At 30.8% G+C, this 283,508-nt stretch overlaps 10 protein-coding genes and 1 long non-coding RNA gene across 18 annotated transcripts in view; 6 read left to right on the top strand and 5 right to left on the bottom strand.

Moving 5' to 3' along the window:
• The first annotated feature begins 4,007 nt into the window (after positions 1-4,007).
• LOC123268024 lies at positions 4,008-4,997 on the top strand. The gene has a single exon (XM_044732904.1). It carries the CDS (start codon positions 4,008-4,010, stop codon positions 4,995-4,997), a length of 990 nt encoding a protein of 329 aa, XP_044588839.1.
• A 15,433-nt stretch (positions 4,998-20,430) lies between these two features.
• LOC123268023 (DNA repair and recombination protein RAD52-like) lies at positions 20,431-21,354 on the bottom strand. Its single transcript, XM_044732903.1, has 4 exons — positions 21,247-21,354; positions 20,789-20,937; positions 20,591-20,697; positions 20,431-20,473 (listed from the first exon to the last, which is right to left on the bottom strand). The coding sequence occupies exons 1-4, from the start codon at positions 21,344-21,346 to the stop codon at positions 20,431-20,433; spliced, it is 399 nt and encodes a 132-aa protein (XP_044588838.1). The 5' UTR covers positions 21,347-21,354.
• A 12,264-nt stretch (positions 21,355-33,618) lies between these two features.
• On the top strand, positions 33,619-37,040 carry LOC123267776 (myosin regulatory light chain sqh). The gene is made up of 4 exons (XM_044732619.1): positions 33,619-33,759; positions 35,890-36,082; positions 36,182-36,395; positions 36,489-37,040. The coding sequence occupies exons 2-4, from the start codon at positions 35,893-35,895 to the stop codon at positions 36,607-36,609; spliced, it is 525 nt and encodes a 174-aa protein (XP_044588554.1). The 5' UTR covers positions 33,619-33,759; positions 35,890-35,892; the 3' UTR covers positions 36,610-37,040.
• Positions 37,041-40,853: 3,813 nt separating this feature from the next.
• LOC123267765 lies at positions 40,854-206,023 on the top strand. 4 transcript variants are annotated; one of them, XM_044732603.1, is made up of 7 exons: positions 40,854-40,998; positions 87,091-87,157; positions 92,030-92,553; positions 132,388-132,522; positions 172,892-173,080; positions 201,970-202,341; positions 204,556-206,023. In XM_044732603.1, the coding sequence occupies exons 3-6, from the start codon at positions 92,045-92,047 to the stop codon at positions 202,298-202,300; spliced, it is 1,164 nt and encodes a 387-aa protein (XP_044588538.1). In that variant the 5' UTR covers positions 40,854-40,998; positions 87,091-87,157; positions 92,030-92,044; the 3' UTR covers positions 202,301-202,341; positions 204,556-206,023. The 4 variants fall into 4 exon arrangements, with proteins under 4 accessions (XP_044588538.1, XP_044588540.1, XP_044588537.1 ...); XM_044732602.1 differs by having other exon boundaries at positions 40,857-40,998; positions 201,970-202,249; XM_044732605.1 differs by lacking the exon at positions 172,892-173,080 and having other exon boundaries at positions 201,970-202,249.
• A 7,725-nt stretch (positions 206,024-213,748) lies between these two features.
• Positions 213,749-220,661, top strand: LOC123267775 (translation initiation factor IF-2-like). The gene is made up of 3 exons (XM_044732617.1): positions 213,749-213,975; positions 216,382-216,707; positions 220,282-220,661. The coding sequence occupies exons 1-3, from the start codon at positions 213,940-213,942 to the stop codon at positions 220,508-220,510; spliced, it is 591 nt and encodes a 196-aa protein (XP_044588552.1). The 5' UTR covers positions 213,749-213,939; the 3' UTR covers positions 220,511-220,661.
• On the bottom strand, positions 220,596-221,267 carry LOC123267781 (5-hydroxyisourate hydrolase-like). The gene is made up of 2 exons (XM_044732624.1): positions 220,972-221,267; positions 220,596-220,883 (listed from the first exon to the last, which is right to left on the bottom strand). The coding sequence occupies exons 1-2, from the start codon at positions 221,088-221,090 to the stop codon at positions 220,652-220,654; spliced, it is 351 nt and encodes a 116-aa protein (XP_044588559.1). The 5' UTR covers positions 221,091-221,267; the 3' UTR covers positions 220,596-220,651.
• LOC123267785 lies at positions 221,221-221,673 on the top strand. The gene is made up of 2 exons (XR_006510125.1): positions 221,221-221,286; positions 221,608-221,673. It is a non-coding gene; the product is annotated as an uncharacterized LOC123267785 (long non-coding RNA).
• LOC123267758 (suppressor of Mek1-like) lies at positions 221,516-226,337 on the bottom strand. Of its 2 annotated transcripts, XM_044732594.1 has the most exons (5): positions 226,245-226,337; positions 225,933-226,118; positions 225,629-225,851; positions 222,420-223,659; positions 221,516-221,847 (listed from the first exon to the last, which is right to left on the bottom strand). In XM_044732594.1, exons 3-5 carry the CDS (start codon positions 225,807-225,809, stop codon positions 221,586-221,588), a joined length of 1,683 nt encoding a protein of 560 aa, XP_044588529.1. In that variant the 5' UTR covers positions 225,810-225,851; positions 225,933-226,118; positions 226,245-226,337; the 3' UTR covers positions 221,516-221,585. The 2 variants fall into 2 exon arrangements, with proteins under 2 accessions (XP_044588529.1, XP_044588530.1); XM_044732595.1 differs by lacking the exons at positions 225,629-225,851; positions 225,933-226,118; positions 226,245-226,337 and adding an exon at positions 224,970-225,077.
• A 7,585-nt stretch (positions 226,338-233,922) lies between these two features.
• LOC123268022 lies at positions 233,923-234,443 on the bottom strand (the record flags this gene model as incomplete). The annotated part of the gene is made up of 1 exon (XM_044732902.1): positions 233,923-234,443. A coding segment is annotated over one exon (453 nt), but the record flags the coding sequence as incomplete, so codon positions are not given.
• LOC123267761 overlaps positions 234,375-283,508 on the bottom strand; it is a gene marked incomplete in the record, with an annotated part of 391,343 nt that continues 342,209 nt past the window's right edge. Inside the window, 3 exon segments of the mRNA XM_044732597.1 lie at positions 234,375-234,460; positions 235,940-237,173; positions 237,572-238,006. Coding sequence (XP_044588532.1) covers positions 235,989-237,173; positions 237,572-237,781 — 1,395 coding nt within the window.
• Positions 243,627-283,508, top strand: part of LOC123267768 (cobalamin trafficking protein CblD) — a 51,890-nt gene continuing 12,008 nt past the window's right edge. The window contains exons 1-4 of one of the 4 annotated variants that reach the window (XR_006510123.1): positions 243,627-243,871; positions 244,006-244,596; positions 246,136-246,352; positions 246,799-247,022. Coding sequence is in view for 3 of the 4 variants with exons in the window: in XM_044732608.1 (XP_044588543.1) it covers positions 244,006-244,596; positions 246,136-246,352; positions 279,920-280,032 (921 nt within the window). In the remaining variant the exon portion in view is untranslated. Of the gene's footprint in view, positions 243,872-244,005; positions 244,597-246,135; positions 246,353-246,458; positions 246,497-246,798; positions 247,023-279,919; positions 280,048-283,508 lie in introns of those variants that run through there. The other 3 variants (XM_044732608.1, XM_044732610.1, XM_044732609.1) reach the window with 3 other exon arrangements.

The following is a 283,508-nucleotide window of genomic DNA, read 5'->3' as shown; positions in this document are numbered from 1 at the left end:
TTTTGGAGTAAGAGTCTCGGCCGTTCCTTTGGTGAATCAGACTTGAACCAAGACTCATCATGGCTCATCTAGCTCTGGATATTTAATGGTGTGCTTGGCTTGGGTCAAGACTGGATAACTTAGCCTTGGCCATTCAATGAAAAATCTAAAGTTAATTAATCATTAAGTAAAAGAAGGGGGAGGGGGCAAAATGGATCTATTAAGACAAAAATGTTGAAATCCTTAATGTTTTTCTCTGGTTTTACGTTTTTTTTAGTCCTTTGCCAAGTATTTGACATTAATTTGTTCTGTTTATTGAAAATAAAAAATTAAAAATGTGGGGCAAAATGGGCCACCTTCAGAAAATGTTTATCATATAAATTTTTCAACTTGTCTTACTTTTTTTGGCCTTTTACTGAGTTTATGGTATTAATTTTGTTGTGTCTATCGAAATTAAAAAATTGAGAAAAGTGAGAAATGTCAAAAAAATTACAACAAAAATTTTTTTCAAATGCGGTTCGTTTGGAATAACTTTTAAACGGATTTACCGATCGATTCTAAAAACTAATCAGCTCTTAACATCAAAAAACCATGTTGATCGCAGCCAGCCCGCTCAAAGTCAGTTGATTCGTTAGTTAGTTATCGTTGTCAAAAGAAAACCAAAAAGTATTTTTCGGAATTACTGAAATTCCTATTTCGATCAATTTAAACTGAAAGATTCTTTGTGACTCTTCAGAAACTGCGTCGAATGCCGCCAACCGTGTAGAAATCGGTTCATTAATTCAAAAGTTATTACAGTTTAAAAATTCAAAAAATAGTGTTTTATCAAACTTCTATCAGATTTTTGAGCTCGGAGAATTCAAAATGACACGAAAATTATATTTATTAAAAATTGATTTTTCTATCAATTATTTAATTAAAATTTCCATCAATAATTAAAAAATTAAATTTATTAACTGAAAAAATTTTTCTTCTTGATCTGAAGAGAAAAATTCTTAAACTAAGAAATTTATATTGGTTTAAGTGAATTTTATTTGATTCAAGAATTTTTCGTCTTGATTCAATACAATGAATTTCTTTAAAGTTGTAAAAATTTATTGTTTAACGAATATTTGTTAGCAAATGCTAAAATTAAAAATTTATTATTCAACCAAAACAATTACATATCGTCAAAATTGATATGGTCTTTAAAAAAATTAAAATTAATTAATTTACAGTTAAATTTTAAATATTGATAATTTTAAATATTAAAATTTATAATAAAATATTGAAAATCCATAGAATAATGTACAAAGTCTAAGGTAATATAAGGACTTGACTTTTGCATTTTTTTTAATTAATAACCATGTGTAAAAAATAGTTAATTTTCATCAAAACACGATATTAAATAACATAAATTATATAAATAATAAACCGTCACACTTCATCATTATATAGATTTAGCTTATGAGAATGATGAGATGTATAGTAGCTCATCGGTCGTATAGTGTAGGGGTTTGGTATCGGTCTAGCAAGCGCGCGGCTCAGGTTCGAATCTCGGATAGGACGGATGTGATTTTCACTTTATTTCTATGATTAGCGAAAGTTAGGTTTAAATAAGAGTCAAACAGTCTGAAATTGCATTAGCTCTACATCTAAAATCAAATTAAAAAAAATGACGCTTAAAAAATTAATTTTTTTATTATTTCTTATCAAAAAGCATGAGGCAGACTTGAAAATTGACTAGGGCACGGTCCTGGTAACCAGGCATGGGCCAGTCGTGGCAACTAAGGGAATTAAAATTAATTAATAAAAAAATAACAATAAAAGAGGACTCAGGGGTTCAAAATCAGATCTAATTTTTATTTTCATCAGGTCCGATTTTGAACCCTAAAGCGCCGAAAACGGAAATTTGTAGCGCTTGTGGGACCAAAACCGGACCTACTTAAACATGGAAACAGGCTCTTGTTTGAGCCCCCAAGTCCGAAATAGATCCGACTTTAGAAGGTTTTAAATGGGCTCTAAATTTCGACTCGGGTAGCACTTCTTGAACATCGGTAGCGTTTTTTAACAACTGGCTAGTTTGACAGATGTGCCGACTATCAATCAGAATTCTTTTTTGAGGAGAATTCAGAATCTGTAAAGCATTCTGCGGTGCAATATCAAATAACCGATCAAGAGAATCTCTGAAATTTTTTTCAACTAATAGTTGAGCTGGAGATCTTTTTCGAGCTTTATTCACTTGAGTTATTTGCCAATCTTTGTACAATTTTTCAATTTTTACGATTGTATTATGTGAGTTGTTTGCAGGCAATGAAAACTTATTCCACACCTTACTAACCTCAAAAAGAACAAGTTTAGCACTTTCGCGGATAATTCGTTTTTCTGTTCTATGTTTGTAGAAAAACAAACATAAAACGTCACGATTCATCGGTAATTTTAAATTATTTAAATTTTTCGATTCGAAGCCAACTAAGTTGATGTATTTTCTTTGATTAGTTTTACTAGACATTGTTTTTTTTTCCAAAAGTATAATTGTTGTTATTACATAAATAACTCTTAAAAAACCAACCTCAATTGAAGACTAATTAAAACGAAAGACAATAGAATTCACTAATTGGCGTTCTCCCGGGGAAAATTTATCAATTAAGCGGTAAAACAATAAATGCTTAGAGGGCGTTAAATGCGAATTCCTTAGGATAATTTAAATTTAAATTTGAATATTGGCAGCAATAACAACTTCATTTTTATAGAAAACACATAGTTCAATGCAAATATTAATATTTATAGAAACATAAACATAAAATATTGAGAATTTATTTTTGTGTAATAATTTTTCTGGGTTAAATTGCGATTAATTGATATTGAAAAGGAAACATATTTCTTTAGAGTCTAAATATATAATCAAAACTATAAAAACTTTTTATCTGTTTTATTTGCAAAGTAATTATAAATTTATTATCATCATTATTTAATCTAATCGTGTATATTTCATCATAAACCATAATTATAATAATCTAGTCATAGTAAACAACTTGAAGGAGGGTTCTATTTCACAAATTCTTATTGTAGTTCTTCTGATTCTTACTGAATTTTAGTAAACAATTTTTGATCTAGGAACTGCAGACAGTATATAAAGTTTACCAAGCATAAATTTGTAAAAAATTGAATGTACTTTATATTTATTATTAATTTTTTATATATATTATTGATATACTACATGATATAGATGAAAAATCATAAAAATAGAATTTGTTGAGCCTGTAACTTTTAACCATCAATAATACGAAAAATCTCACCTATACAATTTTGTTGCAAATTTGATATACTAAAAATTTATACTAAATTTTTGTTCTATATCATCGATAGTTCAATTGAAAAAGTGAAAATAATAAAAACAAAACTTTGTAGGTCTGTAGTTTTTTCTTATTGATTATACAAAAAAATTGTTAAGAACTTTGTTATAGAGCATCAAACGAACTACAAAATTGTCATTTAATTTTTTTTCTATCTCCAATAGTTTGGCTGTTAAATGCAAAAACGTAAAATTTTCAAAAATTCAAATTTCAAAGATCCGTAAAACTTAAATAATGACGATTGATTTATGACTCAATGAAATTTTTCTCAGAAATTTAATGCTTAAAAGGTCCAATCATTCATTTTATCAAAAAAAATTTTCTTCACAGCTTGCAGGGTAAAATACTGTTTAAGACCGTACTTTCCATGTTATTTATATGGGAAAACTTAAAGTTCGATGAAGGAGCTCTTAAAATTGAAATTAAGAGCTGGCCTTTTGCCAGAATTTTTGTTTAGACATATCCTATCATATTTTGGGCTAAGAGTGAAAAAAAAAAAAATATCGTCTTTTTTTGACACACCCTAATATATATATATATATATATATATATATATATATATATATATATATATATATATATATATATATATATATATATATATATGTATATATATGTACATATAGATATATTAAATACCTTATATATATATATATATTACAGGACTTATGTGAAAACATTGATGTTGATACTATGCGATCCTTGGAGACTGTGAATGAGATGAATAAATATCTACACGAACATCTAGGTTCAATTATTGACACCGTAGCACCAGAGAAAACTATTTTCCCACGTCGCCCACCGGCACCGTGGTTTACAGATCAAGTCAAAGAACTCCAGGGTCGTCGTGACAAACTCTACCGAATTTACAAGAGAACTGGTTACGCATACAAGGAATATGTAGGTGTCAGACGCTTAGTGAAAAAGAGAATAAGTGAAGAAAAGAAAAGGTACTTTGATCAGCAGTTACACAGTGCGAAAAACTCTCGGGATATGTGGAATGATTTAAGAAAACTAGGCTTAGTAAAACAAAAAAAAAATACTCAAGTGGCAATGCGAATAGATTTGAATGTTTTGAATGATTATTTTATACAGTCATCTAGCTGTCGTGACGGACCTGATGTTGGTGTCCAAGATATTGTATTGATTCGTAGAAATGACAATGTATTTAATTTCTCAGAACTGAATACATTTACTGTTAAAAAATCGATAATGCGTATAACGTCGAATTCAGTAGGACCTGATAAGTTTTCAATTAAATCATATAAATGTACATTGTCATTCCTACTGCCGCTAATTACAGAATTATTTAATAAGTCTTTGTCTACGGGAGTGTTTCCGATAGAATGGAAGTTGTCACATATCATACCCATTCCAAAGAAACCTAATGCCTCTGATTGTACTGATTATCGACCTATATCATTATTATCTAATTTGTCAAAAGCATTAGAACGGTGTGTGCATGATCAAATTGTGAGATACATTAATGACAATGATTATTTGGATAAATATCAGACCGGCTTTCGAGAAGGTTTAAACACTCAGACTGCGGTAATAAAATTTTGTGATGATGTACGACTAGCGATGAATGAATCTAATATAACCATAGCTGTACTCTTTGATTTAAGTAAAGCGTTTGACTCGGTAAACCACAAAGGTTATTGCATAAATTACAATTTATGAACTTCTCTGATTCATCAATAGATTGGATTAACTCTTACTTAACTCAAAGAAGACAGTCGGTCTATTTCAATGGTCATGAGTCATCTTGAAGGATATTATAAATGGCGTACCTCAGGGTAGTGTGCTTGGACCCTTACTCTTTTCTTTATATATTTCTGATCTTGCGAAACGGTTAAAATGTAAATATTTATTTTATGCAGACGATCTAATTATATATGCTTCATGTTGCCCATCGCAAATTAATGAATATGTTGGTATGTTGAATAATGAGATAGAAAAAATTGTTGATTGGTGCAATTTAAATTGCTTGAAATTGAATGCTACAAAAACTAGTGCTATTATACTAGGAAGTAGGCAGAGAGTTAGCAGTAATTTTTGTAAAAGTGCCCAAAATATAATTGTCTGTAATCATGTGATTCCATATGTACAATCAGTTAAATACTTGGGTTTGATAATTGATAATACTCTATCGTGGGAGAATCAAGTTGTAAGCGTATGTATTCGTGCGATGAAAACGCTAGCGCAACTAAAAATTAATAATGAAATTTTTAATGAACAGTTACGCATAAAATTGGTTACGACCTTGATTTTTCCCATCTTCGATTACTGCTGTGCTGCTTATACAAACATCTCAGGCAAATTACAGCATAGATTGCAGCGTAAAATAAACTCATGTATAAGATATATTTTTAAAAATTCTCGAGATTTGAGCACACTACTCCGTATTATAAAAATTAGGCTGGTTAAAACTTGATGTTAGAAGAGATTATTTCATAGCTTGTTTATTTTACAAAGAAATTAAGTTAAATTACTGTCAATTATTTAAATCGAATTTAGAATTTCTGCCGATTGTGCTAAGGAGAGGTGACGTCAGGAATGATTATCTACGTCTGCCAAGAAGTAATTGTGCAATTTATGAAAACTCTTTTCCTAATTCATGGTATAAAAGTTTGGAACTCGTTACCGGCCGAAATTACATTAATTGACAATTTCGAACAATTTCAACAGGCTTGCTATGACTTCTTCTTACAATAAATGTTAATGTTATTATTTCTCTGTTAATATGTTATTATTTTAAGAATTAATATGTTCTTACTTTTAATGATTTAATATCAAATATTTAAATTGTATTAAAAACACTGTATCAAATGTATACATGTAAATGATAAAATTTATGTATTGTTGATGGTCTGAAGGAGCTTAGAACTCTAGGATCAAATAAATTTTTCTATCTATCTATCTATCTATATATATATATATATATATATATATATATATATATATATATATAGATAGATAGATAATAGATTTTATTTGATCCTGAAGTTCTAAGCTCCTTTAAGACCATCTACAATACATAAAGATAATAATTTACAAATGTACATCTGATACAGTGTTCGCAATATAATTATAAGCGCTTGAGCGGAACCGCGTTTTTTTTTTTATTAAAAAATTAATATTTCGTAAACTATTGGTCGTAGAGATATCAAGTTTGGCTTATTTTGTTTGTAATTTAATTCTCTAAATTTCATTCACTGCATGTCTCGACTACTTTTGCGTAGTTTCTGAGATATTTTTATTTATATAAAAAATAAAACAATCTATTTAATTTAATTTTTCCCTCTACGACGGTTATGCATCGGGCATGCGCCGAACGATTACGAGCATATTGCTTACAGCTGTCATAAAGTTACTAAATGCAAAATGTAAACATGAAATTTATTTTTTAAGATACATCCATCTGTGTTGGGATTCTACGTTGGTCTTTTTTTTATCAATCGCTTCATTATTTTTTAATAATATCATAAAAATAAATACGGCGTTGACAGTTCAAGGTCACCACAACTGCTTATCGTTGATTTAAATAATTCTGTCAATGTTATATATTTTTTTTTATTTCAAAATATAAAGCAATTTTTTTAATTATTTTTAGCATTGGTTTTTTTTATATGCAAGAATGATTTATATTTTTTATTTAATTTAGAAAATTTTCACGTGCTAGGGACTTTTTTAGTACCCGGACTGGCCACCAGGCGGCGCCATTTTACTTTAAAAAAAAGTGGGGGGTACCCTCCTAAAATGGCCTTAAGTTTGGTAAACCGTACTTTCGTAAGCCTTTGGATTTTATAATTTCCTGCAAGTTAGGCATTCCAAACGTTTGACGAACTTCGGCGTTTCTAGCCAAAGTACTCTAAAATGGAGTGGGAGAAGATATTTGGCTTTAAGTCTTTCCAAGGTTAAGCCTTTTAGTTCTATACATATAAAAGTGTGTATTTATGAGAGTATTTATGTATTGTACATATAAACATGGTGCCTCATGTACCCGACTAGAAATTTCAGTGAGGCATATGCCGAAGAACCAATTCGGGGCAAGTTTGGCTTGCATAGGTTGTACCTCATAAAAAACAAGGTAGGCAGAACGAAATGTTTGGCTTGCCATATTTGAACGTAACTAGAAAAGTTTCATGGATTCCTTAAGTCTGATATATCATGGGAACGCCGAACTGGTTTCAAGTAACGATAACCTGAATTTTGCTAGTTTGGAGCGAACTTGGCTTTCTGAACTTAGGCTAGCCCAATTCGAATCTTATTTGTTTTAAATTAGGCAAGCCGAACATTGGTTGTGCTTATAAGTATCTTGAAGTAAGAGGTCGCTCATCATCGGCGTAGCGTCGCGGTATGGTATAGGGCCCTCGTGCGTCGGGTACCGTGTTCGAGTCTCGCGTTCGACATGTACCAGCGGGAGTGATATTTACTCCGAGAAGGAGTTAATTTTTATTAAAAATAAAATTCACTCCGCATTCACTCCCAAAATAAATGAATTTAGAAATAAATAAATTTTTGTAAAGAAAATATTTTTATAAACCCTTTTTATATTTAATTATTAAAAATTTAATTTATTATTTTTAATAATATTTCATTTTAATTAGAATTATAATGTTTTTATTTATTTTTTTTTATAAATTAATTATACTTAAAAATTGTCAAAAAAAAATATGTAGACATATATTTATATATATATCTAATATATAAAATTCTCGTGTCATAATGTTCGTTCCCATACTCCTCCGAAACGGCTTGACCGATTCTCATGAAATTTTTTATGCATATTCAGTAAGCCTGAGAATCGGCTACTATTTATTTTTCTAACCTCTAAGTGATAAGGGGTGTTCACCCCAAAAAATTTTTTTTTTTTAATTTTTTTATTATGTGGCATCAAAAAATACATACAACTCTAAATTTGCACTTTTTTATCACCAACCCTTGCTTTTTAATAGTCATTTTCATAATTTTATCATTTTCTATCCCGCTCGATAACATCAATTATTATCACTTGGTAACTTATCCCCTCCATGTGTCTATCGGTGTCACTTCTCACCCTGTAAACAGCACGGAGTAGGGATGTTACCTCTACAGTTTTCGGCTATTATTAGTGTTTATGCTTCAAGCGTAGTAGTTAAACATTTTTACTATCTCAGTGTAACTCTCATATCAAATATATTCTCGAGTAACTTTATTATTTATTTATTAATAACTAATATTATTGAATATAATTAATTATTAATAACTAATAAAATTATAAATTTTGAGTGTAAATCGCACGATCAGATAATTAAGTGACTTACATAACCTCTAAAATACTCAACACGTGTCACGAGTTCCCGCAAACAACGGCTATTGAGTTGTAAGTATAAATTATTTTTTACGTTTATTATAAAATCAAAAATTATTCTTTCTTATTTATGACGAAAATATTGTTGGGAATAATGAAAAACGAATTCGGTGAAAGTTAGATTTTTATTACAATTGGGAAATTTTTTTTTGTGTTTCCTTACACGGTGAGAAATTTCCATTATTTTTTATTCTGCATGGATTTTAGATATAACAATGGTGCATATTACTAGTGAACCTTATTGACTCAGAATAAAATTTTACAATGGCCCATAGTAATTTCCGAAACAAATGAAATCAGACATAGTAAATGGTAGAAATTGAAATGTACCATAGTAAAATGAAATATGCAATAATTTAAATTTCCGAATGTACTATAACAAAAAAAATAAGAAAACGTTTGTAAAAAATAAAAAATTTTAGAGTAAAAAATGTTTTTAGCAATCAAAAAAAATATCAAACCAAACAAGATTTTTTTTGTTTGCAATAATTTTTAAAAATATTTTTTTAAAATATAGTTTTTTTTTATTTTTTTTCATTTTTAACAATGAACGTAGGATTTATTTTGGCAGTTAATTTTATTATGAATAATTATAAACACAATATATAACTTTTAAATTATTTTTATTATTATTAGAAGTGTCGGTTGCAGGTTAACCATCAAATGTTTGTTTTCATTTTAATTTTTCACGGTAAATTATTAAATATTTTATTATTTATGAATCTTACAAATTTTCATTAACTATTCATGTATTGATGGATTTATAAACTAATATTTATTTAAAACTTAATGTTTATTGCAATTTTCATAACACCGTTAACCACTACTGATAGCGTCTGTACACTTATGTTGACAAAACAAAGCAGCACGAAAAAATGAAAGAGCGTGCGTCGCGACTGACGCGCATACGTTTACTATGGGACATTTGAAAATTTCATAGTCACAATTTTAAATTTAAACCGAGTACACGTGACTAAATGTGAAACTTTTTTATAAATTTTTATTGTCGACTTAGCAACATAAATTTTACTATGGAACTATAATGAAAAGTTTTAAGCACACTAACAGTTTTTGTTCTGTCAGTTTACGAACATTTTTTATATATGTTTATGTAACAGTTGCATGGTCAAATTTACTATGGTCCCTAGTAAATATTGATTGGTACAATATGATATTCTTAAATTTTTATGGTAATATTTTGAATTGAGTCATTAAGGTTCAGTCTTATTATGTATGCATAGTAAATTTCTACAGAAATTTCTCACCGTGTATAAGAGCTCTAACTTCGACAGAATTTTTTTTTTTTTCACTATTTCTAACAATATGTATTTCCGATATAATTAAGAAACATAAAATTTTTCGCTTTCGTGAAACTATCTAATTTTTACATGTATATTTAATGTAATCAAAGATAAAATAAATGATTAATATAATAATTAAATAATTCAATCAGTTCTATTCTATGTCCATAAAGGCAGTGACATGGCGGTTTTAGAGTGGAAAATAACAATGTGAATGCTCCTCCAGTAAATAAAAACGATGAAATAACGCTCTACCAAATAGGTCGGTACATCAGCTCCAATGAAGCTGTTTGGCGTATCTTTGGTTTTCCAATTCATGAACGGGATCCAGCAGTTGTTCAGTTAGCCGTTCATCTTGAAAATGGTCAGCGTGTATATTTCACGAACGAGACAGCGATTGATCATGCTATAAATCCACCAAAAACTACACACTGAATTTTTTGAATTGTGCAATCGTGCGGATGATTTTGGTGCTTTTGCACGTACTTTACTCTATTCACAAGTGCCACGCTATTTCACATGGGCTCAAACAAAACAATGGATACCCCGCAAGCAAGGCTCACCAGTTGATGCATGCCCCAATTTATTCAAATCAAACGCCTTGGGGCGAGTATTTACAGTGAATCCAAGACAGACTGAGTGCTTTTATCTTCGACTATTGTTGGTTAATGTTACTGGCCCATTGTCATTTCAAGATATACGTAAAGTGAATGGGCAACAGTATATACAACGTATAAAGATGCATGCTTTGCACTCGGCTTGCTAGAAGATGACAATCAGTGGGAATGTATGCTTGCTGAAGCAGCATTGAACTGTACAGCAATGCAAATTCGTCTACTATTCGCTATAGTGTTGACTACATGTTTTCCAGCCCGAGCACAGATATTGTGGGATAATCACAAAGATTCAATGACTGATGATATATTGCATCAACATCGTACACGGTGTAACGATCTAGCGATAAAATTCAGCGACGATATGTACAATGAAGTATTGATTGCTATTGAGGATCTTTGCATTATCATTGTCAACTTACCACTCAGTCATTTCGGTATGAATTCGCCAAATCGAGGTGCAACTGATTTAATGAACACTGAAATGAATCGTGAAATGCAGTACAACACTGTAGAAACGGCGGCGATTGTTACTCGCAATGTCCCACTAATGAATGAGGAACAAAGAACCATTTACGACCGCATTATGCTCGCAGTTTCAGCAGGACAAGGTGGGTTCTTCTTTTTAGATGCACCAGGTGGAACTGGAAAGACATTCCTTATTTCGCTAATTCTCGCCAAAATACGATCCAATAATGGCATCGCATTGGCCGTTACATCATCGGGCATTGCGGCAACTTTATTGGATGGAGGCAGAACAGCTCATTCAGTATTTAAGCTACCACTAAATATTCAAAATAACCCTGACGCAGTGTGCAACATAAAAAAACAATCGTCCATAGCCACAGTGCTGAAACAGTGTAAAATTATCATCTGGGATGAATGTGCCATGGCACACAAACATTTGCTTGAGGCATTGAACAGGACATTGAAAGATATTAAAAACAACGACAAACTATTTGGTGGCACTCTGTTAGTCCTTTCAGGTGACTTCAGACAAACACTTCCCGTCATTCCACGTTCAACATACGCTGATGAAATCAACGCCTGCTTAAAATCATCGACATTGTGGCGTAATGTTGAAATAGTACAGCTGAAAGTAAATATGCGCGTTCAAATGCTTCAAGATCCATCCGCTGAAACATTCTCAAAACAACTCTTAGATATCGGCGATGGAAAAGTCACTATAGCTGAAACTGGATACATAAAATTAGCGAATGATTTCTGCACAATCATTGATTCGCAAGATGCTCTCATTGAACAAATATTTCCCGATGTACACACGAATTACATAAATCTCGAGTGGCTTGCAGAAAGAGCAATGTTAGCTGCAAAAAATGTGGACGTTGACATTTTAAATCTGAAGATACAACAGTTATTGCCAGGGGACTTGGTATCATATAAATCTATTGATACAGTTTGCGATGACACTGAAGCTGTAAATTTTCCAACAGAGTTTTTGAACTCACTAGATTTGCCAGGCATGCCACCACATAGCTGACAATTGAAGGTTGGATCTCCAATTATTTTGCTTCGTAATTTGAACCCGCCACGGGCATGCAACGGTACGCGATTAGTCATTAAAAAATTAATGAAAAACGTTATCGAAGGCACCATTTTAAATGGCAAGTTTCGAGGTGAAAATATATTGATACCACGAATAGCTATTATACCCATAGATGTGCCAATTCAATTTAAGCGTATTCAATTTCCGATTAGATTGGCATTTGCAATGACTATTAATAAATCCCAAGGCCAAACAATGTCTGTTTGTGGCTTATATTTGAGCACACCATGTTTTTCACACGGACAAATATACGTTGCATGCTCTCGAGTGGGTAAACCATCAAGTTTGTTTGTATTAGCTAAAGACGGGCTAAAAAAAATATTGTTCACGCTGCAGCATTAAGAGATTAATAATTATTACTTTTAATAAATTAAAACAATTAATGTTTGGTGTTTTGTTATTTTCAAACAACATTACCTCATCGTTCACAGCGCTCCAGGACTTTTTCACTCATATTCCACATCCTTATACACTTCCAATAAGTTAGTAATTTTTTTTCGATACTAGAAATTCTCTAGAAATTATTCACATGGCAAAACAACGTTTGCCGGGTCAGCTAGTATATATATATATATATATATATATATATATATATATATATATATATATGTCGGAGAGGCAGGATCTTTTGTTAGAGGTTCAGCATTTTGTGATTTACCCATTTTTATTATTACAATTAATTAATATTCCCAATTACAATAAGATCAATTATCAAGAATGAGTAGGTAAACTCGTACAAGATTAATTTAACTTAGAATGCTAACAAAATTATAAATATCTTGCGATAGACCGAGACTTAGGAAATAACGAATTCGCGATCACCAGGACGTCCGTTCAATCTCAATTCCAAATCAAGACTGTCTTTTCCCCAACTATTCTCAAATAGTCTGCCTGCTGCATATTTCTCTTTTCCATATTAATTTTATGATACCTCTATCGTCCTGGGATCCCGACTACGTTGACCACCATGTGCCTACCTAGGCCTAAGCCTACCGCAATAAAACAATTTCGTTAAAACTTATTTTACAAAATATTAAAGTAATAGTACATTTCTTAAAATTACTAAAAATAGAAATATCCTAAAGAATATTCTCATCACTTTGACAGAAAATACTTCGCTGTACTTTATTCTCCGACACGGCCATTCTGACAATCACACGTCCTCGGGTGCATCTAAAATATTCAGTTACATTGGTATTAATTTTTGGTCTCAATTGACTTCTCTTATAGTAAAACATTTTACAATAGGTAACATCCATAGAAAGATTCAGAAGTCCTCCCCAATAACAGAAATCTACTAATTATTTATTATACAAGAAAGTTATCGCATAGTATGCAAGAGATAGAAAAGCCATCAATCGTTATTCCTTATCGTTTAATAATTAAATACTTCATTGAGCACCACCAATAGACATTCGCACTATCTCTAGGCTACCCTGTATGCCACATACAGTACCAAACACATTCTGTAGTTGCCACAACTACCTGCCCGCCACATCATCAGCTGCCCATCGCGCCCTGATCAAACTAACATTAGCCACTAATTTAGTTTGCAGTTGCGACTACACACTGATGCATGTGCGAAAATACAAAAATAACTCAGGCCTCGACCTGCAGCCATCAGTGCTCCGTGTCATTGGTGGTCTCTACTTCAACTGTAGTCCCTGTTTCAGAACTATCACCAGCAGTCTTTTCGGCACAACTTTCATTGTCCGAGCAGACATCCAACTCAATAGGAACATAATTCTCAGGCATTTCCCTCAACTTATCATGACTATACTTAAAACTTCTATTATTATTCAATGATTTTAGTTTGTACCTATCATTATCAAGTAATTCTGTTACTACAAATGGACCTCTGAATTTTCTATCAAGCTTCGTCTGATTACGTTCTTCATTTTCAATCAAAACATGATCTCCTATCTTAAATCTATTGACTTTAGCTTTATTTTTATTGAATCTAATTTTCTCATACGTTGCATTCTCTTCTATACTATCAATCGCTCGTTGTCTTACATTAGAGATATTAATTTCCTCTTCGTTGTCATCTATTAACAATCCATAAGGTCTTGCCTTTTTACCAATTAATAATTCTAGCGCACTAGACTTAGTAATACGATTCACGGTTGAATTTAAAGCTAACTGAACTTCACCGATGGCCTCTTGCCATGGGCGATTATTAGACTCAACAGCAGTGAACATATTTTTCAACGTACTCATTACTCGTTCTACCTGACCATTTGCCCTACTGGTACCTGTAGCTATTAAATGTAAAATAATATTCAAGGATTTACAAAAGTTTTTAAAGTCTTTCCCCGTAAAACATCTACCTTGATCGGCAATCACTCGAGCGGGGACCCCAAATACAAATATTGCAGCCTTTAAGGCTTTAATAACACTATTACAGTCAATTTTGCGAGTATGATATAGATAAACGTATTTGGTAAAGCCGTCTACAATAACAATAACATATTCTTTGGTATTATTCTTACCACTCAATTTACCTGTAATATCTATATGCACAGTATGCCAAGGTATGCGGGTCTTAGGAATGGGATGTAATTCAGCTTGAATTTTACCTGAGTGAGTTTTAGAGAGCTTACAAGTAATACAATTTTCAACAAATTTACGTACATACTTGGACATACCCTCAAACCAGTAATACTCATAGACCTTATCAAGTGTTTTATCCCAACCTAAGTGCATCACAGACTCATGTACGTGGTTAATAACGGACCACCGAAAAGCTCTAGGTACAATCGGCAAACAGAAGGTTTCACCTTTTCTTTGTACTTTTCGATAAAGCGTACCGGCTTTAATTTCGTAAGATTTTGAAAGGTCTTCCGATAGCTCACCATTTTGTAATTTGGTGACTATTTCCGAAATTTCCGAATCACGCCGTTGTTCGGCAAGGAGCCAATCAACTGATATTTCCGCGAGTTTTACACGTTTCTCTTCAATTTTATTAACTTGTTTTGACAAATCAGGCAGAGGATTTCGAGAGAAGAAATCCGCATGAGCCATGCGTTTGCCTTCTCTATAAACTATATCGAATTGAAAAGCCTGTAAATAAGCCCACCATCTATGTACTCTATCGTTAAGGTCAATCTTATTTTGGGAGGACTTTAAAGAGTTGCAATCCGTCACAACAGTAAACTGCCGTCCATGCAAGTAATGCCGAAAGTGTTTTATTGATTTGACAACAGCCATTGTTTCCAATTCATAAGAATGATACCTGGACTCGGCTGGGCTTGTTCTTTTACTAAAATATTCAATAACTTTATCTTTACCGTCTACTTTATGCATGAGTATTGCTCCGTACCCATCGGAACTAGCATCGGTATGCAATTCTATGGGATAATCCGGGTCAAAAATTATTAAGACGGGTTCATTGGTTAAAATATGAATTACTTCTTGTCGAGCATTTTCATGTGCCTCAGTCCACTCAATATATTTTTTACCTGAGGTGAGTGCATATAATGGTTTCATAATTTGTGAAAATTTAGGGACAAATCGTCGAAAGTAAGACGCAAGGCCAATAAACTGTCTAAGCTGAGTAACAGTCCGAGGAGCGGGTAACATTGTTAAAGAATTTATTTTACGAGGGTTTGGACGAACTTCTCCGTCTTTAATTTCATACCCAAGATATAAAACAGATGTTTTAAGAAAAGAACATTTTGAAAAATTAAATGAGAATCCCGCATCTATGAGAATTTTTAATACCATTCGAAGTCTTTCAAACGCTTCCTCTATTGTATCCGCAATTACTAATACATCGTCTAGGTAAACTACAACGAAAGTGTACGCGAGCTCACCTAATGCTTTTAAAATTGCTCTTTGAAAAACAGAAGGAGCACTTTTAAGCCCAAATGGCATTGTTAAAAATTCAAATTGGCCATCAGGAGTGACAAATGCCGTACGTTCTATAGATTCTGGATGTATGGGAATCTGATGGAAACCGCTGGCCATATCTAAACTGATATAAAATTTAGCTTTTCTAAGTCTCGGTATTTGATCTAAAATAAGTGGCAAAGGAAATTTATCTGCTATTGTGTTTTTATTTAATTCACGATAATCAACGCATAAGCGGTCTGATCCATCTTTTTTTTTAACTAGTAAAATAGGGCTAGCAAACGGTGAATTACTAGGGCGAATAACATTCGCTTCAAGCAATTCATTAATTCTTTTTCTAACTATTTGTCTCTCTTCCACACTAAGTCTATATGGTCTTCTTTGTACCGTAATGCTCGGATCAATTAAACGTATTTCAAGTTCACCACTGTTAACGTGAGTACGAGGAAAGCCCGTGATAAAAGAGCTTTCATATTCTTTTAATATTGAAACTAATCTTATTTTATCGTTTTTATCAACATCAGTATCTACGCTATCAAAATTTATAATTTCAACTTTACTACATTCATTTATAACTTTAGATTTACAGATATTAAAACTGTGTTGGGAAATATTTACTTCAAAACCCAAGCTTAAAATTTCTCGACCTATCAAAATATTCTCGCTTAAATATTCATCCAAGACAACGTGAAAAAGAATCTCTAATGTAAACGAATCCATAACTACAGTAGATAAAATTTGCATATTACAATTTACTACAACATTTCCGATACCCTTTAAAATTATTAATTCATTGGCTCTTCTTCCCGAAAACTTAAGAGCAATCGATTCTTTTATTAGTGAGCATTCCGCTCCCGAATCAAAACAATATGGAAACGACTCACCAAGATGGTTCAGAATACCCGTAGGAGCTGCTACTGTGCACAGATTTACACGACGTTCGACGCCACCGTTGTCCTTGTTGTTTCCTGGGCCACTACGACCGCTGCCTGAAGCCGTACAGTTTGGCGCAATATGACCAGCTGCTCCGCACTTGAAACACGTCACAGGACGCGATGACGAGGGTGATCCTTGGCTGCCACGATAGTTACTGCTTTGCTCTACGTGTTTCTTCTTAAGTTTAGGACACTCAAACTTCTTGTGACCTATTTCCCCACAAAAATGGCACTTTGCTGATACCACTGGCTTGAAACGCTTCGAATCCGATATAGATGAGTCTGAAGCTGATGCTGGTCTTTTTCGGGTGTAGGAAAAGCCTCGCATTTCACTCAAAAATTCGGCTTCTGTTTTGATGTCGGTAGTTAATGCTACGCGCTCCACCCGATTGTCGATGTGAGTCAATCGTGCAAGCACAACTGCATTAATAATTTCGTCGACCGTTAGAGACCTCCAGCGGGCCTTCAGCGATGATCGAAGTCGAATGCCGAATGCGCCGACACTTTCATCCTTGGTTGGTAACTCTTGGTGGATTTTCAGCACGACCGCTGTCGCAGTTTCTTGTCCACCAAAACGTGACACAAAAAGTTCTTTAACTGTGGCCACTGTATACCCGGAATTGCTGCTTGAGATAGCCACTGAGCCGCTGAGCCTTCCAAGGCTTTACTAAGCGCAGATATCAACCCACTCCCTTGAAGAGGGTTTTCTGACAGGCACAATTCCGTAGCTGAACACCATGCAACAGGATCCGATCCCGCACTCTCTGGATTAAACCGCGGTAAAATAACGTTGTTCCTTGTCGAAGACGGGTTTGGTAAAAAATTCTTCATAAACTCGAAAAATGTACTCCACTGATCAGGTGCTGGACCAGATGGAGACGATCCCACTTCTGATGTCAGAGAGGCAGGATCTTTTGTTAGAGGTTCAGCATTTTGTGATTTACCCATTTTTATTATTACAATTAATTAATATTCCCAATTACAATAAGATCAATTATCAAGAATGAGTAGGTAAACTCGTACAAGATTAATTTAACTTAGAATGCTAACAAAATTATAAATATCTTGCGATAGACCGAGACTTAGGAAATAACGAATTCGCGATCACCAGGACGTCCGTTCAATCTCAATTCCAAATCAAGACTGTCTTTTCCCCAACTATTCTCAAATAGTATGCCTGCTGCATATTTCTCTTTTCCATATTAATTTTATGATACCTCTATCGTCCTGGGATCCCGACTACGTTGACCACCATGTGCCTACCTAGGCCTAAGCCTACCGCAATAAAACAATTTCGTTAAAACTTATTTTACAAAATATTAAAGTAATAGTACATTTCTTAAAATTACTAAAAATAGAAATATCCTAAAGAATATTCTCATCACTTTGACAGAAAATACTTCGCTGTACTTTTATTCTCCGACATATATATATATATATATATATATATATATATATATATATATATATATATATATATATATATATATATATATATATATATACTAGCGGACCCGACGCAGACGTTGTCATGTACACACGTCTTAAATTTAGAAATTCTAGTAATGAGCTTGTATAGTTAAAAACATCATTAGTTAACAATATGCAATGGGCATTCTTCAATAATTAACATTTTCGTAAATATAATCCCATTCTGATTTTATACTTATCAAGAGCTTTCATTTGAGTACCCACATGAATTTTTTCATATATCTTATATATATATCTATATATATATAAGAGATTCCCACCTATATATTGACTCATCACGATATCTCTGGAACCATAAGGCGTAGCGACTTGAAATTTGGTAGGAATATTCCTTTCACCGAGTAGAGGTCAGCTAAGAACGGATTTTACGAAATTCCACTCTCAAGGGGGGTTGCGGGGGCGTTAACAATAGAAAATTCCCATTTTTAACCTATAGCTCCTATCGACTTCAAATTTGGTAGGAATCTCCTATATGTGATGTAGAAATGATCTAAGAGCGGATTTTATGACAATCTACTCCCAATATGGATTGCGGGGGTGGACGTTAACAATGAAAATTAAAAATTTCCGACTTCTAGCTCCTACAGACTCCTAATTTTGTATGAATTTTGTGTAAATGATGTAAAAATAATTTATGAACGAATTTTACGATATCCCACTCCACAGAGGAATGCGGGGGTGGGTCTTAACAATGAACATTTTAAATTTTTTAGCTGTAGCTCCTAAAGGCTCAAAATTTGATAAGTATCTGCCATATGCGAGGTAGAAATGATCTAAGAGTGGATTTTATGACAATCTACTCCCAATATGGATTGCGGGGGTGGACGTTAACAATGAAAATTAAAAATTTTCGACTTTTAGCTCCTACAGAATCCTAATTTTGTATGAATTTTGTGTAAGTGATGTAAAAATAATTTATGAACGAATTTTACGATATCCCACTCCACAGAGTAGTGCGGGGGTGGGTCTTAACAATGAAAATTTTAAATTTCCGAGCTGTAGCTCCTACACGGAAAAAAAATTCTATGAAAAATTACTATAGTAACATCGTAATCCAGGACTAGACTTTCAGTATCTCGATTTTTACGATGCTGCCGTCTACAGAATACAATTTGAATTATTGAAAATTACGTTGTTATTTAGTAAATTTTTTTTCCGTAAGAGCAAGTGAATAAGGACGCATACTATATGTTTTAATAAAAGAGAGACAGAGTCTAATAGTTTGCGACGCCACCACCGAAAGATGACCAACTGCTGTATCGAGGGTCTTATTATGTGACTGAACAGAAATTTTAGACATTCCCTCCGATAGCGTGAGGGGATAAACCTTAGACTTGAGGCGGAGAGGACACCGGGTTCGATTCCTGGATGATACAGAATTATTTTTTCGGTGACCTAAACTTCTTTTTAATTTGAGTGATAGAAATTTACGATGTTGCATCGTATAAACTACGATGTTTGAGTTCTGGTCCGGCACTGCAATATCCTACATTAAAAATTACGATGTTTTCATTGTAATTTTTCGTACAATTTTCTTTCCGTGTATAGGCTCCAAATTTGGTAAGAATCTGTTCTACGGGATATAGAAATGATTCAAAAGCGGATTTAATGACAGCCTACCCCCAATATGAATTGCGGGGGTGGGCGTTAACAATGAAAATTTTAAATTTCCGAGCTACAGCTCCGACAGACTCATAATTTTGTGTGAATTTTCTGTAAGTAATGTAAAAACAATTTATGAACGAATTTTACGATATTCCTCCCCACAGGGGGGTGCGGGGGTGGGTTTTAACAATTAAAATTTTAAATTTTCGAGCTGTAGCTCCTATATGCTCCAAATTTGAAAAGAATCTGCTATATGCGATAAACTGAAACTAAGGAAACGACCCAAAGTCGAAGAAAATATTTACTAGCGTTATAGATTGAAATATAGATTAACTATCAAGTTGGAATACTAAAATAAAATAATAAATTATAAAATTAGTGTAAGAAAAGTAGATTTAAGCGAAAGATGTATCAGAGTTTGTTAGACAAGCTGTACATCTGGTGCCAATAAATAATAAATAAAATTCTCTTATGAGTATTAAAATCAATAATAAAATTTAATGAATCATAAATAATTATGAATTATTTTTTTTTCTCCATTCAAATTTTAATCGCTCTTGATTGGCCAATCTTTTTAATTTTTGTTCAGTTAAAGAGAATAAATTGTCGCGGAATTCCTTAAAAAACAAGAAGGTGTCATAAAGAGCCCTGATGAATGATCCCTATTGAAAATAAAAAGAAATTATTATTGTTAACTATTAAGCAAAATTAATTATTAACTCTCATACTAATCAAGGAAATTTAATGTTTTACATTTCGTGCTTGATCATATGCAATTCCATAAGAATCACTTCGTGATTCTTTAAAAGCCATTGCCTCATGAATGCGACCATTTCTCAAAAAAATTTTCACAATAGTAGTGCATCCAACGACATAAATCCCATCAATCTGGTCGACAAAATCTATTTAAGAACAAAAAAAAAATTCTTAATGATTTTTTTGAAATTAATTGATCTTATACTTAAAGAAAAATTTAATTCTCAATGAAAAAAGTATTCAGAAAGACATAAGTTGTTTTAAAGCAAGAAAAAATTTTCTACAGTCAAGAAAATATTCGTCACTAAAGAATGTGTTACATAAGTAACTAAAATATTCGATAACTAAAATAATTAAAGCTATCCAATATATTTTCTTGAGTCAAAAAAAATTGATCAATGATGTATGGATTTGTATCAAACATGATAAACAAATAATGACTATTATTGACTTACCAATTATTTGTTTTTTAATTTCATGAGACCAATCGTGAGGTCCAAATGTTTTATCTCCATTTACTATTAATTGTTCTAAATCCAAATTATTTAAATCCATTTCGAAAAAAAAAATTGGAAAAAATTTTTTTTTTAATTTGTTATTTTATATTTGGTTATTTTATTGTTTTATTTATTGAACTTTAAATTTTATTTTTATTTACATTAGTTAATTATTTTGTAAATATACTTATTAATAATATTGGTTGAATATTCTTTGTAAATAATATTAATTTTTTAGTTTATAAATATATTATTTTAGTTATTAAATTGAAATAGGTTAATTATTTGTAAATACATAACTTCAGTATGCTTATATTTAGGGTGACATTTGTTTTGACACTTTTTTTATTGTGTCAAAATAAAAATATTATCAGACAGCTGTCACGATAAATATTAAAAAAAACTGATCTTATTGATTTAATAAAATCTATTAGACCGGATTTAAGTGAGCTTAATTGAGTAAAGTTAAATAATCTTGTAACGAGTGTTTATGCCGCTTATTGGCCCCTTAATTAATTTAATAGAAAAAAAACAATACCTAGCAAAATGATTCTAAATTAACAAGGGCGCCACCAGGATTTTGTATCTCGATTCCTGGAACCGGAAACCAGAGCTGAGCTTAATAATCTACAGGGAGAGAGAGTGGAGGAAGGTGGTCTGAAAGAAATAAATTTTTATTTAACAAAAATGACCGGTATTTATTTAACAACAAAATAGAATAACAACTCGTGCCCTCGCACGTACAATTAACAACTTAAGACTACAGCCAAACTAACGGCTGACCAGGACTTCTTAAAACTAACAAAAATTCTTAATCCTACAGTACCCTCATATGGAGCGTCTATACTGCAGTTTCTAACTAAGTCGCGCTGTCCACCGGACCCTCACGCTCTATCAAAATTCTTAATCCTGACGGTACCCTCTTATGGAGCGTCTATACCGCAGTTTCTAACTAAGTCGCGCTGTCCACCGGACCCTCACGCTCTATCAAAATTTTTAATCCTGACGGTACCCTCTTATGGAGCGTCTATACCGCAGTTTCTATCTTACTACCGTGGTACCTCACTTGGCGTCTATACCACGGCTTCTAACTTACTACCGTTGTACCCCACTTGGCGTCTATACAACGGCTTCTAGGATTTCCCGCCCCGGAGTCAGATGGACTCAAGCGTGCTCAACGTGCCTCTTGAGCGGTACTATCTCACACACACATTACCCACGCGTCTCCACACACATATCCCGCTCACACACACAACTGACTCTACTTTACTTTTATTTCCGGATTACAAAATTACTCCAAAAAAGTCAACGTTCAATTCTTACTAAAATTATTCAGTCATTAGCTTACAATAAAACTCATGAATTATCCTCACGATTAATAAATTTACTTCTTAAAATTTTCGGCTTAAAACCGACGCTTCTTTTATTCCAAATTTAACACGAGCTTAACTCTGCGCATTAACTTAAATTCTTTCGAAGAACATTCTTTATAAAATCAACTAAATTTTTACTCGGACGTAATCCACACTGATAAATAGTTTTATAACAATTCCAATAATAATTTTAGTCTTCCATAGTTCAATATATAAATGACCACGTGGAATTTTTCGATTTATAAATAATTAATAAAGCAATTTGTCTCAATATAAAATAAATTCACGAAAAAATTATCCACGGTTAATTCGATCTCAATTGCGTCGGAACTCAGTAGCCGATTCTCAATAAATTATATTAAATAAATAATACTTTTTTGTAACAAATAATATTAATAAATGATAATTCAATTGTTATAATTTATAATAATAGTCCAGTTGTTAATATTATAAATTTACTGCGTCACAAAATTCTCAAGGAATTTGCGCGCTCAAAATGGACTCCGTTGTTCGTTACAGCGTACTAAGCTCGACCTCGGGTACCAACTTTTGACCAAGTCGTGAGTTGCTGATTGAACTATTTCTCGATGTTCAGAAATTAACTAAATAATAAAACTGAATTTTAATGTAGCCCATCTAGGATGTTAATCATTATTAACCAGCTGAATTAACAATTTAGATACTCACGACCTAAACTCAGGAGGTCTAGAACATTCCTCGGGTGTAAAATCCCCAGGAGGAACGTTCCCAGCAATTAACGAATCAATTCAATTAAATAATTAATTATTATTGAGCAAAATTATTAAACAATTGAATTATCCAAACTTTAATAAATACAATGAGAAGTAGTGTATTTGATGAGCCGGGTATATGGCCCCAAGGCTCATCATTACCAAAGTCCAATACCTGGTGTAAATTTGGTTGAAGAAACTCTATGGTTGATACTCGCTTCCTTCTTTGGACTTCTTGATGTTACTCGTTCCAACACTTTACTACTTCTCCGGACACCACGCATGGCTCGTCTATATAACGACCCCAAAAATACCCCCTCTCTCTCTAGGCCCGAAGATCGATGCGCTCAAATGCTAGTCGAAAAGTTATCGATCTCTGGCGACTTATCGATTAAGGGTAATTTACCCTGTTACAATCTATAATTTTTTTTTATTATTTTTTTTTTTGTTAATAAGGTGATTCCTTAATAATAATAGAATTTTAGTTAATGTAGTGTTGATGATAATTTAGTGAAATGCTACTCAATTAAGAATTAGTTTTATGGATATTCAAAGTGAGTGAAATCAAACCAAAAGTGATTTCTTCTTTTTAATGTTCTTGCAGTCTTGGTGAGTTTTTATTTAATCGTTTTTCTGTTTCAAAATATATAATTCAATATACTTTGTTATTTTCCTCATTTAATTTATCATCATAATTTTAAATAATTTAATTTATAAAGTAATCATCGGAATATTTATTTGATCTCCATTCAATAATAATAACGGATTTGTCAAAACATTGCTAATTGATATATTGAATTATCATTTATTTATTGTTATGATGATAATTTAATTTTTTAAACTATTTTTTCAATTAAATTCCATCACCATATCAACCTAAGTTCAAATAAAGTTTTGTTTATTTACATTTTATAATAATTATTCACCAATGGATTCTGAGATTCCTCTAAAAGTTGTACATATTCTCGGTGATGGCGCGTGTCTTTTTTCTTCAATATCGTATTTATTGTATGGCACTATGTCAAAAAGTGCTCTTATTAGAAATCAGATCGTGCATCATGTATCCAACAACTGGCAGAGGTTCAAATATTTTACTCAGCAAGAATCTGGTGAACCTTATGGTACTAAACGTTTGTACTTCGAGGACATGTCGAAGCCTTATACACAAGGATCTCTTTGTGAAGTTAAAGCGGCGGCAGCGTTGTTTTCATATCAGTTTCAAGTATATCAAGATGGCTGTCTCAGGGCTACGTTTGGTCAAGCATCAGATGTAATTAAAAGACTCAGGTTTACTGGAAATCACAACAACAATATTGATATTACTCAACCATCAAACAATCTTGATCAAAATCTTGAAACAGAGACCGAAGATGTAACAAATTTGTCTTCCTCTCAATTAACTTCTGACACAACTTTCTTGAGTAGTGATGGATCTGCTTTTGTAACTGAAATATCAATACGATCAAAAAGTGGAACAAAATGAAGAAAAAGATTTTCTAGCGCAATCAGAGCTAAACAACTGAAAAAAGCTGCTTCAAAATATACAAAAAACCATAGAGAAGTTCATAGAGAGGCCGCTAGAAAATATAATGAAAGTCATCCTGAAATCTTAAAACAAGCCACCCAAACATATCGTCAAACTCATCCTGATGTAGTGAAAAAAATTCACAAGGCTTACAACGAAAAAAATCCACACGTCAATCGAGCAGCTACTGCCAAATATCATGAAAAAAGATCAAAATCTAAATTATTGTCCTGGACTTCTAAACATTTGTCCGGTTTCAAGTACTCTCTTAAAATGAATCAGTAGAATTTCACTGTTTCACAGTTATAAGTATACCAAGTGGTATACTTATAACTGTGAAATAGTGAATATACCACTAATTTCCAGTGATTTTCACTGTTTCAGATTTAGAGAGTACGATAGTAGAATAAATTATTCGAATGATAAAATTGTCAATCTTGGTCCACGTTTTCCTTGCCAATGGTGTCATGCTCTGAAATGGAAAGATGAGACTCAAGGAATATGCTGCAGTAGTGGTAAAGTCCAACTTTCTAAGCTTGGCCCCTATCCTGAACCTTTACACAGCCTATTGACTCATCAGGATTCACTATCAGAACATTTTCTGAAAAATGCTCGTAAGTATAATGGATGTTTCCAAATGACATCTTTTGGAGCCAAAGAGGTAAGAGAAGGAAATTTTATGCCAACTTTCAAAGTTGAAGGGCAGGTTTATCACAGAATAGGCAGCTTGATGTCTGAACCTAATCAAAAGCCTTCTTTTCTTCAAATACCCATACAAAAAATGAAGATCGGCCCGATACTGGGCCAAGATTGGTAACCGATCTTTAAGTATCGGCCGAGTATCGTGAAATATCGTTGGGCCAAGACTGGGCGAGCATCGGATGGTAACACCCAGCCGATATAAGCGACTGAGCATCGGCCGAACATAGTAACCAAGCATTGGCCGAGCATCGGCCAAGCATAAGCAAAAAATCAAATTTTAGGTAAAATAATTAAAAAAAATTTTTTTTCATTGTTTATTTTTGAATTATTATTATTCTGAGGTGATGAACTACTGGTTGATAGAAATTAATTCTGAAAAAATCCGGATGCGAAGGGATTTGAACCTGGTCCGTCTGCGTGGAAGCCTCGAGCGGTGTCACGGGCGCTGCTAACTGATCTCAGTGTAACGTTCTTAGTTTAATCATTTCAATGTTCAACAATCAATTTTTCTCAGTATAATTGAGTTAACTTGTTTGTTGTTACGAATTTTTCTATTTATTTCATAATTGAACAATTTCTGAATTTTAATAATAAAAACTAACTTCCCAGTTTTTTAAAACTTCGTTTTTTAAGCAAGAAGTTCAAAATTAATTAAAAATAAATGATTTATTAGTAAATAAATATATATATTTATATTTGTATATTTTTATTTATATTCATAAATCTATTTGTGAGTAAATAAATCATTCATTAAAAATCATTAGTTTCTTGCTAAAATATTTTTTTTTTAATACTAAAAGAAATAGGTTCAACTGATTGAGTAATGTAAGAATTTATTGAAAAAGTCCTCCAAAAAAATATTCATTAACTTATTAAGTCTGTTTTAGTGAAAAAAAATGTTGATTTAATTTTAATAGAGTTTGTTAAATAATAAAAATGTTAATTAAAAACTAAAAAATGATCAATATAATATTTATAAAAAAAAACATTGTTAATAATTTAAATTGGTGTTTTCTCCTAAAAAAATCTCTTAAGATAATTTTTAAAAAATTGATTTTCTAATTTTAAGTACATATTAGTTTATAATTTGGTCAAACGTTAAATTAAAAAAATTGAAAACAATAATACAACATAGTAATGACTAATATGTATTAAAACAATAAATATTGTTTTCAAGTGTAATAAAGAATTAGCCAGAGCATCGGCCAAGCAATGGCTGATAATCAAATCACATACCATTATATTATAATAAATATCGTGCGGTAGCCGATGGCTTACCTAGACTAGGCCAGTACAAATCGCCAATGCTTGGCCGAATATTAAAGCCGATGGTTTACCGAGGCTAGGCCGATACAAAACGCCGATACTTGGCCGAGTATCAGTAGCCGTGCCTTGGCCAATGAACGGAAATTGTTGAGCATCGGCAACTTTGTATGGGTATACTTTGTTGGTGGTGAATGTCATGAAAGAGACATCCGTTGTGGAATTTATCCTGGCGTTTATCCGGAATTAGTTCATCAACTGCAGAAGTTGTTACATCAGCATAACAAATATCTTCAGGATTTTAAGGCTGCAATAGATTCAATTCCTAAAGATCAAAAAGACTTCAAAGTAATAATTAATGCTGACAGAAAACCGGCTGGAGAACATAAGGGCCGTTTTAATGCTCCTCAGGCAAAAGAAGTTGCAGTTCTAATTGTTGGACAGGATTTCGAAAAAAGAGACATTGTTCTTCACAGTAGAGACAATAAGTTGATGCGAATTAGTGAAACACACCGCTCATATGATGCTTTACAATATCCTTTGCTGTTCTGTTATGGAGAAGATGGCTATCACATCAACATATCTAAGCGTGACGAGACGACTAAACTGCCTCTCGATAAGACAGTATCTGCTTCAGAATTTTACAGCTTTAGAATTATGGAGCGTGAGAGTGAAGTGTGCTATTTATTGCGATTCCGCAATCTTTTAAATCAATTTTTAGTTGACATGTACGCAAAAATTGAGACTGAAAGACTTAACTATATTCGTAACAACCAAAAAAAACTGAGAAGTGAGGAATACGTTCACTTGAAAGATGCTTTGTCAAAAAATGATGAACAATTATCAACAATGGGAAAAATGGTTGTGTTGCCTTCTTCTTTTACTGGAGGACCCCGTTACATGCATGAGCGAACTCAAGATGCAATGACATATGTACGTCATTATGGACGTCCAGATTTATTTATAACATTCACCTGCAATCCTAAGTGGCCGGAAATAACGCAGCTTTTGAGTGAAGGTCAACAGTATTATGATAGACATGACATCGTAGCGAGGGTTTTCAATGTGAAAGTGAAACATATGATAAAACTTCTTACAGTAGGTCGTATCTTTGGTGACACGAGGTGTCACATGTATACCATATACCATTGACAAAGTAATTAATCCAAAAAAAACAACACTAATGGCTTTTTTTGAGCTTTGCCAAGTTGATGACTTTGCAAAAACTCTTTTGTATGTTGAAGTTCCAGCTTATTACGTACACTGATAAAAAAATTGACTTGACTCAAGAGCCAAACTCTTGAACCAAGAATTCCATTTTGAAGAAAAATATTTTCTTGAGTCAAGAGAATAAATTCTTGACTCAAGAAAATTTTCTTAGACCAAGAATAATTTCTTAGCTCAAAATGGTATTCTTGGTCCAAGAGTTTGGCTCTTGAGTCAAGTCAATTTTTTTATCAGTGTATGGAAAAATAACCGCTTTGATAGAAGAAAAAAAGGTAAGGTTGTTTCAGGTTATTTAGGAGTCAAGAAAGATCAAGTTTTAGGTAGAGTTTATACCGTGCATCCCAGAAATACTGAATGTTATCACCTGCGTCTTCTCTTACATGAGATTCGAGGTCCTACATCATTTTCTACTTTGAAAACTGTTGATGGAGTGATTCATCCAACATTTCAAGCAGCATGTAGAGCACTTGGTCTTCTAGAAGATGATGCTAATTGGTGTCGCACTCTGGATGAAGCTTGCATCTCTGATTCGCCCTACAAGATCCGTGAGCTGTTTGCCATTATGTTAGTTTTTTGTCATGTTGACGACCCACCAAAATTATGGGAGAAATATCGAGATTATTTTTCAGAAGATATTAAGAGAGAGGTAGAACGAGATGATGGAAATGTTGAGCTGTTACTTGATGTTATTTACAACAAATGTCTCATACTACTTGAAGATATTGTTATATTAATGTCTGGAAAAACACTTCTTCAGTTTGGTCTCCACTCTCCAATCCGAGATGAAAGGTTTATTGTCACTAATCGTCAATATTTGCGTGAATTGGCTTACGACACCGTCTATTTAACTAAAGTTGTAGCAGAAAATGTTCCTAAATTAAATCTAGAACAGAAAAAAGTTTACAATGAAATTTTAAATTCAATTATATCTGATTCTGGGCAGTTGTATTTTCTTGATGCTCCAGGTGGCACTGGAAAAACGTTTTTAATCAATTTACTGCTTGCGAAAATCAGGAGTGAAAAAAACATCGCTATAGCCGTTGCTTCTTCAGGAATTGCTGCGACTTTGATAGACGGAGGTAAAACAGCTCACTCTGCCTTTAAACTACCTCTCAATTTAGGTTATTCTGAGTCTCCACTTTGTAACATCTCTAAACAGAGTGATATGGCTTATGTGCTGCGAGAAGTGAAAATTATTATCTGGGACGAGTGCACTATGGCTCACAAAAATGGTATTGAAGCTCTAAACAGATTGCTCCAAGACATTAAAGGTTGCGACCGAATTATGGGAGGAGTAATTGTTCTCTTGGCCGGTGATTTTAGACAAACTTTGCCTGTTGTGCCACGAGGAACACGTGCAGATGAAGTTAAAGCCTGTATCAAGTCATCAATTTTATGGCCTTCGGTCAAAGTTCTATCTTTGACCATCAATATGCGTGTTCATCTTCAGCCAAATTCGAAAGCAGAAGAGTTTTCAAAAATACTGATTGATATAGGTGATGGCAAAATTCCGGAAGAAGACGGAAGAATAAACGTGTCCTATATTAATTGTGAAACTGTCCCAGATTTAATCACCTTGACTGACAAAATATACCCGAATATTGACAAAGCTGGCGACAATTGTAGTTCATGGTTAAAGGAGAGAGCCATCCTCACACCAACCGATGAACAAGTCAATTGTATTAACAACTTTTTGCTGGAGAAACTGCCAACTGAGTAAGTAAGATATGAATCGGTGGACAAAGTACTGGAGGATGAAGAAGCTGTCCACTATCCTGTTGAATTCTTACACACTCTCAATCCACCAGGGATACCACCTCATGTTCTTCAACTCAAGATTGGCACTCCAATAATGTTGCTCCGCAATTTAAATCCGCCAAAATTATGTAATGGTACCAGGCTTCAAGTCAAGGTCTTACACAAAAATGTCATTGAAGCCATGATTTTCACCGGAAAATATGAAGGAGAAACTGTATTCATTCCAAGGATTCCTCTGATCCCATCAGATTACCACTTCGAATTTAAACGTCTGCAATTTCCTGTCAAAGTTTCTTATGCCATGACGATTAACAAGGCACAAGGGCAGAGTTTAAAGATGACTGGTATTGATTTAAGAAATGACTGTTTCTCTCATGGCCAACTATACGTGGCATGCTCAAGAGTAAGTTCACCTGACAGCTTGGTCATTCTTCAACCAATGGGAAAAACGAAAAATGTTATGTATAAAGAAGTTTTAAGTATTTAATTTTCTATTTTTGACTATATTAATGATTATTTCTTTAAATTAAATCGATAGAATCAGAAAATAAACAGTAATCCAAATAATAAATATTCAAATTTTTAAAAATTTTTGGATCTACCGCTAGAGTGGTTTTTAATTCAATTATTTTAAATATTTTATCTATATAATAATTTCTTTTTACTGTTACAAAATAAATGTTTATCAAGCTTTCAATTTTGTTTAGTGTTAATTGATTTGATACATTTATAAATTGCAAAAGAATAGATATAATAAATAATATATTTTAATCATTTTCAGGTTTATTGTAAAGCTAAAACTATGAACAATGTGTTTTTTGGATTTTAATTTAGGTTTCTAATATACAAAATTAGTGATCAAAAAAATTTTAAAACTATGAAAATAATAACAGTATAAAAATAAGAACCAATGCTAAAATAGAAAATGCTAGCAATATGCTAAAAAGTTCATAGTTTTAAATTTATAACCAATGTTCATTTAGAATTAGTTAATAAAAAAGATATAAGTTAAATTACTGTCTTTTTATTTAGCACGACAGAGTATTGATGCCTAGGTTTAAGTTGTTTATATCCAATCTATATTTATATAGATTTGATATGTATAACAAATTCTAAACTTGATGGCATTGACACTCACGTCGATCCATGGTGTAGGCCTACTGGGGATCCCGCCATGTAAAATAATGGGAACGCATCGTACGACACAGTACCTCCATGGTGATGTGGAAAGCTGTGTTATTTATTATTTTAACTCATATAAATCGATGAGACCCTAAGTAGTTAAGGGTGTGTTAATTTCGTAAGTCCGTTTATGATAAATAATTAGGCAGCTAGATAACACAATTTAATATTTCTTTCACTTGGCATGTATTTTATGCCACGCGAAGCGGGCGGGTAACGGCTAGTATACATATATATATGATATTTATAAAATATATGAAAAGTGCATGTGGCTAGTCAAGGTCAACAACAATTTATAAATAAAAAATCTATTAAATAAACATTTTCTCGTGGACTGAATTGTGAATCTAAACCATTCTGGAATCCACCGGAAGACACACAAAAAATTTCATTAAAATCGGTCCAGCCGTTTAGGAGGAGTTCACCCGAGAAAAAATGTTTCTATATAATTATATATAATTGTATATAATCATATATGATTATATATGGAATCACATATATAATTATATAAAATTATATATGATCATACATAATTATATATAATCATACATGATTATATATGGAATTGTATATGAGGTTATATATAATCATATATAATTATATATGACTATATATGGAGCAATATACAGCCATGCAGGATTATATATAGTTCCATATACAATTATATATAAGTATATAGAATTATATATAATCATACATGATTATATATGGAATTGTATATGAGGTTATATATAATCATTAGGGCCAGGACTTTCGCAGTTGTTTGAATGAGCATTCATATGTTTAACCTGAAATTTGAATAAATAAAAAACGCCAACTTCCTGGCCCTAATAATCATATATGATTATAGATGACTATATATGGAGCAATATACAGCCATGCAAGATTGTATATAGTCCCATATATAATTATATATAAATATATATAATTATATATGCTTATATATAATTAACAGACATAAAAATTTTTTCTTTGAAAAAAAATTTTTTTTTGGTAATCACAAAAAGTGTAAAATGATGTTTATAATTACGTTTAAATAATTCTGAAATACAAAATTTGTCACATTTCCTATACGATGTTTTGGTCTGCTCTGCTACTACCTAATAGTTAAATCATTATTTATTTTATTATTTAAGTAAGTGTTATATTATAATGAAATTCGGTAAAATAAATAAATTATGAATAATGACTATCCAAATATATATTAAAATCAATTTTTATATTCCATTTATGATAAACTCATATGATACATTATGTAGATCATAGAATCATTATCATCTAAGACAGCAGCACAGTAGACAGAGACTTCAAGACGCACGGAGATCACCAAAGTTAAGCAGCATTGAGCAGGGTTAATAGTTGGATGGGTGACCGCTTGTGTTATAGCTATAAAATTATATCTAGATATTTTTTTTTGCATTTTAATTGGTTACACAGAATTGCGTAGGACCATATTAAATATTCTATCCATAAAATTAACCCAATAATTAATTAGATGTAATAAATATATAATTAAATATTGTTATATATAATTATATATAGTTATATATAATTAGATATGATTATATTTGGCCATTTTTCATATATAATCATATATAACCAATTTATATATAAATATATATAATTATATATAAATATTTTTTCTCGGGCAGTGACAAAGACGCACAGAAAAAATATATATATATATATATATATATATATATATATATATATATATATATATATATATATATATATATATATATATATATATATATATAAAGATTAATTTTGAGATTTTTTTTGTAGAAGGAAAATTCATCCTTATTTTATTTATTTTAAAAACTCCGAACGCGGATGTTTTTCGGAGTGAAATTCGAAATCACTCCGAAATCACTCCGCAAATAAAAACTCCAGATTCACTCCCTACACGGAGTGATTAATTACTTCACTCCGGAACTCCGAGTGATGGGAGTGAAATTCACTCCCAATTCACTCCGAATTTTTTACAGTGTAATACGGACAACCCTTAATTAGACTCTGTGCTTTGTACTCTCAAAGAGCAGGATTTCAATTTTATAAAAAATAATTATAAATATATTTCTGCAGAAAGGTGAATTATTTAAAAGTTTTTAAAAAATTGTCGGACATCTACTATAATCTCACTTAAAACTTTTCTGAAGTTCCTTACATCCTCACCCATATTTCTCTTTTCTTGACAAAATATGTACTACCAAAAGATTAAAGATTACAAAATCACAACAGTAATGGTCTTTAGTCACGTTCAAGTCCTTGTAAGGAAGTGAATCACAACAACTTTTTCTTCCATGTATAGAATTTCGCAGAGATTTTAAATTCGGTAATTATTTGATCTTTTTTATGTTACAATCTTTAATTACAGTATAAAAAAAAATTAATCATTTATACCACAGTAATATTGTTTGCTTAGCTCAATCTTTAATTTTTAGATGATTTAAAATTAAAATAATAATTTAATCCATAAAAATAAAATTATATATATTTGAACATACGCGCGGTAATGACCTAAATTGAATAAAGACCGCGTTTGCAGAATAACTGACGACTAGATGTCGCCCGAGTCTTGCGGGTGTGGTGGTAAGTAGGGACACCAGTGGAGTGAATCCAAATCAGTGACGCGAGTGATATTTACTGATATAGACGCGTATTTACTTTGTACATCTCTCTTTACGCCACCTTATTTTATTTACTTGTAAGTATATTTAATAACTGATCAATAAGTATCGATTGTGCTTAATAAGTAGTTATTTGTTTACAAAAGTATTTTAAATTGAATTGAAATGATTAAAAATTTAATTATCATTTGACAGAAAGTATTATAGTGGATTGGGAAAGTAAGCGCGATTGTATATCTATGTATAGTGTACATACAGTTTAGTCCATCCATGACTTGAAAAAAAAAAAAAAATTGAGTATAAACTTGAGTATAAAATTGAAAAAAAAAAAAACATTCCAGTGAGAGTGAATCATTGGGGAATATTTTTAAGACCTTGAGTAAAGTTATTTATGGTTTTATTTATTTATTGTTTAGAAACTTATTTTTAGGCTTAGTTTTAATTACTGATTTTACCATGTTTATACTTTAAAATTTTAATTATGTATGTATTTATAAAAATAATTGTACTATTTATAGCAAAAAGAGGCTTAATGATAAATTTAACTAATTTTAATTAAATTTTCGTTGCTTCGTAAACAATGAGACATCTTGAGTGTACCCAATGAATCATCGTGAACTTATACATATGTCATTGAGTAACAAAATGAGAGTAAACGTCGCTGATCACGACAGTTTTTAACATTGTGAAATTAATAAATAAATTAACAGCAAATTTTGGATTTAATTTTATACATTTAATAATGTTTACTTGAAAATAAAAAATTTTTTTAAAAATATTTATTGATAATTTAAGAATTGTGTATTGTTTGTTACATACTATTAGTAGGCAAAGTTTACAATTGATGAAAGATTAGTAAAAACTGTTCGAGAAGAATAATTTTACAAAAAATAATACAATTAAAAAATATTATTTACTCACAAAATAAAAATGTTATCGGTTCCATATCTTTAGTGATGCTTCATTTGTCGCCCGCGAAAATGGGTTCTTATTGAATATTATTATTGCACATAAACATTTTCTTACATGTGCAATTTTTAGAATTTAAATATTACATGAAATAAATTGAAAAATAGTTCAAATCATTTCGACGATAGATTTTTTATTAACATTACAATGAAGAGAGGCAATTAAAACCACCAATTTCGATTAATTTTAAATAATAATGAATCTTTTTTTACCATGTGGAAAAAATATTACCAACTTTTTTACGTATAGAATCATTTCTTGCAATAATTCATCAGGGGATGAGATTCAAACTACTGTCAAATGTCTGATTGTTTAGAATGATATGATTTTGGATATTTTTTATAAATAATAATTAAATATTGACACACAAAAAATAACTGACATTAAAAACCGCCGAATTGAATAAATTACTTAAATACGTGTGAAGTGAAAAATTATAAAAAATGTATGTACAGAACTTTTTTGAATCTTTTAGTTCATTCTTTTTATAAAGTGATTTTCTACAACATGTAAATGTATTTTATGATTACATCAGAAGTACTCAAATGTCTGCTGTTTTTTTTTTGTATCATTAAAAAAATTTTGCAATTTTATAAAAAATTTAATTCCAGTTAGGTGTATTTTATATTTGAAACATTTAAGTAAATTATTGAAGCTCTTAACAGCCAGTCTTTACGATTGTAGCATTATATTTCTCTCTTAAACAGAGAAGAATTTTTTTTAAAAAACGTTCTGCTACGTAATAGATTTTTTAATTATTTATTTTGTAGCAGATCGTTTTTTTCAAAACTCTCATTTGTTAAAAAGAGAAACATAAAATTGCAATAGCTTTATAACCATGAGTGCAATAAGGATAGTACCATTTCTCGCAGTGAGTGCGACGCGAGAAAAAGAGAGGACCGACTATATTACAATTATTTTCATCAATTATTATTTTTAAAATTAATTAAATTCAACTTGAGTATCTTATTAAAAACAAAAACAAGAATTTTGTATCAAAAATAAGGGTTAATGCAGCTATATTTTATTTACTGTGTCTGCGGTAGAAAGTAAACAATTATTATATTTTTGAATTTCTTTTTAATAATAATAAATTTCGAATTCCATCATCGATTACTTTATCTCATCATAAATTTTTCGAGAATCTTTTCGTTCTTTTATTTTTTTTTAGCTTAATGAAATTCGACTATGTTGATTGTATACTTCGATAAATTTATTTAATATTGATTTTTTTCTAGAAAATGTCTGCCAGAAAAACAGCCGGTCGTCGAGCAACGACAAAAAAACGTGCTCAACGCGCAACATCAAATGTGTTCGCGATGTTCGACCAGGCTCAAATCGCTGAATTTAAAGAAGCATTTAATATGATCGATCACAACCATGATGGGTTCATTGACAAAGAAGATCTTCATGACATGCTTGCGTCACTAGGTAATTAATTGTTACTATTAAAACCATTAATATTTGACGACAGTTATATGTAACTTACAAAAGAAGAAATTAAATTTACAAGATTTTATTCTGAAACAGGAAAAAGTCCTACTGATGAGTACCTTGAAGGCATGATGAACGAAGCACCTGGACCAATTAATTTCACAATGTTTTTAACATTATTCGGTGAAAGGCTTCAGGGAACGGACCCGGAAGATGTTATTAAAAACGCATTTGGTTGTTTTGATGAAGAAAATAACGGGCATATCAACGAAGAACGTCTTCGTGAACTTTTAACAACTATGGGAGATCGGTAAATTGCTTTTTTTTTTTTCATCATAAATTTATTTATATCTTCATACAAACCTTATTTCGTATTTACTTACAATTTTATTTATCTCTTCAGGTTCACCGATGACGATGTTGATGAAATGTACCGTGAAGCCCCGATTAAAGGATCAATGTTTGATTACATTGAATTCACTAGGATTCTGAAGCACGGAGCTAAAGACAAGGATGAACAGTAAAGATAAATAATAACAATACAGAATATGACTTGACTATCTTATAAACTTTTTTGTCCAAGTATTTATGAATTGATTATAACTTACTCGAGTTCAACTGATAGTATGGTTTTACTGTGAAAAAAGAAAGCGTATGCAGTAAAAAATGCTTACGCGGTTTCGTAACTTATTTTGTTACTTAATTTTCAGAATTTAAAATGCATTTGTTTTCTTACTGTCTTTCTAACTTTAGCTGTTGAAAAATTAGTATTTAACCTATTCCAGATTTTTTTACGTAATGTAATGCCATCATTTTTTTCATATTAATTATTATTAATATAAATCATTGAATTAAATTGAATATTGTAAAATATACATATATAACATATTATATATTTAGCTGACATATAATTGGCATTTGTATTTTAATATATCGAAAAAATATCAAGACTAAATTTACTGTGTTGTTAATTTTATCCACAACAAATGATTATAACGGCTTATAAATGCCTTACATTTATTATCGTTACAATTGATTTTTTTTACTACTGATGTATAAATTAAATTCATATCTCTTCATCTGGATGGTTACGGACCAATAATTCGTGGTGAATGAGTTTTATTTCATCAAATTGTTCTAAAGGCTTTGAGTTTCATTTTTTTATCGTCGTTTTTAGGATAGCTTAATTATAATTAAAAAGTTGCATGAAGTTATACAGTTCCAAAAGATTAATCTTTATTACTTATTTCATGGGTTTCAATTCGTTTTATATTGCTGCCATTAAATGTCATTTATTACACTTTACAATTAACTCCTATTTAAAATGGTGCTGATACATAAAAAAATAATATATCTAAAAATCGATTTCAAAATACCCGCGTAGCAAAACTGCGATTGCGCGCGCAATTTGTGCCTCTTAGTTTGAAAAATTTATTAAAATAAACATTACGTCGCAGCCAAAATATTTGAATAAATAAATTCGTCGTAGTCGATCATTTTATTTAGTAAAATAAATTTTTCTATAAATTCATCAAATTAATCAGAAGTTAATGATTTAAGTAGACTTTCTGCTATCAGTAGTATTTGAGAAATTGTATAATTATGAATTTTAATGTAAAACAAATTTATGTTTCAAACCAAGCATTAAAAGCTTTAGTATTTTTTTTATACATAACGACTGATTCGTGATTTTCGAATAATTAAAAAAAGTTTGAAAAATCCAAAAGTGCACGCCTCATAACACTTATTCATTTTTTAAGCAAAAAATAAATTGTGTAATTGATGTTTAAAAGAAAAAAAAAAGAATTTAGTAATTTCTTCTAAAGTATTTTATGATTTTTTTTAATTATTAGCCCCTATTTTTTTGTCATATGCGCGCGTAGTCTAAAAAAATCTAGCTTGATTAAGTGGCACCATAGTTTTCATGTGAGAGAAATGAGAAAAGTTCTTTTGTTTTTGTACATGTGTATCATAATAAATTTTAATCAAATTCATTAAAAAAATAAAAACTACGTAAACTAGGCTACTGATATAAAATATGGCATCAGTTTATCAAATTCTAGAACTAATGAAAAAAGTCCAGTCTCGATATATGATTTTATTCGGGAGTAATCGTTGGTACATACAAAATCAGCGAGTGACAGGATGTCCACACGTAAAATTTTTTTCGAAACGTTTTTTTTTTCAAAGTAGCAACATAAAATGATTTTTAAAAAGTATGAAACGGTTTACTTTAAGTGTTTTCTCGATGTAAATCTACTCATATTAGTATAAGTGCAATATGATTGTAATAGCGGCATTTAAAGATCACAAAATTGCTTGACCTTGAGGAGGCGGGAGTAAAGCTTCGCGCTATGAGGCGTGCAAAATAATTACATTCATAGATTTACTTTTTATGAATTTTATTTTAAGAATTCAATAAAATCTGTAAATATGAGTCTTTTAATTGACAATTAATAAACGGAAAGTTCCAAGACAAAAAAAAAAAAAACAGAAATCAACACAAATCACCAAAAAATATAATTGACAAAACAAATAAAATAAGTTTATTTTATATCTAACACTGATTAGAATTAATGTTAAAGTTTTTTTTTTAAATATCAGATTTACAAATTTTTATATTATTATCTCACCGCTAATTATCATCGTCTTATTTTAATATAAGTACAACTAATGAAATAAATGAGATTTAGAGTTTCCGCGAGTTTAAATATTTTTTTAGGTGTTAATTTAAAATTTTTATTCATCTTAGTTCCTACCCAAAAATATGTTACAAATATTGCCTGATATTTGTATTGAAGTTAAATATTTCTTGAAGTATTTTTAATTCGAATCATTGATCTTGAATAAAAGTAATCAACGTTATCTTAATTGATAACATTAAATAAATTTCAATGAATTGGAGAGTTTTTAAGCTGAATTTTCATGTCAACATGTAACATATAATGTGTGAATAACAAAAATTTTATTCATTAAAACTTATTCGTTTTAATGATGAATGATCATATATTTAGATGCTATTGAACATACTCGTATCGGGTTAAATTTAGTTATAAAAATACTAATACAGTGACGCAAATCTTTTACTGTGTTATTTAATGACGTTAGTAATGAGAAATCATTGAAATTTTGTATCCCTTCAGAAAACTATCTTCAAAAATCTTCAACCAACTTTGTTGTATGATTTAAAAAAATTCTGAATTATGATCGTTTCCATTTCTTATGTAAATTTGACAACTTTTATGATTTTTTTATAAAATAAATTATTGTGATTATTATTATTATTATTATTATTATTATTATTATTATTATTATTATACAAAAATTGAGAAAAAAAAATTTCGGATGTAGAAATTAAAAAATATATATATATATATATATATATATATATATATATATATATATATATATATATATATATATATAAATTTTTCAAAGATATTTTTGGTAATTATTTAGGAATAATTTAAAATTAGTTTTTCAACAATCATGGAATTTTAGTTCTCAAACATCATCAAAAATATAATAATTCAACAGAAATAAAAAAAAATGGTAAACAAAAATCAAATATTGACATTTTCAAAATGTATAACTAATTGAAAAATGAACTTTTAACTTTTTCTGTAATTGTTATGATAAATGCATCGTAAAATAGAATACTTTTAAAATAAACATATTTTAAAAGAACCCCACTTTCAAATAATTGCCATATTTCTTTTAGTTTTAATTCATTTATTGAGTAAATCAAAAAATTGATCAGAGGTCTACTAATTTCAAGTAAATATCATAAGTAGTTAAAATATTTTAATTCTTAATTGCAAGACAAAATTTCAACAATGTTTGCTTTCTTCACCACCATCTTTTTTTATTACAATTAAGATAAATTCAAATAAAATATGAAAAATACTCCTCGAATTTGAAAAAAACTAAAACCCGCGCTTGCGCGTATTATTATTATTTATATAACAGTATGGCCTAGTGTGTATAAAATATAAAATATAGCGTATAGTAATAATAATAAAAAGGGGATATACACTAAAGCGTCGGCGTGGATTTGCGTCTGCGCATGGCATTACAGTATTTCAAGAGAGCCGCAGTATCGCTTTCACATTTCGTGAGTACAGTACGGAAATTGAACGGTGTCCTGGTCGTGTCTTCTCCATTGAGGGCGGCTGAAGAAAATCCTATATATTTATATACATACATTTATGCATTCGTCCATAAACATTTTTTTTTCCGCCTAACAAGAATGTATAATTTCATTGTGATATAATGTGAGTAAAACACAACAATAACAGTGAAAAAATAATATTTATTGTTTATAAATCAAGTGTCGCTTATTTTGGTTGCTATGGAAACGTTAATTTGACACGGACGAGAAAACAATATCCTGTTGCAGACAGAAAAGAGAATTATCTCGAGGACGCTACAAAACGCGTCCGGGACTTTTCAACCTCATCCTTTATCACCTAAGTAATCTATTTTTTTTCGGATTTTTCCACTTACAAAGTGTCCTCTAGTCGACGAAACAACAATTGATCGAACTGAAGATTTGAAAAATTTAACTAGAATAATTCGGTATTAATTCTTAACTTCTAAGTTCTGATTATTCTTCTAAATGATCACGATAAATGACAAAACGTCATTGTCATGGGGCTGAGATATGTGGACCTTGATATAGATAAAGAAGAGACTGATCGATCATTATGCCAACACTGGCCAGGATTCGGTTGGTCCTTCAAATTATTAAATTAATCATTGGTTACTATAATAATAAAAATAATAAATACGTATATAAAATAGAAGTGGTTTGATTTACACGATAAAAAAATAATAATAAGTTTTGTTAAATCGAGTGGATTTTCCTCACACTTTGTTTGATGACAATCAGCTGTTTATCACTATAATCGTAGGTAAGTTAATTGTTTCAAGTTTCACTAAAAATATATTTTTTTTCAGAACACTATCGATGTCATTAACGATCGAGCGATAAGAAGACTCGTGACTCGACGATTAAAGCTAGTACTTATGCATTAGGATTTTTCAAAGTAAAGTTATCAGCAATAGATTTTATTATCTAAATAAAATTAAGTTGTTGAATAAATTTTTTAATGGTAAGTAACTTGCGGGTGTTCATTGCTTATCGATATCGATACACCTCTAAAGCCATAAATCGCTATTCAAGGCTAGTGTATTTCACGCAGCCATAGTTCTGTTGTATTATCCAATATTTATAGCTTGGAAAATAACGATACCCTACATATACGTGTTGTATATTCTATGTGTTGTACTAAAGCTCTCTATGTGCATTTATCGTTACTTTAAACCGTGTTTTTATTTAGATTTTATTTTTTTTTAAAGCTAGCAAAAACTACGATTTCCTCGATAAAATACTGCACTGCCATTTTTTTACAGAATGCATAAACAGTCAAAAAATTTTTTTTCTTTTAAAATTTAAACATCAATGATTACCTTATAGGTGCAATTTTTTTGAACGATTCTTTTCTAAATGATTTGTTTCTTAAAGACAATTAAAAATACTGTCAGATGTCGGCTAATTTCAGTATCATTAAATTCTTTATTGGAAAAAAGGCAAGAATAGACATTTAAAAAAATACATGTTCAGATTTGAAAAATATCTTCTCTTGTATTTGTTGAGTGATTTTTTGTTGTAATAGGGTAAAGCACCCAATATCCAGCCCTTTCAGCAAAATTTATTTTAAAAGTTATTATATTCGCGAAATTTTAGGCTTACTAAGAAAATGTTTGTATTTATATCTAGTTTAATATTTATAGTTTCAATATTTATTACTTAAATTTTTATAAAAAAAATTTTTTTTTTTTAAATCACCTATTTTAAAAAAAATATTATTTTGAACCATAAGTCTGGATAATTCTTATTTCTAGCTCCATATTTTTAATATCGAATGATTCTCATTTTAGTTATTTATCAAATTTATTTTTGAAGTTTATTTTATTCATTTAACAATTAATTTTCAATCATTAACAATAAACATCTATAATATTGTATAATATTCATTATTTAATAAAAGTAGAATAATAGATAAAACTTACCAGTAATTTATCATAAATTTTCCAAAATTATTTATAAATAACAAATTATTTTATTCAATCAACACAACAAGTTACTTATTAGTTTCTCTGCTTATCTTGCTCATCACAATTTTAAGTATTTAAATAATTATTTTCAAGCTATTGTTTTCACAGTCTTTGACTTCTTTTTCGTCAAGCATTTTTTTCTTGTCGTTTTTACATTTCTTGTTTCCTTTTTTTAGCCTCTCGTTTTTCTTTTTGCACCTGAAATTGTAACCTTTCTACTTTTCATTGTCACAATACCGATTTACATTAATTGTTGCCATTAATACAATATTTCGAAACCATTGTTGTTAAATTAAAAAAAAAATAAATATGAATTAATTTAATAACAAGAAAAAAAATTTATCTATCCTGAATTTTTCAAAAATTTTTTAAATTAAAATTTTGATTAAAGAAACACAAGGTCGAGCAATGTATTATGATATACTAAAATTGTATTAACATAAAAATTCTTTAAATCTTTAATCATATGATTACAAATTAACTTTTACTTTTATTAACAACAATAATTTAAAAAAACCTAATATAACAATCACGATGAAAACAATCTCGAGAAGTTACTGTAATAAGATCCAGTAAAAGTCAACGAATCATAAAAGTTACATAATAAACATGTATACAAAAATATATATTTCCTTTCGTCTACCACATAAAAACGAGCACTTTTTAATCAAATGATACATTATATTTCATAATGTGATTGATCAATTTAAAGCCAATTTAAATTAGAAAAAAAAAAAATTTACGTATTGCGATCGAGCAAATAAGCTTCGTATACGAATGAAATAATAATTGAAGTTGATAACAAAAAACAAAGGTAATAAAATATTTAAAAATATAAGTTCAGGTATTGCTAACCGGTTGAATGATCATATAAACATTGGTTTCTGACCACTTCCGGTTAACTCAGTACTCTTCTCGACCTATTTCTATCAGAGACATTTTATAATATTACATTCAATCACTGCCACTTTAGTTTCACTGTCAACATAATATTATGTAGTATAATGTCTAATATCCAATAGGTTATCATCCCATCTTTTCACCAAATGACCTAGTGTTCATAACTTTTAACTATAACCAGCTATGGTTACGTTACGGTACTATAAATCTAATTAAATATTACTTACTCTTATTATTATCATTTTTTAATATAAATTACAACTATAAGTATATAAACCAGCCTGGCAATAGTATTGACAAGTATTTATTTAGCCATAACTGTATACGCAGTAGTTAATGTGATGTATATAATATAAAGACGGAAAAAACGTGAGTTGGATTCTAGGCCAATCAAGTATCGTGACTAATATCATTTAGATTTTTTTTTCTACACCGCTGGTATACGACCCTTTTCATTTCGTTTTATTTCACCGTAACCCCTTCTGGTATAGTAGTTATTTTAGTTTCGTGCATGCGTATAATTATTCACTGCTATTTACATGCATTCGTGACTAATTGATTGTAAATTAGGTGGCATTTCTGATTATACTATCATGTCATTGATACACGGAAAAAAGTAAACTGTAATAAATAACAGTCGATTTATAATAAGTCATGATCAACTGCTAAAAATTACCATTTCAAACAGTAAAATCGCGATTTTACTATTAACTTTATAATATTTACCATTTAAACGTTACAATTTACTCTTTACATGGAAGAAAATACTATTTCAAACAGTAATATTCGCTATGTAAATGTCTAAAATGTTGAAGTATAATAATTAAGAATTCAGACTTTGATATTTATTATTTTGTACCTAAAAAATGATCTTATGATATGTAAAAAGTATAAAATAACGTTAGTAAATTTCTAATACAAGCAACGTCAATATTTACAAAGTAAAATGGTAAATTTTAAACGCAACGCTAAAAATCAAACTGTAATTATTGACTTGCTTGGACTGGTAAAATGTATATTTTAAAAGTATAATTTTTACTGTTTCAAATGTTAAATTCTCCCATAGTGAGACCCTATTCTCTTTCATCTGAGTTCCCCTTCTCCTCATAATATCGACTATATATTGAAATGGCAATTTTTACTATTTGAAACTGTAATTTTTTAAGATGAAAGACTCGTTATTTATTATAGTGACAGCTACTAATCACTTATTTTGAATATTAAATTATAAAATGTGGCTTTTATACTTTCTACATTAAGTTCTGTAATATTTATATTTTTGCCACCCCGATGTCTGCTTTACTGTTTGAAACTATAAAAATTAACCGGAATCCGAGTGAATATTACAGTTTACTTTTTTCCGTGTAGTTTTTTTTTTTTTTTTTTATAAAAAATCTAAGTAATTCATCATGATCATGATATCAATATACTTATGTACTTAAAATTAAATTGTTCAGTGTTTGATGAAAGTGACATCTAAATTACGCTCCAGTGAATAGAACTGCTATTTTACGTATTTTTGTTTGTAACAAATTCAAAAAATGATTCATCATGCATACACGTGAGCATTATGTGACTATGAGTAATCTATTATAGCCATGAGGGCGGATAATTCGTTCATATGCAGCTTTAGCTTAAGCTATTACATTAAATACGCAGTATAATATTATATATTTTATAGTTATATTTCTTGTTCTCCAAAAGACTCGTTCTATTCATTTCGGGATTATCTAAATCACACTCTTAACTTTTATGGATTTTCGGACATCTGTTGTTGTAATGTTATATCTTATGTGTCTTCAACAAAGAATTGTTAATTTTCAGTTAACTTTGAAGTTTATTCGGCATTTAATTGTTTAAATATGGTATAATTATTTTTTGTTTATTTAAATTTTAAAACCCATCCATAAAGTTTTTTTTTATAAATAAAAACCTTATAATTATTGTATACTATGGACAATAGTTCTGGCAAATGATTGTTTTAAAATAAAACACAAAATTGATCATCAATATATTAACTAATTTGCAAATAATTTACCAAACAATTTTCAAATATTCCAAATATTATTGTAATCTAGCGACTATAGAAAACAAATATCAATGAATTAATTAATTAAAATGTAAAAATACTATACGTAACTACAGTAGGATTTGAACCTACGCCCGGATAATACTGTCCATTCGAAGAGAAAAATGTTACCTCTCAACTACAAAAACTCCTTAAAAATTTTTGTACTAAAATTTAAAATTTTTTTTTTAATTTGTAGAGTAAGGTAAAAGCCCCAATAGATGATCACGTACCAGTATATGATCACTCCATGTATTTGTATATCTATATTCACAAATATAGGTATACAAATACATGGAGTGATCATATACTGGTACATGATCATATATTGGGGCTTTTACCTTACCGTAACTATTTAAAGAGTAAAATTTCGATTGTCGTTTCTTGCACCATATATTATCAATTTATCACTATTCTGTTAATATACATACAAAAAAAAATGATCTTTGGAAATTATTGCTTAAAAAAAAAAAAAAGAACTTTAGAATCAACTTGAAAAATAAACTTACATACATATATTTATAAGTTTAATTTTCAAGTTGATTATACATATATGTAACTTGTTAAAATATATTCAATTTTCTTCCAGATTTTAAAAGTTGCAGTTGGAATATTTGACTTCAGTTTTTATAAAAATAATCATTATTTTTATAGAAATTATTATTCTGAACCTTATAAATGTTATATCAGACATTATAATTTTTGTTATCTCACTAAGAAAATAGTGAATTTCAGTAATAATTAAACTTCTTATGTTTGATTCTGATTTTTGAACAAAATATATCATGTTAATGAATTTAAAAGTTTTTTAATAAAGAAAAATATTTTTTTCAATGTTTAAATAAATATTGACTTACAATAACAAATATATTCTAATAAAAATAATTTTTCTCAGCAACTAATAACATTTACTTCCGCCAAAGTACATCATACAAAGAGAACGTAGAATTATACCAACTGCTTAGTAATCTTTAAAATTGAATGACAGTAATAATGCCTTATGTAATACACCACTTCAAGAATAACACAAGCAATAAGATGACTAAATGTTTTCTTATTCTTTTACAAATTTTAACTAATCAAGATGAGTAATAATTATTTTCACAATAAATACATGAAGAAAAAAAAACGCCATTCGGCCAAGCTCGACATGGATAGGTAGATTTATTTAACGAATATAGAATAATTCATAATAAGTGACGAAAAAATGCGCTTATTAAACATTTTTCAAATTTTCAAAGCCACTGAAGAAATTAAAAAAAAGTTCAAAAGTCATCGAATTATAGCTTAAATTAAAAATAATTAAGTGGACTTTGAGATAAAATCTTCACATTTGAACTACCTTTGACGGTAAGAATATTATTTCGATAAAATTGACAAAACTAAAAATGTTTCGAAAATGAAAAAAATTTTCAAACACCCACAACTCCGAAACTAACTGGCCGATTTGGCTCATCTTCGAACTTGATCTCTGTATTAATTCATAGAATAAGCCCACAAAATTTCATAAAGACCGGTTGAGAACTGTGAGTGCAATCCTGCCGACATGGCGCGTCATATATATAAATAAATCTACTTAAAGAAATCCAAGTACCCTGTTAGTGTAAAGAATATTTAAAATAAAATAATGCGTAGAAATACTTTTGTTATGCATCTTAAAATTAATTTTTAAATTAATTAATAACAATTATTTTTTTTCTTCATGACCCATTATGTATATATAAATTAAAGTTTTTTTCATGCCTACTGGTCAAGTGACTACACGGTGAGAAATTTCCATTATTTTTTATTCTGCATGGATTTTAGATATAACAATGGTGCATATTACTAGTGAACCTTATTGACTCAGAATAAAATTTTACAATGGCCCATAGTAATTTCCGAAACAAATGAAATCAGACATAGTAAATGGTAGAAATTGAAATGTACCATAGTAAAATGAAATATGCAATAATTTAAATTTCCGAATATACTATAACAAAAAAAATAAGAAAACGTTTGTAAAAAATAAAAAATTTTAGAGTAAAAAATGTTTTTAGCAATCAAAAAAAATATTAAACCAAACAAGATTTTTTTTGTTTGCAATAATTTTTAAAAATATTTTTTTAAAATATAGTTTTTTTTATTTTTTTTTTTCATTTTTAACAATGAACGTAGGATTTATTTTGGCAGTTAATTTTATTATGAATAATTATAAACACAATATATAACTTTTAAATTATTTTTTATTATTATTAGAAGTGTCGGTTGCAGGTTAACCATCAAATGTTTGTTTTCATTTTAATTTTTCACGGTAAATTATTAAATATTTTATTATTTATGAATCTTACAAATTTTCATTAACTATTCATGTATTGATGGATTTATAAACTAATATTTATTTAAAACTTAATGTTTATTGCAATTTTCATAACACCGTTAACCACTACTGATAGCGTCTGTACACTTATGTTGACAAAACAAAGCAGCACGAAAAAATGAAAGAGCGTGCGTCGCGACTGACGCGCATACGTTTACTATGGGACATTTGAAAATTTCATAGTCACAATTTTAAATTTAAACCGAGTACATGTGACTAAATGTGAAACTTTTTTATAAATTTTTATTGTCGACTGAGCAACATAAATTTTACTATGGAACTATAATGAAAAGTTTTAAGCACACTAACAGTTTTTGTTCTGTCAGTTTACGAACATTTTTTATATATGTTTATGTAACAGTTGCATGGTCAAATTTACTATGGTCCCTAGTAAATATTGATTGGTACAATATGATATTCTTAAATTTTTATGGTAATATTTTGAATTGAGTCATTAAGGTTCAGTCTTATTATGTATGCATAGTAAATTTCTACAGAAATTTCTCACCGTGTAGTGAACCTTATTCAAGCCAAGCGATGGACATTCCATCTGCACTATTGGTCGAGAGACATTCTCTCTTTGCATTAGTTCTATGGGGTCCATCGAACTTGAATACTAGTAAAGCTGGAATAGAACTAATGCAAAGAGAGAATGTCTCTCGACCAATAGTGCAGATGGAATGACCATCGCTTGGCTTGAATAAGGTTCACTAGTCACTTGACCAGTAGGCATGAAAAAAATTTTAATTAATTAATAACATTTTTGAGGAAATTTCCGAAATATTTACGCATTAAATAATTATTAACATTTAATAATTATTTAATTGACTAAAAAAAATATAGCACTCTGAATTACCGGTAAACACTTGACAACACCGCAACAGTTCCCTAACCTTGAAATTTATTTATTTGTAAACATGTCTCAGATAAATCGACATAATTTGCGAGCGCATTTTGGAAAATTTTCTACACGTTTTATTAAAACTACTAAAAAAAACATACGAGGCACTATATAATAAATCTAAAGTTCACGAACAAAATTCGACGGATTAGGGTCGAAGAATAGTTGAAATAAGTACACGCCAAAAAATTGTGGTGTTTTAAATGTGATATTCCCTTATCTCTTAAAAATATTCAGAGTGAAAAACAGTTTGGGTTATCAAATATTTTTTGCATTAAATTGCGTACAAATGTATATTTTTTTATAAAGAAATATATAATTTTATTTATATAATCCTATTAATTAAATTATATTCCTTACTCATCGATTAAATGATTTCCAACTTTTAATTGTAAGGGCCAGTTTTTCAATCCGAGATAAAATTTTATCCGAGATAAAAGTACTGCGAATATAATAATAAAAATAAATAATTCAGCACAGTGATATTGCATACGAGTAGTTCTCCCTGAATCAGTCACTTATTTTTAATTAAAATAAATAAACATTAGCCGCATGTCACAGAAATATTAATCTCCAACTGTGACAACTTGCTGATTGTAAATAAATAAAATAATAATTAGGAATACGGATGACCCTGAAGGCCATCCTTGCAACTTCCCGCTAATTCCATATCTAAGCGCTTGAAATTGCACTTGTAACGTTATCGAGCTCTTCGAGCTTCAAATTACAATTTATGTGTTATTTTGAGCTCTCCGAGCTCAGGGCGGTCGCTGTTCTATGCTTTTGAGCTCTTCGAGCTCATATCTTGCGTTTGACATATCTATTATTAATCTATAATTGTGTTAATTAATTTAAAATAATTTAAATGACACAATAAGAGATTATTATTTTTATGATATATTTATTTTTTATTTAAATAAATGACCAAATTCATGGAGAACTAACTGAGAGCAATATCACGTCGCTAAATTATTTATTTTTTTTTTTTTATTATACTGACCGTACTTTTATCTCGGATAAAATTTTATCCCGGATTGAAAAACTGGCCCTAAGTATCTTTGTATTTTTAACTTACTTTATTAAAAAAAATTAGGAAAACGGTTGACCCCGAAGGCCATCCCTGCTACTTCCCGCTAATTCCATACTTAGGCGCTTAAAATTGCACCAATGGCGTTTTTGAGCTCTTCGAGCTCAAAAATACAATTTATGGGTTATTTTGAGCTCTCCAAGCTCAAAGAGATTGCTTTCCTATGCTTTTGAGCTCTTCGAGCTCAAAAGTCTGATAGGGATTTGGTGACACTATTTTTTGAATTTTTAAACCGCAATAACTTTTGAATGAATAAACCGATTTTCACGCGGTTGGCAGCATTTGACGCAGTTTTTTAAGCCTCACAAAGAATCTTAAATTTTGAATTGATCGCGCTATGAATTTTGGAGTTATTTCGAAATAACACTTTTTTCGGTTTTCTTTCGTTCACGATATCTCTCGAACGAATCAACCGATTTTGACCGGACTGGTGGCGATCGACGTGGTTTTTTGAGGTTAAGAGCTGATTAGTTTTTGGAATTGAACTATTAAGCCGTTTAAAAGTTATTCCAAAAAAACCACATTTGAAAAAATTTTTTTTTTTAGTTTTTTGAAGATTTCTCAAAATCTATTGATCTGAATCGGTCCAAATCATACTCAAAATCTAAGTTTGGCCAAGCTCTTTCAAATGGCACCAACCGCGATGAAATCGGTCAAGCCGTTCAAAAGTTATAAGCGGTTCACATACTTTCACACACACACACACACACACACACACACACACACACACACACACACACACACACACACACACACACACACACACACACACACACACACACACACACATACATACATACATACATACATACAGACGCCGTGACAACCTCGCGGGGATAGTCAGGGAAGCTTCCTGTGACCTTTAAACGTCGAGATCTGATGAAAACTCGGTTTTTGCAAAACGGGGTGAAAACAATAACTTCCCGATTTTTGAAAATCTTCGATTTTCTTAGCGGGAAGTTAAAAATATATTTACTGTCTAACTAAAATGACTAAGATTTTCTAGCATTTAAAAAACCGCGGTTACTTATGCGCCGGGTAACTGCGCAAGCGGTGTTGCCAAGTCAAATACAAGAATTTAAAGAACGGAAGTTCCTTGTGATTTTTCATAAAAAATATAAAATATCTTCGTAAAACGTTCGGAAACCTACTTTTTTATTGTTTTAATCGAAAGCTTATTAAATTTTCTATCAAATTCAATGAAAAAAAAATTTTTTTTTAATCGTTAATTACATTAAATTCTTAACCAAATACACGGCTGGTGGAACCTCCATTTAACTACATGTAAAAATGATCATTTTCAAACTTAATTATTTCATTAAATATTCCGGAAACCTACTGTTTTTTAATTTTTTTATTGATTATTAGGCTATGTAGATTAAATTTACAAATTTTCAGGAAGTTTTAAAAACTTGACTACTTCGCGTGGATCTCCTTAAAAATTAATACCGTGATTAGTATCACTATTTATATTGACTTTTTTCCACTAATTAGGTTGTTAGTTATTACTTACTTTCATTAAATTATAGTTTTATATTTACCGTGCATCAGAGTTTTTGTATTAAATACAAAAAGTACTTTTTCATTAACCATCAAAAGAATTATTTTAAATGTATAAAATTGATAAAAGTACGTTTTCAAAGAAATTTCTGACAAAGATTTGAAGCATATACATTCGTCCATAGTATAAAATTATTTGAAAGCCGATGATGAAATCCCCGGGCCATTCTCCCCTAGTTTTCCCGTCACTTATTCTCAAAAGTTTTACTACCCTCTGTCGTTTACGTTTACCCTCCTTAGAGAACTTTGAGCGTTGGCGTTCATCAGAAGTCTTGTTTTCTCTATTATTCTCTGCAATATCGATTTTTATTGCCTTTATGTTCCCATCAATGCCTATCAATTTATGTTTTAAATATATAACAATATATTATAATATTACATTATTCGTTAATCCGATTTGTTTTTCATATTAGCAATATGTAAGTTATAAATTTAATTTGTAATTAAACGAAAAAAAATAATAAAATAACTAGTTATTTATTATTTTTGTTAATGATAAATTACATCTCATACAACAGACATTGAACGTAAATCTACTCGAGACAATACTACACGCAAAATACATATACTCTCTACCTTTGTTAGTATTTTGCCACAACAAAGCCTGCAGAATGCCACTTTTAACCCTCTTTTTTTATGATTCTATTCTACATACAGACAGGCATGAAAATTAGATTGTAAAAAATAAAAAACTAAATTAAAATAAAAGACATCTGACATTTTTAAATCGCAAATTATTTATACAGATATTTTCATTAAAAAAGTGACATTCAACGTGACATTTGTAACTTACAACAATTTACTATTTCTTATAAAAGATTTATGGCTACTTATTTTAAAAAGTAAAAATTATAAATAATATAAATTTTTGTTTGTGAAACTAGTTTATCAAAAAATCTAGGCCACGGACGTGGTCAGCGTGATGTACAACGCCTCGGTTTATATTTCGAGATTGCAATTAAGTTGGGAGTGGGAAGTAAAAAAGTTATAAATAAAAAAAAAGCACATTAGTCATGATCTCAGTGCAGCCGGTTGTCATGGGCATGCTGTCAAAAATCTGATGAAGATGAGAGGATAAATCAAATAAAAGAGATGAGTGCGCAAGGATATTTGTTTGATAAAATTCTGCGCACGCGCCTATTGATTTCTTCCTCATATCAAACCAGCAGTACAAGCTATTCCCATTTGCGTAGTATAGTCTCGTACCTTCATCCCTCTAATATAAACTATACTCATAATGCTCAATAGACTATTATACCACATATCCTTTCTGCACTCTTATAATTCTCCATCGCCATCGCTATTTCTTTTTTAGTCTAACATGCAATATTGCCAGCTTCCGGGGATAAGAAATGTCTCAAGATTATTAACTTACACTGTAAAAAGAGCGGTGTTAAAAATGGACTCATTTTAACACCGCGTGGTGTTAAAATAAAATAACACCGGCGTAACTTTTCCGGTGTTAAAATACCGGTGTTAAATCGGTGTAAAACGGAGTAATACCAGTGTTAAAGAGGAGTAACTATTCTATTTAAAATATCAAGATTATAAAATCTATAAAACATAATAAAATTTAGTTTTTAAATTAAAAAAATAAATAGAAAATATATTAAAGTAGTATTCATTGCACTGGCCGACAAAAAAAAAAGTGGTCTGTACTTTTAACCAGACCTATCTATCTTTATGTATTTTGACGCGCTAAATCCGAATCTAAAGTCAGTTTTGCCCGCAGACCCTCAAAATTATAAGTAAAATGCAAAAAAAAACCCAAAAAAAGGCAAAAAATTGCGAAATCTGCAGTCACAGCGATGAATAAGTAAATGTGAACCCAGATCAAGTACGATTTTTATGTACGTCAATTCACTGAATCTAAATCTAAACGTTAAGTAGCCCCTTGATCCATCAAAATTTGAAAAAATTGCAAAAAACCCAAAAAACAATGGCAATAAATCATGATAAATCGAAATTATCGAGATGAAAAAAATTTTTTGGATTCAGATTGAGTATGATTTTTATGTACTTTGTTCCACTGAATTTGAATCTGAAGTTTTCTTGTCCCATTGACGTTTTAAAATTAAAAAAAATCTCAAAAAATAAAAAAAATCGAGAAAATTGTAGTTTTAAATATGAGAAAAAATCTATTAATCACGATTGTTAATGACTCAGGTGCATTTTAATGGATGAAATATGATCATAGAATTTAAATATTCACAAAATTTTAAAATCTATAAAAAATGATGTGCAAGTAGAATGAAGAGAACGATGATTGCAGTTTTTCGCAATTTTTTGCCTTTTTTTGGGGTTTTTTGCATTTTACTCATAATTTTGAGGGTGTATGGACAAAACTTACTACAGATTCGGATTCAGCACGTTAAAATACATAAAGATAGGTAGGTCCGGTCAAAAGTACAGACCACTTTTTTTTTGTGGGCCGGTGTAATTTTTACTGAAATTATGATTTTTACTGAAATAAACAAAATTGTGCCTATAAAAGTTAAGAAAAAAATGTATGACATAAAAAAATTTAAAAAGTCTGAGTATCATCCAGAACAAATTTTAATTTCGGTTTGTAGTTATTTAAATTCTTACCTATGTAATACGGACTTTGTTTAAAAATTATACAATTTTACACCTGCCATTTCAATAATTAATAGTTTTATGAATTAATGAATATACTGCCCAATAGTAGTAATTTAGTGAATAAAAATATTCAAAGAGTAAAATATCTTCAACATCAAAAAATATTTTAACTCCGCTTTAACACCGGAAAAAAATATTTACACCGGCAGCGGTGTTATTTTAGCACCGCTTTCGGTGTTGGAATTTAACACCGCAAATTTTAACACCTATATACACCGCTTTGGACTTACCCCGGTTTTTTTTTACAGTGTATTGCCTCATTTAGCCCCAATCTCGTTATCATAATAGTATAAACATAATATGCAGATTGAAATCGACGAAAAAGGGTTCCTTGATAAAAAAAATTCTTCAAAATGTTTTTTTTATATTAATATTCTTTGCTATAAGGTTCTTATTAAACAAAATTAACTGTTTATACTTGAAGTCTTCGCCGTCTATTTAAACACCTACCTTGATCAGATGTATTTTTCACTTCTTAAAATTAAAAATGTGGTAATCTTAATCTGTATTATATTATTTACCTCGCTTTGTATCGCCGAATTTAAGAGGATATATGTTCGGGTTTTTTCATTTTCATATGAAATAATTGAATTTTAAATTTTTTCATTTCTTGCTCGTAAGTAAGATTTGCCAATTGCTCTAAATCTTGTGGGATGTCCTGAAATTCACCAAATTGAGCGGCATCTCGCAAGCTTACTGCGATGTCATTTATGTCGTACACAGAAAAAAAGATTTCTTGACTGGAGAATAAAATTCTTGGCTCAAGTAAATTTTCGGGTGCCTGAAGGAAGACCGAAGTTTTCTTGGCCGAAGTAAAAATTTTTCTTGAAATTCTATTCTTGGTGGAAGTAATTTTTCTTAATTCAAATTATCATAAATACTTGATACAATAAATTTTTATATTTGATCAAGATTTTTAGATATTTTAGGAAAGCAGCGCCACCTACTTCAGCTGAGAAAAAAATTTTCTCACCTTGAGAAAATTTTTCTCTTGAATATTTGATACCCATTTTAGATTATTTTAGCACGCAATTATACATATTGAATGAAAAAAAATGATTCAATATTATTTGATCTTTCCATTTGACATGTTCTTCAATAAAAATATTAATGAAAATTTATTATCGAGATATTTAATTTTTTGGAGCAAGAGAAAAATTTTCTCAAGACAAGAAAATTTACTTCTGTCAAGAACTTAATTTTTTTGAGCAAGAGGGAAATTTTCTCAAAACAAGAAAATTTTCTTGATTTAAATAAATTGTCTTGGATCAAGATACGTATTTCTTGAAGCAAGAGAATTAATTTTGTTGGAATAAGTGAAATTTCTTGCGTCAAAAAAAAATTTTTTTTTCGCCCAAGAAAATAATTAGCAAGAAAAATATTTTCTTGGTTCAAGTGAACCATTCTTTCTGTGTAAATGCTTTTATTTTTTTGACAATTATATAGAACACCAGGAAATTTTACATTAAGGACTAGAATTCTATTCAAAAAATTATCTTCACTGACTAAAAGAAAAAAAAAATTGAAAATAAACGATAGTATCATATTAAAAATATTTACGACGGAAATTATTTAAAAATACTTTCTGAATTTTTATGGATCTTTAATAACGAGGTTGAAAACTCCATAAATTATAAATAAATATTTTGTTCTAAATTATTGAATTTAACGACTTGAGCTTGACAAATTTTTTTTTTTTTAAGTTAAAGATAAAAATAATTTTCCACGAATTGCTGACAATAGCTTTTCTCGATGGATTTGAAAGTTATGGTCTCGATAACGGCAAAAATAAGTAGTTTTCACTGTAAATTGACTTCTAAGATAGTAACAAAACGTCAGTCCCATTAAAGTCACTGCGAGAAATTTTAAAGGCTAATAAATTTTCTTTGTCACGATGACTCTGAAGGAAACGATGATATATTATATGCAGCTACTGTAAAAAAAAAAAAAAAAAGCAACTCAATATAGATATTCTCTTCAAAATTTTACTCTTATTTCGGGACATTCACTTCGAGTTAATTCAAAAAATTTACTTTCAAATTGAGAGTAAAAGAGAAGTAGTTTTTGATTCAAGAATTTTACCAATTCAACCAAACAATGCTATTTTCAAACAAGATACAACACATTTCACCCAAAAATTCTTGGTCTTGAATAAGGTTAGACAGTAACATTGATTTGGGATGTAAATAAAGTACTCTTGAAAATAATTCTCTTGAATCGAGTACGAGTTATATATTTTTTGAATGGAAAAACTCATTAATGTTTTAGGTCAATTTTTACGACAAGAACAGAAATTAAATTTGTATACTTGTTAATTAACATCTAGTTATTTCATTTGTTGCTAATTACACGGAAAAAATAGGTGCTGCAGCAAGATGCAGTTCTACGTGAGCAACATGATAAAATCCTGTTGCAGCAACAAGATTTTTCCTGTGGGAGCTACAAGATAAAATTAATAATTCTAAATAACGTTCATTTTTAGCAATTTTACACTGTATACAGCTAAGAATGAATTTGGAGTTAATTTTCATTTCTATCATTCAGAGTACCGGACTGAATGAATATTTATTTATTTATTTCCTTGTAAACGACCCAACAGCCAAAAGATCAGTAACAGGGTCTCTATACTAAATAACATTATACAAAGACCATAGTATTACTTAAGACTAAATGCGCAATACAAGTAATGCATAAAAAAATAAAAAAAAAAAAAAAGAGTTAATGAATAATAATTTAAACCATTTTCAATCAATTGAAATAAGTTTCAAACATAAATTTTTCTTGTCGGGATTAAACAAATTTTTAAATTGAAAAAAGTAATAAAATTAGTAAATTAGTAAATTAGTAAATTAGTAACTCAAATTTTAAGGGAAAAAAAAAAATACGAATTTGAAACGCAAAATTCAAATTTTCAAAAAAATTTGAAATTTGAAAAAATTTCTAAATCTTTTTTTAATTAAGAATATTTTTTAAAATTGAAATTTTTTTGAGTTCGAATTTAATTTTTTATTCGAATTTTTTTTTTTTTCAAAATTCGAATTCCTCTCAAAAATTATAATTAATTTTATCTTGTAGCTCCCACAAAAAAAATCCTGTTGCTGCAACAGGATTTTATCATGTTATTTTCACAGGACTGCATCCTGTTGCAGCGCCTATTTTTTTCCGTGCATGAAATAAGGTTGATTTATGATAATATTCCTCTATTAGATAAGTGAAAAATTCAACTGTAAATATTTTATTACACTGAAGTAAATGACATATCTCTTTGGGACTGTTCAAAATAGCCAACTTTAGTTAAATATTTACTTAAAAATAAAATAACTCTTCTTTATTCAGCATTTAGCGTACTGCTTGTATTCTTTTCAACAAAATTCGATCATATAAAAAATATTGGCTTACATTTTTTTAATGTTGAAACGAATCTTCAACTTGAATATAAATACAGATCATGAGAGTACATTTTTTTATATATTGCTTTTAATTTTAGCAGCTGACCTACCTCAATGTACATTAAAATTCTTAAGCACGCTTGTGTGGGTATGCTCTTCTTACATTTGCTTTGAATAATTATCAAAATTATTTCAAATCTTAAGTCAAATTACTTGTCTAATTTTTTTCAATCATATGGCAAAATTGTAAAAAAAAAAAAAATTTTCATCGTTTCATCATTGAATGAAAAAAAAAAAAAATAATAATGATAACACTGTAATCTTATGATGTCAAGAAAACTGAAATTTTATTCGGAGATATTTAAGTATGAGTAGTATATAGTCGAGAGTGCACCGACCTGGCGCGTCGAAGCACGATCAAAATAACTGACTACATAACTATCTGCTGCTTTTCCGTATACTGAAACATTAAAGAAATGTCTGAATATTTTTCATTTTATTTAATGTTTTTCTTAAATTTGTTGTACGAACAATTAGATTCTTAAAATTAATTTGAATAATTTAAAAACGATTTCTTCTTACAGGCTAATAATTGTCAATTAATATAAATTAATTAAAACCGTGCTTAGTAAAATTCATACAAGTTATAAGTAGGTCATTCGAAGACGGAGAAGAGGATTAATAAGTTTTATCTAATTAGCAGCATGATACTGCGGCAATATTGCATTTAACCTATCTAATTACGCCAATTGACTGTCTAGATCCGCTCATGTATTTCGTCAATACGAAACTACGTTTTTTAAATGTTTTTTTCTACAACATATTTAACATTCTGGAATTGATCAAAAGATGAGATGAAAATTTAAAATATTTTGTGTGTTATTATAATATCTTAGGAATTATGTTATTCAAGGCTAATTTTTTCGATTTTTAGTTCTCAAAAACAATGAGAAAAATCTCTACGAAATTTTCCTTGTTACAGATAAACATTTGACATGTGACTACATTCATACATGCGAAACAAAATAAATACAATTTTTCTAGCTTGAAATCCGAATTTATAAATGCAGAATTACTCTAAAAATATTGTGATAAATTAACTATCACTGAAAACCATTTAAAATCTTGAAAAATTACAAATTCAGGGTAATATTTTTCCAATCATACTAAATTTAATTTTATGAAAAGGCCTTTCGGCAGCCGAAATGGAAGTAGATTTTTCAAATAAAGAAGATTTATGTTTTATAAAATAATAATAATAAATAACTTAATTCATTGATTGAAAAAAAAAATCAATAATAAATTTAAAACTATTTAGAACTATAATTTTGTTCAAAAAATTTTCTTGTAAAATAAAAAGTATCTCGAATATTTATCAAACAATTTTAAAGATTATGAGATGTTATTTATCGATGTCCAAATTTTAAGTAACTGCTTAGAAATGACAGTTTCTAAGTTAATCAAGACATAATTACTGACGACCTACCCGAATACATTGCACGAAAGACTGATCAATATCATGATTATTGAATCTACATCATGTTAATACCATAATACAGCCAATAATTCTAAAACGGCTGCAACAGTAAAACTGTTTCATTAAAAGAACTCTAAAAGGAGTAATATTGAGGCTATTATCGCTTCTAAGGAGTGAAAATTAAAGCTTAATAAATGAGCTTAACGATATAATTTACGAAATTTCAATATCTTGTCTAGTTCAGTAATTACACCAAGTTAGAGTGGTAAAAACATCAATTTTTACGATTTATAAAATTTTTAAATCCTGTCATTTCCAAACTACTCACCCGATTAAGCTCATCTTCGAATTTAACCTTGGTCTTTATCGATAGATAAAACATGTTGAGTTTGAGAAGAATTGGTTAGTAATTGTAAACGCTATCGTGTTGACAAGCTGCGTTATATCGTATACAGGGTGTCCCAGAAGTAACGGACGCCATTGTACCATCTGATGAAAAAAATAATTCTGAGACGAAAAGTCCTTAGCCATTTTTTAATTAGACGCATAGATAATTAATTATTAATTAAAGTAACGTCGCTTTATGTGTTAGAGAGAGAGCGTCAGTGTCCAGTGAAGTATGTGGCAAACAAAGACACAACTAACTGTATGACTAACTAGCTACTATAGCTAACGTAGTCACACACATTTACTTACACATTCACACGTGCAAGCGTCTTCGTTTGGAACGCACTTGACTGGACATTGGGGCTCTCTCTCTAACGCATAAAAGGACATTATTTTAATTAATAATTAATTATCTATGCGTCTGATTAAAAAATGGCTAAGGACTTTTCGTCTCAGAATTATTTTTTTTATCAAATGCTACAATGGCGTCCGTTACTTCTGGGACACTCTGTATATACATACATACATACATACATACATACATACATACATACATACATACATACATACATACATACATACATACATACATACATACATAGATACATACATACATACATACATACATACATACATACATACATACATACATACATACATATATAAACTATTGAACGAACGATATTTTCTGACTTAGATTGTCGAGCTGAGTCAGAAAATGGCTAAATTTTTTGAAAGCTGCGCCATGAAGACGATTGCAATAGTTAGATTTTGATGAAATCTACTAAAAACCCATTTTACCACATCAATCCACAAATGATAAAATTTTTCTTATTATTTTAATTATGTAGATTATAAGTTATTTTAGTTTCGCTTGTTAAAATTTGAATATAACACACTCATGATTAAATAAGAGAATACACTCCATGTATTTGTATATCTATATTCACAAATTCAGGTATACAAATACATGGAGTGAGCAGGTACTGGTTCCTGAGCAGCTATTGGGGCTTTTACCTTACATTTTTATAAAATTTAAAGAAAAAATTATAAAATATAATCGATTTTATTGAAACTTCAATACACGCAGGTATGAGAAAAAATTGAACTTTTTATGTTCGACATTGCATACTTCATAATGACATCTTCATATAACTTCTAATGCAATGACAATTATGGGATCTACTTGACTGCTTCATTCTAGTACAATTTTATAAAAGTTAACACCACTAAGACAAACATAACAGTTAGATTTCTACATAGAAATCTTTAATTGTAAAGAATTTCCCTTTTTTTCAATACTCACTATAAAAAGACGTAATATTTTCCATTATACTATAAATATTCTACATTTGCTCATGTGAAATGTATTATTATAGTTGTTTAGCATTACAAAACAATTGTATTCACCGAAAATAACAAATGCCGAGAAAATTCCTTAATTTGAATTTATCTTCCGCGTGATAATTTTCATAAACATATTAAATGTATACAAACCATACTCATTAAATATTTATTTGTTATGTTATCTTCCATATTCTAAAAATAAGCTGAGCAATTTTCGTGTTACACATCACAATAGTATTCATTACGAATTACGAAATTTTAAACTTCACATTTTACTGTATAAATAATAAAATACTTCTTTATTAAAATAAACATTAATAAATGCATCAAAAGAATTTCCTTAACATGCATTTGTCTTCCGGATGATAATGGATAGAGACAGTGGGTGTCACGATGCATAGATGTCTTATTGGCAGACGACCAGCTGCAGTCAGAATCCCCGCAGGTTCTTTGCGCGCTTCGTACATAATCCGTGCAGAGTCGCTTTGCTTAGGTTAAATGAAACGCTAAAGCTTTTTTCACCCTTTTTTATTCACTTTATACAACGCTATCTCTTATGTGTTTTTTTTTTTTTTATATATGTATACCTCTTGGATGAATATCAATTTACGCTTTCATTTTCATATTTTTTTTTTCATACATAATGCTTTAAACTCAACTTGAACAATTACAAACGCCATTATAATTTGTTACAGTTTTTTTTTTTTTTTTTTTTTTTTTTAACGTAATTATCTAATTATAAAACACAGAATAGTTACATTTTGAGTGAAATTAAATTATATAAACAAGAAAAAAACATAATTTTTTTACGTAAAAAGAAATACTATGATTTCGACTGAATACAAACGTCGTATTCAAATATTTCATATTTTATCTTATAATAAGTCATATATTAACGATGAATATGGTATGTTGAATATTCAGTATATAACGAAGGAAGATTACTATAAACTTATTAAAAAAATGTATTCATATAAAGGGACATTCTACGAGATATCGACCACCTTTGAACTCGACACCTTTTGGCGAAGCCTCGGCCAACAAACATGTGATCTGAGGTTTTCTTTTTTACTTCCCAAGGGCTGTATACTATTTTTTTGTCCAAGGAAGGCGGAAAGCGGCAACTTTGTTTAACGCAGTGGGACAAAAGTTGCCACTTTCCGCCCAGAGGGCAAAAAAGCTTATTTTTCATAACATCATGCTGAAAATTTTTTGAGTGCTCAGAGAACCTTTAAGTTGAAAAAAAAAAACAATAATAACGAAAATTCAAAATGATAATTATTAAAAAAATTTGATTTTTAACTTCCCGCTAAGAAAATTGAAAATTTTCAAAAATCGGCAAGTTATTGGTTTTACCCCGTTTTTCGAGAATCGAGTTCTCATCAGATCTTGACGTTTTGAGGTCCTAGGAAGCTTCCCTGAATGTTTTCGCGATGATGTCAGTATGTTTGTATGTATGTATGTGTGTGTGTGTTTTTTTTTTTTTTTTTTTTTATCTTAGGGGGGGGAATCCTTTTTACGGATTCCAGGCATAGCTGTTCGGCCTGGATATGTGGCGACTCGACGCAGCGTCATACTAAAACTCGACGCTAACGCCCCTACCCACTAAACCCTAAACCCCTTTTCTTCTTTCCTCTAATCCCTCATGGAAACCGCCGTCAGGCATTACTTCGTGAGGGGAGGATCTAGCTACTGCTATTCCTTCTGGTGGCTAAGGTGTTATTTTTCCTTCCTTCTAGTTTCTGTCATTTGCCCTTTTTCTTTCAATGGAACGCAGCTCTGTAAGCACTTCGGTGGTAAACGTGCTTGTGGCGTTCCAGGCAGCTTCGGATGACAGCATTTCTTCTACTATTGACTCTGGTGTGATTTTCTTGTTCAGGATCTTCTCTAACTCATCACGCTGTGGGTTAAAACGAGGGCACTCAAAGAAAACGTGCTCCGCATTTTCAGCAACTCTTGGGCAAGACGGACACTCTGGGGAATTATCGTGCTTAAAGCGATAAAGGTACTCCCGGAAACAGCCGTGTCCTGACAACGTCTGGGTCAGATAGTAGTTGGCCTCGCCGTGATTCCGGTTAAGCCAAACGTCAATCCTTGGTATAAGTCGATGAGTCCATCTTCCCTTCTCCGCAGCATCCCATAGTTGTTGCCATCTTGCTATACTATGTTGTCGCTCTTCAGTTCTCAGTTCTTCAGCGCTCAGTGTAGATGACCTCTTTCGGTGGTATAGGTTCCGTCTTTCCTCAGCTAGGACTCTAAGAGGCAGAGTTCCAGAAATGACGCACACTGCTTCCTCGGATATTGTGCGGAAGGCGCTTGCAACTCTCAGTGCACTTAATCGGTTGACCGGTCCGGCTTTCCTCCATGATTCTTGGGTCTCCAGCGCGTCTGCCCAAACGGATATTCCATAAGTGAGCACTGATGTGACTACTGACGACAGCAATAGTCTCCTGCTCTGCTTCGGGCCTCCAACATTCGGCATCAGTCTTGATAGGCTAGTTACCACCGCTGATGCTTTAGCACTTACGTGTTCGACCTGTTGTTTAAAGTTCAGTCGGGCATCCAGCGTCACCCCCAGATATCGGATAAATGGTTGCGATGCGATCTCCTGCTCGCCGACATTCAGCTTGATGTTTTCTACGATCTTTCTGCTGGTGATGAGCACAGCTTCAGTTTTGTGCTTGGCTAACTCCAACTTCATCATCTCCATCCATAGATTAATCCGGCTAAATGTGATATCGAAAGCCAGATTGATCTCTTCCAAGTGTTTCGCGACAATCACTACCGCTACATCATCGGCATATGCAACAAGTTTCACTTCTGATGGTAATGCAACTCTCAGGAGACCATCATACATGATGTTCCACAGCAAAGGACCCAAAACCGAGCCCTGTGGCACTCCTCCGGTTATTTCGTACTCCCTTGGACCGTTTTTAGTGTCATATTTGAGGATTCTGTCTGTAAAGTAGTTTGTTACCATTCTGCGCAGGTATCCTGGCACTTCTTTATCTTCGAGAGCTCGCATGATGCAGTCCCAGTTAGCGGAATTGAAGGCATTTTTGATGTCCAAGGCAGCCACTAAACAATACTTCTTTCTGTCACGTTCCCATCTCTTTCCAGCGATTGCCTCCTTAGCTGTATCGACCACTAGGTTGATCGCATCCAGCGTTGATCGTCCTTTCCGGAAACTATACTGGCCTTCTGCTAGGAGTGGATCGACGACTGCTTCTATTCGTTGGTGCATTATACGCTCTAATATCTAACCCGCTGTATCCAGCATGCAGAGTGGTCGGTAGGATGATGGCTCGTCCGGTGGCTTCTTCCCTTTAGGGAGAAGTACAAGTCTTTGCTGTTTCCATCTTCTAGGAAAAATCCCTTCTTTGAGGCACGAATCGTAGGTATCTAAGAATAGATTTGGCGCTGCTTTAATAGCTGTTTTTAATGCGATATTCGGGATTCCATCCAATCCCGGCGCCTTATTATTCCCTACTCGGTTGCACGCCTCCATCAGTTCCTCTTCTGTGACAGGTGGAATATCTTCTTGATTTACTGGCAATGAAGAATAGCCGAACTTACTTTGTCGAGGAAACAGCGTAGAAACTATTCTTTCCAGGAGCTGTGGACACGTAGGTGATGGCATTGGCTGGTGCTTCAGGTGGGTCATGACCACCCTATACGGTCTGCCCCATGGGTCCTTTTCTACCTCATCGACGAGTTCCTTCCAACAGCGTCTTTTGCTATCTTTGATGGCCTTGTTCAGTTCTCGACGGGCTTTTTTGTATTCTGCGACCAGCTCCGCAGAGTTAGGTCGTCGGTGGCCGCGCTGTGATAATCTTCTCTTTTTGTGACAGGCTGTGCGAAGGGCGTTAATCTGATCATTCCACCAGTGCACTGATGGTCTTTTATTGATGCCACGCTTACGGGGCATGCAGGTGTCGCACGCCTGGGCAATTCTCGTCATTAAGTCCTTCGTCTTCTCTACAGCATTTCCTGTGATGATGGTCGAGTCACTGTCTAAGGCTACTACCAAAGCTTCCGAGTCAAAGTCTTTCACTTTTCATCCAGCTGCATTAGTTTGTCTAGTTGCTCTTTGAGGGCTCCGGCCAGCTGATATTTCCCAAAGTATTGCACTGTGGTCACTGGCGGTGTAGGTGTTTAAGACTTCCCAAGAATAGTTTCCTTTCAATAAGCTGCTGCTGACGAATGTGAGGTATATTATCGAACTAGCCTCTCCCTTGGTATATGTTGGTGTCTCACCGATGTTGAGAAGGACCACGTCCAGTGAGGCCATTGCTTCACGTAGTGCCTTGCCTCGCGCATTAGTCTGCTTGCTGCCCCAGTCTACCGCCCAGGAATTGAAGTCCCCTGCTATAGCTACTGGGTAGTATTGCTTTGCGTCTTCGGTTAGTCGATCCAGGAAATCAGTAAAGTCGGCAATGGAAAGGCTAGGTGGTGCATAGCAACTATAAAGACGGATGTCGTTAATAGACGCTGCTACAAAACCGATGCTATCATTGCTCACTATGCTCTGGAAGGGAAGTTTGCCACAGGACCAGATGACAGCCTTAGTGGTGCTGTCAGTTTCCCAAGGTTGGTTATTCAGGTGTCTGTATGGCTCTGCTATTATTACTAAATCAAGCTCTAATTCACGCACGGTCTGCACGAGCAGGTCATGCGTGGCCTCACAGTGATTGAGGTTAAGCTGTAATATCCTCATGTTTGCTTGCTTGTCATTCTCTGGAGTGCCTCTTTGTATACCGGGCACCTGTATGTGCCGGCGTGATGGGCAGCGTTCTCTGCGCTCTTATTTTCCGCGCATAATACACACTTCGCTGGGTTTTTACAGTCCGCAATCTTGTGTCCTTCTTGGCCGCATCTGATGCATAGCTTGGATCGATCTGTCTTGCTTCTGCACTGGGATCCGTTGTGCCCGAAATGCCAGCATTTGTAGCATTGGGTAGGTTTCCTCGTGGCTCTAATTCGGCAGTTGACCCAGCCAATTCGGATTTTACCGCTTCCTTCTGTGTGTGTGTGTGTGTGTGTGTGTGTGTGTGTGTGTGTGTGTGTATGTGTGTATTTTTAGGGGGGGGGAATCCTTTTTACGGATTCTAGGCATAGCTGTTTGGCCTGGATATGTGGCGACTCGACGCAGCGTCATACTAAAACTCGACGCTGACGCCCCTACCCACTAAACCCTAAACCCCTTTCTTTTCTATCCCCTGATTCCCCATGGTACCGCCGTAAGGCATTTCTTCGCGGGGGGAGGAATTAGCTGCCGCTCTTCCTTCTGGTGGCTAAGATGTTATTTCTTCCTTCTAGATTCTGTCTTTCGCTCTTTTCCTCTCAGTGGATCGCAACTCGGTAAGCACTTTTGTAGCAAAAGTGCTTGTGGCGTTCCAGGCAGCTTCTGACGACAACATTGCTTCTACTATTGACTCTGGTTGGGTTCTCTTTTTCAGAATCTTCCCCAACTCATCGCGCTGTTGGTTGAAACGTGGACACACAAAGAAAATATGCTCCGCATCTTCATTGACCCCTGGAAAGGACGGGCACTCTGGGGTATCATCGTGCTTAAAGCGGTGAAGATACTTCCGGTAACATCCGTGTCCTGATAACATCTGCGTTAAATAATAGTTGATCTCACCGTGACTCCGGCTGAACCACACATCAATCCGAGGTATCAGACGGTACGTCCACCGACCTTTCTCTGAAGCATTCCAGTCTTGTTGCCATCTTGCGATGCTGTGTTGCCGTTCTTCCCTTCTAAGTTCTTCAGGGCTCAGTGTGGTTGACCTTTTTCGTTGATATAGGTTCCGTCTTTCCTCAGCTAGGACTCTGAGAGGCAGAGTACCGGAAATAACACACACTGCTTCCTCTGATATTGTGCGGAAGGCGCTAGCTACTCGTAGGGCACTCAGTCGATATACTGGTCCAGCCTTTCTCCATGATTCTTGCGTCTTTAATGCGTCGGCCCAAATGGATATTCCGTAAGTGAGCACCGATGTGACTACTGATAACAATAATAGCCTCCTGCTCTGCTTTGGGCCTTCGACGTTTGGCATCAATCGTGCGAGACTAGCCCTCACTACTGACGCTTTGGCACTGACATGTTCCACTTGCTGCTTGAAGTTGAGTCGGGCATCAAGCATCACTCCCAAATATCGGATATAAGGTTGTGATGTGATTTCTTGTTCGCCGACTTCTAGCTTAATGGTCTCTACCACTTTTCTGCTGGTAATAAGTACTGCCTCAGTCTTGTGTTGCGCCAGTTGCAGGTTCACTGCGTCCATCCACCGGTTAACGTGCTCAAAAGTGAGATCGAACATATGATTTATATCGTCAAGGTGTTTGGCAACGATCACTACGGCTACGTCATCTGCATATGCTACGAGTTTGACGTTTCTTGGCAGAGTTAGTCTTAATAGACCGTCATACATAATGTTCCACAGGAGCGGGCCTAGAACTGAACCTTGTAGTACCCCTCCAGTAATATCATACTCCCTCGGACCGTTCTTCGTGTCATACTTCAGGACCCTGTTTTCAAAGTAGCTTGCTACGATCTTAAGCAGGTATTCTGGTACATTCTTTTCTTGGAAGGCCTGCATGATGCATTTCCAATTGGCGGAGTTGAAGGCGTTTCTGATGTCTAGTGTCGCCACCAGGCAATACTTCTTCGTTCCACCTTTCCATCTGGTTCCTGCGATTGCTTCCTTGGCCGTATCAACAACCTGTTTGATTGCGTCCAGGGTTGATCGTCCTTTCCGGAATCCATACTGATTGTCTGCCAGGAGTGGGTCGGCTACTGCTTCAATTCTCTGGTGAATTATGCGCTCAAATATCTTACCCGCCGTATCTAACATGCAAAGTGGTCGGTAAGATGACGGTTCTTCTGGTGGTTTCTTCCCTTTAGGTAACAGTACCAATCGTTGCTGTTTCCACTTACGAGGAAAAGTCCCCTCCTTGAGGCATGCATTATAAGCGTCGAGGAATAATGTTGGAGCTGCCTTTATGATGGTTTTCAAGGCTATATTAGGGATTCCGTCCAATCCCGGCGCTTTATTATTCCCTACACGGTTACAGGTCTCCAGCAGTTCTTCTTCAGTGACAGGTGAAATGTCGTCCAGTTCGCCTGGCGCCAACTGGTAATCGAAGTTGCGTTGCTGTGGGAACAGTGCAGTGACGATTTTCTGAAGAAGTTGAGGACACGTAGGTGATGGCATTTGTTGTTTTTTCAGGTAGGTCATAACCACCTTATAAGGCCTACCCCACACGTCTTTATCCACCTCGTATATAAGCTCTTTCCAGCATCTTCTTTTGCTCTCCTTGATGGCTTTATTCAGTTCACGACGCGCCTTTTTGTACTCTGCGATCAGCTCCACTGAGTTGAGCCGTTGATAGCCGCGCTGGGAAATTCTTCTCTTTCTATGACACTCTTTACGGAGGACGCTGATGTGGTCGTTCCACCAATGCACCGAAGGTCTCGAATTTATGCCACGTTTACGAAGCATACTGGCATCACAAGCATGTGTTATTCTCCTCATCAGGTCCTTAGTATGTTGTTCTGCACATCCAGTGTTGATCGGATCACCATCGAGGGCTATTAGCAATGCTTCTGGGTCGAAAGATTTCACCTTCCAACCAACGATGTTAGACTGCTTGATTGGTCTCTTGAGGTTCTGGTCGTTTGATATTTCCCAGAATATCGCATGATGGTCGCTGGAAGTGTAGATGTCCAACACTTTCCAGTTGTAGTCACCTCTAGCAAGGCTATTACTGACAAAAGTGAGGTCTACAATTGAGCTTGCGTCACCTTTGGTGTAGGTCGGCGTATCACCACTGTTGAGCGAAACTACATCTAGTGTAGTAAAGGCCTCTAGTAGTGCTTTCCCTCGTGCGTTGGTATGTTTGCTGTCCCAGTCAACTGCCCAGGAGTTGAAGTCTCCGGCTATCGCTACTGGATGGTATTGCTTCGCATCTTCAGTTAGTCGATCCAAGAAATCAGTGAAGTCAACAATGGAGAGGCTAGGTGGTGCGTAGCAGCTATAGAAGCGGATGCCCTCTACTGATACGGCTACAAAGCCGGCATTGCTGTTGTCGACTGCATTTTGGAAAGGAAGCTTGCCACATGACCAGATGACAGCTTTGGATGTGCTATCAGATTCCCAGGGTTGGGTACTCAGGTGTTTATATGGCTCTGCTATTAGTACCAAGTCAAGCTCTAATTCTCGCACGGATTGCATGAGCAGGTCATGCGCTGCCTCACAATGGTTGAGATTGAGCTGTAGTATCCTCATGGTTGTTTGTTCGTCAACTTCTGTAGCGCCTCCTGAAATACCGGGCACCTGTGGGTGCCGGCATGGTGAGCCACGTCCTTTGCTCCTTGCTGCTCAGCACATATTGCACACTTGCCAGGATTTTTACAGTCAGAGATACGGTGCCCTTCTTGTCCACATCTGATGCAGAGTTTAGACCGGTCTACTTGGCTTTTACATTAGGACCCAACATGTCCGAAGTGCCAGCATTTAAAGCATTGGACTGGTCTTCTAGTTGCTCTTATTCGGCAATTGACCCAGCCAATCCTTATTTTGCCGCTTCCTTCCAGTAGCTGTTGTGCTCCAGCTGCTGGTAGTGTCACTGTATCCGTTTGCGTACCTCTGTAGACCTTACGGATCTTGATAGCCTCTAGTGGTATTTCGCAAGTTTCTCCGGTTTCCGTTTTCAGGGCAGTCTGAATGTGCTCCTTCGTCGTGTCATCATCAATGTCTCGGATCTCGATGGTCTCCTGCGGTCCTTTGCAGATTACTTCGGCCTCTTTTTGAAGAATATCCATGATGGTCTTTTGCAAGGCTTGGCCTTTGTCGATACTCTTCTTTGAGAGCGTAATCAGCATGTCCCCAGTTTTGGTTTTGTGGATCTTTTCCACGGTTGTGCGGACCTGTTCGTCAGGGACGGCCTGCTTTATACGACGCAATATTTCGGCGTACTTCTCCTTCTCTACCGGACGGATGATCAGAGCGTCAGACCTGGTCCATTTTCGCGGTTTCTTCCGCTTAGGTTCCGGCCGGGGCTCTTTCGGCGGTTGCTTTGAGAGTTGCTCTCTAGCTAGCCTTCTCTTCTCCTTCTTAGACTGTACTTTTTCCCAGTCAGTCGTCTTCTTAGGTTCGTCGACCTGCCCTGCCAGTCGTTGGGGAGGGCTTTTTTTCAAGTCCTTCTTCTTTGTGACTTTATCGGTTGGCTCTGGCGAGTTTCGGTCCTTTCTCTTTCCAGGCCTTGTGTCAGTTTCACCCTTGTCTTCAGCGACTGATTCACCATCACCTTCAGCTCCGGTGTCCATTGCTTCGTCAGTCACGACGACAGCCTGACAGGCTTTCTCCGGTGTAGCATGAGAAATGCGCTGCAATGATGAGCGCCACTTCTCATCCAGCGTCTCAAACCTTTGAAGGGCGTTAGTTACACCAGTCATCTTGGATTTTATCTCTTTGTGAATGTTGACTTTTGGTTGGACGAAATCATTCAGCTCACTGATCAGCTTTTCAAGGCGTTTGAGCGCTTGCGAACGCTTCATTTCAACGCTTGCGTCAATCGCTGCTTGTTGGGCATGTAGCCCGTTTCCACTCTTGTTTGTTTCCTGTGGGTTAATCATACTTTTTTGATTTACCAGCGCATCGTACGGAGTGGAGCGGGTTGCCATAACTAGGAACGGGTGTACCCTCGGAGATAGTACTCCTACCCCAGTTCCCTGAAGCCTAGCCGACACTTAGCCAGTCCCGGAATACACGGACGGACTAGACTCGCTCGGAGCGGTGAAGATTCCGATCTCTAACACTCACTGCGTACTTCCTGATCAAGGCCCGAAGTGGCTGGCTCCTGATCCACTGCTTCAGCTTTCACCTCGGCAGAGCAAGCTCACACCAGCCGTGGCCTGCATCGTCGGAAACTACGATACAGGTTCCGGACACTCCCAGTGAGTTACAGCAGGAACCAATCGTCTTGCTAGGTCAGTTAGTGTGACCAACCCATTAAAGGGGAGTTTTGTCCACGGGAGCTTATTTTGTTTGGTTATTTTGCTTGGCTCCTACCCGCTGTACCTCATCAACTAAGAGATTAAGTGTCATCCAAGGACAGCGAGCGTTCTCCCATCCGCTCGGGGAGACGCGCCCGGTAGCAGTATCTCTTCTGCCCCGAGTGTGTGTGTGTGTGTGTGTGTGCGCGCGCGTGTGTGTGTGTGTGTGAGCGCGCGTGTGTGTGTGCGCGCGTGTATGCGCGTGTGTGTGTGCGCATGTGTGTGTGTGTGTGTATGTGTGACCCTCTTATAACTTTTGAACGGCTTGACCGATTTCATCGTGGTTGACGCCATTCGGAAGGGCTTGACCAAACTTAGATTTTGAATACCATTTAGACCGATTCTAACCAGTAGATTTTGAGAAATCTTAAGAAAACTACAAAAAAAAATTTTTTGAAATGTGGTTTTTTTGGAATTACTTTTAAATAGCTTCACTGATCAATTTCAAAATCTAATCAGCTCTTAAGATCAAAAAACCACGTCAATCACCGCAAGCTCGGTCAAAATCGGTTGATTCGTTCGTGAGTTATCGTTGTCGAAAGAAAACCGAAAAAAGGGGAAGGGGGGCCCCCCACCTAAAAAATACTTATTTTAAATTATATTATTTTATAATTTTTATATTTTCTTTGGAAAAAACAAAATATAATTATTTTACTTATTTGAAATATAATTATTTTCTTTGGAAAATACAAAATATAATTATTTTTCTTATCAACAATTCGAAAAGTTTATTAGCAATGTATTTTTTGACAAGGTTGTAGTATTGATTCATGATCACAAAAGATCGTGGGTAATAATTTTTGGTGTTTCGAACAGATACGATAAATTTAGACCCAACATCTTCGACATCATTATGATTTAAGAGGCCAAATTGTTTGCATCGCATCGCTCCACAAAATCCTATAATTAGAATGACCTGAAACATAGTAATTTAATTACAAAATTATAATTTGTGTAAATATATATTTGTAAATAGAAAAAAAAATTGTATGCATTTTATTATTATTATTATTATTATTATTATTATTAATAATGAAGTTAGCTGACGTTTTTAATATTTTGATTTCTTTTCCTCTTATTAAATTAGAACTCAAAATATTTATTAAAAATTGCACTTATAGTTTTTTAATTTTTTTTACAAATGAAATTTTTTTTTGTTTTCTTGTAATAATTTTTTCAATAAAAAAAATTATAAAAATTTTTTAAATGTCGGCTAACTTAATTTTCAATTATTATTGAAAATTGCGTTATTAAAATTGTTATTAAAAAAACAACAGGCGTTGTGACAGCTGATGATCTGAAGCTTGATGCGCGTGAGTACTGACGCGCATAGTATCACACAGGCGCACTAACGGGTAAACCGAGGATGGAAAGTATCACTTCCATCTGAGATAGAAAGGATAGAATCCGAATTTTCGGCCTAGGCAGGATAAAAAGCAATAACAAATCAGGTAAAAAATGTCAAGTAATTTAAAAAAAAAACGCGTTTTTTGAATTATTTCGACAACGGTATCTCTCAAACTAATCAATCAATTTCAATCGCGTTAACGGCGATCAACGTTGGTTCCCAAGCTTAAAAACCGATCAGTTTTTAGAATCGATTGGTGAAGCCAATAAAAATGTATCACAAAAAAAAAACAATTTTTTAGAATTTTTTTGACAACGATATCTCACAAATGAATTAACTGATTTAAAAAAAATTAAAGGCATTCTATGCAGTCTTTCTAGAACAAAAAGATTATTTATTACTAACTAAACAATCGGAGTGAAATTTCAAAGATGTGTTAAAAAAATACTTTTTTTAATTTTTTAAAATTAAATATCTCTCGAACCATTCAACCGATTTTGACGTTATTGGCGGCGATTGAAGTGATTTTTTTAAAATCTAAAAATCATCTCGTTGAATCAAAAACGATCCAGGAATAAATGTTGAAGTTATGTAAGAAAAAAAAAAACACTTTTTCCCAAATATTTTGTTCACGATACCTCACAAACGAATCGACCGATTTTGATCGCGTTGACGGCGATCGACGCAGTTTTTTAAGCTTAAGAGCTGATTAGTTTTTTAAAACAATTGATTCAGAAGATTAAAATTGATTTAAAAAAAAAAACATTTTCTGAAAATTTTATTTTCGAGATTGCTCAAAATCTACTGGTCCGAATTACCTTTAATGGTATAAAATATCTAGAGGCAAAGAAACTCTTTCGATTGCTGTCAATCCCGTTTGATTCGGTCGAGCCGTTTAAAAATTATGAGAGGTTTAGGTTTACACACACACACACACACACACACACACACACACACACACACACACACACACACACATACCATGGCAAAAATAGTCAGGGAAGCTTCTGTAAAATAAATAGTTTTTTAATAAAAAATATAGTAAATAATGTTGTTATTTAACTCGCGACCTAGTTCGTACTTTACCTATATAATTTTTTCTATAATTCAAAAATTCTAGAACGCGTTTAACTGGAAAATATTCTTTGGTTTTTAAAGTCTAATCAGCCCATCATACCTCCTAAACACTTCGAGAGTTGAAAATGTTGGGGGCCCATTTTGCCCCCAAATATTTTTGGATATTGAAAATTTTAAGGGGCCCATTTTGCCCCTCCCCTTCCCCTAAATTTTGATTTCGTTCATTTTTGACCAAACTACATAACCTATTTCATATCGAATTAGCCACTTTTTTAATTTAAAAACCCTGTAGCTTGGTATTAGTATAGGTATAATCTACTTCATTCATTAATAAAAACAATTTAAATCTGTGAAGTGAGAGAGATCCTTTACAGAATTTCATTTAATTTTTCTATATTACTACCAGAGATCTGTGTGTACACAGTAAAAAATTTTGTGTAATTGTGTAAATTTAACATTTTTTCGTGTTACTTTAACGTTTAAATGTATCACATTTTTCATCCATACTCTATCTAAAAATAACCTCTTTAGCCCGCTGTTATATTATTTTTACATACTATCTGTGTTAATATTACATAAAAATTTTTATTGTGTATGTTTATTAGTTAAAAGTGGAATTATTCAATCCAATAATATTATTAAGGGGGCCAGTAATTTGCTGTAAAATATCAATTGTTTTGCATAGATTAAATGCTAAAAAAATTTACATTATTGATACATAAAAACAAATAAATGATATATCATCGTAGCTCATTTGTGATTGGGCCATTGCTCTAATATTTTTCATGTTTTAAAATTATTTAAAAAAAAAATTAGGATGACGGTTGACCCTAAAGGCCATCCCTGCAACTTCCCGCCCATTTTGTACCTAAGCGCTCAAAATTACACATTACATTTTTGAGCTCTTCGAGCACACACACACACACACACACACACACACACACACACACACACACACACACACACACACACACACACACACACACACACACAGACGGACATCACCGCGGAAACATTCGGGGAGGCTTCCTAGTAGGACCTCAAAACGTCAACATCCGTTGAAAATTCGATTTTCGAAAAACGGGGTAAAACCAATAACTTCCCGATTTTCGAAAATTTTCAATTTTCTTAGCGGGAAGTTAAAAATTTTCCGAAAGTGACTAAAAGTTGTTAAGTTGGCGTAAAGTTCCCTATAATCATGTCATTTTCAGTATAATATTACCAGTATCTATAAATAATTATATTTTACCTCTTATATAATATAAATAATCTGAAATTACTATATATTTACTAAATAATGACTGCTTCAAGTTTCAAACATCCCTTAGAATACCTTTTGAAAATTGAGGTAAATTACAGAAGTTTAAAAGTAATTGATTGATAGCTCTAATGCCGAAGGCTACTTTTTATTAGAGTTGAACTTAGTTTGATGCCGACTAATAAAATTCTGCTAGTTTAACTATGCCGAAAAATATTTGTATTTTAAAGACAATTTTTATGACTTTGCAATAATATCAGATTTTAAATCTTCAACACTGTAGGCTGCCTCTTATCAGAAATGAAAATCAATTAGCTGTCAAACTTTCAATCATTCTGATTCTAATGTAAATAAAATTATACATTGATTGCTTAATTGTTTTATGTAATATACATGCCTTATTTGGTCATTGTCAGCTGTATTTATACAGTCCAGCGATAATGTTAAGTAAATGATAAAACTGATAAGCGAGAAAAATGCAATAATTTTCTTTTTAAGTTAAAAATAAATTTAAGCATTCTGAAAAAACAATTTCTTTATATTGAATATATTAATAAAGTTAAAGCTTTTTAATAAGATCTTATTTATATAAAAAATATATTATTGATAATAAATATATAGTCATAATTTAAACAGTGACAAAATTTGAGAGTATTTAAGATGAATAGATTACATGCTTGAATAATTTATTCTATTCAAAGCTATTCAAATTTTCCGCAAGTATAACATCTTAATTGTTAAGATATCATACTTCTTATAAAGATCTGCCAAGGAAGCTCGCACGCGCTAGCGGAAGATAATGAAATTAAAACAAAAAAGAAACTGCCCACCCGTCTGACAGAACGTGTGAATCAGTATTCGTTTTATTTGTCGGTATCAATTTGACAATCATTCATAATTGGAGTGTTTTAAATCAATTACAAAAGTAAATTAAAGAATTATTGGACTCGTGGACATTATCTCACAGTAAGTAAAAAATGATTGCTATTGAATTAGTGAATGAGGTATCAATTATTCGATTTATAGTTAACCTGTAAAAAATATAAATTCTATTTTTCATGTTACACTTGTGATATTTTTATGAGGTTACCAAAATTAATTTAATTTTTAGTATAATGAATTAATTAATTTTTCTGATTCGTGCTGATGCAGAACCACCGTTAAACTCAGAATTTTCAACTTTCTTCAATGGAGACAAGAAAATGATCCAAGAAAATTTAATGTAATCTAATTACTGTAATATAAATATTCTAACTTTGTATTTAGAAATTTATTATGGATTAAAAATAAAATGAAATAATTTTATCGATACTTTATTGTTTAATAATAATATCATATTATCAAATTTAGGAATCTCACTTCTTATTTTAAGTATCATTATCTTAACTATTAATATATGTAGAATTGCGTCATGAATATTGGTCTATTTAAAATGAACAAATAGTTTATTTATAATAAACGGAGATCCAATTTTCCGTAACTAACTCTACCATTTCTTTGTATTAAAGAAAAGATATTAAAGAAAATATCTTAGCTATAAATATATCGTTTTTTCAGTGTGCAGAAATTTTTATTATTAGATTTAATATCAGATACTGCATGTCAATGCGTAGTTTAAGTGTAATACTGAAAAGTTTTTTTGATGGCAATAAGTACCGGTAATCAGTTTTCGATAATTAGCTTTTATGATCAAAATTACTACCGATTTTTTTTTGTAAATTAAGCGTAGACTGCTTGCTTCGAAATTAACTTCATTTTAACTGTTTGAAAATTGAATGAACTTCGATTAATGCTAAAAACAGTTTTCCGACTTAGCAATCTTTACACGGAGAGAAAAATGTGGAAATCATTCCTATAATTTTAATGAAATGTTTTCCTATACCATTTTAGGAGCGATTACTTAGATTATGGGAATTATACTCATAATTTTTGGGAAATGTTACTATAATTATGGGAATGGTTCCTATAGTAAAATTACTATTATCCTAGTTTTTATTATCTTAATTTTTTCAGTAACGATGATAAATTCATTGTTATTCCGGCTTTTGAGTGGCCTTGTTTTACGTGTAAAGCTAAAATGAAAAAATTGTTAAACTTCTGCTATTTTTTGTACCATCGATAAGTCTTGAACGCTTTTAAAAGTTTTTTAAGTCACAAATCTGCTTGCAAAACAATTGTCTTGATAATAATTTTTTTGTTTTATCATTATTTCTCTTGAATCAAGTTAAGTTTTATGTCTACACGGTGAGAAATTTCCATTATTTTTTATTCTGCATGGATTTTAGATATTACAATGGTGCATATTACTAGTGAACCTTATTGACTCAGAATAAAATTTTACAATGGCCCATAGTAATTTCCGAAACAAATGAAATCAGACATAGTAAATGGTAGAAATTGAAATGTACCATAGTAAAATGAAATATGCAATAATTTAAATTTCCGAATGTACTATAACAAAAAAAATAAGAAAACGTTTGTAAAAAATAAAAAATTTTAGAGTAAAAAATGTTTTTAGCAATCAAAAAAAATATCAAACCAAACAAGATTTTTCTTGTTTGCAATAATTTTTAAAAATATTTTTTTAAAATATAGTTTTTTTTTATTTTTTTTTTCATTTTTAACAATGAACGTAGGATTTATTTTGGCAGTTAATTTTATTATGAATAATTATAAACACAATATATAACTTTTAAATTATTTTTTATTATTATTAGAAGTGTCGGTTGCAGGTTAACCATCAAATGTTTGTTTTCATTTTAATTTTTCACGGTAAATTATTAAATATTTTATTATTTATGAATCTTACAAATTTTCATTAACTATTCATGTATTGATGGATTTATAAACTAATATTTATTTAAAACTTAATGTTTATTGCAATTTTCATAACACCGTTAACCACTACTGATAGCGTCTGTACACTTATGTTGACAAAACAAAGCAGCACGAAAAAATGAAAGAGCGTGCGTCGCGACTGACGCGCATACGTTTACTATGGGACATTTGAAAATTTCATAGTCACAATTTTAAATTTAAACCGAGTACACGTGACTAAATGTGAAACTTTTTTATAAATTTTTATTGTCGACTGAGCAACATAAATTTTACTATGGAACTATAATGAAAAGTTTTAAGCACACTAACAGTTTTTGTTCTGTCAGTTTACGAACATTTTTTATATATGTTTATGTAACAGTTGCATGGTCAAATTTACTATGGTCCCTAGTAAATATTGATTGGTACAATATGATATTCTTAAATTTTTATGGTAATATTTTGAATTGAGTCATTAAGGTTCAGTCTTATTATGTATGCATAGTAAATTTCTACAGAAATTTCTCACCGTGTATCAATGTGTCATAAGTTGTAAAATAATATAAAATCAATGTTCATTAAATATTGAATTATTTAATATAACAAAATGATTTCTCTATAATCTAGAAATACTAGCGATGAGAAACGAGATGATGATTATTGAAACTACCCTATACATGAGCACTTGCGAGAAGATTATGCAGTGGCGTTACCCGTCTTCGTTAATGTGAAAATACAAAAATTACAACGTAATTATTTTTTTCTTTAAATTGTCATCCATTGAATAATTTTATCCTTGTCAAAAGTTTAAATGTTACTTTTCTACTCTTTTTAGAAAAAATTTAGAATTTACAAAAGTTAATTTTGACTTCGGTTTTTCCGGAACTCTATTTGTCTTATGACATTGAATTAGTTATTTTTTTGAGATTTACGTAACTCTATGTGCTTTTCCATTGAGCAACTAATTAGTAACTACTTTTCTACTATCTTTTAAGAACTTTAATCACGTTAGATTACATAACAATGCTAACTTCCAAAAAAAGTTATCATTTTCTCCAATTTTCCGGTTCCTATGGGATCAAAAAATTATTGAATCTAGCAACTAATTAGCATACAAATAGCACTAAATCAATAGCTAAAAATAACCTGATTGGACTGAGTTCTCAAAGCCAGCTTCATGTACGTAATTTTGACTTAATTTGTTGTATGAACTAACTGATTAAGATTTATCAGATTAAGAGTGATATATGTAATATTTATTTCAAACTGAAATAATAATTTTACAAATTCAAATACTGTTCTTTTTGTAATAATTGACTAAAAAAAAAAAACATTGGTTTCATGAAGATTCATTTTGACTAATTCCTCTAAAGTTTATAAATTTTCCGCTAAAAATGAACTAGTGGTACACTTTTATTCATGAAAAAATAGGATTTAGTGCATCATAAATAACCACAAATTGATAGCCAGTGTTTTCAGTTTTATCATGGTTTATAGATTAGTATATTAAGTTAAGAGCTGAAAACCCGTTAGGTTGAAATATCAATCGTTTTCTAGTTCGTGCTTGTTATATAAAACAGGTCAAAGGATTCCCTACGGTAATATTATTACAGATATATGATTATATATTTTATTAAATATATTTTTTGAAAGTCATGCACTATTGAATCTAATGAGTCATCGGCAGTATAATGCAACGAAGCTTTTGTATTATAAATTCGTTTTAAAACAGTTTCATTCCGTTATCTTATCAATAAATAGCTTCAAGCAGAGCTCTTTACTCAGAATGTTTTTTCGTGTACCAAATCCTTTAAATTAAAATAACCTGAATTGGATGCCAAGTATATTTGTGCAATAAGAAAGCACGTTGCCATCACACTATAAAATACAAAAATATTCATTTCATATCTTTTTCAATGTACGTGTTTATTATTCATTTAATTTTTTATTACTCAACATCTAATCATAATTTTTTATTAAAGTTTATGATCATATCTATTGATAAATTTTATTCGGTATTTACTTTCTTATGTAATAACTTAAAACAGAGTTTCTTTATCATACTCCTTTATTCAATGGCTTTTCACTTATTTTTACCGATTAATTTTTCGTGATGGAATGGTGCAGTCAGAGTGATATGCTAGTATTTAGCAGGTGATTTGAAAATGAAATGCCGGTTTAAAGACTGTAGATTTACGGTAATATCACGGTACCTTCTGCTTTTGCTACCGGTACATTCACAGTGATAACACCAGTGATCATTGATTATTTTTTCAGCTCTTGACGAAAAAAATATAAGATAAAACGGAGTGTAATAACCATGAATGTTTCGTAAAAGTAAGATGAAAATCGTTCACAACCTCACCTATTGAAGACGGTCGAATCACTAAATATTTACAAACATTTGACGGTGAATCCACGATCAATTTAGCGTTAATTTATGGTATTTTCACTGTACTGATAAAACCGCTGGGGGAAGTTGAGTCGGGCGTATTTTTATTTTGATATTTTGCTGAGGAAGAAACCGAGTTTTTTAAAAATGACCATACTTTTTACTGTAGGAAAAAAACTTTGATATTCTCCACACAAATATACCACTTTCTGGAGGGAAAAATTTCCTAGGTGGAAAAAAACTTTTTTTTCAGTGCATAATTCCTTTCAGTGCTTTCCTAATCTTTTTTATATTTATTAATAAAATATTCTCTCACCTATATCAAAATTATTTTTTCCTGTTTTAAAAATAAATTATTTTCTATTGTTGATTAATACCGGTTTTTTACCCGCCAATATATTTGTGGCTTTTCGCTTTCATCTGGCATTCATGTATTTGGCTCAATAAATGTTCTTGAATCTCCAAAGTTTTTTTTTTTTTACAAACGTAACCTAAACCTATTAAAGCACACCTGTTCATTCATAACGGCAGTGATAGTCTTTCGATAAAATTTAACAGTTTGTAACAATAAATCTGACAAAATGTTCGAATAAAAATTATTTTAAAACTTGAAAAATAAAATGATTTAAAAATATCAAAATATTTTTGTCTTTCAACCAAAATTTATTTCTACCTAAATATAATTGACACCGTTCCAAATTTATCATATTTTCTGAGGTGCCACAATCTAAGGCTCTAAGTTCGTAGAGGACCGTCTTAGACGGATGTCACGAACCGGAAGTCTCATACCGGAAGTAATCAAGCTGTCACGATATTCTTTGGTCGTCTCATATAAACGCGAATAGTCTATCAATTACTTTTAATACTGTTAAATATCATCATCGTTATTTTTTTTCTCTCATAACGATTATTATAATTAGTATCTAATGCCGTAATCTATTTTACTCTATTATAATACTATATATAGATGTGTAAAACGCGCATACACACATCATTATAATTTGAGTCACATTCAGTGTACATGCATATAATTCAAGAATAACTAGTTGTATAGTCTACATACTTGTAGTGAGTCCATTTGACTATGAAAATTTATCAATTTAGTACCCTTGTGTGTACTTAAGTGCATCGCGTTCACTCAATCAGTCTTTAAAGTCTACTAAATTACGCACTTTACTACTCATAGAATCATCAAAAATGTTTTCATTAGTATTTCTATTTTTTAGTAATAATGGAAAAAACATCGGATGACTCAAAATTAAAAAATTAATAAAATAATTTTATTATATAATTGAAATTGTGAAATTGAATCATAGATAATTTGAATAATAATCGAGGATAACTGATTGAGATCAATTGTATAACCTAGTTTATCAATTTTTTGCCATCAGATTTAAATCGATAAATTTCATTTAATAAATAAATTCCGTCATAAATCAATAGGTCATTTATATTGGAGATTTTTTTTTTTTGATAAAAATTTAAGATCATTTCAAAAGAGATCACTAATTAATGAATTTTTTTAACTTTCCGTAATGAAAATCAATGCACTGAAAAAAAAAAAAAAAAAAAAATAATTAAATTAAAAAACGGTTTCACCAATTTTTAACTTCCCGCTAAGAAAATCGAAGATTTTCAAAAATCGGGAATTTATTGTTTTCACCCCGTTTTGCAAAAACCGAGTTTTCATCAGATCTCGACGTTTAAAGGTCACAGAAAGCTTCCCTGACTATCCCCGCGAGGTTGTCACGGTGTGTGTGTGTGTGTGTGTGTGTGTGTGTGTGTGTGTGTAAACCTCTTATAACTTTTGAACGGCTTGGGCGATCGGATTGAAATAGGTGGCGATCTAAAGAATATCATTGCTTTTAAATTTTGTGAAAATTTGAATTCATTTGATTCGCTAGATTTTGAGAAATCACAAAAATAAAATTTTCAAAACATCGTTTTTTTGGTATTATTTCTAAACGGCTTTACCGATCAATTCCAAAAACTAATTAACTCTTAAGTTTAAAAAACCACGTTGATGCCATCAGTTCCGTCAAAATCGGTTGATTCGTTCGAGAGTTATCGAAAACGAAAAATTTCGAAAAAAGTGTTCTTTTCACATAACTTCGACATTTATTTTTGGATCGTTTTTGACGAAATAAAATAATTATTGGATACCAAAAAATCACGTCAATCGCCACCAAGAACGTTGAAATCGATTAATTGGTTCGTGAGTTATCGTTGTCGAAAAAATTTGAAAAAAGTGAATTTTTCAAATTTCTCTAAGATTTTCGGTTTGATCAGTTTGTGTCCAAAAGTATATCATAGATTCTGAAAAACTGCGTGAAGTATTTCCAACCGCGTGCAAATCGATTTATTCATTCAGAAATTATTGCAGTTCTAAAATTTAAAAAATTAGAAAAACCGTCTACCCTAAAGGCTATCCCTGAAACTTCTCGCTAATTCCATTACTGGGCGCTTAAAATTGTAATGACATTTTTGAGATTTTTGAGCTCACAATATAATTAATGTGATATTTTGAGCTCGCTGAGTTCAAAGAAATAATATTTCTATGCATTTGAGCTCTCCCAGCTCAAAAGTCTGATAGAAGTTTCATAGAACACTATTTTTGGAATTTTCAAACTGCAATAACTTTTGAATGGATCAACCAATTTTCACGCGGTTGGCGGCATTCGACGCAGTTTTATCATCCTCATAAGTTATTTTTAAGTTTCAATTGATCGAACCAAAAATTTCGGAGTAATCCCGAAAAAACATTTTTTTCGGTTTTCTTTCGTTCACGATATCTTTCGAACGAATCAACCAATTTCGACCAGCTTGGTGGTGATCAACGTGGTTTTTTAAGCTTAAGGGCGGATTAATTTTTGAAGTTGATCGATAAAGCCGTTTAAAAGTTATTCCAAAAAAACCACTTTCAAAAAAAAATTTTTTCTTATTTTTTTTGACATTTTTCAAAATCTATCGGTCCGAATCGGTTCAAATTCATAGGAAATCTAAGTTTGAGGGAACTCTTTAGAACGCCGTTTAGTAGATTCCGATCGGTTTAGTCGTTCAAAAGTTATAAGCGAGTCACATAGTCACACACACACACACACACACACACACACACACACACACACACACACACACACACACACACACACACACACACACACACACACACACACACACACACTCACACACACATACGCGCGCGCGCACACGCACACGAACACGCACACACACACACACACAGTGACAATATCGCGGGGTAGTCAGGGAAGCTTCCTATGACCTTAAGACGTCGAGATCTGATGAAAACTCGATTTTTGCAAAACGGGGTGAAAACAATAGTTTCCCGATTTTTGAAAATCTTCGATTTTCTTAGCGGGAAGTTAAAAATACTGTTTTATTAAACTACTATCAGACTTTTGAGCTCGAAGAGCTCAAAAGCTTAAAACAGCTTACTCTATGAGCTCAGAGAGCTCGAAATAACACAGAAATTATATTTTTGAATTCGAAGAGCTCAAAAACGTCATAAGTGCAATTTTAAGAGCTTATTTATGGAATTAGCGGGAAGTTGCAGGGATGGCCTTTAGGGTCAACCGTTTTCCTACACGGAAAAAAGTAAACTGTCATAAATAACAGTCGATTTATAATAAGTAATGATCAACTGCTAAAAATTACCATTTCAAACAGTAAAATCGCGATTTTACTATTAACTTTATAATATTTACCATTTAAACGTTACAATTTACTCTTTACATGGAAGAAAATACTATTTTAAACAGTAATATTTGCTATTTAAATGTTTAAAATGTTAAAGTATAATAATTAACAATTCAGACTTTGATATTTATCATTTCGTACCTAAAAAATGATCTTATGATATGTAAAAAGTATAAAATGAAATTAGTAAATTTCTAATACAAGCAACGTCAATATTTACAAAGTAAAATGGTAAATTTTAAACGCAACGCTAAAAATCAAACTGTAATTATTGACTTGCTTGGACTGGTAAAATGTATATTTTAAAAGTATAATTTTTACTGTTTCAAATGTTAAATTCTCCCAAAGTGAGACCCCCTTCTCTTTCATCTGAGTTCCCCTTCTCCTCATAATATGGACTATATATTGAAATGACAATTTTTACTGTTTGAAACTGTAATTTTTTAAGATGAAAGAGTCGTTATTTACTATAGTGACAGCTACTAATCACTTATTTTGGATATTAAATTATAAATTTTGGCTTTTATACTTTCTACATTAAGTTCTGTAATATTTATATTTTTGCCACCCCGATGTCCGCTTTACTGTTTGAAACTATAAAAATTAACCGGAATCCGAGTGAATATTACAGTTTATTTTTTTTCGTGTAATTTTTTTTAATTTCAATTATTTTTTTTAATGATGAGTGAATATATTTTTTCAAACTTCGTTAAATTGTCTAAATAAGTTATTTTATTCTTTTTTTAATATTTTATTTGAGTGTGAGAATTTGTCTGATGAGGCATAGGGCACGGGTCTATGCATACCCTACATCTGTGCAGATATTTCACACGCACGGGGTACGGGTACGAGCACAGATAGTGTATAATAGACCCGTGCACCGTGCCTCATCGGACGAATTTTTACACTCATCTTATTTTTCTGGAAATTTTGTTTATCTTTCTTCTTAATATATATAAATTATGTTTCACGTTGTTTGTCTGCTATAGACCCCTAATCTACTGAACTGATTTTAATCAAATTTTGTACACCATGTGCAGTTTTATTCAACTTGGAAGATAGGATAGTTTACATCTCAATTTATAATCGCAATATTATTTTATCGCGAATTATTTGTTTATTATCTGACAAAGCGTCATTATTATCTGTTAGTTTGATAAGACTAACAGATGGTGGTATAAGGTAATCAGTTGACTGGATTGAGTAAGTATCCAATAGATGGTGCTATGTTGAAAATACGTTCTATGTAAGCTACTTGGCTATATTGGTTTACACCAACGCCTTGTACCAATTTTTTTCCTAATAGTAGATTTGAATAATTTAAATAATTTTTCCTATTAGTAGATTTTAATAAAATTTATACAGCTTTTAGAATACATAATAAAGTCGGGCCTGATCGAAGGATTTTTTTTTTTCAAAAATTTCGATTTTTTAAGACCAATTAACTGTTGATTTTTTCCCAAAAGTCTAGACAAAAATTTCCTGAGGCTGCCATTTTGTTAATTTTTGAAAAAAAAAAATCCTTCGATCAGACCCAGGATTATCTATTTATAAAACTAATTTTTTTCATCCGATTGATTTTAGATGAATCTCCAAGGACTTATGATTGTCACCGCAAGGACCTTTTTTGGAACTGGGTCAACACAGACAGCTATAACTTTGGAAATTAAATTTTTTTTTTTTTTGAAATTTTCGTGACTTTAAGTCAAAACATTGTATAGTAATGCCATATTACTACTTTTGTAAAATAACATGATTTAATAGCAAAAAAAAAAATACTGAAAATTCTCATTTTGTCGTGCCTCTGACTACCCCTAACTCCTTAAAGATGTTAAATATATTTATGTTTACTCAAAAGATATTTTCTTGATCTAAGAATTTATTTTGGAAGACAAATGATTATTTTGCTTTAAGAATTTCTTGTCTTGATTTAGATTTTCTTGGCTTAAGAGCTATATTACCTTCAATCGATACATTTGAGTTTTTCAATCAAAATAACATTATCGTTTAAAAAACTTAAAATAATTCATCAAAGTATATTTTAAAATCTAAATAGTCTTTAATTGTTATACCAAAAAAAAAATTGTTTCTTGGAAATAAGTAAATTAATGACTCAAAAAAAAGCCGTTCTTAACACAAGTCGGTAACATCTTGAATCAATGTTATCGCCTATCTTGAACCAAGAGACGAAAATTCTTGAAAGAAATATATCTATATCTAGTTTCAAGAGTTCAAATTTTGAAGAAAAAAAATTTCTTGAATCAAGATTGTTTTTCTATCAGTGTACAATAATCAACTCATATAGTAGTTAAAAAGCTAGTGTAATTAACATACTGTTAACTTTGTTAGATTATTACGATATTTATATAGGAATTTAGGTAGTTATTTATAAAATTGTTTAAATGACAGTTGTTTATACACATGTATATTTTTATATGCCTATATATTTATCTGTATTTTTAAATGTAATGCTAAAAGCGCTGTATCGACTTATGATAAATGTATTAATTATGTAACAGTTGGCTGCATTGGTTTAACCAAGGTCTTACTTTCAATAAAAAAAAAAAAAAAAAAAAAAAAAAATATGTAAGCTACAATTGCACGACTCATGATGCGAAGCATCAGAGAGTGCTTTACGATGGAAAAATTTGTTTTGCCTCGGTTTTGCAACTATTTAATTAATTACACAATTGATAATCCACGTAGTCTAATTAATTTGCGCATCATTCGATAAATAATTTAATGAACATTAATTTTTTCACTGGTAAAAATCAATTTAAGATAATAGATAGCTATGAAAAATCGCAATTTAAAATATATTTGTTACTTCAATAAAGAATAATTTATTAACTTCAACAAAGTATACTTTAATTGTCTACAGTGCTTTGTTCCTCTTTTAATCATTAACTACATCTCCACACACTTATAGTAAGTTAGTTAATTATTATTAAACTACAAAAATATTTCCTAGAAATGATGTATATGGCAAAACAACGTTTACCGGGTCAGCTATAGTAGCATATAAAATTTCGCTTAATTTTTCCACGTGGAAGTACACGGAGAGAAAAGAATAGATCTTATTTTTATGTAGAATAGTAACCATTTTACTATGTTACATAGTAATGGAAATTTTTGTGAGAATCCTGTGTAAATTTCCTGAGAAAAATCTTACAAATTGTAATAAAAATATGAACATCACTCATTCGATGCGGAATTAAATTCTAAAAATAATGTCGTTGTTATTTTGTTGTTTTGATAAAAATTTTAATATGTTGTTAACAAAAAACATCAACAAAATAAAAAATGTCAGTTTTTTGTAAATAATTCAATAACTATAGGTGATATCAAAAATCGTAAAAAAGATTATTAATTAAAGAGGAAGAAATTTCTAAAAAAAAGTTTCGACTCCCGAAACTCTAGCTTCAAAAGCAATAATTTTTATTTAATGTTGATAATGGTAATTGTTATCATTCTAACCTAGGAATAAGATCTATTCTTTTCTTTACGTGTAAAAGCGGGTTTTATTCTTGTTTTTCCGCACACTATATCACTTTTCTCTCTTGATTTAGATAGTGAAAGCAATAAAACTCAATTTAAATAAATTCAAATGAAATTTAAATACTGTAATTGATAACTTAGAACTGAAATTGCATAGATCAACTTACGAATTTTAGGTCAGTGGCTTTTTGAAAAGTCACTAACCTTTTTTAAACTTCCGGTAAATATTTCATAGGTTTAACACGAACATTGAGAGGTGTGTACACATGTCATCTGTCTGTGAAAAGAGAGTCATCTATTCACAGAGATCGTTCTCTTCCCACCTACATATACAGCTCATTGCCATTGAAAAAACATAGCCTAAGGGCCAGACACATAACTAGAACTCTTTCTTGTTTCTATTACCTAATGGACTTTTTTATAATACTCCATAGCCAAGGAAAACAACTTTTATGACCAAGTTGAATGACATCTTTTTAATTTCTCATTTATTTTCAATTCGTTTTTTTGTTGTTCTATTTAACTTTAGTCATACTTTTTCGAGTTTAATGAATCTAGTGAATTTAGTGAATAAAAATTTTGTTTTATTTGATTTGACTGCAGATACCAATGTTGGATAATCAGGAAGACTTGTGGAACTTGATGGGATGCACTCCGTCCAATTCTATGAGTAAGTTAAAGTTTTTATTCATAAATTCTTCATACTCATATTATACAAACATACATACATAATGCTAACTCATGTCAGATGCCATAGCAATGTGGTCGATTTGAATTAAAATTAAAGTAGAACGAGTACAAATCCAGTCTGGCAAGTCTGGCTATTTTCCATTTTGAATGTATCATTAAGCTTATTATTCGTTTCTCCCATTTATTATAATTAAACTTTTAGCAATTTAAATAAATACCTAGTCACTAACATCAATTTCTGATATTTGTCATCAAATGAGTTGAAAAAAAAAACTTTTTTTCGTTTATTTACTATGAAAATGTTGTTCAAAAAAACAAAATCTTGCTAAAGTTTAAAACCTTAAATGGTAACATTAACAATATAATAACTAAATCGTAATTTTATATTTGTTATTTAAATTATAATGAAAAATTATTGCTATAAAAATTATAATAATTATAATTATTATTATAAAAATTTATTAATTTTTAAATTTATACGTTATCAGGGAATTAGCGTACTATAATAACCGAGATATGATTTTGAGAGCTACTCAAAAAAGGCTAACACCTTTATTATTTCAACATATTCACTCGTTTAACATAGCGATTCGAAGCAGAAGTTGAACTTATACACTTTATATTCCGATTACTTGATGGCATTCGACGCAGTTTTTGAAGAAAAATAGGTATTCATGAGATCTTGAGTCGATTAGTCAGTGTTGACAAGTTATCTCGAAAGATTTTTTTTTTCGGTTTTTAAGTAATTTCATAGAAATCTAATCATTGCATTTGTCCTTATGACAGAGCTTTTGAAAAATTTTGCTATTTTTAAACTCAGCTCGTCAAGTTGATTTCTAAATTACGTAAATAGTTCAAAAGTTTATGTATATTTATGTATTTATCTATATGTATTTATATTTATTTATACGATATAATGCGATTTGTTATGACAATAGCGCCTATACAATTCTTCTTGGGTCCTAAGGAAATTCAAAATAGTTATTGTTTGGACGATTCTCTAGGTAAAGTTCAAAGATGAACCAAATCAGTCAGTTAGATTATAAATGACGGCAATTCAAAAATTCCAAAAAATCGCATTTCTGTAGGTTTTTCCAGAAATAATTTTTAAATACGATAACTTATCGAAGTGCATCTGAAAGCACATTCAATAATTCTTTAATTTTCATATCATTTTATTCTCTCCGATCAAAAATTACCTAATCATTTATGACTATTTGATGAAATTTTACTGTTGCATTCGTTTTCACGATTCTGTAAATTTTTGGTAACTGAAAAATCTACTTCCATTCCGGCTACCGAATGGCCTTCTTATTTTTTGAATATCTCTGAAACGGAAAAATCTTTGATAACTATCAATTTTTCAAGCAGAAAGTTATAAAATTGCTATTCTTAATTACAATGTTAATAAAATTAATAATGCTTTCCAAATAATTTTAATTATAAACATGTAAATTAAATCGTTTTGATGTTAATGTGTTTCACGTATCATGAGTTATATTCAACACTACTATTGATGCATATTGTTCAGGAATCTATTAATTAAATGCTACCATTTAGAAAATTTATGTTACTTCCATAATTTTAGAATTTCGGATTTTTAATGATTTACTGTATAATTTTGAGAATACCGATACCCACGCTATTATACACTGATAAAAAAATTAACGTGACTCAAGAGCCACAATCTTGAACCAAGAATACAATTTTGAAGAAAATGATTTTCTTTAGTCAAGAGAATAAATTCTTGAGTCAAGAAATTATTCTTGATTTAAATAAATTTTTCTTGTCTCAAGAATTTATTCTCTTGACTCAAGAAAATCGTTTTCTTCAAAATGGTATTCTTGGTTCAAGATTTTGGCTCTTGAGTCAAGTTAATTTTTTTATCAGTGTAATTATTTAATAAATATATAATAATAAGAGTAGATTAGAATCAGTAGTTTCTAGTTAAGTGTTATTTTGAAAATACTAGATGACTAGAGCGCAGTAGTGAAGCAGGTAAAGGTGTGAGCTGACGCAGGCTAACTTTTACTGACGCGAATTTAGTGACTCAGCGTGAGGGACGTCAGTTTAAGCTCGGCTCTCGATGAACGTGTTTTGCTCTCACAGTAGTGAGCAGTACCTTTATATATAACTCTACGTATAACGACTACTGTACTTAACATTTATATTTCGTTTTTTTTTTTTTTTTTTTTTTTTTTTTTTTTCATTCTTCATCTATACTAAGGTAAAAGCCCCAATAGATGATCATGTATCAGTATATGATCACTCCACATATTTGTATACCTATATTTGTGAATATAGATATACAAATACATGGAGTGATCATATACTGGTACGTGATCATCTACTGGGGCTTTTACCTTACATTACATGGTAAATAGAAAGAGCTCACAGTCTCGCGGGACCGTTGCGAATCACGTGACTACAACGATGAGCGTGCGACTGTTACGCTACGGAACGTGACGCGAACCAGTTGTTGTTTTATCAATGAATTACTTTATTACTATTCTCTTCACATCATGGGATTTTTTTAGTGTCTCAAGAATAATAAAGTGAGGTAAGATAAAGTATTCGTTGTTTGCGTTATCTTCCGCGATTAATTTTGGATTAAATACTATCTTTGAATAGTCTGATAACAAATTTTGAGGAGCTCAAAAAAAAAAACAGGTAATATTCTATGAATTTTGATTGTTTTTTAATCTGAAATAAAATACATTGAAAATTTTAATTAAAAATCTTTATTTTTAACAAGTGTATTGTATTTTACAATTTTTCTCAGCCATTTTAACTTCATTTTACATACAATCAATCTTCATGTAAAATATTTTTATCAAAAATATTATTTGAAGTGGGGTAAAAAATATTGTGGAAATTTAAGTCCTTAATAACAATAGTTAAAGGTTTACAATCGCAATTTTTGATTTTTTAAACATGTTTTTACTTTAAAACTTCCAATTTAACTCTAAATAATTTTTAAAGCTTTTGAGTGAATTCACTTTGGTCGGTCTTTCCTAATCATTGAGTTGCTGATTAGTGAAAGAATTCGAAAGTTATAAAATCAAATCGTAAAAATAGATCAATGTTCGGTATATATTTGACAAATAAAAAAAAAAACAAAAAAAAAATAGTCGATTTTTTTGGCCGACTTTAATCTGTATTACATTGTTTCATCTTATTATTAATCTGTCGTTTTTTACAGTTAGCTAGTTGCAAAAATTGAATATTCTTGAGAATGCAAATACATTCACAATAAAATGTAAATTTTTTTTATAGAGTAATTCATTCTTGGGTTAAGAATACCAAAAATCAATTATGTGATGAATCTACCTGTTCTTCACCCGTATAAATTTGTTTTCATACATTATCCAATTACTTTTAATTTATGTTTGAAACAAATTTGTGTTCATATTTAAAAATGAATTTTAATAGACTCAAGAGTACGGCTAATAATTTGAGATTAAGGTATACAACATAATAGTTTAATATGGCAATTTAATTCCAAGCGTGGTTCTGTCATTTATTAATGTTTGGCTCAGAAAGAGTTAAGAACAATTTTTTTATATCAAAAGTTGTTATAAATTTTCATTACAAATTTTTTCATGATATGGGAAAAATTACTATTGATCTTCTCATCAGCAGATAATAGAACTTTTGAAGAAGTCAAAATATACCTACTGCAAGATAATTAAAATTTCATGTTCGTTTAGTTACAACAAATAATCTTTTGAATTTATTATTTTTAAAATTATTTTTATTACTGTTGCTACTTAAATCCGATGATTTGAATTTACTCATGAATTCATCATTTGAGTAAATAATTACAACTGTAAGAATCTGAGGAATTAATTAGTATGAATATCAACTAAGGTAAAAGCCCCAATATATGATCATGTACCAGTATATGATCATATATTGGGGCTTTTACCTTACCTAATTAAAAAAAAAAAAATTGAATTATTTTCTAGTAGAGTAATGGTGAAGAAAGTTCTTGTATAAAAGATTATGATTTATAATTACCGTTAACACAGTGTGTATTTGTCGTCTATTCGAGTAAATAAACTAATATTTTATTTTATCTCCTATACAACAGTAAGAAAGTTACATTTCAATTTCTAATAAAAAACCAAAAACTACAGTTTTTTATTATAAGTATAATGAGAAAAATTTTGCAGCATGTCTTAATAGATTTTTAGTAGCTAACAAATATTTTATTCCAAAGTTACCTGTAAAATTATTTTTAAATAATTAGATTTTTCGTTCAATTTTTTAGTCACATTTTATTAGTGGTTTTTTTTAGCATAAAAAAATAAAAATCAAAATCAGTTCCTTTTTTTTTTAATTCACTTTAATTTCTTGACGGCTAGACTATGTCTAGAGATCGTCAATCAAAAATACAAAAAAAAAAAAAACAAAGAAAATTGTTCATCATTTTTCTAATAATAAATCAGATGATTAAAAGAATAAACACTCTGTGTGATGTATTATTATTAGATTATTTACGTCATTCTACATATATCTAGTCGAGAATTAAATTGATATACAGAACCGATGACGACGCTATTACAAAACTTTTGTATACAATGTTTAAAATAAAAAAATACAATCGTTAAACTATAGTTCTAATTTACTATTATAGACATGATGGTTCATTGAACATAAATAATCGTGCAAATTGAACATCGCATGACAATGGATTTTGCTTACCGGAAGTTAACTGTAAGATTTAGAATGTGACAATTTAATTTATAAACTAAAAACTAATATAAATTATTTATATTGAAATTGAACAATGATTATGATTGACGATTAGTTTTTATTAATAGATTGCGTTCTATTCTTTTTTTTGCAGTAATTAGTCAATACGATGCTCTCGTATGTATTGCCCACGGGGGACAAACCTCCGCCCGTAGAATCGACACAAAGTTGCAGTCGTTTGACGAGAGTTCAACAAAATCATGGGGAGATGATGCGGAACGGATTGGCGACAGTTGGAGTACCGAACCAAGTAGCCGATGGCAATAAAACAATATCAAATAATAAAAATAATAGTAGTGTTAAAAAGATATCAACGAGCACGACTACGGGAATCGCGATACCTACATCACCAACGACAATGATCACGACGACATTATCCTCGATGAGGATCGAGGATGACACAATCCGAGATAATGGCCGATACCATCAAAGTGAAATAAGTAATGATATTAGTCCGAAGCATAATGGGAATGGTACAACGACCAGAAAGTCAACGCTTCATACTTCCAGAGTTACCAAAGACGATAGTCTTCATAGTATTAATAGTGAAACTAGTACTGTTGGAAGTGACCGGAAGTCCAAAATTACTAATGGTGGCAAGCACGCAAGTCTCAAAAGGTTTCATTTTCTCATTTATTATTTTTATTTAACTCTAATGCCATGAAGAACATTTTTTAAAATGAGTGTGTGAATGAATTTATCCAGGGAAAATACTTTTAAAAAATAAATTGGTGGTTATTTAAAAAATTTTGTAAAACAATTGAAGATTTCATACAATTAAAAGTTGAAAACAGCTTGTTTGCTTTAACTAATGGCAAGCAATTCACACTGAAAAACAGAAAAATTATCTAAACGAGCTAGCAAAGGTGACATTGCCTAATGACATTTTTTGAAGTCCGTAAAGCGATTTAAAGACAAGCAAGAATTCGGAATTTTATTTTTAATAGTTTTTCTAAGATTAGTCTGAAATAATGCATTTAAAAAAATTTTTTAAGTCTAAATCTGAAAACTAGTCATTTCAAGTTACTATTTACTTTTACTAGATATAACATGCTTGCTTCACTCGCCCTTATTCTTTCAAAAATCCCGCCATTATCTCAGTTGACCAATCAACAACCAAATAAAAAGATTACAGAAGTGACGTAAAACGACTAAACGACCGCAATTAATTTTTTAGAAAAAGATTTTAATTTTCTAGCCTATTACTGATTAATATGAGCATAGATCATTTTTGATATGTTCTTATATATACCCATATACAGCCTGATATAAAAATTGGCTACATCAGGCTATATCTGACTTGATGACTTGTACATCATTTTGTTAACCAAAACTTTTGTAAAAAATCTCCTGTAGATGGCATATGATTGTTGAATTGTCTCTTCATAAAAGAATTCAAGGTATTAAGTTCTGAAATAAAAATCGTATTCTTTCTCCTAAATAGCAAATATGATATTGGTTTTTTGGTTTAATCAACTCATAATAATTTATTTTTTTAATTTTAGATATAGCCTAATATGACCATTTCAGAAATTTTTGACTTTTCTTGTTTCAAAAAATATATATTGTTTCTTCAAAATATTCTATAAAATTCTATCAACTTCAGATTTATCCAAAAAAATTAAATTTGTATACAATTATGAATCTTATTGCGATATTACACTTTATCAAATTTGATGATATTCCATGAAACATTTATTCTTTCGGTCGATCTAAATTAGATCTTATTTTATACCATTTTTCACAAATTTGACAGAGTTATAATTACAATTATCAAATTTTTTCTATGCAAATTAATATTTATTAATGTAATAAAACCTAAATAATTTATTTATTTAACTTACGAAAAGAAAACTTGGCCAGTGAATTACACAATACTCATGTTCGCGTGCCACAACGAATCATGTGGCCAAGACTGTATGTTACAGAAGCAACGGAATGCTCACTGTCAAGGTAGTTTGTCATTAAATTAGTCGTGACTATAAGTAATTTAAATTCCGCTCATACTTGATACACACTTTTTTCGACTTCAATATGTTTAACAGGGTTTATTTCTTATTAGATTTTTTTTTATGCTAAAAAATTGTGTTGTTTACTTAATATTTTTTATATTTATATTCTATATTTGTATGTGGATAGCTCGAATGGTAGAGTAGCCGACATGTCTTCGGAAGGTTCTGGGTTCGAATCCCAGTCCGAGCTATCTAATAATTTTTTCTCGCATATTCTATAAATTCACATTAAGATGATCCTCTCCACATTCTTTTCTCAATCCTATCCTACCAATATCCTGTTACGTGAATGTGGAACGCTTCACGTAATAATTACCGTAACTCCTATTCTTTCCCGCTTCACAGCAGTATTTATATTTGTAAAAATATACATTTACAAAATTTACAAATATAAATAATGCTGTGAAGCGGGAAAGAATAGGAGTTACGGTAATTATTACGTGAAGCGTTCCACATTCACGTAACAGGATATTGGTAGGAAAGGATTGAGAAAGGAATGTGGAGAGGATCATCTTAATGTGAGTTTATAGAATATGCGAGAAAAAATTAATAGATAGCTCGGACTGGGATTCGAACCCAGAACCTTCCGAAGACATGTCGGCTACTCTACCATTTGAGCTATCCGGTCTATACTAAATTTCCTTTCGATTATTCTATATACATTAAGCCACACCGTCCATCTTACGGCAAGCATTTTTACAAATATAAATAACGCTGTGAAGCAGGAAAGAATAGGAGTTACGGTAATTATTACGTGAAGCGTTCCACATTCATAATTTATATTCTATAAAAATTAAGTTAATCTTTAGACTTTTCTCTCGTAAGAGGAGAATTACACAACATTACGTTACACTTATTCCAAATAGCGTCATGAGTTAAAATTAAATACTGGATATTCTTTATAATCTTTTGTAGGTATAGTATTGATGAAATTTTTTGGGGTCATCTGAGTGATCCGAACGGAAATGTAGCCATTGTAATAATTGTAAAGGAATTCAAAAAGTAACTTGCTTTCTTACAAGTTATATACATTTAACACTTCATATATAACACTTAATAGAGGTCAAATGATAGTAAATCCTATGTAATGAAATACACATATTAAAACATTTAAATACCATATTTGTGAAAAAATTTAACTGTAAGCAATGAAACTTTACAAAACAACGACAATTGATCTGTCTTCTAAATCATAAGTAAAAAATTAGCTGTCGATAAGGTAAGTTTTGTTAGATAACTGGCGGTAGAGTAAATTCAAATTATATAGTTATAAATTTAAACACAACCTTTTATTACTAAATAAGAATAATTCTTGTTGAAAATATTTATTTTTTTTATTTTTTACAATATGTAAGGATTGATTATTAAAAAATATAACAACTAATCGTTTATTTAATTGATATAAATAAATGACATAATGGTCTAAGTTTGAAATAAATAAAAATTTATTAATATAATTTAAATTTAATAATTCTATTAAATGAAAATAAACTATGTCCTGTAATCTTACAGTCTGATTTTATTATTTTATATAATTAAAAAAAGAATTATTTTACAAAGAAAAATAAATAATTTCAAATTAAATAAGCAATTAGTTGTTTTATTTCAATAATCAACCCTTACATATTGTAATAAATAAAAAAAATAAATATTTTCAACAAGAATTATTCTTATTTAGTAATAAAAAGTTGTGTTTAAATTTAACTATATATATAATTTGAATTTACTCTACCGCCAATTACCTAACAAAACTTACCTTACCGACAGTTAATTTCTTACTTATGACTTAGAAGCCAGATCAATTGTCGTTGTTTTGTAAAGTTTCATCGCTTACAGTTAAATTTTTTCACAAATATGGTATTTAAATGTTTTAATGTGTGTATTTCATTACATAGGATTTACTATTATTTGACCTCTATTAAGTGTTATATATGAAGTGTTAAATGTATATAACTTGTAAGAAAGCAAGTTACTTTTTGAATTCCTTTACAATTATTACAATGGCTACATTTCCGTTCGGATCACTCAGATGACCCCAATTTTTTCATATCCACAGATTTGGTAGAATCTGGCGCCAAGTTCCGTTCAAATCTGCTGTAAACGGAGCGCCAGACTACCGACTATGTTTACTGTAACCAGAACGGTATTTTGAGTTTGCAAAATTTTATTTAATTCTACGATACTTTTTTTTCCTAAATTGTATATTATAACAGTAATTCATACTTTATTTGACTGTTATTAATTAATTATATTTACTTATAACAATTAATCTACTTGAAATTATTAAATTTAATCAGCACAAACTATAGCAACGCAAAAATTTCGATCCTGACTTTTTTTCGATGGGCAAAGTGATTTGCCACAGACTAAATAATTCGAGAATGCATAGTAATCCTTCATTAGATGGGAAACTACAGTTAAAAAAAGATATTTCACAGCTTCCATCTACACCCGCCAGGGTGCACTGGAATTATTTTTACATTAACTGTAGTTTTAAGGGGATAGTTTGCTATAAAAAATGCAACCAACGCGAGATTTAAGTTGGTACCAATTGTAAATTTTTATTATAATTACAAAAAATACTAAAATCCGAACAAAAACAGTTTCACTGTAAAAAAAATCGCGCCAAGTCCACGTTCATAAGACTATTAAGAAAAAAAAATTTATTTTTTTCTTTACAAAAATATATAAAATAAAAAAATTAAAAAATCCAAGTAACCGATATGATTGTTTATGATTTTCGGAAATTAAAAAAAATTGTGTTATAAATTTAAAAATTAAGAAAAAAATTTTGGAACGTACTTGGTGTGCGTCATTGTGTATTTCAATTTTTTTAAAGTCCTAGTAAGGTAAAAGCCCCAATAGATGATCATGTACCAGTATACCTATATTTGTGAATATAGATATACAAATACATGGAGTGATCATATACTGGTACGTGATCATCTATTGGGGCTTTTACCTTAAATAGATTTTACGAATTTCATTAAAAGTAAAATATTTTGCAACCGCGCACACTAAATACGTTCCAAATTTTTTTTTTAATTTTTAAATTTGTAACAAAATTTTTTTTTAATTTCCGACAATCATAAACAATCATATCGGTTACTTTGATTTTTTAATTTTTTTATTTTATATATTTTTGTAAAGAAAAAAACAAATTTTTTTTTCTTAATAGTCTTATGAACGTGGACTTGGCGCGATTTTTTTTACAGTGAAACTGTTTTTGTTCGGATTGTCTAATTATGTGCTAAAAAGTCTTCAAATTGAAACAATGGCAATGAGACAAATTTATTCACATTTAACTCTATATAATAATCATTTTTATAACGATAATAAATAATAACAATATAGATACAATTAAACAATTTACTGTTGAATCACCATGACTGTTGCATGTTAATCATGAATATTTACTATTTTCTAGTATAGTTTAAACTGGAGCCGTAAGTTTGAAAATTATAACCAATGGCCAACTTTGAGTGCTGTAATAATCTTTAAATGTTTGTAGTTGTTTTACATGATGAACTTGGTGAAAATTAACAGTGAAATCTTCTTAATAATTAAATAATTAAAAGTTTGTTCTAAGGATGGAGAAAACGATCAAATTAGTTGGGACCTTACCAGAAATTTAAGTTCGGCGGTGGTTCGGTCCGAATTAGGCATGCCGAGTTTAAAGCTTGCACTGAATCAGAAAGCCAAAATCGGCCCACATCCCTAAAGTACCGCAGTTACGAGTTACTCCCTAACTTGATTTCCGGCTTAGGCGGAAAGTTGGAAATCACACTTACTGGTGACCCAGGTAGGGTTTGCCAATGCTGACAAATGGCCCAGCCTTGGACCATTTGTTACTTTGCCAAGCCTTGGTAAGTTACCAGTGGCCCAGGCCTGGCCCGAGGCTTGGCCCAATGGTTCAATATTTTGGAACCAAGCCTTGGGAGATCACGACTGGCCGAAGCCTGGTCCGAGGCTCAGCCCAATGGTTCGACATTTTCAAGTCGAGCCTTGGGGTACACCACTGGCCCAAGCCTGGCCCGAAGCTTGGCCCAATAGTTCAATATTTTGGAACCAAGCTTTGGGAGATTACAACTGGCCGAGGCCTGCTCCGATGCTTGGCCCAATGTCTCGATACATTTCAACCAAGCCTTGAAAAATCACCACGGACTTAAACCCGGTTCGATACTTGGCCCAATGCTTCGAACACTGATAGAAGAATTTAATAAATGACTTGTCAACAAAAAAATTTTAATAAATATAGTTATTAATCGTTGACCAATTATTTCTAACTATCATTTATTTGTTGCTGAAAAATGTATAAAACTCTCGAAGCTGCTCAAAAAATAGTTTTCATGTGAATAAAAAATGATAAATTAAATACTGATACATATTGTGAATATTTTAAAAATGTTTATTTTTCTCCACAAAAAAAATATTGAAAAAAATTGTTAACAAGTAAGTTTGCTTATCACTCTCTTACACATATACAAATTACTTCTAATACAAATATATCTATCAGTGAAACTATAGTTTTGGGAAGTCACTGACACCCGAGGCTTGGCCCGGGTCTAGCTTGAGACTTGGCTCAATGGTATTGAGCGATATTTCCAAATTGAGCCTTGGGAAGTTATTACTATCGGACCAAATATAAATTCAGAACTAGCTTGGTGCTTTAATTGAATCATAGAAAAATTTTTTTCAATGATAAAAAATATTAATTTTTTATGAAGAAAATCTAACGCTAAAAAATGCTTCAATTATTCATTATTTATAGTCACATTATCTTAAATAATAGTAAGAACATTTCGTAAAAAAAAAATTATTGAATGAAATTATACTAAGTAGTTACTTTTCTATAAATTAAAAGTGACAATTTCTTAATTTAGATGTACTCAATTATGATCATGTATTTATTTTTGGTAATAGAAAATTTAATTATTTCGTTGAAATCAAATGAATTAAAAAAACATTTCATAACTGTATTCTGTCAACAAATTATATTATCTGAACTATACAAAATTTTTAGCAGTTATAAGTTCAATTTTAATTATGGAACATCATGTAATAAAGCAAAATGACTGAGTGATGTTTAACTTAACTAAAACTAATCTGTTAGTGTTACTACGAAGTGCAGCGAAGTCAGTACGGTTCGAGACTTCAACGCGGGTGACCCAGGTTCGATTCCCATCGTGAGCAAAGATTTTTTCACGGTAATCTGGTGTAATCGCGAGATACGATAATGTAAAGCTGATAATAAACCGTAAAATCGCGAATACAATTAAAATCAAATTTAATTTTTTAATAATGTTTGCATTTTTTTTAGTCCTGGTAAATTAGTTCCCCAAGGCTTGGTCCGAGCCCTGGGCCATTTGTTTCCCAAGACTCGGCCCAAGCCTTGTGTTTTTGTTTCCCAAGGCTTGGAACATGGCCATCATCCAAGGCTCGGACCATTGTCCGCCCAGTGGTCAGCCGAGGCTCACCCTAGCCTCATGCCAAGGCTTGGAACACTGGCATGACGGCTGGCCAAGATCTGGTCCAGGCCTTGCCCAATGGTTCCCTCCAACCAGGGGACTATCTAAACCTCATTCGGTCCGAATTTGGCTACCTAACTAGGCAGCAATTCGGAAACCAAATTCGCACGGAAAAATCAAAATTTAATTATTTCTTCATTTTTAGCTTTTTTTGAAGTTATACTTCTTTTGGCGCATTAGGCAAAAATGATGAGGGTAAATTTTTACGATGCGCGCGTACACCGTCACGAAAAACCGATACCCTGAAGTTAGCTACTCAAAATTTTAGTTTTTTAAAAAAAAGTTACCAACAAAATAAAAATAAGTACATCTACGTATGTTTGCGTGAGAACTGGCAACTGTATTCACGATATTTCATATAAGTACATATTTTTAACTTCCTGCTAAGAAAATTAAAAATTTTTAATAATGGAAAGTTATTGATTTCGTTCCGATTTTCAAAAGTCGAGTTTTCATCGGATGTCCACGTTTTAAGGTCCCAGGAAGCCATTCTGATTATTCCCGCCGAGGTGTCTGGCCATGTGTGTGTGTGTGTGTGTGTGTGTGTGTGTGTGTGTGTGTGTGTATGTGTGTGTATGTGTGTGTCAATAAATTTTTGTCGTACGCCCGAGTCGAAATTTAAAGCGTATCTCAAGCGTCTCAGGCGTTTAAAACGTATCTCAGGCGTCTCAGGCGTTTAAAGCGTATCTCAGGCGTCTCAGGCGTTTAAAACGTATCTCAGGCGCCTCAGGCGGTTAAAACGTATCTCAAGCGTCTCAGGCGTTTAAAACGTTTCTCAGGCGTCTCAGGCGATGAAAGCACGTTTAAAACGTCTCAAGCGTTAAGAGCGTGTTTGAGGGGCACACCGAATGTGAAATTAAAAAAAATCTATTTTTTTTTGTTTCATATTTCGATAGGTTATTTTTTTCCGTGTTATTTTTACAAATTCTGTAAGAATTACACTTCTAAGAATTTTAAATTACATTTGAAACTATGTAAAACTTGACATTCAAAATTGAATTCATAAAAAAGTTTTTTCAACCTATAATTTTTTCAGTTTTATTTTCGAAGCGACGCTATTTACTACAGAAACTGTAATTTTCTATTTTTATTTGTTTTTGTACTGTCACCGCTTGTAATCTGTCGGTTGCGAGTGAGAGACTTGAACTTGCATTACCTGTTTAGTTAGCCCAACCAAGACGATTTGAAGTCTATGTAAATGCCTGTAGGGAGAAACTAATCACAGATCAGTTTCTTCCCTAGGGAAGCAAAGATAAAACTTTAAAAACCTTTGAAAATAACATACTAAAATTTTTAATCGATATCTCAAATAGTTTTCAAGTTACAGCCACTTGAAAAGTAGCCACTCGGCAGTTAGAATGAGATCATTTTATCTTTAAACGCGTTTTTCCCGAAACAGCATTTTTCGAATTTGCTGCAGCGATTACTCGGAGATTAATGATCCAATCTCTATCAAATTTTTTTCTGCAAGTTTTGTATATAGTTCTCCATACAATGATCTATCAATTTTTTGATCTGATCAAAAATCGAATTTTGGCAGGCCAAAAACGACCAAAATTTGAGGTAAAATTCAACTTTTTTTTTTTTAAACGCCGCCATTTTCTCAATTTTTGTCATTTTTTTTCGGCCGTAGGTCATTGTACGGAAAATATTTTCTAGTTCAACGAGAATTTTTTTTTTGGTTTTATCCACGGAGAAGGCCTGAATCATTGCAGCAGTGGAAGACCTTTTTTTTTAGCATCGTCGGAGATCGTGTGTAACTCCAAAAATATTTAATTTTTTTTCAAAAAATTTTTCTGTGTATTCTTAAAATATGTATAAATATACCCTCTTAAAATTTAAAAACAATTGATAGAGTAGTTTTTTTTTTAATTCCCAAAAATCGCCTTTTTTTAGGCTGTCACACTAGGTGTGCTTCTTAAAACTTTTCAATAATTTTTAAATCCGATTAAAATTAAAAAGTCACGTACTGAGTATTGGGTAAGAATTTTCTTTACCCATATTCCGTTAAGTTATGACCTTTAAGATGTTTTTATGATATTTCGGGCTAACATATGATAGGAGAGGATGGGGCACAGCGGCCCACTTAAGCTTGTTATTTCTTTTTGTGGTTTCTAACCATTAAATTTGTTTATTTTCCATCTATTTCAAATAAATTAGTTGAAAATCGAAAAAAAAATTAGGAAAACGGTTGACCCTGAAGGCCATCCCTGCAACTTCCCGCCAATTCTATACCTAAACGCTTGAAATTGCACTTATGACGTTTTAGAGCTCTTAAATACAATTTGTGTATTGTTTTAAGCTCTCCGAGCTCAAAAAAATAGCTTTTGTATGCTTTTGAGCTCTTCGAGCTCAAAAGTTTGATAGAAGTTTGATAAAACACTATTTTTTTTATTTTCAAATCGCTATAACTTTTGAATGAATGATCCGATTTTCACGCGGTTGGCGGCATTCGACGCAGTTTTTTAAGCTTCGAGAAATATCTTTGAGTTTATATCGACAGAGTGGAAGAATTCGGAGTAATTCCGAAAAAACGCTTTTTTCGGTTTTCTTTCGTCAACGATAACTCACGAAAGAATTAACCGATTTTCACCGTACTGGCGGTGATCGGCGTGGTTTTTTGACTTTAAGAGCTGATTAGTTTTTGAAATTGATCGGTAGAGCCATTTAAAAGTCATTTCAAAAAAACCACTTTTGAAAAAATTTTTTTTTGTAGTTTTTTTACGATTTCTCAAAATCTATCGGTCCGAATCGGTTCAAATTCTCAGGAAATCTAAGTTTAGGCAAGCCCTTTCGAATGGCACCAACCGCGATCAAATCGGTCAAGCCGTTCAAAAGTTATAAAAGGGTCACATACATCCACACACACACACACACACACACACACACACACACACACACACACACACACACACACACACACACACACACACACACACACACACACACACACACACACACACACACACACACACACACACACACACACATACACACACACACACACACACACTTAATTTTATTTATTTCATCAACAATTGTTAAAACTCTTGACAAAAATGCTTATCAAAATTGATCTCTTGAATCCTCTATAATCATAAGAAGTATGGATTTGATATTCTAAAGTGTAGACAATGCTCATGATGATGAAAGTCTACTATTCAACGTAAATATTGTCATGAAGAACTTCTCGATGACGCTTAGTGTCTCATTCTTTCAAAACTTCGCTCTTAATACAATAACTCTTTACTCTCAAAACTAAGTAGTGCATTTTATAAACTGAAAGAATAAGCATATAGGCTTGCACTATTTTTTTGGAGGCAAGTTAAAGAAGATAGTAAGCAGTAAAAAGAATTTTGCAGTTTCCATCAGTGAAAGAGTGAGCGAAAATGACTGCTATTGTAGGTAGAACCATTATTTTAAGAACAATCTTAACGATAAGATTAACGTGGATAATGCTTGAATCTTGTTGGCACGATTGCTAAACTCAAGGTGTAATTGCAGGTGAGCTAGAAGAACTCATTTGACTTTCAAACTATTCTTTATAAGTAGATGTGATATGCACTCCCAAAAAAATCAATTTCTCGGGACTACAGTTGATTTTTTTTGTCTCACAGATGTGTCAGATATTTTAAAAACTGTAACAATAAAAAAATTCAATTAACAATAATTTTTTTAATAATATTCAATTATGAACCTGACAGTTCTATCAATCTTAAGATTTGCATTAAAAATTATAGCACGCTTTTTTTACTCCGTTTTTTATACATTAAACTGCATGTATTTCATTTCGTAATAATTTTTTCAAATATACATATTAAAAATTTTGTAAAGATTAATTTTTATGAACATTCATTAATAGTTTTAATTTTATGTCATAAAAAAAGCAGCCAGTGCTTTTTTTTAATTAACAAAAATTGAATAAAAACAAAAAAATATTAATTACAATGGAAATAAAAAACAGAATTTCAAAATGTAGAATTTTAGATACATCAATAAAACAAAGTTAATTCGAGGTTAAGCCTATAATTGTCGAAAGAAATTGTAAGATTATAAAAATGTCAGATGTAAAATTCAGTAAAATATTGAAAAAATATACAAACTAAATTTTTCAAGAACTAAAATCTATTATTCATATAGGTCTGACAACTGCGTATTTCCAGCATACATTGTCTTCTTTGTTGCTATTCATTATTTCAAGTTTGTTATTTACTTTAGTGAGCACCAGTTTTTAATTGTTATTAACTTTTACGCATGAATTCAATCTTCATGATTTATAATCTTGATATTTTTTGTGTCATAAAAAGCACAGACAGTTATAAGCCTTACTTAAAAAAATTACTAATCAATTATTTAATTTGATTAAAATGAAAAAAATACACAATTTATGACAAGAAATAAATAATGGTGTATACTCATGAGTGTTTACAAGTAATTTCGATTATTTATAATCGACTATCCACTATCGACTTTATTCAACTGATAATGTAGAAATCACATTAACCTTTTGAGCCCTCCGTTCCTTTATCCATAGATGTTTATACATACAATGAAACCTAACTATGAGAAATATGAAAGCGAAAAAATTATACTACAAAAATGTTTGAGATTAAAAAAAAAAATTAACCGCAATGTCATTAAATTTAAGTTTATTTGATAGAGTATTAGATTTAACGTGCGCGCGCAAACGCGCGTCAGGAATGTTGGTATGAAATTGTTTGATGATACGTACATTACGAATCTACAAGTAATGTTTTTGTAAGTTTATGCACTCAAAAGTTATTAACAATTTAATTGCTTAAAGTAACTTTTTGGCAATAGGGACTTTAAAAATGATTTTTTTTTCAGAAGTCTTTACTATTATAAAACGAAGATTTTTCAATGAGATAGTTTTTCAATATCTCTTATAGATTTAGAGATAATTAATTTTTTATAACAATGCGCGTCAAGTGACTACTGCGCATGCGCGCTCTCACTCAACTTGCTCAGGAAGTAATAAGATACAGTCAACTTATTAGTCGACTAATACTTATAATATATTTGACCAATCGCATTACGAATAAATTGACTTCACATATATTTCATCTCAACTCCATGTTGAGTTTTTTCTTGAGATGATCTACATTAATTTTAAAAAATTTTTATTATTTTCAAAAAAATGTTTTTTTCATTCTTAATCATTTATTCATTTCATTTATTGAATTTGATGATTTTTTGTAAAAAACAAATCTTTTTATTCTTAAGAAGATACTAAAGTCATAAGGGCGTATAAAAAAATATTCATTTTAAAATTTTAATTTTTTTGGTAGTAAGAAAAATTTGATTTTTATTTTTTTTTTTCAAGTCCAAAAAAAATTTCATTTAGACAAAATATTTTTTTTTACCTTTTCGCAATGAAGAGCTCAAAACTTTTAAATAGAAAATTTTTCGAGCATTTTGAGCTCATACACAACGAGAAGTTTTAAAAACAGCCTGCAAGGTCAACCTTTACAGATTTATTAATTTTTGCATGTATTAGGAAGAAATACGTCAATTCCAACAAGATAATTTTGTTTTATCCGCGTTTCTAATGCCTAAAACGTTTTAATCACGCTTACAACGCCTGAGACGCTTGAAATACGTTTTAAACGCCTGAGACGCCTGAGACGCCTGAGATACGTTTTAAACGCCTGAGACGCCTGAGATACGCTTTAAACGCCTGAGACGCTTGAGATACGTTTTAAACGCCTGAGACGCTTGAAATACGCTTTAAATTTTGACTCGGGCGGTTTCTCAAAAACGAATCAACCGATTGAGTTCTACGACACGTCATTCAAGAGGGTCTATCAAAACGTAGATCTGATTAGAATTAAGAGTTAATTCATCAAGCCATTCCGAAGAAATTTAAAAAAAAATTTGAATTTTTATGTTTTTTAAAAATAACTCCAAAGCGTGCGATAAAATCATAACAAAACTATATATGCATTTTTTGTTCTTAAAAAACTGCGTCGAATGCTTTTTTGAAAATAAAAATCGAACGACGCATTCAAAAGTTATAGTTCTTTAAAAATTCGTAAAATTTTGTTTTTCGGTATTCTTCTATGATATCTTCGAGATCTCTCAACCAATCAATATAAACTTGTACATTTTCTAATTGTGCTTCAAAAACTGCGTCGAATGATTTTTTAAAAAAGAAAATCGAACAACACATTTGAAGGTTATCGGTGATTAATAACTACATTTTGTGGTCGAAGAGCTCAAAATGTGAAAAACTGTGCTTTGAGCTTGAAAAGCGCAAATATTAATCAAAAAACACATTTTGAGATGCTTGAAATGCAAATTTAGTAGGAAGTTCTAGGGTTGGCCTGCACGGTCAACCGATTTTCAGATTTATTTAATTACAGTGAAAACCGTTTATAACGACATTGAAGGGACCTCCTGTTAATGGTCGTTATAGCCGACAGTCGTTATAAGTAAAAATTAGCAATGTATAGATTATATTCGAAAACAAAAATTCACGGATTAAATTAAAAAACAATACTTGATGAAAGTTTATTTAACATTTATTAAACTACACATAAATTAATTTATTCAACACTTCAATAAAATAGTTTTTAATAAAACCACGTATAAATTTCAATACTACATTTAATAATATAGATTTAATAACATAATTATTTTTGAAAATAATCAGTTACTTTGTCGGAGAATTATTTTAAGATTGTAACGAAATTGTTTTCTACAACTTGTAAGACCATTAAGGTAGTTATTTCCCAACCTATAGTTTATGATACTGCTGTATTTGTCACTCGCTAGTGTCGCCTCTCTTACGGGCTATTGGTCACTTACTTCCACGCATGACTTTATTTGTTTACTTTACTAGTTTATCAATGATTTCTCAAAAAGTACGTGGTAGGGAATTCCAGAATTTTGTAGGGTAATTATACATGTATTAATCTAAGTAATATTAGTTTTTCGTGAAATTCTTAAAATTTCTTCAATACAAAAATAATAAAACTTCGCGGTTTTCTCTCTCTTCTCCCATACCACCTGTGTAAAAATGTCATTTTCAATTGCAATTATCTTCGGTTAGAAGTGGTAAATCGTCTCTCAATTTTAACAGCGTGTGTATTATGTATTTAAATACTTCTATACGGAGTTTGGGAGATTTCTTGAATTTTTGCTTTTTGGGCCTAACTACCTTAACTAAAATGAAAATTGTGATTCTCATTCATTTAAAGCTGCTAAAGAATTTGATGACATCATAAGTATATTCACTGCAAAACGAATAAAAGTATTTATCAGGCGCTATAACCAATGTATTTTACTATGAGTTTACTACTATAAGTACTGTAAATTCGGTTGCTATGAACGATTTGTCGCTATAAGCAATGTTGTTATAAGCGGTTTTTTGCTTGAGAATTTTATATGTAATAGAGACGGGACTAAGAAATTTCGTCGTAATAACCGACACGTCGCTTTAAGCGAAGTCGCTGTAAACGGTTTTGACTGTATATAGAAATAATTTTTTTATGATATTTAAATAAACTTTATTTAACTAGATAATGCGTTATAATAAAACTTTCAATGTATTAAATACCCTTTTTTCTATTATAAATATCGTTTTTTCTACAAACGTAGGATAACGCGATAGATAAAATAATTAGAAAGATTTTTATCTTGTTACGCCAAAGAAGTATAACTTCTAACGTGCGTACATAAGTACACACACACTTTTTTTTTTATTATAAAGCGAAAATTAATAATAATGAATGTTTATTTTTTTTTATTTACTTTTAAATATAAATATTGAGTTGAGAACGAAATTTTTTAAATATTAAGTGAATAAAAAAAATAAATTATTTTTTTTCTTTTATTTAGTATTATTTTTTATTATTTTATTTTATATTTTCAGTAATTTTTTTTTATTTTTTAGGGTTTTTCTGACTATGAAAAAGTTTTTTTTGATTGGTAGATTTTATAGGTTAAGGGGGAAGGAGATGATGGAGTTAGATACATTAGTCACACATAACACTTAAACTTACTTCACACTCGCCTTAAGAATAATTATAATTAATAATTATTAATTATTAAAAATCGTACATTTCGAACGCGAGACTTGAACGCTGTACCGGACGCACAAGAGCCCTATACCATACCACAACGCTACACCGATGATGAGCGACCTCTTGCATCAAGATACTCATAAGCACGACAGATACTTACAAGCCGAATTTAGGCATTGCCACAGTTTTGCTTAAACGAGTCCTTTCTTGGCATACCAAACTTTGATAAACCTTGGTTACTGTAATTTTATACCAGTTTAGCTTTGGTAAGCCTTTGGTTACCATTATTTCATAACAATTTGGCAATCCATGACATACCGAACTTGAACATTTCCACAGTTTTGTCCAGCGAAGCCCGATCGTAGTGTACTAAGCTTCGGTAAACCTTTGATTACCGTTATTTCGTACTAGTTAGGCAATCCATGACATGCCGAACTTAAGCCTTGCCACAGGTTTGCCTAAATGAGCCCGAGTTTAGTGTACCAAGCTTCGGTAAACCTTTGGTTACCGTTATTTCATACTAGTTAGGCAATCCATGGCATGCCGAACTTAGGCAGTGCCAGAGTGTATTACGAGATTACATCCAAATGTGGAATTCTTTTGACATACCAATGTTCGGCTTGTCTAATTTGAAACAAATTAGATCCGAATTGGGCTAGCCTAAGTTTGGAAAGCCAAGATCGCCCCGAACTGATTCTTCGGCATACCTCACTACAATTCTAGTCGGGCTAACATGTTTTTTTTTTAGGATAAATTAAACTCTAAACTCGTATCAATAATATTTTTTGCATGATAACTCGATAATAGTATATAGTGCAACAAGTGCCCACGTAAACGAAGTTGAACGCACGAGCGAAGCGAGTTTGGTCATTCGCTTGAGTGGGTAATCGACAACGTCGCACGAGTTGCACATACTATTTTGTATTACAAATGCGGCGACAGATGTGGGCACAAAATCGTGGTCCACAGACAGAGCCCCGGCAGGGTCCAAGGGCGGAGCCCCGCTGGGGTCCAGGGGGCCCAGTCCACAAAAACAAATCAAAAGTTAAAAAAAAAGAAACAAATATATGTCACATAATAAATGCGACGTAATTAATATTAATTAACAAAAAATAAATTTACACATTGAAACAATCAACACAAAATTAAATGACATTAAATTAAGCTGTCACTACAATTTTTTAATTTTCTTTAACAAAAAAATTTGTTCCATAAAATTATTCATAAAAAATTGCATTCTTTATTTTATAAAATTCCTACATGTCAATTTTAAAAAAAATTTTTCTTGTCATAAATTATTTTTTACAAAAATTATTAAAATGATCAAATTTCTGCTAAATTAATTTTTATCACAATTAAAAAGCTCAATATTAATTAATTATTTTTACTTTGGTTAATAGTATGAACTTTGTAATGCCAACCTCACTTCTTTAATATTGACAGTTAGATTGTGTTTTTTTTTTGTTATTTATTTTAATTTTAGCAGTTTTCACGAGTAGGTGTCGTTTACGCATATCCCGATGATACATATGTATCAATTACCCAAATCCCGATGATACATATCTCAATTATTCAAATTTCGATGACACATATACCCAATGATACATATGTGCAATGATACATATCCCGATGATACATATCATAAAAAAAAAAAAACAAAATCGCTGATAAAAAAAAAAATAGGTGGCGTCTTCATAATTATAATTCCCGGTAAAAAATAAGACGCCACCTATTTTTATCAACTATTTTGTTTTGTTTTATATGTATCATTGGGTATATGTGTGATCGAAATTTGAATAATTGGGATTTGTATCATCGGGACTTGGGTAACTGACACATATGTATCATCGGGATATGGGTAAAAGATACCCGCTCGTTTTCACAGTCAATTACTTGCAACAAGAATAGTTTGAGTGCGCCAAGAATAATTTGCGTGCGACAAGTAAACTTGTCGCACTCAAATAACAGTTTCATTTATGAAAAAACTCATGCGTAATTTTAAAATGGGCAAACAGCTTTTTTTCAACCGCAACAGCGAGCGTCAAGATACTACTTTTCCCGCATGAGTAATACAAAAAAATTTTTACCTAATTTTTGAGAGGGGCCGTTGTGCCCCACTCTCCCCTAAGGAACATAATTTTTATACCGAAAAATGTTTATTATTTTTATGAAATACCTTTGTATTTGACAAGTGACAATGAAACTAACGAAAAATATTTCTAATGTTATGGAATTAACTAAATTATTAATTGAAGAAATCAAATGAATTAATTAATGTTCAGAGAGTTTAAAACTCATTAATTTTTTTTTTTTAGCATAATTATTGTTTATAATTTGAAAACTGATGAATATGGGCTTCATCAACACTAAATTATTTCTGTTTTTCTTTTTCCTTTACTACTTAATCTATCAAATTAATTTCATAATAACAAATTACGAACTCTAACAAAGTTTTTGTCTGAAAAAGGTTCCCGAGAAATTCCCACGAATATCTTAGTTTGAATTGACGGTGTAAAAACGTTCTTAATATAGAATTTGTAATCAAATCTTTCTAAATATATATACCAAGCACCAATAGAATGAAAGATCTTTCGAATTACGAAATTAAAAAACTGTTATAGATTTGCGCAAATGAATCCAAAATTGAAAAATAGTTGTGTATATTTTAGAAACTAATTGCAAAATCTTAAAAAATAGGTATGATACATAAATCAATAAAATTTTATCTAAACATCTATTTAGGTAACGACGTCTTTTACTAATAAACTTACAGGCGAATTGTCTTTATCAAAACTGCATTTATACAAAAGGTTATTTAGATAAAATATGAATATTTTTAAGTTATCAGAATGGTATCACCTTTCGCAAAATGTATAAAATATGATATTAAACGCTGAGTACAGAACATATACTTTCATCTTAAACTTTAAAGGTCACTTAATTCAATTTTATCTTGTTTTTATATAAATTAACTTTTAGTTATATTATATCATTTAATAAAAATACGAATATAAAACTTTCTTGATTTTTAACTTCCCGCTAAGAAAATTGAAAATTTTCAAAAATCGGGAAGTTATCGGTTTTACCCCGTTTTTCGAAAATCGAGTTTTCATCAGATCTCGACGTTTTGAGGTCCTAGGAAGCTTCCCTGACTTCCCGCGAGGGTGTCACTATGTCTGTATGTAAGTATGTGTGTGTGTGTGTGTGTGTGTTTTTATTTTTTTTTTTTTTTTTTTTTTTTATAGAGGAGGTAAAATACGTTTACGTATACCAGGACTTGGTGTTGTTGCCAGGACTAGGTGTTGGTGCCTGGGTATGTCGGACTCAGAAGACAATATTATTTTGCAACAATACCGACTAAACATCCTCCCCTCTCGTTTCCCTATAGATGTTACAGGGAAGACTGGATCAGGACCGCGTTAGCATTACTTCAATCCAGTCCATGTTGTGCCTCACGACACCTACTTCTTGTTATTACTGGTTTCTAATCCCTTTCTGCGATTTTTTCTTTCAAGAGACGCTGCACGTAGGCTACTACAGCTGTCCAGTTTTCTTCTTTTTTGATCATGCAGGTTACCAAGCTCTCAGGGAAGAGCGCGGTGCCCATTGTTTCTTCGGTGCAGATTCTATCGTCCTTCCATCGATCACACTCGAAAAACGTGTGCTTGGCGTTGTCAATTTTGTCTGGACAGTATTTGCACGTTGGTGTGCTGTGCAAACCCATCTTGAATAGATAGGCATTGAACTGCCCATGTCCCGTCAGTAGCTGGGTCAGAAAAAAGTCCGTGTCCCCGTGCTTCCGAGAAAGCCAGACGTTGATGTTTGGGATCAGTCGCGCTGTCCATCTGCCTGTCTCTCCCGACGTCCATCGGTCCTGCCACTCTTGCTGCGTTTCCGTTTTTATCCTCGTTCTTGCCTCCTTCATGTTTTCGCCACCGATTTTAGCGTCGTAGAGTCTTGCTCTCTCGAACGCTAATAGGTCGATGGGCGCAGCTCCCGCAATGACCAATACAGCCGCTTCGGAAACCGTGCGGTAGGCGCAGGCAACTCTGAGAGCGCCTCGCCGCTACACTGCTGCCATTTTCCGCGGATAGGTTTTCTGCTTTAATATATCTGCCCATATTTCCGCTCCATAAAGCAGTACCGAATGGACTGCTTCCAAAAGGACTCTCCTCTTTTTGGTTCTTGGTCGCATAGTATTCGTCATAATTCTTGCTAGGCTAGACACCGTCTCGCTGGCTTTCTGGCATGCACTATCGAGGTGTTCGCGGAAAGATAGTTTCTCGTCTATCATTACCCCCAGATAGCGCAGAGCCCTTGTTGACGTTAGCGTTATTCCTCCCATGTCCACAGCAAATGGTTTTGGGAACCATTTTTGGCGAGTCAGAACGACCATCTCGGTTTTGTGTTTTGCGAGTTTCAGGTGGTGTTTATCGAGCCAAGTCTCGACAGCATCAATGGTTTCCCGAACGAGTAGTTCGGCCTCCTCTACGCTGTCTACTATTATCGTGGCCGCGACGTCGTCTGCAAAGTTCGTTAGCTCCACTTGCTTTGGCAACGGGATTTCCAGAAGCTCGTCGTAGTCCGCGTTCCATAGATCGGGCCCCATTATTGAGCCTTGCGGCACACCAGCCGTTATGGCGTATTCTTGTGGACCTTCCGTGGTTTCTGCTATCAGTTTTCTCTCGTCAAGGTAGTTGTCGACTAGTGCCAGATTCTCCGGCTCCACGTCAAATCTGTGCTCCAGGGTGTCCAAAATATCTCTCCAATTTGCGCTGTTAAAGGCATTTCTAATGTCTAGCGTGAGGACAAGACACACCTTGCGGGCTTTGAGGCTACCAGTCCATGCTTCTCTCGCTGTCGCTACGACTTTCTAGATCGCGCCGACTGTTGAACGTCCTTTCGGGAAGCAGTGTTGGTTTGCGGCAAAACCTCCAGCACGGTCTATGTCGTTGCGAAATCTCCCTTGTATGAGCTTCTCGAGCAGTTTTCCAGCAATGTCCAGCATACAAAGTGGTCTAAACGACGAAGGTGTTATGGGGGTTCCCTTACCTTTGTCTAAGAGAACCAATCTCTGCCGTTTCCAGACCACGGGAAACGTGCCAGTTGCCAAGCATGCGTTGTAGGTGTTCAGGAGTATGTCTGGGTATTCTAGGGCTACAGTTTTGATCACCGATGCCGGGATGCCATCAGGTCCAGGTGCCTTTCCTGTTTTGAGTGACTTGGCCACGTCTTGTAATTCCTTAGTTGTGAAGGGTGTTACTTCGCTGTTCTTAGTGTAGTGTTTCTTCTCCCGCGGTAGGTGTTTGGGGAAAAGCTCCGTTACAATGCTCTCCATTAAGGCAGGAGACTTCGGCGCCTCTGGTGAAGCCTTTCCAAGTCGTTTGGCGACAATTTGGTAGGCTTTACCCCAGAGGTCATTGTCGAGATCGTTGCAGATCTCTTTCCACAGTTTCGCTTTACTTGCTTTAATGGCTCGGTTTAGCGTCTTTTTGGCCTGCTTGTACTCTTTTGAATACAAGTCCTGGCTTGGGGAGCGTTTCGTTGCTCTCGTTGCTCGGCGACGTAGCTGATGACATATTTTGCGAAGTTCTGCTATGTCTGCTGACCACCAGTATGCCGGCCTGTGGAAGCTCTGGTTTTTTAGCCGCGGCATAGAGGCGTCACATGCGGCAGTAATTTCCTTCATCGTGTTTAGCACTGCCTTTTCCGTCTCGCTGCAGGTATCCGGTGTCGGGTTGTTCTGGAGGATAGACCAGCTTCGTGCGAGTGAAGCTTGCAATGCCTCTGGATCAAGCCTTTTGGCATTCCACTTCCGCTTAGAAACGTCGCGTTGTGAAACCGGAGCAAATGCCAATCCAACGCTGAATCTCACAAACTGGTGATCACTGCCACTGTATTCTTCGGATACTGTCCAGTCTTCAATCATGTTGGCAGTCCTTGGAGTCGCCAATGAGATGTCGAGGATGGATTCTTGGTACCCTGGTCTTCTATAGGTCGTGGTGCTCCCGGTGTTCAGCACTATGAGGTCGAGTCTAGCCACGACGTCAGCGACCTTATTTCCTCTGGTGTCGGAGAAAGCAGCGCCCCACTCAGCCGATTTAGCGTTGAAGTCTCCGGCTACGATAACTTCGCCGTCGAACTTAGTGACCGCATCTTCTATATTTGCGAGTTTCTGTCGGAATACACTAATCCCTTCGTTAGGTGAGAGATAGACGCTCATGAAGTTGGTTGTGGGGGTTTGAATCCAGACAAAACCTGCTCCACCTCCGCTGTTGTTGACGGTAACGTTCCTTGTGTTCACAATCCAAATTGCTGCCGTGCCCGTTTCGTCTGCGAACCATGTTTTACCTTCGATGTTTAGATATTGCTCGCAGATAAAGCAGACGTCAATTTTATCTTCGAAAACACGCTGGCGCAGCAGGTTTTGCGCCAAGGCGCACCTATTCAGGTTGCCTTGTAGTATGCGTGTCATTTCTGACCTTTCGTGGCTTCTGCAAGTGCTTTGCGGAATGCCTTACACGCTCCAGTGCCAGAAATATGGCATAGACTATCCTGGGCATCTTTGTCCGAAGCACAAAGGAAGCATTTTAACTTCTCCGTACAGTTTACGGCCTTGTGGTTCTCTCCGCCACATTTGTAGCAGCACCTGCTTCTGTCTGGTCCCGCACACTGACGTGTTTGGTGTCCATAACCAAGACATTTAAAACAACGTGTTACTTTTACTACTGGGCGTATACGACAGTTCACCAAACCGATCCGTATACGGGCCTTGTCAAGGGCCTTAATCGCACTGGGCTCGTCTAGTTCGCAGAAGGCTGCCCGATTACCTCGTGGGTTTTGTCAAATTTACTCGTTTGACCTCCAGGTTGTCAGTGAATTCACGTTTGAGTGCTTCACGGACTTCGCTCTCGGTAGAGATTTCATCTAAGTCGAGGATCTCGATCGTTGTTCCCGAGTAAAAACAGAATTCCGCCGCACCACCGCCGCAACACCGCTGCACGGCTTTTTAAGCGCCGCACCACCGCTGCACTACAGCCGTGAAAATTTTGGTTATTTTACAAGTGCCGTATCACCGCCGCACCACCGCCGTGACAAGTAAAGAATTTATCTATTCGCCGCACTACCGCCGCACCAGCGCCGTGACAAGTAAATAAATTTCTATTCGCCGCACTACCGCTGCACCACCGCCGCACCACAGCTGTGACGCGCCCGGGTAAAAATAAAATTATTAATTTTGACGAAAAAATAATAAATTTCGTTCGATCGCCGCACCACCGCTGCACCACCGCCGCACCATACCACTGTTTGATGGTATATACATTGAAATAATATATTCGTTGATCATTCAAATAGCTTAACTAAATTTTTTAAGAAGTATGGCTTGCAGTGCAGTTGGCAATGTTCGAGACTTCCATGCAGACGATCCAGGTTCGAATCCCATCACAGTTCAATTTTTAAAATTCTTTCAGAGTATTTCAATAGGCGTACCGTTTCTGTGCAACCCGAGGACGAAATTAAAAATCTACATCAACAATACGACTAAAAAAATCAATAATTTCGCGATGCTTTGGCCTGATTTAAAAAAAATTTTTTTTTTTAATATTAGGCATTCGATTAAAAGGAGGTTGATCAATAGGTCTTACATAAAGATTTCTAGTCGCATTATTTATTAATTAATTATTGCGTGATAAATTAATTATGATACCATTTTTTGTGAAATTGTAGGTATGATTTAGCATTGGTGCAGCGGTGGTGCAGCGGTAGTGCGGCGATGCTAGGGGGAGTAAATTTTTAGCGTGCGGCGTAATAGTCCGCCAAACGGCGGTCGTGCAGCGGTATGGTGCGGCGGTGGTGCGGCGGTCGAACGAAATTTATTATTTTTCCGTAAAAAATAATAATTTCATTTTTACTCGGGTTGTTGGTGTTAGCGTCTTGACTGTGCCGATGTTTGCAGTGGCTGCCCTTACTGCATCGGTGAATGCCTTGCTGTCTTCGGTCTTTCGAGCCATTTCAAGGACAACGCCTCCTTGTTTCGTCTTTTTAATAGACCTTATGTCTACACCCGTCTCGACAGGGCTTACCTTGGCCTTGATTTCCTTCAGGAGATCGGCGTATGTTCGCCCTTCAGCTGGTTGGACTAGGACAGCTTTAGTTCTTGTCTTCTTCCTCCTTGGTTTCTTGGACCCATCGCTGTTTGGCTGGTCTTGGGCTGTAGCAGCTTGAGTCACTGGCTCTTGTTCTTTCTTTTTCTTGTTTTGCCGAGTCACTTTGGTCCAGGTATCATCCCGGGCTGTCTTTTTCTGTGCTGGCTTGTCAATATCTGAGGAAGGGCTGGGCGTGGACAGTGGCCTCTTCTTGTTGCCATCTCCTTGCTGTGGTAATTTCTTAGGAGTGGTCAGAGGTGGCTGTGATTTTTTGTTCAGACTCGGAGATGTTTGAGTTGACGCCGACTACGTTTGTGATTTGTTGGCCAGCCTATATGCCGTACTAATAGACGAAACCAATTTTCTGATCTCATGGTGGAGATTCTTTTTGTCTTTTATGAAGTCGGCTAACTCATCAATCTTGTTGCCGAGCCTCTCCATTGGTGACTGTTGGCCGGTGACGGTCCGTAGAGAGTTCATTCTTCCTCGGTGGGTTTGATTAGTGGCAGGAGCAAAAGGTCCTCCACTTTTTGAAGGAATGTTGCTCAGCTGTCCGTTCTCTGCCATCTGGGCTGATTTCGTACTCCCTGTAACCTTGCTAGCATTGCTAGACAGCAGAGCCATAGGGTCTACTCCACTGTTCAAACGGTCGCTTGATAACGACGAGTTTAGGCCCGTTTGCACGCCTTCCCTCGCCGGCACTGAGGTATCCATCCTCTGTACTGTAAACGATGTTTGAAAATCTTCTGACATTTCCATATCGTCGTTTGGTGTTGTTCATTTGGCACTACCCGGAGAGCACGTGTAGGGTGTAAAAGCAGAACCTACGGATGCGAACAACGCTACCCTCCGTGTGTGTGTGTGTGTGTGTGTGTGTGTGTGTGTGTGCGTGTGCGTGCGTGTGTGTGTGTGTGTGTGTGTGCGTGTGCGTGCGTGTGTGTGTGTGTGTGTGTGTGTGTGTGTGTGTGTGTGTGTGTGTGTGTGTGTGTAACTTTTGAACGGTTTAACCGATTTCATCGCGGTTGGTGCCATTCGAAAGGGCTTGGCCAAACTTAGATTTTAATTACAATTTGGACTGATTCGGACCGATGGATTTCGAAAAATCTAAAAAAAACTGTAAAAAACAATTTTTTTTAAAGTGGTTTTTTTGGAATAACTTTTAAACGGCATTACCAATCAACTTCAAAAACTAATCAGCTCTTAACATCAAAAAACCACGTCGATTGCCGCTAATCCGGTCAACATCAGTTGATTCTTTCGAGAGATATCGTGCAGGAAAGAAAACCCAAAAAAGTGTTTTTTCGGAATTACTCCGAAATTTCTAGTTTGACCAATTGTAACGTATAAATTCTTTATGAAGCTTAAAAAACTGCGTAGAATGCCGCCAACCGCGTACAAATCGGTTCATTCATTCAAAAGTTATTGCGGTTTGAAAATTCAAAAAATAGTGTTCTATGGAACTTTTATCAGACTTTTGAGCTCAAAGAGCTCAAAACCATAGAAGAGGTATCTTTTTGAGCTTGGAGAGCTCAAAACAACACATAAATTTTATTTTTGAGCTCGAAGAGCTCAAAAACTTCGTAGGTGCAATTTTAAGCGTCCAGGTATTAACGGAATTAGCGAGAAGTTGCAGGGATGGGCTTTAGGGTCAACCGTTTTCCTAATTTTTTTTTCGTAATCATAACACAAAAAAAATGTTTATCGATAAAGTAATTTTCGTAAGTAAGTAAACTTTCTCAAAATATTTGAAGAAAATAGAAGAATATATTATAATTATTATCATATTTTTTTTTTCCAATTCTATTCTGAAAATAAAACACCGAAAGAAAAATTAAGAAAAAGTAAATTTTTTCCTAGTAATTTCTATGACTTTGCATTTGCTTTTGTTTTTAGAAAGCTTTCAATAACTTCAGAAGTATATTTAAAATTTAGATAAATTACTGTAAGAAATTCCGAAATCATATAAGTATTAATAAACGAAAGATAAAAAAGAAAAAAAAAAGTAAATATTCCAATCTTAGTTGTGTATTCAAGTGGGACTAAATAACGAAATTTATAAACAATTCATTAAATTATATTGAATGTAAATGTAGCAAACATACAACAATTTTTGAATTAAAAACAAGAATTGTGTTATTTATAATTATTATACTTATATATTTATGATAGTAAACTCCAGAAAAAAAAATATGCAATAAGAAAGCTTTATAATATTACAAAGTGATATTGCTTTGCTTGTACCTCAAATTTTGATGTAGACCCCAAAAAGTACTAAACAAAATTTGAAATTCTAAAAATAAGTAAAAAAGATCAAAATTGAAGGAATTCCAAAGTTACGTGAATGTCCGAAAGAATTGAAGAGCAAAAGTTGAAATTGACCGGGTAAACATGAACTGCTCGTCGGGATGCTGTTTTATTGCTTATTAAAACGTTATTAATTAGCGTACTTTCGACCGGCTATGGAGAAAAATAGTATGCCCTACACGGGCAGAAGTAATATTTTTATAAGACAAAAATTTAAAAAAAAACCCGAGTAAAAATGAAATTATTATTTTTTACAGAAAAATAATAAATTTCGTTCGACCGCCGCACCACCGCCGCACCATACCGCCGCACCGTACCGCCGCACCATACCGCCGCACCACCGCTGCACGACCGCCGTTTGGCGGACTATTACGCCGCACGCTAAAAATTTACTCCCCCTAGCATCGCCGCACCACCGCTGCACCACCGCCGCACCAATGCTAAATCATACCTACAATTTCACAAAAAATGGTATCATAATTAATTTATCACGCAATAATTAACTAATAAATAATGCGACTAGAAATCTTAATGTAAGACCTATTGTTCAACCTCCTTTTAATCAAATGCCTAATATTAAAAAAAAAAATTAGAAAAACGGTTCACCCTAAAGGCCATCCCTGCAACTTCCCGCTAATTTCATACCTGGGCGCTTAAAATTGTATTTATGACATTTTTGAGATTTTTGAGCTCAAAATATAATTTATGTAATATTTTGAGCTCACTGAGTTCAAAGAGATAATTTCTATGCATTTCTATAATGTATTTCTATAATAATATTTCTATGCATTTAAGCTCTCCCAGCTCAAAAGTCTGATAGAAGTTTCATAGAACACTACTTTTGGAATTTTCAAACCGCAATAACTTTTGAATGGATAAACCGATTTTCACGCGGTTGGCGGCATTCGACGCAGTTTTATCATCCTCATAAGTTATTTTCAAGTTTTAATTGATCGAAGCGAAAATTTCGGAGTAATCCCGAAAAAACACTTTTTTCGGTTTTCTTTCGTTCACGATATCTCTCGAACGAATCAGCCGATTTCGACCAGCTTGGTGGCGATCGACGTGGTTTTTTATTGCCTAGAGCTGATTAGTTTTTGGAATCGATCGGTGGAGCCGTTTAAAAGTTATCCAAAAAAAACCACATTTGAAAAAATTTTTTTTCTTAGTTTTTTCAAGATTTCTCAAAATCTACTGATCCGAATCGGTCCAAATCATACTCAAAATCTAAGTTTGGCCAAGCTCTTTCAAATGGCACCAACCGCGATGAAATCGGATGAGCCGTTCAAAAGTTATAAGCGGTTCACATACTTTCACACACACACACACACACACACACACACACACACACACACACACACACACACACACACACACACACACTCACACACACACACACACACACACACACACACACACATACAGACACCGTGACAACCTCGCGGGAGTAGTCAGGGAAGCTTCCTAGGACCTCAAAACGTCGAGATCTGATGAAAACTCGATTTTCGAAAAACGGGGTAAAAACAATAACTTCCCGATTTTTGAAAATCTTCGATTTTCTTAGCGGGAAGTTAAAAATTTTTTTAATCAGGCCAAAGCACCGCGAAATTATTGATTTTTTTAGTCGTATTGTTGATGTAGATTTTTAATTTCGTTCTCGGGTTGCACAGAAGCGGTACGTCTATCGAAATACTCTGAACGAATTTTAAAAATTTAACTGTGACGGGATTCGAGCCTGGATCGTCTGCATGGAAGTCTCGAACATTGCCAACTGCGCTGCAAGCCATAGTTAACTAAAAAAATTTAGTTAAGCTATTTGAATGATCAACAAATATTTAATTTCAATGTATATACCATCAAACAGCGGTATGGTGCGGCGGTGGTGCAGCGGTGGTGCGGCGGTCGAACGAAATTTATTATTTTTTCGTAAAAATTAATAATTTTATTTTTATCCGGGCGCGTCACAGCTGTGGTGCAGCGGTGGTGCGGCGAATAGAAATTTATTTACTTGTCACGGCGCTGGTGCGGCGGTAGTGCGGCGAATAGATAAATACTTTACTTGTCACGGCGGGGGTGCGGCACTTGTAAAATAATCAAAATTGTCACGGCTGTAGTGCGGCGCTTAAAAAGCCGTGTAGCGGTGGTGCGGCGGAATTCTGTTTTTACTCGGGAAATTAGGAAAACGGTTGACCCTGAAGGCCATCCCCGTAACTTCCCGCTACTTTCATAATTATGCGCTCAAAATTTCACTTGTTACGTTTTTGAGTTATATCAAAAATTTAATTTTCGTATAATTTTAAGTTCTCCGAGCTCAAAAGTCTGATAGAAGTTTAATAAAACACTATTTTTTGAATTTTCAAACCGCAACAACTTTTGAATGAATAAACCGATTTTCACGCGGTTGGCGGCATTCGACGCAGTTTTTCAAATTCTATGATATACTTTTAAACACAAATTGGTCAGACCGACAATTTCGGTGTAATTCGAAAAAAACACTTTTTTTCATCAACGCTAATTCACGAACGAATCAACCGATTTTGACCGGCTTGGTAGCAATCGACGTGGTTTTTCGATGTTAAGAGCTAATTAGTTTTTGGAATTGATCGGTCAAGCCATTTAAAAGTTACTCAAAAAAAATCAGATTAAAAAAAAATTTTTTTTGTAGTTTTTTTAAGATTTCTCAAAATCTACCGGTCCGAATCGGTCCAAATTATATTCAAAATCTAAGTTCAGTCAAACCCTTTCGAATGTCACCAACTGCAATTAAATCGGTCAAGCCGCACTGTAAATCCAAGTGTTTTAAAAGTGACTACAAATGGGCATTTAACATAGGAAATTAAAACACGTGGAAGTGTTTTAAAAGTGACTACAATGCTTCAAGATAGGAACAAAACACTTTATGTGTGTTTTGTTAAAACACTTGGATTTACAGTGCGTTCAAAAGTATGAGAGGTTTACGAACATCCACACACACACACACACACACACACACACACACACACACACACACACACACACACACACACACACATACCATCGCGGGAATAGTCAGGGAATCTTCCTACACGGAAAGATTAGAACCTGACTGGTTCGTATTCTGCACCAGACTCAGTCGTGTGCAAAAAAAATGGAAGAAAAATTAGTTTACACCAGAATGAGTTGTGTGCGCACCAGAAAGAGTCGTGTGCGCACATGACTCACTCGTATTCTGCACCAGACTCAGTCGGGTGCTGCACCAGAATCCGTGCATAATAACCACTCTGGCGCCGCACACGACTGAGTCTGGTGCAAAACACGAACCAGTCGGGTTCTAATCTTTCCGTGTAGGACCTCGAAACGTCGAGATCTGATAAAATTTCGGTTTTCGAAAAACGGGGTAAAACCAATAACTTCCCGATTTTTTTAAATTTTCGATTTTTTTAGCAGGAAGTTGAAAAAGACAAAAATAGAGATACTGATAGTACAACGTTTAGAAGTGTAGACATCCTCTAATTTTAAAGAAGATTTCTAGTCCTCAACTATCACGTCTGAATAATCTTTCCTTACAGAGGTAGTAGGTGTGGTTTATGGTAGTAAACTTCACGTACAAGTACTAGTAGTAATATTATGTTGCTATTTAGAGTACCATCCAATTATCTGTCAGTACACCCTAGAGGAGAAATAAAATTTTTCATCCTTTTATTTTTTGTCTTCTTTCATACCAGCCAATTATTATATTTCAACTTGGTTTTTTTTCACCACGTTGTTCAGAATGCAGAACCTGTTTCCTGTTGAGAATATTTCTTGTACGATTACTCTTCAAATTGTCAGATCAAGGTCACTAATATAGATTAATTTATACCATTTATAAAGTATATATATTACCATTTAAATATTCTCATTACAAAGTACATCTGGTTTTTGATAAATGGACCCAGTTTATTTTATTAATTTGTCATGATGATCATCTGAAAAATGAGACTATGATGAATTGCTAAATGTATGCTTGATATATAGATAAATATTTATTGTTGAAAATTACATTTCGTTGCCAAATAGTTAAATGCGTATTATAAGATCTATTTTAATAACAACGTTCTGGTTTTAGTTATCTGTATTACGTAGTTATAAGAAACATCTTTAATCATTTTTTAAATGATTTAGTTATCAAATTAATAGTTTAAATTATTGTATTTCGTTGATATCAATTATAATTAGCAGATTTAGCTTTATTTTTTTAGTCTACATTCTTATAAGATATATCATTGCATCGATACAATTTTCATTGTATTTGCATAGTAAAATACTTATCACAAAAAACCCACAAACCAAAATACCCATTCCGAAAACATGTTTAAATACCTAGTTTAAAAAATTTTATATTATATTTTTTTATATCACTTCAGAAATACTAAAACAAAAATTATAACCCACCTTTAATTTTTCATGAACATTCACAAGCAGAAAAAAAAATATTCCCTTTTCTCAATAAATAAATTCTATCTCTGTGTATTGGAGTGTATCAAAAAAATCGAATATTTTTTTTTTTTCAACGAACATTGAGAAATCGTCAGAGTATCTCTAGAAAAAGATCCTCTGAAAATATGAGCTCGTAATATTAATATTTAGAGGTGGCGTCAAGTTATTTCTATTTCCCATTTAAATAACATAGAAGAATATTTTTTTAAAGTTTGGAATTCTGTTACGTGACAACGAGCTACTTTATAGATAAAACTAAACCTTTTTCTTATAGGCAATTAAATAGTCTACAAAAAAGTTCTGATAGAAATTTTGCGTAAGTCAAGCCGTTTAAAAGATATCGAGCCTCAAACTTCAGACTGTTAAAAATTTAAAAATTACGGTTTGTTTTCGTCTTAAACACAAGAAAATCAGTTTATATGTATTAAAAACCCATTATTATTAACTTTAGACTAATAATATGCATATATTTAATAGAATGCTTGTCCAAAATTCTTAATAATTTGACAAATGCTAATTTTTATTAATTACACGGAAAAAAGTAAACTGTAATATTCACTCGGACTCCGGTTACTTTTTACAGTTTCAAACTGTACAGCGGACATTGGGGTGGCAAAAATGTAAATATTACAAAACTTAATGTAGAAAGTATAAAAGCCACAATTTATAATTTAATATCGAAAATAAGTGATTAGTAGCTGTCACTATAGTAAATAACGACTCTCGCATGTTGAAAAATTATAGTTTCAAACACTAAAAATTGCCGTTTCAATGTGTAGTCTATACTATCATACCGAGTAACTTGTGACTATGATCATAGTAAATAACAACAGTGGTTTTATAAATTTTACAGTTTCAAACAGTAAAAATCGCCATTTTAATATGTATTTTATAATATCAAGCCAAGTAATTTTTAACAATAATAATAGTAAATAACAACCCTGATTATTTAAATTTTATAGTTTTAAATATTATTTTCGGATATAATTTATTAAATTTGCTATCAGGATTAACAAAAAAATTAACAATAAAAAAAAACTATTGACAAAAAATTTTTTTTTCATTTTGTCTTTATCTTGTTTTTTTTCGTTTTTTTTTTTTGTTTCATTTATATTTTATTTTTTTTATTTTTGGAGTTTTTTAAAGGAGCTGGAGGAGGGATAAAGTTTCAATCACATTCTCATTCATTCATTTTGATGAAGTTTTACGCTTGCCTTAAAAATAAATTCAGAAAAATATTGCCCTAACCGAGATTCGAATAGTATCCCTAACGCACGCGAGACTATCACCTAACCGCAACGCTATACGAACGTTGGGGAAACTTTTTTGTTAGGAGTTTCATTAATCACGTATTACTGGCTATCTTGACAGTGTTAGTGTCTCGTGCCGAGTATACGTTGAAAATGAGAAGTTTCACGTTTTACAATCAATTTAGAGACCAGTTATGAAATATATGATCTTATTTTGTAAACTTATTAATATTTATTTTAAAAATTTTTTTCATTAAAATTGTTGTCGGCGCTGTCCAACACGTGTTAAAAAAGTCATGCGCATTGGCGAAAAAGATAGTACATACTAATGCTCTCCAAGAGCATTAACTTTACAAATGAGGAGAAGGGGAAGGTCCCACACTCAGAAAATTTAACGTTTGAAACAGTAAAAATTCATATTTTACCCGTCCAAGAACATCAATAATTACAGCTTCATTTTTAGCGTTGCGTTTAAAATTTACCATTTTACTTTGTAAATATTGACGTTGCTTGTCTAGAAATTTACTAACTGTAGTTTATATTTTTTACATATCATACGATCATTTTTTACGTACGAAATGATAAATATCAAAGTCAAAGTTCTTATACTTTGAAATTATTATACTTTAACATTTTCGACTTTCACATAGCGAATATTACTGTTTGAAATAGTATTTTTTAGCGTGTAAACAATAAATTGTAGCGTTTAAATGATAAATATTACATAGTGACTAATAAAATCACGATTTTACTGTTTGAAATGGTAATTTTTATAAGTTGATCATTACTTATTACAACTTGACTATTATTTATTACAGTTTACTTTTTTCCGTGTATTAACGAAAAATATTTACTTATGGGTCATTCCATGTCAAATCAAACAATAGTTGAAAACAAACCCTTTCGATTTGGACAAATTTTGGTCAGAAGTTTTCTTTTATCATACAACGAAGTTCTGTAAAAGGAAAAAAAAAAATTTTTTTTTCAAAAGATATGCAAATTCGAAATTTTCCAATTTTTCCAGTTTTTCAATTTTGATTTTGTAATATCTCGAACGCTATTATAGATACAGGAATAGACTTTCGTTTGTTTGATAGGGAACACTTGGGGCTATTGAAAAAGAAAAAAAAAGGAGTTGAAACCAATTTATTATTTAATAATTCCAGGTCGTGTATTTAATTTTTTAATGCTCAAAATTACAATACAATATATTCGCATACCTGAACCTCATTTAGAAATAGCAAAAAAAAAAAATTTATTTGAACTCAAAAATTCACATTTAAAAAAAAAAAAAGTTATAAAAATTTCAGGATCTTCTAAGACTAGTACAACGTATTATACAAAAAAAATTGAGCCAAAATTTTGATGTCGATTATCATTTTCGACGATGTTCAAAAATTCAAAATTCGACAAATTTGACATTTTTCAAAATTTTTTTCCAAAAATTTTTTTTTCAATAGCTCCAAGTGTCCCCTATCAAACAAACGAAAGTCTATTCCTGTATCAATAATAGCGTTCGAGATATTACAAAATCAAAATTGAAAAACTGGAAAAATTGGAAAATTGCATGCCTTAAGCGCGAAGCGCGCAGGTATGCTCTACACTCGCCTAAAAATCGTGATTTCAATTAAAACGTGATTTTCATAATTTAAACGAAAAAAATTATGGATAAAAAGCGTATTGAAATAAATAGTAACTAGAGAACACGTTAAAAAAATTTTCTTATCGATTAAATAAGATTTCTCAGAAAAAACTCGTTTTTCTGATGAATTAAATGGATAAGAGCGTGGTATTCACGGGAGCTATGGGCTTGATAACACCACAACTTTGTCAAAAATCACTTTCACGATTTAATTTTTAACTTCCCGCTAAGAAAATTGAAAATTTTCAAAAATCGGGAAGTTATTGGTTTTACCCCGTTTTTCGAAAACCGAGTTTTCATCGGATCTCGACGTTTCGAGGTCCTAGGAAGCTTTCCTGACTATTTTCACGATGATGTCCGTACGTCTGTATGTATGTATGTATGTGCGTGTGCGCGTGTGTGTGTGTGTGTGTGTGTGTGTGTGTGTGTGTGTGTGTGTGTGTGTGTGTGTGTAAACGTCTCGTAACTTTTGAACGGCTTGACCGATTTCATCGCGGTTGGTGTCATTCGAAAGAGCTTCGTCAAACTTAGATTTCCTGTGAGTTGGAACCGATTCGGACCAGTAGATTTCGAGAAATTGCAAAAAAAGTGACAAAGAAAGTTGTTTTTTTTTTTTTTCATTTTTTTTAAATATTTCCGAATTGGCTGAACCGATCAACTTCAAAAGTTCGTTCGTGAGATATCGTTGTCGAAAAAAAAATCAAAAAAAGTGTTTTTTTGTAATAACTCCTAAATTTTTTATCAGATCAATTTTTTTGTTGACAATCATTTATAAAACTCAAAAAACCACATCGATCGCTGCCTACCGCGTGAAAATCAGTTGATTTATTAAAAAGTTACAGCAGTTTGAAAATTAGAAAAATCGTGTTTCATCGAATTTTGATAAGACTTTTGAGCTCGAAGAGCTCAAAAGCGTAGCAAAGCTATCTCTTTGAGCTCGGAGAGCTCAAAATAACACATTAATTGTATTTTTGAGCTCGAAAACGTCATAAGTGCAATTTTAAGCGCCTAGGTATGGAATTAGTGGGAAGTTGCAGGGATGGCCTTCAGGGTCAACCGTTTTTCTAATTTTTTTTTTGTTTTATTCCGAGAAGTTTATCAAAACCCGTGTGAAAATTGCGTGTCAAAATAATTCCGTTTCGGTACAGTTAATTTTTTTCGATTGTCAGTTCAGTGACTTTTTCTGCGATTTCGGCAGCCATATATATTATTTTTCATAAACAGAATTGAAATAACCCAGATAGCCAGAGTTACTCGACAAAAATTTACCAATCAGCCATTGCAGTCAATTTAACGTTAAGTTAACGGCAAGTTTTTGCTGAGTGACATTTACAATTTGACGGAAATCTACTGTCGCCATTGGTAGTTAATTTGACAGCAAAACTTGTAGGTAATGTAGAAGGTAACTTACGTACAACTTAACGGCAATAAAGGCCAGGTAAACTTTTGTATTCAAGTTGTAAGGTAAAAGCCCCAATAGATGATCACGTACCAGTATATGATCACTCCATGTATTTGTATATCTATATTCACAAATATAGGTATACAAATACATGGAGTGATCATATACTGGTACATGATCATTTATTGGGGCTTTGACCTTACTCAAGTTCCCCGGAAATTTACTGCCAATTTACCCACACTTTGTACTCTACATTTGCCGTCAATTTAACTACCAATTCTAGCAAGTTACTATCACGATGGCTATCTGGGAACTATAAACAAGCAGAAACTATACATACATGATGGTATAATTACTAACTGTTTTATCATCTGTTAAAATTTTTCTTTATTTCGACCTATACAGAGGGGATAATACTACTCGCAGGAAAATTCAAATTAAAAATGAATAATTTTTGTTATGATCTAAATAATTTATGTATGACATGAGCGCTTGAGGCATGCTCATTTGGATTTTCCAAACTTTTTCGAATTTGCATATCTTTTGAAAAAAAATTTTTTTTTTCTTTTTACAGAACTTCGTTAAATGATAAAAGAAAACTTCTGACCAAAATTTGTCAAAATCGAAAGGGTTTGTTTTCAACTATTGTTTGATTTGACATGGAATGACCCATAAGTAAATATTTTTGGTTAATAATTAATAAAAATTAGCATTTGTCAAATTATTAAGAATTTTGGACATGCATTCTATTAAATATATGCATATTATTATTCAAAAGTTAATAATAATGTGTTTTTAATACATATAAATTGATTTTCTTGTGTTTAAGACGAAAACAAACATTAATTTTTAACAGTCTGAAGTTTGAGGCTCGATATCTTTTAAACGGCTTGACTTACGCAAAACTTCAATCAAACCTTTTTTGTAGAGCATTTAATTGCTCATAAGAAAAAGGTTTAGTTTTATCTATAAAATAGCTCGTTGTCACGTAACAGCATTCCAAACTTTAAAAGAATATTTTTCTATGTTATTTAAATAGGAAATAGAAATTACTTGACGCCACCTGTAAATATTAATATTAAGAGCTCATATTTTTAGAGGATCTTTTTTTAGAGATACTCTGACGATTTCTCGATGTTCGTTGAAAAAAAAAAAATTAGAAAAACGGTAGACCCTGAAGGCCATCCGTGCAACTTCCCGCTAATTCCATACCTACACGGTGAGAAATTTCTGTAGAAATTTACTATGCATACATAATAAGACTGAACCTTAATGACTCAATTCAAAATATTACCATAAAAATTTAAGAATATCATATTGTACCAATCAATATTTACTAGGGACCATAGTAAATTTGACCATGCAACTGTTACATAAACATATATAAAAAATTTTCGTAAATTGACAGAACAAAAACTGTTAGTGTGCTTAAAACTTTTCATTATAGTTCCATAGTAAAATTTCTGTTGCTCAGTTGACAATAAAAATTTATAAAAAAGTTTCACATTTAGTCACGTGTACTCGGTTTAAATTTAAAATTGTGACTATGAAATTTTCAAATGTCCCATAGTAAACGTATGCGCGTCAGTCGCGACGCGCGCTCTTTCATTTTTTCGTGCTGCTTTGTTTTGTCAACATAAGTGTACAGACACTATCGGTAGTGGTTAACGGTGTTATGAAAATTGCAATAAACATTAAGTTTTAAATAAATATTAGTTTATAAATCCATCAACACATGAATAGTTAATGAAAATTTGTAAGATTCATAAATAATAAAATATTTAATAATTTACCGTGAAAAATTAAAATGAAAACAAACATTTGATGGTTAACCTGCAACTGACACTTCTAATAATAATAAAAAATAATTTAAAAGTTATATATTGTGTTTATAATTATTCAGAATAAAATTAACTGCCAAAATAAATCCTACGTTCATTGTTAAAAATGAAAAAAAAAAAATAAAAAAAACTATATTTTAAAAAATATTTTTAAAATTATTGCACACAAACAAAATCTTGTTTGGTTTGATATTTTTTTGATTGCTAAAAACATTTTTTACTCTAAAATTTTTTATTTTTTACAAACGTTTTCTTATTTTTTTTGCTATAGTACATTCGGAAATTTAAATTATTGCATATTTCATTTTACTATGGTACATTTCAATTTCTACCATTTACTATGTCTGATTTCATTTGTTTCGGAAATTACTATGGGCCATTGTAAAATTTTATTCTGAGTCAATAAGGTTCACTAGTAATATGCACCATTGTAATATCTAAAATCCATGCAGAATAAAAAATAATGGAAATTTCTCACCGTGTAGGTGCATGAAACTGCACTAATGACGTTTTTGAGCTCTTCGAGCTCAAAAATACAATTTATGTGTTAGTTTGAGCTCTTTGAGCTTAAAAGTCTGATAGAAATATCATAGAACAATATTTTTTAAATTTTCAAACCGCACTAACTTTTAAATAAATCAACCGATTTTCACGCGGTTGGCAGTAGTTGACACAATTTTTTCAGTGACGAATCTTCAAGTTTGAATTGACAAAACTAGGAAATTTGGAGTAATTCCAAAAAAACACTTTTTTTGGTTTTCTTTCGTTCATGATATTTCTTGAACGAATTGACCAATTTTGACTGGCTTGACGGCGATCGACGTAATTTTTTCATGCTAATAGCTGATTAGTTTTTAAAATCGATCAGTGCAGCCGTTTAAAAGTTATTCGAAAAATTGTCGGAGTTATGTTAAAAAAACAATTGTTTCCAAATATTTTATCGAGGATATCTCTCGAACCAATCAACCGATTTCCACGTTTTTGGCGGCGATCGACGCGGTTTTTTAAGCTCTGAAATTATTTTATATCATCAAAAACGATCCGAGAAGAAATGACGAAGTTATGTCAAAAAAACACTTTTTTCGGTTTTCTTTCGTTCACGATATTTCTCGAACAAATCAACCGATTTTGACCGGATTAGCGACGATCGGCGTGGTTTTTCAAGCTTAAGGGCGGATTAGTTTTTGAAGTTGATCGATAGAGCCGTTTAAAAGATATTCCAAAAAAACCACTTTCAAAAATGATTTTTTTCTTATTTTTTTTTGAGATTTTTCAAAATTTCTCAAAATCTATCGGTCCGAATCGGTTCAAATTCTCAGGAAATCTAAGTTTGAGGGAACTCTTTAGAACGCCGTTTAGTACGTTCCGATCGGTTCAGTCGTTCAAAAGTTATAAGCGAGTCACACACACACACACACACACACACACACACACACACACACACACACACACACACACACACACACACACACACACACACAGACATAGTGACAACCTCGTGGGGATAGTCAGGGAAGCTTCCTGTGACCTTCAAACGTCGAAATCTGATGAAAACTCTATTTTTGTAAAACGGGCTGAAAACAATAACTTCCCGATTTTTGAAAATCTTCGATTTTCTTAGCGGGAAGTTAAAAATATTCGATTTTTTTGATACACTCTACTGTGTATTTATGATTGCAAAATATAAAGAGGATGAATGAAGGTATGAAAAAAAATTCTGCGCTGTAGAAAGTTAACTTTATCGACTTTTTAATTTTTATCTATCTTATTTAATTCTATAGAAGATGCGATACTGGTAGATAACTAAGTGTAGGAGTTTAGTTGGTATTGGGTATGGCGTTTAAGACGCATGTTTATACACCACTCGCCTACTTACTTAACTGTTAACTTATATACGTATTGTAATTTATATTACACATAGAAGTAAGTGAGATATTATCTTTGATCAGGTTTCTTACACTTATACCTACGACCTATGCGTCATATTACACATACAAAAATTGCTTTTAGCATTTTAACTCGAAACATTATTCGAAATTAACCAGATGCAATGAATCTTCTTCTCAATTATGTACTTAGTCAACAAAATTTAGGCCAATATTTTTATAAATTTACTCTATAATTTTCTAAAAATAAAGGAATTTTGACAACAGTTAACTGATACAGCAGACTATTCTGCTATGGAGTTTGAAATGACAAACTAACCTTGACATTGTACATGTGAGTTAACTTTATAATAATAAAATTATCATGTAATATTTGCGCAAGATATTAAACGTCAATTCACACCTAATTCAAATCATGTATTAATATTAAGTACAGTGGCTCATGAAGTTAACCCTTCGTTGGTCGCGCTATGAGCGATTCCCCGCTTTTTTTTTTCAATTCGTTATAAAAAAAAAAATAATTTTTTCCAGCCTTAAAAAATTTAGCTATTCCTTCTTCAATTCATTTAGCATGCACCTAAACAGTTTTTAAAGTTGTAGGTATTTTTATTAATTAGATATTAAATAATAAATGTCGTAAGAACATGGAATCGCGGCGATTCCCCGTAAGCGCGACCAAACCCGACCATGAAATTTTATTCGCAGCATTGCCAATTATATGAAACTTGAATAAATAAAAACAATATGGCCGTCATCAGCTGTTATAGTTGTTATGCGCATGTCCCATAAAGTTATTTATTTAATTTATTTGTGCAATGTTATTGTAAGTAATTTTAATATAAAAATAAAAATATAAATAAATAAATATAAATATAAATATAAATAAATAAATATCATTACGTGGATTGGATCACAAGAATAATAATATTACTACTGTGACTACAAAAGTATTTAATACTTTACTCATCAAAGCATTAAACCGGTACGTATTTTTTTCTCTGATAAAATATTTGAATATAACGTTTATGATTAAAATTAAAGTCACGATACTACATTACAATTAAATATTAAATAATTTAATTAAAATTGATTTAGCAGATATTTGATAATTTTAAGAATTCTTTTAATAAATAAATTGAGTCAAAAAATTGACATGTAGAAATTTTTAATAAATAAAAAAAGCAATTTTTTGAAAATAATTTTTCGGAACAAATTAATTTTTATTTCATACCAACTCAAATTTTACCGCGCTTACTTAAAAGTATACTTGGCAACACTGTAAGAAAATTAACATTGCGGCGATTCCCTAACCACGCGACCAATGAAGGCGGGCAGTGAAGCGCGACCAACGAAGGGTTAATAGTTGATCTTTAATTCTTTACTTCTATACAACACATGTGCCAGCAATTACGATCTCTAGATCTGTTGCGCAGTTGTCATTTGCTTATGTATAAACATATACATATAATGTGAGGGTGTGAGATGAAAATAAACATATGCAATACAGAAAATCCAGTCATAGTCAGTCGTATGTCTACCTAGTACAAGTTTATAATCATTGCATCATCAAATTAAAGTCTGGAGTGGTGATACATATATCCTTTTTTTCCTTTTCATCATAACAATAAATAGGTAATCTGTAATATGAATGTGAAATACATTTAAACTGAAAGCGACAGAACACGTAACTTTTCGCTACTCATTCTGTCAGTCGAATTTCCCGCAGCGATTCTCGCGTAGCGCGCCACCTGTTATCTTTCAATGGAACTTAATCCTTGGTACTGCATCGATAATTCATATATTGCAGAACTGTTTTTTAATCATTGATATTTCAAAAAATTTCAGTGTAAAAAATGTATCTTATTTTTAGTAAAATGTTAGGTAGTGAAATAATTTGAATATTTAAATAATAATTGTTTTTAACTGCTAAATTTCAGAGTTTCTTTTGGATCGAGTAAAGGCTCGATGGTCGAAACGTTAGTTTACGAAACTCCAGTCCAAGAAGAACCAGAGCTTAATAATTTTATTGAACATAACAGTCGGGTTTCGATTGGTCCAGTTCCAGATACTGAGTAAGTTTAAACTATTTTCGTTTAATTATCTCTTATTTCCGTTAATGCACGTGCATGGTCGGTAATATTATTGACATATCAAATTCTTGAATTTAATTATAGTGAATAACATACGAATCATTTTATTTTTAATTTATTATTAAACCGTATAATATTATTTTATTTTGCTGTGGGTATTAAAGCTTTTTGCTAGGTTTTCTATTATTCATATTTAACCCGTTTATATATTAACGCACTTTTAAAAAAGCGTGTACATATTTATAGAAGATATAAATGAGGGGAGAGTCAAATTGTTATGCATAAAACGATAAAAGCCCGGCATTTAAGCAATGTGTATGCATTCAAGACACGAGCACTACGATTTATCAATAGAATCAAACGTGGTAATGATTGTAATCATGAGATTTAGGGTCTGATGACATGATTGTCAGAAAATGTGGGTAAGTTGACTAAGAGTAAATACATTAACGAGTCTACTTTCGTCTACATGTATGTATATTTTTACTTAATTTTAGTTTCTTAAATATATAAATGCTACTGAGCTACCCTCAAATTTTTAAAGGTATCATTTCTTCTCCAGTTGTTAATTTTGTTATGTTTAATTGAATTTCAATATGCAAACAAATCATTAATTTATTATATAGTTATTATTTTTTAATTTTCTGTTGTATGGAGTAGGATACTATAATTTTTTGTAATCTTGTAGATTACAAATTTTGTAATTTTGTGTAATCATTTATTCGAACAGAATGTCTATTTTCAATTTGATTATTTTTTTCAACATTTTTTACAATTTCAACATCATTTCTGGCGTAATGTAAGCTTGAGGTATTATAAAAAAAAAAATTGAATTGTTTTAGTGTCTGTTTTACTTCGCCTTTACATAATATTTCAACTCATTTTACTACAAAAATAATTCACAAAAAATCATCAATAAGTTAGAAATTTTCTTTAAATTCTACTATTGAAGATGTCGATAGAAAGTGGAACAGTCAATTAAATTACATAAATTAAAAATGTGCAGTAGCCTCGACTTATTAAAAAAAAGACTTGGCAAATATGGTTTACAAACCCCAAGGCTTTATATGCTGCTGTGTAATACCAAATAAGATATGAGCTAAAAAAATTCCTACGAAGTCGTTCATCTATCACAAATGTTATAATTAGATCTATATTAAAAATTCTCAAAGCCTGCATGTGGATTTCATTCCACTCGTTATTATTATTATTATTATTATTATTATTATTATTATTATTATTGATATTTTAATCAAAATACTTAAAGTAAAAAAAAAGAAATCATTAAGGAATCATTATTATCATTACTCGTTGTTTATTTCTGTTGATTGATGAATCAATTGAGTATTAAAGAATTAGAAACAACAGAAAAAATGTGAAAATGTATTCGCGCTATAAATTATCTACAGCTGAATAATTTTAAAATGAAAATGCTATAATTTGCTTGATGAGCACGTATAAATATATAAGTATACTTTCTTTTCTCCGCCTTATTTTATTATCGCCGCTTATTATTTGTTGCCAAATTTCTTTCTAAATATTTTTAGTTTCTGACATAATTTATGCTTGAATAATTTAAATCTTTAAGCTATTTTTTCACCCATATAATATAACGTTATGATCAAAATAATTGCAAATCATAATTTGTTTTCATCAATAATAAGTGGGTGCCCATTGTAATTTCTATCGAAACCAGTATGTCTAGCAATATCTTACAAAGCAGCTATTGAATAAGTCAATTAAAATTATTCCGATGAATTAAATATCTTATGGTTGTTACAAATGAATAACTTCATTTTTTCAAAGTTTGCAAATAAGTAAACATAGTCACCTAAACTTTTAGGATGACCTTCATCTACAAATAATGCCTTGTTTCTTGTTACTAGAAACCTGCAGTCATATAGTGACTGTCGAGAATTACAAATTATGAATGAGAATTTTGCGCTAATGATTTTTCGATATTTTTAATCATAACATAGATAGTTTAGGTACTTTTGAAATACATTAAAAAATAATATTACTATGGCTGGATCAATATTCAATAATTTAATCGAAAATATGACGGAACAAACTTATAGAATCAACAAACTAGTCAAAACCGCTTTAAACAATTGACCACCACCATATAATATTTAACCATTCCCATGTAAAAAATGAAATTAATCCGAAAATATCTCAAGTGTGGGCATCAAAACGTGACACAATAAGGGACATTTTTAGAACAATTTTTAAAATGATTTGATTTGTTTTTGCACAGCTGAATTATTTGTCTGAAAATTAATACTTAAAACATGTTCTGGACATTTTTAGAACAATTTTGAGATATTTTTAGGATAATTTTGGAAAATTTTAAGGACAATCTTAGGAAAGATGATTTATTTTTGCACAGCTTGTCTATTTGTAGCATAATTAATAGTAGAAACATCTTTTGATCATTTTTAACTGATTCATTTGTCCCAAAATAAATTTTTAACATTTATTCTGATGGCATAACCTTTTATCTAACAAATTCGCATTTTCTAAAAGTAATAATATAAACATTTTATATTTCAACAAATAATTCAAGTGATTTTTAAATACTTTTATCTATTAATAAAGTTCAGTTATTGTTTGAAGTTTTTTTACTAAATCTATTGAAAAGATCGTTCAGAAAATTTTCATTAAATCATAATTTCATGACAAAAAAAGAAATAAAACATTTTTGCATTTAGAAACTTTCATCTTGTTAAGGAAGTTCGAGCCAATCTAATGTAAGAAATAATTTCCAACTTTGACTTTTGAAATTAAGTATACGTATAAATAAATATGTCATTTATCTAATCCCAAAATTTAAAAAAGATTCACCGTTTAGTTACATAGATATTAAATTTTAAAAATCACATATTTTATGTCCTTATACACGGGCTCTTATGGCGGACAAACTTTTGTCGAGACTTTAATTATTTATTTCAATATTAACCTCCCAACTTTAACGAATAACAAACTATACACAAAAAACTTGGATTATTGCAAAATATAAAAACAATTTAGTAATAATACATTACCGATATAATTTTTGAAATATTTAAAGTCAAATTTTATGTTTGTAATTCGTTTATCGTCAGCCATTTATTTGAATAAAGATTTGACAACATCGCGTCAACAGCTGAGAAAAAAGAAAAGGATAGAAGTATAGTTAAAGAGAGAGAAATGTTTAACTCACACACTCATCGACGTCTCTGTTATGGGTATAATCAAGCGCGCTATTGTCAAATCTGTTTATTTATTCCGGCAAGTAATAAATACGAAAGTAAATTTATTACTTTACTTAATTAAATAAGTAAAAATCATCAATTATTAAATTGTTTAAATTATTTTAAATTAAAATAAAGAATTTTGACGAATATTGGGAAGACTAAAATTTAAAAAAAATTTTAACATTATTTTGACTCATTAGTTACGCTCGAAATTCCTTAAGTTACTTCTCAGATAAGACTCCTCAGTGCAACTTTTACAAGTTCAACTGTTGCACAGTGTCTTATTAGTTCAGATGAAAACAAATACTGTAGTATATGTTGGTACTAACACCAGAGTAATTGACGGCGATACTGTGGTCTCTTCATACAGTCTCTTATCACTCGATAATTTAATTCTTTATTGATTTAAGTAATTACTAAAATTAAAATAACTATGATAAAAGAATAAACAATTATCTACTAGAGTAAGAATAAAAATTGGGAAAAATTTTTTATATTATTTATCAACAAATTACTGTTAAAAGAAAACAAACCCATAAATAAAATACAGAAATAATTTTATAAAAATAAAATTTGAAATAAAAATCTCGTAAAATACGCATGCGTTGATGTGTTAAACACGTTCGGGTTTATTCGTTTGTTTCCGAGCGAATGGAAACGAATGATCGGAACATGAACGCAGGCGTGGTAGTGACGCGAGGAGTTGCCGTGGAATTTACCGACAGAAGATTTTCAGTCGTGCTGGGCCTGTTTTCGGCTTGACATTAAATTTAAATAATTAAAATAAAGATAATTATATACTAAGAATCACCAAAATATTTTGTCTAAGTCCGTGCGGATTTTAAACGACATAAATTTTTTGAAAAATTAATTTTATTCTGCCAGAGTGAAAATTTAACATAATCAATAACTAATTATTATAAAAATTATTTTTTTTAATTGAATGCCCTCAACAAATTTTGTGCATATTTCTTATTTATTATATCGATACAATATTATCGTTATTTTTTAGCTCAAGGGAATCGATAATTGAGCAACAAACAAAACTTGTTAATTTAAACTGACAATGCCGGTTCATGTACATTGTATATAATTTGTGACAAAACTCGTTTTGTGTGAGAATAAAATAACACTGATATTTTATCAAATAAAGATATTGTAGTGTCATAAAACTTTTTTTTTTACAAAAGAAAATTGGAGTTATTTTAATACAGCAGGTAAAATCTTGGTTTTAACAATTATGAATTTTTATATTTAAAAAATAAAAAATTATTCTTTAAAATTGTTGCTCCAAAAAAAATCAAAAAATATTGTTTTTTAAGTAAAATTACAGAATAATTGATTGAAAATCAACAATAAATTGAAAATATTATTCAGGAAGATTATAACCCTCATTTTAGTACCTGCTCACACTTTTAATCTTTCTGGTTTCTCTACTCTTACAATTCTCCCCTTTCTCTGCTTCTCTCACGGCATTCCATGATGCCAAAAAAACGGCAAAACTAAATCAAAGGTCACTAGTGAGCTAACATTTAATTTATAATTTAACCACCCTGATAAAAAAAAGTATTGAGACAAAGAAAAAAGTATTGAAAAGTATTGGTTTTCTAGTCAATCCAATACTTTTCAATACTTTTTTCTTTGTCTCAATACTTTTTTTTATTCAGGGCAGTTAAGTTGAAAATTAAACAACAACAAAAATGCGGGAATTGAACTAAAAAATAATCTTAAATAAATGAAAGTTGTTTTTTTTCTTAAGTAAGTTGATTGTCTAAGTACTAAAACGAAACAATTAGTCAGGTACTTAAATTTTAAATGACTGGATGTTATACGATTTCACTTTCCATTTTCGTCCTGATTAATATCTTACATTAGTCGCTTATCGTGAAACAATAGATGCGTACAGTATAGTAATAATGTATGTAGCTTAATGGTAGGCAGACATTAGTTAATATGAAGTCTCCAATAAAAGGGACAATCTGTTAAAATTGCGGAAAGGATGAATAGAGCATGAGGATGAGAATTGTTGTAGGTCTGGAGATTGTATAACTATACTGGATATCACGCCGGCTTCTCTGGGTTTCTATGGTTACCCGCCATCTTGACACACGTTATTATAGTATCCTCCCATTTCGACGATCTTTCCGTGTCCGATACAATCGATAAACAAGGTGTTACTATTCTGTATACAGAAAAAATGAAACACGACTGGTTACTGTGCTACACAAGAATGAGCGAAAAGTATATAAAAAAAGTTCTTAGCACATTACTAGATCATGTGATAATAAGAATGAGTCGTTTTTACATATGACTGAGTATCTTTCAGCACAGTAACCATTCCTATGTTACATATTACATTGAAAACACGAGTAATTCTCATGTTCACAGTCGCTGTTAGCTTTTAGGACAATACAGATTCCTGTGAGCAGAAGAACCCTTACTATATAAAATAAGTATGAGTACTGCACAAGCGTAAGAACCAGTCACCTGACAAATGTTTCTCATTCTCGTGCAGCACAGTAACCATTCCTGTACTAAATGAGAACTGTTGCTGTAGATCACACGACTGGCTACAGCCAACTAAATGAATTGCCGCTTATTCTAACCTTAAAATTTAAAAAAGTTTAAATATGTAACTATTTTTTGTTTATTTATTTATATTCTTTCTATTAATTTAACTTATTGTATTGTACTATTGTGAAAAATGTATATTGAAGAACGTTGATAAATATTTAAGTTTTTTTTTTTTCCACAAAAATTGAAAAGTTATTTTCGATTGCTGAAAATGTAAATAATACAACTATGACATTTCTATTTTTGAAATGTCAGTTTGAAAATTGACATCAGTTTATACACTTTTTTTCTGGTCTATTTAATCCATTATATGCAAAATTCAAAATAAATTTTATTTATTTTTTTTTTTTTAAGTCACTGATGACAATTCAGAAACATACAACCGTATTAAATCTTAATATATTTTTAAAAAATTAAAGAATTATTATTATTATTTATAATAATAAATTAATTTTATTATATTATGATTTCTATTTGTAAATCATAATAAATATAATTATAAAAAAATATGAGTTAATATTACAAATATTTACAAATGAAATAAGTCGTTTTTTTTACTATTATTACAATGTGATCCACAGCAACAGTTCTCATTTAGCACAGGAATGGTTACTGTGCTGCACGAGAATGAGAAACATTTGTCAGGTGACTGGTTCGTACGCTTACGCAGTACTCATACTTATTTTATATAGTAAGGGTTCTTCTGCTCACGGGAATCTGTATTGTCCTAAAAGCTAACAGCGACTGTGAACATGAGAATCACTCGTGTTTTCAATGTAATGTGTAACATAGGAATGGTTACTGTGCTGAAAGATACTCAGTCATATGTAAAAACGACTCATTCTTATTATCACATGATCTAGTAATGTGCTAAGAACTTTTTTTATATACTTTTCGCTCATTCTTGTGTAGCACAGTAACCAGTCATGTTTCATTTTTTCCGTGTACTAATTTTTCGCATTATGGTTTGAGTCATTATAATTTTTTTTTTTTTCGATCAAAAACCATTTTATTTTTAACTAAAATTTTTAAATAAAAACCATTTTATATTAACCACTAGAGAATCTTCGCAATTTATCTTAACAATTAGTTTTTTTCATGTTTTTAACAGTAAAAAAAACGATTAACATTTTTATGGCCATAATCTTTAGTGCGTTCTACTATTAAATAAAAAATGTGTGAGGAAAAAGGTTTCAAGTCTTAATTAATACAAATAGAAAATTAAGAGTTCTAAACAATTAATACTTAAAAATTGGATTAATGTTTAGTAATATTTGAACTATGAAATGTTTAAATTTGACAAAATCCAAATTTCAAAAGTGATTAATAATAAGTAAATTAAAATGATTTCCTCGAATAGTAATTCCTTGAAAAAATAATATAAAATTTTTATCAATATGATACAAAAACATAATTAAAATAATGTTTTAAGTAAGAAGTTATTTAAGATAATAGAAATCAGAGAATTAAAAATATTCTATGACGTACAAAATATTAAATTTAGTGGTAAATTATGGAGATAACTTGGATGGTAAAAAATTTGAATCATATAGAGTCACTAATTGACTGATAGGTATGTTGATATCTATTTGATAAATTAAAACTAAACAACTCACTTGATAAGACATTCATGCAAGGTAACTTACGACTAATTAATGGTTAAGTGAAGCTAATTTACAGTATTACTTCCTTCTATATAGTTGTGGCATTCATATAGTATTAAAACTAACTCCAAGATATCTTTAATTAAAAAATTTAAAAAATCCTTATTATTAAAAACTGTATCATTAAACTGAGTATTTTTAACGTTTTTTTGTTATCACATCTAATATGTTTAATCAAAAACTCATTGGATGCTTGATACATTTATGATTATTTTGGACTCACATTTTAGAAAATAAATAGTTGGATTCGTAATAAATGCGATTAGATATGCGTCGTAGATTATAGAAATTTTATAGTTTATTACATGATATCCAAATACATACCATTGCATCATAAAATGAGAAATTTTTTAAGTAAAATGTGTCAATTATCCACGGAAAGAACAATAACCAACTGCACATACTCGTATAGTATACTCCGTGATATCGATAGTGAAAAAAAATTTCAGACTATAGTCAATATCCTTCAAAGTATACTAAATTATTTTTGGACTGTACTCAGTGAAGTCTTCGATTTAATCGATTAATTTTTCTGGTTATATCGCGTAAAATTTCACGGGATATAATCTGAAAAATTATTTCGTGTCAATTAAATTATACTCGGTTGAAATTTGGATTATGCCCACGGTGACTCCGCCAATTTTTTTTCTAGCGCCTGCGCACTTAGAATTATCATATCTATTATGTATTTTAAATATTAGGTTAGTCAAATATTGGCTGCGTGCAGGTTTACTAAGTTCTGAGTAGGGCTGACTTTATCTACCAAAAAATTAATATTTAGACACACTTAAATAAATATACCTTGCATTGTTTTATTATAGATTTAAAAAAAAAACAATAAAGTTACTTTAAGTTGTTGCTACAAGATATGCTAAGATCTGCCAAGAACTTAGTAAACTTGAACGCGGCCATTGTTTTAAATAATTATTACATACATTAAAAACATTTGAGGAGCATTATAGCACAATTTTTCTGATAATTTGGGGTTAAAAAATTTTTTTTTCTTTTCTTAGACTCTTCGAACTTAAAAATGTTAGGCTAAGAAAAAAATATTTTTAAATATCAAAATATATAAATAGTCACACACTCATATAATTCACTGATTATATTTTAATTAATGTCCAATATGCTGATTGACTATAACTCACAAATTATAAACAGCACTTTACGCGCAAGCGCTAGAAAAAAAATTGGTGGAGTCACCGTGGGCATAATCCAAATTTCAACCGAGTATAATTTAATTGACACGAAATAATTTTTCAGATTATATCCCGTGAAATTTTACACGATATAACCAGAAAAATTAATCGATTAAATCGAAGACTTCACTGAGTACAGTCCAAAAATAATTTAATATACTTTGAAGGATATTGACTATAGTCTGAAATTTTTTTTCACTATAGATATCACGGAGTATACTATACGAGTATGTGCAGTTGGTTATTGTTCTTTCCGTGTACAATCAACATTAATCGATTTAAACTATGGTCTAAAAAATTTTGTGATTATAACAATTATTGTTATTTTGTCAAGTTTATTCAACTTTTTAAAGTTGAATATCGAGAAAAATGTTTATAATAATAAGGGAGTTGTTATGCTACGGGTATAGTGTCGGCAAATTCTGTATTTTTGTATACTTCTTAAGAATATTATAATTAAAATATTACTAAAATTTCAAATCAATTGAACACACTATTCGTAAGATAATTGCAATCAAAAATGGCATTTCATGTCGGATGAAAATACTTCTATTTTTTGCATTGAAGGTACAGTTAGTAGAGTTTTGTGAAAAAATGATATTTAGTAGAATGCTATACTTACGATCACCCTAAAAAATTTGAAGATTCCTGACCTCATTGATGTTTTTTAGGAACTATCAATAAACTAGTCAAGGTAATTATTGTACGCAAACTATAGTGTGCCCAATATACTAATAATAATCTGGGTAAATTAAAAAAAAAATTTAAGAAAATGCATCTGGTAAAACATGTACCTTGAGTATGCTAAAAAAATCATGAGTAAGAGCTAGTGGAATGAATTACCAAAAATAAATTTTTTAATTTATTCAAATTTCTCGACAAACGTACATTAATATATTTCCTTTTTTCACAGTGGCGTATTCGGATTTGATGTCGTCTTATGACCCTATTCAATATGGATACACTTTTTGCATTATTCTTTCATTTTTCACTCTTAAAATTTTGGCATCAACATTTTGCTTCCCCTAAAATTATCCCGCCTGTTATAACTTAATAGATAGTTATAACTTAATAGGATAATTTTACTTTCATTAAAAAAAAACTTATTTTAATTAAGAAATTTCTTTAATCTGAATATACATTCTATATTGTATGAAGAAAAATATTTTATTAGAAGTATTGTTTATCTTAAACTAGCCAAAGAATATATGGATATAAAAGTAATTTTTTTAAGTATACTAAATAAGAACTAGATGCAAACAATTTTCAAAAAAATTATCCAAAAGTTATAAAACTACGATTATATTAATTTCAAATTCCCGACTTCGTTTTAACAAAAATAAATTAACAGCTGCAAAGTTTAATAATTTTTTTTTCGTTCTTAATGGATTAAGGTATTACCCTCGCGACTTCCGTCGTCAAAAGTTTATGCTAGAGTGTACGGTACACAAACCGGATAGTCATTATTGACAAGTCTAAAACTTTTTGCTGTTTATGTACTTATTTCAGCCAATCACGAACGAGAAACTGATCGTTTGAAAAGTCTGGCAACACTGCGTGAGCGTTAAGATATTTTATAGTAGTTATACTGTAGTGTTTTGGACTAGCTGTAGACTAACCTCTGTTTTGATACATGCGTTTATTTATTTATTTACATACATTTATTCGGAAATATAATTACAATGTCTGAAAAATTGACTTATAAAAGACGATTAATAAAAAAAAGTCCTTGAAAAACGACAGAAATCTCTAGCACATATGCAAATAACTATACAAATAACAAATAGAAAAAAAATAATTGGCAATATTGTTTTGTTTTTTCAGAAAAATAAGTAATTAAATGTTTGTCTTAATGTATTAACTGATTTTAAATTTAAGTATTTTTTATTATTTCATCTGAAAATTATTTTTATAACTTATGAAAGATTAATATATATTATTATACTAAAATTGTTAACTTTTTGAATTTTTAGTAAATATAAAAAAAAATGAAAATTAATTCAGCCGACATTTAAAAATTTTTAGAATTTTTTTTTATTGAAAAAATGATGACAAAAAAATAAAAAAAAATTTCACTTGAAAAAAACTTCAAAAACTGGAAATGCAATTTAAAAAAAATTTTTTTTTCTAATTTAATTATTAAAAAAAAAATCAAAAAATTAAAAATGTCTACTAATTTTAGTATCATAAAAAATACTTATTTTCATAAAATAATCATTGTTTTTTTTTTAAATAAATAAAATTAATAACTATAATATTACACCTAACGTAAATTAAACTTTTCAAATTCGTCAGCGCATGCGCGTCCCATACTTCTTTCGCGGCTCAAAAAACTTGCGCTGTTGCCACAGCTTTATTAACGTATCCCCTCCTCGGCTAAAGTCTGGTAAATTTTTCATTACTTATTAATAAATATCTCTGAAACTGTGTGGTAATTATTAATTATTATTTTTTTTTAATTGTTTAATTGTTAGTTAACGTTACTCTAGTTTTTTAAAAAGATCCTAAGAAAAGTTTCTGAGATATAAAAATGTTTGTAGGTAAACTTTTCGATATCCCGTATACCGTAATGTATAAGAGCGTTCAAAACTCGAACTTTGAAATTAAATATCTTGGAAACTAGATGGTCAAAAATTCTCAAATTGCGCCAATCGATGCAGAATTATATAAATATTAATCTGCCAAAGTTTAAAAAAAATCCTAAAAAAACGACTCTGGCGAGGGTACTACCTTAAGGATAGATGTGTGCATAGAATTAATACCCCTGAATTAAAAACTATTGAGACAAAGAAAAAAGTATTGAAAAGTATTGGATTGGCTAGAAAACCAATACTTTTCAATACTTTTTTCTTTTTCTCAATACTGTTTTTTAATCAGGGACATACTTTATTTCGTGATTTTAAAAGAAAAAGGAATATAATAATATAAAACAAGAATAAAATATAAACCTAAACAAGCAAGTAGACTTAGTGACGCCTGATGTCGTAAAAGTAACCCGTGTACCGAGTACTTGAAGAAACCTAGAAGGAAAAAGAGAGTGATAAAAAATGAAAGTGATCGATATTATTATTCGCGGAAAACTGCTTCCCTTCATAGTGACAAATAAATATTTTTCTCGAATAATCGCTATTAAAAAATCTAGGTTACAGCAATATTAGTTTATTTATTCTATATATATATATATATATATATATATATCGAGTATTAAATCTAAACAAATAAACAATCACGTATATTGGTATCTAGGAAAATAACTCTAGTTTACGAAAATGATAAAATTACTTATACACGTTGTATTAATATTTTGATACTAATACGTATTACCGAAAATGCGCACCAGATGAAACTAGAGTGTGTTATTGAGTGTACGATCGTTTGGTAGGATGATGTCACGAGCTCAAGGTCTTCTGAGAGGTGCTCACGTGTATGTGTCTGTGTATTTAGTAGGTGACATCATGGCGATTAAAAGGGAAAAAAATACCACAAGTACATACAACAATTTTTAAATAAATATAAATATATTGTGTAATTTTTTAAACCAGATTTATTACACAAAGAAACTCGTTTGTTTATTTACTAGAAATTTAATTTATAGTTGTGTTAAAAAAAAAAAAAAAAAAACGAAAGTTTATAATAAAATAATTTGAATGAATTTTTAGAGGAGTTACACTGTTAAAATGAATAAATTTACGTTTCAATGATTAATAAAGACATGTATTATAGAGACATAGTATAGTATACATATAAATATATATAAACATTAACAATAATATACAGGAGTGAGATTAAAATATTCACGTGTAATTCAATGCATTACAGTATTGTCACGCTATTTATTCATTTATTTCATTCGCATTCTACTCAGTCGTACTCTTTCTTATATCTATTTTTTTTTATTATTATGCAACTCTCGTATAATATTACAACTGTTTCTATGATACGTGAAATGAATCACTTTAGTTTCATTAGGAAAAAAAAATGAATTGAGGTTAATAACTAAAAATATTTTAGAATATAAATGAAAAATTGGAACACTTATATACATTTTACACCTCAAGTGCGAACTTTTTTTTTTTTTTTGGGCGAGAGGAGGGAAATCTTCATAAGACACCGGCTAGATGTTGATGATTTGGTTGCCGGTAGTGTGAAATTTTTACTCACTAAAACCCTCCCCTCTCTTGTACCTGATACTGCGGGACCACGTTAGCATTACTTCGTAGTACCAGGCTCCCTCCAAGCTACTCCTGTAGCTATTCCTCCTATATAATCTTGTAGCTATTACTCCGCTTTTTTTCCTCTTTCCTCTTCTCCAGCAGGACCTCACGCGTCAGCCTTCAAGGTATCGACATATGGGATTTTTTACGTTCCTCCTACTATTCCCTCCGCTTTGCGGCTGTGGCCGACTTACAGTCTGTACTCGCATTTGCCTGTGCCCCGCCCATTAGCACAGGGGCACAGTGACCGAGGAAACCACAGAGACCTGGTCAAGGTACAGTCGACAAGGAAGCAAGCCCCGGAAAATCGTAGAAAAATTGCGACTGCCAGGGCTCGAACCCACGCCTGAGCGACTACTGTACGGCAGTTTAAGACTTAAACCGCTCGGCCACGCAGTCGCCTACCTCAAGTGCGAACTAAAGTGCACCCTGTTAGCATTAGGTGGATTTAATGGGTTACATTCCTCTCAAATTGTCCCTATTGTGTTTACATTAATTGCATTTATATATATGGTCTGAAAAAGGACACTAATATCGGCTTTAATCTATTTTCGGCGTTTGACAAAGCTTTTATAACACATGTAGTAATCTATTTCTTTCGTTTTATAATTTATTCAAGTTATAACTATACTCTTTACAATATTCGGATGAAGTTAATTAAATCTCACAATAAATAATCAATCCCGTAGAATATAGTTATCAGAAAACGATACAATATCTATTGTTCGTGTATAAATAATAATGTCAATATAGTACTTCGCGATTACAATAATACGATGCGTGAAATAAAGGAAAATAGGATGTGTCCGAGACCGTAGGTGTGTATATCTCAGTGGCTGAGGAAAATCTGCCTCATGCCCCTTGACTCTTGAGGGTGTTAGCCTTTGCTAACACTTAGCGTTGGTCTTGGGGTCCCGTGACGTCATGAGCCCCTTGAATGCCGGGGAAGGGATTTTATAGCCCAAAGAGTACGGTGGTTGACGCAAAATTTCCGAGAGTGGAAAAGTACTCCCACACACAATTATATGATACAGATCCAAAAATTGATTCGGCCCATATGAAGTTTGATATACCTATTCTCTAATTTGAATGCCTAATTCTTAGCAAAATGTTTAAAACTATAGTCTATGAATTAAAGTATTTTTTGGTAGTTTTAAATGCAAATAAGTAAAATCTTTCATAAAAACCATAATTACTTTTTACGGATAGTGATTTTAATAACTCAATAATGAAGAGTACGATACACGGAAAAAAAATCCTATGAAAACCCGAGTCAAAATTAAAAAAATGATTTGAGCCTCTTGAGCCTCCTTTCTTTTGTCGTTGGGTTTACATGGAAGTTAAAAACTGTATTTTCACCCTCATCGGCCTAAAAATAGGCTGTTGAGGTCAAAATCACAGTTTAAAACTGTATTTCGAGCCTAAAGAGCCTACCTCGAGGGTCTGTAGGTTGTTTCCATCTTTTTATTTTTTAGAACATATAATATTTTTATAATAGCAAAAATTTTATAATTAAAAAACTGGACTCAGAAAATTTTTAACTTTTATCGTTGCAAAAAATTTTTTTTTGTAACACCAACCGCGAAACTTGGATTTTCGAGCTAAAGTTAGGAGGGGTAAAATGATGGATATCTCGCCATCTATAGTTGAGTCTACTTTTCACGCACACGTAAGGATAAGTGACATCTCTCTCTTTATCTGTCTCTACATTTCCGCATGGATGCTAAAAAGTACTATAGGATATTTAGTTTCGTTTATTTCCTACAATCGTCCGCCAGGGAGACTATAAATCGAAAAAAAACAATCTTGGTGACAAGTCGATTCTTGTAAACAATTTTACAAATATTTTAGTTTGTCATTTATTTACGTGTGACAGTTCATAAATGAATAAAATTTTATTTGCATCCTCTCTAATCCGAGTTTCGCCGTTGCTATTACAAAAAATTTTGTTCGATACAAATCCGCAAAAGTTGGCATTTTGGTAATAAACTTGAAGTGATGACACTTGTCTGAGATTATAAATAAATTCTCAACTAAACCTCATACGTTTTATCTGGTCTCGCTTCGCTCGACCGATAACAACGTATTCGGTTTTGTTGAGAATGCACTCATAATCTCAGCCTCGTGACGTCACTTCAAGCTTACCAAAATACCTACCTTTGCGCATACGTATCGAAAATAACTATTAAGTGTAGAGTTGAAATAAAAATTATGACTATTGTAATTAATGTTGCAACAATTGATCAATAATCCATAAAATATACGGACGGTAATAAGCAATAACATCTCAACTTAAACTTTTTCTAATGTTTATCGTTAGCATATTCGGGTTTATATATGGGGCATTTCATGCCAAATCGACCACTCTTGACCTCGACGATTTTCGATTTCCTGAAATTTTTGTATCTTTCTCTATCCTACTGAAAAAAATTTTTCAAATTTTTTCAAATTTTTTTACCCAACCAAAAAAAAGTTACGAGTTATTTAAAGAAAAATATGTTTTTTTTTTTTTTGTTAAATAACCATAACTTTTTTGAAAATTGACTTATTGGGATGTTTTCTTTTTTTAATTTTTTTTTTAAAATGTACTTTTTAGAAAAAAAAATCAAAATAATAATTTGGATTCATATTCTACGTTTTTTTTTAACTTTTGGGAAAAACGAAAATTTGGGGATGATGCTCATTTTTGATTTCCGATTTATTTTTTTTATAAAAAACCAGTATTTTTTGCGAATTCCCTAAAATTTTCAGAGTGGCATTTTTAGTAGATTTCATAGAAATCTAACTATTGCAATGGTCCTCATGACGCAACTTTTGAAAAATTTTGCTATATTCCGACTCAACTCGACGAGCTGAGTCAGAAAATATATATGGTTCAAAATTTTATATATGTATATATTATATAATATATGTATATAATATATACATATATTATATAATATATACATATATATATATATATATATATATATATATATATATATACAGAGTGTCCCAGAAGTAACGGACGCCATTGTAGCATCTGATAAACAAAATAATTCTGAGACGAAAAGTCCTTAGCCATTTTTTAATCAGACGCATAGATAATTAATTATTAATTAAAAATAACGTCTCTTTATTTGTTAGAGAGAAAGCGCCAGTGTCCAGTAAAGTATGTGCCAAACAAAGACATATATATATATATATATATATATATATATATATATATATATATATATATATATATATATATATGTATATATCCTATTAGAAAATTTAAGTGTGCTGCCATCTCGCGTTTGGTATATATATTGTGCTGCCATCTCACAATTCTTATGACAATGTCTATGTCGTGTGGATTGTGCCTAAAGGTCATCAGTGACGCCGCATCAGCTGTCCAAACAACTGCTTATTGTAAACACTACTTTCATAACACATGTGTGAAGGTGCGATGTTGTTTACCATCTAAGGCACATGCGGCCGCTAAGGTTAAGGATTGTTGTCCGGCTTGTGTCACTGATGTGTCACCGATATTAAAGGAAATTTCTGAGAAGTTAAACAAAATAGATGGAGTAGATAAGAACGTGGCTAAGTTTGGAAAAAAGTTGGACAAGTTTGATGAAACTATGAAGTCAGTCAATGACAAGGTTGACAAACTGATTTCTAATTATGATATGTTGCAGAAAAATGTCAAGGATTTGGAGGCTAGGGTTTCTAAAATTGAGGAAGTTCAACCTGATGGTGGTAATAATTTTTTGAAAGAAGCTAGAGCTATTGCGAAAAATATTGCTGATGGTGATTTGGAGGCTAGAATGCTGCAGATGGAATCACGTTCACTTGCGGATGAGTTAACGATTACTGGTCTTCCTGAATTAGATGGAGAAAAGCTTCCCGACGTCGTTGTACAATTAACGCAGCCTTTGAAAGTACCAGTTACTGAAAATGAGATCGTCAGCGCGGAACGTTTGGGTAGGAAGAGTAACAGGAGCCATCGCAGTGTTTGCGTCAAGTTCAATAGCTTGAAGCATGTTGATGAATGCATTAAAAGTATTAAAAAAAAAAAAAAAACAAAGTAAAAGTTAGTACTTTGATGCCTGGCGTTCAGGTCCAGGATGCAGATGCTACTATACATCTTCATCGTAGGCATCCGTCATCTCTGTATAAGCTCCGGCTCGAGGTCCGTAAAAAGTACCCGACAATTCATCCTAAAAACATTTGGATTTCGAATACTTCAGTAAATGTCAGGTATGCAGATGATGAACCACCTGTTAAGTTGAGACCTACAGTGGGAATAGGCCCACTGCAGGATTTAATTCAATAACAAATCTCTGCTCCCTCACCATCGTCAATGTCCATCGTCTCATCGCAGAGTCCTTCAACTCGATTAAGTAATTTAAAAGTTTGTCATGTAAATGCTCAATCACTCAGAAATGAGTGTCATTTTGAAATTGTTAAAGAATATTTTAGAGATCATAATTATGACATAATTGCTGTTTCGGAAACGTGGTTGAATCGGTTAATATCTGATAACATGGTGTCTCTCCCACATCACACTCTTTATCGCCATGATCGCCATCTTCGTAGTGGAGGTGGGGTAGCTCTTTATGTGCAAAAAAATATTAAAGCTAAATATGTTGTATCTTCAGCAAACTCAGAAGACAAACATCCGGAGTACTTGTTCGTTGAAATATTGAGTTCATCAAAGCAAAAGATATTAGTTGGTGTGGTCTATAAACCACCCAACATAGGGCATTTAGATGATTTAGAGGAGGAGATGGAAAACATAATGGTGCCATTTAATAACATTATTATTGTTGGAGATTTAAATTCAGACTTAAGTAAAAAGAATTTTTATGGTGATCAACTGCGGAAGTTTTGTGATTGTTTAGACTTGCATATTGTTAAGTATGCTCCTACTCATCACTTACAAAACTTGGATTCTTGGATTGATGTTTGCATTGTGGATGATCTGTCCAAGGTGTTGGCGTCAGAACAATCTTCAGAGCCATTTATTTCTGATCATGACTTAATTTCTGTGACTTATAATTACAAAGTTGAATTACAACAGCTGAAGAGCTTTACATTCAGAAATTGGAAAGCTATTGATGATGATAAGCTGCGAGAATTGTGTGAAAATATTGATTATGAAGCTCTGAAGGAGCTGGGCTCAGTTGATGAAATGAACACTTGTTTACATGCACACCTTGAACGTATTATAAATGCTATTGCGCCTGAAAAATTGGTTGTTCCGCGTCGACCACCGGCTCCATGGTTCACTGATGATATTAGAAGTCTCCAATATCGGAGAAATAAGCTTTATCGCATCTACAGAAGGACGGGTTATGCTTATAAAGAGTACTCTAACGTCAGGCGATTGGTTAAAAAACGTATTACTGAAGCAAAGAAAAAATACTTTGACAATCAATTAATTAATGCAAAAAACTTGAGAGAACTTTGGAATGATCTAAGAAGATTAGGCATTGTTAAACAGAAGAAATCACAAACTATTATAAAAGTTGACTTGAATGAATTAAATGAATTCTTTGCACGTGCGTCGGGTAACCTCATCGATTCAGATGTTGACACGTCAGACATATTGTTGCTTGATAATAAAGGCGATGAATTCACTTTCACAGTATTGAACACAGTAACAGTTAGAAAATCAATTATGAGATTGACGTCAAATTCATGTGGCTTGGATGGCTTTTCTATCAAGTCATATAAATGTGTGCTGCCTTTTTTTCAGCAAGCAATTACAGACCTCTTCAACGTGTCATTAACTACAGGAGTCTTTCCGGAGAATTGGAAGCTATCACATGTGATTCCTATTCCAAAAAAGGCTTATCCAGTAAACTGTGAAGACTATAGGCCTATATCGCTGTTGCCAAACTTGTCAAAAGCCTTGGAACGGTGTGCTCATGACCAAATTGTTAAATATATCAATGACAATAATTACTTCGATGAATATCAGACAGCATTTCGTGGAGGTTTGGGTACGCAGACTGCCATTGTAAAGTTCTGTGACGATATAAGACAAGCGGTGAATGAGTCAAAGGTTTTAATTGCAATCTCGTTTGACCTTAGCAAGGCCTTTGATTCTGTTAATCACAAAAGATTATTATGTAAATTGTCATCTATAAACATGTCGAATTCAGCCGTTGATTGGATTGGATCTTATTTAGCAAACAGAAAGCAGTCCGTACGCTCTAGCGAAGGTAACTCGTCGTGGGAAGAAATTGTAAGTGGTGTACCTCAGGGAAGTGTGCTTGGTCCGTTATTATTCTCACTATACATCACAGATCTAGCTAAACGTTTAGATTGCCAATACTTATTCTATGCTGATGACTTACTGATATACCTTTCTTGCCATCTTTCTCAAATCAGTGTTTTTGTGAATAAGCTTAACGGTGAAATAATAAAAATCACAGATTGGTGCAGAACTAATCATCTAAAAATGAATCCTTCGAAGACGAAAGCAATTATTTGTGGAAGTAGAGCAAAAATTAGTAGTGATGAGTGCAGACTAGCCGACACAATCTTTGTGGAGGGGTGTGCTATTCCTTATAGTAGCACTGTAAAATACCTTGGGGTCACTATAGATAGTACTCTCTCATGGGAGAATCAAGTAACAAATTTGTGCAATCGCGCTATGAGTATTCTAGCACAACTAAAAATAAACAATGAAATATTTAGTGAAAGTTTACGTATTAAGCTAGTATCTACTTTGATAATTCCTCTCTTTGATTATTGTTGTGCGGCGTATACGAATATGTCAAACGAATTATTATTAAAGATGCAGCGTAAATTGAATTCATGTGTTAGATTTATTTATAAAGTACCAAAATATGAACATGTTACTCCATATTTCAAAAAGTTAAGTTGGCTAAAGCTTGCAGCGAGAAGAGATTATTTCATTGCTTGTCTGTTTTATAAGGAAATTCGACTAAATTATCGGCAGCTATTCGGCTCAAAACTAGACTTTTTGCCTGTAGCACTGCGTAGAGGTGATGTCCGACAAGACTATCTTCGTATACCGCAGACTAATTGTGTCATGTATGATAATTCATTCTTAATTCATGGCATACGTATCTGGAATGAACTGCCAGCTGAGACTGTGGCTGTAGATAATTTGGTTGAATTTAAAAATGCTTGCTTCAATCACTTTTTTGAACATGACAATTAACAATTGCAATCTTTATTTTGGATCTTATTTAAATATTTTTTCTTGTAGAATTATTATGACTTTAAATTAAGTTATTTGTTTGTATTAAATAATCTATTTGGATTTTATAACATTTGAAATTAAATCTAATTGTAAACCTTTAATTAGTTAAGTAATCTTGTAACCTATGTAAACCAATGTAATTTAAATATTGATGGCTTTGAGGGAGCTTAGGTTCCAGAGCCAAATAAATTATTTATCTATATACATATATATATATATATATATATATATATATATATATATATATATATATATATATATATATAAATATATATATATACAGAGTGTCCCAGAAGTAACGGACGCCATTGTAGCATCTGATAAACAAAATAATTCTGAGACGAAAAGTCCTTAGCCATTTTTTAATCAGACGCATAGATAATTAATTATTAATTAAAATAACGTCCTTTTATGCGTTAGAGAGAGAGAGCACTAGTGTCAAGTCAAGTGCGTTCCAACGAAGATGCTTGCACGTGTGAATGTGTAAGTAAATATGTGTGACTACGTTAGCTATAGAAACTAGTTAGTCATACAGTTAGTTGTGTCTTTGTTTGGCACATATTTTACTGGACACTGGCGCTCTTTCTCTAACAAATAAAGAGACGTTATTTTTAATTAATAATTAATTATCTATGTGGTTAATTGAAAAATGGCTAAGGACTTTTCGTCTCAGAATTATTTTTTTCATCAGATGCTACAATAGCGTCCGTGACTTTTGGGACACCCTGTATATACGATATAACACGGCTTGTCACGACGATAGCGTCGTCAATTTACAATGGATCTTTACCGAACTCAATATACTTATTCTACACATAAATACCAAAGTCAAGTTCGAAGATAAGCTTAATCGGTCAAGTAATTTAGAAATGCCAGGATTTCAAAATTTTGAAAATCATAAAAATTCATATTTCTTCACTTTCTTACTCGAATAACTTTTGAATGGGATGACTTATTGACACTCTGTAAATTGCATCTGAAAGCTCTTTAAATAAGCTTCAATTTGAGCACATATCATATGTGTAGTCTCAAAATTATGTCCTACTCCGCTATGCCAATTATGAAATTTGCTATTGCACTGGTTTCAGTATTTTTCTGTCGACATATATTTCTGTCGATTGCATAGAAGTTGAAAGCCCTAATTTTGTATACAATCCTCGTTATATTTTTCTTCTATTCATGATGAAATCTACTTCCATTTCGGCTGCCGAATGGTCTTTTTTTTTCTTTCTATTGTCTTTTTTAGAAATGAAAAAAAAAAATTTTTTTTTTCAATGTTTGTTTTTTGTTATACCACTATAAATTTTTCAGCAGATTTAGAAAACTTCAAAATCCGAGAAAATAAAATTTTAAATGACAATCATCGATAAGATTGGATTATTTTTTTTTTTCAGAACTATAGTCTTGTAACGGGGTGGTTAGCCCTGTCCAATTGGTCACCCCTTTCCTCTTTGAAAAGGGCGCCACTGGGATTTTATACTCGGTGTCCCAGAAACCGGGGAGCATGAGAAGGAAAGATCGGGTCGTGAGAAGTTGAGAAAGGCTGAAAAATTAATACTGAGAAACAATTATTAACAATTTAATTATTTATTCAATATAAACAATTTTATTTTAACAAAATTCCTTAATAATATTACCCTTAAAATTAACCTATCAATTACTTAATTGTGAGGACCTCTCACCTACGCAGGCACTTGCCAAAACTTATAACTAAATATCCTTAAATTCTTTCAACTATAGATCATTACGCATCTATCTTCTTAATTTCTTAACTCTACATAGACCATTACGCATCTATCCTTAATTTCCTAATTCAATCATAGACCATTACGCATCTAGATTCCTAATTTCTAAATTTAATCATAGACCATTACGCATCTAGATTCTTAATTTCTTAAACCCTCGTCCAACTGACGGAATAACAAACAACATGTTTTACCCAATAAAAACTTCTTAATTATTCAATTATCTGAACTAATTTCACATAAACAACCTCGTCTACCTGACGGAATACCATATAATCTTATTCAATTCCATATAAAATCATCCACCGGACGTTAACTTCATTTCTCAAATTTTCTTAAATAAAATTTTAACCAATTTTCCTTAAATAAATTTAATCTCCAGATTAACTAAATTTACCAAATTCACCAAATTTTTGTACTAGTTCACTTACTAAATTTTCTACTAATATTTTCAATTAATAAATTCTACTGAACTCATTACAGGATTTACTAAATTTAATCTTCCTAGACAAAATTCTAAACATCAACTATTCGAATCCTAAGCGTCTCAATACAACTCTTAACTACATACATTCTAGAATGACCTTCACTAACTTAATTACGCATTTTCATTTCTTATTCAAATTTACTTTTCTTTATATCCCGAAAATTATTAACTAAATTAATTTATTATAGCCAGCAGGCCTATAATAAATTACTGATTAAATTATCTACAGTAAATTCACAAATAAACTATTAATCTCATTCTTTTAAAATAAATATCCAATAACAAAAACTAGCTAAATGACCTTGGCGCATGAATTTCTAAAGTACAAAACTTGCTAATATAAAAATGACCGCTCGAGAAATTAATTTTAATTATTTCAGCCTCTTAATTAAATTAATAATCAATTTTGGCCTAAATTAATCGAAAATACCTGGAGACTCAATTATTGTTTTATCCAACGACGACTGATACTCCGGTCCAACTTGGCTGGCTCCGCCGCTTGACGTCTTGTCGTCTCAAACCACTATGTTAGCTTCCGGTCAGGGCTTGTCCAATTCCAAATACCGTAATAAACTCCTCAGTAGTTGCTTTCTATCGTCGGCGTTCAAAACTGCACTCTCTTGACTTATCTAATCTCAACAAGGTCACTGATTCACAAAAGGCAAAAGGCCACTGGCTTCCAGAAGGGAAAAAGCCTCGATGTTTTTCGTGCTCGCTCTTTTATATCCCTCAGCTCAGGCTCTCGAACTTTCCTATTGTTACGCCCCGCTTCATTTTCCGGGAACAGTAGTGGGGAATCTTGATTAGCACGCCCGGTGACAAGTCGAAACTCTTGTCAAAAATCGAAAAGTAAGGGAAAACCCTTACCTACCGTGCGTCAATTATCGGGGTCGATAATGACCCCGGGAAGTTCGATTTTCCCTGTTACACTCCCCCCTGCCAGACTGTCACCCGGGCGTTTACAACAAAAAGGCCTGACACCCCTTACCGGAATAGCCTCGGGTTTCAATATTATCTCATCTCCAATAATATTCGTGAGTCCCTGGATTGATAAGTCCCTGAACTTTTTTCGACTCACGTCTGAAATATTCCTGGGAGTCTTGGTCTTGCTCCGTCGTGGTTACACCGGAATCTGGGTGTCTTTCTTCAAAATAAACCGACTCGAACGGATGTAGTTCTCGACTTCCATTGAAGTGCCAGGTTTTGTTCTTGCCGTCTATTATGACCTCAAACTGGAGAGCGAAGTCCATACCCAAAACTATTGGGTGACTGAGGTTTTCAAGAACACTTAGATATTGTTCCCCGCAACTTGTTCCTTAGTTTCGTCCGTCCTAAGTTCACCCGAAGCAAGTTCTTTTAAATCATCATATATCTTGCTGTTAATATATGATCTCTTACTACCAGTGTCCAAGATACCATTCAGAGTGACTCCAAATATCCACAAGGACACAGGGATCTTAGCCGTAACTATTGGAGGCCTTGGACCTGTTCCTGAGATGAAAACCTTTCTTTCAGCTAGCTTGGAGTTGACCTTCGTTGACGAAGATTCACTCTAGAGCATTCTAGGAATGAAAGCTGCCCTAGATGACGTTTCCAGTGTGTTATTAGGGGCCTCTTGATTCGAGGACCAGCCTCCAGGGCCTGTGTTCTGGGACCACAGATGGGTCTTGTCATTCTCAACTTCAAAACCTAGGTCCAGTTCATTTTCCATCAAAATTACAGGTTCATTGCTCTCCTGATTCCCTGCTAAAGAAAATAGAGTACAATTAGTATAAGTCTTACTATCAGTGTTAATTATAGTACAACTAGGATCATCAAATAGCCTACTGCCCTGTTTTATAATTGCTGGTTGATCTTCTGGCCAAAGAGATGCGTTGATTGAAGTTAACTGTGTCCATAGACTATGCCGCAGATGATGTTGATGGGCCTGAATCAGAGCAAGGTAGCTTAAAAGCCTGTCTTAGCTCTGAGCAGCCAGATGTCTCAACATTTATCGAACCCTCACTAGACCCCATTGCTGCTCCTTGAACGAACTGAACCGACGGGGAACTAGGGACAGGTGTAAGTGGGTTTTCCGTTCATTTTCAGTTCTGGGATCATTACACTGCTCACTAGAGTTTACACTATCCAAAGAGCTTTTCCTACGGTTATCGATTGTCAACAGCGGACAGTTTTGTCGAGTGTGACCAATTTTGAGACAATTGTTACAGACATCTTGTCTAGGGTTTTCGCAACCCACAAAGGAGTGTCCAGGAACACCACAGTTGTAACACGGCCTGGGAATTCTTGGAGTCTGAAATCTATGAGGCTGCCGATAATGGTTCTGGTTTGTTCTCACCTGAACCCCATACTTATTATCGTACGATGTGGTTGGAGTTCTGTAGCCTGATAGTTCCAACTCTTCTTCCTGGCAGCTCCCTTTTTCGACTGTAGGCCCAATCACCCCAACCTTTGTCTTCTCCTGGGGCTTTACTGTTTCTTGAGTCTGACAAGACTGTCCAGCTTCTTCGATGCACCTCGAGGCTTCATGCAGAGCGTTCAAAAGGTCTTCGTATGAGTATACCGGCCTAGAGAAAACCAGAGTTCGCAGTTCATCAGTTAGATAGTTTCTAATATTTGTCACTTGATCCTCTATGGATGGAGGACTCATCATGGTCAAATATTTTTGCTGAACCTTTAACACAAACTCCGTGAAATTTTCCCCGGGTTTCATCCTCAGTTTACCAATATCGTGAATTATTTGGTAATCTGTCATTGCACTACCAAAAGCCTTGCGGAATTCCATCTTGAATTGAGTATAAGAACCCCAGCGCTGGTAGTTGTTATCAAACCAGCGTGCTGGTGTTCCTCGGAGTATGTACCCCATGGAACCCAGGACTTCGTCTTCTGTCCAGCCTTCACGGTGTGCTCTGCTCTCGACCGCATGCAGAAATTCTTCGACAGACATTCTATCTTGTGGAAAGATCAGGTTACCAAGCTTCAGACTTGATAAAATATCTTTGCGCCTTCTTTCGTGCATAAAGTACCTGGTGCCTCTGTTCAAATTTTGGTATGGACTTTGGAACGGAGGTAGAGCCATCCCCGGCCCTGTGTATTGGCCTTGGGAGTCGTGGCCTGACCTTCGTCCAAAACTATCTCGGTTATGAAACGAAGAGTCACCTCGTGCACCTGTCTGTTGTTGATTCTGGGAAAGGTGAAGCTGATTCAGTCGGTGATTGAGGAAATTGATCCTTTCTGATAGAGGAATATTTTGCTCAGCCTCAGTCCTGTCTCTGTTATTCTCCGGTTGATTTCTCGGACCCGACGGATGAGCTGTTCCATCCCCCCCTGCCAAACCTTGACCCGGAGGGGCTAGGGTTGTACCCCGTAGTTGACAGTCAGTAATGTTGAAATCAACTGGAGAATTTGACCATACGGAATTGTCACGGCTGCCAATTCTGTTCATCAAATCACGTTGAGAATGAACCACATCCTCCAATATCTGCGACAGACGAGTAATGGCTAGAGAATTTTCTTGATTTATAGTCCTCTGTTCAGTACTCATTCGACGTACTGTTTCTGTCGCTTGGTCTAAACGGTTAAAAGTTCTTTGCATCTCAGGGGTAAATTAATTTCCTCTGAACGACGGTCCCCTGGTGGTGCAAAGTATTGGTTCCTGTTTTGGAAAGCGCCTCCAGCCGGAGTACTCTGTTGGAGTAACTCATTGTTGGCCTGTGAGGAACGCTGAACTGTTGAGTTATCGGAGACTCTGCTACTCATCGTAGTTGTGACTGTTGAAGTCGTAGTTGTAGCTGTTGACAACGTTGGTATTGATAGAAATATGTCTGTCGAGCCCGGGTTAGCCATGGAATTAATCCGGCCTTGCACATGGCCTGCAGACATTCTACGTCCATCTAACTGTGTGTTTGCCATGTTTGAATAAGTCATTCTTATCTGATGTCTCTTTTCAATCTAATGAAATATAATAATAGGGATTAATAAAATTGTGAAAGACTACTTATTAATTTAAGTAGATTTTATAATAAATCTAGGTAAAATTTTGTATTTGAAAATAATCCCCAAATTATTTTGAGTAGAGATAAAATTTCTACCTTGAAACTAAAATTTTACTAAAATTAATTTTTAAAGAGACTTATGAAGAGATTAAATTATTTTACTTTAGTCCACTTAAAATATTTAGCTAAATGACTCATTACTTGTAAACAAAATTTATTTCAAGAACTTTAATCTCTAACTTTATTTTCAGTTTTCACTTTTACCAATTTATCTTTTCTTAATCCCTCACTTATATTCGGTCTTTCTATCCTATTTTATTCTCAACTAAAATTTTCTAAATCCTTTCCTATAAAAATTTTTCCAACTACTTATTTCTTATTTACGACAAAAATTTTCTAATTTCCCATTCTCTGTGTACGAATTTTTCAACTAACTTATTTTTCTTCAAATCAAATTTTTCTCAGCAAATTTTTAACCCTTCCCAAACTTCTCAAGGGTTGTTAAATTGTTGGGCGCCAATGTAACAGGGGTGGTTAGCTCCTGTCCAATTGGTCACCCCTTTCCTCTTTGAAAAGGGCGCCACTGGGATTTTATACTCGGTGTCCCAGAAACCGGGGAGCATGAGAAGGAAAGATCGGGTCGTGAGAAGTTGAGAAAGGCTGAAAAATTAATACTGAGAAACAATTATTAACAATTTAATTATTTATTCAATATAAACAATTTTATTTTAACAAAATTCCTTAATAATATTACCCTTAAAATTAACCTATCAATTACTTAATTGTGAGGACCTCTCACCTACGCAGGCACTTGCCAAAACTTATAACTAAATATCCTTAAATTCTTTCAACTATAGATCATTACGCATCTATCTTCTTAATTTCTTAACTCTACATAGACCATTACGCATCTATCCTTAATTTCCTAATTCAATCATAGACCATTACGCATCTAGATTCCTAATTTCTAAATTTAATCATAGACCATTACGCATCTAGATTCTTAATTTCTTAAACCCTCGTCCAACTGACGGAATAACAAACAACATGTTTTACCCAATAAAAACTTCTTAATTATTCAATTATCTGAACTAATTTCACATAAACAACCTCGTCTACCTGACGGAATACCATATAATCTTATTCAATTCCATATAAAATCATCCACCGGACGTTAACTTCATTTCTCAAATTTTCTTAAATAAAATTTTAACCAATTTTCCTTAAATAAATTTAATCTCCAGATTAACTAAATTTACCAAATTCACCAAATTTTTGTACTAGTTCACTTACTAAATTTTCTACTAATATTTTCAATTAATAAATTCTACTGAACTCATTACAGGATTTACTAAATTTAATCTTCCTAGACAAAATTCTAAACATCAACTATTCGAATCCTAAGCGTCTCAATACAACTCTTAACTACATACATTCTAGAATGACCTTCACTAACTTAATTACGCATTTTCATTTCTTATTCAAATTTACTTTTCTTTATATCCCGAAAATTATTAACTAAATTAATTTATTATAGCCAGCAGGCCTATAATAAATTACTGATTAAATTATCTACAGTAAATTCACAAATAAACTATTAATCTCATTCTTTTAAAATAAATATCCAATAACAAAAACTAGCTAAATGACCTTGGCGCATGAATTTCTAAAGTACAAAACTTGCTAATATAAAAATGACCGCTCGAGAAATTAATTTTAATTATTTCAGCCTCTTAATTAAATTAATAATCAATTTTGGCCTAAATTAATCGAAAATACCTGGAGACTCAATTATTGTTTTATCCAACGACGACTGATACTCCGGTCCAACTTGGCTGGCTCCGCCGCTTGACGTCTTGTCGTCTCAAACCACTATGTTAGCTTCCGGTCAGGGCTTGTCCAATTCCAAATACCGTAATAAACTCCTCAGTAGTTGCTTTCTATCGTCGGCGTTCAAAACTGCACTCTCTTGACTTATCTAATCTCAACAAGGTCACTGATTCACAAAAGGCAAAAGGCCACTGGCTTCCAGAAGGGAAAAAGCCTCGATGTTTTTCGTGCTCGCTCTTTTATATCCCTCAGCTCAGGCTCTCGAACTTTCCTATTGTTACGCCCCGCTTCATTTTCCGGGAACAGTAGTGGGGAATCTTGATTAGCACGCCCGGTGACAAGTCGAAACTCTTGTCAAAAATCGAAAAGTAAGGGAAAACCCTTACCTACCGTGCGTCAATTATCGGGGTCGATAATGACCCCGGGAAGTTCGATTTTCCCTGTTACAGTCTGATAGTGAGAAAATACTCAATTTCTCCTGAATTTAGGATATGTAAATTATTTAAACGTGTAAAAAATGAAATCACATTCCATTCAAGTCTACTGTTTATAAATCATTCAACAAAAATATTTTTTGCTGTGTAAATGAAAATAATTTCAAACAAATTTTGTTTGAAATTAATTGCCTCAAAATTTTTGAAAGTTCATGCGTTGCTCCAAAATGAATCAAACAACAATTTCATTGTTTTGTTGTTGCATGTAGTTTTGGAAAAAAAATACAAAAAAAAAATTGAATGCTTCTTTTAATTTTTGATCTGACTTCATTAAAAAATAATAATCAAATCTTTTCGATGATTGTTATTTTTAATTTTTGTTTTTATTTTTTTTTTCTCGGATTTTGAAGTTTTCTAAATCTGCTGAAAAATTTTTAGTGCTATAACAAAAAACAACCATTTAAAAAAAATTTTTTTTTTTTCATTTCTAAAAAAAAATAGTAAGAAAAAAAATGCCACTCTTAAAATTTCAGGAAATTCGCAGAAAATGCTGAAATATTTTATAAAAAAAAAATCGAAAATCAAAAATGGCATTCATCCCGAAATTTTCGTTTTTTTTCCGAAAGTTAAAAAAAAAACGTTGAATATGGATCCAAATTATTATTTTTCTAAAAAGTACATTTAAAAACAAAAATTTTCAAAAAAAACATCCCCATAAGTCAATTTTCAAAAAAGTTATGGTTATTTAACAAAAAAAAAAACATATTTTTCTTTAAATAACTCGTAACTTTTTTTTGGTTGGGTAAGAAAATTTGAAAAAATTTTGAAAATTATTTTCAATAGGGTAGAGAAAGATACAAAAATTTCAGAAAAATCGTCACCATATAAATTTAGCTTATGCACGGAGAAAAAAATTTTGCTATAGGAAGTCTATAGTAGTTAGTTAGTTGTAAAAAGTTCCAGTAGGTTAACGTTTTCTTATGGTAACAATACCGTTTGGCTCCTGCAACTCTACATCGTTGAGCTTTGAGAGCTAAACGTTATTTACCTTTCACAACTCTACAGGATCGTTCTGAGACTATAACAAATTTTTGGCAGTCTGATTAATAATTTTTTTTTACGATTTAGCATTGATAATTTAATAAATAAATGCGACAGAACGAATTTATATTGCCAACAATAATTGTATATGACAAATAAGAATACTATTATAATAGAAATAAAATAATAATAGAACTTATATTACAAATAAAAATTATTTGTAAAATAAAAATATGGTCGTCATAAAATTATCTTATTTTCTTGATTATATTAATAAATATTGGACATAAAATCACTACCGTATATGCACAAGAAAAGATAAATAAACGAAAACAAATTTTATTTTGTGTTAAATGGGGTCTTTTGAATGTATTCCGATAACTTATTACTTATCACAATATATTCAACTAATAAATTTAATTAACAGTCACTGCAAATGAACCTTGAAAAACCACAAATACAAAACTGTTCTAACGAAATTCAATTTGACAAAAAAACCTATTTCCTTAAATAAATAAACTGGAAACTTAATTGTCCTCATATATTTTTAATAATATGGATGAGTAACAAAATAATTCTGTTTGTCATTTTAGAAGGTTATGAAATATGTCAGCGCACTCCACGTGATCAGAAATAAATAACATTATGTTACTGTAACTCTACAACGAATAGTAAACTGTGTATAGTTGTGGTAACTCTACAGTTAGGTTACCAGAACGAAATTTTTTTTTTCCGTGTGAGAATGATGAGATGTAAATCAACTCATCGGTCGTACGGTGTTAGTTATCGGTCTGGCAAGCGCGCGGCTCGGGTTCGAATCTCGAATAGAACGGATTTTCATGTTATTTCTATAATTAGCGAATGTTAGGTTTAAATTAAGAGTCACACAGTCTGAATTTGCGATAGCTCTACAATATAAATAAAATATAGATATGACATTGGCAAAATCTTTTTTTTATCAAATGGCATGCGCCGGACATAGCATGCCGCTAACAGCAGCCATTTTATTCTGAATCCATTCCCCTTTCCTTTCTTTCCCCTCATCTACATCGTATTAACCAATAAGGATCTTTTTTACGGTAGAGATGTAGGCTCAGTAGGCTCAATTTATGGTTCTAAAACGGTGATTTCGGCCTAACTTTGGTAAAAGCGAACAAAAATACCACTTGCAGGCTGAAATTATGGTTCTGATATCCGCGTCATCATAGTCGAAAAAATCTAAAACCATAATTTCAGCCTATAACTCCTCGAGTAGGTTGTGGAGGCTCAAAATATGTTTTTAATTTTGACTCGGGAAATTACAATAGTAACATCGTAATCCAGGACTCGACTTTCAGTAACTTGATTTTTACGATGCGGCTGTCTACGGAATACAATTTGAATTATTGAAAATTACGATGTTATTTAGTAAATTTTTTTTCCGCAAGAGCAAGTGAATAAGGACGCATACTATATGTTTTAATAAAAGAGAGACAGAGTCCAGTAGTTTGCGACGCTACCACCGAAAGATGACCAACTCTGTATGACAGGTCTTATTATGTGACTAAACAAAAATTTTAGATATTTTTTCCGATAGTGTAAGGGGATAAACCTTGGACTTGTGGCGGAGAGGACACCGCGTTTGATTCCTCGTCGATACAGAATTATTTTTTCAGTGACCTAAACTTCTTTTTAATTTGAGTGATAGAAATTTACGATGTTGCATCGTATAAATTACGATGTATGAGTTCTGATCCGGCACTACAATGTCCTATACTAAAAATTACGATGTTTTCATTGTAATTTTTCGTACAATTTTCTTTCCGTGTACGCTTTCAATCAAACTGTAGGAAATTATGGATAAATAATCGAGATTTAATTAAATAGAACGCAGTGATTTAAATTTCTATATTTAATACTTGGTTTTTAATTAAAAGACTGCGTTTTAAGAAGCTTTCTTATGCTTAACCCTTTAATTTCGGCCTTGAATCCCCACTCTTAATTTGAGTCATATATGTCTTTTTCTATAAGTGAGAAAGCTATAGTCTTTTTCCTAGAGAGGGGACTAGAAAAATAGAAGAAAGGGACGCATGGACACACTACTACAACTAAACCGTCTCTCACACAACCTCATAACGGACTATGATTGGCTCTCTCCCCTAAGAGCTCACACCAAGATTCTTTGCGATTCCAGAACATTAAAGGGTTAAGAGAGTCGTTTTATACTAACTAACAATTAACAAAAATATTTTACAATCAGGTCTAAACCTCTCCTTAAGTATCATAAAAATTACATATGTTTTTACCCAAATATACGTACAACTCTATAATGAAAGAGTACTTATATTGATACAGAAAGAGTCCTTTGTGTGGCCCACGCGTCCGGGGTAATAAAACAGCTAGGACTAACTTTCCCTTTCTGAGAATACTTCAACTTAATGTAGAGTTTTTAAACTTAAAAATTTAAGCGTAAAGCTAAAATAATAAAATAAAGAATTATAAACTAAAATTCATTTTTGTACGGAGAATTCAACACTAATCAATTAGTGACACTAAAAGTATTTTGAAACAACGTAACTTTTGTAAAATTCTATAACAGAGAAATAAATTTTTATAAAAATATATATATTCTTTCTACTCTAGATTTATCATTATTTTCGTTGAGTGTTATTAATTTTAAACTGGAGAAGCGCTGAACACAAATGCATTCGTTAAATGTAGATTTTAAATTCACCTTTGCATCAAAGCCTATTACGATTCTATTCATAGAACGAGATAGGGTAAGAACATGTTCCGGATTTTCAAAATCTTTATTTGGTTTGATGCTCTTTCTAATGCACAGTTAACGCTCCTTTTCCGATAATTTATGTGCAGTTGGGGTTTTGGTCGGCTTCGTGACGAATCCAATTACATTGAGAACATACATATATACTGATTTATTTTTCTATCTTAAATTCTAATAACGGTTTACATTCTTATTTTTCTGTTGTTTTCTTGTCTTTCACTACCAGATGCATTAAGTAGTGTTTATATGTTAACACTGAGAAAAAGTATTTTGACAATCACAATGCTTGGTATTTTGATAATCAAAATACCAAGTATTGTGATTATCAGAATATAAGTCAGTTCAAGACCTATACTCTGCGCAGTAAACTATAATACATGCGCTGTCACTGCCATCGATGTTTTAACACTAACAGTCAGTTTATTTGATTTATTCACTGGTAAAAATAGAATTCAACTAACATTTATTATATTAGCTTGAAAAAAATTTATTATTACACTTTTAATTTTAATTTTAATCTGTTTTGTTAGCTTTATAAGTCAATTGATTTGTGCCAGTAAAGTGAGGTTATAAACATCTAATAGTCTGTTATATTGGTATACTGATAATCAGTATACCTAGGTATTGTGATAATCAGTATACTTATTGTGATAATCAAAATACCACGCATTCTTAGTAGCACAATACCAAGTATTCTGATTATCAAAAAAAATATCCTTAGTAGCAAAATACTTTTTTCTCAGTATAAGATTAGGTTTCTACAAAATAATTTTTGTTATAGATAAGTTTTAAACAAACAATTTTAAGATCTTAAATTTTATCCTATATATTAAAATTGATGGTTGATTGAAGTTAGCTTAGTATCCAAATAACTCAAAAACATGGACCCTGATTCCTTATTGGTTTAGGATTAGAGCGCGCGCGTATGCGCGCAATTTGAATTCTTAGTCTTCTTTAAAACTAATGAAAAAACTACAATTATGATTACATGAGTGATTCACAAATAAAAATAATTACTTCTTACAGAATTCTAGACATATAAAAAAATAAAAATGAGTCATAATTCAAATGATGAGATAAATATATCTTGACTAACGAGAGTTGTTAATTAAACAATCGCGTTATTGTATCTGATGTTGGAACGTCTAACGAGAATAATATTAAAACCGGTAAAAAGTCGTCTGGAGCATGTCGTGAGTAAGTAAATTATAAAACCCTCGGGAAGTCATCTTAATTTTTACGAATTCAGCTGTCAGTGGCTCTCATATTTACATAATATTATATCTTTCATGAAAATATATACATGGTTACTATTATAAATCATGATTATTTTTTTTCTGCCCTCCGGCCGGAAAGTGGTAACTTTCTGGCTGCTGCGCTAAACGAAATTGCCATATTCCGGCTACGTCGAGCAGAAAAATAGTATACACACTTTGGCCAGTAAAAAGTAAAAACTCGGCTTCGCCTTGGCCAACAATTACATGTGATCTAAGACTTTTCTTATTTTACTGGCCTATGTATGTAATATACTATTCTTAGCGTTAACAATAACATGAGAGATGAGAACCAGTTGTAAACCCACGCCGGCTATTTATTAAGAGGCATGACTTTTATAATAATATCTTGAATTAGACTCTTACATAAAATTATTACTTGTTACAATTTCAAGTACACACAGAAAAAAGTAAACTGTAATAAATAATATTCGATTTATAATGAGTAATGATCAACTGAAAAAAATTACCATTTAAAACAATAAAATCGTGATTTTAATGATCAATTGATGATATTTATCATTTAAATGCTACAATTTATTCTTTACATGGAAGGAAATACTATTTCAAATAGTAATAGTCGCTATGTGAATGTCGAAAATGTTAAAGGATCTATAATAATTAAGAATTTTGATTTTGATATTTATCATTTCGTACCTAAAAAATGATCGCATGATAAGTACTATCTATTTTGTCAATGCGGATGACACTAACACTAACACTAACAAAGTCAAGATAGCCAGTAATACATGTGGATAATGAAACTCCTAACAAAAAAGTTTTTCCAACGTTCGTATAGCGTTGCGGTTAGGTTCTAGTCTCGTGTGCGTTAGGTATACTGTTCGAATCTCGGTTAGAGCGATAGGCGTTTTTCTAAACTTATTTATAAGGCAAGCGTTAAACTTAAGATGAATGAATGTGAATGTGATGTGAAACCTTACCCCCCCCCCCCCTCCACTTCCAACAAAATTAGGAAAAAATTTTTTATCAAATGTTTTTTTTATTGTTAATTTTTGTGTTAATTCACAAAGCGAATTTTATAAATTATAACCGAAAATGATATTTAAAACTATAAAATTTAAATAGTCAGAGTTGTTATTTATTATTATTATTGTTAAAAATTACTTGACGTAATATTATAGAATACATATAAAAATGGCGATTTTTACTGTTTGGAACTGTAAAATTTATAAATCCAGAGTTATTATTTACTATAGTCATAGTCACTAGTTACTCAGTATGATAATATAGCCTATATATTGAAACGGCAATTTTTACTGTTTGAAAGTATAATTTTTTAAGAGAGAGTCGTTATTTACTATAGTAACAGCTACTAATCACTTATTTTCGATATTAAATTATAAATTATGGCTTTTACACTTTCTAGATTAAGTTTTGTAATATTTACATTTTTGCCACCCCGATGTCCGCTGTACTATTTGAAACTATAAAAATTAACCGGAATCCGAGTGAATTTTACTGTTTACCTTTTTCCGTGCAGCGTAAAAATGCTACTGTTTTTAATGCATAACTAAAGTCGTGTCTAAAAAAATTAGAACAATCAAAGAACAATGAATATATTATGATTTATTAACACCTTAGACAATTTGTACGGCGAGCATTCAAGCATGGGTACCGCGAGACCTAATCTCAATAGATCGATTACCAGTTAGGAATAACAAGTACTAGTTCAATAGACCTTGTCACAGCAATAAACTATTATTTTATATGATTTAGCTCCAATTTTTACGATTATTAATAATAACAATACTTTACTGAAAATGTTTTTTTCTTCAAGTAGAATTTCTGTATTTCCTTTTTTAATTTTTTAAAGAAAATAATTGATAATTTTTCTATGTTATACACGGGAAAAAATTTCTGGGAAAATTTACGATACAACTATTGTAAAGCTAGACTATACTTTTATTACTATTAATTGTCAAATATTTTAGAAGAAAAAATACTATTTATTCATGAAAAAATACGATATTACTATTGTAAAAAGTAAGAGATGAAAATTTTCAGTGCTGCCTCTGTATCTTTCCAATAGAACTATAGCAAATTTTACAGCACTGCGTGTCCTAAATTCGTATTTAGGACTCGCTCAACTGTTGACTTAAATAAACAATTATGAAACGAGTAGAGAGGAATTTTTTAGGCTACGGGCTCATATTTACGATCAATTCATACATTTCTGCTCTAAAAATTTGACTTTCACCGCAAAAAAAAACGAAAAAATATATTTAAAAACATTCAAAGCCCCGAAAAAATACAAAATAATCAATAATTAATGATTAAAATTACATCTTTTTGTCGGTTATGATTCAGTCTGAAGTATGCTAAAACCTCTATTAATGATTCTCAAATGTTTTTTATTAACGATTTCGCTCAGTCGTAAACATTATTCTGGTGTGAAATATTTTCTGAACATTATTTAATTTAACAACAATCTTATTCCGTAATAAATATGGACAGTGATTACAGTGATCTAGACGATGATTATAATGATTTTGTTCCTGACGAGATAAAAGAAAAGGCGAAGAATATAGCTTTACAATCAATGCCAACAAAATCTAGACGAATGTATATGGCAACTTATAATGCTTTTAAAGCATGGCGTAAAGAAAATGTTAAATCAAATTCTTTTGCTGAAGATGTAATTGTAGTCTACTTTGATAATCTTTCTCAAAAATATGCCCCTCCCAGTTTATGGGCTTTTCATTCGATGTTGAAAACTACTATCAATGCATTTGATGATGTTGATATTGGTAATTACAAAAAAGTAACGTTTTTTTTGAAGAAACAAATGTGTAAATACGTTGCTAAAAAATCTGAAGTTTTTACAAAAGAAAATATCGAAAAATTTCTAAATGAAGCCCCTGATAATAAATATCTTGCTACAAAGGTAATTAAATATTTATTGATATGTTTAGTATGAAAATGTCTGTATAGTCTAAACATTTGTTTATTTTATTCTTACTGTTGCGGGTTTGTTTAATATTTGGAATTTCTGGTGCTTTAACCCTTCAGCACTCTCGTAAAACGATTCACTATCATTACTCGCGCAATGAGAAAAACTCTCACGCCTTTTGCGCATGTGCGCGCATGCGCACGTATGCTTATAGCCTCTTCAATTTAAAAAATTTCAAACAAGATAAATTTTTTTAATTAAAAAAAAAATTGACTTATTTAAAAATAATATTTGATTTCATTTTATTTGCGTTAAATTACATTTTCATAAACAATACGAATTAATATTTAAACTTAAAAATAATTAAATGAACTGAACTGAAAATCTTAAAGTTAGTAAAACTTAAACTTATTAACACATTTGAATAGTATTGCAGTGTTAGCACATTTTTAAATTAACAAAATTATTATTAATTTGACAAACTTATAATATAGAATATTTTGTAAGTAACATCTCAATTTTTATGAACTATTTTTTTTTTAAATCAATGATCATAACCTACCTATTTCGGGCACTGCAATAATTAATATTATTTAGAATAAATTAATACGCAATTAACTTATTTTTATATTTATTAATTTTTTATTTATTTATTTTATTTATCAATTTATAATTATTAATATATTTTATTAATATATTTAACGTAAACTAAAGACGACTAGGTTGAGGTTAACTCCGTACCACTTGCTTGTTACACTCCACACACACATCCCCAACACAAACGCACTCTTTACGGAAATCTCCGAACTGTACCGATCAGACCCGACTTCTTAAATTCTGACCCCCTACTTTACTCTTGCGATGAGAAAATATCTCACAGTTAATAAAATGTATCTTATTTTTTTATGGCTTGGAACTATTAAAATAATAATATCGCAATCTGAAATAATAGTAATTTTTTGACAGATAGAAAAAAAATCACATAGTCATTCCATTTGAAATTTAAAAGAAAATTTGAATTATTGATGAGCGTGAGAGAAAATCTCATAGCGAGAGTGCTGAAGGGTTAAGAATAAGTGAATTCATGAACATGAAACTGGAAGATGTCAAAAAAATTGATGAGAACACTTTATTTATTAAAGTTCCGATAACAAAAAATAATCAGCCAAGATCATTTACCATTAATGGTATATATTACGACTACGCAAAAGAATATATGGATGCTAGGCCCCAAACCTGTAAAACAGATAGATTTTTTAATAATTACCAAATAATTACCAAAATGGTCGCTGTACTTGTCAGCCCATAGGAATTAACAAGTTTGGTTCAATGCCTAGAACCATTGCTGAATTTTTAAAATTAGAAAATGCAAAGAAATACACAGGACATAGTTTCCGTCGAACATCTGCCACATTGTTAGCTGATGCTGGAGGTGATATGACAGTGATGAAGAGACATGGTGGTTGGAAGTCATCAACAGTAGTTGAAGGTTATGTTGCCGATTCCGTTAACAACAAAAAACGTATTCATTCTATGACCACCGATGGAATTGTTTTGAATAAAAAAACAAATACTGTTGGATCCACTCCTCCACCTACTAAACCATCTCCTGTAATTACAAACATCACCGTTTTGAATAAATCAACCGATTCAGATGTTTCGACGAAAAAAAATTTTACAAAACTTTCAAATGTTTTACCAGTATTAAATGAAAAATTATTTAAAACAGCAGTCTCAATGTCCAAACCCAAAGATAATGTTTCATCAAACTTTGACCAACCTTGTTCATCAGCATCAAATGAAGTTAAAGTTGATACATTACGCCATCAAAAAAAAATTTTAATCTACTTTGCAAGAAAATACTGTTGCAAGAAAGAAAAATTCAACTTCTCAATTCGACGATTGTGAAACTCATTATTCATTTATCTGTTCTACAGTATTTTATGATCAAGACTTAGGTTTGTGCGTGAAAAAATTTGAAGAGTCTCAATGTATAGTATTCCAAAACTGCAATTTTACCATTGAAGTTCAATCAGAAGAAAGATAAATATTCGTTAAGATTTTAATAATAAATAGAAAGTGGAAATTAACATTTTTAAGAAAATTAAAAAATTATAAAGTGACAGCTAAATTTAATGTTATTTAATTTTATGTATTGATTGTTTCAATGTGTGAATTTATTTTTTGTTAATTAATATTAATCACTTTGGATTTATTATTTGATATATATTTGTTTCTTTTTTTTTAACTTTTCATTTGTTTTTTGGGACTGGGGGGACTCCGCCCCCCCCCTCAACCCCCGCCGGGGCTTCGCCCCTGGACCCCGATTTTGGGCCCACATATATCACCGCATTTGTAATAAAAAATAGTATGTGCAACTCGTGTGACGTTGTCGATTACTACAATTAGATTATACTATTAGACTATTTTTAAGCAATTATTTATTGTAGCATTCTAAATATTATTTATTTGGAATGCTTGCGGTCCTGCTATGCATGATATATACTATTTTTGCTTTTCCTTAATTAATTTTTATATTTAAATTTGAATAAAACTGAAGACCAATTTAGGACACTGGTGCTACAAAATAGTGTAAGATACTCGTGGCTTAATGTACTATTACAATAGTTGGATTGGAATGTTTCTCAATTAGTGTGAGTGATGGCCGTGCACAGCGCTAGACTCCGAGTTTATGTAAATGTTAAAGGATATCGGTCTTAGTTTACCTCGGATAGCGTAGAGGGAGAGTCTCTGGCTGCCAACACAGAATTCTGGGTTCGAATCCCAGATAGCACGAAAATGTCGGTTTCTTTTTTCGATGACTGTACAGGTACCAATTAGTCCAACCTTCTATCTCTCTCTCTCCCTAATATTTCTTTTAAAAAAACCAACTGTGAATTTTTACAATAGTTGAATTGTAAAGTTCACAAACACATATTGTATAATTTTCTCTGTAGTATTCGTCTTTTTAAGACTCTTGCTAGTCTTATTTGTTGGATAAAATTTACAATAGTAGATCGTAAAAATTACTAAATGAGAAGTATAGTCCACCGTAAAAATTACAATAGTAAAACAGTAAAAACTCCTTCAATTTTCTTTCCGTGTAGTAGATTTTTTTTTTTTTTCAAATTATTATCAGTGATAATTTATCACCTATAGGAGATTTTCATGAAAACTTTTCAGAAGCTTATAACAAAATGTTGACAATGTTAAGTTTCTTCGAAGTTTTTTTAATTTTTAGTTCATAGCTGTTTGTAAGTACAAATGAAGAATCGAAAAATAGATATTTCTGAATGTTTTTCTATTTCATAAATAATGAAATAATAAAATCATAAAAATATTAAACTTATCGTCAGAAAAAGTTTACTTTTTTCAAGTGACTAGAATGCATTTTTTCTTTCTATAATCTGAAATTTTGTTTTGATATAATTAAACATGCGTCATTAAGTAAAACAATTTTAAAAATTAGTCTTACAAAAGAAAAACTATTTTTTTCATTCAGTGATATATATTTAAATAAAAACATATTTTATCATGTACTGTTGTATATAAAGGTAACAACTCGGCGCCACGCTGACGAGATCGATGAACTCTAGTCTGTTTGCCGCGACCTACCTTTGTTTCTAGTGTTCTTTTAATATTAATCAGAAAAATCATTAGAAATAAAATTCCTTTATAAGTCTAGATGAATAATGATGATGATAACGATTACTAGGATTTATTAATAGATAAAAATAAAAATAAGCAAAGCACTATTTTATTCTATTATTTTATTTCAGTGAAGGCAGGGAAAAAGTACGTGTTGCATTTTTGGGTCCGCAACCTCATCCTGCAACGCCTGGTGTCCTTCTCCTCGAGCCCTTTATACCTACGACAGGTAACTTTTCAGAAATAATGTCCTCCGGCACTGCGGAACTCCTTACCACTCATACAGAGCATACGTCTCCAGCGTATCATGCTCAAATCAGGTAAATTTATATTATTTCGAAACGTTAATCTAAAAAGCGATCAGCTTACTGAATTTCTATTTCCTTTGGCGTAAGAAAAAAAAATCATTGAAAAAAAAAAAGATCTTCGAAATTTCGTTCATGTTTTAAAATATGCGATCTTATTATCAATTTTTATCTTAAATACTTGTTATTTTTTATTCAAGATATATTGTATCCTAGCGCTCGTTGTTGCGGTTAATAAGTAGCTACTAAACTTGATGATCAAAACTGCTTTAATTAAAAAAAGAACGTTAAATGTAAATGTTTAATTAAAAAAAGAACGTTAAATGTTAAAAGTATCACTACTAAAAAAGTAACCTTTAAATGATTGATAAAAAATTTATTTGTGTTGAAAAATTCAAATAGATACTACTTTTGCAATGTGTTGAAACCTTTCAATATATTTCAATAAAAATAAAAGTAATAAATTAAGTTTTGTCAATCCCATCTTCGGGTTTTTTTTATTTAATTAAGTTTGTTTTACCATTTAAAATTTTTTCACTTTTTATTTTTAAACCTGTAATTTCTTTTCAAAGGACCTATATATAAACTTTGTACAAAAATTTGTCTATGCACTTGTAAAAAAAAATAGGATCTGCAACTCGTGTAGTATTGTCGATTGCCCACGAGAGCGAAGTTGAGTACATGTACGAAGTAAGTGTGAACGTACTTCTTGCACAATATCCTATTTTGAACTTCATTAACCCTTCGTAGGTCGCGTAATAGGTACGGTGCCGAATTTTTTTACATTTCACAATTTTTTCTTAACAATATTTTAAATAAAAGTTAAAAAAAAATTACTTGTTCTTTGAACCTTTCTGGAAATGTTAGTGGAGTTAATATGTCTTGAAGTGTTCTAAAAAAATTTTTTAAAAAGTTTGGAAAATCCAAAAGTGCACGCCTCATAACGCTCATTCATTTTTTAAGAAAAAAATTAATTGTGTAATTGATTAAAAAAAAAAAATTATCATTAAGTAATTTCTTACAGAGTATTTTTTATTTTTTTTTTTAATATCGGTGCCCTTTTTTCTTGTCATATGCGCACGCAGTCTAAAAAATTAGGAAAACGGTTGACCCTGAAGGCCATCCCTGCAACTTCCCGCTACTTTCGTAATTGAGCGCTCCAAATTGCATGTATTACAATTTTGAGCTCGAAGAGCTCAAAAATATAATTTTCGTGTAGTTTTGAGCTCTCCGAGCTCAAAAGTCTGATAAAAGTTTAACAAAACACTATTTTTTGAATTTTCAAACCGCAATAACTTTTGAATGAATGAACCGATTTTCACGCGGTTGGCGGCATTCGACGCAATTTTTCAAATTCTATGATACATTTTTAAACAAATATTGATAATACCGGAAGTTTCAGTGTAATTCGAAAAAAACACTTTTTTTCGATTTCTTTCGTCAACGATAACTCACGAACGAATCAACCGATTTTGACCAGATTGGTATCGATCGACGTGGTTTTTTGATGTTAAGAGCTGATTAGTTTTTGGAATTGATCGGTCGAGCCGTTTAAAAGTTATTAAAAAAAAAACCACATTTGGAAAAATTTTTTTTCGCAGTTTTTTTAAGATTTCTCAAAGTCTATTGATCCGAATCGGTCCAACTTGTATTCAAAATCTAAGTTCAGTTGAACCCTTTCGAATGGCACCAACCGCGATCAAATCGGTCGAGCCGTTCAAAAATTATGAGAGGTTTACATACATCCACACACACACACACACACACACACACACACACACACACACACACACACACACACACACACACACACACACACACACACACACACACACACACACACACACACACACACACACACACACACACACACACACACACACATAAATACATAAATACATACAGGCGTACAGACACCATCGCGGGAAACTCGATTTTCGAAAAACGGGGTAAAAACAATAACTTCCCGATTTTTGAAAATTTTCAATTTTCTTAGCGGGAAGTTAAAAAATCTAGCTTGATCAAATGGCGCCATAGTTTTCACGTGACAAATAAGAAAAGTTCGTTTGGCTTTGTACGGTTGTATCGTAGTGAATTTTGATAAAAATTCAATTAAAAAAAAAAATTAGGAAAACGGTTGACCCTGAAGGCCATCCCTGCAACTTCCCGCCAATTCCATACTTAGGCGCTTAAAATTGCACCAATGGCGCTTTTGAGCTCTTCGAGCTCAAAAATTCAATTTATGGGTTATTTTGAGCTCTCCAAGCTCAAAGAGATTGTTTTTCTATGCTTTTGAGCTTTTCGAGCTCAAAAGTCTGATAGGGATTTGATGACACTATTTTTTGAATTTTTAAACCGCAATAACTTTTGAATGAATAAATCGATTTTCACGCGGTTGGTAGCATTCGACGCCGTTTTTTAAGCCTCACAAAGAATCTTAAATTTTAAATTGATCGCGCTAGAAATTTCGGAGTTATTCCGAAAAAACACTTTTTTCGGTTTTCTTTCGTTCACGATATCTCTCGAACGAATCAACCGATTTTGACCGGACTGATGGCGATCGACGTGGTTTTTTGAGGTTAAGAGCTGATTAGTTTTTGGAATTGAACCATCAAGCCGTTTAAAAGTTATTCCAAAAAAACCACATTTGAAAAAAAATTTTTTTTCAGTTTTTTGAAGATTTCTCAAAATCTATTGATCTGAATCGGTCCAAATAGTTTTTAAAATCTAAGTTTGGTCAAGCCCTTTCGAATGGCACCAACCGCGATGAAATCGGTCAAGCCGTTCAAAAGTTATAAGCGGTTCACATACTTTCACACACACACACACACACACACACACACACACACACACACACACACACACACACACACACACACCCAGGAGCTGCTGAAGACGCGGAGCACGTCTTCTTTGTATGTCCTCGTTTCGATCCACAGCGTGAAGAACTGGAGAGGATCCTGAACCAGAGAATGCAACCAGATTCACTAGTAGAAGCAATGTTGTCATCAGAAGCTGCCTGGAACGCTACCAACACGTTTGCAACAGAAGTCCTTAAAGACTTGCGTTCCACCGAAAGAAAAAGAGCAAATAGCAGAAGATAGAAGGAAGGTAGTTATCACCTTGGCCACCAGAAGGAAGAGCAGTAGCTAGATTCTCCCTTCACGAAGTAATGCCTGACGGCGGTTTCCATGAGGGATTAGAGGAAAGAAGGAAAAGGGGTTTAGGGTTTAGTGGGTAGGGGCGTTAGTGTCGAGTTTTAGTATGACGCTGCGTCGAGTCGCCACATATCCAGGCCAAACAGCTATGCCTAGAATCCGTAAAAAGGATTCCCCTAAAAAAAACACACACACACACACACACACACACACAGACGCCGTGACAACCTCGCGGGGATAGTCAGGTAAGCTTCCTGTGACCTTCAAACGTCGAGATCTGATGAAAACTCGGTTTTTGCACAATGGGGTGAAAACAATAACTTCCCGATTTTTGAAAATCTTTGATTTTCGTAGCGGGAAGTTAAAAATACGTAAACTAGGCCACTGATATGAAATACGGACCCAGTTTATCAAATTCTTAAACTAATAAAAAAGGTCCGGTCTTGAAATATCAATTTGTTCGGGAGTAATCGTTGGTACATCCAAAATGGGGTGACATCCGGAAGCCAAGGTTTTGCCGGGGGTGAGGGGGGCACCGCCCGACTTTTGCAAAGCCGAGGTTTTGCTGGTCAGGGCGGGCATAATAAAAAAGTAAAAATTAATAAATAAAAAAAAAAATAAGTTATTTTAAAGTTTACTAACAAATGCTCTGATTAAGAGAGATAACATGCACAGAACTCGTAACAAATATTTAAACGCGATTTAAGGACGTTCCCAAGTAGCAGTTGTGCTCAACTTTAAAAACGGTCTCCCCATATAAACCATACTATAAATGCAACAACAAAAAGTTGCGATCCACTGTACATTTTCAGTGGCGCGAACGTGCGCAGAAGTCCAAAAATATACCCATTGCGTCGTTTTTCCGATCTGGCAACATTGTAATCTCTTTCTGTATATTTTTATTTATATTTGAGCCGAGTGTAATAGAGTTTGAATATTTTAAGGTTACTTTTATTTTGAAGAGAAATTAATAAAAAACAATTTATTAATAATGACTTAATAATGATAAAGAAATTAAAATCACCAAAAAAAAATTTAAAAAAAACTTGTCTAAAAAATAATATATTTCTAAAATGTTTCATTTTATGTTAGTAAATGAAACAAGAGTTTTTATACAAACTATATTGTTAATTATATTTTTGAATCTATAATTATTAATAATGTTAACATATGGAGTATTAATGTTGAAAAATAATTCATAATAAATATTCCAGAGATTTACGAAATCACATTTTTTTTACAACATCCTACAGTTAACCTATTTGTGAGCAACTCGCATTTATTTACAACTGCTGCGCCTTTAGGGTATTTAAAACTTCCCACCCAACGCAGCGTTGCCAAGCCACCATCTCTCTTTGATCGAATAATGAAAAAAAAGTGAAAAGTAACTCACTTTCAACATTTTTTATAACTAAATGAATACCGCTCCTTTTTGTTATTTTTTGAGAAATATGTTTATTATATGTTCAATTAACAATTTTCAGTTTTTTATAAAAATTCTAAGAAAATTACTGTAGTTATTTAAAAAAAAAGTGCGCTACAATGAGGGTTAGGATAGGGATCACATGTTAAATATGTGATTTTAAACTTTCGATTATTCAAAATTTAGCACCGCAAGAAGGGTTTTAAAAAATTTCTACGTATAAAGGACACTTATAAGTATCTGGATTCAAAATTTGAACGATATTCCAAGAAAAGTGTTTTCCTTGGGAACGTCCTTAATAACAGAATTAATTTTTTTAAGTTGATTAAAAATTAGTTTTTAATTAGAGGGCTAAGAAAGATTGGAATTAAATTATTAGAAGCTTGTAGAGTACATGGATTGTTTTATAAACATTGCTTTACTAGCTATCAAAATATAAAAGAAAGCAAATAAAATCTACAAAACTTTTACATTTTATTTTCTAAAATTTTTGTATAAATTATTTGTGCAATATTATTATTAAATAGTTCATTAACAATAATCTAGTTAGAAATTATTTTTATTTATTTGACATTTTTTGGTTAGTGTATGTGCTGACATGTTACATACAGACGATGTTGTGACTGTTATATATATATATATATATATATATATATATATATATATATATATATATATATATATATATATATATATATATACAGTTGAAACTCGCTGTATAGGCCGGTCGCGCCACGAAAATACGAAAGAAAGAGAGGTTCTGTGCTGCCGGCCAGAAAGTATGCGTGGTGCGCATGCGTTAGAGCAGGCCATAAAAGTTGCTCTTCCTGGAGTAAAGAGCGTCCCGGAAGAGCGTACTCTCGGCTAGGAGAGCAAGAAAAATTTTTTTCAAAACGTTTTTTTTTTTTTTTTTTTTCAAAATAGCAACATGAAATGATTTTAGAAAGTAAAAGATGGTTTAATTTAAGTGTTTTTTTTTCGGTGTACATCTTCTTATATCATTGTATAAGTGTAACATGGTTGTGATAGAAGCATTTAAAGATCACAGAATTGCTTGACCTTGACGAGTCGAGTATAAAGCACAACCTCACGTGCTTCGCGCTATGAGGCGTGCAATATAATTTTTACTATGAGCAGCGCCGTGCCACTCGATACGAGTGAGCGATAGAGACTTTTTTAAATTCCGCTATGACCGAATGTCGCTGCTGTCTCATTTAATTAATACGATGGTGTTACGTTCACAACGCAACCGAAATCTTGGAGATTTTTTTTTTTCAATTTAAGAGAAATTAATAAAATTATTTTAAGCTGAAAAGGATTCCTTCTGAGTTTTTAATTTCAGAATTTAGTTATAACAACTGAAGATCATATTCTTTTAAATAATGTAATCATAGTTATGGATCGACGATGCAAAGATTTAAATCCAAAAATTCCGAAACCTAGAAAATACATTTTTTAATCAGGCCAAATGGTTTTCTTGAAAATAATTATCTTGGTTCCTAATTATTTATCGCTAATCTAGTTAGGTTTTGTTTGTATCAATTAATTGATTCCGTTTCAAAATATAATATATAAATAAATATATTTGATGTTTAGTCTTCTATACACTACACGTTTTAATACGACAATTATAGTTCCATTTCATCAGACCCCATGGTCCCTAATTAACCGGAAATGACGTGATCCCTTTCTGCACATCCTTTAAAAAAAATAACATTTCTTATTTTCTTCGTACCTTTTCATTTTATTACCGGATGATATATAAATTTATTTATCTTCATACCAAGTAATTACATCCTGTTAAATATATCCAATTATATAACACATACATCAATATTATACACAATCCAATACATTTAAAAAACTAAGTACAAAATAATAATAAGTATTACGGTAACATTATATTATGTTAATCTTATTGAGTTTAATTGTTAGCGATAGCTTATCTCCAATCAGTATTTGCCTCACGACATAATAAAAAGCTCTATCAGCAATTAGCAGTTAAGTCGATAGTAGAAGAGTTTTCATCAGTAGTTCATAAAGCATAAAGCAAAAATGAGAGATTAAATAACTGGAAACCAAAAAAAAAAAAAAATAAGCAAATGAAAAGCAATACTTGTAATAATTAAATTTCTTGCTAATTTGCCAACCAATTTACAGCCATTAAAACTGTTAAATTGGATTCCAGATAATATTTCCTTCCGTCTTTACTCTTCTCGGAAATTAAAAGACCATCTTATCTCCGGGTAACAAGACTCTTTATTTTATTTTTAAAACTATTGCTACAGAATGGAATTAATAGACGTGGCACAGTTGGAGATAAATAATGTGCCAAGTGAATCGGATTTGAAACCGTATCACTTATTAACTACTTATCACACATCTTACAAACGCTTTATCAATGTCATGCAACTTAAGCATTTATATGAAAAATAAATCCATAACAATCATCATTAATTATTGTTCCGAGATTTGAACTTAAGTTCTGTTTATAATTAATAATTTATTCAATCAAATGGATTATAATCATAGATCTTGATAAGTTTAGAAATTCCGGACTCGTACCCAATTTTAAGGGAAAAACTATCTTACAACTGATTTTCTTCCATAACATTTTCATTTTTTTTAAATTGAAAAAATTAAATCCTGGTTTTCATCGTTTAATCAAACATTAAGTTCAGAGATGTAAATTTAGTTTATCTAATATCTACAATGTGATATTCTTAATTTCGACTGAAGGATTTTTAGTAGATTTTATAACAATCTAACTATTGTAGCCGTCCTCATGGCGCAACTTTTTAAAAATTTAGCCATTTTCTGACAGTTTGTCGAGCTGAGTCAGAAAATGTAGTTCGTTCAAAAGTTTATATATGTATGTTTTTATATATATATATATTTATACGATATAACGCAGCTTGTCAGCACGATAGCGTTTTCAATTTATAATCGATTCTTCTCAAACTCAACATGCTTTATCTATCGATCAAGACCAAGGTTAAGTTCGAAGATGAGCTTAATCGGGCGAGTAATTTGAAAATTACAGGATTTTGAAATTTTGAAAATCGTAAAAATTGCTGTTTTTACTACTTCAACTTGGTATAATTACTGAACTATACAAGATATCAAAATTCGGTAAAATGCTTCGTAAAGCACTTTTAATAAGCTTTAATTTTCACTACTCACAAGTGGTAATAGCCTCAATATTACTCCTTTTAGAGTTCGTTTAATGAAACAGTTTTACTGTTGCAGCCGTTTTAGAATTATTGTCTGCATCATAGCTTAATCATGATGTAAATTCAATAATTACGATATTGATCAGACTTTCGTGTAATGTTTTCGGGTAGTTCGTCAGTAACTATGTCACAAATTAGTTCTAAATATTGTTTTCTTTAATTAAAATTTTATCCGGTTTCAAAATTTTGATTAACTTGGAAACTGTTGTTCCTCAGCAGTTACTAAAAATTTGGACATTTATAATTCAAATCTTATAATCTTTGCAATTGTTCGATAAATATTTGAAAAACTTTTTCTTCATAAGATAATTTTTTCCAAAATTTGTTCTAAATAGTTTTAAATTTATTATTGAATTTTGTTTTGAATTCATGAATTAAGTTATACATTATTAGTATTTATATTATTTTATTAAAAATCAATTTTCTTTATTTGAAAAATCTACTTCCATTTCGGCTGCCGAATGGCCTTTTTTAAATTAAACATAAATATTAGTTATACAGTAGGACCTCGTTATGTTTAACAAGTTGAGTTGTATGCAAGGAAATAAATGAATAAGACTTTTCTTTGTTTATTGAAGAATCTGTTCAAAATGCTTTTCACAATCACTTTTACAATGAGAGATAATTGTTTTTTTTATAATAAATGTTATAAATATAACGACTACAGGCCAAAAACTACAATCCAACTCTTTGAGAGTCTTCGAGGTCATTATAAACAATTTCGACTGTACTGTTGTATTTTTCAATCTTTTCTGACGAATGATAGACTTTAACAATCAACCTTTTTTTTTTTTTTTTTTCTTTTGAAGATTCGTATTCTAGATACACGGCTATAAACTGTGATTTCTTCTAACTCGTTTATCAACTTTGGCACTTACTATAATTCACAGCGTAATTTTTATTATAATTGAAAGTTGGAAATATTATTTCATGAAGCAGAATTCACATTCTCAGGAAATCTTATTTTTTAACATTTTTTTAACTTCCCGCTAAGAAAATCGAAGATTTTCCAAAATCGGGAAGTTATTGTTTTGATCCCGTTTTGCAAAAATCGAGTTTTCATCAGATCTCGACGTTTTAAGGTCACAGAAAGCTGTGTGTGTGTGTGTGTGAAAGTTCTAAAGAGTTCCCTCAAACTTAAATTTCCTGTGAATTTGAATCGATTAGGACGAATAGATTTTGAGAATTTTTAAGAAATCTCAAAAAAACTACAAAAAAAAATTTTTTAACTTCCCGCTAAGAAAATTGAAAATTTTCAAAAATTGGGAAGTTATTGGTTTCACCCCGTTTTTCGAAAATCGAGTTTTCAACGGATGTTGACGTTTTGAGGTCTTAGGAAGCCTCCGCGAATGTTCCCACGATGATGCCCGTACGTCTGTATGTGTGTGTGTGTGTGTGTGTGTGTGTGTGTGCGTGTGTGTGTGTGTGTGTGTGTGTGTGTGTGTGTGTGTACGGCCGTATGTAAACCTCTCATAACTTTTAAACGGCTTGACCGATTTCATCGCGGTTGGCACCATTCGAAAGGGCTTGACTAAAATTTGACCATAATTAGGATTGATTCGAACCAGCAGGATTTGAGAAATCTCAAAAAAATTGCAAAAAAAAAATTTTTTCAAATGTGGTTTTTTTGGAATAACTTTTAAATGGCTTGACCGATCAATTCCAAAAACTAATCAGCTCTTAACATCAAAGAAACACGTCGATTGCCGCCAGCCCGGTCGAAATCGGTTAATTCGTTCGTGAGATCGTTAACGAAAAAAATCGAAAAAATCGTTTTTTGGGAATTACTTCGAAACTCCATGTTCGATCGATTTAAACTTAAAGGTTCTTCATGAGGCTTAAAAAACTGCGTTGAATGCCACCAACCACGTAAAAATCGGTTAATTTATTCAAAAGTTATTGCGGTTTAAACATTTGAAAAATAGTGTGTTATTTCACTTCTAGCAGATTTTTGAGCTCGGAGAGCTCAAAATGATACGAAAATTATATTTTTGAGCTCGAAGAGCTCAAAAACGTAATAAATGTAGGTTTGGACGCTTAAGTATGAAATGAGCGGGAAGTTGCAGGAATGGCCTTTGGGGTCAACCGTTTTCCTAATTTTTTAAATGAGGTTTTTTTGGAATAACTTTTAAACGACTCGATCGATCGACTCCAAAAACTAATTAGCTCTTAACCTTAAAAAACAACGTCGATCGCTGCTTATCCCGTCAAAATCGGTTAATTCGTTCGAGAGATATCGTGAATGAAAGAAAAACGAAAAAAGTGTTTTTTTCGGAATTACTCCAAAATTCCTAGTTCGATCAATTCAAACTTAAAGATTCGCTTTATGAGGCTTAAAAAAACTGCGTTGAATGCCGCCAAATTCGTGAAAATCGGTTTATTCATTCAAAAGTTATTGCGGTTTGAAAATTAAAAAAATAGTGTTTTATCAAACTTCTAACAGATTTTTGAGCTCGAAGATAAGCTCAAAAAGACCATTCGGCAGCCGAAATGGAAGTAGATTTCATCATGAATAGAAAAAAATATAACGAAGATTGTATACAGAACTAGGGCTTTTAACTTATATGCAATCGACAAAAATATATATCGACGGACAAATACTAAAACCAGTGCAATAGCAAATTTCATAATTGGCATAGGGGAATGGGGCATAATTTTGAGACTACACATATGACATGGTACTCACATTAAAGCTTATTTAAAGAGCTTTCGGATGCAATTTACAGAATTGCAATAAGTTATCCCATTCAAAAGTTATTCGAGTTCGAAAGTGAAGAAATATTAATTTTTATGATTTTCAAAATTTTGAAATCCTGGTATTTCTAATACTTGACCGATTAAGCTCATCTTCGAACTTGACTTTGGTATTTATCTGTAGAATAAGTATGTTGAGTTTGGTAGAGATCCGTTGTAAATTGGCGACGCTATCGTCCTGACAAGCCGCGTTATATCCCATATATATATAAATATATATATATATATATATATATATATATATATATATAAATACATACATATATAAACTTTTGAACCATATGCATTTTCTGAATTCGCTTGACGAGCTGAGTCGAAATATAGCAAAATTTTTCAAAAGTTCCGTCATGAGGACCAATGCAATAGTTAGATTTCTATGAAATCTACTAAAAACGTCATAAATGCAATTTTAAGCGCCTAGGTATAGAATTAGCGGGAAGTTGCAGGCATAGCCTTTAGGGTCAACCGTTTTCCTAATTTTTTTTTAGTTTTATTTACGAATTCCAGTGAAAAAAGTTTCTGATATGGTCATGTATGGTCTGATCTGTTTAATTATGACCATATCAGGCTATATATAAAAGATAATTTATCAGAATTTTTTATTCTTTCTAGAAATGTGTACGTCAATTAATATTTCATATTAAACAAAAATTCGTTGAGTAATTGATTCAACTTGAAACCAATACCAGATAAGCTTCTTGTGAGAATAAAAAAATTAATTTCATTAAAAAATTAACACCTCAAATTTAACTCTCTTGTGTGAAGATGATTCAGCGATCATGCACCCCTTTGTTGGAGATTTAAAACCCTACCTTTGGTCAAAAAATTATATATAGGCATTTATGACCATATTATATTGTCATACACTGATAAAAAATTTAACTTGACTCAAGAGCAAAAATCTTGAACCAAGAACATCAATTTGAAGAAAATGAATTTCTTGAGCCAAGAGAAAAAATTCTTGAGTCAAGATATAAATACATACATACATACCCTAGTAGAAATGAAATCAAGTTTTTAGCCAGTAACTGGCCAGTTTTACTAGACTTAAACCAGTAACTGGCCAGTGTAATATCCAGTTTCTGTCTAGTAACTGGTCAGTTTTACTAGAGATCTAACAAAACATTATGGCGGCTTTAGTGAAACTGTCAGTTTCGAATTCTGAGGTTATTAGGCGTTATTAAAATTGTCAAATAAATTCAAAATAATGTTTAATAAACGATATGATATAAAAAAGTTTCATTTATGTGTACATTATAAAATAGATAACATCATTAGTCTGATAGACTAATAATAAATCTAACAATAGAATAAGAAAATAATTATTTTGAATTGGAGATTTGTTTTTAATGCCCACAGTCGCAATTTATATATTGTGTCATTTTTTTTCACTGTATCCATTTTGAAATATATACTGGAAATTATTTACACGTTAATAAACACTAATTTTGATTGATTTATACTGTTTTTTAATAATAATAATTACAATAATGATGCGTACAGGTTAACAAAAAAAATAAACAAACATACACACACTAGTAAAGATACACTGTCGGTGTAACTAATGTTTATGACTTAGTTGTAGGTGGCGCGATTCCAAGTTTTTACTCGATATCACTGGCCAGTTACTGGTTTATATCCAGTGAAAACTCGATTATTTCTACTAGGGTAAATACATATATAAACTTTTGAGCTAATGCTATTATTCGACATTATTCGATGAAATGCAACATATTACTACAAAATTTTCTTAAAATTACGACATGAGACCGGCTACAACAGATAGATTTCTAAAGAAATCTACCTAATAAATTAAAATCGCTATTAGTTTTTTTTTCTACAATCTAATATTATTTGATTGAATATCGAAAAATCACAAGTATATTGTGTAACTTTCTTGTTGAAAAAACAGGTTTCTAGTTTTGGGAAAAGAAAATTTTGGATGAAAATTTGCAAGTTGTCTATCTGAAAATGTTTTTTTCTAAATCAAGAAAACTTTTCGATTAGAAGAAAACTACTGTGAGAAAAATTTCGATTTCTTCAGCTAAGAAATAAAATTGTTGACTATTTTCAACAAATTAATTTCAAAAGAAATTTTTTTTTCTCAGTGAAGGATTTTTCAGACGTGTGTAAATTTATTTGAGCAGCGCCATGTAAAATCTGAAAATTTTCGTGCATTCTTCCGTGTAAATACCATATCTACCATGGAAAATTTTACCCCCTTGGTGCTAGTTTCTTACCTGGTCTGAATCAGTTTTCAAAGAACCCGATTAATCATTTCCAAGTAAACCTTTCTGTCACTAATCAGCCCAGAAACCTCAGAGGAGCTTAATGCAAACATTGTCGGTATCTGCGCTACACATGTAAATGAGAGTCTTCACTTTTCTTCTTATCTATATTTACGTGTATGATTCGTAGCGTGTCAGGCTAGATGTAGCATGGGACAATTGTGCCAGAAGAGATTAGCTATGAGTTGTATTTGCAGTATTTATATCACCCTTCACAACCACCAAGTTGACTCTATATACTAGTCCACTTAACTTGATCACCCAGATGGCTACCTTACAGAGTAATCGGCTATCTTCTAGCCAATGTTGACGAGGACGTCTACGTCTACGATGAAACTAAATGCAGGATGGGTATCACTGTATCTATACATCTATATATCTATACTGTATAATATTATGTATATATGAGTGTACAAAGAAGAAGGGAGAGGATGGAAGATCGATATAGCGTGGGTGGGATGTGCAGAGGCGCTGATGTTTGCCACCAGCAGTCGTGGTACCCGCTGCACTGGTGAACATTGCATCGGATCTGTTACTGCTTCAACCATTAGTTTTTTCATTGCTATGACCTTGGTGACGTTTCCCCTCATCACTATTTATTTATTAGATAACCCGTAACATCTGGTTATCCTGTAAAGTTAGAGATCGGGTTAAAAATTGAACAATATATAAATAAATAAATAAATTTGGGAGTGTTTCTACTTTAGATTTGGATATTAAACATCAATTTGAATAATTTTTGTGTGATGTAATTTTCATTTAATACAAAATTTTAACAAAGAGCAACGACTTTGAGTGTAATGTACTAGTGTACTGTGTAGTATTTGTTCACCATTAACGTTGACATCTAACTCTTGTGCCAAAGATAGTTTGCCAAAGAGAATATAATTTAAAAGACCGTGACCTGCCTCAGCTAATTCAATTCCTTCCCTTAAACGTTAGATTCGTATTTTATTTATTTTTAAATTCAGATTAATTGCAAAAACAAAAAATTGAAGGTATAATTTACACGAATCATGAATCATAAAAATTATTATTTCATTTTTATTAATATCATTGTGTTTTTCATCGACATAACCGGTAATTTATAAATGCGCATGTGTGATTGGTAGTGCGTGACATCGAGTTACCCGCTGGCCCACATCTATCCCCTATCTGGAATGTGTGACCCATAGAAAAGTCGTTCCCCAGTCTCAGGGGTTACACTCACGTGGAGAGATGAAATTTTGTTTTATTTTATTATTTTTTTTTTTTTTTCAGTACTGGCAAATGTCACGCAATGTTATTTTAGCGACAACACAATACGACTCACATTTTTATTGCTAACGTGAATTATCACTTTAATAAATGTTAATCACTTCGGCCTTGGATTATTCCATTTGTAAATCAACTGCCGCATTGTATTTTTGTGAAAAATAAAAATTAACGCTGGTTGTTAGTTGTTGATTGTTAGTAAGATTTAACGTGTTACTGTTGAACGCGTGTCTATAATTAACGTTTATTACTATTGATTTAACGTGTTCTTTCAGCTAATTTGTCCCATTCTGAAAATAGCAAACTGTAGCTTATTATAAACTTTATTTATATTTCTATAAATAATTTATTATCAATAATAATAAAGATAATGTGATATGTAAATCTTCTCACAGTTAATGAAGCTAGAGATTTATTTTAACTGAAGCATCATTTTATTGCATAAAAAATAAATCAATAAAGCTGGAGTGCTCTGTGTGCGTGTCAGCTGCGATAAAAATTTTCAATTCATAAAATTATAATATTGTTCATTTGATATTTTGTTGTTCGGTAAGCGGTTGTTAAATTCTGTAATTTATTAAGTTATACAGAGAATTTCATTATTTTTTAAGTAAGAAAATTGAAGCTTGTATTCACTGAAACGGTAAATAGGTCAGGGACTTCAGAAAATAGAGCACTAGGACAGAAGGTGTCGATAGTATCTTATTTAATATAAGCTTCGTTTAGCTCTCTATAATGAAGTATTTTAACGATAATTGATTTCAATGATTTTAAAAATTATATAAATTAGAAACTTTTATTTTTTTTAAATAAATATCGGATCCATTTTTGAATTAAAGTGTATAATTATTTGATTGAATTCTAAAATAAAAAAATCGGATCTAGTTCTTCAAAGCTCAGACACACGTTAAGAAAAAAATTTTTTTGAATTGAAATTGAATTCGTAAATTTCTTATTTTCAATATTTATTCCCTATTTTTTGGTTCGAATTGCTTGGAACAAGCAAAAACTTTTCTAAATGAATGAAAACATTCTTAAATTTATTATATTTTTAGTTTCAATCAAAAAACTGTCATTATATGCTGTTTCTTTTATTTTATTTACTGTTAATTAATTTCACAATAATAGATATCCGTATTAAGGAAATTTGTCTCTGAGAAACCCCGCAGGTATCTCGCATCAAAAACCTTCCCCTCGTAAGACTGAGAGGAACAGAGCGGAAGCTTGACGGAACATTTCTAAGCGGTGGGGAACATAAACAGGATCGTAAAAGTTTTGCAAAAAATGCAGACTTGAATTAAAATTTCTGAATTGAGTTGAATTATGTAATGTTACAGATTCTTAGAAAAGCTGCTAAAACTCTTGAAAAATCCGTTTGTACGAGTGGTAGATAGAGTATTCAAGTAACATTCAACTATTTAATTTGATGCTTCGTTCATTTGACATACTAACTTTTTACACGGTGAATAGACACAAGTCTTCCTTTTCATTTTTTACTTCACTCCGGAAATCATGCGCATGATCGTACTATAATAACGAACATTAATTTTGTGAATGAAATTACAGTCAACGCTCTCTGTATTTGACTTGCCCGTACAGGACCATTCTCTGTATTTGACTCGTCCTTGTCCATAAGAGCTGTGTAAAATCGTCAAATACAGAGAGCGGTCAAATACAGAGAGGTCCAATACAGAGAGCGTCGACTGTAAGTCATAGAAATTGTCGTGCGGGATATAAAAATAATGAACTAAAACACTACTGAATTTTTTGATGTCTAGTTCCCGTGCGGTTTCGCGGTAATAATAATTGCTTGCATTTAAGAAAATCTTATTTACATTACGTAATTTTTTAATTTGAATATTTGAATATACTATATTGAATTACAAGAATATGACTTATATCACTGTTATATGAATTCTATATGTAATCGCAAGATTATTTTGAAATCGTAATTTATTTGTAAGCTATTTGACTTACAATTCGAATAAGCGTAAACGATTCATAAGTCTTAATGTTGACTGCTTTTAACCATAATAAATAAACTTTTTCTAAATAAGTTAAAGCAAGTATAATTTTCGTCAAATAGTATATTAATAAATATATCAATTGTCGAAATGAGGCAAAAAAATATTTTTGATCGTAAAGCACTCTCTGATGCTTCGTATCATGAGTCGTGTAATACAAAGAAATAAGATTTGGTTTCTAACCTCGTCAGGATTCGAACCCCTTATTACTAATCACCTCTACCGTTACTTCAACTCTGCAATATCTAATGAGCCAATAGTACTCACAAATAAATGTTTTACTTTTTATAAATGTATTTTCACTTAACCATTATTTTTATTCTTTAATGTTTGTAATTATAATTACTAAATTCATAAGATTTTCAGGATTTAAGAAATTCGAATAATTTTTCTTAAAATTATACATTTTTCTTTTCAGTATAGAAAAAAGAAAATATGCTTGTAGAAAGTAACAAACCTAAAAATTTAAAACTTTACTATCAATGATTCATTTACTTTTTTATAAATATAAAAAAAAGAGTTTGTTTAATCTGAAGTATTAAAAACAAATGACTTTCGTTGTTGAATATTGTTAATATCAACGTGGGCGTAAGCTTGTCACTGAAAAAATACAGCAAGTGCTTTAAATAACTGTACGACGATAGACTTATATATATCCCACCAGTGGCATTGGGGAGTTAATACCTATGTAGTGAGAAAATTATATTAATAACAGTACGTAATACTTACTCAGTAACTGGTAACGAGAATGGTTTTTATTACGGTGAAATAATTTTAACGTTAAAAAAAAACAAGACTTTGATATGACTTTTAAATATATTTTTTTGTCAACCTTTAAATAATAATAATGAGAAATATTGAATGTGTAATAATTCCAAGTGGAAAAACAAAAAAATACAGAGAGTTTAATCTAAAATAGTGTTCCTATGAGATACGTAATGTTTAAAGATGATTAAAAGATCACTTTAATTAAAAAATAAAAGTGAATAAAAATAAATCAAACAGAATGACGACTTCACATGGAGGTCATGTTTACTATGTAATAAAATTACCTAAAGAAGGCGAAGAAAATGAAAGGTAAATAATAGAGTTAATTGAACACATATATAATGTCTTTTGTTGATTTATTGATTTACCTATTAATGACTTTATTGATTTATTTCTACTTCTATTTTTAAATTAGCCAGATCTTCATTACGTTTACTTTGTTATTTTTAATAATTAAAGTAGTTGAGTACGTGCAATCAAACAAAAAACGTTAATTTTATAGTTTTTGTCTTTTACAAATAGTTGATTGAAAAATTTCATCGTCACATAATTTCAAACAATCTGGAGTCACTATGTCAATGCCGAAAGTTCAAAATTCGAATTTAAAAAACTCCGGCTCAATGATTTTTCGATATTGTCAATGTTCAAATTAAGATAATTCAAAGAACTTTTTATATAAATTTATTCTTACTACTATCGGTATCATAAGACCATTTACCGATAACTGAATAACGATTTTCGCAAAATCAACTTATAGAACCAAAAGCTTGATCCCCATGAATGGATAACAAATTATTTAACTGCTATTATATATTATAATTTAACTACAGGAATAAGTGGAAATTAATAAAGAAAAAAATTGATCACTTCTTTTACGATAAGCCCATTATTTAAAACTTTTTTCATTTAATTTATTTTCATATTATTTTTTTATTCGCGCTATTCAAATTTCTAGTACATTATAAATTGTCAGAACTATTTAATTTCAAAAAGGCACAAATTCAGGTCTTGATTTTTTGATGATACCAAACTTGAACTAGGAAAATCAATTTTTTCATATAGATTATTGAAGACAAAATTTTCCTTACTCTCTTAATTATAAAAAATGAGTAGAATACATTAACCGGCATTAAAAATTATAAATGTAATATACACTATTCAAATTCCGAAAATAAAAACTACATTATCTTTAAAAATAAGTAGATAATGATTGTAGGGGGACATTAAAATTTTCTATTCATACATATTATTTATTGTAAATATTAAGATACACTATCTTAAACAAATGTCAATGATGATGCATTAGTTATAATTACGTATCAATTCAAGTTAATGATTATGATGTCAATTACCTTCAAATAATAATCATGATCGGTTTATTATTAAAACAATACAACTAAATGTAGCATTGAAGTCGGATATCATTTTTTCAAGAATAGTAATTTTTTTTTAATAAAATCTATCAGATAATTTTTGTTTATTTATAATAGAATTTCTTTATTTTTCAATTATTAAAATTGCATTTCAAAAAGTGTAAATTTGTTCATTCATGTATAACACTTATAATTTAAGAATTTGAAAAAAAAGTAACGACTAAACCGACCAAAAAAAAAATTAACATATATTATTTTAATACTAATAAAAAAAATATTTCGAATTTTTTTTTTATTTTTCTGACCTCTTGTATTTTGTTTGGATTTTTATTCTTAAATTTTCTTATCAAATAAATTATGACTTTGATCTTAACTTATTACTTTCAATTACCTTCAATACATATATTTACTTTCTATTCGATTAATATAAAAAAATTTTTTTTTTGAAGTATGCTCTTTTGAACTTTTCTGGAAAAACTTTTTAAAAAAAAACATTAAATCATAAAAGAACTCTTGAATTGATATTACATTTGTCTGTAAAAATTTTTCTATAATAATGGTCTTCAACATTTATTTTAACAAAGTTATAAATTGAGTTAACATTGAAAATTCAGATCGAATTTGCTACACAATTATGAACTGTACCCATAAAATAACTTTCAGTCGTCTATCATGTATTGTAAATTAAGAAAACATTCCATTTTTTTTTGTATCTAAATGGGCATTCTTATAGTGAAAATAGATATTTGAGTAGGACGATGAAGTAACGAGGCCAACCCTCATCCAATTGTTAGCAAGGTCGTCAACCCCTTGACTTTTCAAATCTGTGTCATTATGCCCTCTTTATTTTTTAACCAAACGCTTTAAAGGGGAGGGAGGAGGGCAAAATGGGGTACTTAAGGAAATACTAGGTTTGTGAGGACTACAATACGCCGAATATTATTTTTTTTTAGTTGTTTGTAAAGTAAATAACTAAAATTTTCAACTACACTGAAAAAAAGTTTTCTACTCAGCACCATCTACTGTATTGCAACGAGTGTGTCGTTACGGATGCATCCGTATAGCTACAAGTAGCAGTCTGGATAACGACCGTCACGATCCATTCGGGTACCATTCACGATCCTATTGCTACCGTCAGTATACAGCTTTCCTAACATCACTCTCTTCTAGATAGCAACGTGTGGATTGTGACAGTAGCAATATCGTATTGTGCAAAGCAGAAAACTTTTTTTTCAGTGTACCGCCAAAAATTTTTTTTTTTTTTTTTGGGGGCAAAATGGGGTTCCTTATTGAATAATGCTTATATCCCACAAATCGGTCGAGCCGTTCAAAAGTTAAGAGAGGTTTACACACACACACACACACATACACACACACACACACACACACACACACACACACACACACACACACACACACACACACACACACACTTGGTGACACTTTCGTCAGAATATTCAGAACTACTTCCTAGGGCCGCAAAATGTGGGGATCTGATAAGAACTTGATTTTCAAAAACTGGACCGCTGCCCAATTTTAAAACACAGTAACTGCAAAATTTTTATACCTAATTTTTTTTAACATTGCTGCATTTTTTATAACTTTTAAACCTTAATTTCAAGTATTTTTTCTTAAAAATATTTATATTCAAGTATTTTCTATTCATAAATCAAATTTTCCATCAATTTGGCAGGAAAACTTTTTTTTAATAAGAAAAATTTTTAAAAATTTCTAAATGTTAGTTACTGTGTTTTGAAATTGGGCAGCCGTGGAGTGAAACCAAAAATTTTCTGATTTTTTTTAAATTATTGATTTTCATAGCGATAACTTAAAAATCTAAAAACAAAAATTTTAGATGTAAAAAAAAATTTATTATGATTCACGATGCCGATAAAAATTACTGTAAAAAAATTTTAGAAAAAAAAAATATTATTTAATTTTTTTTTTAAATGACGTTAAAATTTATTTTGAAAACTGTTAGAGCTTTTAGGAAAAAAAAAATTTTTTACGTAATTTTGGGGGTACCCCATTTGCCCCCCCCCCCTTCCCTACTACAATTTTAGAGTATCATTTATTCTGGATTTTTAACTTCCCGAGTCGAAATTTTGATCGTATTTTGAACCTCCTAAGGTACGATCAACTTCGGATCATGGAGTTCAAAGTACGATAAATTTTCATGTTAAATTTGATCGTATTTTGAACTCCACAGTGGTACAAATTTCCGTTTTTACCACTCTGGAGTCCAAAGTACGATCAGACAGAAATAAAAATTCGGTCCGATTTTGAACGCCTTGATCGTATTTTATAATGATAATAATAATAATAATAACAGGACTGGGCCATAATTAATTTTTAAGTCTGGCTCATGCCATTTGATTAAAAATTTATAAAAAAAAGAATTTTTCAATGCCATTTTTTTAGTTTGATTTTGATGTAGAGGTAACGCAATGTTAGACCATTTGACTCTTAATTTAGACCTAACTATTGCTAATTATAGAAATAAAGTGAAAATCGCATTCCGTTTTAACCGAGATTCGAACCCAAAAGCCGCGCGATTGCCAGACCGATAACTAACCCCTACGCCGTACGACCGATGAGGTGATGCACATCTCATCATTCTCATAAACTAAATCTGTAAGGTGACGGTTTATCATTTATATAATTTATGTTACTTGATATTGTGTTTAGATGAAAATTAACTATTTTTTACAAATGTTTATTAGTTAAAAAAATGCAAGAACTAAGTTCTTATCTTATATTACCTTAGACTTTGTACATTGTTCTGTATATTTTTAATATCTTATTTTAGATTTTAATGTTTAAAATTAGAGTATTAAAAATTCAACTGTAACTTATTACATTTTAATTGTTTTAAGACCAAATCAATTTTAACGATATGCAATTGTTTTGGTTAAACAATAAATTAAATATACACTCATTAATCCATTTACCTGACAGTGAAAAATTTAGGACTTTTGTGGGTTCATACGTGCTATGAATTCGAAGATCTGAATAATCAAATATTAACACTGTTGCATGGTACCTGACATATTGATAGGCAGCTAGCAAGATCTCAAAGCCAATTCATAATAATGACAAAATTTATTCAACTATCAGCAAATGAAAATGTACGTAATTTTTGTCAGGACAAAAAAGTACACACAAAAATTTTGAATCAAACTTCTGATAATTGTTACAGTGTTGCCAATTACAAGTGTCTTGAAAATGTTGATATTCCATTAATAATTATGCTTGAAATTCAATGAAGTGAGTTATTAATTGATAGTATTACTATAAGACTATACTTGAGGCTTATGAAAAAGAATAAGCTATATGTCTCTGAAATGTATAAAGATAACTTGCAAACACAATCTTTAGTGGTGCAATATCTAAAAAATAACCATCTCCAATTTGGACTGATTTATTGTTTTATGCAATGATCATGCTGTATTTATTTACAAAACATTCGTAATTGTAAAATTAATCATCACTTTACTATTATTCGTGGAGTAGTTGCAAATAACGTATTTGTTGCTAATGGTGATAATTTTTTAAATGATAGAAGATCATTCTTATGTAAGTGCGATAAAACTGAAAACATTGAAGGTGTCGCGGTAGAATCATTAGCAGCACCTTGCTTCTATATAATAAGTAATATAGTTTAATAAGTAATTAAATTTAATTTAATAAGTAATAAGTTTAAAATAAACTAAAAACATGCTTTTTATAGAAAACCAAACTAAAAAAGAGAAAATGAATTTGGATAAATGTAAATTAACAATAGTGTAAATAAGAAAAATATGTACTTTATTGTAAAAAAAAAGCGTAGGGTGCATGGTGTCAATAGTTATAAATATTTTATTGACAGATATAAGTATAAGGATTATTATTTCGACAATAGCTTAAAAAGCACCCCACGCTTTTTTTAAAATAAAATACATTTTTTTCTTATTTACACTATTATTAATTTATATTTATTAAAATTGTTTACATTACTCTTAATTCAAATTTATTAAAATTTATTTTCTATTTTTTAGTTTGGTTTTCTATAAAAAGCGTTTTTTTTAGTTTTTTTAACTATTATTTAGTTTCTACTTTTTAGTTTGGTTTATTTATTTTAAACTACTATTAATTCCGTGATTACTATTAGTAACTATAATTATGACTATTGCCTTGACTATTGTGCCGAGCCGAGTGCTCGAATCAAAATAGTACGCATACGCAAGACCACGCGCTTGCCCTATCTCTCTTGCTCTCACGCGAAGGATGCGTGAAAAAATCATTCAATCTTGACGATCTTAATTAGGATAATGGAATAATCTCATCAAATTAATGTATTGTCATCGGTCCTCGATAAGTCTACGAAGTTTAAATGAAATCTGACCGTTTGAAGTGGGTCAAAATCAAGTTCACAGGAGTCGGTTACAAACAAACATACAAATGAAGCTTATAAAAAGCGTGTAAAAATTCAGACACAAATCTATGAAGCAGTACCGATAAATAACACGGAACGAGAATAATAGAAGTAAGAAGAAGTGAAAATAAACTGATTGAATTGAATTTCATATATGACCTTAAAATAAATTTTTTTTAATATTTCTCGAAAAAAAAAATTTATTTTATTTATGTGAATTTAATATAAGATTTTAACTATGATAAAACATTAAAAACTTATAAGTAAAGTCTAATCTAAAAAATGCTTACAAGAAGCCATAACCTCTTACTAAAAATAAATAAATATTGAGCATATACTAGAACATGTCTAAAAAAACGGTACTAGTACTAGATCACCATTTAATAATTCATTAATAACATAAAATCGATGTTTACCTTATTTTATTGCATAAATTAAACACTTTAAAATATTAAAAACAACACGTTTATAAATTTGAGGCACAAAATAACCGTTAAACAGCAAATTAGAAATAGGCGTCTTCGTTGTTGGGAAACTTTACTCGACGCGGCACCTGTGCAAATGGTTCAAAATAACAGCGGCCGTTTAAAAATTATTTAATTCTTAATTATTAAAAATTGTAAGATTTAATAACATCATCAATTTAAATTCAGAAATAGTTCAATAATATTAAGGAAATTTTTTTAAACGTTTTTTTTTTTTCAATAATTATATAAATGCAAAAAATACCAGAAGTGAGCATATACTGGGGCCTGAGCATATACTGGGGCTCTTACCTTATCCATGAAGTTTTATCACGATTTTTGCCAAAAATCTAATTACATTTTATGTATTAAATATTACATCAGAAATATATTTAAGACTTATTTTTAATTAAAAATATGTATGAATTTATTATAATTACATCTTTATTTGAAGAATATATATTGTGAAAAAATTGTTTACAAGGAATAAATAATTATTTTTAATAGTATTTTCTAGTAGGTTTTACATTTTTAAAACTGATGTATTTTAAAATGGAACTATAATTTTGATATATGTGTTTGAAATTACTTAATTTCAACACATATTATAATATTATCTTTATATATTCATAGGATTTTGAAAAAAAAAAAATAAATTGAACTATTTCTCGAAAAATGTAATTTAACACAAATTATATTGCGCTTGAGGAATTATAAAAACATAATAAATGTATAAATAAATAGAATAAATCCATGAAAGTTACAGGTTAATATGGACAGAAATTATTTTTGTGATTAGTTTAATTTGTTCAATAATTATTTATAATTAATAAAATTTTATTTATTACTTTTATCGGACTTGAAGGTTTAAAGTCGGATCTCTCGATGAACGGTCGGACCGAGGAGTTCAAAATCCGATTTCTCGGTAAACAGTACGTCCAAGACGTTCAAAATCGGAACTAGTCGGACCATGGAGCTCAAAGTAAGATCAATTTCGGATCAGGAAGTTCAATATACGAACTAGTCGGACCATGGAGCTCAAAGTACGATCAATTTCGGATCAGGAGGTTCAATATCCGATCGAAATTTCGACTCGGGTTCCCGCTAAGAAAATTGAAAATTTTCAAAAATCGGGAAGTTATTGGTTTTACCCCGTTTTGCGAAAATCGAGTTTTCATCAGATCTCGATGTTTTAAGGTTACAGGAAGCTTTCCTGACTATTCCCGCGATGCTGTCCGTGCGGCTATGTGTGTTTGTGTGTGTTTGTGTTTGTGTGTGTGTGTGTGTGTGTGTGTGTGTGTGTGTGTGTGTGTGTGTGTGTGTGTGTGTGTGTGTGTGTGTGTGTGTGTGTGTGTGTGTGTGTGTGTGTGTGTGTGTGTGTGTGTGTGTGTGTGTGTGTGTGTGTGTGTGTGTGTGTGTGTACGGCCGTATATAAACCTCTCATAACTTTTGAACGGCTTGACCGATTTCATCGCGGTTCGCAACATTCGTAAGGGCTTGACCAAACTTAGATTTTGACTATAATTTAGACCGATTCGAACAAGAAGATTTTGAGAAATCTCAAGAAAACTGCAAAAAAAAATTTTTCAGGTTTTCTTTAGATAACTTTTAAACCGATCGGTTATTTACGACCCATGACAAAATTTTCTTATCTAGCCATTCTATCTATGGCCAATTTTCATATCAGGGTACTTATTATGAGAATAAAAAAATTATTTATTATAACTTTTTAATTTTTTTTTTTAGAAATGTGTACGTCAATTGGTATGTCGTATAAAACAAAAATTTGTTTAGTGGTTGATTATTAATTGTATTGAAAGGAAACTCTCTTACCATTAGATTATCAGGACATAAGAAGATTTTTTCATCATTTGATTAAACTCATTCGACCATTTGATTATCAATTTCTGTGTTAATATCTCATTAAACCGGTGATGAACAAAAAAAGGCTTGGATAGATAAAAGATTGCGAATAATGAAATAGAAAGGAAGTAATGAATTAATGTCATTGATTTCAAAAAAGAAAAAAAACATAAATAATTCAATAGCCAGTAATAAAGGAGTGGCAATGAGATAAAATAACATAAAAATATATGTATGAGTGTATTTGTTTTTACAGCACCTGTATTGCGGATGCTGGGAGTGGTTGGATTGATAACAGAAATTGACCTTTCAAGCGTAGCGTGTTTATTAACACACTGAACATTGAAAATCAGTAAGAAAATTTGTAAATTTTCTTCCTAACCTTCTGTCCGTCGCCGGTTCCAATTTCCTTGTTATTTCAATTAAGCTGAGTTTATTAACAATGCGATAAAAAAAAGCCCTCTTAATTACATCACTATGCAGATTGTAATACGTACACAATGGACGTAATCATAAAGTATACACCAAGTTCATGTAACTAGATACGAGTTCACATATTGTCTCATTTACTTTTCTCTATACTTGCAAGTCCACAAAGTACAAAAAGTATACAATTAGACTCGATTCAATGCCGGTGTAATGTCATGGTCACCGAGACATAATTGCATATACTCATGACATCTTTTATACTCACTGTTCAGCCACACTTTCGGAATACTTACTAAATTTAAAATAGCTTTGTTTTTATTTTTATCGAAAAACATCAAACGATTTTCGCAATTACTCAAAACTTTTTTTTCGAATTTGTTTTCACGGTATGATATTATTCAATTCGGTTAATTCAAACTATTCTTGAGACATTTATACAGCTTTTAGCAAAAAAAATGTTTAGTAAAAATCTGTTTGTCTTGCTTCAAGCATTTATTTTCTTGGCTTATAAGTTCTTGAATTGAGATCTTTGTATCTTTTGCTCTAAGTAAAAATTTTTCAATGCTTAACGATTACTCCTCAAGAATAAAGTTAAAAATGTTCATCTTTAGAGTTAAATCATCTTAATTATTTCATTAAACACCGGGCTTTCTACCTTTCAAATTTTGAGAATCTTGAGCCAAAAAAAAGCTTCTTTTAAAGAAACAAAGTTTTTATTTCATCAAATTTTATTGTCTTTAAGTTAATTCTTTCAACCAATAGAGACACAAATATCTCTTTTTACTATGAGAAAACAAAGGTTAAAAGTTACAAAAAATATTAAATACATTAAATATAATTGAATTATAATACGTTATTATATTAAGCATTAAAAAATAAATTAAATAAACGTTAGTGATGATTTATTTGAATGAGAACCTCTTTCTTCAATAGCTGTAAGTTATGTAACGATCATTCCTTTTCAACACGTCATCTTATATACAATTATCGTTCAGTAACCGTTAGTTTTTGAATTATATTTTCTTATTAAACTATATTACTCTTTTTTTTTTTTTTTTTTTTTGCTAATAGCTTTCTAAGTATCACGTAAATATCTCATACTTTCGAACAAGTAAGCTCACCAAATTTTGTTATTTTTTTTTTTTAAGAAGGGTATTTTTTTTTAAATGAAATCTTTGATACCAGCGTTAAAGTTTTCAGTCTTGTACATTAAAAAAACTTTAAGCATCACTTCTACTCCAAAAGCTATTGACACAAGTTTTTTAAAAGCAATATTGTACATCTCAAGTACGGAAGTACTATGTGGTTTATTATCGCATAAAATTTTTCTACTGATTAAGTTACCTTGTATTGTTTATAAAACTTTTGTAATAAACTGAAATATAATTAAATTCATTACATCATCGTGGAAAGTTTTAAATGAAGAGTTTGAAGCTCTTCCAATGTGATTCATTTAAATATTGGTGTCAAAAGAGCTGTTTTAATTTAAAATAAAAGTGACCTCTACTGAAAGTTCCAGTAATTTACAAATACAAACATCAGGATAAATTTACAAAAACAATAAGTTGATTTGTTATTATTTTATTTACTTGAAGTTTTTATACGCTAATAAAAAGACTATCTTGATTCAAGAAACTAATTTTGAAGACAAATCTTAACTGGAAAAAAAATCTTGAACGAAATCTATGTGTATCTTGTTTGAAAACAATCAAATACTTCGTTTGAAGATAAATTTCTTGGATGGAGAATTTTTTGTTTTTTATCCAAGAGTTTTAATTTAGTGATTCAAGAATTAATTTCCTGATTTATAAGAACTATTTTGAAATACGAGAGAAACATCAAAGAATATATTTTTAACTTCCCGCTAAGAAAATCGAAGATTTTCGAAAAATCGAGAAGTTATTGTTTTCACCCCGTTTTGCAAAAATCGAGGTTTCAACAGATCTCGACGTTTTGAAGCCCTGAAAAGCTTCCCTGCCTATTTTTACGATGATGTCCGTACGTCTGTGTGTGTGTGTGTGTCCGTACGCCTGTGTGTATGTGTGTGTGTGTGTGTGTGTGTGTGTGTGTGTGTGTGTGTGTGTGTGTGTGTGTGTGTGTGTGTGTGTGTGTGTGTACACCTCTTATAACTTCTGAACGGCTTCACCGATTTGATCGCAGTTGGTGTCATTCGAAAGGTCTTCGCCAAACTTAGATTTCCTTTAACTTGGAACCGATTCGGACCAGTAGATTTCGAAAAATTGCAAAAAAAGTGAAAAAAAAAGTTGTTTTTTTTTTTTTTTTTTCATTTTTTTTAAATATCTCCGAATTGGCTGAACCGATCGACCTCAAAAACTAATCAGCTCTTAACCTTGAAAACCCGCATCGATTGCCACCAAAAACGTCAGAATCGGTTTATGCGTTCGTGAGATATATCGTTGTCGAAAAAAATCGAAAAAAGTGTTTTTTCGTAATAACTCTGAAATTTTTATCAGATTAGTTTTTTTGTTCAGAATTATTTATAGAGCTCAAAAAACTACATCGATTGCCGCTAACCACGTACAAATCGGTTGATTGATTCAAAAGTTATAGCATTTTGAAAATGAAAAAAATCGTGTTTTATCGAACTTTGATAAGATTTTTGAGCTCAAAGAGCTCAAAAGCATAGAAAAGCTATTTCTTTGAGCTCCGAGAGCTCAAAATAACACATAAACTGTATTTTCGAGCTCGAAGAGCTCAGAAAAGTCATAAGTGCAATTTTAAGCGCATAGGTATGGAATTAGCGGGAAGTTGCAGGGATGGCCTTCAGGGTCAACCGTTTTCCTACTTTTTTTTGGATCGAATCGATTTTGTTTGTTAAATTTTTAATTGACAAGCACGTGAAAAAATTTTATGATATAGTCTAATTTGCAGATTACCATGGTTATATATCAGATTATAAAAATGAATTATTATAATTCTATAGAAATGTTCACGTCAATTAATTAAAATGTGATATTAAACAAAATTGGTTGAGTAGTTGATTGAACTAAAAATCTATGTCAGATCAGCTTCTTGGGAGATTAAAAGAAATGATTTTTATTTTAGGGAACTTCAAATATAAATCTCTTTTAGGAGACGATTTAGCGATCGTGCGCCCGTCAGAGATTTTCAATACTACCTTCGGTCGAAAAATTACATATGGGCATATACGACCATATCATAAAATTTATTCACGGGAAATGATGTAGAACTTTGACAAAAAATCTTCGATTTCATTCATCAAAGAAAAAAAAAATTATGAATTAAAGCTAAAATGAAATCCTTTGAGCTGTAAAGTTTTCATATTTAAACTTAGCATAACTGATATCCAGTTATTGGATGAATATTTTACCGAATACTCAAAATTTGTTAAAAATGTAAATGTTGATGTTCATTTTGAAAAGTTTAAGCTATAAATGTAATAAAAATAATACTAATGATAAAACTATTTGATTACAGTACGGATAGTGGGTGGGACAACCCATTTAGGCCAGACGGAGATCTATCCCGAGAAGCCGACGAGATAGTAGAACTAATAAAAGGCGGAAAACCTATAACCCCAACACCAGGACAAACTGCACCCCCATTACCAGGATGTGATGGCAAAACAATCGACGATCACGACTCAAGTACTAGTCCATTGCTGAACACATCAACATTCGAACGGACGAATCAAGGGAATGGAAACCTCCATGGCAACGTGAATTCCAGCGTCAATAAGCAGCCCGTTAGCGAGAAGGTGACTCAACGTCATTTCCATTATCCACTAACGAACAGCCGTGCGAAATAAACTTGGTTGTTTAAACTCTCCTTTCCAACCTTGAGAAAAAGGTGCACTCTCAAGACACTGATCTTTTCCATCTAAGACATTATCATCATCACGCGTATTAGAGGCTAGAAATAGAAAACATATACTGAACACGCACACACACATACACACTGAATTCTCGGAATTTATTATCTAATCTTATTATTTGGATTACATACCTCAAGCACAATGTGTTAATTACGCTCTATTGTTACCAAAATCATTAAGTATTCTCATTTTGAATCGTCTCGTTTACTTTTAAAGAAAATTTATATTTTCTTGGAAATAAGTGCTGCAATACACGTAAAAAATTTTTATCTTGTTATCAATTTCATTCTTAAATTCATATTTTTAAATAAATAAGTTTATAATGAACTTATATATCAAAAAATTATTTTGTTTTACTCACAAAAATATATTTTATGATTTTTTTTTATCCGTTGAATCAGGATTCCAGAAAATATAAAAATGATTCATAACCAAATCTCATGAGGTAAGATTTCGAATGAATTTCTGTGCAAAGAATGCATTGTATCCATCAACGCCAGTAATAAACATATTAATACATTCAGAGTTGAAATAAAAGTCGAGTTACTTGTTAAGTATTGATTACCTCCCGTTGATATTGCAGTACCTCTTTCCCTAAAAGGTTCACTGAATGTTTGAATACTCTATTGATTAAAATAGATCTGATATTTTTTAGTAGATTCCATAGAAATTTATCTATTGCATTAGTCCTCATGACAAAATTCGAAAAATTTTGCCATTTTCCCACTCGGTTTGTCGAGCTGATTCAAAAAATACATATGTTTCAAAAGTTGATGTATGTATATATCGATATATACCATGTTCTATCGATAAATACCAAGGTCAAGTTCAAAGATGAGCTCAATCGGCCAAAAAGTTTAGAAATGACGGGATGTCCAAATTTTCAAAACCCTAAAAATTCACTTTTTTTACTTTCTTCCTTGAATAACTTTTGAATGTGATATCTTATCGGATTTCTGATAATTGCATCTGAAAGCTCTTTAAATAAGATTCAATTTCCATATCTGAATGTATATTTAGACCTAAAATTACCTCATCCGGTCAATATCATTTTATGAAATTTACTATTGCATTCATTTCCGAAAATATTTTGATTTTTTAAATAATTTTTTACGTTCTATAGGTCGACGATCGAATGTCGAATTCAAGTATATTTCAAAAAATGAAACCGTTAGAGCAAATATTATCATAAATTTATGATTTTTGAAGTGTTTTCGGGAATAACTGCGGAACCACTCATGATAAAAAAAAAAACTTTTGTACTGAAATAAGTATGAACAGCAATTTTGAAAATTCAACTTGGGAAATCTACTTCCATTTCGACTGCCGAATGGTCGTTTTAAATTGTTCAAGATAGGAATCAAAAACGTTTTATCGGATCTATTAAACCTCCTTAGTGTTTTCTGATCTATCGCTTGTGGTGTATGTGTGCAAACACAATATTTTCTAAAAAACTTCACCAATAGATTTTCTTTTTCTTTCTCCATTTTCAGGATTGTATCATGTTAAACCTTATCAAAAATTTTTATTAACATCCTTTTTGTTTATAGGCAGTTAAAATATTAATATCAAAGCTGATGACATAGAACACTGTTCGCCAAGCACCGGCGTAATGAGCCATATTACAAAAAAAAACCTCAATTTAAAAACATTATTTTCATTTTTGAACATTATTCTATTTAATTTTATTGTAAAATTACCAGAAGCGTTTGAGGTGTGCTTTTTTGGACTTTCTCAACTTTTGATAATTATTTAAAACTAGGGTCCAGAATATTTCAACCTCTAAAAATGATATTGAAACATTTTTTTTAACATTTTAATTTTAATTTTTTAATTTCTAATTTCAAAAAATTATAGATTAATTAAGAATTGATATTTTCAATTCTTTAAGCTTATAAATTGTTTGTTTTTACTTGTAGAATAATTTTTAGTCGATATAAAATTTTTATTTCAATTGAAAACTTAAAAACTAACTGAAAATTTTATTTCTAACTATTTTAATGATTGATCTAATAAATCCGTTGAAAAATAAAATAATTTGAAAATGTCTGAAAATGGTTATTTTCCAATATTTGATTGTCAAAATGAGACCCCATTTTCAAACAATTACCAAACTTACAAAAATTTTTTTTTTTTATTTCTCGGATGAAATTATTAATTCTTTTTTTTTTTTTATTTCATTTTATCAGGTCGGCTCAACAACGAGCACGGCGACCGTGGAGGTCAGCAGAGTAACAGCACAGGGTCCTGGGGATGCGTCTCAAGTCGAGCACGTGACTCTCAAGAAAAAGCCTAAGTGCAAATGCTGCGTTCTTCAGTAACGTAGTTTAATAATAATAAAAATAATAAATAATGAACATTAAATGATAATGATAAATTATACAATAACATTATTTATTAATGCTGTTTTGTATGAATCTATTTATTTAGTTCATACAACTTCACTGAAACGCGATTTAATGAGCGACTAAAAATTTTAGTCAGTTAGTCAGTCAGTCAATTCTTTTTATGCAAACTGAGACTGTGACAAGTCTCTTTAGTTAAATTGTTTTTAAATATTATTATATTACTTTTTTCACGCTAACATGATATGGGTTGATAATTCAATACTAAAGAAATTAATTTTACCGACGATATTAAGATTTGAAATAAAGAACATAGTGGTAAGGATAATACAAATGAATGATTATAAATTATAACTAAGAGAGAAAAAAATAAAATGTGCATCTGCGCTATTTTAAACGATAAGTTATTTAATAAATGATGATGGTAAAATACAACGGATTAAAATATTATTAAAATTAAAATAACAAAAAAATTATATATTTAAAAATCTATTAATTAATTATATAAAAACGGGACTTTACTTATTTTCAGTCATTATAAATAGAAAAATGAAGATATTCACTATTTTCTTTTCATGTTCTACTTTTGGATGAGTTAAAGATAAAAAATGGTTCGACTTGTCAACATTGATATATTTTTTTCTATGTTGTGCATCGAAAGTAGAATAAAAGAACTGACAAGTTGATGCACTATCTTCAAATTGTTGATCTAAATTAAAAATTTCAATTTTAGGACTTTTCAAATTCAAAAATGTTGATGGAAATTAATTTTTTTGAAATCGAATTTATTTTCATCATTAATCTATCGGAGAGCTAAACAAAATGAACTAAAGAAACGAGAATAAGTGAATTTTTTTATTCTTCATGGCTGAAATGGGTAAAACCCCGCTTCTATATAATTATCGAAAATCTATTGTAGATAAAAAATGGTAGTTAATGAATAGCTTGTATGCTTTTATCATCGTTAGGGTTACAATTTTGATTTCAATCGAAATTGCAGAGAATATTATAACGATAATTGATATCTGTAATGAATTCAGAGCTAAAATTTTATTACACACACGACACTTTAGTTCTGGTGAATTTTAAAAAAAGTTAATGAATAAAAAAAATTAAAAATTCAGTTAAATGTGTGTGTGCCTTGTTCGATTTGCCCGAGATATTTCTCAAGACTGGAGCAAAAATATAAAAAAAAAAACTCAACAAAATTACGCAGAATAACTTACAGCTGTAAGGTCCACGAGTAAAGATTCAGGATTTTCAGAGGAAAAAAAAAGTAAATTGTAAATATAGTAGATTTAATTAATTAATTAATAGAAGAAATAATAAATTTAAATTTAAAAGTGTTACAATGAGATTTTAATTCAAAAAATTATTTATTTATTTTGTTTTATTTCGGATTTATTAGTTGTACAATTTTCACTATTGTTTTTTTATTTTATTTAAATTTTGCTGTAAGTGCACAAAATAATTGTAAAATGAGTTAATTATTATAAATTCTTTTTATTCATTTTCATTATGTTTATATAAATTTTACTTGTGTTTTTTTTTTTTTTTTTTTTTTTTTTTAAGTGATGAGGTTTTATCAAATTGTAATGTAATTAAATTTTTTATATTATATTTATATACATACAATTGAGTGAAATTAATAATTGTTAAAATACATGTAATATGTATACATATTTAAAAAAAGGAAAAAAAATAATTACATGTAATGAGTGATTGAATGAGATAAAGATTAAGGAAAATAGTATTTATAAATATTTATCCGTTTTACTATATTTTATTTAAATTTGACAGAAAAAAAAAAAAAAAAAAAAAAAAAAACAATATTTGCAATTAAATTAAATTATAGGGAGTTATTGTAAGTATGGTACTGAAATCCTGAATGTTTACCAAGTATTATCGCAATGATAGATAACTTTTATCGAGTTATTTAAATATCGTTTGATCTTGACTAACCTGTCTGATACATTTTAAACTATAAATAAATAAAATAAAAAATATGTTCAAGCTGTATAGTAAAATGCGAAAACGAAAAAAAAAAAAAAAAAAAAACAATTTTCGTATGAAGATAAACAAAATAAAAATAAATTTTGATTAAATAAATTAAAATTTAGCTTTAGTTTGCATTACTAATTTTTTTATCAATCAAAAAGTAGCAGATTTACATTTTTTCTATTCATACAATTGTAATTAAATATTTGAATAAAAATAACTACAAGATATGCCGGCAATTCCAGCGATTTAATTGCAACTAGAGAGTTAATTATTGCATAGAAAAAAAAAGTAAGTTTTGATTATTAAAGTAACGATGATTTGAAGCTTTTGCTCTGCTTCGTTATAGATATTTACTAATTTTATTCATCTTTGTCTGCGATAATTATTTTAATAAAGTAAATTATAAAAATAATAATACATTTTATTGATATCACTGTGACAAAACTGATGTAAATTATAATAGACATAAAAAAAAAAATAAATGAATTAATAAAATGTCAATTTTTACAATCATACAGCAAAACATATTATTATAAAAAAAAAAAAAAAAAAAAAAAATATATATAATAATGTTAAATTATAATTTATAAACTTTTATTTTTCCATTTGATCATAATCGTCTCTTGATCATCATTACTTTATTGTTACAAATAAACATTGAAATAATTCAATGTTCACCAATCTCTGTGTGCACGCAACGCACGTGGAAATAAAAAAAATTAAATTCAAAATTTTTATTGACATCTATCAATATCCTTCAACTCTACTGAGTTTAAAAATGATTACCTTTTCCTGATTGAATTTGAATGGTTATTCTTAGTTTAAATCGAGGATTTTAACAAGACTTTTGTTCTTAAAGTGAGAGGGTTGTAGCTTGTTCAGTGAGCAAAGGGCTGAAAAAAGGATAGGGAGAGCATGCATACACTTTGACCACTGAATTATAACTCTCACTACCATACAAAAGACTGTAATTTATTTCCCTGTTAAAAAAACTCCAATAAGATCCCATCAAAAGCGACAAAAGCCACTTAGAAACCAATAAAATTTATGGGTTTCTAAGTGGCTTTTGTCGCTTTTGATGGGATCCTATTGGAAATTTTAAACAGGGTTTACTCCCATAAAACTTACATCAATACTCTTGGGGACTCCTGATCGGAAAAGGGTTAAATCAAGATATAAATTTTAATATTTGTCTCTATTAAAAGATTATTAAAAAAAAAATAACACAAAAAAAGAACACTCTTATAGAAAATCAAACTCTAACGTAAGAAATAATTTTCAAAAAATTTAGAACAAGAATAGAATGATTAACAGAAAATTAATTTATTGAAAAGAAAGCGTGGAAAGCTTGCACCTTTCTTACACAATAAAATTAATCTTTTCGTTAATCCCCCTTTTTTTTAAAACCAGAAGTATTAGGTTGTAGTATTTTACTTAAGGTAATTCCTCCGTGAAACCGGTTTTCGACTAATTTTGTCAACGTTTTTTTTACGGTTTGAGAAAAATTTAATTAATTTGAAAATCTTAGGAAAGTGGACATAAGACGTATGTCATAATACCAGTTATTGATTTTTAAAATGTAAGATATTCAATAATAAAATTTGCGATTTCCAGGCCTACTTCTTATTTAAAGCATGTCAAATTCTCTTATTACCCAAATGTTATCTGTTATATTAAAAAACTTCTCGACAGAATTGGAAAAAAAACTAGCAGAATAGAAAAGAATATTTTTCTGATAAATTAATTAAAAAAAAGTAGCTTTTTATCGTTTTGTTGTCAAGACATAATAATTTAAACACTTTTTTGGTCATTTTGAGGTGGTATTTCTATGGTAAATAATGATTTGATAATAATAGTCAGGCTGAGCCGTAGTAATTTATTTTTAGAAATTCTATTTTTCAATTACTTTTTGAAAAAATTGTTAAATGAACTATTATAAAGTTTCCGTAATAGCTAGACATATGTTATTTTTCGGAAACTCAATTTTATTTGATTTCAAAATTTATTTAAGACTTAATTTGAAAAATAAAATTCTTGAAAATACATTTACTACGGCCTACCCTCAACCTTCCGTCAATAGTAAATGTTTTGTCTACACTATACACTATACACCGCGATAGAACTACCTTAATTAAAAGAAGAATATTTACTGTAATTGTATGGATAGTGTCTGTTCAAATGATAAAATTGGTTATTTTCTTTATTGTGTTAATCCTAGTCAACGTACTAGAATAATGTTATTAAATTATGGTATTATCATAGATTTTTGATATTTATGCTAATTTTCAATTTAATCGGACGTCTTGAAGTTGGTAAAAATTAATTTTACGTAATTACGTTAAAAGATTCCGTTTCATAGATACATAGTTACAGGTGAAGCTAATATAATAATAAAAATTATAAAAGCGTGTAAAAAATAGTCAATTTTTTGCGCTACCCTATAACATATTGTCTTGAAATTGAGAGGTCAATGATTGAATTGCCCGGTAATTAATGACTTTTAAATGATAAAATAGTTGTAGAATCGTGAGATGTTTTAAATCATGTCATCATTTATAACTGAACGAAGATTTCAATTAACGGAATGCAACATTATAAAATTACATGACCAATGAAAAACTATTGAGTAAGGTATTAAATTATTATTACGGGAATGAAATTTATGTGAATCTAGTTGGTATCTATCACCAACGACTGCTCACCTAGATGCTTTCCCTGATGTGAGGGATAACAAGTCATTGTTACTGATCAAACCGTTCCCGCGATCTCTTCAGCAGCCCTACAGACTACCGTTGTAGATATCAAGGAATGTGGGTTTGGTGATGTACTTTTTATAACTACCTGTGCCAACTGAACGTGTACTATATATACATTATGCATTATAGATGTGAAATGTCAACTTAGTTCTCTCCCCCTTACCAATCCTATATTCTCTATCCCTTCAATAGAACTCAAAGAGCGCCAATAACGCATCCTATTACAGGTTCAGAGATCATATGTGTGCCCTCTAATGCATCCGATCCGATCACTCGTGACGACGATGGCCTTTGACGATCGAGAACTTATACTGACTATAAATTTTAACTGTCTCAAGATCTTTTCACATATGTGCTGCTTACTATCTTACTACCACAATAAGAGTATCATTTACTATTCTCTTTTAATGATTAGAATAATCTCAATTGTTATCAGTCTATCTGTATGAAATACTTGATAATTTTTCTTTGTTTTTTTTTTTTTTTGTAAATTTGAAACGCACATCAATTGGACAGTGACTACGGTCCATCTAAAATTCATAAAAAGTATTTATGGGCTTTAAGCAACAAAGTTATAATCCATAAAGGAAAGGGTAACATTTTTTTTCGTTATTGAATCTAGTTTCAAAGAAAAAGAAATAAAAAAAAAAAACTATTTGAAGTAATTATCATCACGAATCATTTTTCTCAAAACTATTTTTTTGTAGCATTTGGTTAGGCCTATTTTAATTTTTTACGAAACTCATAAATTCAAATACCATGTTAAAGCTTACGCTTTCTACTTTGACAGAAAATATGCAGAAAAGTGAAAAAATTTTCATGTTAAAAAGTTCATGAAAAAAACTTTTTACAAAAAATGCAGTGCTGTCTGCTAACAATATATTTTTCTTGCTCTCCTAGCCGAAAGCACGCTCTTCCTGGACGCAATTTACTCCAGGAAGAGCAAATTTTATGGCCTGCTCTAACGCATGCGCGTTACGCATATTTTCTGGCCGGCAGCATAGAACCTCGCTTTCTTTCGTATTTTCGTGGCACGACCGGTCTATACAGCGAGTTTCAACTGTATATAACAGTCACAACATCGTCTGTATGTAACGTGTCAGCGCAGAAACTAACCAAAAAATGTCAAATAAATACAAATAATTTCTAACTAGATTATTGTTAATGAACTATTTAATAATAATACATCATAAATAATTTATATAAAAATTTTAGAAAATAATATAAAATTTTTGTAAATTTTATTTGCTTTCTTTTATATTTTGACAGCTAGTAGAGCAATGTTTATAAAACAATCCATATACTCTACAAGCTTCAAATAATTTAATTTCAATCTTTCTTAGCCGTCTAATTAAAAACTAATTTTTAATCAACTTAAAAAAATTAATTTTGTTATTAAATCGAGTTTAAATATTTGTGACGAGTTCTGTGCATGTTATCTCTCTTAATCAGAGCATTTGTTAGTAAACTTTAAAATAAATTATTTTTTTTTTTATTTATTAATTTTTACTTTTTTATTATGCCCGCCCCGACCAGCAAAACCTCGGCTTTGCAAAAGTCGGGCGGCGCCCCCCTCACCCCCGGCAAAACCCCTTCCCCGGGGTTGCGTACTTTCGGCTGGAGAGCAAGAAAAATAGTATACAACCCACGACCAAAATGTTGGATGCCCTAACGTATGTGATATGATGGATATATCATATCCCATACGCCAGGAAATCCAACTTTCTGGCCTTGGGTCGTAATAAACTATAACTATATGTCGAGAGGCTGTAGAAGGTGTCACCTGTTAATAGTTTGTTTAACTATAACATGACAGCTTTTAGATATTAATTAATCTTCATTAAATTATCTTCACAATAGTATGCAAAATATATTGATTCCATGAACTGACAAAGATATAATAATAAAAATAATTGCTGAAATAAGGCTAAAAAAATTTTTTGTGCCCTCCGGCCGGAAAGTGGCAACTTTCTGGCCGCTGCGCTAAACAAAGTTGCCACATTCCGGCTACGTCGAGCAGAAAAATAGTATACACACCTTGGCCAGTAAATAAGAAAGCCTCAGATCACATGTTTGTCAACCTCGGCTTCGCCTCGGCCAACAATTACATGTGATCTGAGACTTTTCTTATTTTACTGGCCTAGGTATGTAATATACTATTTCGATCGTAAAGCACTCTTTGATGCTTCGCATCATGAGTCGTGTAATATATATTATGTAATATATATATAAAAAATATTTTATTTTAAAAAGTAGTAATGAATATCAGTCTTATTTCCACATCATAATATGATATACGTTATTTGATCACGATATTGGGATTAAAATCAAAAATTTCAAAAAATCCGATCTCTTTGATTTTTTTTAAATTTTCCTGAAATTCTACTCCATATTACGGGACTTTAAAACAGCAAATATAAAATGTTATTGCTTCGTAAGATTTTAATGAAATTTCAAGTTATAAGTACACTACGAATTCTTAATAAAATAGTCATACGCGTGATTCATCATAAGGTCCCCATGAAATTTTCAGAAATTCAACGTGTTTCTTATGTGATTTTGAAAAATTTGCATTAAGTTCTTAACAAAATTAAAAAAAAAATAATCAGATCTATAAATCTTTAAAAATTCAGCGTAAGTTTTGAATACTTCTAGAATTTTGAATTGTTTTATTACTTTATTAATAATAATTGCATAATGAATTCTTCATGACAAAATTATTTTTTCTTACGATTGTCAATAATAACTGGCCATTACGAATATTATTTAATGAACAGAACAGTCTAAAATTATTTTGTCTGCAGTGAAATGGCTTGATATTTATGTCGGCAATAAAGTAAACAGTAATAATAAATTTTAGTAGGTATCTTGCTGGTAAGAAATTGACCACTGAATATTTATCATGCATGTAAAAATTTTTTAGACATATGTTGAAAAAAATAGTTACATTAAGGCAACTTAAGCCCCAAATTTCATAAAATACATTTTCGCTTACTTATTTATATGATAATTTAACTTAACCCGTTGAATATTCCGTTACATAGAATATTTTATTTTTATGCTGAATGATACTTAAAAAAAATTTTTATTCTGTTTTTTAAAGTTTAAAAAACGATATTTTTTGAAAATTTTCATTTAAGACAGCAGTTTTAAAAATTAAATGCATCACTTTTTTTCTCGTATATATTATGAAATCAAGAAAAAAAATATTAAACCTCGAAAATCATTTTGAAGTTGTCAAATTGAGTAAAATTATTTTGAAAAATTTATTTGTCTTGAACCAACCAAAAAAGTTTTTGGACTAACAAATTTTATTATTCAAGTAGAAGACATTTGAAAAATTATCTGCTTGATTCAAGGCTAAGAAAATCAAAAAATGTAATATGTCAGTTTTCTACTAAAATTCTTCAGGCATCAATTTTCAGAATATCATTTTATTTTTTTCTTCTATAAATAACTTAATTTTTAAATTTTTTATATTTAAAAAACCAGGTGACCGTGAAACTAAACAATTTCCGTAACTAGTTTGAAACTAAATAAATCCATAGTCAATACTCTGACCGTCAACTTTTATGTACAATTTTTCAGATCTACGCTGACGCAGGTCAAAGTAGAATGTGGGATTCAGGTCTGTTGATTTTTCTCAGATAAACTTTGATTAAATCTTTTTTAGCTTCTTTTTGATGTTCAAAAACATTTTTATTACACATAAGTGATTAATTACAAATTATCATTATAATAAACTATAAAAGTATTATTAAAATTTTGCAAAACCATTTGACTACAAGAAAAACAAATGATTTGATTCTTAGAAAATCTATATCTGTCAATACTTAAATCCTTTAAAAAATTAACACTGTCAAATGATTAAATGTCATTAAATAAATCGAGTTGCTTGACGTTTTTAAGATCTTCAGAGCCTTGACAATAATTATTGGATTACGGCAAAGTATTGAATTATTTGAAGTTGTTGTTAATATAAGAGTTTGTGTATTTATTAATGGCATTGAGAAACTCCTTAAGTGTCTTTAAAAAATAAAAACCGTTAAATGTTATGATAAAATAAAAATAAAAGAAGATGATCCGGATCGAATAAAGGAGAATGGTGACACTTGTAAATCTCAACTCGAGTTGTTATATTGTACAGAAAAATAAAAAGAACCTTTTATTGGCAAGATGCATCAAGGCTTTACTTGTATTGTACAAGTATCTAATCACCTAGAGTGGGATACTGCAGTCTGCAGTTTAACGTTTAGCATTATATCCACCGTACTAAAACTTTAGTAAATCTGCATCGGTGAATCCTATATAAAGGCTCAGGATCATCATCAGTGCATGTTACTCTTATAATTCCACTCGCGAAGCTTGGTATAACAAAGCGTTCTCCCTAGTAGACGATGTCATTTCGTACAATAATTCTATAATAAAATTATTATTTAAAATATTGTTCATTCAACTTGTTATCATTATCATGAAGAATCTCGATATCGCTAAAGGAAGTACGTTGGTATGTGATTATTGATTGTCATTAAAAATAATTAAGAGCACTAAGTAATTTTTTTTTTATTTTTTTGTTACTTTTAAGCACTTTTATTATGTCAATGATTGATCAAGTGAAAATAGCTTATTTACATATTACATAAATTTACTCTTATGAGTTTTAAATCATTTGTATTGGCAAATATGCGGCATTATCACGTTAGGCTATCAGTGAAAGTGCATGTATTGGAATCGATTAATTGGCTAAAAATTTTTTATTAAAATGATTATATTATGAAGATAATTAGATGTTTACTGCGCATACTACAAAAAATTTGAGGTTTATTTATAGTTTTATTAATTTACTGTCAATTAATCATAAAAATTTTGATTTTATAATTTCAAAGGTTATTTTTTGTGTTAATTTATTTACTTATTTATTTTTTGTGTGATCAATTCTTTTTCTGGGCTGTGAAGCATAAAATATGTTCATTGGAACTTAGATATCAAATAATTTTTTTCTCTGAGATCAAATTTTACAAATTAAAAAAAAAAAAATTGCAAACTTGTGATTGTTAAAATAATATATTCAAAACAGTAATTAAGAGATAAAAAAAATTATAATTTTTATGGTGATTAAAAAAAAGAGTTATTATTTAGAGAAGAATGGTTGTAAAAAACTTTTTTTTGATGATTATTGGTGGTACTTCAAAAATTTGTTGTCTTGAACATTGTCTCCTTGGCTCAAGAGATCACTCAACATAATCAAATTCTTCTACTTCAACATATTATGAAACATAAAAACTTTTTTATTTTGTAGAAAGAAGAAGACTTCCAAGAATTTTAATTTTAACGGAATTCTTGAAAAAGTCAGAAATATCTTGAACCAATTTTACTGTATATCTAAATTAAAGAGAAATAAATTTTTCGATAAAGTCTATATGCATGTACTATTCTATTTAAAAGGGGTAAAGTGCTTCGTCAAATTGATAAAACTCCTGAATAGAGAAAATTTCGATTTTTATCCAAGACTTTTACGTTATTTATTCGCGAGTTAATTTGTTGAATTAAAAAAACTTGAATATCTTAAAATAAGAGTGAAATTTTAGAGAAAATACTTTTCTTAAATCAATCAGTCTTCTCAATGCATGACCTCTGATCCGCGGACAATTGATTCGCTAAAAATAAATAAATTCGCTAAGAATAAATGATTGAAGTATATTTATTACCCAAAACAATAACTTATAAGTTGTCATGAATTTTCTCTATCCCCTGATAAAAAATTTTCTCTTTATTTCGGCAGATTAATCAATTTGTAACTAGAAATCAATTTATTCAGTTTTTTTTTATTAAAAATGTTTTTGTGTTACAATTTCAATTCTACAAAATTTTCTACGATTTCTATAGACTTATCGAAAAATGTAAAAATTTGAAAATTTAAGAGTAGATTAGATATTTTTTGCAAGTTTTTTAATAGTTGAGTTATTTCAAGTACACTGATAGCAGAATTTAGTCCCTGTTAATTAATTATTAATTCATTTTAAACTTATGAAGTATTATAAATTGTAGTTTAACTTTGAATAAATACTTTTTTTAAACGATAATTACATTTATTAGCCGTTAAAAAATATTTATTAACAGCTAACGAATATTTAATAAAAGTAAATAAATTTCTTTTGATAGAATGTTTCTTATTTACGCTGTGATGTGAAAACCGTTCATATATAAACAATGTTTTAACCTTTTATAGTAAAGATACAATACACCAATAATTTTTAACATAGATAAAAATTCTGTAATTTCTTACTACCATTATTTTATGATTTGTTTTATTTTCTCTATTTTTTAATGATGTCTATGAATAAACCTGATCTAATGGGATTCTATTATCTATTGAAGTATGGGTCATAAGAAACGTCTAAGTAGAATTTTTCTACTCACTTTTTATTAAAGGGTCTAAGCAAATGCTCATTAATATTTGATAAATATTAATTAAAATTTTAAAAATATTTGATCGCTATAAATGAAAATTTATTAACTATTCACAAATTGTATTAAATAAACGATTTGTTAACTATTAAAAAAATTTTTTTAACTGTTAATAAATATTTATTGAGTCATCTATGGTTAAAAAATAATTTATTAAAAATTAATAAAGCTTATTAACTAATAACAAGTTCTTATATCAGTGAATGGAACTTTTTTCTCACAATTCTTAATAGCATTCTGTACAGATATTTCTGAGATTTTACTTTCTTCGAGTTGGTTTCTCTTAAAAGTCATCTTTTATCTTGTTAAGACGTTATGTTCCAGTTATTATTTCCCTTTTAATTCAAATTAATTCAATTTTTTTTAGTGAAAATCACTACTAATAAAAAAAATATTCTCAATAGCTTAAAAAATAATTTTTTAACTAGGAAATATTGAATTAAAGGTACTGTGTTTGTTGATTGGAAGTCTTCTCTGCAATGCAGATAAGTTATCACCAGGTCAAAAAGCGCCTCCACATGCTACCAAATCTGGCGGAGGATCATTACAAGCTCCTCCTCCAGGTAGCCGTGCCGCTGACGTTGGTTCCAGGCCGGATGTCGGCAGAAGTGGTGGTTCACGGCTTCCAGCACCTCCACCACAAGCTCATAAAGAAGATGGAGTAATCAGGGAAGAAACTGAAGATCTTAAAGAAGTTAATGGCCAACTAGTACGTGTCGTCAAGGGTAATTTTGGTTATGATAGTCCTGAGGGGCTTCCAATCGCTGTCAAGTAAGTAGTTATTCTTTTAATAATATTTATGACATAAAAAGTTGAAATTAAAAAGGGGACTTATCACAGGTTATGAAATTTTATAACTTATTTCGTCGCATGTAAGAAACATTGTTTATATTATTTACTCGATAATTTTATACATAATTCATCTACGATTTATTGAACACACTGATGTTAGGCATTCTAAAAGACTAGCAGTAAACAAAAAAATACAAATTTTAAAATGTTATTGTTATATTAAGATTTCAATTGATGGGAGTTAAAAATAAAGGCACTATTATCATAGACTAGTGAGATTTAGTAAAATGTATATTACACGGAGAGAATTTAATGGTAAATACAACTATCCGAGTATTGTAAAAATAGGCTTTTTAGTATGAATGATTGCAAGAACTATCAAAATTGTTAACTGAACCATCCAGATAGTTACATTTATCATCTAGATAATAATTATTACCATCTGGCTGGTAACTTAAAGATCGTAAACTTAATCATAATATATGTTAACCGCTAAAATCATGTTGATGGTAAATTCTACAGTCATGATGGTAATTATTACCATCACAGCTAATAATATGATTAGTCACAATATGACTACCGTGACTTGTGAATTATGAATAAACAAAATTTTCGCTTTATTAAATAATGACTTTTGTTCAATTGCACTGTACTTTCTTAAATATTGACGTTTTTGAAGATATAAGCTCATCCCAATGTTACACTCATCAAGAGTTTTTATTTGAGTATCCATATGTATTTTGATATATTTTTCATATAAATATATCATATAAATATATAAAATATATGAAAAATTGCTGTGGGTACTCAAATGAAAGGTCTCGATGAGTGTGATGTCTGGGTGAATTTATGTATTTAAAAATGTCAATAGTTCGTAAGATACAAGGTCTTTTCTTAATTATTGATATTTTTAAAGATGTAAGCTCATCCTGATGTCACACTCGTCAAGAGCTTTCATTTGAGTACCAACATGCATTTTTTATATATTTTTGATTTATACATATAATATATATATATATATATATATATATATATATATATATATATATATATATATATATATATATATATATATATATATTAACAAGATAAAAGGTCATTTCTTAATTATGTGTCTAGAAAAGGAGCATTTTCAAATGCAGCCTAAATACTTATCATGATAAATTGACTATCGATGAGAATGATATGAAATCTTGAAAAGGCGCAAATTCAAGTCAAGTCCTTTGCAATGACACTAAATTTCACTAAAAATACCGATTTTATCATATGACTATCCTGGAGACAAAATTCTTGTTATTCTCTTAATAATATAGATATACTTTTTTCAGTACTCACTCTTATGTCAAAAATTAGAATGTTATTATATTCTGACTCTAAAATCGAAAAAGTTCAGTTTTTTATACTTCCTGTGTAGTTTTTATATGATTGCAATCATGATGATTTTAACTATCTCCGATGGTAAAAGTTACCATCTAGATAATAAACCGTATTATCATAATTGTGGGAATTAATATATACTGATTGTACTAATTACAATCGCCAGATGGTTGCATTTATCATCTTAACTTTGCAAAAGTTAATAACCATCCTGGATAGTAGAAGCTACAAAATAGGGATGGTTACCGTTAACATAAAATTCTCTCCGTGTATCTTATATTATTAAATTGAGTCATACTAATTTTTTTTAATTTATATATTTAGAATTGGAAATTATATTGTATACAAAATTATTATCTAAGCTTAGTATTATTTACCAAGGTGCTATCTGACTTGGACATAATTATTTAAGCAGCACAAAAAAAAGTTATCTTTTTGGCCGATTTTAATTTAAAAACAAGTCAAAAATTAATAATAGTTAAATTTAATTTAACAATATGTTACAAAAAAAATTTTGTGCTGCTTCAGTGATGTTATCTATCTATCATTTTGATAAATTTGAATCTAAAAAATACGTTCTTAATTTTTTTTCATCAACCCGTCTATTGACAACTAAATTCTCTTTTGAAATTTGTAATCTAATTAACTAATGATGTACTCGTCTTATGTTTGTTTAAAGAATAAATTATTTTTAAAAATTTATTTTGACAATAATTATCCATAAAAGTTGACATATTAAAGCAGTTGTTTAATAAATAATGGAATAAATTTATAGTTAAATAAAAACAAATAATTATTAACTTATTTAATTAATTTAAAATGTTAACCATGGAAATAATATTATGTTCTGTATTCAGTAACATGACTAAATATCCACGAATATATAATATTATGGGTAATATATCATTTTCACGATCATAATTCCCAAGAGATACAATATTTAATTGAGACTATTGTATATGACTATTGTATAAAGTTCACAATTTACAGGATTAGCAAAAACCCAATCAAAAATAAAAATGTTTAAAAATTTTGAAAATATTACGATATTAAACTCAGAATTCTCTGAAATTTTTTTTATAGATAAATTATAAATTAAGTATTAACCGAAATGGTATTTAATTGTGACTGTGCGTGATTATGAGTTCTAGTATTTGCTAAATACAGTTGATAAAGATTTCATAGTTTGATAAAAGTTTGTATTTATTGGATATTTTGCCATTTATTACTTATCTGATTATTGGATACTATAATTCGTGAATATTTCGCTGTGCAACCTTAAGTATATAATATAAATAATTCTTGAGTTTCTCTGTGATTTCGCAATTGTAAATCGTAATAAGCATATAAACAAACAAACCGTGCACCACGCTAAAAAGATTTCTGTTAAGTTCATCATCAAGGATTTTTAAGTAGTACCTATTAAGATAGTGTACGCTACATTTCTTATGATGAACTTATATTATCAGGAATCTTTTTAGCGTGAAGCACGTTTCTATTTTTTTGGTATTCACCGGTGATAAATATTAAATAATAATAATTTTTTATTTGTTCATTAATCAGCTATGAACAAATTTTAGGAATATTCATGTCCATTATTTTTTTTTTGTTTAATTTTTTACCAAGGCATATTTTTAATTTGTTTTTGAATATTTGATTAATTCTCTTTTTTAATGGCTCTATTCTTACCCGACTAACAAACTAATTTTTGCCTATAATATTATTGTATCAATGAAAGAAAATTTTTCATAAAATTTTTGTATAGAAGCATCTTAAATAATCATTGTGACAAGTTGCAAAAATTAATTTTATACCAATTAAACGTTTTAATATTGTTTAAAGACGCATAATTGATTTCTTAATTATTGTCTATTCAAAAACTATTAATTTTATAACTTTAATCACTAATTATTTATTTTTATTTATAATTTAAACGATAATTTATAATTTTTTAATTATTTAAAAATAAATCTGATGTTCTTATTATTTAAAATTTATGTTAAATTCTATGAAAAATTTTTTTCCTATTAAATGTTCTAATATTGGTTACAAAATATAGTTAATGAGATGTTTTTATAAATAAAAAAAAAAAGTAAAAATTGACCAAGTTCCCTTTTGAATTTTAGCTTCTTATTTGACACCTTTAAAATTCTTATTGTTGTTGTTATTCATTAAGATATGAAGCAGATGAAAATGGCAACAGAGCAAGTTTCACCATCGGGCAACCCGGAGGAGGAGGAGGTGGAGGTGGTAGACCTGATGGAGGCAGTAGTGGTGGCAGACCTAGCGAAAATGCTGGAGCTGGAGGTGGTGGCAAAGGTCGTCCAGGCTCTGGTGGCGGCAAACCTCCAGCAGGCGGCGGAGTATCATCCAGTTCCGACAAAACTTATCTTCCTCCAAGTTAATTTATTTAATAACGATAAATATTTTCAACAACTATTTACTTTAGAAGTGTCAAAAGTAGGTTTAATGCAGTTTTTACTAGTTCAATTAATGCTTTGTTAGTAACTTGTTTAATTTTATTTTCTAAATAATTTATACATACATCAAATTCCGCGATATGTACTATATCCAAAGGGATTTACGAGAAGTGGCAAATGATAGTTTTGATTAGCATTTTTTATGTCAAATATCACTTCAATAGTTGGATACAACGATAATCTTTCAGTTGTAGTAAAATAATTTTCTATGTTGAATACAAGTTTGTAACGCCCTTCCGTTAATAATTGACCAGCTATTTCTAATAAATCAGAGCATCTTCCATTCGATGTTGTTTTACTGTTTAAAATAATAAATATTTGTATTTATTTTAATTACATTACAATATTTCAAATTTGATATGTTAAAAAATAAACAAACAACTTACCTTTCACTTATCAAAACCCAGATGGTACTTTCGTTTTTGTGAAGACTCACCGGTAGATTCGGCACTGGGATTCCACGACTTGTATCTAATACGTGAGTAGATATGTGTAACTTATCCATTATTTATCAGTTTAATAATATAATTTAATTATTTTCTTGTCTAAATGTTGTACTATACAGTTGTTGTACTATTATACAGCATCAACTGAGCTCAGTAACCAATAATAAAAAAATTTATCTCTATCTACAGAGCGATACTACAGGTCGAAGAATTCAAAAACGATATACGATAACACGATAAGAAATAAAACAACATGTAAGTTTATTTGTCACTGAATTTTTACCAAAATCCAAAAATATTTTTTTGACGTAATTTATATAAATTTAAAGTCAAGAGACAAAACATAATAACTTATGAAGAATTCAAAAACTCCAGGGCGTATTTAAAATTATTATTGCAATAGAATTATATAATATTTTTTTTTTGCAATATTAATAAATCATATACATATTTTTTTATTTATATATTTTCTAGTTATTATATATTTGTAATAATGTGATTTCTAGTGGTTGAAAACAAATTTTTTTTTTGTCAAACAATAAATTTTTTTTGTCTTAATGACTATCATCCCAACAGGGCCACCCTCCAGAATCGCGATAAGTTGTGTAGCTATGTGGACTCAATAAAACTGGTATATGATAATTTCCTGTTGGATTCTTAACATCAAACACTATTTCAATGAATGGATACATTGTTTCAATTCTTCGGACTGTGAAATATTTATCGACGTCGAAATGAATCTTATAGCGGCCTGCCGTTAAATTTATTTTTGAATCATCAACAAGATCTGTACAACGTCCGTCAGATAATGTTGAGCTGAAAGAAAAAATTAATATATTATCCACATAGATATATTTTTTTTTTGATTTTCGTGAACAAGTTTTTATAAAAAGTAAAATTATTAAAATGTTTTTATTTTAATAATTGAAAAATTCTAATTAACAAATTATTTCACTTAATTTAGACTATAAAGTGAGAAAATCAATCATAACTGTTTCAATTATGAAGTACGAGTAATTATTTTAATAAATTACAGTGATCGATTAAAGTGTTGTATTAGTGCTACTTAAGTTTTCCAAATTTTTTACTACTTTAATTTTTTTCGAACAACAAATTTCAAAACCAAATCAATTGAAATTTAACAAAAAAAAATATGTAATAATAATAACCAATTAATAGACCAATAACAAAATGTTATAAAATTTTGTTTCAATTTTTCAAGTACAATCTTCTAGTCAAATTACAATATGAGGGGTCAAGCGTACATATGTTTCAGCCACTAAACTACGTTCAGTATTAAGTTAGAGACAAAACTTTAGAGAATTTTGTTTGATAAAAAATTGATAACAAATAAATTAAATTTATTGTAAAAAATTAATGTGCAATACCTTTCGTTTAAGAAGGTCCATCGTCCATCCATAAGTTTATACAAACTTACTTGAAGTCCAGATACAGGAATTCCTTTGCTAGTATCCATGACATGAGTGGAAATAGGTGGTGGCTTAAATTTGATATTTCTAACTAAATTACTTGGTTTTTTAGTTTTTTCACTCGGACCAGCGGTAACAGTAGATCCTTTTGAGTTACTTTTAGTATTAATGGTAGAATTATTATTATTAATATTGGTATCATTGTTATTAGATATTTTAGATACAGGAGAACGTTGAGTTAGTGTTTTTGGATCTGACACCACTAAAGATAAATTATTACTACCTTTGAGTTTATCAAGAACCAATTTAGAATTTAATTTTGATGGAGTGAATGTCAGAGTTTTACCAGGAAATAGCGTTGTTTTCGTTCCCTTTGATACAATAGCAACCAATTTTTTTATTTCGTGTGGTGCAGCGTTCAAAAGATGTGATGAATTTAATTGACAAGTAGTGTAAACCTTTGTTTCCATTTCATCAGTATCATTATTTGTATTTAAATCATCTGTAATTTTCTTATTACGTAGTTTAATAACTACACCACTTTGCTGATTTTTCAAGATTTTAGTTATTGGCACTTGATTAATTTCTCTCTCTTCTTCTGTAATATTGTCTTCATCATGCACAATATTTTCACAGTCATCTTCCTCGTATTGATTGTCATTATCATCTGAATATTCTCCATGTACATGCGCCATTGCTTCAGCCAATGTATCTCTACGCTCACCAGGATCTAGCTTAATTTTTTTACTACACGGTTCATTTTTATCTATTTTTAAAGAAAAATCTTGTGAATCACAATCTTCCAGCTCAACGATCTGCTGGGTTTTTTCGTCAATTTGTTCCTCATTGTCCATATCTATACTTTGTTCTTCAATATATTCTATATCTTCGTTGTACTCGACTTCATGCTCATTATCATTATTACCTTCATCATCATCATCATCATTATCATTACCATCTTCGTTCTCTTCATCGTCATTCTGTTTTACAGTTTCGAAAGTTATTGTTTCAAATAGAGGTGAATACTTGACATCACCTTCTCCAGTTTTTTGCATATGTGTTTGATGCATCAGTGCTGCTCTTTGGTGTTTCATTGTACAGGTATGTTTTAATAGTGACAACCGATGTGCATGAAGATTTTTCTTACAATATGTACAGTACGCACGTGTAGCTTGCCTTTCTACTGATGTCAGCCATCCTGAAAATTCGTTTAACTATTTTAATTACAATTTCATTGAATTGTTAAGAACAAATTTTTTTTAACAAGTTTAACTTATAGCATGTATTTATATATACACACACACACACACTGAAATCACCAGATACCCGACAATTTTTTGATTTTATTTAAAAAATAAATTAGTGCTAAGAAAATATATCTTTATAAAGGCATCGAGAGCCGATAAAGTTAGTATGAAATCTAGTTGCATCACTCGTGCGATACGAAAGATTTCATAATACTTTTATTGGCTCTCCATACCTTTACATGGTTCTTTAAAAGAAGCAATTTCAAAAAGTAATCAATCAGAAACTGTGCGTTGAATCGATCTAAAATTTTAGTGGTGAGCCATTAATGTATTTATCGTTCGATATAAAAATTTTCATAATTTTCTATTGTTATGAATTTTGCGCTTCAGCTTTCAATATTGAATGGAAGAAAAATATCACGGTATTGATAGTAGTTTTATATTGTAATATCATTTTTAAAAAGATATGATTATGATTATTAGAGTGGGTCAGAAAATACGACTAATTTTTTTTTCTTTAGTTATCTTGAAAATATTGGATAAGATGATGGAAAAAAATTTCTTATAAGAGTTAAGCTCTTAATATTAATATTAAGAGGTACCTATTTGCGATATTCTATTTACCATTTAAATAACACAGGAAAAAAAAATTAGTAAAACGATTGACCCTACAGGCCATCCCTACAACTTCCCGCTAATTTCAAATGCAAAGCGCTCTACATTTAACCTGTTACGACGTTTTTGAGCTTGAAGAGCTTTATCAAAATTCTCGGAAAGAAATCCGTTTTGATAAATGATTGAAAAATTAGATTTAAAAAACATGTTTTGTTGATTTTAAAAAAATTAGATATCTCTGGAAAAAATAAATTGATTTTGATTCGGCTTGCGGCAATCGACGTCATTTTTGAAGAGAAGAACTGATTAGATCATAGAATTGATCGAAACAGAAGTTTCGAAGTAATTCCAAAAAAAAACATTTTTTGAAAATTTTAACAAAATCGAATTTTTGAGGTTTTCTCAGAATCTATCGTGCGAATTCGGTCTTAATTTACAGAAAATATAAGTTCAGCGAGGCCCTTTCAGATGCCGCAAATCGCTTTTTGATCGGATATTCCGTTACCAAGTCATAAGATGTTTACACACACACACACACACACACACACACACACACACACACACACACACACACACACATATATATATATATATATATATATATATATATATATATATATATATATATATATACGGACATCATTACCAAACTAGGTAGAACAGCTTCCCAGGACCTCGAAACATCGAAATCTGATGAAAACTAGTTTTTCGAAAATCCGGGTGAAAACAATAACTTCCTGATTTTTTTAAAATCATTGATTTTCTTAGCGAGAAGATAAAAGTTTTATCGAATTTTATTATGTTTTAATGAATTATCATATCGTAAAACTCATAACATATTTTTATAGGAAGTTTAACGATTTTCAAAAAAGGTTTGAAATGATTTTTTGTCAAATCGACTGGTTTAAAAGTTATTTAACGTTAAAGTTCTTAAAAAATTTCAATGTTTTACCAAAGAACACAAGACAAACTTCGTAGAGTATATGATTTTTCTTACTTTTAAATTATTATTCCGTAATAAGCTTTAAAAAATTTTTCGAATTGATCACACATCATTAGAGGTTGAACTTTAACGTTGATTAATTTTCAAACCAGTCGACTTGGCAAAAAATCATCTCAGTCCTTTTCTGTAAATCGTTAAATTTTCCATATAAACATGTATTGAGTTTTATGATACTCTAATTCGTTAAAACGTAATAACATTGTAGAAAAAAAAATTTTTCCCTATCTTATTTGAATGAGAAATAGAAAATCGTAAATACTTATTAGTTGGTGATAAAAATAATAATAGGGTAAAAAAATCACCTTTGAAATCAGGCATAAGTTCCCACTCTTTGCGATAACGTTGTGTATAAACTCTCGTTTTCGCGTGACTTATTTTTCCAGTTGGCGTTAGACGCGGTGGCTGCTCTTGAATATATTCAGTAGCACAGACTACTGTGTGACCATCAATAATGATTTTTGGAGATACTTTATTTTTTTCCATTCCTTATGGTATTTATTCAAAATTGAATATTGGAAATAATATCTAGAGAGATATTTTAATTTTTCAATATCGAAAAAAAAACCCTATATAACTTTTAGAACAAAATCACTAAAAACACTTTACCATTTTACGCTTTTAACAATTTAAAAAAATAGAGACCTAGAAAACTAGGTGCCTAGTTATTGATGATAACTCCCTAGCAATGGCGGCTAAAATGGCCCAAAGAGCCTCTTCTCTTTCTCTACGGACAATCACCACTGAATTTCATTCTACAGTAACGTCGTGCAGTAATATGGATCCACTCCTTTCCTGAAACTCAACAATTATATGATAATATTTTATTATTCATTTTAAAAACGTTGACAAGCCGATTATGATTGTTAAATCAGTTTGATACTATTTTATTAACTAGATAAAATAATTATTTAGTTTCACCTAATTTATATTTGTCATAATATTGATGTTGCTATCTTGAAATAATTTTACTTTTATGCCAACAATAAATACGAGCCTGAGTTTCCCCAGAGTGTTAGAAAATGGCTGGTTATTGGTAAAGAAATGCGTGCGCATCTCTCATAATAAAATTAAAATTAGCGGGAAATTAAAAGACTTGAAAAACAAAAAAAATTGTTTTTTTTTTTTTTTATTTAAAATAAACATATTTTTTTTTTCGTTAAGTACACATTCTTAAATACGCTACAAGTAGTTGCAGTACGGCAAAATTTCATGGGCTACAGCTGCTGGTAGTGCATTTACAAATGTATGCTAAATCATCAGATCACTCTTTGTGCCATAAACGTTCTTAAAACTTTTTCAAATCAAGTGAAACTGAAAAAAATAGATTATTAAAGTTATTTTATATTTTTTTACTGTTTTTAATTTATAAAAATTTCTTAAGTGGTGTTTAGTCTTAATTTCTTGGTGATCAGAAATTCAAATTAAAAAAAAAAAATAATTAATAAAAGATTTTCAGTTCAACTGATTTATGAACGCTATCTGTAGTCTATTTGGAAAACATCATCGGTCGCATGTTTTTTGTGCCCGCCCACAGCTTACGCTCTGTGTTCTGGTGTTCTGTAATTTAGGGAAGAGAATTTACCGGTGAAATATATTTTTTAATTTTTTACTTACTTTACCAACTTACTATCAATATTTGGCAGGGAGACAACTGTACTCCGAATTACTGAACTCGATGCCAACTGTATTCAAACGAGGATCTATTTTTTATTCAACTTGTCGCTAGCATGAAAACAACTGAACTCCAAAAAACTCAACTCTATACCAACTTTGCTCAAATGTAAATGCGTAACCAAACACCTTACTTTTAACCTCATTCAGTTTATACTGTGCTCCAAGATAACTGACCAAGCTTACTCAACGCTGAGCAGATAAAAGAGCAAGTGTTGGTAAAAAAGAAGTTGACCAGGTGGTAAGTACCATATGGCGCTAGACGACCATGTCAAAATCATCTTGAATAAATCTAGATAAATTTTAAATATTATTTACTTTTCGCTTTTACAACAGCCGTATTATTATCGTACATTACGATTTATTTTCAATTAATTTTATTTATATTTCAGGTAAAGTATTTTTAATTGTCCCACTTATGCTTAAATATCCTCAGGCAAGCTATAGAATAATTACATTTTACAAATTCCGGCGGTCAGCCAACAATCTCTAATGAGGCATCGGACGATAATCCTGGACGATGAAGGTGGTGGTGATTTTCTTGACGACTAGACGATTGAAGCTTTAATAAATTAGAGTTTTATTGAACGAAATGCTGCGAATGTAAATTTTTTATGTACATAAAAATCTTATTTATAATAATATTTAAAAAATAGAGTTTATTTATAATGAATAAATTATTTATAAAATTGTGAGAGGTTTCATTTATTTACTTGATGCTGGTCGAATTATTAATGCATTTATTTTATTAATATCTGCATGCATTGATTGTTACAAATAAAATTTTATATTAATATTGATATTCAAACATTTCTTAAATTTATCATCTTTAATCAGTAACATTCATAAAACAAAAAATACTTATGGTACGTGATTTTCAAATCGTTTAAATATAAAATGTAAATAACTCTTGCCTGTTGTTATTTGTTCTACTTACCCTGTTGAAAAACTCCAATAAGATCCCATCAAAAGCGACAAAAGCCACTTAGAAACCAATAAAATTTATTGGTTTCTAAGTGGCTTTTGTCGCTTTTGATGGGATCCTATTGGAGTTTTTAAACAGGGTATTTAAGTTGCACAATCATTTTTTAAATCAATCAAAACAAGTTTCCAGGAACTTAATTCGCAAAAATTAAAATAAAAATAATAATTAAAATAAAAAAATTCAGCAGAATACAAAAAAAACATTTAGTCGGTACCAAGTCCCTGGAGAGTTAAGAAAATCAATGTGACTCAAATCTAGATAATGATATGTTGATAAATACTCTCATAAAAGCGATGACATGTTTTAAATTTTATACACATATCTCTAAATATTAATTGGAAATATAATATAATATAAGATAATTATAATATCTAAAACTCTTAGTGTTTTACTTTTTTTTTTTTTTAGAATAAGGTAAGTGTTAAAAAAATTTTCACCTTCAAAAAGGCGTTTTTTTTTTTTTTTTTTTTTTTTTTTCTAATAAATACCTACACTATCCAGGTATTTTATTTTTAACTTGTGTTGGCACTGTCTATGGATCATAAATTCGAATGGCGCCAGAACATCGGCGACATAATGGGCACTTGTTCCCCACTTTTTGGCGGCAGTCGACACACACATCTATGGCCGCAATGGACAAAAGCAAGAACTGGTAGATTTTTGCGACAGCAGACGCAAATAAACTTATGATTGACAGGATCTGAAAGTTTATTTTATAATGTTAATCACAAAATTTTAATTTGATATTTTATAAAAAAATTTTTACCTTCGTCGTTATCTGAGTCGCTAATGATTATAGCTGCAGTTAAGGGTTGAACTGGAGAAACATTTGAGGTTCCAGCAACAGCTGGAGAAGCACTGGAAACACCATTTGCCGGGGAAACGCTTGAAGTTCCAGGACCAGCTGAAGAAACGTTGGAAACACCATTAGCCGGGGAGACGCTTGATGTTCCAGAACCAGCTGAAGAAACGTTGGAAACACCATTTGAACACCATATAAATAATTTATTCATTATAAATAAACTCTATTTTTTAAATATTATTATAAATAAGATTTTTATGTACATAAAAAATTTACATTCGCAGCATTTCGTTCAATAAAACTCTAATTTATTAAAGCTTCAATCGTCTAGTCGTCAAGAAAATCACCACCACCTTCATCGTCCAGGATTATCGTCCGATGCCTCATTAGAGATTGTTGGCTGACCGCCGGAATTTGTTTCGAGAACTCTGTAGTAGTCCAGAGGAAAAGATACTGTGTGACGATACTGCTTGTGGATGATTGCAGATGGGTAGCCAGCCTGCATTAAAATGGTGTTTATTAGGAGTCGATATCTCCAGGTCTTGGAGGAATATGTCCGCCAACATGAACATGAGTCCGCCTAAAATGTTCACCCTTAATAGATCCACTTGCCTAAGACCCTCCTATGGATTCCCAATAAATCTTATGTCGTAATGGAGCTGACTCTATTGATCAGCGTAGCGTTAATATTCTTCTTCGCAGCATTGAGCCTCAAAATGTCATTGTACTCATCAATATTTTTACTGACCTCCGCGATTCTAGTCTCCACGAACTTTCTTGTTTGCAAAAGATTCATCGTATTACCCTCTATACCCACGGTATGATAAATATGCTGAAAATACGCCTCCATCTTGGCTCTTATCAGCGCAGCTATATTCGCGGGAATCTCTGATACGGCATCTCATTTCTCAACAATCTTGCTGAGTTCTCCTGTCCAACTCCTGGACGGTTCGCTGGTGATTTGTCAAAGCTCCCTCGTGGTTTGGCTCATAAGTAAGTGCTTTAATGTACAACTCATCTGTGCGAATAAGTAAAATGTAATTATTCTATAGCTTGCCTGAGGATATTTAAGCATAAGTGGGACAATTAAAAATACTTTACCTGAAATATAAATAAAATTAATTGAAAATAAATCGTAATGTACGATAATAATACGGCTGTTGTAAAAGCGAAAAGTAAATAATATTTAAAATTTATCTAGATTTATTCAAGATGATTTTGACATGGTCGTCTAGCGCCATATGGTACTTACCACCTGGTCAACTTCTTTTTTACCAACACTTGCTCTTTTATCTGCTCAGCGTTGAGTAAGCTTGGTATGGAATACAGTTATCTTCCCTGATAGCCAAGTTGGCCGCAACTTTCTGTCAATCTACTGCCGCAACTTGTCACCAACTTGGCGGCAACTCTTGGAAAGTAACTCGGTTGGTGTTAACTTGTTCACCAAGTTGTCGGCAAAAGTTGCTCTGAAACTTTTTCACACCAAGTTGACGATAAGTTTCTCAAGAAATTTGGCGACATATTGCGGCAGTAGATTGGTCTCTTTTTTCTCAGAAACTTGTAGCCAACTTGGCGCCAACAGTTACAAATTCGGAAGTTGACCGCAAGTTGTCGCTAAGTTGGTGGCAACTATCTGACACCAACTTGGTTGGTCTGAAACTGTGGCTATCAGGGTTGGAGCACAGTATAAACTGAATGAGGTTAAAAGTAAGGTGTTTGGTTACGCATTTACATTTGAGCAAAGTTGGTATAGAGTTGAGTTTTTTGGAGTTCAGTTGTTTTCATGCTAGCGACAAGTTGAATAAAAAATAGATCCTCGTTTGAATACAGTAATAAATATGTTCTAATAACGCTAAGAGTAGTGTAAGTATTTTTTATATATTAAATCAGTCAAAATTTTTTTCATATAAAGTTTATATTCGTTGATTATTAGCGCTTAAGTATGGAATTAGCGGGAAGTTGCAGGGATGGCCTTTAGGGTCAACCGTTTTCCTAATTTTTTTAATTAGATACAGATAGTAACACTAATCAAATCATTTCAATTTATATTTCATGCTTGGAAGAAGTGAGTTATTAAGTAAGCAAGCTGGATACAAATTTGTATTTAAAAAATGTTACTAATTTTAAAATTAAGTTAATAAAGTATCAAATTTTGAAAACTATAATTTTCTATTTTTTATTGGTTTTATTTGAATTCCTTACTCATTGATTGGCTATTTAAGTTAACGCGCGAAACACAATCGATTCAAATCTTCAATCATTAGAAAAATACGAAAACTAAATAAATAATTAATTTTCTAATAATAATATAAGTATTTATTATTTTTATAATTAACTTTGTCATATAAACAAACTAATTACGAATAAAAAAATAAAACTGATCACATTTAGATAATAAAAAATAAAAAGTATGACACGTTGGTTTTTGTTGATCAAATAATTATTCAAGTTTATATGACGAGGTAAAAATAAAAATTTTATTAGATAATTGAATATCGAAATACGATCATTTGTATTGTATATATGACATGTTAAAATTTTAATTAATTAAAAATAAATAAGTAGAATTAATAAATATCTTGCATAGAAACTGAATGAGTAAGAAGTAAGTAATTCATTGAAAGCAAATATCATAAGAAAAGTTCAATGCTTCTCAAATAAATAGAGAAAAAACTATTTGTATATTTTATTGTTAATAATTAATTAATACTATCAGCAAGTACAGATGTTAGTTAGCAATTATTGAATTATTGAAAGTCTAAAAATCAAAACGGTTATACTTTGAATTTCCCGTCGCATTAGATGCATTGTGCGCATGCGTGATTTTTAATTAATTTATAATTATTAATAACGACAACAAAATCATTAATATAAAAAAACATAGACCAATACAGACCTAACGGTAAAGAATGCGATTTTGATAAAATTAGCCAGCTTTTCATAGAATGAGGTGCTATTTTTTTTTTTTTTAGTAAAAATTAAAAAAATTTTTTGTAAAAAAACTATGAAGGACCTAACGAAAATTTTGGTGGACCTATCCGGACCTAACGTAGACCTATCGATTAAGGTCATTTTTACTTCGCGAATCCTTGGAAGAGGTGCTAAATTTGCACAGGTGACAGTTGGCATCGAGTTTAGTAATTCGGAGTACAGTTGTCTCCCTGCCCAATATTTTACTCTATAATTAACCAAAGTAGTTTTTCATTATCCACGTGGTGGCGTTGCAAGCATTATTGAAAATGTGTATAGTCAACTAATAGTAATTTACTTGAAAATTCAAAATATCAAGTTGATAGGTTGTAATTAGAATAAATATTAAAAAAATTATGCAATTTTTTAATATTTTAATTATTAATTTAGATAGTAAATAATCAAGGGTTAAAAGTTGAATATTGTTAAATAATATTAATATGGTTACGTATAAAACTTGTTGAATGCAAGCTCTAATTAATTTTTTAATCAGTTGTTTATTGTAATCCTTAAGATAACAAATTAATCTCTTAACAAATAATAATAGTAATATGAACAATTGCAATGATTTAAAAGCAAGTATTATGTATGTTAAATTATTACACGTTATCGAATATAACTGTGTAGATAGTTAAAATATATTAAAAAATACATTAATGATTATTTAATATGAATGAAATGATAAATACTATTTGTAATCATCAAATTTGAAAATATTACAATGTTAGTATACGAAGACAATTGCTTTTTGTTAATTCTCACACGTTTTTGATTAAAATTATTAAAATTATGTATTTTTGTTCTAATCAGGTCTAAATTCTTCTATAATTAAATAAAAATCAGGATGCTGTAGACCAAATTGATGTTATGTTTTTTTATTTCATTTATTTTAACATGCGACGTTTCGTCAGTTTTATTCTGACATCATCAGGCAACTATGTGTTTACAAACAAATAAAATATTAACAATTTTTTTAAGTCAAATTAAAAACTCAATACAAAAGTCAAAAAATTTTTTCAATATTAAGTTTTTAATTTGACTTAAAAAAATTGTTAATATTTTATTTGTTTGTAAACACATAGGTCCCTAATGATGTCAGAATAAAACTGACGAAACGTCGCATGTTAAAATAAATGAAATAAAAAAACATAACATCAATTTGGTCTACAACATCCTGATTTTTATTTAATTATTAAAATTATGTAGATTGAATATATTTTTTACTATATTAATGATTTTGGAATATGAATTAAATCGTAAGCAATATTTATAATAATTAAACCTAAAATTTCCATAACAATTTTGGTATACAAAAGCAACTAAGGTAAAGTACCCAGTAGCTGTTCACGAACCAGTACTCGCTCACTCCATGTATTTGTATATCTGCATTTGTAAATATAGATATACAAATACACAAAGTGAGCAGGTACTGGTTCGTGAGCAACTACTGGGTACTTTACCTTATTATTCTTTTTTAATTACCACAAAGTTTTACTTAAAACTATAATTAATTATAAATTATTTATAATACATTAATTACTAATGTGAATTTAATTATAAATAATTTTGTAATAATCAAATTTTTTAAAAAATATTACAATTTTAGTAAGCGAAGACATTTATTTACTTTTAATTATCACAAGTTTTTGATTAAAACTATGTAGATTAAAAATATTTTGTACTATAATAATGACTTTTTAATTTGGATTAAACCATAAATAATAGTCATAAAAATTTGATTTGCAATTTTTATAACATTTGAACAATCTTAACATTTCAAGGCAAATATTTTTTTTTTTTAATTATCACACGTTTTTGATTAAAACTATTACTAATTATTAGCATCTTGTAATATATTAATGACTTTTTAGTTTACATTAAACCATAAATAATAGTCATAAAAATTTAATTTGTAATTTTTATAACAATCTTAATATTTGAAGGCAACTATTTTTTTTTTTATCACACGTTTTTGATTAAAACTATTATTAATTATTAATAACTTGTACTCTATTAATGATTTTTTAATTTGCAATAAGCCATAAATAATAGTCATAAAAATTTAACTTGCAATTTTTATAACAATCCTAATATTCGAAGACAACTATTTTTTTTATCACACGTTTTTGATTAGAACTATAATTATTATTATAAATAAATTTTATAATAATAATTATTTTTTTGTATTAATAATACTGTGTCATTAAAATATTATCATTCAGACTTTTACAAATATCTATTCACTTATTATTTCTATATTACAATTTTCATCAACTTCCCAGTCCATAATCTCTTCATAATTCAAATATTCAGCTTCTTCAACGACACCCAAGTCCTGGTCGATTGTTGAATCGATCATTGCAGTTTCAGAAGATACATTTGAGATCTCAGCTGTTCGTATTTTCTTGTTACTGACTTGCAGTAAACAATCATCATCCAGCAAACATAAGTTAGACTTCACAAACACTAACTTCTCGGTCTTCTCAACGCTTAAACGATTACGCTTCTTTGTTTTTATATTTCCAAAGACACTCCAGTTCCTTTCACAAGCATCTGATGTAGCCGGAATATTTAATATTATCACAGCTAATTTCGCGAGATCCCGATTCAAAAAATATAATTTCCACCAAGTTATTGGACTGGATATTTTACTTTCAGTCCAAAGAGACTTGTTGTTCCAAACTGCTTGTTAAGTGCAATAGTCACCTAAAAAAGGATTTCACTATATTAGCTAATTAACTTTAAATTAATCTAAGAGAGTAAATATTTACGTTTTACTTCATATATTGTATTTCAGAATAAAATATATAATTTTGGTATTACTAACTTCTATTGTTTATAAAAATATTTGATATTGTTCAATTAGAATAACCAACCTCATTGAAAATTCACCAAGAGTTATCGTTAAATTTTTTTTTTTATTTGGAAATAAATTTAAAATCAGTACAATTTTTTTTTCTCTTAAAAATTGTTAGAAATTTTTTTAATTATATGAATTTTAATATCCACAGATTCGGTAGAATCTGGCGCCAAGTTCCGTTCAAATCCGTTGTAAACGGAGCGCCAGACTACTGACTGTGTTTACTGTAAGCAGAACGGTATTTTGAGGTTGCAAAATTTTATTTAATTCTACGGTACTTTTTATTCCTAAATTATATATTATAACAGTAATTAATACTTTATTTGACTGTTATTAATTAATTATATTCACTTATAACAATTAATCTACTTGAAATTATTAAATTTAATCCGCACAAACTATAGCAAGCTCAAAAATTTCGATCCTGACTTTTTTTCGATGTAAAAAGTGACATGCCACAGACTAAGTAATTCGAGAATGCATGGTAATAGTCCAATAGATGGGAAACTACACTTAAAAAAATAAATTTCACAGCTTGCATCTACACCCGCCAGGGTGCGCTGCAATTATTTTTACATAAACTGTAGCTTCAAGGGGATAGTTTGCTATAAAAAATGCAGCCAACTTGAGATTTAAGTTAGTACCAATTGCAAATTTTTATTATAATTACAAAAAATACTGAAATCCGAACAAAAACAGTTTCACTGTAAAAAAATCGCGCCAAGTCCACGTTCATAAGACTATTAAGAAAAAAAAAATTTTTTTTTTTCTTTACAAAAAGATATAAAATAGAAAAATTAAAAAATCCAAGTAACCGATATGATTGTATATGATTTTCGGAAATTAAAAAAAATTTTGTTGTAAATTTAAAAATTAAGAAAAAAATTTTGGAACGTACTTGGTGTGCGTCATTGTGTATTTCAATTTTTTTAAAGTCCTAGTAAATAGATTTTACGAATTTCATTAAAAGTAAAATATTTTGCAACCACGCACACTAAATACGTTCCAAAATTTTTTTCTTAATTTTTAAATTTACAACAAAATTTTTTTTAATTTCCGAAAATCATAAACAATCATATCGGTTACTTGGATTTTTTAATTTTTCTATTTTATATCTTTTTGTAAAGAAAAAAAAAAATTTTTTTTTTCTTAATAGTCTTATGAACGTGGACTTGGCGCGATTTTTTTACAGTGAAACTGTTTTTGTTCGGATTTATTATACACAATTTATAATATTAAAATAATTTTTAAGTGAAAGATTTAGATATATTAATTATATTATTATTAATTGTAAAAATTGATAATATTTATTTTGTTTAGCTTACCTAAATCTGTAATAACTTGTTGACTATTGAGCTTTAAATTTTCTGCGAATTATTCAATGAAATCAACAGCTTCGATTTTATCAGTTTCAACCAATGGGCAATTAATGAGTTGAGGGTTTAATAAATGCGCTGCAAAATGTACCGGATGGGAGATAAAATCTTTGCGCTCCAAGTACTTGTCTTCAACGTAACTTTGACTTTTTTCTTCTAGGAAATATGATTTTTCAATAAAATCTCCGTACATATCAATCAATTTTTTGGATAAATTCAATAGTGTTGGATATTCTCCTTCCAAGCATTTAATAACTGAACAGGGAACTTCAATCAAATCATGAACATTCTGCACCATTGGCCAAAAGTAACTGTCATTTCTGATATCTTGACGCATTTTTTCAGTAATCATTTTTAACACGTCTTTATCAAAGGTTGCTATCTGCAACGATTCTTTAATACGGAGCAGACTGTTTAAACTTGAATTGTATGAACCCCAGCGCGTATCAACAGGTAGCAACAAATGTAGTACTTTATTAGTTTTTTGACGTTGTGTGTCTTTTAATACGGAATAAAGCAAAGTGTGATTTAGAAAAAATTTGATAATTGTTTTTGATTTATCAATTATTTCTTCTATTTCTTTTACCGAAAGGACATCTTTAACTAATAAATTCAGGCCATGGGCCACGCAACCAAAAGTAATTAAATGATGATATTTATCTTTTAAAATACTCCAAGCAGATTTCATATTTTTTGCATTGTCTGTGACCAACGCATGGAATTTGTGCGGTCCTACTTCTTCAATAACCGTACTGAGAATTCCAGCGATAACGGTTCCAGTATGCGATTCTGCACTAGCATCAATCGCCTTATAAAAGATTGGTTCGGGTGCCATAAATACGATATTTATAATTGAACAATGATTAATGTCTGTCCAGCCATCAGATAAGATCGTCAACGAATTTGCACTTTCTAATTTGTTCTTCATCACAGATTTCAATAATTGATACTCTTCATCTAGAAGTCTACCAGATAATTGATCCTTAGATGGTGGAGTGTATCCAGGTGAACTGAACTTCAAAAATCTCTTCAAATAATGATTTTCAACCAGTCTGAAAGGTGAGCAGCTTGAATATACAGCACGAGCTAACATTTTATCCATTTTATCTTTTTTTTTTTCAATTGGAATTTTGTCAATTAAGTTATTCAAGTTGCTTTGACTTGATTTTTTCGATGAAAGTTCCTGTAAAAAAAAATTAATTATTGATGATGATGAGTTATAATGTGAGTTATAACCTAAATAAATTAACTCTGATAATTTACATATAATATTTATGATACTGAAGTTAGCTGACAGCTGTAAATTTTTTTAATTCTTATAACAAATCAATTATAATACTTAAAGTGCTTCTAAAAATTTTCACTGATGATTTTCTTTAATTTTAACATGTGGAATTTTTTCATTAAATTTTTTTCATAGCAATTTAATTATTATAAAAATTCTAAAAAAATTTCTAATGTCTATCAACTTCAGTGTTATTAATATTTGAGTATAATAATTTAGAAGTGAAAAATTGTTTAATATTTATATTGTGACTGATAATAATAAACAAACTATTATATAAATTTACTTGCTCATACCTTTAACAAAGAAATATCACAAATTTTAGCAGCTAAATAACTTTCTTTTATTGCATCTGGACACTTATTACATTTAGTTAAATGGATTTCTATACGCTTAGCATTAGAAACGTAAGTAATGCCACAGTATTTACATTTCCCGTGTAAAATTTGTTTGCCGTCAAGATATTCAGAAAAATGATTCCAAACAATAGATTTTTGTTTAGGCATGTTGTTTATTATAAAAAAATACGGACCGGCGCAATAAGAAAAAATATCGAGTACTCTTTTCAATTTATTATTATTCACATAAATTAACTAATAACGTAATAACTATTCGGCATTCACTCTATGACGCTGGTGGGTGCAATGGGCCATTTTGTTTTCATAATTTAGTATAGTACATATGGGTCATTCCACCAAATAAGAACATTTTTACGGGGCGACCCTCGCGGATTATGTTTAAAATTTATGGAGGTGTTCTCTATAATAAGAAATAAATTCCCTTGTGATATCATATCACGGTTTAGCTGAATCGCGACTGGCGCCGCCTCGCGAGCACTGACGATACCCCTTTTGATAGCGCTAAATTTAACATTAGATCTATTTATATTTATAAGAAAATTTTGGGAAAACCCCACAACCTAAGTCTAGAGTTTTAGCCATTAGTAAAAAAGGTTATTGTTAAAATGTATTTTTACTCTCTGAAAATTTATCACAATAGACTAGGAATAATAAGATAGTAAAGAAGATTAAGCCATAAATATATAAATTTACTACCTAACTGCTCTCGACCTAAGTAATTATAGAAATTAGAAAATATACTTTAATTTCTTAAGAAATATAAAATGTTGTATAAAAAAAATGCGAGAAAATAGTCTGAGCCGACTAGTGACCCTCATTTATGACGAGTCTAGCTCAACCACTCAGTCCGGTAAATTCCCAGAGATGATGAAACTTCGGACAACTCTGCTAGCGAGCCCAGGTAGTTCAACAACGGTCGGAAAGGACGAGTACCTGAGTAGGAGTACAGCTAGGACCCAGTAGGAAAGGAGAGGGACCAATCAACGTTGCCAAAAGGCCAGTACAGCGGAATACTCGGATGGTAGGGAGAGTCGCCCCCGCCACTTCTAGTGCTAGGAGTCGGACTTAGACATATTTGAGAAATATCAGAATATTATTCGAGCTCAGACCTATCACCTCGTTTCTAATTTTGTGTAAAGTCTTTTGAATACATATTTCAATTTAGTTAACTTAATTCCGTTCAAAAATTTATTTAATTTATATTCACATATTATCATCTTCCTCATCCTATAAATTCCCGTTGATAAAGTTGAGTATTTCAATATTCCCGGGCGAATCAAAGACCACGTCGGTAACTTTAAATTTAAATCAAGATTTCCATCGTTGTCCACCAGGAGAAGGACATAACACCCTACAAGTTTCAGCTGTTATGCTTCTATCTAGTGGATGTTATTTTTATTTATATAAAACTTTACTTACTGTAGTTCTTTCGCCCGGGAGTATTAAAATACTCGGTTTCAGCGCGGGAAAGGAATCATTTTAAATAAAAGAATTCTATTTAGACGTTATTTAATTTTGATCAAAATTATTTAGTTGGTTTCAATTTATTATTCAAGTTGACAAAATATTAAAAAGCTTCAAAATATGAAATTGAGGTTTACAATGACGTGATCTTAGCAATCTAAGCTCTCGGTGAGAAGTGTCGTTACATTTACATAGTTTTTCCGAAGAGCTTCAAACTCCGTTCTTCTCCCACCATAACTTCCATACATACATCCACTCTAAGGAATACATAAGCACACACATTTTCTACTACATATAAATGATCCTTATATACTAACATGTATTTTCTCTATATCTATATATATTTATTTCAGCCTATTGGCCTGAAAGTTGGACTTCACTAATATACACTTTTAGCAATACAGTCATTGTGTTTATTTAACTATTTTTATTAATTTAACAGACCCTTTTAAAATCTATTTATAATAAAAATTAACTTATAATTAACTTGAAATTAAATTACAATAAAAAATTATAATAAACTATAACATGAAAATATATATATTATATTGTTTATAATATGTTGGATTAATGTTTGAGTTTGACTAATTAATAACTTGAATTAAATATTATTTCTATTATTTTACAATCGGATTTTCTAATAAAATTATAAGTCAATTTAATTATTATCTATATATATATAAGAGATTTCCACCTATATATTGACTCATCACGATATCTCTGAAACCATAAAGCGTAGAGACTTGAAATTTGGTAGGAATATTCCTTTCGCCGTGTAAAGGTCAGCTAAGAACGGATTTTACGAAATTCCACCTACAAGGGGGGTTGCGGGGGCGTTGACAATGGAAAATTCCCATTTTTAAACTATAGCTCCTATTTACTCCAAATTTGGCAGGAATCTCCTATATGTGATGTAGAAATGATCTAAGAGCGGATTTTATGACAAGCTACTCTCAATATGGATTGCGGGGGTGGGCGTTAACAATGAAAATTTAAAATTTCCGAGCTATAGCTCCTAGATAATCCTAATTTTGTATGAATTTTTTGTAAGTGATGTAAAAATAATTTATAAACGAATTTAACGATATCCTACCCCACACGGGGTTGCGGGGGTGGGTGTTAATAATGAAAATTTTTAATTTCCAAGCTATAGCTCCTATAAACTCCAAATTTAGTAGAGGTCTTCTATATGTGATATAAAAATGATCTAATAATGGATTTTACAACAAATCAACTCCAATAATGATCGTGGGGGTGAGTGTTAACCATAAAAAATCTTAATTTCCAAACTATAGCTTCTAAAAACTCTAAATTTGGTAGAAATTTTTTATCTCTTATGTAGAGATCACCTCAAAATGGATTTCAATAAAGTCTACTTCCGATAGGAATTGCGGAGGTGGGTGTTAAAATCTAAAATTTTCATTTCCAAACTGTAACTTCTACAGACTCCAAATTCGGTGAGAATCTTCGTGTATGATGTCTATTTCAGTTAAGGGATTGCGGGGGCATTGATAATGAAAATTTCCCGTTTGTAAAATATAGTTCTTACAGACTCCAAATTTGGTAAAAATCTTCTACATGTGGTGTAGAAATAATCTAAGAGCGGATTTAACGACGAATCACCCCCAATAAGGATTGCGAGGGTGGGTGTTGACAAAAAAAAATCTTAATTTCCAAAATATAGCTTCTAAAAGCTGTAAATTTGGTAAGAATCTTTTATTTGTCATGTAGAGATCATCTCAAAACGGATTTCAATAAATTCTATTTCCAACAGGGAGTGCGGGGCTGGGTGTTAGAATTTCAAATTTCCATTTTCAAACTGTAACTTTTACAAACTCGAAATTAGGTCGGAATCTTTCATTTGTCATGAGGAGATCATCTCAAAACGGATTCCAAAAAATTCTACTTCCGATAGGGATTGCGGGGGCATTAACAATGAAAATTTCTCATTTCCAATCGATAGTTTTTATAGACTCAAAGTTTTGTTGGAATCTTTTATTTATAATGTAAAAATCATCTCGAATAGGATCTTACGAAGTTCCTCCCCCACATAGGAGTGCGGGAATGATAATTGTCAAAAAATTCATATTCTTTAAATACAGTTCCTACAAATATAAAATTTGATAGAATCTCAAGAGAAATAGACAAATACCGAGATGGCTTCCAACGTCAACGGATTTAAATATTTTTCTTACTTAATAATGATATTTTCTTACAACAATCGTCTCTTTGGCAGCGGCAAAAAAGTCATTGTAACGTTTCCAAAATTTAACATTACATATAGCTATTCAGTCAACGGACTAAGAATTTTACATACATTTTATTTTTGCTGATCACATAATCGATGAATTGTTCTCATTACGGGATCGCGAAAATGTAACAGATTAAAAGCATTGCATTTTCTAAACACATGAGATATAGAAAAGAAATTTGAGATATAAAAAATATGAAAAAAAATAAATAAAAATAAAACATAAAATTTAATTTATTTCCTTTTCAATTCGCCCAGCGAAGCGGGCGGGAAACCGCTAGTCATGTATAAAAGAATAGACATTATCGTTTAATTATAAATTAAATCATAATTAAATAATGATTCAATAATAAATTAATAGTAAATTAATTAAATAATAATTATTAATTATAAATTAAATACAAGATTATAATTATTAACTATTTTAACTTAATTTTGCTTGACTACAATATTATATAAAGTTAGATTTTAACAGTAAATGTTATAGAACCAAAAGGGCGTATAAAAAAATTTTTTTTTACTCCAATTAGCCTAAAAATGTTTATAACATATAGATCTATAAGGAAAGTGAATAAAAATTGTTTTTTTGTATACGCTCTTTTGGCTTTAAGACAAAAAAATTCTGAAGGCGTAAGGGCGCATAATTTTTTTTTCAATCAAACAATACTGTCTATAAAAATGTTAATTATTATTTAATATTTAATTTTCGAATTATGTTATTATTATTATTAATTTTTATTTATCAAGTTATTGTTACTAGTATTATTATTATTGATAAAATTTCTAATAATATATATTAGACGATGTGACTTTGGTCAGATTGGTCAGATTGAAATTCATATACCCTGATAGCCACAGTTTCAGACCAATCAAGTTGGTGTCAGATAGTTGCCACCAACTTAGCGACAACTTGCGGTCAACTTCCGAATTTGTAACTGTTGGCGTCAAGTTGGCTACAAGTTTCTGAGAAAAACAAGACCAATCTACTGCCGCAATATGTCGCCAAATTTCTTGAGAAACTTGTCGTCAACTTGGTGCGAAAGAGTTTCGAAAGCAATTTTTGCCGACAACTTGGTGTCAACTTGGTGAACAACCGAGTTCATTTCCAAGACTTGCCGTCAACTTGGTGACAAGTTGCGGCAGTAAATCGACGGAAAGTTGCGACCAACTTGGCTATCAAGGTACCCTGATAGCCACAGTTTCAGACCAAACAAGTTGGTGTCAGATAGTTGCCACCAACTTAGCGACAACTTGCGGTCAACTTCCGAATTTGTAACTGTTGGCGCCAAGTTGGCTACAAGTTTCTGAGAAAAGAGACCAATCTACTGCCGCAATATGTCGCCAAATTTCTTGAGAAACTTATCGTCAACTTGGTGTGAAAAAGTTTCAGAGCAACTTTTGCCGACAACTTGGTGACAACTTGGTGAACAAGTTGACACCAACCGAGTTACTTTCCAAGAGTTGCCGCCAAGTTGGTGACAAGTTGCGGCAGTAGATTGACAGAAAGTTGCGGCCAACTTGGCTATCAGGGTAGGTTTTTTCATTATCTGAAGAAATCTACTGCATCAACGGATTTCCTACAGTCGATATGGCCGATTGACTTTTTAAACGTATGACGTTAGGGAAACATCACGTTTAGAACCTTGAACGATTTACAAATGGCACACGTGATGCTATCGCTTTTAGAAGCTTTACATTTTTGAAGTATAACATTTCTTAACATGAACGTTCTTTAGACATCACATTTCTAGCATATACATTTTAGGATTAAGTAACGTTTATGAAAACTAATTTTCGGCAAGTGTCACATTTCTTACATGTGCTTATCTCGATATCAGACGTTTGGGATATTGCACCTTGCTAAAAACATTACGTTTTGTATAGTCTCTGTTAGGACTAAGTTGTGGCACCCGTTTGAAGCTCTTCGGAAAAACTATGTAACGACACTTCTCACCGAGAGCTTAGATTGCTAAGATCACGTCATTGTAAACCTCAATTTTATATTTTGAAGCTTTTTAATATTTTGTCAACTTGAATAATAAATTGAAACCAACTAAATAATTTTGATCATAATTAAATAACGTCTAAATAGAATTCTTTTATTTAAAATGATTCCTTTCCCGCGCTGAAACCGAGTATTTTAATACTCCCGGGCGAAAGAACTACAGTAAGTAAAGTTTTCAATAAATAAAAATAACATCCACTAGATGGAAGCATAACAATATTCTATTCTAGTACTTTAGTACTATAAACTATAGAAGCTATAGAATAAATCTTGCATCAGATGATTGTGTAAAAGCCTGCGCCTACGTGCATTTTTACACGTGCAGAGTATAGTAAACATATGAGAGAGATAAAACTAGTCGAATGACATTTGCCAATTGGTATATGTAAGAATAACAATAGTTTATAATAACTATAATAATAATGTCTACATAATATAATTTAAATAAACAATTACACTTGAAAGGGGTGTTTTGAAAACATTAATTTTAAATCAGCATGCTAAGTCGTATCTCGAGGTATGTTTATTTTATTTAAATATGTTTCATCAATATAAGTTATTGGAAATATGGATATTTAACCTTGAAGTGTATTTTTCTAAATTATATTTTATTTATTAATTTTATAATTACTTTATTTTTTGTTCTTTTAGATGTATTGTGGTAAAATCATTCAAAAAAATTACTCTAAATCAATAAATTTTATATTTGCGGCTAAATATTCGCGTAGAAGTGCGAAAAATACGACAACATACAAATTAATGAAGTCGAATGGTATTGACGCAGATATTAACAATGGAGAACTGGACAACAATCCAAATTGGGAATTATTTGGACCAAGAGGATTTAGATTTTATTTGCCAGGAAGTATAGGACCTGGCTGGTTAGATCAATCGACTACTGCTCAAGTTGAAACTCGGTCCATTTTGATACCGAGAAACAAAGTAGAGTTTGATGATGGAAATGATTTTAATAGTCTTGAAATTAACGACATGATAAGTGTTGGTAAAACTAAAAATAATAAACTTAAACGAGTGAGACAGAAAAGTCATAAAAATCAGCCTATTTTACACTGCATTGCACAAGAATGCCCCATGTTACTGAGAAAAGGTATTCAAGAACTTTTTCCAAGTTGCATCGAAGCTGCCTCACCACATCTTACTATTGTTACTATCACACAGAAGTTGAGTCCTAGGATGATGCGATGGAGCAAAGAAATTGAGACTGAAAAATTAGCTAAATTCGTAAGTAATTTATTATTAATTATTATTATTACTAATTTGGAATATTTTATTTATAGGTATCATCAATCGCTTTTGAGAATTATTTAGTAGTAATATATCTCTGAAATATATTAGAACATTACCATCTTTCAATTAAATTAATTGTTTCGAGTTTATAACAAGCTTTAACGTGTTTTGATATTATAGTAAAGTAAGTCAATTATTTTATCGTGAATAATATTTTTCAAAGATATCATATAATGCTGTGAAGCAGGAAAGAATGGGAGTTACGGTAATTATTACGTGAAGCGTTCCACATTCACGTAACAGGATATTGGTAGGAAAAGATTGAGAAAGGAATGTGGAGAGGATCATCTTAATGTGAGTTTATAGAATATGAGAGAAAAAATTATTAGATAGCTTGGACTGGGATTCGAACCCAGAACCTTCCGAAGACACGTCGGCTACTCTACCATATGAGCTATCCGGTCTATGCTAAATTTCCTTTCGCTTATTCTATATACATTAAGCCACACCGTCCATCTTACGGCAAGCATTTTTACAAATATAAACAATGCTGTGAAGCAGGAAAGATGTTCTAGATAAACTATTTTGCCATTTTCGTCTGATGGAAATTGATATTTTTTTATTTTTAATGGTCGAACCATATAAAAAACTTTAGTTTTTCTACTTAAATGAAATTATTTGAAAAGTAATATTTAGATGAACCATATTATTTTTTTGAACTTAAAAAATTATCTTCTTTAAAAAATAAATCTGATAAGATGATTTCCCAACAACATTTTTACGTGAGAGAAGATATATTTCTAATAATAATAAAGTAAGCATGTATATTTGATATTGATATTTTTGCTTTATTTTTGGCAGCCAAGTTCGCTGATGTAGATACTCGACAAAATTTCATCATAAAAATAGTAGCAAAAATAAAAATAAATATTATTTGTATTAGTAATACCAGTAATTTAAGTAAATATTTTCTTTTTATTATTATTTTAAGTCATCTAATTATTTGTATGAAAAAGCAAAAATCAATGCTTTCTTTTCCAAATTTTTTACCGATCCAAATTTTGCAGATGAAAATTGCAATTTAGTTTGTTGCCTATTTATCGTTATTCATTTTTGGATAATTAATCAATCATTTAAAGATTTAGATGGCAAAATCATAATATTTTTAAAGAGTATCAATTATATATTTTTAACTATCCACTTTAATATTTTTATTTTATCATCTTACATTACATATTATATTTTATATATTACCATAAATTGGAAGTAGAAAGGAACTAATAAATTAATTAGTACAGTATATTTAACTACTTTATGAGCTTTCAATTTTCTTAATGAACATTATAGGCGTTATAAGCATACTTCTATTAACCATCTATCAACTTATTGATGAAAAATAAATTAAGTAAGAAAAGAAAATTATAGTAAGAATGATTTATTATGCGAATATGTTACAGATGAATTATTTAGAATGTTAATTGTTGACACCAAAATTGTTTTTCACTTTGATAATTACAATTATTTCTATTGCAGTTTCTCCTTGCTGCTTCTGATATTTGTACTAAACTGAAAATGTTTGGATACTGGGCTGATTTTATAAATCCATTCAGTGGTCAGCCTTACTTAAATCCTCATAAAACCGGTGTATTGTACAAAACAGATGAACGTTTTCGTTGCTTGGGCTTTAAGGTTCATCGGAACAATAACTGCAAAATAATTATGCATGAAAACAAAGGCTCAGAATTTATCGGTAAGTTTTTTTGTTTTTTTAAATTATTTATTTAACGTCGCTTTAACCATTTGGTCCTAGGCGATGGATTAGAATACAATTACAGAATATAATTTTAAACAAACAGATAGATCATTATCAGGACTGTAAATCCGTAAACACTTTAAATACGAACTATATTTTTAATTTCATTCTATTAATCGTGTCAACAAATCGTTTCATTTTACTGCTATTATTGAGATTTAGTTCATCTCGTTGGGAAGCTGCTGTGCTTTTCTCTGTTGGATCAATCCTGGACAGGTGGTAATGTGTTTTATTAAGATGATTTCGTTGCATCCTGGGCAATCGGTAGGGTTTGAACCTTTCATTAGGTGTCTGTGAGAAAATTGTGTGTGGCCTTTTATCTCGTATAAATTACAGGGTTTGAGGTTCTGTGTCAAGCTCCAGGTCAGATGTATCATTTTCAGATATGCCCTGGGCTTTGGATTTCTCCGTTTCTGAGCTATTGGATAAGTCGTATTCAATATTGTATTCTTCAAGAATTTTCCTTCTGAGCTTCGTGAAATTTGTTTTCATTTCCCGAGATGATAATAGTTTGTAAAGGTCTGAAAGCATGATCACTGGTTGTAGAGGGTCTATTTGTAATTCTTAAAATATATTCCTGACTTTTCTTTGGCCATTAGTTCTGTCGGTAAGTTTAATTTTATTTATAATTATAACTTTTATTATTTAAAATGTGCCACCCGTTTATTGATTTGCAAATTTCGTTTAAGTACTTTCTAAATTTAATCAATATACAGTTAGATAGTATTTCTTAAATAGAATATTGTTTTAAGGAGTGAAGTTCAAGTATGAGCTCTAAAAATAAATTTTTTTATGAAATAGTACACTGACTTTACTCTTACCCGTTGCTCAATGTAATTTTTTAGGCTATATCTTACTATCAATTCAATGTAAAAAAATGCGTAGATCACGAAAATCATAATTAGAAATCATACTTTTAACGGGTTTTTTAAATAAATAATAAAATAACAATAGACATGCCGAGATCCCGTCTATTTTTACAAAAAAACTTGCATATATTTATGTAAAGCCCCAATAATATTGGTATTGTATTAAAGAGCGAAAAATTCTGAACAGGAAAAGTCAAAAACAAACCGTCAACAGTTAATAATGTTCGCGAAAATAATTATTGAAATTAAAAAAAAAATTAAATGTTTACATTCAAACACGCGGTCGGTAAAATCACGACAGAAATTGAGGTTGTGTGCGCGCGCTGACCGGGCGCAGTGGTTTTCATTTACGGCAATTTAAATCATTCTCGACATTCTCAATTACAAAATGCAATAAACAAAAAATTTAATTTAAAGTGATTATAGTTTTATTTAACAAAATAAATAGAAATTTTATACTTACGGTTTTATCAGCTTGATATTAAAAATTATTAAATTATGTTATTGATGACTGTGAATTTTTCAGACAATAAATAAATTTGTTTATATGAACAATGGAAAAAAGATAATAAAATATTTATCAAAATTATGAATAATGCACAAATATGAAATTGAAAATTTTACATGCACTATTTTTAGTGTAAACATTTCTTGATAAATTTTTATTTATTTTTGTTAGTAAAAAAAGCAAATCAAAGTCTACAAAATTCATAGTCCTTGGGATTATATAACACGGATAATATAATAATAAAAAGTTGCAATAAAAGGGTTACAAATAAACATTTTATTTTTTATACATTTTATTCTATTAATATTTGATTTTGAATAAAATATTTAGATTTTGAATATAAGATTTACAAATGTAAATAATGCTGTGAAGCGGGAAAGAATAGGAGTTACGGTAATCATTACGTGAAGCGTTCCACATTCACGTAACAGGGTATTGGTAGGAAAGGATTGAGAAAGGAATTGGAGAGGATCATCTTAATGTGAGTTTATAGAATATGCGAGAAAAAATTTCTTTTGAATAATGATGTTTGTTAATATCATAGGGTTTAATAAATATTTATTAACAGTTTATAAATTATTTATCAAATACGATTTATAAACTGTTAATAAATATTCATGAATGTTTAATGAATATTTGATAACTTTTAACAAATATTTATTTAAAATCAAAAGCAAAAATAGAAATTTTCGTTTGACACTTTTTATAACCTTACAGCTGGAATACATTATAATAATTCAATTCACTAAATAAATTAACGTTTTTAATATTTTAAAATAGGGTAAATGTTCCAGTAGTTGACCGGGCACCAGTAGTTGACCGCTTTCATGAAAAAGTCCAAAAATTATTATTAACTGCATTTTTTATGACCCTGAAATTTATTTTTAACTATTGTTGAACTTATAATCATTACAATAAATAGGTATAATTCATGAAAATTTTTCACCGCATGATCTGACTAAAATCGGTCAATTACTATAGTAGAGTATCCAAGAGGCAACTACATGTTTTAGTTAACAAAAAAGTTTCTATTAGGTTAATCTTGCCAAATTAAATTCTGAAGTACACGGAAAAATGAAACACGACTGGTTACTGTGCTACACAAGAATGAGCGAAAAGTATATAAAAAATAATAGTTTAAAAAAACTAAAAACACGCTTTTTATAGAAAACCAAACTAAAAAATAGAAAATAAATTTAAATTAAGAATAGTGTTAAAAATTTCAATAAATATAAATTAATAATAGTGTAAATAAAAAAAATGTATTTTATTTTAAAAAAAGCGTGAGGTGCATGGTGTCAATAGTTATAAATATTTTATTGACAGATATGAGTAGAGTGATTATCATTTTGATAATATCTTAAAAAGCACTCCACGCTTTTTTTAAAATAAAATACATTTTTTTTATTTACACTATTATTAATTTATATTTATTGAAATTTTCAACACTATTCTTAATTTAAATTTATTTTCTATTTTTTAGTTTGGTTTTCTATAAAAAGCGTGTTTTTAGTTTTTTTAAACTATTATTTATTTTTTACTTTTTAGTTTGGTTTATTTATAAAAGCGTGATTTTTTAGTTTTTTTAAACTATTATTTGTTGATTATCAAAAATATTCAGGCGCGCAAATTACCCACGGAGAGTTACATACTGACATACTGACATACTGACATACAAGTGAAGCTAATAAAAAAAAAATAATTATTTATAAATATTATAAATACGGGGAATCAGAGTTCGATTTCGGAGAGCGAGCCTGAGAAACGGCTACCAGAACCAAGGAAGGCCGCAGGCGCGCAGATTACCCACGGAGAGTTACATACTGACATACTGACAAACTGACATACAAGTGAAGCTAATATAAAGCGTGTAAAAAAGTTCTTAGCACATTATTAGATCATGTGATAATAAGAATGAGTCGTTTTTACATATGACTGAGTATCTTTCAGCACAGTAACCATTTCTATGTTACACATTACATTGAAAACACGAGTGATTCTCATGTTCACAGTCGCTGTTAGCTTTTAGGACAATACAGATTCTCGTGAGCAGAAGAACCCTTACTATATAAAATAAGTATGAGTACTGCGCAAGCGTACGAACCAGTCACCTGACAAATGTTTCTCATTCTCGTGCAGCACAGTAACCATTCCTGTGCTAAATGAGAACTGTTGCTGTGAATCACACGACTGGCTACAGCCAACTAAATGAATTGCCGCTTATTCTAACCTTAAAATTAAAAAAAGTTTAAATATGTAACTATTTTTGAAGTGAAACTTCTTTACGGAGGGTAAAATTGAACGATTTGAGGCGGAAAAGGGGAAGTAGCGCTAGAGGAGAAGCATTGAGTGAAAGTTTAGAGTAGGCGAGTGGGGGAATCGCTTGTATAGCAAGCCGAGCAAGCCTTATATATTTTAAAGAGTGGGGAGAGTTAAGGAGAGTCAAGTAGAGTGGACGAGTGCAGTGCGCGTGCGTCGTAATTCCACCACGTTACTTATATATATATATATATTAGGGTGGTCGTTAAAAATGAAATTTTTTCCGACGCCCAAAAAAATCCTTCCTTTTGATAACAAACTACGGGAAAAATTTTGCTTTTTGATTTTAAAGAAAAAGAACACGTGCCTCCGGTCAATTGAAGTTCTTTTTTCGATAAAATCATAGTTTTTTTAAATATTTGTCACAGTATTTGAATTTGGACAAAAAATCATCAAAACAGGCTTGTAGGAAATTAAATTTTCTACAAAATAGTTTCTTTCGGTTTTAGATGAAGTTCATATCCATCGAGATAATCTTATTAGTAACTTATAAACTCTATTAAGTCAGTCGTTTTAGCACTAAAAACTTTATTTTTCTGAAAACATAAACAATTTTTTCTTGCATATTCTATAAACTCACAATAAGAAGGTCCTTTCCAATTCCTATCTCAATACCTTCCTCCCAATTATCCTGTTACGTGAATGTGGAACGCTTTACGTAATAATTACCGTAACTCCCATTCTTTCCAACTTCAGAGCATTATTTAATTTTAAAAATGTGGAACGTAAGATGGACGATGTGGCTTAATGTATATAGAATAAGCAAAAAGGAAATTTGGTATAGACCGGGTAACTCAAATAGTAAAGTAGCCGACATGTCTTCGGAAGGTTCTGGGTTCGAATCCCAGTCCGAGCTATCCAAATTTTTTCTTGCATATTCTATAAGCTCTTATTAAGAAGGTTCTTTCCAATTCTTTCTCAATCCTTTCCTCTCAACTATCCTGTTACGTGAATGTGGAACGCTTAACGTTATAATTACCGTAACTTCTATTCTTTCCCGCTTCACAGCATTATCTTATTTTTAAAAATAATTTTAAAAATGTGGAACGCCTCACGATTTTGCGTGGGAGAATAGCTGACATGTCTTCAGAAGGTTCTGGGTTCGAGTCCCAGTCCGAGCTATCCGAATTTTTTCTCGCATATTCTATGAACTTAGGTTAAGAAGGTCTTTTCCAATTCCTGTCTCAATCCCTTCCTTCCAATTATCCTGTTACGTAAATATGGAACGCTTCACGTAATAATTATCTTAACTCCTCTTCTTTCCCGCTTTACAGCATTATTTAATCTTAATTTATAGATTTAGACCAATTTAAGTCTAGACCTTACAGAAAGGCGCTCTACTCTCCCAAATGGAAATATGAACAAGATTAGTTGTAGATAACTTACCGATAGAGATTTCATTTTAACCCGTCAGAACTCACGTGAATTTTAGTGTCTCACTTGCACTACAGCGCCGCTCTATAAGTCGGATGTTGTTGTGTGAGCAAAATGCTTATAACGTGAGTGCTGACGGGTTAAAAATCATTAAATTGAAAATCATTTACCCATGTCAAAATATGAAGAAAATATCTAAAATTCAAGATATTTTGAGAGAATTCTTCATATTTCCGGAAATATAAAGTTTTTAGTGCAAAAATGACTGACTTAATAGAGTTTATAAGTAAACTAATAAGATTATCTCGATGTATATGAACTTTATCTAAAACCGAAAGAAACCTTTTGTAGAAAATTTAATTTCCTACAAGCCTGTTTTGATGATTTTTTGCCCAAATTTAAAAACTGTGACAAATATTTTAAAAAACTATCATTTTATCGAAAAATGAACTTCAATTGACCAGAGGCACGTGTTCTTTTTGTTTAAAATCGAAAAGCAAAATTTTTCGCATAGTTTTTCGTCAAAAGGAAAGATTTTTTTGGGCGTCGGAAAAAATTTAAATTTTAACGACCACTCTAATATATATATATATATATATATATATATATATATATATATATATATATGCATATATATATATATATATATATATATATATATATATATATATAATGTGTGTGTATATATTATATGTATATGCGTATATCAGCTATATGTATATGCGTATATCAGCTGTCGCAAACCGTTCTTATTTAAAACGTTTTAGTACAGATATATGCATAAATTAATACGTAAATACTTATAAATACATGAAAAATACACTTATTTGATATATATATTAAAATTTATTCCTGGAAAATTATTTTTCATTATATTTTTCAATTATTTTGTGTAAATAGTTTTGGGGTATAGTGGGGTGTATATATATTTACACGTGTTGACTCAAATATAAATTTCTCAATTCCTGTTTATACATTCGTGTTAATAATTTCATCATTATATTTTCTTAATCCTGGTAAGTAAATGATAATTATTGTAGGTTGCTTTATCGAGAGTTACTACGATTGAAAAATTATATATCGTTACAAAAAATAATACGGCTACTTTTTATCATGGGCGAACAGAGCCAGCTGCACTTCGTCCGTTAAAACTTGAGCTTCAAAGACTGTCATTAAACCCATTAGTGACATTAGAATCACAATTACTTGAATTTATCACTAAAAAGCCTGGTTTGTCAATTTATAGTTTGAATATTCAAAGTTTACAAGCCCATAACAATGACATTATCGACAAAGTAGCTGCTAATTTAAATATTCTACTTTTGTCTGAAACGTGGACTCATAATGATGAAGACATTTCCATTCCTAATTTTAATTGTGTAGTTAAATATAAACGCCCTAATATAAGATCTGGAGGTGGAGCTATTTATCAAAATGATAACGATACAACACACATTGTAACACCATCAATGGACATTTCAGTACATAATATACAGGCACTTGGAGTACAACTCAGTGCTGTAGGAGAAATCTGTGCCGCTGAATGTACAACGGAAAATGGCCAGTCAATTTTACTAGTATCAATTTATATATCACCGAATAAGTATATCACAGACATAATAAAATTTATGCATCGTGCACTACTACCATTTTCGGCTGCTGTTGCGGAAGAACTTAATCAAAACTTAGAAAAAAAACCTATAATCCTTAGTGGAGATTTTAACGTAAATTTTTCATCGGAGTCATCGGCCGTTTTGGTTGATTTTTTAAAGACCAAATTTGATTTAGCGATAAATAATAATCCAAATGAACCAACGACAAAACATGGGACAACAATAGATGCGGTTTTTTCGAGATACTTAAATAGAATACAGACAAAAATATTTATTTCACATTTTAGCTATCACAAGCCGCTGATAACATTTGTTGATCATTCAAGTAATAATAAAGAATAAATAAGATAATAATTCTATAAAATAAAAAGGAAAAATAAAACTTACATTTGTTGTAAACATAATATTCTTAGAAATAAATTCATTTAAATTTTAATTAAAAAATGTGTAATTGTTTTAATTCTTAAAAACCGAATAATTAATCCAATAAATTTATTTTGTTTGAGAATAAATGAAATGCTATAATATATATTTATATATATTGATCTGTTTATTTATTTAAAGCGGCTTAAAAAAGTTTCACTTCTATTGTGACCTTATGTCTGTGAGGCTCACTCATTTTTTTTTGTTTATTTATTTATATTCTTTCTATTAATTTAACTTATTGTATTTTACTATTGTGAAAAATGTATATTGAAGAACGTTGATAAATATTTAAGTTTTTTTTTCCACAAAAATTGAAAAGTTATTTTCGATTGCTAAAAATGTAAATAATACAACTGTGACATTTCTATTTTTGAAATGTCAGTTTGAAAATTGACATCAGTTTATACACTTTTTTCTGGTCTATTTAATCCATCATATGCAGAATTCAAAATAAATTTTATTTATTTTTTTTTTTTTAAGTCACTGATGACAATTCAGAAACATACAACCGTATTAAATCTTAATATATTTAAAAAAAATTAAAGAATTATTATTATTATTTATAATAATAAATTAATTTTATTATATTATGATTTCTATTTGTAAATCATAATAAATATAATTATAAAAATATGAGTTAATATTACAAATATTTACAAATGAAATAAGTTTCGTTTTTTTTTTTTACTATTATTACAATGTGATCCACAGCAACAGTTCTCATTTAGCACAGGAATGGTTACTGTGCTGCACGAGAATGAGAAACATTTGTCAGGTGACTGGTTCGTACGCTTGCGCAGTACTCATACTTATTTTATATAGTAAGGGTTCTTCTGCTCACGGGAATCTGTATTGTCCTAAAAGCTAACAGCGACTGTGAACATGAGAATCACTCGTGTTTTCAATGTAATGTGTAACATAGGAATTGTTACTGTGCTGAAAGATACTCAGTCATATGTAAAAACGACTCATTCTTATTATCACATGATCTAGTAATGTGCTAAGAACTTTTTTTATATGTTTATCGCTCATTCTTGTGTAGCACAGTAATCAGTCGTGTTTCATTTATTCCGTGTAGTCTTTAATTGTTTCTTAACAAATCTTTTAATAAGATTTGATAAAATCAATCAAATAAATACCAATTCAACGACCGGTCAGACACTGGGACAATAAAACACCGTTGTACCATCAATAAATGACTTCGGTCATCTATTGGAACCTGCTATTTTTCAAAATACCAGTAGTTGACCGCATGCACAGTTGTAAGTTTCAAACCTATATAAAATAAAAATATAAATATGTTTACGTGATAATTTAATGTTTACATAAGAGTTGTTATTTAAAATAATTTATAACTATTAAATTAATAGTAATAAAGAAGTATTTATGCTTATTGTTTAATGTGTTTCAAATAAGATGAGTGTTGAGTCAAGTTTAAATTTGTACACTGATAGAAGGATTTATTAGCTATTAATAATTTAATTTATTTAGGAGAAAAGAGTACATTTATTAACAGTTAATAAGTATTTATTTATATTTAACCAATATTTATTAACAGTTAATGAATAGTTTGTTGAGTGAATTTGTGTTTCGCTTGTAATGTCATATGTTATGAAGATTGCTTCTAAACAAAAATCATCTTTACAAATTATTTACATTAATTATAATAATAATAATAATAATAATAGGATTTTATTTGCATGACTAGTGTCTTTTACAAAGTTTTTACATAGCTTAAATAATATATTAAATATCTCTTTTACATTTCTTTTTTATTTTTCTCTTCTTTCTCTTTTAATTTTGCCCGTCGTCGTTGTGGTTGTCCATTTACACCAAACTCCGTGATCCTGCTGCTTTCCTCAGGATCTCTTCAATTTTTCTGAAGACCGTGCACACCCTCACATCTACCTCTCCCTTTAATATTTCTATCATTCTAACTTCCTCCATCTCACTCTCTACTTCTCTCCATTCATCTAGTATAGCTTTTTCCACATTATTCATCTCATTATATACCCCCTCGCATTTCAGCAGATGAAATATATCTTCCTCCTCCTTTTTACATATCCTACAACTCCAATCTCTGTAACCTTTTTTACCCGCTTTCCCGATGTTTCAACACCGTATTCTGACCCACATTTCTTTATCTTCACCTCTGATTTTATCTTTTTTTCAGTAGTAGTTCTGATCTTTCGCTATTTTTATTTTCTTATAAATTTTACAGTACGTTGAATTTTCTATCGCCTTCTCGCCCTCTTTTCTTCCTTTCTCCCTGATACGCTCTATCCCCTCATCTAGTTTTCTCTCTATTTCCTCTACTTCCTGCCCCATGTGTATCATTTTTATTACTTTTTCGCACTCCATTTTTTCTAAAGCCTTCTTCACCGCCTTTCTCCATTTTGTTGGTTTTCCATTCAGTATACCTCTCATCTCTTCCTTCATCACAATCCTCGGCCATCTTCCTTCTAACATTTTCATTATGTCTTTCAGGTATCTCACTGCTCTCTCTTTTAATGTTACTTCCATATCTTCCACTCCCATTTCTTCCCTCCATATATACCCCGGTGTATCTCGGCTCACCCCCAATGCCATTTTACATAACCTTCTCTGTACTCTCATTATTTCCTCCGAATTTTCCCACCCCCCATACTTCTACTCCGTACATTGCTACTGACTTTGCCACCGTATTCATCAAATACATCCTATCTCTGATACTATTCCTCCTACTTCTTTTTATTACCCCCCATACGGCATTAGTTGCCTTTTGTGCCATCTCTTTCTTTTGCCTCGCCGCGCTGTTCCTCGTGGTAAACCTGTAGCCTAAATATTTGACTTCCTTTACCGCTTCAATTCCCCCCCCCCCCGTTGAATATCCATTTTTTTTCTTTTTTTTTCTTTCCTCCATTCCTATATACTAATATTTTAGTTTTTCCTACATTTACCTCCATCTTATTTTCTTTTGCGTACCTCCCCAATTCTTTCAACATTCCTCTTCATAACACATGACATTGCAAGCGAAATAAATTCACTCAACAAAATATTTATTAACTGTTAATAAATATTTGTTAAATATAAATAAATACTTATTAACTATTAATAAATGTACTCTTTTCTCCTAAATAAATTAAATTATAAATAGCTAATAAATCCTTCTATCAGTGTACAAATTTAAACTTGACTCAACAATCATCTTATTTGAAACACATTAAACAATAATCATAAATACTTCTTTATTACTAATAATTTAATAATTATAAATTATTTTAAATAACAACACTTGTGTAAACACTAAATTATCACGTAAACATATTTATATTTTTATTTTATATAGGTTAGAAACTCTACAACTGTGCATGCGGTCAACTACTGGTATTTTGAAAAGTAGCAGGTTCGGGGCCATCCATAAATTACGTCACACGGATTTCAGGACTTTTTAACCCCTCCCCCCGTCCTTGTCACAGGTTGTCACATTTTCCGAACCCCCTCCTCCTTGATGTGACGTCACACATTTTTCAATTTTATGCATGTATTTAAAAATAATTAAAAAGAAACAGTTATTTTCACTTTTTAGAAAAGCGAGCGAGCACTCGCCGACGATTTAAACCTACTCAGACCCTTGCTATTCAGAACTTTTGAGAATTTTAGTATCTCACTTGCATTAAAACGTCGCTTCAGAAGTTAGATGTTGTTGGGTGAGAGATAATCTCATAACGAGAGTGCTAAAGTATTAATAAACATAAATTGAGTTTATAAATATTTTAAGTTTTTTATTCACATATACAGTGCGCGTCATTGATTCGTACCGGTTGAAAATTTTATGGTAAAATAGAAAAATCAAAATTTCGACATCTGTAAATAAAGAAATCAATAAAAGGAAAATCTTTATAAGCATCATTTTAAACAAAATTGAAAAAATAATTCACTGAAAATAAATAACTCAAAATATCAATCACACTTAAAATAGAAATTGAAAATATTAGCAATTAAAACGATTACACACCACAAAATAAATAAAAGTAAAATTATAATATTAAAAAAAAAAGATAACAATTTAATTGGATAATTTTAAAATTTATCAAATATAAATATAGACATTAAATTAAATAAAATGAACTGAATTCATAGAAGTCAGTAAAAAGACATTTGAATACTTATATTTATAAAAATATTGACATTTATTAATATATGAATTCTTAAGCAATAGACATCTATTAATATAGACCAGCAAATTTAGAAACCCGTGATTTTAGACATCTGTAAATTTTGATTTATATAAATTCATAAATTCAAATAAAAATACAATTGAATATATAATCGCTTGAATTTACGAGTTAATAAAAAATTAAAACAAAACTTCTATAATGCTCGAAAGCACTTGACTACAACCTTTCGATTTTTGAGGGTCGGTTTTCTAGGAGGTTGCGGATCAGGCAGCAGCGAGATTCCCCGCACTCCAAAAAATAACGTAGACATTTTTAAAATAGTGAGTGTCGTGTCTATCAGAGTTAGCTACTCATGGAGGTTTACGGAGTCGGTACTTCAGGAGATTGCGGATCAGGTAGCGGCGAGATTCCCTACACTCCAAAAAATAACCTAGACATTTTTATGATAGCGTGTGTATTTTTGCAGACTGATCCGCATCTTCCTGGAGGTCGACAAACCTTCATGAGTCGATAATTTTAAAACAGTGAGTGTCGTATTTATCACAGTTAGCTACTCATGGAGGTTTGTGAACTATTTTTTAAAATGAATTATTTATTCAATTTTGTTTAAATTGATGCTTATAAAGATTTTCCTTTTATTGATTTCTTTATTTACAGATGTCGAAATTTTGATTTTTCTATTTTACCATAAAATTTTCAACCGTCACGAATTGATGACGCCACAATGTGACGTCACAAAGCTTTTGACCCCCCCTGCCCCTTGTCACACAATGTCACATTCTGGTGATACTCCCCCCCCCCCTTAAGGTGTGACATAATTTATGGATGACCCCTTCCAATAGATGACCGAAGTCATTTATTGATGGTACAACGGTGTTTTATTGTGCCAGTGTCTGACCGGTCGTTGAATTGGTATTTATTTATTTATTTTTTTTTTTTTTTGTCAAATCTTATGAAAAGATTTGTTAAGAAACTATTAAAGACTACTTCAGAATTTAATTTGGCAAGATTAACCTAATAGAAACTTTTTTGTTAACTAAAACATGTAGTCGCCTCTCGGATACTCTACTATAGTGATTGACGGATTTTAGTCAGATCATGCGGTGAAAAATTTTCATGAATTATTTTCGATGTTCTAAAAATTAAATAATATTTAGAATACCTATTCATTGTAATGATTATAAGTTCAACAATAGTTAAAAATAAATTTCAGGGTCATAAAAAATGCAGTTAATAATAATTTTTGGACTTTTTTATGAAAGCGGTCAACTACTGGAACATTTACCCTAACTTAAAATTTTCTTATTGACTCATTTTTAACGTATGAGGTTGACTATTACTGCTCAAAAAACTGTGTCGAACGCTGCGAAGTTCGTCAAAATTGGTTGATTTGTTCCTGAGATATTTAATTAAAAAAAAAATCAAGAAAGCGTAGTTTTTTAATACTTATGAATTTTTAACTCTTCTAGTCTACTCAACAAAAGCAAAAACTACGACTAAATCAAGGACCGCACTCAAAATTACGATCGAAGTATCATTAAATCCGAACAAAAACAGTTTCACTGTAAAAAATTGTGCCAAGTCCACGTTCATAAAACTCATCTCAATAACATTTGCACTTTACAAAAAAAATTAGGCTCGTTTTAATAATTTTCATTCTCTACAAAAAGATGTGAAATACAAAAAAATACCAAGAAACCGTCATAATGTTGAAAAAATTGAAAAAAAATTTGTTGAAAATTAAAAAATAAAAAAAAAATTTTTTATCGTACTTGGCGCGCGTCATTGAGTACCCCAAATTTTTTTGGAAGAATTTCAACTCAAGAAAAATCGATTTCGCTTGTATATATATAATCATATTATTAATTAATTTATATAGATTTCATTAGTCAAGGATACTGAACTCATTGAAAACATTGCTTAGTGTATTAATTATCAGTTTTAGTGAAAAAACCCGTTCTTAAAATTTTTTTTAGATCTTTAGTGAGAACAACTGTCAATATGGTGGTGTGTTCAAGAAATCTGAAATTATATAAAATTTTTGGATTCATTTTTTTTCAGCTTCGTCATTAATCTTTAATGAAGAACCTTATGCAATATTAAAGTTTGATATTGCTGCGTTTAATTGTAATTAACACATTTTGATTGGCAATCACACCGCATTGTCCCAATTTAGTCGGCCATATGTTTTATTTTTTAGTAAACACAATTCTCACAATGCAACCGACCCAACGTATGCATGCGTATCGACTTATATGTAGTTTGCATAACTGCGTATGACATGTCAATTTTACCTAACTTTTGTAAAACTTATTATGAAATAACATAGGTTGACTTACTTATAAATTTCTCAGCATTAAAAGGATGTTTATTTATCCTGAAAAAATTTGGGGTACTCAATGACGCGCGCCAAGTACGATAAAAATTTTTTTTTTTTATTTTTCAATTTTCAACAAATTTTTTTTCAATTTTTTCAACATTATGACGGTTTCTTGGTATTTTTTTGTATTTCACATCTTGTTGTAGAGAATGAAAATTATTAAAACGAGCCTAATTTTTTTTGTAAAGTGCAAATGTTATTGAGATGAGTTTTATGAACGTGGACTTGGCGCAATTTTTTACAGTGAAACTGTTTTTGTTCGGATTTCAATATTTTTTGTAATTATAATAAAAATTGACAATTTTAATTTAATACATTTCCGGTGGCAAACTATCCCCTTTAAGCTATAGTTCATATGAAAGTTATTCTTGCGCCGCCTGGCGTGTGTAATTGCAAGCTGTCAAATATCTTTTTTTCACTGTAGTTTCCCATCTATTATAAGATTAGCATGCATCCTTATATTATTTAGTCTCTGGCCGTCCGCTTTTTACATAAGAAAAAAGTTAAAATCTAAAAATCAGGGTCGCTATAGTTTGTGCTGATTATTTTTAATAATTTTAAATAGAAATTATAAAGATAATTGATAATAATCAAGTAATACGCGTAATAAAAAGCATGAACTACTATTATAAAATATCATATAGAAAAAAAATCCAAATAAATTTGAAAAAAAATTTGTAACCTCAAAAAACCGTTCTGCTTACGGTATATACACACTCGGTAGTCTGGCTTGAGAACGGAACTTGGCGCCAGACTCTATCGAGTTTGTTGATTTTTTCATTTTTCTATTTTATATCTTTTTGTAAAGAAAAAAAAAAATTTTTTTTTCCTTAATAGTCTTATGAACGTGGACTTGGCGCGATTTTTTTACAGTGAAACTGTTTTTGTTCGGATTATGATTACTATTATTGTTGTTGTTATTATGATTACCAATATTATTTATTGTTATTATGATATTGTTGTTAGTAAATGACACAATGTATCAAACGCATAGTTATGTTACGTATTATCAAGAGATTAAGATTATTTAAAACCCGCCGAATTGAATGACAGTGCCATCTACAGGCAACAACCATGAGATTATAGAATGTACACTATCTTCAATGAAAATTCCCCAGACACTGAACAGCTGGTTTATCCCAAGAAAGTAGAACTCGAACAACGTTTAGTCTGTTGTGTATTTAGACTGGTTAATAAATATTATGTAAGAAATATCATCGTTTCAAACTTCGCTCAATTAACAAGTAGTGCCACCTACAGGCAACAATCATCAAGACGTTTGTAGTATCTGTACATTGCTCGAACAGAATTACTCAGATCTTGATAAGCTGACTTTTCCGAAGAAAGCAAAATTAAACAATTATAGCTCTTTTAGGGCCAGTTTTTCAAATCAAGATAAAATTTTATCCAGGATAAAATTATGATGCCAGTATATTTATATATATGAAATATATAGATATATTTTATCATTAGATAAAATTTTATCCTAGATTGAAAAACTGGCCCTTAAATATTGACTCTAGTTAATAAATACAACTAAATGAAAAGAAAGTATATTTAGAAAAATACGAATGGGAAGTTATTTAATAATTAATTCTAGGGATTTTATATTAAAAAAAATATTTTAACATTTTTTGTTTTTAAAAAAATTTTTAATTCAAAGTTTGTATTTTTCCCGCGGAAATTGAATGTTTATAAAGTTTTAATATAAATCATTTAAAGTATCACTATTCGTGCAATATCTAGCAGCATTGATAAAATTTTATATCAATAAGCCGCGAATACTTTTTAGCTCAGATTGATAAACTAAATGATCAGTTGTAAGCTTTTAATTTCACATATATTTTGAAAAATTTTTTTAATTTTGTAGTTGTGATAGTTGTAAATTTGAATTTAATACTTTAATACTTAATAATTAAAAAACAATATCAATGATAATAATGTGTAACAATACTTTTCCCCAAAATTTAACTAAATTCGGCTGATGGCGGAGATATCGGCTGGGTAGGGTATTTTACTCTCGCCCTTTTAAATATATAATAAATTAACCCGGAAACCCCTCAGGCTGAGTTAGTGCACATTTGGACGCCAGGTAATTTTTGTGAAAAATTACCAAAAATAATAACAATTTCAGGGGCCGCGCCGGACGGTCAATTAACGATTCGAGTTAATGCGGATGAAAAGCGCAGGTTGCAGTACAATTAAAATAAAATTAGGGTAAAATACAGAGTAAGAAACAATAAGTAATTAAATCTATGTAATATTCCGAAAGATCATGCTAAAATAAAGGACGGATGACAGGGAAGTAATCCGGGAAGTAACTTACATAAAATAAATCATTAATGAATCAGAAAATATTAACAGAAATAAATTATTTATTCATAAACGGTGTTACTTAAAACTAAATCTGCTTTCCGAATAACAGAATAAAATCCTTTATGGAACTTTATAATAGATTTCAAACAATTAAACCAATATAAACGATAATTTTAGATATTAGTTTTTCAATATTATTTACAAACGTAATAATAATTAATGTAAGTGTAATGCTTTAATTAGTAATTGCTGGCCATTTCAGGGACCCACACGAGGCTTTCGGGATAGGTATAAGTATTCCCTTACAATAACCCTTACTCGCTACGGGATCGACCCGATAAATCGATAGTGAATTTAGTTAAACAATAAAAGAATAAATTATTTAAGCCAGGAGACAGCGGTGTGCGGATATTAATCGATCTCAACTTGTGAGTACTTACCAAAAAGGAAACTCAACCCAAGGCACCAAATCCACACTCCTTACAATAGCGGAGGTCCCGCGTGTATACCTCACACCAAGCGGGCCACCGCGTGTCTGCTCAATTTTTGTCACCGTAAACCGTTTGAGGCCTCGTGTTCGACAACAAGGGCCTCTCTAGCCATTTTCCCTAATTCAATGAACTCTTTGCTCGCGATCGATATTGTAGGGCCTCACCCGTGCGAGTAAAGGCTATGATTTATCACTCATAGTAAAATTAGGTACTATATGACAATGATTTACGGCAATGCACACAAATAATAATAATAATAATAAATTATAAATAATTCATTATAAATGTCTGAAATAAAGATAAAATTCATTCTTAAATTAATAACCATAATATTAGAAATTTCAAATATAAATAATACTAATAATATTGAATTCAATAAATAAATTAATGAATAAATATAAAATAATAAATTCAGAGACACACCGAGTGTGGATCTGTTGCCAAATTTAGGCGCAGGGAGGGACGCACACAGGGAATAAAAACCCTGTGACAAATGATAAACCATATTATCAATTTATTTTTACCATTATAAATATTTTTAGTATTATCCTTATTGTCATTGTTAATATTGTCGTTATTATAATTATTATTATTTTCATTATTATTTAGTGTCAATATCATATTGTTGTTAGTAAATATCACAATTCGTAAACTTATAAATAATATTCGTATTATGTAAGAAATATCATCGTTTCAAACTTCGCTTAATTAACAAGTAGTGCTACTTACAGGCTACAATCATCAAGACGTTTGTAGTATCTGTACAGTGCTCGAACAGAATTACTCAGATCTTGATCAGCTGACTTTTCCGAAGAAAGAAAAATCGAACAATTCTAGCTCTTTTAAGTATTGACTCTAGTTAATAAATGCAATTGAATTAGAAGAAAATATATTTAGAAAAATACATATGGAAAGTTATTCACTAATTAATTCTAGGGATTTTATGTTAAAGAAAAATTTTAACATTATTTGTTATTAAAAAAATTTTCAATTCAAAGTTTGTATTTTTCCCGCGGAAATTGAATGTTTATAAAGTTTCAATATAAATCATTTAAAGTATCACTTTTCGTACAATATTTAGCAGCATTGATAAAATTTTATATCAATAAGCCGCGAATACTTTTTAGCTCAGATTATTAAACTAAATGATCAGTTGTAAGCTTTTAATTTCACATATATTTTGAAAAATTTTTTAAATTTTGTAGTTGTGATAGTTGTAAATTTGAATTTAATACTTAAATACTTAATAATTAAAAAACAATATCAATGATAATAATGATAAACCATATTATCAATTTATTTTTACCATTATAAATATTTTTAGTATTATCCTTATTGTCATTGTTAATATTGTCGTTATTATAATTATTATTATTTTAATTATTATATAGTGTCAATATCATATTGTTGCTAGTAAATATCACAATTCGTAAACTTATAAATAATATCCGTATTTTGTAAGAAATATCATCGTTTCAAACTTCGCTTAATTAACAAGTAGTGCCACCTACAGGCAACAATCATCAAGACGTTTGTAGTATCTGTACATTGCTCGAACAGAATTACTCAGATCTTGATCAGCTGACTTTTCCGAAGAAAGCAAAATCAAACAATTCTAGCTCTTTTAGGGCCAGTTTTTCAAATCAAGATAAAATTTTATCCAGGATAAAATTATGATGCCAGTATATTTATATATATGAAATATATAGATATACTTTATCATTAGATAAAATTTTATCCTAGATTGAAAAACTGGCCCTTAAATATTGACTCTAGTTAATAAATGCAACTAAATGAAAAGAAAACATATTTAGAAAAATACAGATGGAAAGTTATTTAATAATTAATTCTAGGGATTTTATATTAAAGAAAATATTTTAACATTTTTTGTTTTTAAAAAAATTTTTAATTCAAAGTTTGTATTTTTTCCGCGGAAATTGAATGTTTATAAAGTTTCAATATAAATCATTTAAAGTATTACTTTTCGTACAATATCTAGCAGCATTGATAAAATTTTAAATTTGAATTTAATACTTTAATTCTTAATAATTTAAAAACAATATCAATGATAATAATAATAATAAATCGTATTATCAATTTATTTTTACCATTATAAATATTTTTAGTATTATCCATATTGTCATTGTTAATATTGTCGTTATTATAATTATTATTATTTTCATTATTATTTAGTGTCAATATCATGTTGTTGTTAGTAAATATCACAATTCGTAAACTTATAAATAATATTCGTATTATGTAAGAAATATCATCGTTTCAAACTTCGCTTAATTAACAAGTAGTGCCATCTACAGGCTACAATCATCAAGACGTTTGTAGTATCTGTACAGGGCTCGAACAGAATTACTCAGATCTTGATCAGCTGACTTCCGAAGAAAGCAAAATCAAACAATTCTAGCTCTTTTAAGTATTGACTCTAGGTAATAAATGCAATTGAATTAAAAGAAAATATATTTAGAAAAATACATATGGAAAGTTATTTAATAATTAATTCTAGGGATTTTATATTAAAAAAAATTTTTAACATTATTTGTTATTAAAAAAATTTTCAATTCAAAGTTTGTATTTTTCCCGCAGAAATTGAATGATTATAAAGTTTCAATATAAATCATTTTAAGTATCACTTTTCGTACAATATCTAGCAGCATTAATAAAATTTTATATAAATAAGCCGCGAATACTCTTTGGCTTAGATTAATAAACTAAATTATCGATTGTAAGCTTTTAATTTCACATAAATTCGAAAAAAAATTTTAACATTTTTTGTAGTTGTGGTAGTTGTAAATTTAAATTTAATACTTTAATGCTTAATAATTTAATAACAATAATATTCATAATGATAAATATTATTATTACTATTATTTTCATCATTAATTTATTGTTACTATTATGACAACTTTCAGTGTTATCTTTATTGTTATTGTTGGTATTGTCGTTATTATTATTATTTTAATGATTATTTATTGTTATTATGATATTGTTGTTAAGAATTAACACAATTCGTCAAACTCATAATTAATATAAGTGTTATGTAAAGAATATCGTCGTTTAAAACTTCTGCTCAATTCGATTGAAATGCCATCTACAGACACCTACTACTGAGATATCGTAGTTCTGTACACCGCTCGAACAGAATTACTTAAGGAGGTCCTTTCGCCGCCAATGTAAAATAAAAAATATTAGATTATGAGTAAATTTAATGTTTTTCTAATAGTTAAGGTCCTTATTTATCTTATAGTGAGGTTTAAATTTATACTTTAGCGGATAAATTTTTGAAAAAATAAAATTTTTAAATGTTAGTATTTGTTCAGAGTCTTACGAGAAAATCAGACGTTTGCAGTATTTCTCGAATTATACTATCAGTCATGGATTAGATGAAGTAAAAAAAAACTAAAAATCAGATTTTCGAAATATTCAGGTTTCTTTTTTTGCAATAAAATATATCAGTTACCGATATATTTATTGAGAAATTAATATTTAAAAATCACAAAAAATTCTCAAGTTACCTACAATAAAATGGAGTCAAAAGATTTGGCAACGTTGCGTAGCGCGCGAGCTTCAGACAATTCAATAAATTCAAACTAAACTTTAACGCGCTTATGTGTTTCATGCATACTTATTAGTTAATTTATTGTTAACAAATTTTCATAATTCATAATTGAAAAATAAAACAATAATTAAAAAATACTAGCATTCCTGCCATGAGACATTAGAATGTTATGGTTTTGTGACTAAACATTTTTAATTAATTTATTTATTTACACTGTCTGCAAAAAGTTAAACACGGTTAAGGTTATATTGTGCAGATGAAAATGTAAACAACCGAAATAAAGCGTTGCCAAATCACGAACAGGTTACTAACAGCTGATTTACAACAGTCAAATTAATTTTTGTATTTAACTATTTTTTTTTTTAATTTTCAAAATTTCAACGATTAATGCCTCATATACTATTTATTTTTTAATTTTAGGAATTTTTATGGGTTTTGTATTTTAATTTATTGAAAATTTACTACTACAGTTGTTATGACTCAACTGGAGCGAAAGGACTTCCTTAAGGTGCAATTTCATGCTGACGCTTGACGCTGATTCTTACGAACTAAACAATGTTTAGTTTTGACTGACGCTGCATTAATTTAAGATGGCGCTCCAGTCGAAACTGTATACAATTTAAGCTCATTTGACGCTCTAAGCCAGTGCAGCCAGATCGTGGGTAAAAGTTACCCTTTCCCTAGACCTCTACCCACACGCCACACAATGATACACTACTGTATCCGTGAGCGAGCAGCGTCGATGTTGCTCGGAAGGAGCCGAGAGCGACCGAAGTCCGTTGCCCCTCGCGCGCCAAAGTTCCACCACCAAACCGCCAGCATTTACTCCAATACATGGAAGCTGAGCACGTTCGTGAGTCGGCAAGCCAAAAGTGAGGCTTGGAAAAAAATGAAGTCAGCGCGAGGATCCTCGCGTGTGACGTCATGCGTCAAATTTTTTATGTTTTCAGGTTCTTCTTTTATAAATTATAAATTATAATAATAATAATAATAATAATAATTATTATTATTATTATTTATCATTAATAATTGTTATTACGTTTAATGCTTACTCGGAATTCCTAAATGCAAGTTAAATATAAATTACCACTGTGTCCCTGTCAGATGCCTTGATAGGCGCGCGGCAAATTTTTTGGCTCGGGTGCCTAAAGTACCGGGTTCGAGAACTCGGCAATTTTTTTTTTTTTATTTTTTTTTAAACAAAAATATTTTTTATTTTGTTTTTTTAATACAAATTACTGTTATTACTTGTTAATTTTTTTTTTTTGCTTATAATTAAATTTTTACACAAGCAAACGTATAAAATTTATTATTAAAATTGTAATTATTGTTTTATTGTTATTCTTACTATTATTATTATTATTGTTATCATTATCATTATTATTATTGTTAATATTATGGTTAATAGTTAATGATAACTTGAAATTCCTAAACGCAATTTAAATATAAGTTACTACTCATTCTCAATAAGCTGCCTTGATAAGCGCGCGGTAAATCTTTTGGCTCGGGTGCCTAAAGTACCGGCTTCGAGAACTCAGCAATGTTTTTTTTTTTTTTTCAAACAAAAATTTTGTTTCATTTTTTTTTTTTTTTCATTTTTATAATTTTTTTTTTTATCTCTTTCCACGTTACCCATGGGGTAAGATCAAATGGTACGCACTTTTTTTAACGTGGTATCCCCAGTAGGTCTAATCCACGAAAAAATCAAAAGAAACCTTCAAATCCAAGTATCTTAAAGATTGCACATAAATAATTAAAGCTAACCATTTGGTATAAAAATATATTCTAATCACAGCCAAAATATTGAATAAATATTTTAGAAAAAAATTAATTCTACATTTAACCTATTCGATAAATTCGTAAACGTCCCAGTTTTCATCTGGGTTGTAAGCTTGCAAGCGAAGTTTTTCTTTTGATTTTGTGTCTTCCTTATTATATAAATTATTCGCGTCCATTTTCGAAAGATGTTCCCTATCTATATTTGCAGTGGTCGCACTGTCCCCCCTAGTCCTCATAGCTGTTTTCACGACGCAAAGTGAATTGAGTGTACTCGCGTCAAGACCATTCCTTTTTTTTTTTTTACGTCTGGGATGAGTGAGAACGCTCTTTCAGCCGCAGCATTTGAATGAGGTAATGCCCTCACTATACCCAGCAATAAACGCAAACTATCGTACCGAAAACCACCATCAGAATTGGTAACAGAGCAAATTGCCATCCACATTTCATCAAATGACAATTTGCCCCATTCTTCCTTCTGAAGGTCATTTTCGTGATGTAAGGATTGCCACTCGCGAGTAACACTTTCTTCGTCGGTAACACGCAAATGGCGACAAACGTTAATCACGAAAGCGAGTGTCTTGCTGCGATCCGAATAAAATAACGCGGGATATCTCTCGAATACCGTCAAACTTTTTAAAAACGGGTCATCGAACGGAAGTCTTTTGACGATTTGCTGTGCCGCAGTAACGTAGAACTGAAGGCATTTTTGACGGAATGTGTCGATTTCCGCTTGTGGAGTCCCTTCAGAAAGTTTATTTTTTAAATATTCGTTACAATCATGACCAACATCAATTTCGGATAAATCAAGCTGATTTGCGCCATTTTCGAATTTGATTTCACGAGCATATGCATCGAATATTTCTGGCTGCAACACAGCAGGTTTCAAAAATTTCTGTAGAGTCTCCAGAAGCATCATTTTTGAATAAGGCTGCAAGCAGTGAACTAAAGTTTTTTTCATTTTGAAAAAAAGCGTTTAATTTATTGAAAAAATCTAGTGTGAAATGCAAAAAAAGCAAATATGCTTTTGTCAATGGCATTTTTAAAATTTCAAGAAGTTCATCTGCTTGTTTGCCTTTTTCGAAAGACTGTTCAGTTAAAAAAGCCATCAGTGTATCCCAATTTTTTAAAATTTTATCAATCGCGGAATGACGCGACAACCATCTTGTTTCAGCATATCGCGTTATTTTCAACGGACGATCCTGAAAAGTTTTTTGAAAATCGCGAAAGATGGCTATCCATCGAAAATAACGCGATATGCTGAAACAAGATGGTTGTCGCGTCATTCCGCGATTGATAAAATTTTAAAAAATTGGGATACACTGATGGCTGAACAGTCTTTCAGATGAACTTCTTGAAATTTTAAAATGCCATTGATGCTTTTTGCATTTCACACTAGATTTTTCAATAAACGCTTTTTTTCAAAATGAAAAAAACTTTAGTTCACTGCTTGCAGCCTTATTCAAAAATGATGCTTCTGGAGACTCTACAGAAATTTTTGAAACCTGCTGTGTTGCAGCCAGAAATATTCGATGCATATGCTCGTGAAATCAAATTCGAAAATGGCGCAAATCAGCTTGATTTATCCGAAATTGATGTTGGTCATGATTGTAACGAATATTTAAAAAATAAACTTTCTGAAGGGACTCCACAAGCGGAAATCGACACATTCCGTCAAAAATGCCTTCAGTTCTACGTTACTGCGGCACAGCAAATCGTCAAAAGACTTCCGTTCGATGACCCGTTTTTAAAAAGTTTGACGGTATTCGAGAGATATCCCGCGTTATTTTATTCGGATCGCAGCAAGACACTCGCTTTCGTGATTAACGTTTGTCGCCATTTGCGTGTTACCGACGAAGAAAGTGTTACTCGCGAGTGGCAATCCTTACATCACGAAAATGACCTTCAGAAGGAAGAATGGGGCAAATTGTCATTTGATGAAATGTGGATGGCAATTTGCTCTGTTACCGATTCTGATGGTGGTTTTCGGTACGATAGTTTGCGTTTATTGCTGGGTATAGTGAGGGCATTACCTCATTCAAATGCTGCGGCTGAAAGAGCGTTCTCACTCATCCCAGACGTAAAAAAAAAAAAAGGAATGGTCTTGACGCGAGTACACTCAATTCACTTTGCGTCGTGAAAACAGCTATGAGGACTAGGGGGGACAGTGCGACCACTGCAAATATAGATAGGGAACATCTTTCGAAAATGGACGCGAATAATTTATATAATAAGGAAGACACAAAATCAAAAGAAAAACTTCGCTTGCAAGCTTACAACCCAGATGAAAACTGGGACGTTTACGAATTTATCGAATAGGTTAAATGTAGAATTAATTTTTTTCTAAAATATTTATTCAATATTTTGGCTGTGATTAGAATATATTTTTATACCAAATGGTTAGCTTTAATTATTTATGTGCAATCTTTAAGATACTTGGATTTGAAGGTTTCTTTTGATTTTTTCGTGGATTAGACCTACTGGGGATACCACGTTAAAAAAAGTGCGTACCATTTTATCTTACCCCATGGGTAACGTGGAAAGAGATAAAAAAAAAAATTATAAAAATGAAAAAAAAAAAAAAATGAAACAAAATTTTTGTTTGAAAAAAAAAAAAAACATTGCTGAGTTCTCGAAGCCGGTACTTTAGGCACCCGAGCCAAAAGATTTACCGCGCGCCTATCAAGGCAGCTTATTGAGAATGAGTAGTAACTTATATTTAAATTGCGTTTAGGAATTTCAAGTTATCATTAACTATTAACCATAATATTAACAATAATAATAATGATAATGATAACAATAATAATAATAATACTAAGAATAACAATAAAACAATAATTACAATTTTAATAATAAATTTTATACGTTTGCTTGTGTAAAAATTTAATTATAAGCAAAAAAAAAAATTAACAAGTAATAACAGTAATTTGTATTAAAAAAACAAAATAAAAAATATTTTTGTTTAAAAAAAAATAAAAAAAAAAAAATTGCCGAGTTCTCGAACCCGGTACTTTAGGCACCCGAGCCAAAAAATTTGCCGCGCGCCTATCAAGGCATCTTACAAGGACACAGTGGTAATTTATATTTAACTTGCATTTAGGAATTCCGAGTAAGCATTAAACGTAATAACAATTATTAATGATAAATAATAATAATAATAATAATAATTATTATTATTATTATTATAATTTATAATTTATAAAAGAAGAACCTGAAAACATAAAAAATTTGACGCATGACGTCACACGCGAGGATCCTCGCGCTGACTTCATTTTTTTCCAAGCCTCACTTTTGGCTTGCCGACTCACGAACGTGCTCAGCTTCCATGTATTGGAGTAAATGCTGGCGGTTTGGTGGTGGAACTTTGGCGCGCGAGGGGCAACGGACTTCGGTCGCTCTCGGCTCCTTCCGCTGCTCTAAGCCAGCGACAAGCGTCAGCATGAAATTGCACCTTAAGACTTTGATTAGCTGACTTTTTCGATGAAAGCAAACCCAAACAATTTTAGCTCTTTTAAGTATTGACTGTTGTTACTAAATAAAATTTAATTAGAAGAAAATATGAATAATTTTAAAAAATTCACATGTAAAGTTGTTTGATAGTTAATTCTTAAGATTTTATAATAAAAAAAATCTTAACATTTTTTGTAATTAAAAAAATGTTTAATTCAAAATTTGTACCTTTCCCGCGAAAATTAAATCCCGCGAAAATTAAATGTTCCTAAAATTGTAATATTAATAAATTAATCTTTATTTTTCGTACAATATCTAGTTGCATTAATAAAATTTTATATAAATAAGCCGCATATACTCTTTGGTTAAGATTAATAAACTAAATTATCAATCAAAATCTTTATATTTCATATAATCGTAGAAAAAAACTTGATAATTTTTGTAACTCAAAAAATTGATCATTTAATTTCAATACTGTTTTGTTGGAAATTAAAAGTGAATAAATAACAAAATAATTGCAGACAAGATACTTTAGTTCATTAACATTTGTGAGAGTCTCTAAGATTTTAGTTTACTTCATCTATTCTACAGTACCAACTTTAATATTACGTTGGCTGCATTTTTCTTTTCATGGAAAACTATTTCCATTAAGCTATACTTTACGTAAAAATAATTCCAACGCACCCCGGCATGTGTAAATCCAGGATGTGAAATATCTTTGGGTGCGTTCGCGTTGGATGCATTAAGCGCTTACAGCACCACACCTATAACACGTTATACAGCGACATATATATATTTATAATATACACACGTGCTCACAGCGCATAAGCTTCCGTCGCGTATCCACCTTTTTTTTTAACTATAGTTTCATACTTTTCTATCATCGGGAGGTTATGTTCCCCATAAGAAAAAAGTTAAAATCTAAAAATCTGGGTCGCTATAGTTTGTGCCAGTGAATTTTATGAATTTTAAATAGAATTCATATTTATCACTAACTATAATTAGTTAATATTGATAATATAAGATGTAACGTATTATCATAAAGTATTCTTGAAGGAAAAAAAGGTCTGTAAAATTAATAAAATTATGCAACCTCAAAATACCGTTCTGCTTACAGTAAATATACTCGGTAGTCTAGCGCTCCGTTTGAACGGGACTTGGCGCCAGATTCTACCGAATCTGTGGATTTATACATTTTACAATAACGGCGATTAATTAAACAAAACCCATACATACACGGCGCTTACTAATATCATTACCGAATTCGGTAATATCATACTCCCGTTGCTTACAAAAACGCGTCGCTAATTCCCTTCCGTCGGCCCTCTGGTGCGCGATCCCTGACTTCGCCTTACTTCGCGATTCCCAAGGGGAGAGTGAATAAAATCCACCTCGCCCCACCTAATCGGCTGTGGTTGCCACCTTTTGGCTGAAGGCCTCCAGGTGGAGAGTCGCCTTTTCTCGTAGGAGATCAAGTTCACTTACCTGTGGTAGTCCGCATCAGGTAGAGTGGACCCTCTTCTAATTCCTCGGCCAGAAGTCTCTAGACGAGAAATTAACCCCAGAGAAAGGTTGCTCAACGGCGGATATTTTTCGGGCTTTATCAACCCGAAAATTATTACTAACAGCGAAAATTATTGGCGAATTATCGCCACCTATCGCTCGCCGTCGAACTTCGGGAAATCCCCGAAAGTTTCTAAGTTTTTATTTAAATTTCCGAAATTAAATATTAAATTTATTCAATCAAATTAACAGATTTCATAAATTCAAATCAAAATACATTTCCATACAAATTCATTCACGACACTTAGAAAATAATCTTCATACAAAATAAATAATTTTCGTAAAATTATTTTGCTATACTAAATAGTCGCTGGGACTTAAAAATTAATTATTAATTGGATATTTCGAATTTATTCGAAATATTTTAATCAATTATTAATTTCAGATGAAGTCAATTTTTGTTCTTTGGTTTGAAAAGAACAAAAATTATCACGACGCGGGTTCGCTTATATTAGCTCGGCGATTTTTACTGTGAGCGAACAAGCGACGCCATCTATCGCGGTGATGGCGAACTAACAAATTCCCTTTTTACTTTTCAACGTCGTTTCCAATGATTATTAATAATTAATTAATAACAAATAAAAATAATAATAATCAATAATAATTAATAATTAACAAAATAATTCAACTCATAAACAAAACTAAAACTAAATGCATAAATGCCGTAGCCCGGGCCGTCGACGCGGTCGCGGTCGCAAATTTTGATAAACCTACTTTATCAAATGGGTATTTTTGTTGAAACGATTGGTAAATTTCGGTTAAGTTACCCAATACTAACCGTTTTTGCTTTTGCACTCGTTGACCATTTTCAATAACAGATTTGTATTCTTTTTTGCCGGGTAATTCTTGACTGACATTTTGACTTCTAAAAAACTCTTGAACTCTATCTTCAGCAGCTTTCAGTAAAGAGTGGCCTTTGTTTTCATCAGGAATAAATAAAATACCATCTTGTTGTACTTTTTCTTTTACCTTTTTTATCATGTACGTTGATGCACCAAAAATACAATTTTTTCTGTTGACCAACTTGATGGTAGTACAGATAATATTTGCATTTTTTCTTTCGATTTGCTTGTACTATCAAATTTTTTTTTCAATTCAAGTATTATTTTTTTTCCAGTAATTTCTGAATCATCGTCAATGACTGAAGTTTTATAGTCAATCGTGTACAATGTATCATCCATAACATGTTCGAAGCATGAATGTAACTTAGATTTTATCTCACAATATTTAAGTTGGGCGTAAGTTCTTGATCGATCTAAATCCTTTCTTTTTATTGGAGATAAACTGAACAAATTTGAAATAGCATTAAGACGATCTATTGTTGGGCTTCAAATTCGATTTCATGATGGTTTTTTAGTTCATCATGAATTTTTTTTGTATATGAAATACACAATTTACTTCTCGGTGAAATAAAAGGTACGATGCTTTTAGATCGATTATAGAATTCAAAACTAACTACTTTTAATGATTTAAGTATTTTAACAACATGAATTTTATACGGATCAGCACAAAATTTCTGATTATAAATGTAATCGACATGGAATTGTTTGTTGTGGTCACTGCAAATAGAATTAACAACTGTTCCACTTCTCGCACTCAAAGAAATTCGATATGCATCGGAAAAATCATGACAATCAATTAATTTTCCTTCAGAGCATTTTTCATTTCGAAATAAACCAATTGAACACTTATCTTTTTTCATTATTGACTTTGTAACAAGACACAAAATTTAAAACGTTGTAAGATAAACAATATTATTCACAGCAGTACTTAGAAATTGTTGTCACTTTTTACTGTAGTAAACAATAAATTAGCTGATCTTTAGAAGAATCTTTTCATGGAAAAGAGAGACCGCTAGTGAAATCTTACATGGTAATTATGAAGTAGAAAAAACTTTATGAGTAAATTAAATAATTATTTAACTTAAGATCATCTGAAGTTTAAAAAAAAAATTATTTTCTTTATCTTTTCTATATCTTCTAAGAAAAAAAAACACCCTCTTGAAAATTTCAGGATATTTTAAGATTAGTAAGAGGTACTCTGTAAAAAAAAATGAGCTAAAAATTTTATAGCGGGCTTTGATTTTTAAGATTTTAAAAATTTCAAAATTTTCCCACTTTTTGATTTTTCAAAAATTTTACCCAAAAAAAATTTTTACTTATAGTCCTATCCCCTTTAAAATGAACTTAGTCCCATGTCTGTAACTATAATAGTTTTCGAGATATTACAAAAACAAAATTGAAAAACTGGAAAAATTGCGAAATTTTGAATTTTGCATAACTTTTCGAAAAAAATTTTTAAAATTTTTTCCTTTGGCACAACTTTGTTTTATGATAAAAACAAACTTGTGACCAAATTTCATCCAAGTCGGAAGGGGTCGATTCCAACTATTGGTCGATTTGACATGGAATGATCCATGTATATTATAATGGTCTTTTCACCGGCACTGGCGTCGACAGGGCCGGAGAGCACCACCTAAAATGGCTTACCTAGGTTTCGAAGGTAGTTTGGCGCCAGGAATTTACCGTTCCACGATTCGAAGTCGTTGTCGTTTGTCGTCGGGCGGTGGGTCAATGACGAAGAGATTTAAAATTCGAATGAACGGCGAAACGTAAAATGCTTAAATCTAAGTAAGCTCGGAAAAAAGAAAAACAAAAAATCAGTAATCGCCGAATGTCCAGTCAACAATTTATTTTAACAGTCACCAAGAATTATTAATAATTTTCCAAAAATTACTATAATAACAGTTAATTCTTCGCCGAATGAACGAACAATAATAACTAAAAGAAACAACAATAATATTGATACGTCAGTTGCTCGCAGATAATAATTTAAATGACTTATAATTAATACTACGATGACGTAAGCAATTAATCGATCTTCAAATTAATTAATCATAACGAAAAATTAAATTCGGTCCGTCAATGGCGCGCAAAATTCCCAATTTAACTTATAATTGATAATACAAGGTAATAAACAATTAGTTTTGCTCAAATTAATTAATAATTAAGTAAAGAATTAAATTCGGTCCGTCAACGGCTCGTAAAAATCCCGAATTAATTTATAATTACTTATACGATAAAATAAACAATTAATTTTGCTGAAATTAATTAATAATAAAAACAAAATAATAAAACTCAATTCGGTCCGTCGGTGGATCGCAAATGCTTAATAGTAATTATACTTCATAATACAATAATTAATCTTTTATTAATTTTATCAACCGTGATTTTTATTATAATTCTTCTAACCCGTTATCACCTATTCGGTCATTTTCATGCTAGTATAAATCTAATTTCAAGTGGATGGAAATTTCCATCTTCACTAACAATTTGAGACAATTCGTCTTCGGATAGTTAGGTCGATGGACAACCATCGAACTTGAACACTAGTTGATGGTGAATGCTAGTATCTGTTCGACTATATGTTAAGTATTAACGATGGAAAGCTACTGAGAATAAAGGGCAACTTTGAAAAATCCATGAAAAATTAACCAAGCCAGGAATCGAACCTGGATCTCCCCGATTACATGTCAGGATGCTTTACCAGTTAAGCTACCGGGTCATTCTCCACTTACTTTCTCTCAGTATACACTTAACTCTCAGTAGTTGTCAATACTACGCTACCTCCTCCCTTTAAACTCCATACTACGATAGAAACTGTAGTACTTCTGTTTCCATTTTCTAGGCGCTTTTATATTTTAAACTTTTATTAATTTTATCAATACAAATTCGGCGCGTTTTCGGTTATAAGTCTTACCTCGAGCTTCACACTCTGATCAGAAGGCCGCTTGGGGCGACACAGGCGCGTCGAATCTCCGCATTCCTTCAGCTTATCCAAAATAATTAATAATGATAGAGAAAAATAAAATAAAACAAATAGCCAAACTAGTCTTTTGACATGGGGAATTTTTCCCATGACACAATATATATATTTATACGATACAACGTGGCTTCTCGCGACGATAGCGTCTACAATTCGTAACGTATCTTAATGAAACTCAATATTAAGGTGTCCGTTATTTCCCAAGTTGATTTTTTTTCGCTGCCGCCTCCTGGATTTTTAGTTCTTGTCCTAAAAAAAAATATCTTACATAAATAAGCTCTTAATTACCAAATTAAACCGTGCCCGAATCGAGTTACATTTCCCATTTAAAAAACATGAGAATTTGGAGCTTTTTGGAATTAATTTTTTTCCTTCGAAAAAAATGCCACTACGACTATGATCGATGCATATTCTGATGGGAAATTTAATGCTTTACAAAAAAGTTATCTTATAATTTTTCGATAAAATCAATTCTTTAAAAGTTATTTGTGGTTTAAGTTGTGTATATATATAGTTATTATCATAGTTTTTCAGTCTTGCTATGAAGTTTCATGTGTTATAGTCATTTATTTCATCTATAAATGTTCCAAAAATTTTATTAAAAAGATTAACAGTTGCAGTAACGTTAACAATGCGATGTATCGAATGCATTCTCAATAATATTGCCGCTTATATGTATTTTTTCTGTCTCTATTCACATTTATTTGTTCATTTGTTAAGCAATTTTTAATCGCATTATTAGAGTGCCGATCAAATCAAATTTTACAAACCAGGTGTATTTTACCATGCACGATAGACGTCAAAAGCAATTTGTTCGTTGAAAATATATATTTTTCAAGACATTTTCGAGTTAGATCTTGTAACGCAACAAAATCTTTTGGATATTTGTTCATTCATACACGGATAAAAAATTTAACTTGACTTAAGATTAAGAATCTTGAACCAAGAACACCATTTCGAAGAAAATAACACTCTCGAGTCAAGAAGAAACATTTTTAAATCAAGAAAATTTTCTTGAACCAAGAAATATATCTTGATTCGAGAATTTTTCCTCTTGACTTCAGAAATTATTTTTCTGCAAAATGGTGTTCTTGGTTCAAAATTCTTGCTCTTGAGTCAAGTTAAATTTTTCACGAGTTTAGTATTTATTGATGTGTCATTTTGGTTTGTGGAACCTCTTGCAGTATCAGTTCCATTCCACGATTTAAATTATATCACGACTGTGTATCAATACAGGACGACTGATAAGAAAATTTCTAAGGCAGTATTGCACAAATTCAAAAACTATATGGTATTTAACGGGTAAGAAAACTGCTTTGGCTTTTTTTCATCCAAATATATCACTTCACGTAAAACGAAAAATGATTAAGGTAGTTGGGTCTTGCAAGGCATGTTTTAAGAAAACTATCCCTGATAGCCAGCGCTTTCTCAGTAAGTGTTGACTTCCAGCAGTTACGGTTAATTTATACATCAAGTTGGCAGTAATTCTTCACTCAACAACAGTTGTAAGCAAATTGATGGAAATCTACGGCCGCAACTTGAATACAAGTTAACAATCAAACTTGTAGTTAAATTTCCGTTCAACCTTACAACAATTTGACGGAAATACTTGTACAGCAAGTTTTGACGTCTATTTGCAGAGTAAGTTATAGGTAACTAATAGGTAATCGCTCGCTTTGCCAACTCTTTCCGTCAAGTTTGCTTCAAATTGCGGACGTAGATTGACAGTAAGTTATAGGTAAGGTGGCTATCAGGGATGAAATTTTTTTTTGAAAGATAAATATCTTAATAATTCACCAAAATTTCAAATCAATTCACCACACCGTTTTTTGAGTAATTAATTTTCGAAATTGCGTAATTTATACGCAGAGTGCAGAATGCAATTTCGATAATTGATTATTCAAAAACGGTGTGGTAAATTGGTCTGAAATTTTGGTGGTGAATTATATATATATTTGAAAAATTTCATAATTTTCTTGGATATGCCTTGCAGGATCCAACTACCTTGAAGCATTAAAATGTGATGAAAATTTCGATTTTAATTCCTCCTAAACGCTATATAGTTAATTTAGATAATGAAATTTACAAAAAAAAAAATATTGATTTTCTTATTAAATAAATTAATTTTCATTAATTCAAATTAAATTTTTTGTTCGATTCAACGTAAATAAAAATTTCCTCGAGATTAACTTTGAGAAATGGGCTACCAATAACAATTGTTTGGAAAGATTAGATATCGTTACTAATTTCCAATGGTAACGATGTAGCCGAAAGAGCGCTTCGATTAATTCAAGAATACATCGATATTTTAACTCATGAAAAAGAACAAAAAACAATATTTAGTGCAAATTATTCCTAAAAACAAAAATACTTATCATAAATCATAATGCGACTAAAAATTGCTTAACAAATAAATGTGAATAGAGACAGAAAAAATACATATAAGCGGCAATATTATTGAGAATGCATTTGATACATCGCATTGTTAACGTTACTGTAACTGTTAATCTTTTTAATAAAATTTTTGGAACATTTATAGATGAAATAAATGACTATAATACATGAAACTTCATAGCAAGACTGAAAAACTATGATAATAACTATATATATACACAACTTAAACCACAAATAACTTTTAAAGAATTGATTTTATCGAAAAATTATAAGAACTTTTTTGTAAAGCATTAAATTTCCCATCAGAATATGCATCGATCATAGTCGTAGTGGCATTTTTTTCGAAGGAAAAAAATTAATTCCAAAAAGCTCCAAATTCTCATGTTTTTTAAATGGGAAATGTAACTCGATTCGGGCACGGTTTAATTTGGTAATTAAGAGCTTATTTATGTAAGATATTTTTTTTTAGGTCAAGAACTAAAAATCCAGGGGGCGGCAGCGAAAAAAAAATCAACTTGGGAAATAACGGACACCCTACTCAACATACTTAAATTTTGGATGGTTACGAAGATCAAGTTATAAAAACAACGAAATAAGAGATGACGGAATCGGTTAAGTCATTCAGTAGGATAGGTTGTTTATTTTCGAGAAAAATAACACAGTTTGTATATAAAAACGAAACCAATATAACAATCTTTTATAAATCGACAAAAAAGAAACAAAAATATTTATTTAAGAAGCTAATATTAATTTATAACCTGGTCTTGTAAAGTGTATGATTTTACTTTTATAGGTTAAATGTTGGTAAAAAAAAAAAAACTTACCGTTTAAAGAAGAGTGAGCAAAATAAGAATCAAAACATTGACTTATGGTCGGACTTATTTCGAACTTGGGGGCTCAAAGTCGGGTCTAAATTTCGACTCCGGTAAAGTAACACAGCTTTGTACTTGAAGTAACATAGTTCTGTGTTAAAATAACACAGCTGTAAGTTAGAAGTAATACATCTTTGTGTTAATGTAATATTGAAAAAGTGTTAAGTATCGAAAAACATTTTTTTGTATCGAAAAACGGATCGATCGAACAACACCAACGATTGTGTTAAATCAACACACCTAAATGTTAAAATTTAACACTAAAACTTTATATTTTACGCAATGAAGAAAAATTTTTACTGTGCAAGTAAATTTTTAAAGAAACATTCTGAGGTTTAACATATTATTTAACAATTTAGCTCCTCTCAATTACGAGTGTTAGAAGAAGAAAATATGTAAATGATTCTGATTATACGATCGATGATTTTTATTCTGTTTCTGGTTGTTGTGTTGTCTCATGTTTGTTGTGTGTGTTTATTCGACAGTAGACCAATACATAAGCTTGTTACCGTGTTGTGCCTTTTCATAACGGATTTTGTGTGTTTTTATTCGACAGTCGACCAACACATAAACTTGTTACCGTGTTGTGCCCTACAGTAAAACAACTGATAAGACAACTCATAAGACACGATTAAAACTAATAGCAATAACAGATGTACCCGAGTCAGAATAATGAACCTATATGAGCCTACATGAACCTACATGAGCCTACAGAATAATTTTCAATTGTTTTGATCGATATTATTCAATTTATAAATTGAATTTTTAAGTTTTTTTATCAATAAATTTTTAGTTACTATTTAAATTTATTTGTATTATACTATTTAATATTGCTATAAGTATATTTTGCGAGGTTATATTGATCAATCAAAACATTTAAAGATAAAAATATCGATCAAAACAATTAAAAATTGTCCTGTAGGCTCATGTAGGTTCATGTAGGCTTATGTAGGTTCATTATTCTGACTCGGGTAGAATAAAATAATAATTTATTTCTTTTCAAATGGGGGGCTTCGCCCCCCAACCTCCACCGGGGCGTCGCCCGGACCCCGCTGACCCTCACAGCGGGGTCATATTAAGACCATCATTTTAGGGATCAATTGACGCTGGTATCACTTGACGTTAGGATCAGTTGACATTGGGATCTATTGACGCTGGGATCAATTCGCCGGAACCATTTATCGTGGTATTAAATGTCTGGGATCAGTTATCGGCACCCCCTGCTTCTGAACTTTTTGTCCTTTTATCGTCATTTATATTTAATTAATTCATCTTTGTTCTGTTGTAGCTTAGTTTCGAAAACACCTGACACTTATACGATTATTCGAAATTACAACTGAATTGACGGCCTTTAAAAAATAAAAACACTGATTACTCACAATCAAGATTTAGCTTGACAGTAAAGAAGATAGTATACTTGTAGAAAATAAAAAAAGCCAAAACTTTAAATTGAAATAAGATGAACTGACCATAAAACTATTGTTTGTGCAATAATTAAATGTTATTAACTTCAATAATCACGCGTAGAAAAATCCAGAAAACAATCCGTGAAAGGTTTTTTCGATTTCCAAATGGCTTTTGAAAATCTGCCGACTTGAATGAGATTTTATATCTTGATTGTCAATCCGCTTCAAATGTTTGATGTTGTTTTCATGTCAGTAACGATTTTTTTCTGTGGGTTAGACGGATTTTATTTCACGAACTTTTTTCAGCAATCTAATTTAAATTAAATTGTGGTATCCAAATGTAAAATCTACCCATCCATTCTGAATAATCTAGAATGACATTTTTTTGTTTATTTTAAATTCGATAGAGATAAAGACCTAAAAATGTTATAACTAAGTATTTCAATATTATCTACATATTCTCTAAAATTATCGAAATATCTAGATAGACTAATTTTACTATTTTCATCTAATTGTGACTTTTACTTTGTAAATTATTAATAACTTAGGAAAAAAATCTGAAAAAAAATTAACCTTGCAGACCGTCCTTGGAACTTCCCACTGTGTTCGAGTTCTAAACGCTCGGAAAATTTTCTATTAAAAAATTTCGAGCTCCTAAGGTAAAGTACCCAGTAGTTGAACAGGTTTCAAAGTAAAACTTATTTGGCCCTACTTTTAATATATAAAGATGTAATTATTAGTTCTAATTAGTGATTTTCATGAAAATATAAACAATTTTGAATTAATTGAAGCGCAAAATAACGCAGATAATTGATTATTTATATTTTGATAACGTTTTTAAAATAGGCTATAAAAGGAGTAGTAGTTGAACAATCAATTCTGACAAGCCGCAGTACTTGAACACTCCGGGAGCAGTAGTTGAACTAATAAAATATATGGCAATAGGAACAGCAAAAATTTCCAACATTTTATTGAAATATCCATAGATTCATAACATATTATTGAATAATATTAAAAATAATACTGTGAATATTTAATATGTTCATTTAAAAATCAAAAATATTCCCGGGAAAAAATGAATTTGCCTAATCATATATATTTATATATGATTATATATTGAATATATAGAATTATATATGATTATATCTAAATTTTTATATACAATATATATAATCATATATAGACTAATATATTATATGTATATTTTATATAAGTCTATATACAATCGTGGACATTAATTTAAGTATGTTTTGAAATTTACTAAAAAATAGCCGTTTGTAAACTGGAACGTTTGTAAACTAAAAATTTTTAAAACTGAAAATGATGCCGTTTATAAAATGAAGCGATCATTAAAAAAGACAATATTAAATAATTATTAGTAAAAATGATGCAAAATGTAAACTTGTAACAACCTTAAAATGTTATAAAATAAAATTCAACCAACCAAAAAAAAGATAAACATTAAAAAATTCAATAGTAAATCGAGCGAATTTAAAAAATTGTCATTGATAGAATGATATATTTTTAAATACGGCTAAGTAAAAAGAAAGTATTTAAAAAAAAACTGAAATAAAAAAAATAAACAATTGCATATCTTGACATAAGAATAAAAATTATTTTAAAATAAAGTATTTACGTCATGTTGACATTTGTTAAAATTGGTGCATCGTGAATTTTGCCAATTCAAAACTTAGCCACGCAAATTCAGCCAATAGTAAACTTTGCGATTCATGAAATAAGTGAATGCTAAATTTTGTTAACAATTAAAATAGCCGTTTGT

The sequence above is a fragment of the Cotesia glomerata genome, linkage group LG6 (genome assembly GCF_020080835.1).
Source record: "Cotesia glomerata isolate CgM1 linkage group LG6, MPM_Cglom_v2.3, whole genome shotgun sequence".
Classification (NCBI taxonomy): domain Eukaryota; kingdom Metazoa; phylum Arthropoda; class Insecta; order Hymenoptera; family Braconidae; genus Cotesia; species Cotesia glomerata.
The sequence above is the reverse complement of the archived record's forward strand: the minus strand, read 5'-3'. Positions and strand labels throughout refer to the sequence as shown.

Coding starts and splice junctions, on each gene's coding strand:
- LOC123268024 (XM_044732904.1), top strand. CDS start 4,008: ATGCGATCCTTGGAGACTGTGAATGAGATGAATAAATATCTACACGAA.
- LOC123268023 (XM_044732903.1), bottom strand. CDS start 21,346: ATGGATTTAAATAATTTGGATTTAGAACAATTAATAGTAAATGGAGAT. Junction 20,938..21,246: donor AATTAAAAAACAAATAATTG/GTAAGTCAATAA, acceptor GTTCTTAAATAG/ATTTTGTCGACCAGATTGAT. Junction 20,698..20,788: donor CATATGATCAAGCACGAAAT/GTAAAACATTAA, acceptor TATTTTCAATAG/GGATCATTCATCAGGGCTCT.
- LOC123267776 (XM_044732619.1), top strand. CDS start 35,893: ATGTCTGCCAGAAAAACAGCCGGTCGTCGAGCAACGACAAAAAAACGT. Junction 36,083..36,181: donor TGACATGCTTGCGTCACTAG/GTAATTAATTGT, acceptor ATTCTGAAACAG/GAAAAAGTCCTACTGATGAG. Junction 36,396..36,488: donor TTAACAACTATGGGAGATCG/GTAAATTGCTTT, acceptor TTATCTCTTCAG/GTTCACCGATGACGATGTTG.
- LOC123267765 (XM_044732602.1), top strand. CDS start 92,045: ATGCTCTCGTATGTATTGCCCACGGGGGACAAACCTCCGCCCGTAGAA. Junction 173,081..201,969: donor GCGTATCATGCTCAAATCAG/GTAAATTTATAT, acceptor ATTTGATTACAG/TACGGATAGTGGGTGGGACA. Junction 202,250..204,555: donor AGCAGCCCGTTAGCGAGAAG/GTGACTCAACGT, acceptor TCATTTTATCAG/GTCGGCTCAACAACGAGCAC.
- LOC123267775 (XM_044732617.1), top strand. CDS start 213,940: ATGAAGAATCTCGATATCGCTAAAGGAAGTACGTTG. Junction 213,976..216,381: donor TCGCTAAAGGAAGTACGTTG/GTATGTGATTAT, acceptor ATTGAATTAAAG/GTACTGTGTTTGTTGATTGG. Junction 216,708..220,281: donor GGGCTTCCAATCGCTGTCAA/GTAAGTAGTTAT, acceptor TTATTCATTAAG/ATATGAAGCAGATGAAAATG.
- LOC123267781 (XM_044732624.1), bottom strand. CDS start 221,090: ATGGATAAGTTACACATATCTACTCACGTATTAGATACAAGTCGTGGA. Junction 220,884..220,971: donor TGGGTTTTGATAAGTGAAAG/GTAAGTTGTTTG, acceptor TATTTTAAACAG/TAAAACAACATCGAATGGAA.
- LOC123267758 (XM_044732594.1), bottom strand. CDS start 225,809: ATGGAAAAAAATAAAGTATCTCCAAAAATCATTATTGATGGTCACACA. Junction 223,660..225,628: donor ACTTATGCCTGATTTCAAAG/GTGATTTTTTTA, acceptor ACGAATTTTCAG/GATGGCTGACATCAGTAGAA. Junction 221,848..222,419: donor TGGACCTTCTTAAACGAAAG/GTATTGCACATT, acceptor TTTTTCTTTCAG/CTCAACATTATCTGACGGAC.